This window comes from Canis aureus, chromosome 11, assembly GCF_053574225.1.
Source record: "Canis aureus isolate CA01 chromosome 11, VMU_Caureus_v.1.0, whole genome shotgun sequence".
NCBI lineage: Eukaryota > Metazoa > Chordata > Mammalia > Carnivora > Canidae > Canis > Canis aureus.
This window is the reverse complement of record NC_135621.1, coordinates 2799857-3078852: the sequence shown is the minus strand read 5'-3', so window position 1 is coordinate 3078852 and position 278996 is coordinate 2799857. Positions and strand designations below refer to the sequence as shown.

The window sequence follows — 278996 nt, the reverse complement described above, 5'->3', positions numbered from 1 at the left end:
TTCTGGCATTATAAGTAGAAATGTTTCTGAATTTCAGTTGACAGTGGATTAGTTCTGATGGTTTTTTTTTGTTTTTGTTTGTTTGTTTTTTAATTCTATGAAATGGACATTTAGGAGCAAGACTAAAGGTATATGGCACATAAATTTTGACAGGGCAATGTAATGGTTAACCCTATTGTATGTTGTTTCATTTTATAATTCTTTCCTTTTTTTTTTTTCATTTTTTAATTCTTTCCTATTGTGAAATCAGTATCATTGTGTTTTAACTTGGAATGCAGCTGTTAAAGAGTAAAGATGTAGTTTCCATTTGAAATTATAGTTAACTGCCTCAAGGGACACCTGGGTGGCTCGGTCAGTTAAGTGTCAGGGTCTTTGAAACCAGATTCAGTCTTGATCCTCAGGGTTGGCAGTTCAAGCCCCTATTTAAAATAATAATAATCTGCCTCAAAATAATCAGTGTTCTAGTGGAGTAGAGAAACGTTACTTATATGCCAAACTCTGGAGGTTATGTAAATACTCAGTTAATGAATTCCAGCTTAACTTTGTCTAATTTTATCTCTTTGTAGGCAGCCTGCTTCTGCAAAGTGGTACGATCGAAGGGACTACGTCTTCATTGAATTTTGTGTTGAAGACAGTAAAGATGTTAATGTAAATTTTGAAAAATCCAAACTTACATTCAGGTAAATTACCATTTTACATCATTGGGTAATAAGTTTGTGTCAGACAACTGAATAACTTTGGCTAGCTTGTTTTGTGTTTTTACTGAAAATAATACTAATCTTTATCTCTTTGAAGAGGCTCATTTTTTTTTTTTTTTTTTACACAGTTGTCTTGGAGGAAGTGATAATTTTAAACATTTAAATGAAATTGATCTTTTTCACTGTATTGATCCAAATGTAAGTAGTCTTGATGCTTTAATTCCAATTTATATGTGAGGAAATGGGCATACATCAAGTACTCTTTTTAGCAGTAAGCAGTAATTGTTTTTCTTAATAGTTCAGAGGTTATGGGACGCCTGAGTGGCTCAAGTTGAATGTTGAGTGGCTGCCTCCAGCCCAGGGTGTGATCCTGGAGTCCTGGGATCGAGTCCCACATTGGGCTCCCTGCAAGGAGTCTGCTTCTCCCTCTGTGTCTCTGCCTCTCTCTCTCTCTCTCTCTCTCTGTCTCTCATGAATAAATAAATAAAATATAAAAAATAAAAAAGTTCAGAGGTTAACTAGGCGTATTTATATTTTTGCAATATTTCCCTCTGCAACTGCCTCTCTGCATACTCTTTCTTTTGTTCTTGCTATCACTGTTTGGACTTAGGGCAATATTCTTGAGGTTTGTCTTAATCTAACTTTATAGAATCTTTAAATTATTCTATGATTGTATTATATTTGGTTAATTTTTTTTTTTTTAATTTTATTTATTTATGATAGTCACACACAGAGAAAGAGAGAGAGGCAGAGACACAGGCAGAGGGAGAAGCAGGCTCCATGCACCGGGAGCCCGACATGGGATTCGATCCCGTGTCTCCAGGATCATGCCCTGGGCCAAAGGCAGGCGCCAAACCGCTGCGCCACCCAGGGATCCCATATATTTGGTTAATTTTTTTAAGGTTTTTGTTTTATTCACTTTGTACAGGGAGGGAAAAGTTATTTTTTGCAATTTGCATAGCTACTGAATTTTTAGTAATCTAGGAGATGTTTCTTTAAAGTTGAGAAAACGTAGGGAAAGAAATTAGAAAGAAAAGTTGAGGAATGACAAGCTATTTTCTATTCTACAGTGATACTGGAGAGAAATGATGTGATGGTGCTTTTGTTTTTGTTTTCGTTTTTAGGATTCCAAGCATAAAAGAACGGACAGATCAATTTTATGTTGTTTACGAAAAGGTGAATCTGGCCAGTCATGGCCAAGGTTAACAAAAGAAAGGGCAAAGGTATGTTTCTTTTTTGGGAGGGAAAATTGAACATTTTTAAGTAATGAAAGACACATTTGGCATGAGGAATAAAATGTTTGTTTCAGAGTTAAGTGGTATTAAAGTCTTGTGTTCTATATGTTTTTCCTTTCTTTGAGTTTTATTAGTTTTAACTTAAAACCAAATGTGGTCAGAATAAGGTCAGTCCCTAGTTGATGCAGAATCTTTTGCTGAATTCAAGAGGCAGATTTTTCTTAGGCTGGCTTTATTTATTTATTTATTTATTTATTTATTCATTCATTCATTCATTCATTCATTCTTAGGCTTTATTAGTTACTTATGTATCACATGGGAACATATTTTGTGCTGCAAAAAAAGTCCGTTGTATCTGAGAAGAGTTCCTACCAATGAATTTTGTTGTATTTATTAAGTAGGCTCCACACCCAGTGTGAATGAAGCCCAGTGTGGGGCTTGAACTCACAACCCTGAGAAGACCTGAGCCAAAATCAAGAATCAGAGGCTTAACTGACTGGGCCATTCAGGTGTCCCTCTCCCCCCGCCCCCTTTTTTTAAATTATGATTAAGAACTGTGAGAGAAGCTTTGTGAAACTATCTTGACTATTAATTGCATTTTACTTCATTCTGATTTTTTTGTAATCTATTATTTTTTTTGTTAATTTTTTGTCTTTTTTGTTAATTCCATGCCTCATTAGTATGAACCTACAGTCCCAAAAATATTGTTTAAGGTACATACATACATACCTGTACGTATAAGTTAACCTAATTATAAGATGTTTGTATTGATCTATAGCTTAATTGGCTTAGTGTGGACTTCAATAATTGGAAAGACTGGGAAGATGATTCAGATGAAGACATGTCTAATTTTGATCGTTTCTCTGAGGTAAGTTCCTATAAGCGCATTTTACCACCTCTCAGTACATTTCTATGTGAATTTAATTTGGTTTTAAAGCACCTTAGTGGTACTTAAGACCTAATTTTTTTTTTACTTTAAAGGTCATTCTGCAGCAAAACAAAGTAAGATCTTAACAATGATCATTTTATCCTAAAGTTTAACATTCTTTTATAATTCTTTTAAAAATTAGTGGTAAGTTCTAAACTTATATACAGACAAAAATAAACCGTATTGTCAATGCAAATATAACTAGTTTTGGGGGGTGGGGTGTTGGTTTGTTTGTTTTTACAGCCAGTTGTTATTCTAGTATTGAAACGGATTTTTTTTTTTTTTAATTTTATTTATTTATAGAGAGAGAGAGAGAGAGAATGGCTGGGACACAGGCAGAGGGAGAAGCAGGCTCCATGCAGGGAACCCGACATGGGACGCGATCCCCGGATCTCCAGGATCACACCCCAGGCTGTAGGCGGTGCTAAACCGCTGCGCCACCGGGGCTGCCCTGATTTTTTTTTTTTTTTTGAGCATGGATTACTTTGCATTTTAGAGCCATGTAATATGAATATAAACTTTAAACAGAAAAATGGTAGTGAGATGTGCATGATGAGTGGTGTGTAAGGATGTTTTAGTTCGCAAAATTAAGGATTAAAGTAAGCCTTTTTTTCCAAGATGTCATCCAAATACATATTGCATGGCCAAAGGGGGGGGAAAATCATTGATCTCCCTTTAGGTAGACTAAGCCTTATGAAATAAATGTACTGCAGTAAACCTGATTAGAAAAACAGAATATTGGGATCCCTGGGTGGTGCAGCAGTTTGGCGCCTGCCTTTGCCCCAGGGTGCGATCCTGGAGACCTGGGATCGAATCCCACATCGGGCTCCCGGTGCATGGGAGCCTGCTTCTCCCTCTGCCTGTGTCGCTGCCTCTCTCTCTCTTTGTCTCTCTGTGACTATCATAAATAAATAAAAAAAAAAAAAAATTAAAAAAAATAAAGATTTAAAAAAAAAAAAAGAAAAACAGAATATTAGGTTGTAAGTTGAAGATGAGATCCATTTCATGGCTATTTGAAATTTTAATTGACTAGGTTTTGTTTATATCCCTTCTTTGAAAATTAAGGGCTAAAAGGAATGAATTCCCAGTGTCATGTATGCAACTGCTTATTCAACATCTCACATGGTTCTGGCACCTTGATTTCAATTTAAAGAGGAAAGGGAAGATTGGAAGATTCTCTTTATGCTATTCGTATTTCTTACCTGTAGTAATTGGTGCCACCATTTTACCCAGCTCTGCATGTCACAGCTTAACACTGTTTTCTCTTACTGTCTCCATCTAGTATAACATTAACAGCTATCTTTTGTTCTGTTTTTTGTTTTACATCTTAAATAGTTCTTGAATGTATTCAGTTCATTCTATCTCTATTACCATTGTATCCTCAATAGCTAGCATTGTGTTTGGCACATTTTGAGCATTTTTGCTGCTCAAAGAAACTTAACCGAAGTGTTCAACAGTACTGTAGGGAAACTTTATTAGTTATTCATATTATTCAACACAGGTTGCCCAGAACTTTTATACTGAGCAATTTGAGGATTAGGTAGCTTTTAAAGGGCCCTTCTAACTCTAAAGTGGAGGTAAGCATAGATTTTTGAAGCTTTAATTTTTTGTTTATAAAGTTATGTATGATTATGTGAATATTTTAAAATTTAAAAAATTAACAGAAAAGTTGTCCTTGAAGAGAGAAGTCCCTCCCCATCTGTTTTTAGTTTGATTTTTTGTATCTTTTTAAATAATATACTGCTTGATTTGTGATCAGAAATGAAAGATAGTAAAAAAAAAAAAGAAAAGAAATTAAAGATAGTAAGTTAGTATTTCATGTAAGTATGCTGTGTTGTTAGTCCCAACATCTTGTGAGTATACAAGAGTACATACACAAGGGTATTATTCTCCATAGTATATGTACCTTTTATTTCAAGAATTATGTTTATTTTCTGTTTTTAACATGTTACTGCTGTTCAGTCTTTGATTTAGGATTCAGGCCTTTTATACAATGTAATCATCCTGAGGGTCTTTATAATACACATGCCACTTAGCTTAAGATATACAAAGCTTTACAACTACAAATGAATCCCATTCTTTTCCTTAGGCACCAGAGTAAGCACTCTTCAGGATTTCGGTGTTTAATTTCTGCATCATAGATAAATATTTGCTAGATAAATTTTACTAACTTCACTTTTCTTCAATGAGAACTTAGTCTTCCCTATAAGTTGTCAAGATTTTATGTAATTACCTATAAAAATCTACCTTTTCCAGCAAGGAAGGTACTTAACATTTGTTTTGCTTTTTTTATTGGTGGAAATCTATGACAGACTTAAGGTGTATTCTGGAGCTTGCAACCTCTAATAACTAGGGCTTAATTTAACATCATTTTTAAAACTAATTTTTACACTTCAAATAGATGATGAACAACATGGGTGGTGATGAGGATGTAGATTTACCAGAAGTAGATGGAGCAGATGATGTAAGTCTATAAATTCTTTTCTCTGTTTACTTAAATAGTAAGAAACAATGTATTTATAGGTTGTTTTATATAGATTCAGGATTGCTTTTTTGCCACTTCTTGTTGGGTTTTTTCCCTAAGAAATACAGGGAAAAGCAATTTTGAAATGTGCTCATTTTTGAAGGATAGGTATCTACTAGGGAATAGATGTCCCATGGACCATTCTTCAAAGGACCAGATTTCAAGAGAATCACTGCATGGAGACATCATATGCCGTATTCAATTAAGAATTAGCTTAGAGATTATCTTGACTAAGTTAACCAGGTTTTGCAGCAGGATTGATCAGAAACCATAAAGTAGATGGACCTTTCTGAATCTTTAAGGATAAACTGGATCACTTTTCTCAACATTCCCCCTGTTGGCATCCTGCTAACATCTTCAAGAAAGTTGTTCGGTACAGTTTGAAAAATATGTAGACAACTCAATAGCTAGGATTGGAATTCATTTTGTCTTGTATCAGTCCAGTAGTTTTCACAGTGAGCTGTTTTCCTCTTCCATTGAATGCCAAGGGAAAAGAGAAACCATTTTATACCAAGATAAGTCAGGAATTTAAGGGATGAGCACCAATTCCCATCAAAAGGCACACACTGTACAGGAAGGTAGATCCTCAGCAATTATGTCTCTTCATCTTAAGTAAACCTGTTAAGTCCAGTGATTATATTCATAAGCTTAATATAACCACATATCTTTACTACTTTAGTGAAAGTACAGTGCTTCAGCTTTTTAAGGCAAACTGTTCAGTTAGTAGAGGAACGTTTGATCAACTTGGTAACTTTTGAAATTCTTCTTTCTGCAGGATTCACAAGACAGTGATGATGAAAGTAAGTGTCTTTGTAATAAGTCTATTTACATAGTGATATTTCATATCAAAGACCACAAGCTCTCAAAATAGAGATGTTAACTTCTTTACAATTCTTGCAAGAAAAATTAATTCTTCATGGCCTCTAATAAGAAAAAGTAGAAATTTGAATGATTTGAAATTTACATTTCAAAAGACAATTCGGGGATCCCTGGGTGGCGCAGCGGTTTGGTGCCTGCCTTTGGCCTAGGGCGCGATCCTGGAGACCCGGGATCGATTCCCACGTCGGGCTCCCGGTGCATGGAGCCTGCTTCTCTCTGCCTGTGTCTCTGCCTCTCTTTTTCTCTCTGTGACTATCATAAATAAATAAAAATTAAAGAAAAAAAGAAAAAAGACAATTCCCCCCAAAAGAAGACCATTCCCTAGAAACTAATTCTATTGTTGACTGCCTTTTTTTTTTTTAATAAAGCTTTGAGGTTGATAGATTGTTCCCTTATACTTCACGCTGATCTTTTTTAAATCTTTCAGAAATGCCAGATCTGGAGTAAGAAATGTCATCACCGGATTTTGAGAAAGAAAAGTAACTTCTCTGCAAGATTTCATAATTGAGAGAATTCCTGAATTGATAGCTCTAAAGGCAGATGCTGTATTTGCCTCCTTTAACCCATTTTTCAACCTGTTTGTTTTTTTAAAGGCTTCACTAAGGGTTGATATGTACCATTGTATGGGGCAATTTTAAGTCAGCTAAGGCAATAACCTTATGCATGAACTTTTCCCAGACTTCCATGATGCTGTTGAGGTCCTAGGCAATTGATACAGCAGTTGTGGTAAATAAAAACATTTCACCTCAGTCTCCTTTTACTTCATAACATAGATACTGACATGATAGGAAGATCTTGGCTTAGAAGAAAGATAACTAAATTTTAGATTTTAGCACATGGACTCAGAGTGGCTGATGAAACAAATTGGTTGATAAACTGGTAACTTGTTCCTCTGGTATATCCTCCAGAATTATTCCACTAAAGTTTTATTTTTCAAAAGATGTACTTCACATTATTGTAAGTGATCACTTGTCAGTGTTCCAGATGTATCTTAGCTAAAACTAGTGAATGCCCTAACTTAGATGGTTTTGAAGCCTGTACATTTGGTATTGTTTGACCCTTAAACTTTTACATCTCTTAGCATGGAGGACGAAGAAAGGCTGTACATTGTTGCTTGAGAGTCTGTACATTTAGACCAAATTGTATTTGCACTGTCAGTATGGCAAATGAGTGGAAAAAATGTTAATACACTATTGGATTTTTTATTTTTTTGATTCAGCTTGTCCCAGGCTGAAAACCTCAATTTATGTTCATGACAGTGGGGATTTTTTTTTTTTTTTTTTAATGTCTACATTCTTTCTAATAAACTGTTGGAAGACTTTTTGGCTGTCCTTTTAAGTGTCTGGTTTACTGTAATTCATGTATTACCATTTACTGGAATGGAGTTTTTATTTTTACTTGAGGAAGAATTTGGGAATATTCCTCTGTTTGGAAAAAAAAAGGCTTGCTGTGATGTCAGGAAACCTTTTAAAAGTGGATCTGTAATAGCAAATTGTAGATGCACTTTGCAGCAGTTGGAAAAGAAAGTGTTGTGATTTGATTGAAATAAAACTAAATGTGTTGTCCTCCTGTAAATCTTTGAGCATCTGCATTTTGGCAATTTTTATTCCCTCTAACTTCTGTGTATTCTGTGTTCTGTGTCCTAGCATAGAAGTGCTTCCCATTTCGTATTTCTTTATGTTTGACGTTAAGTACATACAGGCAATATTAAGTGCTACGAATATAAAAATAATTCTTCAGGTACTTAATGTACTCAGGGAGTCAAAGGCTAGGCAACAGGGGACAAACTCTGAACAAAAACTGGATAGATGGGAAGTGTGCCATAATAGGTTTGCATAGGGCATTATGGTGATTTAGAAGGGACAACACCTTTTTCCCTTCCCCTGTTAAGTATATGACTGTGATACTCAAAACCATTTTCTTGAAATGCTATGAACTAGAAAATCTTCATGCTTTCCAGGAGGCTTGGGCATAGCACTTCGCATTCAACTCTGTTTTATTATGTTATGGTAGTATAATATGGGTTCTGGTCCTGTTAAGGAATGCAGCTTCTTCAAAGCCCTAGACTTTTCTACATTGGGAGGTACATTTGAACTTCAACAGTCCTTTTAAATTGTTTTAAATTTGGTCTCCTTTGTGCAGCAGCTCTTCTGCCTAAGAGTCCTGTCCCGACCATGCTTTAATAAGGCACCTTTTGCACCAAAAACAAACAAAAAAAAACCTTGCTCTCCTTTGTCTGGAGCATGTCAAAGGTATTAGTATGACTGATAAGAATAGTTCTTAGCTTCAGGGGAAATTACTTAAAAGTTAACTCCCTTTTTAAAAAAAAATATATTTTTTAAGATTTAGTTATTCATGAGAGACAGAGCAGAGGCAGAGACACAGGCAGAGGGAGAAGCAGGCTCCATGCAGGGAGCCTGATGTGGGACTCGATCCCAAGTTTCCAGGATTACACCCTGAGCTGAAGGCAGCGCTAAACCTCTGAGCCACCTGGGCTGCTGCTCAACTCCCTTTTTTTTTTTAAAGATCTTATTTTATTATTTGAGAGAAAGAGCACATGCAGAGGGAGAGGGAGAAGCAAACTCCCTGTGGAGCAGAGACCCCAACGCAGGGCTCCATCCCAGGACCCCCAGATCATAACCTGAGCTGAAGGCAGATACCCAGGTGCCCCGGTTCAACTACATTTTTAGTGTGGTTCTTTTACAAATCTGTTTTTGTCAGTTCTAGAAGTTAAAGATTCATTAAGGGTTCATTGGTTTTATTGCCAGCCATTAAGTTCTAGCAATAAGAAAGTATAGCTTGATGGATTTCTGTCCTCTAAGATGTTCTAAATCAAATTTATTTTGTCTTCAAACACTTGAATAGAATTTCATTATCCTTATTGCTCAATCAGGTACCACACCTTGTGCATGGCATTAGTAGGCCAAAACTTCAGGAGAAATATTTGTCCTTGTTATCTCAAATCTAAAATGTAATTATTGCTTTAAAGAGAATTACTGGGGAGAGGATCACTTGAGTAGTTTTTAAGTTTAAATAGCATCTATTTCCATAGTTTGTCCATTTGATAAATGGTGGTAAATGTTATATTCAACTTCCTAAATTACAAAGTACCTCCAAGGAAGGAAATAAAGGCAATTATTTGCTATAATAGCATAAAGGTATTATCTACCAATTTAATTTGAGCTGGTTTTAATTTCTTCTATTTGGTGGCAGTTCTTTTGATAAGCAAGTGATATGAACTTCATCGTATGCCAACCTTTAATGCTGTTATTAACCATGACTCACCAAGCATACTAAGCAGGAGAACATAAAGGCTAGGAAAGAAAGGAGAGGCAGACACCTTGTCTGAGGCCTCTTCTAACCCCCTAAATTATTTTATCCTAGATAATGATTTTCAGGCCTGTGGATTTCAAATTTAGACGTTAACTACACTTTATTCATTGTTGAGAGGTCTGTTCTCAGAAGAGTGAAGGGCATTCTGTATCACCAATAAATTTCCAGCCCTTGGGATGGCACCTGAATGTGGTAGAAGCTCAGGAAATAACTTTTGAATGAATACATTTCAGAAATGGATGTTTTGTGAGTGGGTCTAGAGATGAAACAAATTAATGTAGTAATTCATATGTTAAAAATAAAGGTAAACTTCTGCACTGGCAGGTGGGACCTGGAGAAAGATTTCTAGAGATGACAATGCATTTAAGATACTGTCAGTCTTGCTTTGCTGTTAAGCAGTCTTTTCTGAAGTGAAAGCCATATCGTGTCACATGCTTACAAGTTTTGTTGTCAATCTGGATAATTTCATTATGTGAAGAACCTATCCAGAACTTCTTTTTTTTTTCCTATCCAGAACTGTAACCTAAAGTTTTTAGCCTCAAAATTCAGTGACTTAAAAAAAAAAAAAAAAAAATTCAGTGACTTCCATACTCCATTTAGCAACCCATTTCCATGGCTGTGTGTTGAATGATCACTAGTTCAGAAGTGAGAGACCTGTAAAGCTGCTTCCACTACAGCTATAACAGCTTTGTTGAGTATATTTGTCCCTCAGTCATTGTTTTTTTGTTTTGTTTTGTTTTTATTAAAGATTTGTTTGAGAGAGGGACAGAGTGCACAAGTGGGAAGGACAAAGGGAAAGGGAGAGAGAATCCAAAGCAGACTGCATACTGCGCATGGAGCCTGATGTAGAGCTCAATCTCCTGACCCCCGCCAAAATCCAGAGTTGGGACATTCAGCCATCTGGGTACCCCAAGATTTTAAGTAATTTCCCCAACCTGGGACTCAAACTCAGCCCACTTGAGCCAGCCAGGTGCCCCAACCATTGTTCTTTGTTCTCAAAACTAGTAAGCCTCGAAGCTCTAGTTTCATCCTTTCCTTCTTTGGTTCGTCTTGAATCCAGTGGTTCTCAATATATCAAAATCATGGGGCTTTATGATAACATGGATTGCTAGGTCCCATTGGTAGGTAGACAGGCTTTAGTAGGTCCATGCAGAGACCAAATTTGCACTTTTAACTGATACTTGAGGTCAGTGATTTCTGAAGAGTGGTCCCTGGACTTTGCATCTGTCTTTCCTAAGAACTTGTCAGAAATACAAATTCTGGGCCCCCAGACAGGCCTACTGAGTCAGAAATGGGAGGGCAGAGGAGGCCAGTCATACGTTTTTAAGACATCTTAAGGGGATCCCTGGGTGGCGCAGTGGTTTGGCGCCTGCCTTTGGCCCAGGGCGCGATCCTGGAGACCCGGGATCGAGTCCCACATCGGGCTCCCGGTGCATGGAGCCTGCTTCTCCCTCTGCCTGTGTCTCTGCGCCTCTCTCTCTCTCTATGACTATCATAAATAAATAAAAATTTAAAAAAAAAAAAAAAAAAAAAAAAAAAAAAAAAAAGACATCTTAAGCTTGACAATGACTGTTTTAGATCTAAAATGCAGATTCTGAATCAGTTGGCACTGCAGATATATCAGCTCTGTCCACTGTGACTTTCTGACAAAGGAAATGTTCTATATCTTTGATAGAGCAATTACTAGTCACATAGTTACTGAGAATCTGACATGTGGCTAGTATCACTGACAATTTTAATTTTTCTAAATTTAAATAACCCCCTATGGCTAATGTTTTATCATAATGGCTAAGTGTTGGGATCCCTGGGTGGCGCAGCAGTTTGGCGCCTGCCTTTGGCCCAGGGCGCGATCCTGGAGACCTGGGATCAAATCCCACGTCGGGCTCCCGGTGCATGGAGCCTGCTTCTCCCTCTGCCTATGTCTCTGCCTCTCTCTCTCTTTCTCTCTCTCTCTATAATAAATAAATAAATTAAATAAATAAATAAATAAATAAATAAATAAATAAAATTAACATAGGTCAGAGCACCTGGCTGTCCCGGTGCATGGAGCCTGCTTCTCCCTCTGCCTATGTCTCTGCCTCTCTCTCTCTCTCTCTATCATAAATAAATAAAAAAATAAAAATAAATAAATAAATAAAATTAACATAGGTCAGAGCACCTGGCTGGCCCAGTTGGTAGAGCATAGGACTCCTGATCTCAGGGTTGTAAGTTTGAGCCTCATGCTGGGTGTAGAGATTACTTAATATCTTCAAAAAATATGTCAAAAAATGCTATTAGGGAACACTTGGGTGGCTCAGTTAAGTATCCAATTCTTGAACTCAGGGTCACAAGTTAAAGCCTAGGGCTGGGCTCCATGCTGCATGTGGAGCCTACTTAAAAAAAAGTGCTATTAGGGGACGCCTGGGTGGCTCAAGCGGTTGAATGACTGCCTTCTGCTCAGGGCATGATCCCCGGATCCAGGATCAAGTAAGTCGCATCAGGCTCCCTAAGAGGAGCCTGCTTCTCCCTCTGCCTATGTCTCTGCCTCTCTGTGTATGTGTGTCTTTCGTGAATAAATAAATCTTAAAAAGCTATTAGGTTGAAGGATAAGTGATGTACTAAATATATATATATATATATATATATATATATATATATAAAAGCATTTGAAGAGCACTTAGGCAGCCCCTGTGGCACAGCGGTTTAGCGCTGCCTGCAGCCTGGGGTGTGATCCTGGAGACCCGGGATCGAGTCTCATGTCGGGCTCCCTGCATGGAGCCTGCTTCTCCCTCTGCCTGTGTCTCTGCCTCTCTCTCTCTCATGAATAAATAAAATCTTAAAAAAAAGCCAGATTAGGTCTTTGTGGTTCCTATTGTCCCATGAAAAGTAGCTTGTATTTCACATAAAATAGGTACCTTGGGCTATCTGGGAATCAAGAAACATGAAATAGGACCAAAACATATCAGAACTCTAAAATAGATGACACTATTTGTTCAGAAAGGTCTATCTCATTTCAAGTTAATCAAATTTGTTTACTTTTATTTTCGTATTATTTACAAATATAGCAGATTCACTAATTTCAGAACAAGGTATAAAGTTGCTAAGGGCCATCATCAAGAGCAAAAATAAGTTAACGAAATTGAGCATAATGGAGAAATAGTTCATCTACCTTAATAACATTGAAAGTATTTAGCATTGGGATCCCTGGGTGGCGCAGCGGTTTGGCGCCTGCCTTTGGCCCGGGGCGCGATCCTGGAGACCCAGGATCGAATCCCACGTCGGGCTCCCGGTGCATGGAGCCTGCTTCTCCCTCTGCCTGTGTCTCTGCCTCTCTCTCTCTCTCTCTGTGACTATCATAAATGAATGAAAATTAAAAAAAAAAAAAAAAAAGTATTTAGCATTGGAATTTGAGATGTTTAATGATAACCCAAATGTCCAAGAAAAAAATTATTTGGTAATCTGCTAAGAGAACAGAAATGTATGATGCATTTCAAAGGGTAATGAGCTGTAATCTGGAAATTTATGAAAATCTTTGACACCTGGGTTTAGTGAAGTGTCACTATAAATGTTTGTTGGTTCATAATATTTTGGCCAAGACCAAAGTTGGTGATACAAAACCAAAGGATCTTTTAAAATTATTTTTAAGGATTTTATTTATTTATTCATTAGAGACACACAGAGAGGCAGGCCCCACACAGGGAGCCCAATGCAGGACTCGATCCCAGGTCTCCAGGATCACATCCTGAGCTGAAGGGAGATGCTTAACAGCTAAGCCACCCAGGCGTCCCAAAACCAAAGATCTTAACACTAAGTCAATAGTAAGTAAAAATACTAGCTAACACAGATACAGTGCTAATTATGTGCCAGGACTGTTCTAAATACTTTTTTCATTATTAATCTTAAGTCTCAAAAGAACCCTATGAGATTATTCCCATTTTATTATCTCTTTTATAGGTGAAGAAAGTGATGTTCAGAGAATTTAACTCTCCCAATGACATCTAGTAAAGAGCAGAAACAAGATTTTAACCTAGTCTGGCTCCAGTGTGGGATATCATGGCATAGCTACAGAAACTTCAACTCTTAATAGTTGAGGTCATAACATATAGGGACCTATTAACTGGGATGCTGCCCAGAGTAATGGAAAGAGCATGGATCATAAATCAAAAATGTGTATCATGTCTTAAGATGCAGCCCACTCAAATTATCTTTGGACCCCCCATCTTCACCATGGAATGAATTCCTAGTTGGTTCTTTTCAGCCCTTATTTTATAGAATATTTGTGATTGATGCTATTGACCACTTTCTCAACATTCTCTTTCCTGATTTTTAAAAATATTTATTTATTTATTTATTTATTTATTACAGAACATCAAGGGGGAGGAGGTGCAAGGAGAGAGAGAGACAGACAGACAGACACTGACTCTCCAGCAGACTCCCTGCTGAGCTCAGAGCCTGACCAGGGCTCAGTCTCAAGACCTTGAGATCAGTTCCTAAGCTGAAATCAAGAGTCAGACACCCAACAACTGCACCACCCAGGTGCCGCCCCCCCTTTATTTTTTTAAAGATTGATTCATTTTAAGATTTTATTTATTAAAAAAAAAAGATTTTATTTATTCATGAGAGACACAGAGAGGCAGAGACACACAGGCAGAAGGAGAAGCAGGTTCCCTGCGGGGAGCCCGATCTGTGACTCCATCCTGGGTCTCCAAGATCACACCTTGGGCTGAAGGTGGCGCTAAACCGTTGAGCCACCTGGGCTGCCCGATTTATTTCATTTTAGATTAAGAGTGAGCTAGAGCATGGGGAGGGGCAGAGAGAGGAGTGAGAATCCAGAAGCGGACTTACTGGCTGAGCACCAATCCTGATCAGGGTCTTGATCCTAGAACCCTGAAATCATGATCTGAGCTGAAATCAAGTCAGCTGCTTAACCAATTGAGCCATCCAGGTACCCTTCCCCCTGATTCTTCACATTATGGTCCTTGGTGTTATTCCTCTGCTGCTTCCTTTGTTGTTTAATTTTTCTTTCTTTCTTTTTTTTTTTCTGAAGATTTTTAAAATTTATTTATTCATGAGAGACATACACACAGAGAGGCAGAGACACAGGCAGAGGGAGAAGCAGGCTCCATGATGGGAGCCCAATGTGGGACCCGATCCGCGTACCCTGAGCTGAAGGCAGACGCTCAACTGCTGAACCACCCAGGTGTCCCTCATTTTTCTTACCTGCTCCATACATGTTGCTGTTTTCTTGGGTTCTTTCCCTCTTATTAGGCAAGATTACCATGAGGACCCCAAAATTAACATTCTCTTCCTGTTTTCTCCTTTAATTCTTTGATAGCTCTCTCTACATGCCAAACAGGAGACTTTCTCACAATCATGCAGAAAGATGAGAACGTATGGGAGCTGGTGGGACAAAGTCTGGGGAGCTAACACCACGATAAACTCTATATGGCCACACTTATTCTAATAGATAAAGGGTCTCTCCAACCTGCCAAAATCAATACTACAGAAAAGAATGCCCTGGGTTTTCTGATTTTCCTAACTCAAGGAACATTTCCACACACTTATCTCAGCCCTGTCTTCACTTCCATCCAAAGCCCTAAGAGCGGGCTCCTGCTAATCTTTTTACTACTATTTCTCTTTTTTCCTTATTTCCAACCTTCCTGACCTGCAGTTTTAAAAAAAGAACATAGTTTCACGCAAACATGTGCTTGGAATAGTCTACTTTACCCTGGAATTTCTACTTGGTTTCACAAGTATATTCATCTCCTCCACTTTAAGACAATTCCATTGCATCTCTAGGTGGCCCAAATTCATCCCTTCCTTCTTCCTGTACCCATTTTACCCTGCACTAGTCGTTTCTGCATCGTTTTCTGTTTAAAAGGTTGGTCCTGGGGCACCTGGGGCACTGGTGGCTCAGCCCATAGACCATCTGACTCCTGATCTCAGGGTGGTGAGTTCAAGCCCCACATAGGGTGTGGAGCCTATTTAAAAAATAAAAATAAAAGCAGGTCCTAAGTCTTAATTTTACCTTTATCTCTTCAATTTCTGGCACACACACACACATCTGTTAAATGACCGGGTTAGACTAGTTTCTTTCATTGTACAGTACTAAGTGTCCGGATTCCTGACCTCCTGAACTACTTGGAAGCTTCCAATTCCACTGCTGCAAAAGAAGAACCGTGCTTTGAGTCTAGAGAAGGCTCCTGAGTTCCCCAAGGTCACCGTCAGGGGTGCGTCCCGCCCCGCAGACCGTCGCCTAGCTCAAGGTCCCTGCTAACGTGAGAGCCCAAGGACAGCCAAAGACAGCCCGCGTGCTTCACCACAGGAACTCGGCCCCGGTCAGAACGTAGTTCCGCCAAGAACGCTCTCTAACTGGCATCTTTGTTATCCAATTATATCTCGAGGTTCCGAGGGTGGACCTAACCTGATATTGCCCAATGAAAACAAGGAATTCAGATTGGCACCGATTTTGACCAATGGTTGAAAACATCAGAGATTATTAACCTATAGGAGCAGCACTGAGAGTGATGTTCAGCAAATTCACCCAATGGCCGTACTTACTGCAGAGTGGGCCCCGCCCCAACGGGGGAGTCGGCTGCCCGCACCGCTGCGGCGCTCAGTCTCCACCCGGGCTCCGCCATGTTGGGCTTTGTGGGTCGAGTGGCTGCTACCTCGGCCTCCGGGGCCTTACGGGGACTCGGCCCCTCGCCGCTACCCCAAGTCAAGGTCTTGCTGCGGGCCAGCCCGGCAGCGCTCCAGTCCGGTGAGTGCCTTCCTCTGGGAGCCGGGTTCGCTTCTGCCGCCCCATGACCTTGAGCCGCAGGCCGCTTGTCACTCGGGCCTGAGGCATTTCTGGTGACCGAAGGACGTCCCGGCCGGCGCTCTGCCCTCTAACCGCGGGCGAACAAGAATAGGTCGCCTATGGGAGCCTTCTTCGATATAATTCGCCTCATTTTGGGAAAGGGCTCTCTGTGACGCGAAGTGCGGGCAGGTGCCTTGACTTTCCCTTGGACGGGGGCCCGGAGGCCGCGAATAATGGAGTTTTGTGCATGGGAAGATTGTGCAGGCGCCGTCTTGGTTCCTGCGCGGCCCTCCCTCCGGACTTGTCTTAATTGAAAGCAAGAGGAGGCCGGTCTTGGGCCGAATTTGCCAGTTCATGTGACCATTAACTGCCCTCACCCCAATTTCTTCCAACCTTTTTTTTTTTTTGTCTGTTAGCCAGAGACTATGCCACCCAAACATCTCCTTCGCCGAAGGCAGGCGCTGCCACCGGGCGCATCGTGGCGGTCATTGGTGCAGTGGTGGATGTCCAGTTTGATGAAGGACTACCACCCATCCTAAATGCCCTGGAAGTGCAAGGCAGGGAGACCAGGCTGGTTTTGGAGGTGGCCCAGCATTTGGGTAAGTAGAATTTCTTAGGAATTGTAAAGAACTTGTTGAGTCCCAAGTACCCCCCAAATCAGTCCTCCTTCAATGACGATTATATCAAAATGACTTTCGTTCTTCTGAGTTTGCTGAAGCTACATTTCAGGTACTGAGAAGGAGTCTTGGTTGCTTTAGGTCTTTCATGCCAGCTGAACATTAAATACCAAGCCTGCTTGTCCTTCTGTATAACCTTGCAATATCTTCAACTAACAGGTGAAAGCACAGTGAGGACTATTGCCATGGATGGCACGGAAGGCTTGGTTAGAGGCCAGAAAGTCCTGGATTCTGGTGCACCAATCAAAATTCCTGTTGGTCCTGAGACCTTGGGCAGAATCATGAACGTCATTGGAGAACCTATTGATGAGAGAGGTCCCATCAAAACCAAACAGTAAGTATCCCTCTTGCTGCATTTACATGCAAAGGAACTACTTTTTTTTTTTTTTTTTTTTAAGTAAGCTCTACACCAGAATTGGGGCTTGAATTCAGAAGTCACCTGCTCTACTGACTGAGCCACCCTGGCACCCCTCTGTAGTTTTGTATATGAAGGCAACACCTTGTAGTGTAGCAAAATGTTCCTGCAGAGACTGCTTAAAATGCTGATATATTGTTTGCTTGTTTTTAAAGATTATATTTATTCATGAGAAACACAGAGAGAGAGGCAGAGACCTAGGCAGAGGGAGAAGCAGACTCCTCACAGGGAGCCTGATGTGGGACTGGATCCCAGGGCCCCAGGATCACGCCCTGAGCCAAAGGCAGATGCTCAACCACTGAGCCACCCAGGCGTCCCTGATGTATTGTTATCAAAACCGTAGATATAGTTTCTTAAGAAAATTAAGGATGCAAAAGTTCTGATTGTAAAAAACAAAACAAAAAAACCCTGCTGCTTAGGACTCAAGTTGATTATGTGAGTTTTAATTCCAATGGCTGGGATGCCTGGATGGCTCAGCGGTTGAGCGGTTGAGTGTCTGCCTTCAGCCTGGGTAGTGATTCCTGGATCCTGGGATCGAGTCCTGCATCGGGCTCCCCACAGGGAACCTGCTTCTCCCTCTGCCTGTGTCTCCACCTCTCCATGTCTTTCCTGAATGAATAAATAAAATCTTTTAAAAAATCATAATAATACCAATGGCTGAGGTTGTGGGGTTTCCAGAATTGGTGGGTCTTTGTATTTCCTATTGACGCATGAAGAAGTGCTGTTAGGTTAGGGCTTAGCAAAAGGAAAATCTTTTTGACTGTTAAAGTTGTTAGAGATTGCGATTATGGTTTCCTGAGATAATGGAAATGGAATCCCCTTTATTGCAGAATGTTAGGCGAGGTGCCAGATGCCAGCTTGTGTGGAGTGTTGTATAAGAGATGAGAATTGAGAGAAAACTTTCAACAAGATGAATAAAAAGACACTGATCCTCTCTACCTACCTCTACAGATTTGCAGCTATTCATGCTGAAGCCCCTGAGTTTGTGGAAATGAGTGTTGAGCAGGAAATTCTGGTAACTGGTATCAAGGTTGTGGATCTGCTGGCTCCCTATGCCAAGGGTGGCAAAATTGGTAAGTTATTTATAGTACATATTTTCCAAACCTAATGTGGGAAGAAAAATCCTGCAGTGTAATAAGTAGGTACTAAGATCTATCCCTCACTGATGAGTAGCTTCTGACTTTCGTTCTTCTGAGTTTGCTGAAGCCAGATGCCATTCCTGAGAAGGGAAAAGATAGAAAACTAGTATAATTTTTTTTTCTAAGTTTGCTTATTTGGGAACACACAACGCTTAAATATTGCTTCTTTTCAACCTCTTCCAGGGCTGTTTGGTGGTGCTGGAGTTGGCAAGACAGTACTGATCATGGAGTTAATCAACAATGTCGCCAAAGCCCATGGTGGTTACTCTGTGTTTGCTGGTGTTGGTGAAAGGACCCGTGAAGGCAATGACTTATACCATGAAATGATTGAGTCTGGTGTTATCAACTTAAAAGATGCTACCTCCAAGGTAAGTAGTGACCTGGTTTATGTCCACGTGGTTGTAGTGCCAGGAAACCATTTTAGCTGACTGTGTTACTTGCTGAAGCCATGTGTTATGTTTTCATTTTAGTGTCCCAGGGGCTACAAAAATTTGTTTTTTTTCTGCAGCTTGTAATACACTAAAGTATATTTTCTTTCTTCATTGACATTACGTTTCCAAACTTCGTTTTTAGTAGATAGTCCCATCATTTGAAAGTTAATTTTGGGAGTTGGAGATACTTCTGTCTCCAATTAACCCTGTTTTGTGCCTTTCTTCGTTTTATTTCCTTTCTATTTCAGGAGTTTTGCCTTAATGCTGTAAGAAACTATCTTTGTGTTATTTTGAGCCGCATCTCTAAAAGGGAAAAGAAATTTGCAAACCAAAATCTTGACACTTTCTGAGAAGGAGGGTTTTTTGGTAGTTTCTCCGATTTGGAGACCTTGGGTATATGTCTTCCATATTCCCCTGCCAGGTTTTCTGATTGTGTATGATTACTCCAGGTAGCGCTGGTGTACGGTCAAATGAATGAACCGCCTGGCGCTCGCGCCCGGGTGGCTCTGACTGGACTGACTGTTGCCGAATACTTCAGAGACCAAGAGGGTCAAGATGTACTGCTCTTTATCGATAACATTTTCCGCTTCACCCAGGCTGGCTCTGAGGTAAGAAGCCTCGAAAGAACCTATTTCCTGGACTTCTCTATGGAATGGTGCAGATGAGGCTAAAGATGTAGACACCTAATACCTTTGTTCTTTTTCTTTTTTTTCTTAGGTGTCTGCTTTATTGGGCAGGATCCCTTCTGCTGTGGGCTATCAGCCTACCTTGGCCACTGATATGGGTACCATGCAGGAAAGAATCACCACCACCAAGAAGGGATCTATTACCTCTGTACAGGTAAGAACAATGAAATGGTTGAAGGTCTAATTTGTATAGAGGTATATACAGGAAAGTATACAACCTAGTTGCTTATGTCTCAAGGTTTTGACCAGGTTAATGAGCTCCCCAAAATAATGTATAAAATTCTATGTGTGCATATTAGAGACCCTAGAAGGTTAAGAAATGCTCATTTGAAGTAGTTGAAGACATACAGGTGAATGTGGATCACAAAGTAGTGGTTTCTAGAAAGCCTTAGGAGTTTGGAGCTGCATGGAAACCGCATTAATCATGTACTGCACCAAAGTGCCACACCACACATCTGCAGATATAGATGATGTGTGTATGTGTATATATACACACATAGCAAGATTACTTTGTCTAAACTGTTGTGACTTTCAGTGAACCTAGTGAACTGCTGTAGTCATGCAGGATTTTTTGTTTTTAACTGAAACTGTGGGTATCAATAAAATAGAGTTAAAATGGGGGATGAAAAACAAAAGGAATGACAATGAATTCTTTGAGCACAGCTTAGATATGCTCACTCAGCAGGTATTAGGGATGATAAGGCTATTTTTGAGGTTGAGTCTCGAATGCTAAAAGATGATGAGAGGTCAAAAAAGGGTGGCTTAAATCAAATTACTTGGTTTCCTGCTGCTCCTCATGGGGTCTTGACTCACTATAGGCTATCTATGTGCCTGCTGATGACTTGACTGACCCTGCCCCTGCAACTACTTTTGCCCATTTGGATGCTACCACTGTGCTGTCCCGTGCTATTGCTGAGTTGGGCATCTATCCAGCAGTAGATCCTCTGGATTCTACCTCTCGAATCATGGATCCCAACATTGTTGGAAATGAGCATTATGATGTTGCTCGTGGGGTACAAAAGATTCTGCAGGTGAGTAATGCAGGTGAGATCAGTGGCCATAAAGTCATACGGTGGGTTTTTGAGGACAATATTAATAGCAAATCTTTCCTGGTGACCTGTGTGATTTGCTTTGGAGCAAGGAAAGATGAAATTACCACTTTCTATTAGTGTGAAGGAGAACTCTTGGGTTTCCAGGTACTTAGGTTTGGAATCCGTTTTCTAATGGCACCAGACTAGAGGGGAGGATAAGACCTTGATCTTAGCTGAGGGCCTTCAGGATCCCAAGTATGTAACTTCACCACTACTAACTTGTTTACTTTGTGAGGTAAGGTGCTAAAATGCTTTGTACAAAGCGCTGGGTACAAGGTGGTATTAACCCTTAGGTTTCTGTCCAAATTTGAAAAAATGAATATTGGGGTGCTTGGCTGGTTCAGTCAGTAGAGCATCCAACTCTTGATATCTGGGTTGTGAGTTTAAGCCCCACTTTGGGCATGGAGCCTACTTAAATAAAAAAAGAAAAATATTTTGTGTAAGTATTTATTCAGGCCTTTCTTGTTTTCTCACAGGACTACAAATCTCTCCAGGACATCATTGCCATCCTGGGTATGGATGAACTTTCTGAGGAAGACAAGTTAACTGTGTCCCGTGCACGGAAAATACAGCGTTTCTTGTCTCAGCCATTCCAAGTAGCTGAGGTTTTCACAGGTCATATGGGGAAGCTGGTACCTCTGAAGGAGACCATCAAAGGATTCCAGCAGATTTTGGCAGGTGAGATTACGTGTATAAAGCTGAACATAAAATGGCAGAGAAGCTGAAATCTCTTGAATGCTCACTGTGCTATATTCCCATTCCAGCAATCATCAAGCAGTACATAAGTATATTGTGTCTAGTCACATAATTTTAAAAAATAAACTATTTCCTATCAGTGTTCTTTGGAAATACTCTATTTACTTCTGAGAGTGAACTTGTATTACTTGGTTGTTGTCATTTAACATTTACCGAGTGTTTTCAGACCTAGTTATTCTAAGTGAATTACAGGTCCTTATAAGGAAGGCGTGATTACCGTGTTTTTACAAATGAGGAATTTTTTTTTTTTAATTTTTATTTATTTATGATAGTCACAGAGAGAGAGAGGCAGAGACACAGGCAGAGGGAGAAGCAGGCTCCATGCACCGGGAGCCCAACGTGGGATTCGATCCCGGGTCTCCAGGATCGCGCCCTGGGCCAAAGGCAGGCGCCAAACCGCTGCGCTACCCAGGGATCCCACAAATGAGGAATCTTAACGCACAGAATATAAAATAACTGGTCCTGATATCCAGCTGAAGTAAAGAGTAAGAATTTGAATCCAGGTTATATGGCCAGGACCATTTGTTCTTAATCCATACTGTATTGTCTTACAAGTTATTTGTGACAGAAGTGTGTTAAAAGATTTCTTGGATGACACAAATTCATCACATTCTGACTGGTGGCCCCAAGTGGTGAAGTATGTATACACTGCAAAAAGTTGCCGCTTCTCACCAGTGGATTTTTTTTTCCATATAGGTGAATATGACCATCTTCCAGAACAGGCCTTCTATATGGTGGGACCCATTGAAGAAGCTGTGGCAAAAGCTGACAAGCTGGCTGAAGAGCATTCATGAGGAGGTCCTTTTGGCAAACTAAGCACTGATCATCCTCGGTGCTGTGCTTCTTGCCCTAATCTAAGAAAAATCTGTTTGCTCTGTAGGCCACATGAAAGCCTGTGTTCTGTCTGAAGAGTATTTAAAGTTTCCAATAAAATGTACATCCCTCAGAAGTGGTCTATTTCTCTTTGTCCTGACAACACCACCAACACTAAGTTTTAGAGTGGCCGTAAGAAATAGTACAAAGTACTGTCTTGATGGACAACTGCAGGTCTTATTAGGGGTTCCCTGCAGATGATGTGATCTCAATAGTAGGGCCTCCACTTTGGCCCTTTATTTGGCAAAGCAAATCAATTGTTTGCCTCGAATATACTTTATAGTTTATTCCTGCTTGATTAAAAAGCAACAGGGATATTTTTTAGAAGAGCATATGGAGAGGCGATGGGTCTACAGAATGCTATACTAAGAGCAGGGATCAATCAGTGAATTGAAGGAATCCAATTTTTTGTAAAGGATGCTTCTGAAGGATTAAAAACCTGCAAAACTCAAGTCAAGCCTGCTGCCTGCCGGCCGCCCCCCCCCCCCCCCCAGGTCTACCTAAGGTTGCTTTCTCCTTGCCCACCCTTTCACCTTTTTTCAGAAAGTTGTTGACTATTGCCTGATTTATATTTTGGGCAAGCCTAGAGTTGCGTGTGATCCCTTGAGGCAGTGCATGGTATAAAATAACCATGAGGCCTGTCCTGACTCCTGCTAAAATCCTTTAGGAAAGTTGGGGAGATTTAATCTGTTACAGGGCATGGCAATTTCCGGGTTTGTGGGGTTGGCCTTCTAAACTAAATAATGGAATTAGGTAATTTCCGCTTCATTTTAGCCACTAAAATGGCAGGTCAGGAGCACTCCAAAGTACACCTATTTCAGTGTGAACTAAGTGCCTAGTCCCAGCCCAGTGAGTGGTTTCCTGAACTAGGGCCCATCTCCTGCTGCCCTCTGGTGGTAGGCCGGGAGACTGCAAGAACTCTGATCTCACCATTTTGAAATCCATAAAGGCCATTTGCTGGGATGTGGTTCTTAGCTAACGATTGTTTACAAACCAGCTGGGGCTTTTGTCCTGAGGAGGAGCCTGCATCTATAGGCTCCACCCCTGAGGCTTTCAAGCTGGATCGAAGCAGGGCGGGGACAAACATCCCAATTCAGAGGCCCCCGAGGGCTGAAGGTTGGGGAGGGGCCTTGGGAGAGATGCCAGGGGTGGAGTAGGGGCCTGTAAGTTAACTCCCATCTGCCTATGACGTCCTTGGCACTAGTCTCTCCTGTGTCATGATCTGGACAGAAGGTGGAGCCCCTGAGCCGACTGTGCCAGGTCTTTGGCTCCCAGAAAAGCCTGGATTTGGGGAAATGCTGAGTTATGGAGGTGGGGGCACTTCCTCTAGATCCTGACTCCAGTGGGTAAGAAGCTGGTGCAGGAAGGCCCCAAGATATGGGGGCTTTGTTTTCCCATGTTACCCAGATGCAGACCTGGTAACTGATGCTTAAGGTCGTTTGTATCCCTCCATCCCCTCCCCCACACGTTTACGTGTCTCAGCATTCATCGAGAACCTTCTCCCTCTCACTAGCTGCAACTGTTTATTTCCTTCCCCCTTTACCACTCTTCCACCACGCCTCTGGAGTGTCAACACAGATCTAACCTTCCTCCATATTTCTCCTGGTTCTGCCCTGTCCTCGCCTCCTCCTCCCTCTCCACCCAGAGAAAGCCCCGCCCTTCCCTCCTCCCTCCCCACCCCAGTCTGTCACACAGGGACATCACCCTACAGCAGTTCAGGCTGTGGTTCGCAGGAAGCATACATTGGCTTTTTGATTCGTGCTACTTCCCAGCTCACAGTTTAGGAGGATCTAACACCAGCCTTCACGTGAAGGGGGAACCAAGGACAGTGAGAAGCTGGGTGGTCCCAGCTTTGGAGCCCTGCCAGCTGGACATGGGTAAGTATGAGGACCAGCCCCCGGGGAAGGCCTGAAGGATGCCTACCTCCCTCCCTGGCTGACTCAGCAGGGGTGGGGCCTAACCTTTGCTCTTTTGGGGGGTGAAGGAGGGGAAACCGGACTACAGGGGCGCAGGACTCAGGCAGTGAGTCTGCGGACCAAGGGATCAGGAGCACTGACAAGCTCGGGTTCACAGGAAGAGTCTGAGACTCTGCACCTTAAGTGGGGCTCTCCCCGACCTCCCCATACCCCCGACGCCCCAGCCCCCTGCTCCTCCCCATTTGAGCTGAGATTCAAGGAATACTTGACAATATGCACTGCTGGCCTCCCCCCAAAAAGTAAAGCCCACTTTTGGTAGCGTTGGATTTTTAAGGTGCCTCTCCTCCCCTCATTTTCTCCCAGGCCTTTTAAGTCCCGTCGTCTCTCCTCCCCCACCCCGACCCACCACCAGGTGGGGGCTGCACTGAGCAGCTGCTTCCTGTTACCCCAGAGGTTGCTGCAAGGGTGGTGGTGGTTGGGGGAAAACTGAAATAGAGCCGGTTCTCACGGTCCCACAGCGGTCCCACCAGGGCTGCCACTGGCGGCCCCCCAGCGCCAGCCCCAACACCCCGTGAGAGGCAGGCTTGAGGTTGAAGGGCCCAGGAGGTCCTGGCCCTCGTGGCTTCCTGAGTCCAGAGGCATGTAGGGTCGGGTCGCGCTGGGGAAGGAGGCCGGGCCCCCCCAGCTGAGGGCACGGGCCGCGGGGCCGTGAGCCGGGGCCCTGCTCACCTGGCAGGGCCCCGCTGCGCTCCCGGGCCGCGGCCGCCCCCCTCCCCCCGCCCCGCGTCCTTGCCCCGCCGCCGCCGCCCTCCCGGCCCTTTGTGAGGAGGTCGCGGCCGGAGCTCCCCCCGAGTCCTTCGGCTCGGACCCACCAGCCTCCCCACTTCACCGGAGAAGTTTGTCTCTTCTTCTGGGCTCTCTTCTCTTCCTCCATCTGGGATCCTTCCTGGTTCTCGCCCCTAGGAGACGCCACCCGCTTCCCCTCCCCCAGCGGATTCCTCGCGACCGCCCTGCCCGGCGCCGGGCGCCACCCCGGAGCTCCGGCCTCTTTAAGTGCCCCCCCGCCCCCGCACACACCGCCGGCGCCCCCCCGCCCGCACACACCGCCGGGGCCCCCACCACCTGCGCGCCGCCCCCGCGGCCCGGCCCTGCTGCAGGTGAGGCCCGGCTCGCGCCCGGCAGCGGCGTCCCCGGCGGGGCCCTCCTGCGGTCGCCCGGCCCGGGGATCCCCGCCGCCGAGCCTCGGCCCGACTCCCCTGCGGGAACTGTCCTTCCTCTCTGCCCCGCACTATCTGCCCGCGCGTTTCTCCCCGGTCCTCGGCGCCCGGAATCTGGGCTTCTCACGCCTTGGCCGACCTCTCCCGAGCACCCCTCCTATTCCAGCCCCGGGAGCGCCCCTCCCCCGCGCCTGCCTCGCCAGAAATCTCCCGCGGTCTGGGTTTCGCCTCCTCCCCCCTGGATCCGGAGCTTTCCCACGCCATCCTAACCTCCAATGGGAGGGGGAACAACCGCCACCCCAACTCCTCTCCCTTCCTCGTAGTAAGTGGGGGTTGGAGGTTTAGCATGGACATGGACTACCCAGTCCCTAGTGGGCCCTGCTCCGTGTCGACCTTCAAGTTCAACTGAGCCCCAACTAAAGCTCTTCTGTAGCTCTGACCCCACCCCGCCTCTCCCGGAGTTTGGGGGTCCAACCTCAGCACCCACCAGCCAGCCCAGGTGGGAAAGGCCCTCTTCCTGGACCTGGGGTGGGCTGGGCCAGCTTCGGAACACTTCTATTCCAGGAGCAGGGGATGGGGGGGAGGGAGGCACACCCAGAATCTTGTGATTCCGGGCTTAAGGGTCTGCAGGGACATAGTGGGTGAGGGCTGGATCTAAGCGCGTGAAGGTGCTGGGGGGTGGGGGTGAGGGAGAGGTGAGGGAATCTTAACCTTCTCGGCTCAGATGCAGAGGGAGTCCCATTCTAAGGAACAGGGCTTTCCCCCCCACTTCCCCTCACCCCCCCCCCCCCGCCTGCGACACTGCGGCGGAGAAGCTCATTGGGGAGTTTGAAACAGGTCTGTGGGTGAATCTGAGGGGGGCACATACCAACTTGGAGAGAGGAGGAGGGTTTATGGTCCTTTGGATGTGTTACAGGAGAATCTAGCCTCCTCCAAATAGAGAGGGGGAGGAGACTGTTTTGGACTAACCTGGAGAGGGAGGGGAGCAAATTGGAGTGGCTGCGGGGTTCAGGGCTGACTCCCGACCAGCGCGGGGAGGGGGGGCTTTAATAGTTACCTCCCCTCTATCGGGGAATACTCCCCTCCCTCCGAGTCCAGCCGGGCCCCCAAACTCTGCCCCTTCCCATCTGGGGCTTGCATCCTTCCCCCACTAGATCCACCACTCCAGAATGAGGGGACCAGGCATCTGGATTTGTTCCAGACTCGGAGTCCTGTTCCATGACCTGGAAGATAGCTGGGTGGAGGAGAAGGGTGGTGGGCAGCGCAGCCGAGGCGGGTGGAATTCCAGGAGTATCTGGAGGGGGAGAGGGAGGGACGGAGGGAGGGAGGTAAAGGGATGCAAACGAATCCTCTTCCTTCTCCCATTCTCTTTCTTCCCCCTCCCAGCCCCAGCCATCTGGCTCGGTGGAGCCAGGCACTGTGGCAACTGACCCCAGAGTCAGGGTGGTGCCGCAGGAACACAGGCAGGGCGAGAAAGGGGGAGCAGGTGCTAATTTCTCCCTTCTCATTTTCATTACCCGCCCACTGGCCTGGCTTGAGAGAGGTTCAGAGTATTCCCTAGATACCCTTCTCACAAGTTGCTGAAAAGGTGACCATTTGCCCCTTCCCCTTTCTAGTAGCTTCCTGAAGGGAGATAGGGTGGGTGATTGACCACATGTGATGAGACTGAGGAATGTTTGGGGACATATGGGGTCAGTCTGCCCTCTGTCGTCTGGATGGGGGGAGAAGCACAGCTGCTGCCTGGGGTGGCTTCTGACTAGAAGTAAATACCCAGCTGTTGGGCATATTGACACCTCACCCTCATCCGGGCTCAAAGAGCAAGGAAGGTCTCTGGTTAGATGGGATGAGCAGGGGGCTCTCAGGGAGGAAGGTAATTGAAGTCTTTCTGCACCAGATGGGAAGAACGGATCCTGCCCCACTTTCCTTTCTAATCCCAGGTGGCCCTCCTATCCAACACCCCTCTTCCCTACCGCTCCTGGCTGGGATAGTCCTAGAGGTTGCCCTGGAGACTAGGCCTGGGGCTCGGAAGGGGTGGGGGCAGCCAGTGGGGCACAGGAGTAACCGGCTCTTCCGGAGCGTAGTGGAGCCAGCGGGTGGGTGTGTGTGGGTGTGTGGTGGGGGAAGGGGCGTGGCCACGCCCGCGACTGGCGGGCTCCTCCCCTACCTCCCGCCTCTGACTGGCCAGCCCTACGACGGGGGCGGAGGTAGGAGGATTGTCCCTCGTCTGCCCTGGAAAAGGGAAGAGAGAGAGAAAAAAGATAGTGGCTCTCTTCCCTGGCCTTTTAGGAAGCCACTTCCAAGCCCTGAGCCCTCTTCATCTGCCTTTTTTAATTTTTTATTTTGGGGAAGGTGGGGCATTCCTTAGCAGAAGTTTGCCGGATCCCTGCTTTCTCCAGAAGAAGGGGCCCTTATCCTTTGATTTAACTCAGGTCAGCAGGCTGTTAGGGTCTTTTTTTTTTTTTTTTCTTTTTCCGATGGTGACCTATAAATCTGTTATTGAGTCAGGGAGGAGAGAAGAGTTTTGATTTGACCTGTCTATTCCTTCCCCCTAGTAATCTTCTCTCAGGAACGGGAGAGTAACCCTTCTAACCCTCTTAGCCTCTTCCCTCTGGCCCACACGCTTTAAGGCTTTACTGAAGCTCACTTCTTTATTAGCTTCTCTGAGCCATTTGTGGTAGGGAGTAGAGTCTGTTCCCAAAATTGAGGCAGAGACTACTCCTCTGTGAAGTTAGGAAATACAATCCAGACTGATGTATTTTTGGTCCTGCCTTGCCCTGTCCCCACCCAGTTTTCAGATTTTCTTCCTTCCCAGACCCCCAGAGGGAAAGGTATTTGTTGACTCTCCAACCTGCCAGAGTTTCATTATCCACACTCTGTTCCTCTTCCAGCATATTCAGCCTGAGTTTTGCAATTGTTTGTAGAACTACATTGCATTGAATAGGAATTATCTTGAAGTCTGCAGAGCCTGTTGAGTTACAAACCTGGTTTCTAGTCACATTTTATCCACAGTTTGACCTTGAACAAGCCTGTTAACCTCTCTGGGCCTTAATTTCTTCACCTGCCAAACAAGAGCAGGTTGAGCTAGAAATTCTAAAATCTAATATTATATGACACTCTTTTCCATCCTAGGGCCCCGCAATAGACATTATAGATGAGAGCCAAACTGTAGTCCTCTGCTAGTTTTTTTTTCTCTCCTGTTCTCAGGTTTCACACAGTCATATAGCCCTATCAAAAACAGTACTGGGGTTCTAGAGCAGCTGGACATTTGGGGCATCTTATTTGCTGTGCCAGTTTTCCGGCTAATCCCCCGCCGCTCCGGCCAGGTTTAGGCTAGACTCAGGTCTTCCTGGTCTGGTTCCAGAGCCGAGCTTCCTTTTCCTACGCACAGGAATCTTCCTGACTCCCAGAGCCCTGCAGATGTCACCGGGAAAGTGGTGATCCAGACAGGACCAGGCTGCCCCCACAGGACACAGGTGAGTGGGCGCAGACGCCGCAGCCTCTTGCCTTTCTACCCGCCCCTTTATCAGGACTGAACTTCCTCACTAACCTTTCTGCTCCTACACGTCCACTTTTCAACCAACCACCCAGCCTGGGAAATAAGTGCCCTTGAGATTATCCCCTCCGCCTCCACCCCACACCCCTGTTAGGGGAATGGCGCATGCCTTGGTCCTAAAATTTTGGTCTAGTCTTTCAGGTTAACCTCTGGACCCGTGGCACGCCTTTCAGCTTGCTCGGTGTGAAGCAGGACTACCGCCCACGAGGAGCCATTAGGCCGAGGGAGCCGCCGGGCCGGCTGGGGGAGCCGCCGCGGCACTAGGACCCAGATCCGGGTCGGGGAGCGGGGCCGGCGGCGCTAGGACCCGGTGGCGGAGGCCGCGGAGGGCGGCTCTCTCTCGGCCGCAGCTTCCCCGCCCCCTCCGGCTTCGGCTCACTCCTCCCCCGCCGGCCATGTTGGCTCCGCTCGGGCCCCGCGGTTGAGCCGCGTCCCCCTCCCCCCTCCCGGACCCCAGACCCCCTCCCCCGCGGTCCCCTCCCCTCCTGGCGCCCGGAGCGCGGCCATGTGAACCGCCCGTCCCCCGGGGAGAGACAAGCCCCGAGCCAGGCTGGACGCCGCCGCCTCAGGTCTGTTGGGTCGCTGGCCGGGGGCCTGAGGGGAGGGAGCCCCGCTTTCTTCCGAGGCTTCCCTCAGGGAACAGGCTGCGGGGCAGCCCGGAGCGTCGCCCCGGGCGAGGAGCTGACTCCGGCGTCTTTCCTGCTGGGACCCAGCCTGGGGCGGGGGGCTCGCTGCTCTGCGGGCCGGGAGGGGAAGGGGGCTGGCGGGTCGGCTGAAGGCCGGGCCGGGCTGGCGGGGGCGGGAGCGGCCGAGGAGGCTCGCGGCGGCGGCGGCGGCGGCGGCGGCTGCGAGGAGGCGGAGGAGCCGCCCGGCTGGTGGAGACGCCTCCTGTGGGGGACTCGGAAGGAATCCCCGGGAGGGGCTCCACCTCCTCGGGTGGGGTGGGGGCGGGGGCTGCCCGGTGCGGAGGGTGGGCGAGGGGGTTCCCTGGGCGGGTGGGACCCTCCGTCTGTGGGGACTGGGCCGTCCTGGCAGCGGCGAGAGGAAGGTAGAGGGGCTTCCGGGGGTCTCGGTGCCTCCCTCGGTGCGGGGTGCGCGCTCCCTCGAGCGTGGCGAGCAGGGGAGGGCCTGGCTGGAGCGCGGTGTGCTTGGCTCGGGCCGCCGAGCCCCGGGAGTCTCCCACTCGAGGGATGGGGGTTGATGGAGCTGACGCGGAGACGTCTGAGCCGGGCTTTTAGGGGCCGAAGGGAAGAATAAAGAGGGATCCCCTTCCGAGGGGATCCCTTACTAAGGGGATCCCCGTTTCCGTGGCAGAAAAAACGATCCTGTATCATCCCTTTCTTTCCTTATGTTCCCAGTTTTCCGAGGAAAGACTATGCCGTTAGCGGGCATCCTTTGTAGGATTTATTGGTGTGCGAGATTTGCATCCTACGGGGGGGCGGGGGGGGGGGAGCTTCCACCTCCATCTGTACACAAACAGCCCCTCCCCCAAGCCTCCCGCAGGAAGTGGCCGGGAAATGGCAGCTGTGCGTTTGCTGCTGCGTCTCTTGTTGTTTTGAAATGTCCATTTTAATCAGATTTGGTTTCATTTTCTGAGGCCTTCTGGGCAAGCTTGGATCCTGCCAACCATGCGGTCTTAGGAGTCCTTTCGTTCGACTTTTTTCTTTCTTTTCTTTCTTTTTTTTTTTTTTTTTTTTTGGTAAACTTCATTTGTCAACTGGAAGTGTAGTCACTGCAGTTGACTCACTGAATCCCGATCTGCCTCCCCCCTCCTCCCACACTCCCGAGCATCTCTGCTTCCATGTCTGGATTTTTTTTTTTTTTTTCCTTGAGCTAGAGGTCATAGAGTAGCAAACTCAGTCATCCACTGCACTTTGAATACTAGTGATGAAAATTCTCGCAGCGTTAGAGAGCTGCCAGGAAGACCTGGGATCTTTCTGTGGCATGAGAGTGACTTTTTAGGGTCCTACTTAATGTATTCTTAAGTATAACTTTCTGTATTGCAGAGCACCTCATCAGATGAACTTGTGAGATGAAGAGTAGATTCTGAGAAGTGGAAGAAGAGGGAATGGAATTTATATGTTGGAGTAGGGACTGATTTGCAGGGTGAAGGTGATGGGCTTATTCCTTACTGGTGATTCTAGCCTAAGAGTAGTTAGTCCCCATGGGAAGCGTATTAATTGATGTAGGGTGCTGGGTGGTTTACTTTCTGCAGAACCAACTAGTAAGGAAGGTTAGCTGTCATGTGACTCGCTCTTCAATCCATAAAAGACATCTTCTCTCTTGTTACCTGTTGGAGAGTGGTGAGCTTTTTTCCCTCTGTTCTGCACAAAGTCATGTGTCCACATTTTCTTTCTCCTACCTGATAACTGCAGAGGATTTCTACTCTAGCATATATTGGTGCACTGTGTGTACTATGTCCCCAGGCACTTTGGTTAGAGAGTAGTTGGCAACAGGATTTTGTATTTTGAGAGATGACATACTCAGATCATTGGACTATCCTAAAAACTGCTTAAGGCTGGCATAAACATTAATCTTTTCAGTATTTTCCAGTCATAACCCTCCCACCTGAATTGCAGATTCCTAGATTAGAGGTCCAGGTGGGAATAGATGGATGTATGACGTGATAGCAGCAGCATCACTGTTAAGATAGCATCATTGCTTTTTTCACTGAAGCTGTTGAGGTTGATATGGAAAAAATAAAAACAAGTTCAGTATTATTGTCCTTTTCCTTGTCCCTCTTCATGACTGGTTGGTTTTTTTTTTGGGGGGGCGGTTATTTTATTTTTAAAGATTTTATTTATTCATGAGAGACACAGAGAAGCTGGTTGGTTCTTTTGAGGTGTTTTCTGACAGGGTTGATTTGACACACTGATTGTAAGTTTCCCTTTCTTCAGCCTTTGTTTACCTAAGTTGAGACCTGACAGAATAGTAAATTGATTTTCCCCGTTGGGGGTTAAAAAAAGTGAAGGAGGGAAAAAGACCACTCTTCTTTGGACTCCGTAAAGGAATAGAAGTTGGTTTTGAGAAAGTAGATATAGATTCATTTGATACATGATTAATTGGAATGGTGAATGAAGCAAACTTTTCCACGTCCTTGTAAAATGGATGCATTTTTCCATCAGAGCAGTGGATTTCTTAATATTGAGTGTTTTGTTGGTTTCTTGTTTTTGTTTTCTTCATAAAGGAGAAAATTTTGAGGTACTACGTGGGCTGACCTCCAGAGCTAGTCAGAAATCTAGACTTCCTTGAGAGGCTCATCTTGCAGTCTTGTGGTTCTGGAATCAGGTGTTGCCAAGAGAAGCAAAGCTTGTTAGGATAACTGTGTCTTGCTGCCATTGACCTTTCTTATTACCTCTGAAGAGGTTTGCTATGTTATATTCTTTTTTTTTTTTAATTTTTATTTATTTATGATAGTCATACAGAGAGAGAGAGGCAGAGACATAGGCAGAGGGAGAAGCAGGCTCCATGCACCGGGAGCCCGACGTGGGATTTGATCCCGGGTCTCCAGGATCGCGCCCTGGGCCAAAGGCAGGCGCCAAACCGCTGCGCCACCCAGGGATCCCATATTCTTTTATTGTTAAAATAGTGTAGAAGTTAGTCCAATAGTTGGTGTGATGTTTGACCTTGTATCTGATGTGTACAGTGAGGCAATAATGCCAAAGTTTTTATGTCTTGGGACATAGAGTGAAGTATAAAACTTGGAAGGTATTTCCTGGGGCAGATAATCTTCCAAATTTGTTTCTTGAGATATGGATGTCTTCATATACCCCATAGCCCAAGATTAATACTTTATCAGCATTATTGCACATGGGTCAAAGGACTTATTAATCCTACACCCAACATGGGGCTCGAACTCAGGACCTGGAGATCAAGAGTTGCATGCTCTACTGACTGAGTGAGCCAGGGCCTCCAGAAGGACTTTTTAAAATTTTTTTTCCAACCAGCTTGTCAGTCTGCCTCATTCATTTTGAAATTTATGAAATTCTGCAAAACAGAAAACCTGTATTTGAAGAGCTCTGGAGATAGTTCTTAGATTGGGTCACTAGCAGTAAAAGTAGCATTGTGTTACTATGTTGCTTAGTGTTTTGTCCTAATTAAAGAGAATAATAGGGCATTTTTACCAATTAAAAAGATAATCTTAGCAAAAATTCATCGAAACTAACATATGGGGGTTTTTCAGGGAGAAGTAGTCTCACTACTTTTGGTCTCCTTGGGTTGGACTCTTCATGACCTGTCTCACTAAACAGGATCTTAACCTACCTGCTCATCTCATGGTTTTTTTTTACGGGGGGGATGTCTTCTTGAAGGCAAGGATCGAGTTCTTAACTGTTAGAACTGAAATTCTGAGAAACAATTAGGGCTGAACGAAGGAAATAACCTTGTTACAACCTTTGGAATATGACTTTTACTGTCCTGTAATTTCAGAGGCATCTCCATTCCTCTGGCAGTGAAGTGACCAGAGAGAACTGTGGCAGAAAATCTCATTTAGATCATTATATGATTTCTTTATTCAGTCAACAAATAGTTTAAAACCTACTGTGTACCTTGAGTGTGTACTTTGAGTGTTCAGTTAAATCAACCGAGAACATTTCACTAATTTAGAGCTCAAATTTATTGCCCCTTACTTTCTCAGTACTTCCCTGTTTCTAGGCCTTATTTTCCGTAGGGGACAGCTGTCTAAAATACATTAAGATTTGGGACCTCTCTTCTCTCTAGGAATTGTTACCTCTGAAGAATGAAGCTAAATTTTTGGGTTCTCTGAGCAAAAACCACAGCCTTTATTGAATGAGTAAGCCGGTAGTGGCAGAAAAGATAGATTTATTCATTTGTCCAATCTGTGGCTTCAGCAATATTTCCTTTGGTTCTTTTAAGTACTTAGCACTAAATTAGGTGCTGGACATATAATGGTACAACATATTATCTGATTGATGCTGTAGAACCTATATGGTTTGGAAGAAATAAGGACAAAGAACAATCCTCTTTGTGTTCTGAGCAGCCTAGACATGGCAGTTGTCTTTGAGTGGCGTTTTGTTTTTGGTTTTTTAAGATTTTATTTATTTATTAGAGACAGAGGACAGAGACACAGAAAGAGAGACAAGCAGAGGGAGAAGCAGGCTCCGTGCAGGGAGCCCGACATGGGACTTGATTCTGGGTCTCCGGGATCACGCCCTGGGCTGAAGGCAGTGCTAAACCACTAAGCCACCGGGGCTGCCCCCCCCCCCCCGCCCTTTTTTAAGCTTTTATTTATTAGAGACAGAGAAAGACAGGCAGAGGGAGAAGCAAGCTCTATGCAGGGAGCGCGATGTGGGACTCGATCCCGGGTCTCCAGGATCATGCCTTGGGCTGAGTGGCTCCCCTTAATATATGTAGTCTTCTTTCATCATTCTCCTGCCTCATTGCCCTGACTATGAAAGGCAGTTAAAGAAAGCACATTTTGAGAAAAAGCCTCAGTCCATACGTGCTGTAGTGGTCTGAGTCAGAGTTCCAAGTGCAGATTGTTACCAGGGCTGTTGGAATGGGCTATCCTTTACGAGAGAAGGTATGGGTTGGCATTTTGAACTCTGTATGGGTGGAGGAAGACACCTTAGCCAGAAAGGGGGTTTTAATAAAAGTCAGTACATCTTTGTAATTCTCTCAGGGTATGGAATAGGAATTGCAGAATGGGGCAGCTTTTGTATTATAGCAAGACGTTTCAACTTTGGTACAAATGATATTTTGAGCCAGATGATTGTTAGTTGTGGTGGGCTGTCTTGTATATTACAGGATCATTAGAAGTATCTCTAGCTTCTACTTACTAGATGCCAGTAGAATATACTTTTCAACATTACTAAATAGCCCCAGAGGCAAAATCACTCCTGGTTAGGAATCACTGTATTAGATTATGGTTTGTGAATCCAAATATGAGTAGACTTGAGAAATATCCTTTATAGCATTCACAGTTATGAAGGTAAGACATAGTGGTATGATTTATTTACTATACAGTAAAATTTGGATTTCCTGTTTAATAAAGATAAACACTTGAAAGCTTTCCCCACCCCTTCCTGCCCCGCCCCCCAATTTAGGAACCTCTCTATTTGTAGAACTGTGGTATTACTATATGGGAAGAATGAACCAAAGAACTGCAGGTACTGCCAAAGTGTCTGGCTGGATGGTTAATGTGTCTTGTCTTTCTGGGGGTAGCCTCAGAAGTCTGTTAGGATTGGCCAGGGCACCTGCAACAGTGTCGAAATCTGTAATATTTATTTCAACACATTGTGCATTGTCAGCCTTTTTGTGTTAAAACCATGTCACAGGTCCACAGAATAAGTAGCTCTTCAGTTGAGACTGAGAAAAACAGCCTTATTTGGCCATGTGGCAAGGGCTTTACTGCTTCAAGCTCAAGGAGCAATGTCCCTTAATTCTTACAGATGAAGCATAGAGTCTCTTAAGAGATCCATTTACACACTACCAGGACTGGGCTGAGTACTGGCCTGATTATACTTCCTGGTCATGAGAGCTGTCTGCTATTCTGGGGGTTGGGCACTGACTGATTCTTTTTTCATTTGCCCAAAATCCTATTAGTTCAAAGGGAGATATGCTCCTTTGCTTTACCTATTCTCCTTTAGGAGGGAGGGCATAGATGGGAAGTCATAATTTACCTTCAGGATTATTGTGACAAGCATCTTGGGTAGGAAGGTTAAAATGAAATAATCCTAGGTTTATTGCTTACAAGAGCTGTCTACATTTTTGCATTCCCGTGGTGTGATCCCATAGTTAAGGGTCATCTGAAATCAAGAGTCAATGTGTAAGGAAGTCTGACTGGGAGGATTACCCCTAGTTTTGTAGTACTGGTAAAAAAAAAAAAAAAAATTTATTTGAGAGAGAATGAGCAAGAGTGAGTGGGACCAAGGATGTGGTGGGGAGGGGCAGAGGGAGAGAGTCTCAAGCAGATTGCTCTGAGCACAATGTGGAGCTCAATCCCACGACCCTGAGGTCATGACTTGAGCCAAAATCAGGAGTCAGACACTTAACTGACTGAGCCACCCAGGTGCCTCTGGTTATGTTTTTAAATTGTATTTTTATTTTGATCTTTTGGGTCTTGTTATCTTTTTATCCTCACAAGCCATGGAGGTGGGTACTACAATTTTTAGTAATGATGAAACTGAGGTTCAGCAACATTAAGTAACTTGTCCAGGGTCACACAGCTAATGGTAGTATAGCTGGGATTTGAACGTAGAGCCCATAATGTTGTGCTATTTTCACTGCACGGCACAAAGGGTATTTTATATTTTTAGGAAGCTTCTTGTAAATGAAGTGATTGTGGTCCTGATGACCCTTCAGCAGAGGCTAGTGGGGAAACAGACCTCAGGCACTAGATAACTTCCCATTCCTTTTACTTATCTGATTTCTGTGAGCCATCCATTTATTCCTATTAGTATGTAATTTATGAGACCTGAAACGCTGTGTTTTCCCAGAGTAGCAGAGAGGAGAAAGAAGGTCACTAGTTTCCTTGCAGATTCAAATAGAAAATGGAGAAATGAACTGTGGCCTATCATTGAGTGGAAGGATATAGTTTGGTGCACATGGGAGAAAAGGTGTCTGTCACACACATACCACGGGAGGTGTGGCTGTGCATAAAACTGGGGGAGGGAAGAGGTGGGGATCAGATGAGATTGGCTCTCCAGGAATAGCGTTTCTAGTACTTCCGAAATGAATTACTGCATGTCCTCTTTGCTCTGTGATGTAAGCTTTGGAAGGAACCTAACCTAGAGGATTAGGGAATGAACTTTCCTCCTTGATGTCTTTCATTTCAGAAGCTTATCGTTCCATAAGGCTTATTTTTCAGACCCTTTATTACTGAGGAGTGGCCCTTGTAGGAAAATCCTCGGAGATCCTGAGGTCTTTCTCTGTAGAAACCCAGTTTCTTTGATGCACAGCAGGTTTAGTTCTGCTTATTTTAGAGTGACTATGGGAAATCAATCTATGCTAAAAAGATTTCCCCCTTTTGTCAATAAAATATGACTTGCTTAAAAAAAATTTTTTGTTTTTTAAATTTCAGTTAAGGGATACCTGGGTGGCTCAGTGGTTGGGTGTCTGCCTTTGGCTCAGGGCGTGATCCTAGAGTCCCAGGATGGAGTCCCACATCGGGCTCCCTGCAGGGAGCCTGCTCCTCCCTCTGCCTGTGTCTCTGTCTCTCTCGTGAATAAATAAAATCTTAAAAATTTTTTTTCAGTTAAAATTAATAAAGGTAGAGACAATTAGGGTATTTAGCTAGAAAATCTGATAACTGTCATGTCATAAATAGTTTATATTTCATGTTCAGAACACCTAATTGTGTCTAATTTGCATTATCTAGCATATTTAGGAACATGATTCTGAAAATCTTTCGGCAATAGTCATATATGTTCTTAATTTATTCATTCTTTAAACAGCTTTACTTCTGATTCTTTTTAAAAAGAGGTTGTTTGGGATCCCTGGGTGGCGCAGCGGTTTGGAGCCTGCCTTTGGCCCAGGGCGCGATCCTGGAGACCCGGGATCGAATCCCACGTCGGGCTCCCGGTGCATGGAGCCTGCTTCTCCCTCTGCCTGTGTCTCTGCCTCTCTCTGTGTGTGACTATCATAAATAAATAAATAAAATTTAAAAAAAAAAAAAGGTCGTTCGGGATCCCTGGGTGGTGCAGCGGTTTAGCGCGTGCCTTTGGCCCAGGGCGCGATCCTGGAGACCCGGGATCGAATCCCACGTCGTGCTCCCGGTGCATGGAGCCTGCTTCTCCCTCTGCCTCTCTCTCGCTCTCTGTGATATGACTATCATAAGTAAATAAAAAATTAAAAAAAAAAAGAGGTTGTTTAAAACATCATCTAGGTCTTTATTGCCTTATCTTGGAAGCTTGATAAATCTACCTGAATTCTTCTGTCCTTTTTAAAAACATGGTAACATAAGGGGTTGCTTTTTCTATATTGAGATAGATCGTGTTTCTTACATATCAAATTAGTATGTACTAGTATGTCATAGTATCTGATAAGTCAGACTTTACCAGTAACTCTGGCTTCTGCTTCCTGTCTTTCTTCCCTCTTATCTTTGCTCTGTCAAGGTTAAATATATTCTTTTTTTTTTTAAGATGTTATTTATTTATGATAGAGAGAGAGAGGCAGAGACATAGGCAGAGGGAGAAGCAGGCTCCATGCAGGGAGCCTGACGGGGGATTCGATCCCCGGTCTCCGGGATCACGCCCTGGGCCAAAAGCAGGCGGTAAAACCGCTGTGCCACCCAGGGATCCCAAGGTTAAATATATTCTTTTTTTTTTTTTAAATATTTTTTTTCAATTTTTATTTATTTATGATAGTCACAGAGAGAGAGAGAGAGAGAGAGAGGCAGAGACACAGGCCGAGGGAGAAGCAGGCTCCATGCACCGGGAGCCCGATGTGGGATTCGATCCCGGGTCTCCAGGATCGCGCCCTGGGCCAAAGGCAGGCGCCAAACCGCTGCGCCACCCAGGGATCCCAAGGTTAAATATATTCTGACCAAAAGCTTCACTTATCATTCCTTCTCATTTCGCCCTGTCATGTTCAGAACAGTGCAAAAAGCTTTTTAACCATACTATCCCTCCAAGGAACCACTACCCTTTACAAATGTAAGATATCCAACTATTCTCCCATGACCCTTTACATTTAAGCTACAGAACCAAAACATTAGGAAGTAACCATAATAGGTATAACAGAATAATATTCCTTGGTGTTCCACTGTTTGTTTTTTAAATATTTTTCTTTATTTATTCATGAGAGATGCAGAGAGAGAGAGGCGGAGACACAGGTAGAGGGAGAAACAGGCTCCACGCAGGGAGCAGGGAGCCTGATGTGGGACTTGGTCCTGGGATTCCAGGACCACGCCCTGGGCCGAAGGCAGGCGGTAAACTGCTGAGCCACCCAGGGATCCCTTGGTTCCACGGTTTTTTAATCAGTTTTCCACCTCTGACGTTTTTCTGAGTTGTGTTCTTAGAAAACCATGAAAAAGAGTAGAAGTGTTGGATGATTTGAGTTTTGCTATTATGGTCTACTTCCCTAAAACATGTTTTCAAATCCCTTCACTAAGGTAACTACTATCTTCTTCAGATGCCTAGGGCTATGGATAGGATAACATGGAAATAATTTAACTCAAGTATAATAATAAACAATGTAGCATATGTGTCAGATATGCTTTTTCTGCTAACACCCCTATCTCCATGGCTTCCTATCAAAAAGATGGCATTGAGAACCTTCTGTGGCCCCTGGGAATGGGACTCTGGCCTTACCTTGAGGGGAAGGAAAACAAAAGGATGGAAAAGGTTAAATATAACATAATAGAGGTTTAATAATATCTAACTTAGGAGGATAACCTGGACCAGAAGTTAAGATTGATTAAGGGGTTTACAGGGGAAGATTATTCGAGGCTTATAGCTTATTTTTTTCTCACTATTTATCTCTACAAGGGTGGCTTTATAGCACTATTTCTGTAGGGTCATTGCCCAGGTTAGGGGTATAGTTCCTCCTCTTTTTCAACCTGTACCCCCTGAAATAACCCCTAGTACATAGGTAGAAGAAGGGTAAGTAGATGGAGGGGAGGGGGCATTCCCTCTAGAAGATTCCAGGTGATATAACCTTGTTTAACCGCCAGTATTTTTTCCCCCCTCTCTCTTCCCTCCTACAGAAATGGAGGCAAACGACCATTTTAACTTTACTGGCCTTCCCCCTGCACCTGCTGCCTCAGGACTGAAACCCTCTCCCTCCTCAGGGGAGGGCCTCTACACTAACGGGTCTCCCATGAACTTCCCCCAGCAAGGGAAAAGTGAGTGTGAGGGCCACATGGCCTGGGGAGGGAGTGGGCATAATTCCTATAGAGCAGGTTGATGGGACAAGATTTGGCTCCCCTCTGGGCTAGCTACCTCACTACAGCTCTTTTTTCTTGCCAGGTGGGGAGGGAGGAAGTAAATCCTCAGAACTTCAGCTGCTGGAGAGAAATCAAGTTTCTAAGAACAAGTTCTAGGGGTTTTTGGAAGCAGCATTCTTAGTCTTGACTTAAGGTTGGGAGGGGTTAGAAAAACATACTGGCTTTTTCATCTTGGCCTGCTCTTCTGTCAGCCCTGTTCCCTGGCTACTGCCAGAGTGGTGAGATGGCTACTGCTTCTGATAACACTTCTGGACCCATGGGAGAGATAAAGGTCCAGCCCCTGAGAAGCTGTTTTTAAAGGTGAAGCCAGCCCTAGGATTGGGGGTGGAGAGTTTGGGTGAAGGTAGGGATGTGTTTGCCTTTTAGTTTGTGTAGTAGAAGAGAGGGCAGATGCTTGGAGTGTCTGTGCCACCCCTGTCCTTGAGAGTAGAAGGTAGGGACAGAGAGAGTTTTAATGCTTACTTAGTTCCCCAAAGGGAAACATCTATTATAATTCCAGATGGAAGTGTTGCTGCCAAGATCAGGTCTTTCCCTGGATTTGGCTTATCAGTTGCTCTGTACATAGCTCTGCCAAGTACTTCTCTAATCTTGCCTGGATTTCAGGTACTTTATACTTGGAAGCAGAGAGAAGCCCAAATGCTTCCCTCCTTCCTTACAGCAGAAAAATACTGCCATAGCCTTATACCTAACTATTTCTCCCTTCTGTCCTCCACACGGGGGTTGCAGATAGATAGACGAAGCTCCTTTATTTCACTGGAGGACCCCCTCCCCCAAGTGTCTTTAGTATCTTGGTTCATTTTATTTGAATTGTCCTCCAGTCCAGAGGTGTTGAGAACTGAAGTCTGTAGCACTGGTCACGCAGTGATTTCCCCCCTGCAATATTACCCTCCAGTTCCTATGGGGGGGCCAAGCCCAGCCTTCTGAGTTGGGATCTTGCTGCTGTGGTGACTGCAGATTCTATTCTTAGCCCAGCACAAAGTGCTGGATCTGCATGTGCCAGTGAGGTGGAGGCTGTCCCTTCTGGTGCCACTGCAGGGCCAAACGGGCTCTGGGGTAAGGGGGGGGGGCGCTGGAGAATTCAGTCATGCCACTCCAAGGCAAGAATTCCTCTAGGGAATGAGGGTGGAGAAGAATGTAAGTCACTGTAGGGAGTCTGCAAGCAGCTTCATTTAAAAAAATAAAAAACCCTGAGCATCAGCAGCAGTCAGCTCTCTGCTGGTCGCTCCTGTGCTAGGCCAGTAGAGCTCCCCAGCTCCCTACTCAGCAGCCTCAGAAGCAGTTGCTAAGCTTACATCCAGGAGCATCTGGGTTCGGTGTTCCCTGGAGACCGAAAAGCTATAAATATAGCAGAGGGGGAATCCCCCTCCCCTTCACCTTCCCTTTTTCTAGTCAGCGCTGTTCTTTTGGTAGAGGCGCTAGATCTTGCACATGGATCTGTAACTGACCCTTCTCCTCTTTCTCTGCCAGGTTTGAATGGGGATGTGAATGTTAATGGCTTATCTACTGTATCTCACACTACTACTTCAGGGATTTTGAACTCTGCTCCCCACTCCTCCAGCACCTCGCACCTCCATCACCCCAGCGTGGCCTACGACTGTCTCTGGAACTACTCACAGTACCCATCTGCCAATCCTGGCAGCAACCTCAAGGACCCACCCCTTCTCTCCCAGTTCTCGGGGGGACAATACCCACTCAACGGCATCCTTGGGGGCAGCCGGCAGCCTTCATCCCCAAGTCACAACACTAACCTTCGGGCTGGGAGCCAAGAGTTCTGGGCCAACGGTACCCAGAGTCCCATGGGGCTTAACTTCGACTCACAGGAACTGTATGATTCCTTTCCTGACCAGAATTTTGAGGTGATGCCCAATGGACCCCCTAGTTTTTTCACCTCCCCACAGACTTCTCCTATGTTGGGATCCAGCATCCAGACCTTTGCACCCTCCCAGGAGGTAGGCAGTGGTATCCATCCTGATGAGGCAGCAGAAAAGGAGCTGACTTCAGTTGTGGCAGAGAATGGCACTGGCTTGGTAGGCAGCCTGGAGCTGGAAGAAGAGCAGCCAGGTATAACTGGGTCTGTGAGCTGGGCTGGGAGAGGAGAAACGGGGCTGGGGGGGGGGGGGGCAGTGGCTTTTTGAGGTGAGGAAAACTTGTCTTTCCAGCTCTCTGCAGTGGAGGCTGATTTGCATGTTGGTGATTAGCAGAGCCAAGTGGCTGGTGTTTTTGTGGCAGCAGCACCAGCTCGCGAGTGGGAGTGCAAATTATTTCAAGCTCATGCAGAGCTGCTGGCCTGGAGAGGGCAGGTGGGCGAGCCCGAAACAGCCCCAACAGACACGCTGCATCAAGAAGGGCTTCTTCCAAAATACAGGAAGGGGTTGGGGCATTAGTGGAGGGCATTGAAGCCAATTTGACTTGACTATGGCAAGGCCAGACTGGGCTGCTTGAAGTGGGCTGAGCCCTAATAGTGATTGGCACCCAAAGGTGGGAATGATGCAGGCAGAGCATACCGTTGCTTGTCTACTCCATTTGTTGTTGTTGTTGTTGTTGTTGTTGTTGTTAGCATTGGTACATGTGATAGTCCCTCTCTTTTTCCTCAAAATAGATAAATGCTTATTTTAGCATTGATTCCAAATACAAGAGTGACCACCCTATAAAATCACTGGGTATTTTCTCTGCTTACCACCTGTTCCCACTGGATGGGGAAAATAGCTGAGAATATGATGGGGCTCTTATCTCAGACCCCACTCTCCTTTCCTCCTCTCTTTACTTGCTATAGGATTTTATTAGCATTACTCACTAGAGTATCTTGGTAAGATTGGAACCCAACCATAGGACTGGTACTTAAAATTACTAAAGAATGAACATCCCACTAGCAAAGACTGACTGCCTACTGTAGCCACAGTTGAACAGTTGAAGGCACTGATATGACTTTTGCTCTCTTCTGGGATTTCCTAGAATTAAAGATGTGTGGCTACAATGGCTCTGTCCCTTCTGTGGAATCATTACACCAAGAAGTCTCAGTCTTGGTCCCTGACCCCACAGTGAGCTGCTTAGATGATCCTTCACATCTTCCTGATCAACTGGAAGACACTCCAATCCTCAGTGAAGTCTCTCTGGAGCCCTTCAACCCTCTGGCACCGGGTAGGCTTGGCGGCTGGCTCCCTTCAGTTTGTCCATGCAGAAGGTAGCCAGCTTCTATCACCTAGAAGAGATGGTAAACCAAGGAAAGTATTGAGGAATTTGGGGCATCAGGGCCTCCAGATAATCCTGTGGCCGAACACAGTTTCATGCCACTGGCTGACTAGGCCAACTGCACTCTGAGCTGAATTGGTTCATTTCCCAGGTTCTCTCCCAATGTTCCTTTTGGCCAGGAGCCCTGGGCTGTAATAATTCACTGGATAAGGACTTATTACCACATAGTTGGGCTATTTGAGTTCTAACTATCTCACTAAGAAAACTTACCAGTGAACGAGTACCTTTCACCCCACTGAAATATAAGAAAAGCCGACTTTATGATGAATGCTAGAATTTTGTGTTGGTCTGTGGGTCGATATAGAGCCCATGCTTTTCCCTTCATTTCTATTTCAGGCTTTTACAATCCCTATTAGCCTGGTGACTTTACTGTTTCCGGGAGAGAGCTGTAGAATTTCCTTAATTTAATAATTAGAAAGAAACTTCACACAATGAGAACTAACTAGAATTGGGAAATCCTGAGACCAGTATTTCTTAAATCTTGTTTTCTGATTTTTCCACCTCCTGAAGAGCCAGTGAGTGGAGGACTTTATGGTATAGATGACACGGAGCTGATGGATACAGAGGACAAGCTGCCTCTTGAGGACAGCCCTGTGATTTCTGCCCTTGATTGCCCTTCTCTCAATAATGCCACTGCCTTCAGTCTCCTGGCAGATGATAGTCAAACTTCAGCCTCTATCTTTGCCAGCCCCAGCTCTCCACCTGTTCTTGGGGAGTCTGTCCTGCAAGGTAAGTGAAGAGAGGGAGGACAGAGTCTCTTCAACCCGAGAAAAGGTGAGGAAACCAGTTCCGTAGATAGGGCCTTAGGGATGGGCGCCTTACTGGGAGCTGAGGGGGCTATGGAATAGTGTGCGTTGGGACTAAAAAAGGCACAGGCTGCTCACTGACTTCTGCCCTGTGCCCAGAAGAACTTGTGGGACTTGGAGTTTGCAGGAAGAAGGAGGCCAAGGGCCTTACTGGGTCCAGGTAAAAGGTACTTCACACAGTGACAGCAATAGCTTTGCCCTTTAACCTTCATGAATGGCTGGAGAGGACAGCCAGAGGCTACTTCTTGTTTTCTAACCCTAGGGAAAAGCCCTCTAAGTGACTCTGTTTAGTTTAGTCCAGGTTCGACTGAGTAGACTCTCTTGCTTTGTAGGACACTATTTTTCCTTACCCATCCTGTCCCTTTGGATTCTAGATAACAGCTTTGACCTGAATAATGGTAGTGATGCAGAACAGGAAGAAATGGAGACTCAGGCTTCAGACTTCTCACCACCTCTCACCCAGCCAACCTCTGACCAGTCATCCACTATTCAGCTCCATCCAGCAACTTCACCAGCAGTCCCACCAACAGCTTCCCCGGCAATCTCCCTGGCAGTTTCGCCAGCAGCCTCCCTGGAAATCTCTCCAGAAGTCTCCCCAGCGGTTTCGCCAGCAGTCTCCCCAGAAATTTCCCCAGTCATCTCCCCGGCAGCTTTCCCAACTGTCTCTCCAACTTCATCAGCAGCCCTCCCACCAGTCTCTTCAGAAGTCTCCTTGACAGCCTCCCCGGTGACCTCCCCAAAAGTATCCCCTGCAGCTTCCCCGGTAGCTGTCCTCCCAGCAGCCTCCCCAGCAGATAAGGATGTCAGCACCTTCCCTGAAACCACCACTGATCTGGAAGAGATCACTGGAGAAGGAATCACTACTTCTGGTAGTGGTGAGTGTCAGATTCTGTTCCATTCCTAGTCAGTTTCAAGAAGTTGCTATCCTTTTGTGGCATTTAGCCCTTTCCTGCTGGCCTGTTTCACTGTTTTGCTTAAATTCTTAACTTGGGTATCCCCCTATCTTCCTCCCAAGGTGATGTCCTGAGGAGACGTATTGCTACCCCAGAAGAAGTTCGTCTTCCCCTCCAACATGGGTAAATGCTCTAATTTGCTACATACATTGACCTTGACAAATTTAGTGAATGACTTTAGGAAGAAGGGAAGAGAGGTCATCTCATCTGAGATGGAGAGGAATGGGCTAGGCAAAAAAATGGATTAAAGGACAGTTATCTGCAATGATAATGCCTGAGATTCCTAGGCTTTCCTCCTTCTCCCAGGATCTGCCTCCCCTCACCTATTCTTTATTCATCTTGTAGCTACTTGGATTTTCGCTCCAGGGGCTTACAGCTGTTATCTTTTCCAAACCCAGCTGGTGACCCTAGAGCTCAGATATCCAAATTAGCTGACTTGCTTTATATACTTACAGAAGGGATAGCAGTGAGTAGGGAGTGGCTAAATCCTGATGAGTTAGGATTTTTTATTATTATTATTTTTTCAATGCTCTTTGGAGAGGTAAGGGCAAGAACAGTATGTGACTAGAATGAACAAGCCAGTTGACACTGAGGGCCTCATAAGAATGACTGCCTTCCTGATTGTCCCCACCCCCCACCCCTCTAGGCTACTTGTGGTCACCAAGTCTGAGTTCTTAAAGTTTTGAGAGAAAGATAAGGCTTAGTCTTAGAATAATCTGTTTCTCAGAACACAGAGTTCCTTACTAAACCTTGGCCTACAAAGTCATTTCATGAAGTCAGCAGCAAGTTTACTCTTCTGCTTGTGCCCTCACCCTCTTTCTTTTCTGCTTTTAGTCTTCATCCTTTTCACTGGAAACCCAGCAATTGCTTTGAATGGTATTGGGGAGGGGGTTCCTAGCTGCTCATCACACACTGACTTTGTCAAGGCAGGGTGCAGGTCTTTCTGGGCCTGTGGAGTTTGGTGTATTGCCTTCCCCCCGGGGCCCTGAAGGATTTGTAGAGCTCAGGCCTGCCTTCCCACCACACTTGTGTCTCGTGCTATGTTTGCATCTAGTAAGACAGGATGCTGGGAGGGTCATCTCAGTGAGCTTGGCTCCTGGGATGGCTTGACTGTGGGTAGGAGTGTGACCTGGCGGCAGGGCACGTGTGCTTCTCTGGCAGGTGGCGGAGAGAGGTGCGCATCAAGAAGGGTAGCCACCGATGGCAAGGGGAGACATGGTATTATGGTCCCTGTGGGAAGAGGATGAAACAGTTTCCAGAAGTGATCAAGGTAATGTAGCTTTCATGGGCATTTTAATGGAAGCACGGGCTCTTTTCTTGGGCCCAGTGGCAACAGACTAGCATTTTCTGCTCTTTGGCCTGTTCTGCTTGTGCTGTTGTTGGACAAAGGCATGGTAGGGCTGTGACTTTATTAATGCCACTTTGCCTCCTCCTTTTAGTATCTGAGCCGCAATGTGGTACACAATGTCCGCCGTGAGCACTTCAGTTTCAGTCCCCGTATGCCTGTTGGAGATTTCTTTGAAGAGAGAGACACACCAGAGGTGCATACCCCAGGGTTAAATATGCTTTTGTCTCTGAGAAAGAATTGGTGGACAAGTTGTAGCTTCTTGTGGGGTTTGGAGGTTCTGGGGCATTGAATGATTCAGAGGATCCAGTGGCTTGCACCCTCACATTGTAATAGTCTTCCTCATTACCTTAGGGCTTGCAGTGGGTACAGCTCTCAGCAGAAGAGATCCCATCCAGGATTCAGGCAATTACTGGGAAACGGGGCCGACCTCGAAACACTGAGAAGGCCAAGACTAAGGAAGTCCCCAAGGTGAAACGGGGACGAGGTCGGCCACCCAAGGTCAAAATCGCTGAGTTGCTGAATAAGACAGATAACCGCCTCCTAAAGAAACTGGAAGCCCAAGGTACAGTGGTGTCTCTTATTTTACTTAGGATTCTACTTGCTTTGTGAAGTATTAGAGATGTTGAGGAATTACTAATGCCTGGGTTTCCCCGGGAGCATGGCATTAATTATCTGGACAGAATGAATCTGAATCTACCATCCCCTCCCTAGAAAGTAGCACCAAAGTCCCAGCACTTTTCTTTAACAACCTAACAACCTGTTTCCTGATTTGCTCATACTAGTGGATTCTTGGGTGGTCCACAGACCTGGGTGGTTCCCAGATATTGATAGGCAAAGAGAGGGCTTCCATATCCTTCCTTGCCATCTTTCAGCTCCTTGGCTTATAGGTTTGGGGTGTGCACTTTTACCTTATTCATTGCCACCATCACAGAGGTTCAGAATTAACATCTGAATCCAAAGATAATTGACACTGGTGGGAAATAGTCAATAAACAGGTAGGAAATAGTGTAATTTTTCAGCAAATATCACATTTATTCATTATAGTGTGAAAATTTTGAAAAAAAAAATTGTCTCTCATTCAGAGTTCCAGCTCTGCCACATTCTGACCATATGACCTGGAGCAAGGCACTTACATTTTGCTAGAAGCCTCTACGGGGTTATCTACAGATAGTATCTAATTTAGAGGGTTGCCGTATAGATATGGTGGTGTGTCCATGCCAGAAGAGAATGGGTACTACTCTTGTTTGTAGCATTCCATTTCAATATTCAGTCTTCCAAAAGCAAAGACTTTTTTTTTTTTTTTTTTTTTTTTGGATAGAGTAAGGCATAAGAGTGGACCATAAGCAGTAGCTGTGTCAGTGATCCAATTCTACTGAGGTGTCCATTATTTGAGCCCTTTCTTTCTAGCACATTGTTTATTAATTTGTGATTCCAACTTTGGAGACCCCCTCTTTCCTTGGCAGTTTGGTTTTGTTTTCTTTCTGTGCACTGAAATCAGTCCATGGGTTGCCGCCCCAACCAAGTCTTCTGGGAAGAGAGACAGCTTACGAGGCTACTCTGCCATTGTGGCCTCTAGGACCCCTTCTAAAGTAGTCTAATCTGTTCTAGGGGCTGGGACTTCTGGAGAGGATATTTTTGAGTTCTTTGTGCTGTCCCATAGCTGGTATCTCTTCTTCACCATTTTTCTCCCTAGCATTTTATTATGTGTACTCAAAAATAAAACTAGATTCTTCAGGGAGCTGCTTATTAGGAACCCAGCTTTGTGATAGGCGTGTGCTGCTCTGAATGCTGGGAATCAGTCTGCCCTGCCTCACTCTTCATTTTTCTTTCTGCCCTCACAGAAACACTGAATGAGGAGGATAAAGCAAAGATGAGTAAAATCAAGAAGAAGATGAAGCAGAAGGTACAACGAGGAGAGTGTCAGCCTACTAACCAAGGACAGGTGAGAGACATCAGAGATTATATAGTGGGTTAACTTTTCCTACAATCTGCTTCATTGTCTTTTTCTTTCTCCCACATTTGCCACCTGCCCCTCCCTCCTCACGGCCCCTCATGTAGCAGCATACTTTCCTTACCTAAAATTTCGGGGGGCTTAATTTAGAGAATTGGGCTTGTTCAGAAATCATGTGGGCATCTCCAGGGTGAGAGAAGTGATCCATTGCCAACCCCTCATCCCATCTCTCACCTCTCCTCCCCAGCACCCTTGTCTGTTTTTGAATCCTAGCCCAAGCAGAGATGCTTTCAGAGTTTGAGGAGAAATGACTTCCCTTATGGTTTACAGGCCAGAAACAAGCGGAAACAAGAGACCAAGAGCTTAAAGCAGAAGGAAGCTAAGAAGAAATCCAAGGTAGGTGCATGTACACACAAGTATAACTTTGAAGTCACCAAACTTATTTTGCAAGACATGTGTGAGTTGGTCTTGTTTTATAGCTATGTTTGTGGGCTCTGAGGTGGGGAGGATGGGGACCAGGGAAAAAGGGTGGTGACTGGAATCTTTATGGAATTCTTGGTTCCTCTCTCCTTTGGTGAGTAGGCTGAGAAGGAGAAGGTAAAGACAAAGCAGGAAAAACTGAAGGAAAAAGTGAAGAGGGAGAAGAAGGAGAAGGTAAAAATGAAGGAAAAGGAGGAAGTGGCCAAAGGCAAATCAGCCTGTAAAGCCGATAAAATGCTAGCCATGCAGAGGCGCTTGGAGGAGCGGCAGAGGCAGCAGATGATCTTGGAGGAGATGAAGAAGCCCACAGAGGATATGTGTCTGACTGATCACCAGGTAGTGAGGGGAGAGTAGCAGGTCCCTGGGTCCTGGAGGGGCCAGTTGTGAAGACATTTCCAATAAAAGAAGAACCTCCTAGATACCCAGACTGTTGCCTTCAAGTATGTCTGACAGTCCTACCGCTTTTATCCTTACAGCCCCTACCTGACTTCTCACGCATCCCGGGTCTGGTCCTGCCCAGTGGGGCCTTCTCAGACTGCTTGACCATCGTGGAATTCCTGCACAGCTTCGGCAAGGTGCTGGGCTTTGACCCTGCCAAAGATGTACCTAGCCTGGGGGTCCTGCAGGAGGGACTCCTGTGTCAAGGCGACAGCCTGGGTGAGGTGCAAGATCTGCTGGTGCGGCTCCTGAAGGCTGCGCTCTATGATCCTGGCTTGCCCTCCTACTGTCAGGTGAGGGCCTTCCCCAAGCAGGTTGGGCAGGCCTGGGATCCAGGGCTGTGTCTCAGTTTTGCTTCAAGTTAAACACAAAAATAAACCCTTCCCTGAAGTGGTCAGGACAAGTGGAAGGAAGATCTGGTTTCTTCCTCTTTGTTTTCCTTATAATTTCCCTTCTGTTGATCTTCCTGACTTCTCTGCTTATTTTGTTCATTTTCCTTTATTTTACTTTCTTTTCTTTTTCTTTTTCTTTTTCTTTTTGTACTTTTGTGTGATCTCATCAAGTCCTAGCACCTTTCATTCTTTTCTCTTTTCACCCCGTAGTTCTCTCTGGGTGTATTTTCTTGTTCCAGATTGACCCAACCTACGTTGTTCCACTTTTTCTCTTAACTCCCATTCTGCTCTCCTCCTAACAGTCCTTAAAGATCTTGGGGGAGAAGGTGTCCGAGATCCCACTGACAAGAGACAATGTATCTGAGATCCTACGCTGCTTCCTCATGGCGTATGGAGTGGAGCCAGCCCTCTGTGATAGCCTGCGTACCCAGCCTTTTCAGGCTCAGCCACCTCAACAGAAAGCTGCTGTCCTGGCCTTCCTTGTGCATGAGCTCAATGGCTCCACCCTCATCATCAAGTGAGGGGCTGGTGGGGGGAGGTGGCGATGGTTACTGTATGCCTTGGTCAGAATGGGAGGGGTGATGTGTGTCCACTGCCATGCTCTGGAGATGCTAGAGCAACTTGGGGACTGTACTAAGGTACCTTCCCAGGGAGACTCTAAGCCGCCTTCTGCCATTTATCCAACCTAGGCCCTAGGATGAAACTCCAGTTCAGCTGCATCCCCTTCACCGTTTAGGCTCCCTTCTTTTTTGTTTGTGCTACCACTCCTGCTTTGAAATCTCATTTCCTGTTCCTCTGCAGTGAGATCGACAAGACTCTGGAGAGTATGTCCAGCTACAGAAAAAACAAGTGGATTGTTGAAGGCCGGCTCCGGAGGTAGGGATTGGACAGAGGGAGGGGCCCAGAGAGGAGAGAATGGGGCAAGGGGGAAGCATAGCCAGAACTTGCATCTGGAACTGATGCCTCTAGCCTCTCCCCTGGGGTTGGGACCTTACCCCAGGGCTCAGGATGGCTTAGATACCAGGGTTCCTTTAGTGGTAGTCTCACATTCCTCACCACAGTTTTTCCCTTAATCTGTTTCAAGACTGAAAACTGCTCTGGCCAAGCGAACTGGGCGGCCTGAAGTAGAGTTGCAAGGGCCAGAGGAGAGCCTGGGAAGGAGGCGCAGTTCTCGCATCATGGAGGAGACCAGTGGCATGGAGGAAGAGGAAGAGGAAGAGACTGTAGCGACGGTCCATGGCCGTAGGGGTCGAAGAGATGGAGAGGTACTAGCCCCACACTGAGGGCTGTGGGAGTTGGAAATACATTACTTCTCTTTCTTGACTCTAATAATTCCCTTCCTCTCGTTGTCCATTTGTTTCTTCTCCAGGTTGATGCCACAGCATCAAGCATTCCAGAGCTAGAGCGCCAGATAGAAAAACTGAGCAAGGTACTGTGCTTCTTACCTCCCAGGAACTGGGGATGTGGGCTGGGAGAGAATTTATCATTGTGTGAGTTGGGCCCTGGGTGGTATCAATTTTATAGGGAAGCTGAGAGCCATTGCCCATCTCCCATATACTGGACAGAGTCACTCTTTGGAAATGTGTGTTTTTTTTTTTTTTTTAAAGTATTTTTTTTATTTTTTATTTATTTATGATAGTCACAGAGAGAGAGAGAGAGGGGCAGAGACATAGGCAGAGGGAGAAGCAGGCTCCATGCAACGGGAGCCCGATGTGGGATTCGATCCTGGGTCTCCAGAATCGCGCCCTGGGCCAAAGGCAGGCGCCAAACTGCTGCGCCACCCAGGGATCCCTGGAAATGTGTTTTTTATTCCTTTTTCCTTCCATTGCCTACACAGCGTCAGCTCTTCTTTCGAAAAAAGCTGCTTCACTCATCCCAGATGCTTCGAGCAGTCTCCTTGGGTCAGGACCGCTACAGACGCCGCTACTGGGTGTTGCCCTACTTGGCTGGTATCTTTGTGGAAGGAACAGAGGAGAGCTTAGGTAGGTGTTTCATGGGAGCCTGAATTGAGTCCTAGCTAATGGAGGTAACTAGTTGCTTTTCGTTTGGGCTGCTTTCTTTTTTTTTTTAATTGGAGTTCAATTTGCCAACATATAGCATATCACCCAGTGCTCATCCCGTCAAATGCCCCCCTCAGTGCCCATCACCCAGTCACCCCAAACCCCTGCCCGCCTCCCTTTCCACTACCCCTTGTTTGTTTCCCAGAGTTAGGAGTCTCTCATGTTCTGTCTCCCTGTCTGATATTTCCTACTCATTTTCTCTCCTTTCCCCTTTATTCCCTTTCACTATTTTTTATATTCCCCAAATGAATGAGACCATATAATGTTTGTCCTCCAATGGACTTACTTCACTCAGCATCATACCCTCCAATTCCATCCACTTTGAAGCAAATGGTGGGTACTCGTCATTTGTAATGGCTGAGGAATATTCCATTGTATACATAGACCACAGCTTCTTTATCCATTCATAAGTCGATGGACACCGAGGCTCCTTCCACAGTTTGGCTGTTGTGGACATTGCTGCTATAAACATCGGGGTGCAGGTGTCCCGGTGTTTCATTGCATCTGTACCTTTGGGGTAAATCCCCAGCAGTGTAATTCCTGGGTTGTAGGGCAGGTCTATTTTTAACTTTGAGGAACCTCCACACAGTTTTCCAGAGTGGCTGCACCAGTTCACATTCCCACCAACATGTAAGAGGGTTCCTTTCTCCACATCCTCCCCAATATTTGTTGTTTCCTGCCTTGTTAACTTTCCCCATTCTCACTGGTGTGAGGTGGGATCTCATTGTGGTTTTGATTTGTATTTCCCTGATGGTCAGTGACGCGGAGCATTTTCTCATGTGCTTTTTGGCCATGTCTATGTCTTCCTGGTGAAATCTCTGCTTATGTCTTTTTGGGCTGCTTTCATTTTATGAGAACATGCTCTGGGGTGAGACTTCCAATTTCCTTGCTGTATGCTTCAGTTTCTTCATTTGTAAAATAGGGATGATGATAGTACATATATCTCATAGGGCTGTTGGAAGGATGAGTTAATACTCTTAGCATAATGTTTAACATCTATCCGGTTCTTAAAAAAATGTTAGCTTGTGATTATGCTGCTGCTTCTGATTACTTAGGAGAATAGTGTTTCTTTCCCAGCACTGTTCATTGGCGTGTAAGTTGTTCCCAGTTGAATCTCAAAAGGGGGAACTAAGTCCAAGAGAAAAAGAAAATGTATATCCTGTATTTATACACCCTCTTTCCTTCCCTTTATACATCAGTGTATGTCTTAAACTCTTCACTTCTCTTTACAGTTCCTGAGGGTATGATAAAGCAGGAAACTGACTCCTTAAAAGTGGCAGTTCATCCAGCGCCCAGCTTGGCCCCCTTCTCTCTGAAGAAGGAGTTAGCTGGCTCCAGCACCTCTGCCAGTACTCCTGCCCGGTCCCGAGGCCGACCTCGGAAAACTAAGCCTGGCTCTCTGCAATCTAGGCACCTGAAACCCCCTGTCCAGGGTCAGGGTTCAGAACAGCCCGATGCTCAGCTTCAGGCTGAGATCCAGCCCCAGCCCCAGCCCCAGCCCCAGCCCCATCCTCAGCCCCATCCTCATCCTCATCCTCAGCCCCAGCCCCAGCCCCAGCTTCAGCTCCATCCTCAGTCCCAAAATGGGTTCCTGGAGCCAGAAGGCTCCCCCTTGTCCTTGGGTCAGAGCCAGCATGACCTCAGTCAGTCAGCCTTCCTGTCTTGGCTGAGCCAGACTCAGAGCCACGGCTCCCTGTTGAGCAGCTCCGTCCTCACACCTGACAGCAGCCCTGGAAAACTGGACCCGGCCCCATCACAGCCCTTGGAGGAGCCAGAGCCCAGTGAGGCAGAGTCCGTCCCCGATTCTCAAGCTCCCTGGTTTAACTTCTCAGCCCAGATGCCTTGCAATGCAGCCCCTACACCACCCCCAGCTGTTTCTGAGGACCAGCCTGCTCTCTCCCCTCAGCAAGCTACCGCCCCTAGGCCAGTGAGTAGTGATTGACTTCATCTTGCCACAGGCTCCGCTCCTCGGGTGCAGGCTGTTGCTGGAGCTGGGGGAAGGGCTGGGCCATTAGGCCCTATAAAATGTGGAAATGCCCTTATCTTGTGTTTGCTCTCACTCACAGATCAATAGACCCTGTTCTCCAGTACAGCTCTCCTCTACCCTCTTGCCTGGGACAGCCCCTAAGAGACGGACAGGAGACCCGGAGGGCACACAGAGTCTCACAGGGCTAGGACAGCCGAAACGGAGAGGGAGACCCCCCAGCAAGTTCTTCAAACAGATGGAACAGCGTTATCTGACCCAGCTGACAGCCCAGCCGGTTCCCCCTGGTAAGTGCCCGTGAGGTGGCACGGGGTGAGAGTGTGGGTATGAACGGCATCAGTATGGGCCGTGGGATTCAGAACTGGTTTCCACTCCCCACCCCACATATATCAACTCTTCACAGAGATGTGCTCTGGCTGGTGGTGCATCCAAGATCCTGAGACACTGGATGCTACGCTCAAGGCTCTGCACCCCCGGGGCATCCGAGAAAAGGCACTTCACAAACACCTCAACAAGCACAGGGACTTCTTACAGGAGGTCTGCCTCCGGCCCTCAACCGGTAAGATGCGTCGGCCCAGCCTGAGCTGCCGAGCCCAGGGATAGGTGTTGGGCTGCTGCTGGGGACAGCGGCCTCACTGGTGGGTCTTTCCCTCTGCCTTCTGCGTTCTCAGACCCCATCTTTGAGCGCAGTCAGTTACCCGCCTTTCAAGAAGGGATTATGAGCTGGTCCCCCAAAGAGAAGACCTATGAGACAGACCTGGCTGTGCTTCAGTGGGTAGAGGAGCTGGAACAGCGGGTCATCCTGTCCGATCTGCAGATTCGGGTACCCCGGGGCTGGCACTGGGTGGGAACTTGCTGAGGGGGAGGTGATTGTCTCTTAAACTCTGTTAGGAGAAACCCTGGGTCCCCACTTCACAAGTGACATCTTAGGATGCTACCTTTTTTTTTTTTTTTTTGACGCTTAATTTTCTTTCTTTGCAATGAGTTTTAATTCTTTCCCACCTGCAGGGCTGGACATGTCCCAGCCCAGACTCTACTCGTGAAGACTTGGCCTACTGTGAGCATCTCCCTGACTCCCAGGAGGACATCACCTGGAGAGGTCGGGGTAGAGAAGGACTGGCACCCCAGCGTAAAACTACCAACCCGCTGGATTTGGCTGTGATGCGACTGGCCGCCCTAGAGCAGAATGTGGAGCGGCGGTATCTGCGGGAGCCCCTCTGGCCAGCTCATGAGGTTGTGCTGGAGAAGGCCTTGCTCAGCACGCCCGGTGGTGCCCCCCAGTGCACCACCACAGAGATGTGAGTGTCCCCACCCCCATTCTTGGTCTTGGGAAGAAGGGTTAAGTTTAATGGATCCTGCTTCTCATCCAGAGATCACCACTTTCTCCCACCCCCGACTCCCCACCCCAGATCATATGAGATCACCCCTCGCATTCGGGCCTGGCGCCAGACACTTGAGCGGTGCCGGAGTGCAGCCCAGGTGTGCTTGTGCCTGGGCCAGCTGGAGAGGTCCATTGCCTGGGAGAAGTCCGTCAACAAAGTGGTAAGAGGCCGGGAGAGCCTGAGAAGGCCGAGGGGCAGCTAGCCTGGGCGGGGTTGGCTCGGGGCAGGCAGAGGCTTGGGCGCTCACCTTGCCTCCTCATACCGTTGGTCTAGACCTGTCTTGTCTGCCGGAAGGGTGACAACGATGAGTTTCTTCTGCTTTGTGACGGATGTGACCGTGGCTGCCACATTTACTGCCATCGGCCCAAGATGGAGGCTGTCCCAGAAGGAGATTGGTTCTGTGCAGTATGTTTGGCCCAGGTAAGGCTTCTGCTTTCTCATTCTCCCTCCCAAGCAGAAGTCCGAGGTTTTCTCTCCCCCGCCGTGTGTCAGCAGTCCTACACACAGCACTGCCCACCGTGCCTCTGTCTCTCCGTGGGAGGAACTCCAGGCTCCGTGCTGGGAGGCCTGGGTTCTGATCCTTCTTAGGACAAGTCACTTACGTTCCGTAGCCTCATCTGCTTTCTTCTGTGCAGTGGGATTGATTGTTTCCCTCTTTACCTACCTTATTGGATCATGTGGGTAGATGCACATGCTGGCTGATGCGTGGAAGTATTTCGAAGCCTCAGTCGCAGACACACAGGGATGAAAACCAGCAGGGAACAAGCCGAGTACCTCTCCAGCTGTGACTGGTCTCCCTTTTCCCGGCCTCAGCAGGTAGAGGGAGGATTCGCTCAGAAGCCTGGTTTCCCAAAACGAGGCCAGAAGCGGAAAAGCAGTTATGAGCTAAACTTCCCGGAGGGCGATGGCCGCCGCCGCCGGGTACTCTCCAGGGGCCGGGAGAGCCCAGCAGTGCCTCGGTACTCGGATGAAGGGCTGTCCCCCTCGAAGCGGCGGCGTTTCTCCATGCGGAACCACCACAGTGATCTCACGTTTTGCGAGTGAGTTGAATGACTCTGGGGACAGCTGGCTCTACCTTGGCCAGAGTAAAGGACTAGGAGGAGAGGGGTCTGTGTGTTTGCTGCTTGAGACGCAGCCGTCCCTGTCCCTTTAATGACACAGGATTATCTTGATGGAGATGGAGTCTCATGATGCAGCTTGGCCTTTCCTGGAGCCTGTGAACCCACGCTTGGTGAGCGGGTACCGGCGCATCATCAAAAACCCTATGGATTTCTCCACCATGCGGGAGCGGCTGCTCCGGGGAGGGTAGGTAGACCTGCGCCGGGCCCCTGGCTGCTGTTGCCGCCGCCCCCCGCCCGCGCTCACGCGCCGCCTCTGCCCGCCCAGGTACACCAGCTCCGAGGAGTTCGCAGCTGATGCGCTCCTGGTCTTTGACAACTGCCAGACCTTCAACGAGGACGACTCTGAAGTGGGCAAGGCCGGGCACATCATGCGTCGCTTCTTTGAGAGCCGCTGGGAGGAGTTTTATCAGGGAAAACAGGCCAATCTGTGAGGCAAGGGAGGTGGGGAGTCACCTCGTGGCATCTCCCCGCCCTGCAAACAAAAAACCCTGCCATTCTCACCTGCTGATGCTGCCCTGGGTCCAGACTCAAGTCAGAGAGCTCAGCCTGATTTTTGACCTTACCCTCGGCAGCGCCCTACATCCTCTTCTCCCTACGTCCCTTTTTCCCTTTCCTCCTCTTGCTCCTCAACTAAGAGGGGCAGAGATGAGGTCCTTCTGGACTGAAAGCCAAAAAAAAAAAAAAGAAAGAAAGAATTTTTCCTTTCTGTTTTATTTCCTAATTTAAAAAGAGGAGGAGGAAAGAAGTCCCTGCTTCCTCCTCCCAGCTTCTCCTTCCCTGTACGTGCCCCAGCATCCTGGGGCTATTTAACAATAGCAATAGTTCTAGTGAATGTGTGAAACCGAGAAACACTCTGTACTGTGTGTGGACCCGCAGTGACGGCCAGTAAAGTGGACTTAACTCCCAAGTGTGTCGAGCCGGACACCGGGCCCTGAACATGCTGCTTCCATGTTCAGTCCCTTCCCTGCTTCTCACCTTCTCAGTTTTTCCTTTTCCTACTCTTCCTCCTTTAAGATTTTTCTCTCATCCAATAATGTAAATCTATCATGTACGGGTTCCTCTACCCTTTTTTCTCTCCCCAGATCTTTTTTCCCTTCAAAGGAAAAAGAAGTTCAGAGGTCCCTGTCTTTCTCTCTGTCCTCATCTTCCTGCCAATAGCTGTCCCCTCTGTCATGTTGGATACTCCTCACGAGCTGAGTTTCTGGCCTTTTGTGAAACCCGGTAGCTGGGGAGAGGGCAGGGAGGCACCCTGACCCCAGGCCTCCCGGCCTCCTTCCCCGCCTCTTACCCAAACCTCCCTCTTGGGAACTCCTCAGGGACAACTACTGCTGAGTTTGGGCGCACTCCCAAGATGGAGGCCAGGTAGCAATCAGCTGGCCTCAGAGGTGTGTGTGTGTGTCTCTGTGTGTGTGTGTGGTGTGGGGGGAGGGGGAGGGCGGGGATCGCTGTGCTTGTGCCCTGTGCTGTGTGATGGCATCCAGGTTGCCCAAGTGTCTGTTTTTATTCCCACCTTCCCTAGTGTTTCAAACCATCACATTTTTGTCCTCGGGAAACCACAGGAGCAGTTTTTCTGGGTACAAGGCTGTGTCTCCTCTCTCCCAGGCATTTCTGTTCCAGCCTCTTCAAACTGTGCAATCTTTCAGCAGGAACCCCCTCTCCTGTCGGAGCTTCGAGCCCTAAGCTCGCCCTAAGCTCGTGCGGGGAGAGGGGTAGAACTGGATCTTTTCCTAATCCCATGAGCTTCTGTGGGTTTAGTTGTGCTTTTTCCTCCCTTACCTACTTCAAGCCCGGGACCCCTTCCCCAGCAGCAGCAGCAGCAGCGACCGCAGAGCACAGGAGAGCCGGGAAGGGGGTTCGGGGGTCCACCACTGCCCTACCTGTGACCGCGCCCCTTAAGCCCCAGCACGTGAGAGGAAAGCTGCTAACTCCCGCTCCGGCCCGGCCCGCCCCCTGCTCTCCTGGCGGCAGAGCCCCTCCCACCAGAGATACGGGTACTTGCACTGGGGAGGGGCTGCTGGCCTCCCAAGCAGAGCGGAGGCGTCGGCGTCGGGGCGGGGGAGGGGCGCCGGCGAGGCGGAGCATTCCCTGTACTGGCAGCACTGGATGGCCCTGGGGGCGGGGCGGGAGGCGCTGGGCAGCCCCTCTGATTCCTTTTGCCCCCCTTCTCCTCCATGGCCTATTTCTAAAGTCGCCTTTTCTGTCAGATAAACCTCAAAACTTTTAATTTTATTTGAGATTTTTTTTTTGCTTTTTAAGAGGATTGAAGAATATTTGAATTGACTTTATATTATGCATAAATATTTATATTTTATCTAAATAACTGCGCTGTAACAAAGTTTGTGTTAGTCAAACGTTTGGAACTGTTCTAGTTGGGGGCTCTTCTTTTTGCCCCATGGCAGTTTTCCCCTGGTATAAAATGTACTAATTTTATTGTTGGAGGCGAGGTGGACGGGGGGAGTGAAAGCTCCGTGTTCCTTGTGTTCCTCTCCTAGCGCCACCTCTCCCTAGGGACCAGGCACTCGAGGTGGGGTGGCGTCCCAGCCTCAGTTTGAAGAAGTTGGGGCTGAAAGGGGGGTGGGGGTAGGGCATGATCAAAGGGGCCATTTCTCGTGTTTCTTTCCTCATCTTCACTGCCCCTTGAGCTAGGTGGATTTTCTCTTCTTGACAAATGAGAGTATTTGGTAGGGAAGGCAGGTTAAAAAATAATAATAAAACCCACCCCTGCCCCTGGTTACCCCTCCCCTCTATCAGTCTGGTAACAGGAAGAAACCACACCATCAACACCAACAAGTTTCCATGTTCCTTTTACAACAAAAGGGACTTGACTTTTTATATAACCAAATGTGGTGTTTTAGTGACTTTTTGATAATGTACAGTTTTTTGTGAATTTAAATTTATTTCTTTCTATATTTTTAGGACCAATCTCATTTTTAATAAGGTTTAAAAAAGAAAAAAAAAAGGTCTAGAGAAAAAAACTCCTGTTTTTGCCATGTGATGTTCCACAAGTGCAGCTGTAGAAAAGTGCTTGTCAGTTGAAATAAAAACCACATTTGATAGAGATTCAAAAGACTCTGGTTGTGTATTTATCTTCCCTTCCACAGAGGTTCTCGCCGTGCCTGAGGGGAAGACTGGGCCTCAGGCAGGAGGGCGCCCACGAGGCGCCCACGAGGCCCCTCCGACCCTCGCAGCCAGGTGCCACCCAGACTGCCGAGTCGGGGCCCTGTGCGGCGGCGCCGCCGCCGCCGCCGCCGTTCCCATAGCAGCAAATGCGGGCCCTTCCCCAACCTCCCAACTTCCGCCCACGGATAAAGCACCAGGAGGTCGACTTTTACGTTTTATTTCAAAACAAAAGTTGAAAATAGACAAAATAGAGCCATACCAAGGGTCAAAAAGGAAGAATAAACTAGAAAGGTAGGTAGCACTGGCATAGAAATGAAAAGAATATAAAACTAGAAGCATCTGGATAAAGAGAAAAACGTACAAAATGTGTTTTGAGTATAAATTAAATATATCCTGTTGAAGACAAGTGCACGCAAGAAAGCACTCACTACCCAAAAAATGTGTTGGGACGGGGACCCCAGTGTGAGGGCTCGGGCTGCGGAAACCGCCACCCTCCAGGCTGGAAGCTGTTCCCGCGAACGTTCTCCCGACGCGAGGCCGCGAGGTGCAGGGCGCCAGCCTCCAGCGGAAGTCCCACTCCGCCCTCTCGGGTACTTGCTCTTAGTCCTCCAGCTCCCAGCGGTGGCTCCCAGGCAGGAGGTGACTTCCGCCGCTGCCACTCGCCCCCCTCCCCCCCCCCCGTGAGACCCAACTGAAGGATTCCCACTGAGGAAGACTCACGAGCGAAGAGTCTCCAAGATGACGCTACAGAAATAAAAATGCCCAGAGGTGAGCTGCATCTGCTCACGGAGGCAAGGAGAGCGCTCACCACGTGCCCGTGCCCCCTGTTGACCGGGGAAACTGAGGTAGATGCGGAACGAGGACAAAGGCGTTCGGGCCTACGGGGCCGCGGCCCCGCGCGGAGCCCCCTCGGCGAGGTCAGCGAAGATCCGAGGCGTGGCCGGCCGCGGTGGCCCGGGGACCGTCGCGCGCCAAGCACACGAGGGTCCGCTCGCGCTCTGCGGGGCCTCCACTGCGCGGCGGGGGGCGGGCGCTGCTTTGAGGAGGGACCGTGGGGCCGGGCCCAGGCGAGCCCCGAGCCCCCGAGCCCGCCGTCGGGGAGCCCGCATCCCCGTTCCAGCCCGGCCTCTGAAGTACCTTCTGGCGCGGAGAGAGCCCACGCGGGTGGCGCTGGCGGGGCGGAGCGAGCCGCGGGCACCCCCGGGGGAGGGGCTGCGCCGAGTGGCCCGGGAAGCCCGGGAGGAAGCCCGGACGGTTGGTGGGCAGCGGGCGCACCCCGCCCTGCACACGTCCTGCGCCGCCGCCAAGGGCTGCTGCCTCGCCGGCCACCGGGCCGCCCCGTCGGGGCAGCTCTTCAAATTCTTTGGTTAAGAACAGTCTTAAAAAATCCCCTCTCCCCCGTCATTCCCACAGCCCCGCCCCCCCGCCCCCCGCTGCCCACAGCCTCTCCAGAGTCGCTCAGCCCGGGGCGGCCCTCCCCTCGGCGGGGGGACCAGTCAGGACTCGGACACGGAGGGCCCGGCCGGCCCTGAGCCCCGTCGAGGCCCGGGTCGTGAGACGCGGCTCGGACACTCTGTGGCGGAAAACAGACCCCCCACGGCGCTCTGGGAGTCGTGCGCGCATGTGACCGTGTGACGAGCGGGGCTGGGGCTGGGGCTGGGTCGCGGGCCGCGGAGCCCAGCGAGAAGCCCGAGGCAGGGTGAGAGCGCAGCGCGCCGGCTCCGCGGCCCCGGCGCTGGGGGCCAACAGCTCACCGCCCAGGACGGCCGCCCCCCCGCCGTCCCCCCTCAGTCACGTCAGCAGCTGGTAGAAGTGGCCTAACTAGGGGAGAAACAGGAGCGGAACCGAAAACCACCAGAAAGAAGCTCTACAGGGTCGTAACTACCGCAAAGTACTTGAGACTCGCCAAGGCTTCCCGAGCCCAAAGCCGTCCAAGCCGGAAACACCCAACACACCCCTTAGAGTCCCAGGAGAGGAACACACGGAGGGGAACTTCACGAGTTAAAACAAAACAAAGCAAAATCCTGGCCATTTACAGACAAAACAAAGCAAAACAAAACAAAAACCCAAAACACAAAATAGATTGAAGAGTTGGGGGGGGGGGGGAAACAGTTAAAAAATACCCACAAAATAGTTCTGGGGGGCAAAGGGAAGGCAGGAGTCACGCGAAGGACAGTTTCCATACCTGAAGGTCCCCACGGCACTAAACCCCACAGCAGGTGCCTCCAAACTAGCCGTCAATGAGCAGGACACCGGATTTCTCTCCTTCAAGGTCACTGACAAGAAATCTATGGTCTACTTTCCTCACCGGGGCTGGAGACTCAGAAACAAGAGTTATTTGCCCCCCGCCCCCCCAAAAAAGAGTTACGTGCCCAGCCAAACCCTTCTAGAAAGTGACTGGATTCGGGGTTGCTCTACAGGGTATAAGCGCTTCCTGAGGCTGCAGGGAGGATCCATGAGAAAATGAGTAGTGGCAATTATGTCTTTCCGCCTTGCACCGTACCCGTACCCACTGCCCCTGCCCCGGGATTGTACAAAAGGGGCAGGGGGCACGGGGACTCTCACTTCCAGGACGAGTGGAAGGGGAGGGAAGGTCGGACACAACCCCAGGCCGGGGACCGCGGCACCGCCTCTCCTCCCTCCGTAGCATCTCCTTCCTCTCCCGCCGGCCAGCACCCTGCCAGCACCCTGCCAGCACCCGTTTCTCCATTCTCTCCCTTGGGTTTCCTGACTGGGAAAAAAGCCCCTGACTTCGAAGTGGAGGGGGCAGGGCTGGGAGTGCACCAGGCGGGACTGTGCTCTTCCTTCCAGGTGGGCGAGGGCCTTCTCCTGTCTCCAGCGGCCTCACACTCGCAGGAGGTGGAGCTCAAGGGCAAAGACAGGTTCTAGAGGATTGCTGGTCTTGTAACTAACAAGGTGGGGTTTACTGTCCTTTTCTATCCTAGCGCCCTGTTATCCTTCCACAAGAAGGAAAATCACTTTTGATGTCCTGGTTCCCTGGAAAAGGGATCCAAACATCAGGGCGGAGCAGGCTGCCCCGGACAGTTAGAGAACTCGGTCCTTTTCCGGCCTGGCACAGCACACCACACAGAACACGGCCCACGCCTTGATCCCGCCGACCTGTGTGCGTGTGGCAGGTGCACAAGCCCACAGCCTTCCAAGGACAGCTCTCGCTGCATGCAGAGGTACCCAAGGCCACAGCCTGGGGAAAACTCAAGGACCCTGGTTCTGTCCCTCTCAAAAGTTACACTGAGTGTCAAAAGGCGCTGCATGTCCAGGGTCAGGGTGAGACTTTACCAAGTAACCCGGTACAGGAGGCAGTACCACCACTGCCTACATCAAGGTTTCACAAGTGCGCACTGATATCTTGAGCTAAATAATTCTTTGTGGGGGGAGTTGGGGAGGTCGAGTGCCCGGTAGGATGTTTAGCAGCATCCTTGGTCTCTGCCACTAGATGCCAGTAGCGCACAGCCCTCACCCCCAGGCAAGGCAATCAAAAATGTCTCTAGAGATTTCCAAGTGGCCTCTAGGGGACAAAACCACTTTCCCGAGAAGCACTGGTCTAGATGAAGCAGCTGATCTTCCACAGTGGGGAAGGAGCCTAGTGGGTTTGGCACGGTCATAACTGCAAAGGTTCATCTGAGCACAGCAACGTGTGACAGGGAAAACAGGGGCTCTGGGACCCAGGGCAGAAGGAGATCCTCCAGGAAACAGGAAGGCAGGGATTCCTGAAAAGCTGTCTCTGGAGAAGACACTTCCTCAGATGGCGCTGGCCTCAGTGGTGAGAATTAGTCAGAAGTCAGGAAGTCCGCCCTCCTGGAGCTTGTCAGGGAAGACCTAGTCTTCATCTAAATTTGGCTCAAGGACGGCTTCCAAGGGCCATAGGAGTGTCTCTTCAACGAGCCCACATCACATCTCTGCTTCCTGAAGGCAAGTCTGGCCTCTTCTCCCAGGATGTGGCACAGGCAGGAAGGGAAAGCCACTTCCACTGCCTGCTTAGCTTTCTACCTGTTCCTCACCCAGCCCCCCAAAGTCTGTACAAAATTTCGTTCAAAAAAGAAATTCACAAAATTAAAAACCGTATAAAGTAGGCAGGCTTTGCTATAGAGAAAAGAGAAGAACAGTCTGGATGAGAGAAAGAAGGCATAAAATGTGTGAAGAGGAGAGGTGATGTGTGAGCTAAGAGCTTTATAAAACAGAAAATTTTGTCTGCATCATCTCCCCCCACACACACCCCAAAACAAGCCCGTAACGCAGCTGCGCAGAAGGGCCCACCGTAGGACTCCTTCATCATGTTCTACAACTGCACTTTTCTTAAAAAAAGAAATAACAAAAATTTTTAAAGCCTCCCCTGGCAAGTCCAACACGTCAAAAACTGTTTTTCATAAAGATGGGAAGAAGCTCCAGGCACTATGTCTCTTTGGGATAAGGAAAGAGTATATTGCAGTTAAAAACAAAATATTAAAACTTTCTTTGCAAAATAAAGAAAAAAGAAGTTCTTCTGATCTCCTTGAATGCAGCACGCACAAAAAGTGACGGTCCCCCCCAGGCTCCCTCAGAAATGGAGGAAGAAGAAGGGGGCAGGAGTGCAGAGATTTCGTTTTCCAGGCCCAGGCCTGTGAACAACACTGCCCACGTGTTAGTCCTTAGCAGGGTCCGCAGCGGCTCTCTATTCCCAGTCGGCCCTCGAGTCCGGGAGCACCAGCATTTCCAATAATTCATTTGTTCAAGCACACCTCAGAGACATTGTGGGGTCGGTTCCAGACCACTGCAACAAAGCAAATTTCACAGTAAAGCAAGTTGAATGAAATTTTTGGCTTCCCAGTGCATACAGAAAGTAGGTTTGTTATACTGTAGCCTATTAAGTGTGCAAGAGCAGTAGGCCTAAAAAATAACACGTACACAGTAACTCAAAAATATTTTATTGCTAAAACTGTTAACCGTCACCTGAGCTTTCAGCAAGTCATAGTATCTGATCACAGATCAGTATAACAAATGTAATAAAAAATTTGACATGGGGACACCTGAGTGGCTCAGCGGTTGAGTCTCTGCCTTCCGCCCAGGGAGTGATCACGGGGTCCCACCTCAGGCTCCCTGCATGGAGCCTGCTTCTCCCTCTGCCTGTGTCTCTGCCTCTCTCTCTCTCTGTGTCTCTCATCAATCAATAAATAAAATTCTTTAAAATTTTTTTTGACATGTATTTTTAAATATTTTATTTATTTGAGAGAGAGAGCACACATGCGCATGCACACACAGGTGGAGGGACAGAGGGAGAGGGAGAGACAGACTCACTGCCGAGCAGGGAGCCCAACTCTGGGAGGGCTCGATTCCAGGACCTCGGGATGATGTCCTGAACCAAAGGCAGATGCTTAGCATTCTACTAGTTCTACTGATGGAATCACCAAGGCACCCCAAAAATTGACATTTTGAGAATTACCCAAATTGACACAGAGATACAAAGTGAGTAAATGCCAATGGCGCTAATAGACTTGCTCAGAGCAGGGTTGCCACAAACCTTCAATTTGTTAAAAAAAAAAAAAAAAAAAAAAAAATATATATATATATATATATATATATATATATATATATATATATATATATATGCAAAGCTCAGTAAAGTACAAGCCAAAGAGGCCTGCCTGTAGTCCCCGGGGGAGGAGAACCCTCAAGGAGGCATAAAGCAGGGAGAGGGGGTGGGTGGGGTGACCAACAGAGGACCCATCTGGCTTCAGGCTGCCTCAGCCTGGCTCTCACCACTGTTACTTGTTGAACTGGAAGGAGTAGAGCCCGTGGTCCGAGGGAGCATCCACCGGCACTGGGTTCTGCTGGCTGCCGCTCTCCTGCACCACAGCCAAGGCACGAGGGTCAAGTTGTGCGATCCTTCTGGCCCTTCCCACTAAAGCAGCCTAGCGAAAACCCACCCAGAGTTAGGTGTCCTCTCCGACCTCCTCCCACCCACACTCCAGTGTGAGAGCACACGTGCACGCACACATGCAGGCACGCATGCGCTGAACCCCCCTCCCCCAGCACTTGGACCACCCTCTCCCCTCTGAGAGAAGAGCAGAGGAGAGGAGAGGAGATGCTCTTCAGTACAAGCCGACATTAACTCTTTCCTTCCTCCTTTCACCCAATCCCTAGCAGCTGACTGAGGGCACACAATCAGCATCACCATTAGAGGAAGATCTGGATTGGGGGTGGGAGGGGCATGTCTGCCTCTGTTCAGCCTCCTACCCTCGATTCAAAGAGAGTAAAAAGCTCTCACCTCAGCGGAAACACTGGAAGCAGCCACGGGGGCATACTGGGAGATGTAAGCTCCTGGCACAGTGGCGGCCGGCGGCAGGTACTGGAAGGAAAACCATCTGGGGCTCAGGGCGGGGATGTGACTCTGGGCTACTTAAAGCACCTGGGGAGCTCTGGAAACTACTGAGGCCTACGAGAGTCTAATTTAATTGTCCTTTTGCAGAGCACTTCCAGTGGTCCTAAAGTGCACTGGTTTCCAGAGCCATCTGCCAGAGGACTTCCCTTCCTCCTCCATCCTGCCTCCCACATCCCCTCAGCGCACAGCCCCCTCCGCTCTCCTGTGCTCTCCTGTGCGCGGCCCAGTGCAGCCAGCCTACGAGAAAGCTCCCGAGCTTCATTCTTCTCACGATTTTGGTAAGGATTTCTAGGAAATGTGTGTGAGCTCCTGGGGAAACTGCTGTGTAGACAGAAGCACCGTTTATTTTGGTTGTGAGTAGGAATCCGTTAAAGGCGTGAACTGAGCAGCGCGATGGCTGCACTCTGTTCATCTCCTATTCTGAGTCTGAGCGCACCTTCAGTGACACTAAAGTGAATGACACCCTTGTTCATAAGTATTTATGCCCAAAAGCATTACACAGGTACTCCTTGCTCAGTCTGAGTCTAGAATCAGAAATATCCTGCTTTACCGTGCCTGTGCTGCTGAGAGAGAGGTGCCCCAGTTGCTGGGTAAGAGGTCCCATCATGGAGGCAGGCTGGAGAGAAATGGGGTGATCCATCCCTGGCGGCAGAACAGAGCCCTGGAGGCAGACAAAGGACGGGGTTAGGGGGCAGCATCCTGTGAAGCTGCCTACAGTGGTGATTCAAGCCTACAGGGACCACAAAAGACAGACATTTAAAAATCCTGGGAAATAACAGGTGGGTAGCAACCCAGCTGCGCAATAGAAACAGGTGTCTGCCTACCTGTGTGGAGGAATCCTTGTCTAAGAATAACAAAACCGAGAGAATTTCAGGTCATACAGCTGGGTTGCACAATGGACTGAACCAGAACTCACACCCACGTCAGCTATCATGAGATCCCATTGTTTTCCTTTACATCAAACTGCCTCATGGCTTTTGCCCACTTCTGAACACTCACTGAAGGCTGCATGAGGTATGACTGGTGGTGCATCCAAGATGGGTTAGGTACTTGGAGAGGAGATGTCTGAGTTACTCTCTAATGGAAACAAAAGAAACAGACAAAAACATTAATTGCCTAGAAACTACTGTTTCTCCCAGTGATCTGATAATGTTCAGCAAAACCCCAAAGAAGTTGGAGTACCCCCTCACAAAACAGAAACATTAAGAATAAACTCTTTGGGATCCCTGGGTGGCGCAGCGGTTTGGCGCCTGCCTTTGGCCCAGGGCGCGATCCTGGAGACCAGGGATTGAATCCCACATCGGGCTCCCGGTGCATGGAGCCTGCTTCTCCCTCTGCCTGTCTCTCTTTCTCTCCCTCTCTCTGTGACTATCATAAATAAATAAGAAAAAAAAAATTAAAAAAAAAAAGAATAAACTCTTTAAAAAATATTAGCAACTCTTACATGTCAATAAATAACCTAATTTGAAAATGGGCAAAGTGGGACGCCGGGGTGGCTCAGTGGTTGAGCGTCTGCCTTTGGCTCAGGGCATGATCCCAGCGTTCTGGGATTGGAGTCCCACGTCAGGCTCCCTGCAGGGAACCTGCTTCTCCCTCTGCCCGGTGTCTTTGCCTCTCTCTCTGTGTCTCTCATGAATAAATAAATAACATCTTTTAAATAGAAAAGAAAAAGAAAACGGGCAAAGGATAGGAACAGATACCTCTCTAAGATATATAAAGGGCCAACAAGCACATGAAAGAGGCTCAACATCATTAGTCACTAGGGAAATGCAAATTAAAACCATGATGAGAAACCACTTCACTTCATCCTACTAGGATGGCTGTAATTAAAAGGAGTCTGCTGGAGATTCTCTCTCTGCCTCCCCCTCCCCCTCAACTCACTCTCCCTCTCTCTCTAAAATAAATACATCTTAAAAAAAAAATAAAGGACAGAATAACAAGTGTCATACACTGTGGGCGGGAATGTAAAATGGTGCAGCAGCTCTGGAAAAGTTCGGCATTTCCTCAGAAAGTTAAACCTAGAGTTCATATGTAACCCAGCAAGTCCACTCAGGGGTATATGCCCAAGAGAAATGAAAACATGTGTTGACACAAAAACTGTACACAAATATTCAAAGCAGCATTATTCTAACAGCCAAAAGATGGAAACAACTCAAACGGCCATCAACTGCTAAGTTGATAACAAACTAGTATAGTCACACAATGGAAGGTGACTGATTTAGTCATAAAAAATAATGAAGTACTGCTATGTGCTACAACATGAGTATACCTTGAAGATGCTGAGTGGAAGAAGCCCGACACCAAGACATATGCTGTATATATTTTGATGGATTCCTGTCTCACATTTATTAATTTATTAAACAAACAAGGAAAAAACCCCATTAAAATAGAGTCTAGATAGAAACTACTTACATTTATTAAAGGCTAGTACCAAAATCTAGCTGTTAACATTAACCTAATCAAAGAAATATTAAAACCACTGCATTTATAATAATATCTTATAGTAGGATCAAATACAATTAGATAAGAACACAACTGGCACAAAATTGGAAAGGAAGAGAAAACTATAATCTTTGCACTGCAGACAGAACTATATACCTAGAACTAGTAAAAAAATGCAAGTATTAATAAGGATTTGGTACATTAGCTGCATACAAGATAGATGAACATAAACCAGTAACTTTTCTTCAGTGTATCCATAAGCATCTCAAAATGCTTAAACATTTAGGAATATATTCAAAAAGAAAAGCATAAGACCTAGATAAACAACAGTAACATCAAAGGATATTTTTAAAAGATTTGAAAACAAGAAAAGAAATATCAAATCTTAGGTGAAAGAATACTTCTTAAAAAGTCCAGTCTCAAAAACAACAACAACAAAAAGTCCAGTCTCAGGATGCCTGGGTGGCTCAGTGGTTAAGTGTCTGCTTTCAGCCCGGGGCATGATCCTGAAGTCCAGGGATCGAGTCCCACGTCAGGCTCCCTGCATGGAGCCTGCTTCTCTCTCTGCCTATGTCTCTGCCTCTCTCTCTGTGTTCCTCATGAATAAATTTTTTAAAAAAGTCAATTCTCAGGGTGCCTGGGTGGCTCAGTCAATTGAGCACTCAACTCTTGGTTTTAGCTCAGGTCATGATCTCAGTGTCCCTGGGTCCAACCCCACATGGGGCTCTACGCTCAGTACAGAGTCTGCTTCAGATTCTGTCTGTCTGTTTGTCTCTCTCTCTCTCTCTCCCTCCCTCCTCTGTCCTTCTCCCCCACTAAAATAAATAGATAAATCTTTTAAAAGAAGTCAATTCTCAAATATGGTGAAAATGTCTATGCTACCCAGAGCACTTTACACATTCAATACAACCCTATCAAAATACTATGCACTTTCTTCACAAAGTGGGAACAAATAATCCTAAGATTCGTATAGAACCAGAAAAGACCTCAAATAGTCAGAGGAATGTTGAAAAAGAAAACCAAAGCTGTATTACAAAGCTGTGATCATCAAGACAACATGGTACTGGCACAAAAACAAGACACATAGATCAATGGAACAGAATAGAGAACTCAGAAATGGGCCCTCAACTCTATGGTCAACTCATCTTGAACAAAGCAGGAAAGAATATCCAGTGGAAAAGGACAGTCTCTTCAATTAATGGTGCTGGGAAAATGGACAGCCATGTGCAGAAGAATGCAACTGGACCACTCTCTTACACCATGCACAAAGATACACTCAAAATGGATGAAAGATCTAAATGTGACACAGGAATCCATCAAAATCCTAGAGGAAAACAGAGGCAGCACCCTTTCTGACCTTGGCCACAGTAACTTCTTGCATGATACATCTATAAAAGCAAGGGAAATAAAATCAATAATGAACTATTGGGACTTCATCAAGATAAAAAGCTTCTGCACAGCAAAGGAAATAGTCAATACAACTAACAGGCAACCTACAGAATGGGAGAAGATATTTGCAAATGACATATCAGATAAAGGGCTAGTATCCAAGATCTATGAAGAACTTATCCAACTCACACGCAAAAAACAATCCAGTCAAGAAATGAGCAGAAGACATGAACAGACATTTCTCCAAAGACAACCTACACATGGCCAACAAGCACGTGAGAAAATGTTCCGCATCACTGGCCATTAGGGAAATACAAATCAAAACCACAATGAGATACCACCTGACACCAGTGAGAATGGGGCAAATTAACAAGACAGGAAACAACAAATGTTGGAGAGGATGTGGAGAAAGGGGAACCCTCTTGCACTGTTGGTGGGAATGCAAGCTGGTGTGGCCACTCTGGAAAACTGTGTGGAGGGTCCACAAGAAGTTAAAAATAGGGCAGCTCCGGTGGCTCAGCGGTTTAGTGCCTCCTTTAGCCCAGGGTGTGATCCTGGAGTCCCACGTCAGGCTCCCTGCATGGAGCCTGCTTCTCCCTCTGCCTAGGTCTCTGCCTCTCTCTCTCTGTGTCTCTCATGAATAAATAAATGAAACCTTTAAAAAAAAAAAAAAGAAGTCAGAAATGGAGCTACCCTTGACCCAACAATTGCACTACCGGGTAATAAAAGTCACAAATGTAATGAAATGATGGGACACCTGCACCCCAAAGTTCATAACAGCAATGTCCACAATAGCCAAACTGTGGAAGGAGCCACGATGTCCCTCAACAGATGAATGGATAAAGAAAATGTGGTCTATATATACAATGAAATATTACTTAGCCAAATATTACTCAGAAATAAAAAATAATAATAATAAAATAAAACAATAAAATAAATCTTGGAGACTATATGTATAATATAGGGACTGAGAAGACCTTTTTATTTATTTTTATTTTTATTTTTTTCAAAAGATTTTATTTATTTATTCATGAGAGACACACACAGAGAGAGAGAGAGAGAGAGAGAGAGAGAGGCAGAAACACAGGCAGAGGGAGAAGCAGGCCCTATGCAGGGAGCCTGATGCGGGACTTGATCCCGGGGCTCCAGGATCATGCCCCGGGCCGAAGGCAGGTGCTAAACCACTGAGCCACCCAGAGATCCCCAAGACCTTTTTTTTTTTTTTTAATTTTTATTTATTTATGATAGTCACAGAGAGAGAAAGAGAGGCAGAGACACAGGCAGAGAGAAGCAGGCTCCATGCACCGGGAGCCCGACGTGGGAATCGATCCTGGGTCTCCAGGATCGCACCCTAGGCCAAAGGCAGGCGCCAAACCGCTGCGCCACCCAGGGATCCCCCCCAAGACCTTTTTAATTAAGAAATTTAAAAGCTTTAGTGGAAAAGCAGACATTTAATTATACATAAATTTTAAACTTTTGTGTCTTTTTGTGGTGAAAATTAGTGATTCCCAAAGTATGTTCCCTGGATTGGCAGCAGCAGCATCTGGGAAACAGAAATACAAACTCTTGTCTCTTGGCCTAGACTTACTGAATTAGAAATTCCTGTGGGGGCACTTGGGTGGCTCAATGACTGAATGTCTGCCTTTGGCTCTGGTCGTGATCCTGGGGTCCTGGAATGGAGTCTAGCATCAGGCTCCCCAGGGAGCCTGCTTTTCCCTCTGCCTATGTCGCTGCCTTTCTCTCTGTCTCTCATAAATAAATAAAATCTTAAAAAGAAAAAAAAATAATTTGTGTTTGATAAGCTTTCCACGTGATTCTGATACACAGCTCAAGTTTGGGGACCACAACACAAAGTCAATGGACAAAAATTAAATCTGAAAAAAATCTGTAAGAAATATAACATTAGAGGATTAATACTTTAACAATATACAAATGCTTTTTTATAAGTTGATGGGAAAAGAATAACCAAACAGAAAAATAGGCCAAGCATATGGAGAGCAATCAGAGAAGAACAAATCAAGCTATGACAAACATAAAAAGATATGCTTAAACTCAGCTATAGTCAGGGAAGTGCAAATTAAAGTAACAATGACTAAAAAAATAAAAATAAAAAAAAGTAAAGTAACAATGTACTTCATAACTATCAAGGTAAGAAAAACCTAAAAAGACCATCATGTCACTTATGGCTGGAGGGAAATGACCACTCTCATACATTGCTAGTAGAAATGTGAAGTGACACAGCCTTTGTGGAAAGCAATCTGGCAACATCTGTAAAACTGAAAGTCCATATATTAGTCAACCTAGCAATCCCACTCCTTGGACTCTAGCCCCCAGAAATAACAATACTTATATTTAAGGATGTAGGCATAAAGATCTTTACATATGAGTGGTTTTACTGAGCTGGGAGCTAGAGTCCAAGGGGTGGGACTACTAGGCTGAATAATATATGGATGGAAGTATTATTTGTACCAAAACTCCCTGAAATCCAAGTGAATCCCCTTCACTGAGGTAGAGATGAAGAATTCTAGTCAACCTGCATCATGAAATATAATGCAACTCTTTAAAAATGAAATAATTGGGATCCCTGGGTGGCGCAGCAGTTTAGCGCCTGCCTTTGGCCCAGGGCGCGATCCTGGAGACCCGGGATCGAGTCCCACGTCAGGCTCCCGGTGCATGGAGCCTGCTTCTCCCTCTGCCTATGTCTCTGCCTCTCTCTCTCCCTCTCTCTGTGTGACTATCATAAATAAATGAAAAAAAAATTAAAAAAAAAATAATTAAAGGGTGCCTGGGTGGCTTAGTCGGTTAAGCAGCTGCCTTCAGCTCAGGTCATGATCCCGGGGTCCTGGAATCCAGCCCTGCATTGGGCTCCCTGCTAGGCAGAGAGCCTGCTTCTCACTCTGCCTCTGGTATTCCCCCTGCTTGTGCACACATGCTCTCTCTGTCAAATAAATAAAATCTTAAAAAAAAATTAAAGAAAAAAAATCTCAACATGAGCTACATCAGAATCACCTGGAGGGCATGTTAAAAAACTCAGCTTGCTGGTGGGGTGGTGGGGGCACAAGATGGATGAAACAGGGAGAGGGGATTAAGAGATACAGACTAGCAGGTGGAAGATAAGTAAGTCACAGGGATGGAAGGTATAGCACAGGGAATACAGTCAATAATACTGTAGTAACTCTGTATGATGGCAGATGGTGACTACAAAAAAACAGATTGCTGGGACCCATCTGCCGAGTTTCTAATTCAGCAAATTTGGAGTGGAATCCAAGAATTTATGTTTTTTTGAAATTCCCAGGTGATACTGCTAGTCCAGGCACCAAACTTTGAGAATCACTAGTTTAAGACATTGTTAAGTGGGAGAGTGGAGCGTACAAAATATATTTAATTTGGACAGATTTTTGTAAAATAAACAACTTCTAAACCCGTATAAATATGTGTATATGCACATAAAGAAAAATATAGAATTTTCTGAAACATATGGAATAATAGGAAATTTAAAATATAATATAGATTTACTTTGGGGTGGTGGACAGAGAGTAAGAAGATGCTACCACAACAGCCCATATATATGTAATGTGATCACATGTTATGCTTTCATGTAAAATTATTCGTGGGCAATAAGTATAAAGGAAAAACTAAAAAATAAGTAGTTTCCAGCCTTACATTCCTTTACCTGTAAAGCACAGTGATAGGGAAAACCACCACACCCTTTTGTCAGCATGAACATACCTGATACGAAGACACAGGAGATGGAAGATATGGGGAGAGCGCAGACTGAGCAAGCATCCTGTTGGGGGTGATGTTATAAGGAGCCGGGTAAAACCTGGAGGAAGGAACCTCATCAGTAAGGAGTTACAGGAAGCCCCAAGGTAAGGGCCCCCATGGACAGACACAGGCACTACTAACTGCTGTTTAAAAATCAAGGTGAGGGGATCCCTGGGTGGCGCAGCGATTTAGCGCCTGCCTTTGGCCCAGGGCGCGATCCTGGAGACCCGGGATCGAGTCCCATGTTGGGCTCCCTGCATGGAGCCTGCTTCTCCCTCTGCCTGTGTCTCTGCCTCTCTCTCTCTGTATGTGACTATCATAAATAAATAAAAATTAAAAAAAAATCAAGGTGAAATATCCCAGTGCCTGGGCAGGCTGTTGTCATTTTCAGGTAGCCCAATTCTATAAAACATCCTTACCCATTCTGAAGAGCTGTGGTGGGGTCATAGGTCAAGGCCATACCACCCTATAAAGGAAGAACATAGTATTCATATTGTGAGCCCTTGGGGAGAATAGAAGGAAGCCCAGTGTCAAGATTGGGATATATTTGATTCAACAGATTAAAATGAAGTCTGGACAGGTTCTACTACTGTTATTCCAGAGTTTTTCTGGTTGTGCAGGCTGCACAATCCCACTAAATACCCACACTGAAGATCATGTTAGGCAGTGAGCCATCTCTCACTTACTGTAACTCTCAAGCTTGCCACTTCAACTCACAGAAATCGGGCCATGGTATTTTTCCATTCCACTCTAATGTCCTCAGTACTCCTGTCTCCTCAGAGGTCCTCTTACCATATCTCCATTCCTTGGCCAGGCCCGTCCATTTTGCACATATTTCCCTTGGTTCTGTCGTTTCTTTGGACCACCATCAGCAAATTTGCAAAGCAAGGGATCAGATGGGGCTGCCAAGAAAGAAAGCAAACAGATCCCACCTCGCTTAGTCTACTCACAGTCATGCAAAACACGTCCAGAATCTTCATTGGAAGTAACAACCTATGGTTCTCTCAGCCTGATTCCCAGATGCCTCACCTGGTACTCCAGCAGGTGTCTTAATATATTTTCCATTAAAATGGGTGATGATGGCTTCACACTTCTCTGTGGACTCCATCCTAAGGAGCACAAGAGGGGTTAGGCTCTAGCTTCTCCAGGATCTGTGCTCCCCCTACATTCAAAGAGAAAGCTCTAAGTTCCCAGCCCACAAATGCTCCAAAAGTTGTGACTATATAAACAGTTTCCTCCACACAAATTCAAGGTATCTTGAAGAGGTAACTCTAGCTTCTAATGAAAGTTACCTCAACTGCCTCCTGTAGGGCTCCTGAATGGAAAAATTAAGCTATGAATATTCCAAAGAAGACATCGATGGGTGGGCCTACTATTAGGTCTGGTTCATAAACAAGAATATAATAAATAGTGGCTGTCACTAGGATTTTTTTTAAGTAAGCTCTATGCCCAATGTAGGGCTTGAACTCACAACCCTGAGATCAAGAATTGCATACTCTACTCACTGAGCTAGCCCGGTGATCCATGTCACCGTTATTTGTTACTACAAAATTCCTAATGGAAATTGTTCCTTCACTCCAATAAAACCACACAAGCTAAAAACTTGCCAGTGTTTGTTTTTTGTTTTGTTTTGTTTTGTTTTGTTTTTTTGCTTCTGGTTTTGATTATCAAGTACTAATTAGCTACTGATAATATTAAGATTTCATGAAACTATAGGAGGAAAGAGTGGTAAGACAGAGTTCATGGTCTATAGTGATAGAAACAATGTTGCAAACTATAGAGTTAAAGTGTCTTATTGGGGGGACGCCTGGGTGGCTCAGCGGTTGAGCGGCTGCTTTCTGGCTGAGGGCGTGATCTTGGAGTCCCAGGATCGAGTCCCACATCGGGCTCCCTGCATGGAGCCTGCTTCTCCCTCTGCCTGTGTCTCTGCCTCTCTCTGTGTGTCTCTCAGGAATAAATAAATAAAATCTTTAAAAAAAATTAAAGTATCTTGTTGGGGAAAGACAACTGAGTAAGGAATCAGAAAATCTAGATTCCTGTACCAAGTCACTATCCCAAGTTCTGTGAGTTAGGACCTGCACAAAAACCCACCGGACCCATTCTTCATTTCTGTTAGATGTGACATCCATCTACCCTATATATACCCTACCCTACCCATATACCCTATATACCCTACCCTGATCTAACTATAGATCAAATGAGATCATGTATTTAATGTGTTCTAAAAATTAGAAGGCTCTATATGGGGATCCCTGGGTGGCACAGCGGTTTAGCGCCTGCCTTTGGCCCAGGGCGTGATCCTGGAGACCCGGGATCGAATCCCACGTCGGGCTCCCGGTGCATGGAGCCTGCTTCTCCCTCTGCCTATGTCTCTGCCTCTCTCTCTCTCTCTCTCTCTCTGTGACTATCATAAATAGATAAAAATTAAAAAAAAAAGAAGGCTCTATATGACACAAGGTACAGTATTTTCCCCTTATTTATTTATATTTAAAATTTTAAATTTATTTATTTGAGAGAGGGAGAGACAGAGAGAGCAGAAACCACAAGGGGAGAGAGAGAGATGCAGACTTCCCACTGAGCAGAGAACCTGATACAGGGCTCAATCCCAGGACCCCAAGATCATGACCTGAGCTGAAGCCAGACCTAAACCTACTCAGCCACTCAAGCACCTCTCCCTCTTCCCATATTTATTTTTTTCTTTCCATATTTATTTTTTTTATTTTTATTTTTTATTTTTATTTTTTATTTATTTATGATAGTCACACACACACAGAGAGAGAGAGAGGCAGAGACACAGGCAGAGGGAGAAGCAGGCTCCATGCACCGGGAGCCCGACGTGGGATTCGATCCTGGGTCTCCAGGATCGTGCCCTGGGCCAAAGGCAGGCGCTAAACCGCTGCGCCACCCAGGGATCCCTCTTTCCATATTTAAATTAAGTCTCAGTATATTGTCTATGCCAAGAACCAAAAATATGAGCCAGTGCTATGAAGGTGGTCACTAAAAAAAAAGGCCTTAAATGGAACCTTTTAGGGAAAGGTATCACAAGCTAGGTATCCCAGAGCAGAAGTCTGTAGTTGGGTTACTTCTACTCCTTAATCTTCCAAAAGCGTGAGCAGGCATGGGGAGTTTTAAAGAACTGCCTACAGAATCTTTGCTTCCTCATAAGCCCTTTCCTAAAACTGGCAGGCCTGAGGAGAGCTCATGCTCACTGACAGGTCAGCCCTCTCACAGCCACTGCTCTGCCCTTACTTCGCCCTATCCCCAAACTCAACATGAGGCGATGATGCCTGACTTTTAAGTCTTTTTTGAGTCAGATGTTTTTAATTCTTCCAACAAGCTGAACGATACAGCAGGTTAACTGACACATTAAAAAAATCAGTTTTGACAGACTGATTACCTTGGATCTTGGCTTATAACTGAGGAGGAATTCAATGAATTCCCATTTTCGCAAAACTCTTCCTATTCCCATTTACTTATATATGTGAATAAGGTTTCTCAGCATGAAAACACAAAACAAGAACAGAACTGATATTATAGCAATAAACAATAGTCATTGATGTCTATGTGACCTAATTAGAAAAGCCTAAACAAAGTAAAACTTATCTACGTCATAGGAGTAAGCTTTTCCATAACATTTACTGTACAGTCCTGTAACCAGAGGTAAAATGTCTCATTTACTGTATATACATATTTTTGTTGCAGATAAGTATGAAACAATGATCCATAAAAAGACTTTCAGCTATAAAAATATTTTATACTCGAATATAATTCTGTAAGGAAATGGAACGAATATACAAGATCAGGAGCAAAAAAGGAATACTATACAGGACGGTGGCTCAGCGGTTGAGCGCCTGTCTTCGGCCCAGGCCATGACCCTGGAGTCCCAGGATGGAGTCCCACATTGGGTTCCCTGCAGGGAGCCTACTTCTCCCTCTGCCTGTGTCTCGGCCTCTCTCTCTGTGTCTCTCATGAATAAATAAAATCTTTTAAAAAAAGGAATACTATAATAAAAATGATATGAGTTATGTCTATTAAAAAGAAATATCCTAAGTATTTTTTTTTTAATAATAAAATACATGGGGCTTGAACTCATGACCCTGATATCAAGAGTCAGATGCTTGGCCCACTGAGCCACCCAGGTGCCCTGCCTTAAGTTTTTTTTTTTTTTTTTTAGATAAATGGATTTTTTTTTTTTTAAGATTTTATTTATTTATTCATGAGAGACACACACACACACACGGAGGCAGTGAGACAGGCAGAGGGAGAAGCAGGCTCCATACAGGGAGCCGGATGTGGGACTCAATTCCAGGACTCCAGGGTCACGGCCTGGGCCGAAGACAGGCGTCAACCGCTGAGCCACCCAGGGATCCCCCGCCTTAAGTATTTTTAAACGGATAGTTTTGTGTATCAAATTGCTAGGATATTTCGATCTATTTGGATACACTTATAAACAACATGACAGTTTTATTTAAAAAGTCATTATTTGTAATTGTTGAAAATTCTACTTTGCAGGATCTACATGTATAAGAAAATATATAGGTAGCATTTTAGGAACATGCAAGAGATTTCACAGGTTTTCAAGTCTTCAAAGCCAGTTTCCAAACTGGGCTCTGAGGCACCCTGTGCCACTGTGGTAAGCTCACAGGGGCAGATACAGGGGATTTTTCTAACATTCTGAAGAAAATACAGTAACATCTATTGAATACCATGCAGACTATCAACTCTGAACAGCTTACCATTTCAACATCAGACCACCCTACAGTCCTTTTGATAACATTTTTTGTAAAGCTGGTTTTTCCACAGTTGCTGTGACAAAAGCAAATACCGTAAGGAAACCAAAATGTAACAAGAAATGAGGGTGTAACTACCCAATCTGATTCCAAGGTTTGAGAAGTTATGCAGTGTTCAACAGATGCACATCCCATTAGTAAGTATAGTTACTTAAGAATGGAATAAAAATCTTTTTCTCTTCTTTAAAGATTTTATTCACTTATTTACTTAGAGCATAAGCGAGTGCAAGTGAGCAAGCGAGAGGGGAGAGGAGCAGAGGGAGAGGCACAAGTAGATTCTATGATGAACACAGAGCCCGACACGGAGCTGGATTTTACAACCCTGAGATCATGACCCGAGCCAAAATCAAGAATCAGACTCTTGGGATCCCTGGGTGGCGCAGCGGTTTGGCGCCTGCCTTTGGCCCAGGGCGTGATCCTGGAGACCCGGGATCGAATCCCACATCGGGCTTCCGGTGCATGGAGCCTGCTTCTCCCTCTGCCTATGTCTCTGCCTCTCTCTTTCTCTCTCTGTGACTATCATAAATAAATAAAAATTAAAAAAAAAAAAAAGAATCAGACTCTTGACTCAGGTGTCCCTCTTATTTTTTTTTAAAGATTGTATTTATTTATTCATGATAGACATAGAGAGAGAGAGAGAGAGAGGCAGAGGGAGAAGCAGGCTCCATGCTGGGAGCCTGACTTGGGACTCGATCCCAGGACTCCAGGATCATGCCCTGGGCCAAATGCAGGCACTAAACTGCTGAGCCACCCAGGGATCCCCTTGTTTTTTGTTTTTTTTTTTTAAAGGTATACTCTACTCCCAGTATGGGACTCGAACTCACAACCCCAGGGATCAAGAGTCACATGCTCTACTGACTGAGCCAGCCAGGTGCCTCTTAAGTATTTCTTTTGGTCTAGAGCAAAAATATATTGACATAACTTAAGTTAGTGCCATGAACTGAAAAGGGTCGAGAACCTTTGCTTAGTGTGGGAGCCAAACACAGTGATCCGAAGTGGCATCTGCACCCCAGTGTCTAGAGCAGCAATGTCCACAACAGCCAATCTATGGAAAAAGCCCAGATGTCCATCGACAGATGAATGAATAAAGAGGATGTCGTAAGCATAACCAATGGAATACTACTCAGCATTCAAAAAAATGAAACTTAACCATTTGTAACCATGTGGATGGGACTACAGGATATTATGCTAAGCAAAATAAGTCAATCAGAGAAAGACAATTATCATGATTTCCACTCATATGTGAAATTTAAGAAACAAAACAGAGGATCATAGAAGAAGGAAGGGAAAATAAAATAAGACGGTATTAGAGAGGGGGACAAAACATAAGAGACTCTGAACTATAGAGAACAAATAGGGTTGCTAGAAGGGGGTGGGTAGGGGGATGGGGTAACCAGGTGATGGGTATTAAGGAGGGCAAATAATATATAATATGCACTGGGTGTTATATGCTACTGATGAATCACTAAATTCTACCCCTGAAACTAATAGTACAGTATATGTTAATAAATGGAATTTATTTATTTTTTTAAAAAGATTTTATTTATTTATTCATGAGAGACACAGAGAGGCTGAGACACACAGGCAGAGGGAGAAGCAGGCTCCATGCAGGGAGCCTGATGCCGAACTCAATTCTGGGATTCTGGGATCACGCCTGAGCCAAAGGCAGAAACTCAGCCACTGAGCCACCTAGGCGTTCTAATTAATTGAATTTAAATTCAAAAAAGAGTGTGGGGGCAGCCCAGGTGGCTCGGCGGTTTAGTGCTGCCTTCAGCACAGGGCGTGATCCTGGAGACCCGGGATTGAGTCCCACATCAGGCTCCCTGCATGGAGCCTGCTTCTCCCTCTGCCTGTGTCTCTGCCTCTCTGTGTGTGTGTATGTGTCTCTCATGAATAAATAAATAAATAAATAAATAAATAAATAAATAAATAAATAAATAAGTAAGTAAGTAAGTAAGTAAGTAAGTAAGTAAGTGTGGGACCACAAGCCTAGGAACTCTTTTAGTTATACTTGGGATTGCCAGCAGGTGGTACTACCATGATTGAGTTAGCTAGGGAAGAGGCCCTATACCTTGTTCCCAGGATCTGAAACACTTCAGAATAAGAGTGTTCCTGGACCAGACAAGATATCATAAAACAAAATGGGATCTTTAGATCATTTATTCCAATAGTTTTCAAACGTGCAAAAAAAAGCAACAGAATCTCATTTTTTTTTTTTTTTTACATTCATTAGAGACACTGAGAGAGAGAGTCAGAGACATAGACAGAGGGAGAAGCAGGTTCCTCGCAGGGAGCCTGATGTGGGACTTGATCTCCAGACCAGGATCACGCCCTGAGCCAAAGGCAGACACACTCAACCACTGAGCCACCCAGGTGTCCCTCACACAAAATCTTTTTTTTTTTTTTTCCTCACACAAAATCTTAAAATAAAAGCAGAACCATTTTTTCAGTGGGTTGGGGAGGCCAAAGCCCTACAATGACACCTCAGCTCAGAAGAGGGCGCCCTGGAGAACTCTGAAGTTCTAGGGACACCTGAAGAAAATCACTCATCTAAATCACTCTCCAGGGGATCCCTGGATGGTTCAGTGGTTTGGTGCCTGCCTTTGGCCCAGGGCGTGATCCTCGAGTCCCATGTCAGGCTCCCTGCATGGAGCCTGCTTCTCCCTCTGCCTATGTCTCTGCCTCTCTTCTCTCTGTGTCACTCATGAATAAATAAATAAAATCTTAAAAAAAAAAAAAATCACTCTCCACTTCACAGAATAAACCAAGGCTCACAGAAAGGTCTGGTATCACAGAGGCACTCAGTGGCAGAGTTGGTTCCAGAATCTAAGTCTCTCAACAGAACTGAAAAGGAAGACCAAATCTTCTACTTCATCCCACTGATCTTTTTTTTTAAGACTTTTATATATTTATTCATGAGAGACACCGAGAGAGAGAGAGAGAGAGAGAGAGAGAGAGAGAGGCCAAGACACAGGCAGAGGGAGAAGAGGCTCCCTGCAGGAAACCCAATGTGGGACTCGATCCCGGGACTTCAGGACCACACCCTGGGCCAAAGGCAGCACTAAACCACTGAGCCACCCAGGCATCCCCATCCCACTGATCTTGAAGGCAGAAGGATTAGGGCTCTGTTCTACCATCCATTACTGGGGGACCTTGGGCATATCACCTCACAGTGGGGGCTTTGGTTTCCTTATCTATAAAAAAGATCAGAATTATTTTATTCTGTTTGGGTCTGTTTCAAAGGAACAAATGCTAGCATAGCAAGAAATAGTGGGGAAAGGATAAAGATTTGGGGGCAAATCGGTCTTTAAGTATTGTGACCTATAGTTAAACGAATTTCTGATTCACTATCAAGTTATTTAGGCCAACACTTTGGTCCCTTGAGGAAGAGGGCACAGATTTTTTTGGTGACCTTCCAAGTGACATTCTTCATTAATCTCATTTCCCACTCTGGCATCTCTCACCTTGCAAAGCCAACCCCTCTGCTGGTCCCACTGGTGTCTCGGAGGATTCGAGTGGAGATAACTTGGCCAAAAGGCTTCAGCATCCCCTCTAGTTCTTGCTCATCCATTGACAGAGGAAGGTTTGATATGTATAAATTTGTGGGGTCCTGCTCCTGTTGCTACGGAAAAAAAGGGAGGAAATGAAACTCACATCTCTCTTTTTTTTTTTTTTTTTTTTTTGAAACTCACATCTCTTATCCCTCTACAACCCTCAGCCCTCATCAAAAATTACATCTCTGAAAAGACATAGTAGGAAGGGGGCCACATAAACCAAACCAAAGGAATCTTAACTGTTTATAACACTTAGTCTCACTGCCATGGATTGGATGTTGAGTCCAGGCCAAAAAAAAAAGAAGAAGAAGAAAGCAGATTTAATATTTCTAGTACTTTAGAAGCCCATAATACAAGTCACTAATGAAGTTTTGGCTGTCTCTTTAAGAACCAGGCAGGGCAGCACTCCCTGCCAACAGCCTACTCCAGGGGCTGGATTCTCTCGGACTGCACTGCTCCCCTGCTGGACTGTTTTAAGTAATCCTCCCTCCTTCCTCTTCCGGCCAGAGCAGAATCCTCTGAGTAGGAATGCCTGTTCACTCCCCAGTGGAGAGAGAGCAGGAAGAGGGAGAAGGGGAAAGGGAAGGTAATGTGCTGCCTTTGGCCCAGGGCGTGATCCTCGAGTCCCATGTCAGGCTCCCTGCATGGAGCCTGCTTCTCCCTCTGCCTATGTCTCTGCCTCTCTTCTCTCTCTCTGTGTCACTCATGAATAAATGTATAGCTTACTGGGTCAGCTTGCAGCCCGGAGAGCTCTAGTCTCATAGGAACTCTGAAAGCTCCTGAACTCCACTGTGAGAGGGCTTTTCTCCAGAAAGAAGAGGTTTCGGAAGAGCCCCTCCAGGGAGTAGAATATACAAAATGGCAAGAACTTCCCATAGCTGTATTGTTAAGAATTTAAGTAGTCACTGCCCTAGACAGTGGGTCACCAGCAAACTCCAACCCCTCTTCTGCCTTTCCCTTCAGGACTTTTAATTCTTTAACCACACAGTAAGAGGTGCCAGGTAGGCCTGCCTCATCAGCTCTATAGAGTATTCACAATGACTTCAGAAAGGCAAGGGAGCAATCCCACCTCAAAAAAGGGAGAGAAAAACCTCTGGTTTTCTAATAGTTTGGATTAAGATAAAAGCTCCAGGGAGATTCAACAAGGAAGGACAGTTTCCTTCCTTGCTTTGGCTTCCCTCTCCCCAACTCCTAACAACTCTCCTACCCCTATCTCCCTCCCCCCACCCCACCTGCACCCAGAGAGAAAAGCACTGTTCTTAACTTCTGAGTTGCGCAACTGGCTTCTTCAGAGAATGTTGCAAAACTACTACAAGATGTCTGGTAGGCAAGTGGGGCCAGGGTGGAAATGGGGAAACAGCAAGAGAAAGGGAAGCCTCTTGACCCTCTTATCTGATTATAATATTTGATGAGAGGAACAGAGTCTCCAGATCTAACCTGCCACAGATTTTGAAGAACATCTTCCTCTGGCAGCCAAGGGGTACTGGGACCCTGGCCCAGCCCATCTTTGGCCAGATATAGTAAAAAAAATACTTCAGATAGCCCTCACCCATCAAATTCATGGCTTTAAACCCTCCGGAGGCCTTAGAACTCAAGCTCTGGTGCTAAGCACAACCCCTCTGAGGAACAGACATGGGACAGCAAGCGCCCTTACCTTTGCCATCTGTGCCTGTACACCACTGGCTTTCAGTGCTGTCACAGCTTTCTGTGCTGCTGAAGGACTGTCAAAGTCCACAAAGCCATAGCCTAGAACAGGGAAACAGCATCACTAGGAGGCGAGGGTGTAAGGGAGGTAGGAAGAAGAAGAAGAGTTTTCAGGAGACAGAGGAAGAATTATGATCCATGTAATAAAAGTAGTAGGGAGAAAGAGAAATTAAGACGTTTCATGTGGTCATCCACGTACTTGTCAAATCCCATGATATTTGGTCAGTTTTACAGCTAAGGCCGCCAAGGCCGATGAAGTCCTTGTGGTGTTGCCTTTCCCCTCCCCCCTTAAGAAATCTAAGGTTTCAGAAACGAGGTTCTTGTAATAATCCACAGCCCCCACCCCTAACAGAATTCTTTCCTGCTTTCTAGCCAAATCCCAAGAATGCTAGGAATGTAGGGAATACAGCCTCTCCACTGCAGATAGCCTGGCACCTGCAAGAAGCCTGATCCACCCCAAGAGATAGTCCTTCCGGTTCCTTCCTCTCTTCCATCCCCACTTAGAGCTGCTCAAAACCTAAACAAAGTTATTCATCCTTACAAGATAATACTAAGTCATCCCACCACTATCACCACAACAAGGCATTTCTAACGGTTTACTAAGTAGAAATAATCTTACCTACTCAAACCTACCATCCAATCTGGGGAATCTTCATGAAACATGAAGTCCAAAATAAGCACAAGGGACTCACAGGCACTCTGTGAAGGCTTCTAGCCTTGGGTCCTCAAAAGAGCATTTTCAGCTCTAGCTATCTGGTCATCAAACAATCTAACTATCTACTAGTCTTTTAAGCCTGAAAACCTTACAGAGACTCCTCGTCACTGGGTACTCTCACCTTTGCATTTGTTTGTGCTCTTGTCCAGTATGGCCTTAGTGGAGACAATCTTGCCATATCTAAGGGAAAATAAAATGCAAAGTGATAATGTTGGGGCAGGTATTTGGAACAGGTCAGGGACTGAGACATCTGGATGAATCCATGCCCCTTCTTCACAACTGTTCCCACTCAAACCTTAATAAAAACAAGAAAAAATGAATTTAAAATGTCATGCTTATCATATACACCTATTCTCCAAAGGTGCCTACAAGAAATAAGGTAACTGTAGTCCTTATAATATCAACACATTTCTCTCTTCTTCCCCAACTAAGACTCAGGTATTAGTTGGAAAGAGACTACTATCTTCTGGGAAAGAAGCCTGGTGATGTCCACATAACAGAATCTGTACAGGCAGAGCATTGGCTGGAATTCCCTGGAGACTAAATATAATCCTTAATAATTACTTATTTTCTTTTGGAAAAACACCATTCCTCCAATGAAAAATCATAGACACCTGTCTTTTCTGATACCCTGCTCTCCACCCCTGAGTAAAGGTTAACCTGAACCAAACTGTTTTTGTTCAAACCCTGGCTCTGGCACTGTGGAGCTGTCATCGTGGACAAGTCATTTAACTTTCTCAGGCCTCAGTTTCATTATCTGCAGAAACAGGGTTGTTGGGAATACGATATGAATTCATGGATACAAAGCACTACTGTCTACTACATGGCAAACACTTGAAAGTTCTTAACTGCTGTCATTTTTGTTATTATATTCAAGGAACCTTAACTTTAGTGAAAACGGTTCTCTCTCCTGGTTTACTTTATTCTAAGATTTCTATTTCTCACTGTCAAGACTTGAGTATGTTAGGGAGGTGAGTAGGTATAAGGCCACAGCAACAGTATAAGGACAATTTCCCAAAACTTAACAGTAAGACAAAATGAGGACTGAAAATATCCTTTCAATGTCATTCTGGAACACTGTCTACAAGGCCCATTTGAAATATATCTCGTTATCTAGGGGGGTATTTTTTTTTAAGACCTTATTTATTTATTCATGAGAGACAGGGAGAGAAGCAGAGACAGAGGCAGAGGGAGAAGCAGGCTCCATGCAGGGAACCCAATGTGGGACTCGATCCCGGGTCTCCAGGATCAGGCCCTGGGCCAAAGGCAGCGCCAAACCACTGAGCCACCCAGGGATCCCCTAGGGGGGTATTTCTTTGACTTACTACTTACTACTAGGGTCCAGACCTTGTGAAGATATATATTAACTTGTATATTTTGTCCAGTAGAAATACAAATAATTTCTTTTTTTAATTTTTAAAAAATATTTTATTTATTTATTTTGGGGGGTGGTGATGAAGCAGAGGAAGAGGGACACGCAGACTCCATGGTGAGCACAGAGCCTGACATGGGGCTTGATTCCCACCACCCCAAGACCATGACCTGAGCTGAAAAGAGAGAATCCCAAAGGTTACTGTTTTATACTGTCCTGTAGGATATGAACCAATTTTGTATATAACCTATAAATCTTATTCCAACATTCTTTCTTTAGTACCTATAAATATTCAGTCCCTCAAATGCTCTTTGAATCCATTTTATCATCTTATTGGTTCCCTTATTAATGAATGAAATAAATCTTGAGCATGTGTTTACCTATATTTGTATGAGTCATGTTTTTCAACTTTTTGAAAACTATACTTTGGCAGCAAAGTCATCTGGAGTTCCCCAAACTTGAGCAGTGCAGTATCACAGGTCAGGACTATATTACAATTGTTCCACTAGAAAGAAGTCTTTAAGTTCCACTCTAGGAAGGTGAAAATTAAAGAATCAGAAGCATAGGATTTAACTGAAAACAGTTGGCAAGGACTGAATACGAGACCAATACCCTAAACAAGTGTTGGTTTTGTTTGTTTTTTTAATTTCCCCTCTCATCCCTAAAGATTATATGATGATTGATATATTTTTTATTCCTTGGGAGCCTCTCACTGACTTTTTTGGTTGGGCTTCTGTCACCCACTGAATTAGACAGAATAAGCCAAGCAATGCCCTGGAGGCTGGGAAAAGAACACATTAAAATGGGGGTGGGGATGAATGTGGAGAGCCTAGCCCTTTAGGGCTACATATTTGGATTCTTTTCAAATTAAGGCAAAGGAAGGGATGCATGAGCCTGGCTAGAGGACATACATGCTGCTATCCCTATCAAGGCCTCAGGGTGGAGTTTGCTGTGGTCTGAGCAGGTTGAGATAAGAGCCCAGAGTTTCTACTACAGCTGACAATAGCTAGGGTGCTGCTGCTTCTTCCACAGAGGACCGAGCCTCTCCAGGAGAGCCAGGGGTTCCTATCCCAGACTCTTGTCTCTCCTGTCTGCCCAGCAGGGTTTAGGATCCAGCAACATTCACTTCCCCTACATCCCAGAGAGACAACTGGGACAAAACCAGGAAGTCCCTCTGTGCACGGTAAACATGCTTCCTAGAAAGGTTTAGCTCGCAGCATCCAAAAGGGTTTCAGCCACCTGCTCTTTTCTGCCTCCTTTTTGTCATAATTCATCTAGCACCTATTCTTTCCCTGCTTCATTTCTACTTCTCCATATCCCCTATTGAGCTCCTTAGTTCCATCCTATATGATGACCCTAACTATTCTCATCCCTTCAGACATAGTCAAAGGTAAGGCAACTGTTAGGAAGAGCAAAATGAAAGCCTAAAAGTATGGTGAAGTAGACCTGAGTTTTTGTCTTGTGGTCTTGCAGAATGAGAGGATTTATGTAGCACATTATAGTTAGTACTAGAAATACATGGTGCAGAAATCAACAAACCAGACTGATATGATAGTCTTTTCTCTCACACACCAATATTTCTGCCGATTCCCATTTCCCTCAAAAATTACTAGTTCTAGACTAAGTCCCCTCACTTCCATTTAAATAGTTTTCTAGCAAGGTGAGCTGAGGTAAAGAAACCAGTTTTACCCATATGCCTAGCCTTTAGAGATTGAGTTTGTACAGTGCAGTGTTAGCAAAAACCTGTATGATTTGCATGGACCAAACCTCAAAAGAGTAAGGGACTTATAAAATATCTCTGATGACTCCTACAACTACATTTTGGGGGCAGAATGTTCTGCTTTTCCAAGATTTGGAACAGCTAGAATTTACATACACTGCTGTGGGAGTTTGAATTAGTTTAACCACTTCAAAAATTACTTAGTGTTATCTACAAAAGCTGAACACATGTATATCCTATGACTCATCAATTAATATTGCCAACATAAATGTGTACACATATGCACCAACATGTACAAGTTCATGGCAGTACTATTCATATTCATAATAGTCACAAACTAGAAACAACTCAAAATGTCCAGCAACAATAGAATGAGTAAATGAACTATGGTATATTCCTATAATGGAATTCCATAACGCAGTAAGAAGAAACAAAGTTTTGCTATATGGAACAATGTAGATGAATCTCACAAATAACACTGAGCAAAAGAAGCCAGACATAAAAGGGCATTCCACTATATCATTATATTTATATGAAGTTCAAACAAACCACAGCAATCAATTATTTAGATATCATTGGGGGTAGGGGGGACAGAAACTGAGAGGCGGGCTTCTGAAGAGTTGGTGATGTTCTATGTTACAAGGGTATGTTCACCTTGTGAAGTCACTGTTGTATATACACTTAGGATTTGTGCACTTTTCTATGTCTGTTATATATAAATAAAAAGTTTTAAAAGATGGCTATTACACAGTCTAAGGTTCCTATTTCTATTTCTTTCCACCATTCACTTACCCAAACTCAGTTTTCCCCTCCTCTTCCCCCAGACTTCTTCCTCTAAGCATTCCCTCAAATATATCATTTGAAACACATATTTTTCTGCCAAATGGAACTGAGCTGGCATCTTTGGATCCTTGCAATTTTTCCAGCATTCCCAACTGGGCTAATTCCATGGTAGTTATCTTTACCTCGTAACTCAAATATACTGTGAAGAACCCCAAAAGGTATGTAAGGGGTAGATGCAAAGCAACAGCCCTTTTCTCCACCTTCTCCTTTATCCACTAATTTGAGAGCTCCTCTAGTTCACTGGGATTATCTCTATCAGTAGAAAAGCTCCTAAGTGTACAATGCAATTGTCTAGTTCTACCTTCTTCTACCCCTACTGCCAACTCTCACTGCCTTCTAATCAATATCTTTAGAGACATTAAGCATTTCTATATGAGGTGTAAGGACAGGAATCTTTCCACAAAGACCATCAGTTCTGGGAGCACAATGGAAATAGTCACATACTCAGCTTCAAAGGCCAGCCCATCCTGACTTTCCTCAGAGAAACACACAAAGGGGAGGAATCCCTGGGTGGCTCAGCGGTTTCGCCCCTGCCTTTGGCCCAGGGCACGATCCTGGAGTCCCGGGATCGAGTCCCGAGTCCCAAGTCGGGCTCCTGGCATGGAGCCTGCTTCTCCCTTTGCCTGTGTCTCTGCCTCTCTCTCTCTCTCTATGTCTATCATAAATAAATAAAAATAAATCTTAAAAAAAAAAAGAAGCACACAAAGGTTTTATACATTAGAAGCAGGTAGAATTTCCTTAAGAGGGACTGCTAGGAAACCTTGTGACAAATAATACTGCATTTCAGGACAAGAGTATCTGACAAGAAGCCAGTATCACTGAATCTGTATTGTCTCTCAAGCCTCCTCACATGTTCCCCAACTTACGACTGGCACAATTTGACAAGGTCCTGGTCAGTAGTGCCTGGTTGCAATCCCCGAATATAGAGGTTGGTTTTGCTCAACTGGTCATTTCCATTGCTCCCACTGCTGCTGTTTGGGGTACTGCTGCTTGGACTAGGTGGTGCCATCTGCTGAGACAATGACACATATGGCTGCAGAAAGACATGAGGAACAGAAGGTCAGAAGATTATACATCTAGATATTGGAGAGTGAGGAAGAACCTGGCTCCATGGAAAGAATGATTCCAAACTTTAACAGCAATTAACTCAATAGAGAGTAAAAACAACACCAAAACTAAGGAATTCCTCTCTGTCATAGAATAAGAAAATACGTAACTGTCTTACCTATCTTTCATGAATAATGAGAGGCCAAAATAGGCTTGTTTAAGGTTTTGAAAAAAAAATACTTTGTTATAGTAGAATGTTTTTATCAGACTGATACTGGAGAACACAATGTATGCCTCTTAAGTTAATATAATGAGACAAGACTGACAATATCTAGGTTCTATTTGAAAATTATGAAGAGGGATCCCTGGGTGGCGCAGCGGTTTGGCGCCTGCCTTTGGCCCAGGGCGCGATCCTGGAGACCCGGGATCGAATCCCACATCGGGCTCCCGGTGCATGGAGCCTGCTTCTCCCTCTGCCTGTGTCTCTGCCTCTCTCTCTCTCTCTGTGACTATCATGAATAAATAAATAAAATCTTTAAAAAAAAAAAAAAGAAAATTATGAAGATGAGGGACACCTGGGTGGCTCAGTGGTTGAGCGTCTGCCTTTGGCTCGGGGCGTGGTCCCAGAGTCCTAGGATCAAGTCCTGCATCGGGATTCCTGCATGGAGCCTGCTTCTCCCTCTGCCTATGTCTCTGCCTCTCTCTCTGTGTCTCTCATAGATAAATAAATAAATAAAATCTTTAAAAAAATAAAAATTATGAAGATGAAATAAAACTTTAAAACTATAAATAAATTTTACATATGATTCAAAAAAATCATAGGAGAACTGCAAAATTCCTTCAAGATCTTAAACATTATTATAAACTTAGACAAATAAAATGAAATACAAATGACCATGTAAAAATACTAATTACCAGTAAAAACTAAAATTTGTTACCATACTAATACAGCTTTAGTCCTAAGTAACTTACAAATTTTTAAAAGTTTAAGTGACTGAACAATAGATACATATGGTCAAGGAAACCCAAAATTTGGGATGAAGTATCCCTCATCTCTTGCTACTGATACCAAGGCAGGCAACCAGATTCTGTTACATTTTTAAGGTACTTCTGTTAGAGAAAAACTTCTGTTAGTTGGGTGAAACACGGATCCATTCCTCATGGATATTTTTTTAAATTTTTTTTTAATTAAAAAAAATTTTTTTTATGATAGTCATCACAGAGAGAGAGGCAGAGACACAGGCAGAGGGAGAAGCAGGCTCCATGCACCGGGAGCCCGACATGGGATTCGATCCCGGGTCTCCAGGATCACACCCTGGGCCAAAGTGCGCCACCCAGGGATCCCCCCTCATGGATATTTTAAATCCTTATGTCCTAATCAGGCTTCTAGTGTTTACATTTATATTTGGTTCATAATACTCTAAATTCGCACAGTTACCTATAATATAGTGCATTTTACTACATCATACTCATATTCCAGTTCTCCCTAAGCTCAAAACACTTTATAGTATTACTCTATTTGGAATTACTTCCCTCTCGAATGCTAGTTTCTTCTCCAGGTCGCCACCCCTACCCCTCTTTTTGGTGGTGGTGTTGAGGGCAAGCAGTAGTAACAGAAGAAAAAGAGAAACATGAATATCAAAGAGAAGAAATCTTCCTCTCCAAAGAATCTTAATTAATGTGAAATGTGCCTCTTATATTTTATGACTCTGACCTTTAGCAAACTTTAAAATAAAATCTTTGCTTGGGCTAAAATGTGTTAAAGCAAGAATTTTCCTATCTTTGTCATTATACACAATAAAAATGTGCACTCACTTGCACAAACACAGCAGCTTATCCCTTGGCTCTACACTGCAGCAAAGAAGAGAACTAAGACCACATTCTGAGATGGCCCAAAGACTCATGACTTACTACAGCTACAATAACCCGTTATATTTCCCAACCTTGTCCTCTTTTCTTTTGCCAGCACTTATACTACGATTTCTCATATAGAACAATCCATATGATGGTGGTGACAGTCACATGATATAGTCAATAAAGGCAGATGGTGCATGCGGCATGTGTGTTTCTTTTTTTTAAGATTTTATTTATTTATTCATGAGAGACAGAGAAAGAGAGAGAAAGGCAGAGACACAGGCAGAGGGAGAAGCAGGCTCCATGCAGGGAGCCTGACATGGGACTTGATTCCGGGTCTCCAGGATCAGGCCCTTGGCCGAAGGCAGACATTCAACCGCTGAGCCACCCAGGCGTCCCTTCAATGTCATTCTTAAAACAAGTACTGTCAAAAAAGAAAAAAAAAAAAAAAGAAAGTATTGTCATTTCTAGATTTGAATGTATGACTTTTAGGTTTATTTGCCCTATTTTTGTCTTGTCTGAAAGTTGCTTAAAAATACACAATGGGGCAGTTTCAAAGATGCCAGGGCTATCCAAACAAGAACACAAAGGTTACTGAAGAAAGAGATAAACTGAAAAGAAATTATTGATTTGCTACATAGCTATAACCTTGGTTTTAATACTAAGGCCTTAGCTATCATTTAAAACATCACTTAGGGCAGCCTCGGTGGCTCAGCGGTTTAGCGCCACCTTCAGCCCAGGGTGGGATCCTGGAGACCCGGGATCAAGTCCCATGTCAGGCTCCCTGCATGGAGGCTGCTTCTCCCTCTGCCAGTGTCTCTGCCTCTCTCTCTCTCTCTCTCTCTCTCTACGTCTCTCATGAATAAATAAATAAAATCTTTAAAAAATAAAAACATGACTTAGTTGATAATAAACTTGCTGCAAGGCCTGAAAAATTCCTAAGGAAAAAGATATGGTTAAAAAAAAACCCAAAACCTTGGGGGTGCCTGGGTGGCTCACCTGGTTAAGTGTCTGCCTTCGGCTCAGGTCATGATTTCAGGGTCCTAGGATGGAGCCTGGCATCAGGCTCCCTGCTCAGCAAAGTGTTTGCTTTTTCCCTCTCCCTCTGCCCCTCCCTCATTCTCTCTCTCTCTCTCTTAAATAAATAAATAAATAAATAAATAAATAAAATCTTTAAAAGAAAAACAAAAAACCCTTTTATCTCTTAATTCAATGCAGCTGAAATTGCCACATAGGTTTGGCTCCAAAGAGAAATGGTAAAAAAACAAAACAAAAGGGATCCCTGGGTGGCGCAGCGGTTTGGCGCCTGCCTTTGGCCCAGGGCGCGATCCTGGAGACCCGGGATCGAATCCCACATCGGGCTCCCGGTGCATGGAGCCTGCTTCTCCCTCTGCCTGTGTCTCTGCCTCTCTCTCTCTCTCTGTGACTGTCATGAATAAATAAATAAAATCTTTAAAAAAACAAAACAACCCTCATTTTGAGTGGTAAGAGAGTCTAAGAAAAAGAAAAGAAAACTTGAAAAAGTCCCTAGGTAAAGCCTATATGGATTCCCAAAGGAAACTATTTTGGCAGACATAATAACTAATGTAAACTAAAAACCATGTTTACCTATGTATATAAGCAAGAAAAGGGTAGTATGTACAAGGGTACAGAACTGAGATATTCTTATGGGGGAGGGAAGCATAGGGCAGTATTGACTCTCTTGACTCCTACTGAAATGGTTCTCTGAGGTCACTGGTCCTGTCAGGGCCTAAGCTAGACACTGAAGAGCAAGATATTTCCTTAATTCTTCTGTACTATAGATTTCATAAACCAAAGCAGACTCTAAATTCTAAGCTAATTTGCTTTTTATCACAATGTCCTAAAATATGTCATTTTCATGTGAGGTAAACTCCAGGGTTATTAGAGAAGCTGAAATGGCTGAGTTATTAGTACACCAGGTTCTCTTTAGGAAGGGACAGAAATCTATTATAGCATCTATCAGTTAACTATGTCCCTTTGAATGACATGTAGTTTTGTTCTGCTGCTAGAAGAAAAACTGGCAGGTTGTTACTTATAACCTTGGTTCACATTCATGTAGGTGGAACTCCTGAAGTCATTTGAATTAGTGGCCCTTCAGAACAGGACTTGGAGGGACGTCTGGGTGGCTTAGTCAGTTAAGTGTCTGACTTCAGCTTAGGCCATGATCTCCGGGTCCTCAGATCAAGCCCCATGTCAGGCTCCCTGCTCAGAGTGGAGTCTTCTTCTCCCTCTCCTTCTGCCCCTTCCCTGCTTGTTTGCATACACACACACACACACACACACACACTCTCTCTCTCTCTCTCTCTCTCTCTCTCTCTCTAAAATAAATAATAAATAAAATCTTTAAAAAAAACCAAAAAGACAAGGACTCGGAATTGTACTATGCCCTATAATTCCAAGATATGACCCCTTTAAACAAGGGTCCTCACATTCAGCCTAGAATATTAGATACCTTAGATTATTAAATTTGCCTTCAGAAAGGAAGGATGGTAGTATATTATGTATCAAAGGAATATGCAAAGTTATCTGGTAGAAGAGTACAGGTATCAGTCTTCTCACAAGGGAGATTTAATTCTGGAAGTGAGTGGGAAACATTGATGGGTTTATAAACAGAGACACAATATCACATTTCTCAGCTGCATTATCAAAGCTGGTTTAGAGAGGTGGGAAACCAGAGGGTGAGACTAGTTAGGAGATATTAGACATGAAGGGAGATAAGGAAAAAGCCTAAAGATTGGTGGGGTGGTGTTTAAAGGACGTGCAGAGAATAGGCTGTGATGAATTTCTTAAGAGTATCTGGGAATAAATACTTGGGGAAGGGTCTAGGATGGGGATCCAGAAATGTAGAACTCTTTCATCTTTATCCAGAAAAAAAAAATCGAATTCCCCTCTTCCTGTAGCAGGAATTTTATGTTTCTTGTGTTGCTGAGTTGTAGGAAACTGGGAGACAAGACAGTGTTCTTCCTTTTGTTCTCTTTCAAGAGATCTTAATGGTAGAGATGATAAAATGCCAACCCCCCAATCACTAAGTTTCCATCAGATCTTTAAGAGAATGATCCAATAAGATAAGCTACTTGTGAATTAAATGTGTTTTTGTGTTTTTTTTTTAATTTGGAAAAGAGATAGCAAGAGAGAGCACAAGCTGAGGGGAGATGGAGAAGCAGGCTCTCCGCGATGCAGGGAGCCTGCCATGGGGCTTGATTCCAAGACCCTGCAATCATGACCTGAGCTGAAGGCAGACACTTAACCAACTGAGCCACCCAGGCATCCTTAAATTATAATGTAAGTAAAACGCTGTCTTCGTTCTGAAAATTAGATTCTAATCAAGTGTTCATTTTGTGTGGTTTAATAAAACTGAGAAATCCTGTATCCATTCATTTGCCATCAGAGTCATCCCCATCCTGGGTCCTTGTCTTTACTTATTACCATCAGAGCAGGAGAAAACCCCATCCTATGTCTAGTGCTTAGCTAACTAAGTTCCTAGCATTTAGTATATAGGCATGGATATATGCTAAAAGGAGTAAAACTCAGGGGATTTGCTAATTGTGTATCATTATAATAAACCCCTAAAAAAATCTCACAGATATACAATCCGGTGACCTGACATCAAAATTCTTATTGCAACTTGGATATGGATGATCTAGAAGACATGTTTCTGGAGCTGGTGGTCTCTAGAACATATAACACATCTGAACTTTTTTTTTAAAGTAAACTCTATTCAACATATGGGGCTTGAACTCATGCCTCCAAGATCAAGAGACCCATGCTTTCCCAACTGAGCCAGCCAGGCATACTCATTTTTGCCTAAAATACTTTCCCTTGTTTCATCATAATATCTCCTAATAAGAGAAAGTCCACTTTCCCTGAGGAATAAGACCTCTTAATAATCACTCATAAGACTCTTTGAGTCATTCAATAAACATCTGAATGCCAACTACATGCAAGCCCTATGTGATGCAGTGGGGACTCACAAATGCATAAGAGTATGAGTGAAATATTTCATAGTAAATTTAAACACACACTCACAGGAGCCATTAAGGAATTCACAAAACAGAGCTTATGATCTCCATAACTAGCAAAATGAAATATGTGTGCTAATGGGGATCCAAGTAAAATTGTATAGGAGTATGAAAGAAAAGACAGTTAATTCCCGAGGGAAAAGTTTCTCAAAAAAAGACAATTGTATTTTGAAGAATGTATAGGAAATTAAACTTTTAATGGGGAGCTATAGGGAAATGCAAATAAAAAATCACAGGGTGCATGGGTGGCTCAGTCAGTTAAACGTCTGTCTTCAGCCCGGGTCATGATCCTAGGGTCCTGGGTTCGGGACCCACGTTGGGCTCTCCACTCAGTGGGGAACCTGTTTCTCCCTCTCACTCTGCCTCTGTGCTCTCTCTCGTTCTCTCTCTCTCTCTCTGTCTCAAGTAAATAAAATCTTTACAAAATCATGAGATACTATTTAATATCCACTAGGATGGCTATAATAAGATTATTGTTTTATTTTTTTTTAAGATTTTATTTATTTATTCATGAGAGGCACAGAGAGAGAGAGAGCCCACCTGGGCTGCCCAAGATAATTGTTTTAATCAAAAGTAACTTTGAGGGATCCCTGGGTGGCGCAGCGGTTTAGTGCCTGCCTTTGGCCCAGGGCGCGATCCTGGAGACCCGGGATCGAATCCCACGTCGGGCTCCCGGTGCATGGAGCCTGCTTCTCCCTCTGCCTGTGTCTCTGCCTCTCTCTCTCTCTCTCTGTGTGACTATCATAAATAAATAAAAAATTTGAAAAAAAAAAGTAACTTTGATGCTATAATCAATAATAACAATAACAAATGCTGGCAAGAATGTAAAGAAAGAATCAGGAACTCTTCTACACTGCTGGTGGGAACGTAAAGTGATACAGCTGCTCTGAAAAACAGTTTAAGAGTTCCTAAAACAGTTAAACACAGTTTTCACATAACCCAGCAATTCCACTCCTAAGTATATACCCAGGAGAACTGAAAACATATGTCCACACAAAACCTGTGTACAAATTTCATAGTAGCATTACTTATATTAGCCCAAAGTGGAAACAACAAATGTCTATCAACTGATGAATGGATAATAAAGTGTAGTATATCCATACATGAAACTACTATTCAGCTATAAGAGGGAATGAAGTACGGATACATGCTACTACATGGATGAACCTTCAAAACATGCAAAGTGAAAGAAGTCACAAAGGAGCACATATTGTATGATTCCATCACGTGAAATATCTAGAACAGGCAAAGCTATATATAGACAAAGTAGATTAGTGACTACCTGACTGGGAGAGGTAAGCAGTGAGAATGGGGGGCGGGAGGGGGTGTGGAAGAGGGCTGGTGGCTAAGTGGTGGGGTTTCTTTTGGGGGTAATGAAAATGTCCTAAAATTGATTATGGTAATTGATACAAACTCTGCAAATACACTAAAAGCCACTGAATTGTATACTTTAAATGAGTGAATTGTATGGTATGTGAATTATATCTCAATAAAGCTACTATAAAAATTTGATGGGGTTGGGTGGAGAGAAGAGGACATTCCAACCACTAAAATAACATCTTGAGAGGGACACCTGGGTGGCTCAGTGGCTGAGTGTCTGCCTTCGGCTGGGGGCATGATCCTGGAGTGCTGGGATCAAGTCCTACATCGGGCTCCCAGATGGAGCCTGCTTCTTCCTCTGCCTATGTCTCTACCCCCCGCCCCTGTGTCTCTCATGAAAAAATAAAATCTTAAAAAAAAATCTTGCAATATTTGGCAATCACAGGTTAACATGAACTAGCATAGAATTCAGCTTAGGGGGGCACCTGGATGGCTCAGTGGTTGACCGTCTGCCTTTGGCTCAGGGCGTAATCCTGGAGCCCTAAGATCAGTCGCATCAGGCTCCCTACACGAGTCTGCTTCTCCCTATGCTTCTATCTCTCTCTGTGCCTCTCATGAATAAATAAATAAAATCTTAAAAAAAAAAAAAGAATTCAGCTTAGGTTGACATCAGCCTACTCCACTTCCAGATAGAAACGTCCTAAGATTAATATATTTTATTGAAATTCAAGTGGAAGTATAGATTAATCATTAAATCATATCAGAGCAAGAAATGGCTATTTCCAAGGTGTCTCGCTGGTTCAGTCAGAAGACCATGTGCTTACCTCAGGGTCGTAAGTTCGAACCCCAAATTGAGTGTAGAGATTGCTAAAAAAACAAGCTTTACCAAAAAAAAAAAAAAAAAAAAAAAAAGAGATAGAGAAAGGGATATTTCCTACAATCCCCTTTTCCTAAAACAATAAACATTAACAATATTAAAAACAAAACAAAAAACAAAAAGGCATCTCTGGAAAATGCAGAGCCTGAGCCAGAGATCACATAACACATATCTGTCCACCACAGCTGGTTTCATTTATTTATTCCCCCACCCCATAGCTGGTTTTAAAAGCTGACTCAGCACTTTCTACTACTTCCTCTAAATTCAAGTAAACCTGACACCATCTCCAGCTTATCTCCTCCTCCTCCTCTTTCATGGGTCTTCCCACAACAGTAGCAAATTGTTTCATATATCCTTTAATACCAAGATGGTAACAGTAAGGTGTACCAACCATATGGCCTCCAGAGAGTTTTTTATGTTTATACCAGGTGGTACTCAAACTGGGTCTCAAGTATACAATTGCTACTTAAAAACCCTAAGCCTCAGGACGCCTGGGTGGCGCAGCGGTTAGGTGCCTGCCTTCGGCTCAGGTTGTGATCCTGGGATCCGGGATGGGATCAAGTCCCACATTGGGCTCCCTGCGAGGAGCCTGCTTCTCCCTTTGCCTGTGTCTCTGCCTCTCTCTTAGTCTCTCTCTCATGAATGAATAAATAAATCTTAAAAAAAAAAAAAAAACCTAAGCCAAAATTACTACAGAATCCTCAGTTAAGCATACAGCCACAGCATATTGCCCAGGAATCCATTTGCATTTCCATATCCACTCACCACTCTTGCCCACCTTTCTTTGTGTACCAGGAAGCTGCCATAGAGAGTGCATGCACACGCTCCCTTGTCCTCTGGCTTCTAGCTGAATTTGGCTAACCAGATGTACACAAGATCAAAGGGTAGGAGGAAAATGAGATCAGAGTATTTATTTCCCTAGCTCCTGCCAAAGTACCATGATTTGGCTGCATACTACTGAAGCCGACAGTTCTTTCCATACAGCTACTCTCAGATTCTGAGGTAATCTCTCTCAGTACTTTGCTTTATTAGATCTAGAGGTAATGAGGTAATGTAGGCTCTGTAATTGCTGGCTATAGGGTACTCTGCTCTCTCTCACTGGTTTCCTTAAACCTCTTTGTAAATAGTCTCTTTATTAAATCTTTCTCAAATTACTCAATTTGGATATGCCATCTGTTTCCTTTTGGGACCCTGAATGATGAACCAACCATTCTACCTTGAAGACTCGCGTGGAAGATTTGTGTCAGAAGCTCTTGAGAAACTCTGATTTCTCCAAAACTGAGTAACAAAAACCCCTCTCAATGTGCAAAAATTCTCAAGGTACAATTTAACACAGAATTCTGTTCTATATCAATTTGTCTTTTTTTTTTTTAAGATTTTATTTATTTAGTCATGAAAGACACACAGAGAGAGGCAGAGACCCAGGCAGAGGGAGAAGCAGGCTCCATGCAGGGAGCCGGATGTGGGACTTGATCCTGGGACTGTGGGATCACGTCCCAGGCCAAAGGCAGGCACTCAACCGCTGAGCCACCCAGGCATCCCTATATCAATTTGTCTTAACTTTAACAGTGCCTTAAATCCTTTCACATCTATGATGTCATTTGATCTTCCTAACAACTCTGTGAGGTGGAACTGGAGATGTGTTATTCTCTTTTGAGACTTAGAAACTGAGGCTTAGTCTTATTTCAACATTCTGTTACATTGCTTTGCTTTTTGTTAAGCAGAATCAAGTAAGAGAAAACCCAAATACTGAAAGTATCCAAACCAGTGCAAACAGCTGAGTAAACACGTAAAGTAGCCCTTTACATGACCCTATATCCTTTGTTTCTCTCCCTTCTGGAAAGAGAACAGTTCTAAGTTCCCAGGCAGTAGGTAACATCTAGTTAGTGTAGAACATTTAAGGAACAAACGTATCTGAACTATGACTCAAATACGCTAGATGAAACTCTTATAGATTGGTGCTTAGAGAAACCAACCAGATCAAGAGCCCTCAACTGAAGTATATGGACAATTCTAAGGAGGGCAGAGCCCTTTTAGGCACAGTGGTTTCAGGAAGTACAAGCTCATGCCTGCAACCCAACTAATAACCATGTCACCAGTTTGTGGGTACATGTCAGTGTGGCAATACCTCATATGTATGAGGAAACAATACAAAAAAAAAGTTAAATGACTTCTCAGGACAAAAGAAGGATCTTTAAAGGTTTTTTGTTTTTAAGATTTTATTTATTTATTCATGAGACACACAGAGAGAGAGAGAGAGAGAGAGAAACAGGCTCCTCACAGGGAGCGCAATGCAGGACTCGATCCGGCACCAGGATCACGCCCTGAGCCAAAGGCCGATGCTCAACCGCTGAGCCACCCAGGCATCCCAGATCTTTAAAGGTTAAGCAGCTGAAGTCAGAACGTGACAGCCAACTGCTTGGGAAGAATATGTGTGGAACTCAACTGAGCCCCCACTGAATGTTATTCTGCATTATTGAACCCCTCCACAGCTAGGCTGATGGATTATCTGTGTTCAGGAGAATATATGGCCTAGGAAGGAACTGCAAAGTGAACAAGAATAGCTGCATCAGTACAGCTCCATGGCTCACAGAGAAGTGTGAGCCTCTTCCACAGGGCAGTTGTTTCAAAAAGAGAAAAGATAACACCTGCTTATCTGTTTTACCCTACCGCATCATTTACCATATTTTCATCATTTAACACAATTTCATTTCAGCCAGAAATAGATCAGAAACTCACAGAAGTCAGGAAACACCAGCACTTCTCTTTTCCACCCTCACACTACCTGTTCAAAGAATACCCAGATTGGTAGATTGGGGATCTGGTCTTAAGACTCAAAATCTTTACTTTTTTTTTTTTTTTTTTTAGTAATCTCTATACCCAACGTGGAGCACAAACCCAAGACTTCGAGATCAAGAGTCAGATGCTCTTCTGACTGAGCTAGCCAGGTGCCCTGTAATTACTTTAAAATAAATAAGGGGCACCTGGGTGGCTCAGTGGTTGAGTGTCTGCCTTTAGATCAGGGCATGATCCTGGGGTCCCAGGATCAAATTCTACATTGGGCTCCCCACAGGGAGCCTGCTTCTCCCTCTGCCTGTGTTCTCTGCCCCTCTCTGTCTGTGTCTCTCATGAATAAGTAAATAAAATCTAAAAAAAAAAAAAAAAAAAAATCCTTAAATAAATAAATCTCTTAAAAATCTGACACACTATTTTTTTTTTTTTTAAGTAGGACATAATACTGAGGCAATTGGGTGGCTCAGTTGGTTAAGCATCTGCTTTCAGCTCAGGTCATAGTCCCAGGGTCCTGGGATCGAGCCCCACACCAGGCTCCCTGCTCAGCAGAGAGCCTGCTTCTCCCTCTCCCTGCTTGTGCTCTCTCTTTCTCCCCCAAATGAATTAAAAAAAAAAAGAGTAGGATAGAATATTAAAACACTTGAGGTTTTTTTGCCTAAGTCCGGGATCTGTGATCTTCTAATTCCTAAAATAACTTAAATCTCAAAAAGACAGTGATCTGAACAAAACTTTCCTTGGGAAAATGTTAACCTACTTTACCAAACTCATAATCTCAAACACAATTGGAACGGGGCAGAGGTTGGAGGTAAGGGGTGGAGATGAGGACTTGTTGCGAAACTGAGCACACTGAATACCAAAAACTGATTAAGCTGATCCTTAACACGAGTTTGAACTATGCAGGTCTACTTACTTATACGTGGATTTTTTTCGATACAGTAATGTAAACTTTTTTTCTTCCTTATGTATATATTTTTTAGATTTTATTTACTGATTTGAGGGACAGAGCAAGCACAGAGGAAGAGGGAAAAGTAGCCTTCCCACTGGCCAGGAAGCCGGATGTGGGCTCCATCTTAGGACCCAGAGATCACAACCTGAGCCAAAGGCTTAACCAACTGAGCCACCCACATGCCCCATCTTCCTTATGATATTCTTAATAACACTTTCTTGTTTCTAGCTTACTGTGTGGTGAGAATACAGTATATAATACATATAAAATACAAAATATGTATTAATCAACTGTTTATGTTATTGGTAAGGCTTCTGGTTAAAAGTAGGCTATTAGGGATCCTTGGGTGGCTCAGAGGTTTAGCGCCTGCCTTCGGGCCAGGGCGTGATCATGGAGTCCTAGGATTGAGTCCCACATCAGGCTCCCAGCATGGAGCCTGCTTCTCTCTCTGCCCCCACCCCCCTCTCTCTCTGTTTGTCTCTCATGAATGAATAAATAATCTTTTAAGTAAATAAAAGTAGGCTATTAGTATTAAGTTTGGGGGGAGTCAAAACCTATATCTGGATTTTCAACTGCACAGGTGTTCAGTGCCCCAACCCTCATATTGTTCAAGGGTAAATGTATAAACAAAGGGTAAGTTTTCCAAAAAAGGAGAATATTCTTTTTTTTAATTCTTTATTTAAATTTAATTTAGTGGGGCGGTCCCAGTGGCGCAGTGGTTTAGCGCCACCTGCAGCCCAGGGGTGTGATCCTGGAGACCTGGGATCGAGTCCCATGACGGGCTCCCTGAGTGGAGCCTGCTTCTCCCTCTGCCTGTGTCTCTGCCTCTCTTTCTGTGTCATAAATAAATAAATAAATAAATAAATAAATAAATAAATAAATTTAATTTAGTTAACATACCTATATTATTAGTTTCAGGGGTAAAATTTAGTGATTCATCAGTTGCATATAACACTCAGAGCTCATTACATCACATGCCCTCCTTAATGCCCATCACCCAGTAACCCCCTCCTCCCATCCATCTTCCCTCCAGCAACCCTTGGTTTGTTTCTTAGAGTTAAGAGTTTCATCGTCTGCCTCCCTCTCTATTTTCTTTTTATTTTCCTTCCCTTCTCCTATGTTCATCTGTTTTCTTTCTTAAATTCCACATGAGTGAAATCATAAGGTATTTGTCTTTCTCTGAAGGAGAAAATTCTTTTTTTTTTTTTTACATTTTTTAATTTAAATTCAATTTGCCAACATATAACACTCAGTGTTCATCCCATCAAGTGCCCTCCTCAGTGCCTATCACCCAGTTACCCTATTTCCCCACCCAACTCCCCTTCTGCAACCCTTTGTTTGTTTCCAGGAGTTAGGAGTCTCTCATGGTTTGTCTCCCTCTCTAATTTTTCCCACTCAGTTCTCCTCCTTTCCCTTATAATCTCTTTCACTATTTCTTATATTCCATATGAGTAAAACCATTATGATGATTGTCCTTCTCCAATTGACTTATTTCACTCGTCATAATACCCTCCAGTTCCAACCACATCGAAGCAAATGTTAGGTATTCGTCTCTTCTGATGACTAATATTCCATTGTATATATAGACCACATCTTATTTATCCGTTCATCCATCGAAGGACATCATGGCTTCTTCCACAGTTTGGCTGTTGTGGACATTGCTGCTGTGAACATTGGGGTGCAGGTTTCCGGTATTTCACTATATCAGTATCTTTGGGGTAAATACCCAGTAGTACAATTGCTGGGTCATAGGGTAGCTCTATTTTTAACTTTTTAAAGAACTTCCACACTATTTTCCAGAGTGGCTGCACCAGCCTGCATTCCCACCAACAGTGCAAGAGGGTTCCCCTTTCTCCACATTCTCTCCAACATTTGTTGTTTCCTGTCTTGTTAATTTTTGCCATTCTCACTTTATTATCTCTCTTTTTCTGCTTGGTGTAGGCTTTATTTGCTGTTCTTTCTCCAGTTCCTTTAGGTGCGAGGTTAGCTGGTGTATTTGAGGTTTTTTCCAATTTTTTGAGGGATGCTTGTATTGCAATGTATTTCCCTCTAAGGATTGCTTTTGCTGTATCCCAAAGTTTTGAACAGCTGTATTTTCATTTTCATTAGTTTCCTTTTTTTTTTTAAGATTTTATTTATTTATTCATGAGAGACACACACACACACACAGAGGCACAGACACAGGCAGAGGGAGAAACAGGCTCCATCCAGGGAGCCTGACACGGGATCCTGATCCCTGGTCTCCAGGATCACACCCTAGGCTGAAGGCAGTGCTAAACCTCTGAGCCACCTGGGCTGCCCCATTTTCATTAGTTTCCATGAGTCTTTTTAATTCTTCTCTAATTTCCTGGTTGACCCATTCATCTTTTAGTAGGATGTTCTTTAACCTCCATGTGTTTGAGTTTCTTCCAAATTTCTTCCTGTGATTGAGTTCTAGTTTCAAAGCTTTGTGGTCTGAAAAATACGCAGGGGACAATCCCAATCTTTTGGTATCAGTTGAAACCTCGTTTGGTATCAGTTGAAACCCAGTATGTGGTCTATTCTGGAGAAAGATCTATGTGCACTTGAGAAGAATGTGTATTCAGTTGCATTTGGATGGAATGTTCTGTATATACCTGTGAAATCTATTTGGTCCATTGTATCATTCAAGACCCTTGTTTCTGGAATGCCTCAGTGACTCAGTGGTTAAGCATCTGCGTTTGGGCCGGGGCATGATCCTGGAGTGGTGGGATCGAGTCCCACATCGGGCTTCCTGCATGGAGCCTGCTTCTCTCTCTGCCTTGTGTCTCTGCCATTCTCTCTCTCTGTGTGTGTCTCATGAATAAATAAAATCTTTAAAAAGACTCTTGTTTCTTTGGTGATGTTCTGCTTAGAAGATCTGTCATTTGCTGAAAGTGCTGTGTTGAAGTGTCTTACTATTAGTGTATCATTATCTAAGTGTCTCTTTACTTTGGTTATTAATTGATTGATATATTTGACAGCTCCACATTAGGGGCATAAATATTCATGATTGTTAGGTCTTCTTGTTGGAAGACCCCTTAAATATGATGTAGTGTCAGGAGGAGGAAATTCTATCCAGTTCCTGGATAATAATACGTAAGATTATGTAAGAATTTTTGCAAGATCCACCAGTACCCAGAGTCACATAAATATATACTATGTACATAGCAGCTACAATATAGTAGCATCTATAAAGAATATTTTTAAAAGGAAAATCCTTACTCTCTTAAGCTGATATGCTAAAACAAAATAGCTGTTTTTCTTTTTGCTTATTACAAAATAATTTTGACAAAACTTATAAAACAGAATCTCAGTTTCCTACTTACCTACTAAAGGTATCATTTGGAGGTGAAATAAAAAAAAATTAGAATGGGAATAAGAGACTTCTACTTTAAGGCAATCTTCTACTACCCCTGACTTCTTTCGTTTTCTCCAGTCTCCTTCTTCTCTCTTACTCCCTTCCTTTCTTTGTCCATTTTTCCCCCTTCTTTTCTATCTTTGTTTAGGCTTACTCCTGACAGTTTTGTTCAGTGATATCCTTAAGTCGTAACTAAGGGATATGGGTTATGATATTAAAGTTGTTCACATCCTACCTATTTAAAAAAAAAAGGAGAAGACACTTTTTTTTTTTTTTTTAGGAGATGACACTTCTAGTAGAGAATAGGAAGCAAAGTTTAGTAGCAAGAGCTTTTTATTTTTTATAATGGAAAATATCTACAAAAGTAGATGAAGAACATAATGAATCCTTACCTACTTATCAGTTAGCTTCAACAATTATTCATGTACAAACTGCCTCATCTGTAGCTCTATTTTCCTACCTCCCATATAATTTCAAATCAAATACTAAATATATCATGTCATTCTAAAATATTTCAACATGTAAAAAAAAAAAAGGGGGGGGAAGGGGTGGGAAAAAAATATTTCAACATGTATCCCTGAAAAAATATTTTTTAAAGTTTATTTATTTATTTACTTAAGCAATCTCTACATCCAATATGGGGCTCAAACTCCTAACACTGAGACCAAGAGTTGCATACTCTTCAAACTGAGCCAGGCAAGTGGCCCTGAAAAAAGTATTAAAAAAAAGCACAGTATCACTATATCACTTAAAAAATTAGTAATTTGGGATGCCTGGGTAGCTCAGTGGTTGAGTATCTACTTTCGGCTCAGGGCGTGATCCTGGGATCTGGGATGGAGTCTCGCATTGGGCTCCTTGCATGGAGCCTTCTTCTCCCTCTGCCTGTATCTCTGCCTCTCTCTCTTATGAATAAATAAATAAAACCTTTAAAAAAATTAGTAATTCCTGGGTTGCCTGGCTGGCACAGTCAGCAGAGCATATGACTCTTGATCTTGAGGTTGTAAATTCAATCCATATTAGGTGTACAGCTTACTTAAAAAAAAGAAAAATTTCCAATTGTCTCATACATATTAAACTTTTTTGTTTTGTTTCATCTTGCAATTTATTTGTTTCAAAATAGGATGCAAAGGATATCAGTAAGGTCCACATATTATGACTGATTGCTATGTCTGACATCCTCCTATTCATTCATTCCTTTTTTTCCCCCAATTTTTTTGTTAAAGAAATTGTGTTCATTGATATGTAGCAGTATAAACATTATCCCATTCAAGAAACACTAAGTGCTCACTATTTGGAGAATAAAAACAACCTATAACTGAACAACTGGGGTGCCTGGGTAGCTCAGACGGCTAGGTGTCCCAACTCCTGATTTCAGCTCAGGTGATGATCTCAGGGTTGTGAGATGGAGTCTGATCCCTGCATCAGGTTCTGTGCTGGGCATGGAGCCTGATTAAAATTCTCTCTCTCCATCCCTCTCTCTCGGCCCCTCCCCCTCTCTAAAAAATAAATAATAAATACATATAGCTGAACAATTATTGTATCTCTAACATATAGAGATGCTATGAAGAAATGCAAAACAAGAAAACCTGGCCCTCAACAAGTATAAAATATAATCCAAAAACAGAACATTTACATTTAAAAAATCAAAACAAAAACTCGTGGTAACAATGTAAAAGTGCCCCTGGCCTAGGCTCTCAAAAGTGACTACTGAAGCTAATCTCAAGAAAAAAAAAAAAAAAAAAAAACTAGAAAAGTGAATACAAGAAAGTTGAAACTGACCTATTATTTTATTATCTTTTTGTCAAGCAAAGAGAAGACAACATTTGCTGGTCATCTACCATATTCCAAGCCCTAGAGGATTTTGTTATCTAATATAATCCTTACAAAGAAGATAATAAGCAAGTATCATTTCCATTTTGGTTTTTGTTGATGTGGAAACTGATATTCAGAGGAGTTTGCTACTTTTCCAAGTTCACATAATTAATAAATAGTAAAATCTTATTCTTAACTCAGGATCATCTGGCTCCCACACCCACAGCCTTTTTTTCCATTGCTATTTCTTTAAACACAGGAAACGCAATTGCTTTCACAAACTGTAGGTAAGGTCAACAATTAACCCCAATTATTTTTAAAAAAGAAAAATCAATTTCTAAAATGTTTTTAAATCAACAGTCTAAAAATGACACCAAAAGAGGCAGAGATTTAGCTTATCATCTTACCTCAATCATCAAAAAATCTACTAGATTAAGCACTGTCTGATCTGTGAAAATGGAACCAAATCAAGAGAATCTTGTCACCTTTGTAGAGAAAAACACTGTTCCTCACTCTGTGTGTTTTTTTCAGTGTAGAGGGACAGATATTAGCATATCACCCTCCTATAATGAGAGACTTTAGAAGCAACAGCATGGAAGGAAGTAGGGAAGGAAGGGGCACACAGATCCTTTTCCAATCTTCAGGATTCAGATGAAGGGAGTACAGGCATACTTAGGAGATTTTGTGGGTTCAGTTCGGATCATCATTCTAAATCAAATGTCACAATAAAGCAAGTCAGGGCAGCCCGGGTGGCTCAGCAGTTTAGTGCTGCCTTTAGCCCAAGGTGTGATCCTGGAGACCTGGGATCAAGTCCCACATCGGGCTCCCTGTGTGGAGCCTGGTTCTCCCTGTGTCTCTGCCTCTCTCTTTCTCTCATAAATAAATAAAATCTTTAAAAAAAAAAAAGGTAAGTCAAATTTTTTGGTTTCCCAATACACATGAAAGCTATGTTTACACTATGCCATAGTCTATTAAGTACACAATTAGCATTATGTCTTTAAAAAAAACTGTAATTACCTTAATTTAAAAATATTTTATTGCTGGGGCTCGTGGGGGGCTCACTTGAAAAAGCATGTTTTTTGATCTGAGTTGTGAGTTTAAGCCCCACATTGGGTACAGATATTACTTGAAACAAACTTAAAAAAATACTTTATGGCTAAAAAATGCTAAGCATCGGGGATCCCTGGGTGGCTCAGCGGTTTAGCACCTGCCTTTGGCCCAGGGTACGATCCTGGAGTTCCGGGATCAAGTCCTGCGTCAGGCTCCCTGCATGGAGCCTGCTTCTCCCTCCTCCTGTGTCTCTGCCTCTCTCTTTCTCTGTCTATCATGAATAAATAAATAAATAAATCTTAAAAAAATGCTAAGCATCATCAGGGCTTCCAATGAGTTGCAATCTTTTTGGTAGTGTAGGATCTTGCCTCAATGTTTACGGCTGCTGATGATCAGGGTAGTAGTTGCTGAAGGGTGAGGCGGCTGTGGCAATTTCTTAAAATAAAACAACAGTGAAGTTTGCCACATCAGTTGACTCTTCCTCTCACAAAAAATTTATCTGTAGCACATCTGTAGCTTGATAGCATTTTACACACAGAACTTCTTTCACAACTGGAGTCAATCTTCTCAAATCCTGCTGCTTGCTTTATCAACTAAGTTTATGTAATATTCTAAATCATTCATTGTCATTTCAAGTCTTCACAGCATCTTCACTAAGAATGGACTCCATCTCAAGAAACCACATTCTAAGAGGGTTCTCAGTCAGTAGAGCATGCAACTCTTGATTTTGGGGTCATGAGTTTAAGCCCCACGTTGTGGGTAGAGTTTACTGACAAACAAACACAAAAACAACTTTCTTAGCTCATCCATATGAAGCAATTCCTCATGCACTCAAATTTATCATGATATTGCAGCAATCCAGTCACATCTTCAGACTTCACTTCTAATTCCAGTTCTCTTGCTATTTCTACCACATGTGCAGTAACATCCTCCACTGAAGTCTTGAACCCCTCAGAGTCATCCATGAGGGTTGGAATCTTCTTCCAAACTCCTGTTCACATTGATATTTTAGCCTCTTCCCATGAATCATGAATATTCTTAACGGCAACAGCATAGTGAATCCATTCCAGAAGATTTTCTATTTACTTGGCTCAGATCCATCAGAGGAATCACTATCTATAGAAGCCATAGCCTTACAAAATATATTTCTCAAATACTAAGACTTGAAAGTCAAAATTACTCCTTGATCCATGGGCTGCAGAATGGATGTTGTGTTAGTAGGCATGAAAACAACATTAATTTCACTGGACATCTCCATCAGAGCTCTTGGGTGGCCAGGTAATTGTCAATGAGCAGTAATATTTTGAAAGGAATTTTTTTTTGAAGCAGTAAGTCTCAACACTGGGTCTAAAATATTCAGTACAACATGTTATAAAGAGATGTGCTGTCATTCAGGACATCGTTATTCTATTTACAGAGCATAGGCAGAGCAGATTCAGCATAATTCTTAAGGCCCCTAGGATTTTCAGAATGGTCAATGAACATTCGCTTCAACTTTAAGTCATCAACTGCATTAACCTCAACAAAAGAGTCAAGTCTGGGACACTGAGTGGCTCAGTGGTTGAGCATCTGTCTTCAGCTCAGGGCGTGGTCCCAGGGTCCTGAGATCAAGTCCTGCATTGGGCTCCTTGCAGGGAACCTGCTTCTCCCTCTGTCTGTGTCTGCCTCTCTCTCTCTGTGTCTCTCATGAATAAATGAAATCTTAAAAAAATAAAATAAAAAAAGTCTGTCCCTTGAAGCATGCCATTAACTTCTCTCTAGCTATCAAAGTGCTGAATAGTGGTTTCTTCCAGTAGAAGGCTGTTTCATCTACACTGAAAAATCTGTTGTTTAGTGTAGCCACCTTCATTAATTATCTTAGATCTTCTGGATAACTTGATGCAGTTTCTATGTCATCACTTCCTCCTCCGTACTTTTGTGTTACGGAGATGGCTTCTACCTTAAACCTCATGAACTAACCTCTCCTATCCTCAAACTTTTCTTCTGCAGTTTTCTCACATATTAGCCTTCATAGAATTGAAGATAATTAGGCCCTTGCTCTCTATTACATTTTGGACTAAGGGAATGTTGTGGCTGGTTTGATCTTCTACCCACACCACTAAAACTTTCTCCATATCGGTAATAAGTCTGTTTCACTTATCATTTGTTTTACTTGAGTAGCACTTTTAATTTCCTTCAAAAACTTTTCCTTGGCTGAGGTCCCTAGGGGCTTAGTCAGTTAAGCATCCAACTCTTGATTTCGGATCAGGTCATGATCTCAGGGTTGTGAGATGGAGCCCTAGGCTCTGCATCAGAATCCACGCTGGGTATCGTGCCTGCTTAAGATTTTCTCTCTCCCTCTCTGTCCCTCTCCACAAGCTCACTCATGCTCTGGCACTCTCTTTAAAAAAAAATAAAGGGAATCCCTGGGTGGCTCAGTGGTTTAGCGCCTGCCTTCAGCCCAGGGCCTGATCCTGGAGACACAGGAACGAGTCCCACATCAGGCTCCCTGCATAGAGCCTGCTTCTTCCTCTGCCTAGGTCTCTGCGTTTCTCTCTACTCTGTGTCTTTCATGAATAAATAAATAAAATCTTTAAAAATAATAATAAAAATTTAAAATAAAATAAATAAAAAATAAGAATAAAAAATAAAAAAACTTTTCCTTTGCAGTCACAACTTGGTTAACTGGTGCAAGAGGCCTAGCTTTTGGCCTTAGTTTAGGGGGGTGGGGGGGTATATTTATTTATTTATTTTGGAGAGAAAGAAATAGAACAAGCAGGGAGAGTGGGACAGGTGGAAAGGGAGAATCCTTGCACTGACTCTGCTGAGTGGGAAGCTCTACCAGGGGGGGCTCAATCTCAGGACACTGGGACCATGACCTGAGCTGAAATCAAGAATCTGCCACTTAAGTGACTGAGCCACCCAGGCACCTCCACTGCCCCTATCTCAGCTTTGATAGGTCTTCCCCAGTAAGCTTAATCATTTTTAACTTTTGATATAAAGTAAAAGACATGGAATCGTTCCTTTCACTTGAACATTTAGAGGCCATTGCAGATTATTAATCTGCCTAACTTTAATATTGTGTCTCAAGGAATATGAAAGCCTGAGGAGAGGAAGAAGACATGGGGGAAGAGCCAATGAAGCAGTCAGATCACACAGAACATGTATCGATTAAATTTACCATCTTATAGGAGTTCATGGCACCCCAAAACAATTAAAATAGTAACACAAAGATCAGTGGTCACAGATTAACATAAATAGAACAATTAAAAAATCTGAACTATTGCAATGATTACCAAACTATGACACGAAGTGAGCAAATGCTATTAGAAAAGGGTTCCAACTTGCTTAACATAGGGATGCCACAAATCTTAAATCTGTAAAAAAAAAAAACAATACCTATAGAGCATGATAAAGTGAAGCACAATAGGATGAGGGATGCCTATACAAACTCAGCTTTTCTATTCCACAATATTTAAGTTTTTGTTTGTTTGTTTTATTTTTTTTTTAATTTTTATTTATTTATGATAGTCACACAGAGAGAGAGAGAGAGAGAGAGAGAGGCAGAGACACAGGCAGAGGGAGAAGCAGGCTCCATGCACCGGGAGCCCGACGTGGGATTCGATCCCGGGTCTCCAGGATCGCGCCCTGGGCCAAAGGCAGGCGCCAAACCGCTGCGCCACCCAGGGATCCCCTGTTTGTTTGTTTTAGAGAGAGAGAGCACACAAGTGGGGAGAGGCAGAGGGAGAGAGAGAGGGGAGACAGAATCTCAAGCAGGTTCCACACTCAGCAAGGAACCCAATGTGAGGCTTGATCTCAAGACCCTGAGATCATGAGCTGAGTGGAAACCAAGAGTTAGTCGCTTAATCAACTGAGCCACCCAGGTGCCCCTCCACACTGGTTAAGTTTCAAAGGAGTAAGCCACAAGATGCGGAAGTCCACAGCTTTCCATTTGTTTGTTTGTTCATTAAAAAAAAAAATGCTGCTGTATCTAGATGGATAAATCTGTCTAAAGCTGGGGTAGTATTAGAAATCCACTGGTCCACAGATATAACCTATGCTCTTGAATATTAGTTTTATTAATAATAAAGGTATTGTTTTTATTTCTCTCAAACTTTCTTCTTATTTCTCACGTGGAGTGGAAGAAGAGGAATGCTTCAAACCGAAACCTCAACAATCTTTAAGGGCAAGGCAAGTATTAATCTCTGGTAGTTAAACGAGGGGGGACAGGTAAAACATTAGCATGCCTGGCCCTCCCAGTTAGCAAGTCCCATAATTGTAAAATAATGACTTAATACTAATTCAACTTGAGTTAGCAACAAAAAGAATAATTTTCTTTCCTTTATTTTACAAATGAGGAAAAATCAGATTCAATTTTTATAAAGGCAGGGATCCCTGGGTGGCGCAGCGGTTTGGCGCCTGCCTTTGGCCCAGGGCGCGATCCTGGACACCCGGGATCGAATCCCACGTCGGGCTCCCGGTGCATGGAGCCTGCTTCTCCCTCTGCCTGTGTCTCTGCCTCTCTCTCTCTCTGTAACTATCATAAAAATAAATAAAAATTAAAAAAAAAATAATAATTCAATTTTTATAAAGGCAGTCAATTATTCACTATTCATTTAGGAATTAAGTAGGCGATGAATAAATGTTTATTAAATATTTTTTCAAAACTATCTTTCTTGACTATAGATCCCATTAACTACCAGAAAGTAGCTGAAACACAGGCTCAAAAAAATTTAAAAATACACAAATACAGGTTCAAAAATCACAAAGACTTAGGTTTAATTCTAGGGTTACCATGTACTAGTTGTGACTCGGGATAAGCTGCCTAACCTTACTTGTAAAATGGGGACAGTAACAGCACCTATGCAATAGAATTGTTATGGAGATGAAAATAAATACATGTAAAGCTCTTATAATAGTGCCTGAGATATAAAAAGACTTCACATCCATTTTTTTCAACAAATACTGAATGCCCGCTTTAGAGTACCAGGCAAGGACAGGTACCAAGGACAAAATGCTGAGCTACACCAGAGATAGTCTTGGTCCTAATAAAATTTAACATTTAGTGGAGATAGAGACATTAATCAAATAATCATAAAGTAATCATGTAATTACCCACTGTGATAAATGAGCTAGAAAGGAAAAGATCAGAAAGTTGTGACCTACTTTAGCTACTCTGATTAAAAAGGTGGTATTTAAGTGAAACTTCAAGGATGAGAAGAAACTAACCATTCAGAGAATGAAAGAGAAGATCATTTCAGAAAAAGGGAATGTGTGCAAAAGATATAAGGTGGGACTTTCAAATGAATCTAAAGATTTTATTTATTTATTTATTTATTTATTTATTTATTTATTTATTTACAGAGAGAGAGAAAGAGAGAGAGCATGCACAAGCAGGGGGAGCAGCAGACAGCGGGAGAGGGAGAAGTAGCCTCCACGCTGAGCAGGGAGCCTGACATGGGTGGGGCTCAATCCCAGGACCCGGGGACCATGACCTGAGCTGAAGGCAGATGCTTAACTGACTGAGCCATCCAGGAGCCTTTCAAATGAATCTAAAAAGAACAGAAGGCCAGTGAAGGTGGAGTGTAATGAAGGAGGAAAAAAGACTCAGAAAACCTTCCAACCTGTGCTGATGTACTTGGTTTTCATTCTCAACACATTAGACAGTCAGTGAATAATTTCCTGTAAGAAAGAAGTTATAAGATCTGATCTATGTTTTGAAAATATTACTGTGGATACTCTGGAAAGAACAAATTGGAGTAAGGCAGGAGTTGAAATCAAAGATCAACTAGGCAGCCACTATAGTACCCAAACAAGAAACAATGCAGTCTGTAACTGGAGAGATGGCAGTAAAGGTGAAAAAAAGTGAAAAGATCTGAGATTTAACTTATATGTAGAATCAAGAGTACTACAACAGTTTATAGATTGGATTTAGGAAAGGATAGTGTCTAGTTTGAGTAACTGGATGGATGGTGGTATCATAACACTGTAGAGATCAGGAGAGGGCAATTTGAGGACTAGAAAGCAAGCATTACATTTTGAATATGTTAAATTTGAGGGGTGCCAGGCTGGTTCAGTCAGCAGAACATTTGACTCTTGATCTCAGGGTCATGGGTTTCAGCACCACACTGGGGCAAAAAATAAGACAAAACAAAACAAACAAAAACAAAAACTTGAATAACATGTGAGATTTCCAGGAAAGAATATCAATTAGGCAGTTAGATGCCCAGAGGAGAGATCTGGTCTAGCAATTATAATCTGCAAATCTGATGGCATAGTAATAACTAAAATTTAGGATGAAAGTATGTATTTTTTTAAGATTTTAATTTTTCATTTAAAGGAGAGAGAGAAAAAAATAAAAATAAAAATAAAAGAGAGAGAGAACCAAGCAAGGGGAGGAACAGAAGAAGAGGGAGAAGCAGACTACTCGCTGAACAGGGAGCCCAATGCAGGGCTTCATCCCAGAAGCCCAGGATCATGACCTGAGCCAAAGGCAGACGTTTAACTAACTGAGCCATCCAGGCACCTCAGAAGAAAGTATACTTAGGAAGAAGGTACGATAAGAAGGCCTAAAGAACTCTAAATAATCAGAAACTGAAGAGAGTAACTGCCAAAGAGACCAAAAGAGAAGGGCCAAAAGGGCAATACCCAAAGTGATAGGTAACCAGAGGCAAAGAAAGAGAGTGCTTCAAGAAATGGATAATAGTCAACCCTAGCAAATGCTAGTAAGAGGTTATGTAAGATGAAAACTAAATTAATAAAAAAGCTAGTTGAATTTGGCAACTTCAAAGTACCTTATGGACTATACCAAACAAAAGAATCAGCAAGCCTGAAGAGTGATCACTTGAAATTATCCAGTCAGAAGAGAAAAAAGGAAAAAAGAGAATGAAGAGGAATGAAGAAAGCTTATGGAACTTATGGAACACCTTAATAGAAACAATTTATGCACCCCTAAAATCCCAGATAGAAAAGAAAAAGGGGTAGAAAGTTTATTCAAAGAAATAATGACTGAAAACTACCTAAACCTGGAGAGATTTAGACATCCAATTCATGAAAGTAATGGCACATCCAAAAAAAAATTTTTTTTTAAGATTTTATTTATTTATTTATTCATGAGAATACACAGAGGAGAGAGAGAGGCAGAGACACAGGCAGAGGGAGAGGCAGGTTCCATGCAGGGAGCCCTACGTGGGACTCGATCCCAGGTCTCCAGGATCACACCTTGGGCTGTAGGCAGCGCTAAACCGCTGAGCCACCAGGGCTGCCCACATCCAAAAATTTTAATCCAAAACACTTTTCTCCAAGATACAGTATAATTAAAAATGTCTAAAATTAAAGACAAAGAGAGAATTTAAGTGGTGCCTGGGTGGCTCAGTTAAGTATCCAATTCTTTTTTTTTTTTTTTTTTTTTTTAAGATTTTTTACTTATTTATTCATGAAAGACAGGGGGGCGGGGGGCAGAGACACAAGCAGAAGGAGAAGCAGGCTCCATGTAGGGAGCCCGATGTGGGACTTGATCCCAGGACTCCGGGATCATGACCTGAGCCAAAGGCAGATGCTCAACCGCTGAGCCATCCAGGCATCCCTAAGCATCCAATTCTTGATCTCAACTCAGGTCTTAATCTCAGAGTCATGAATTCAAGCCCTGTGTTTGGCATGGAGCCTACTTTAAAAAAGAGAGACAAAGAAAGAATTTATTATTAAATAAACTCTATATCCTAATGTGGGGACTGAACTCACAATCCTGAAATCAAGAGTTGCATGCTCGGGCAGCCCCGGTGGCGCAGCGGTTTGGCGCCGCCTGCAGCGTGGGGTGTGATCCTGGAGACCCAAGATAGAGTCCCACATCGGGCTCCCTGCATGGAGCCTGCTTCTCCCTCTGCCTGTGTCTCTGCCGCTCTCTCTCTCTCTCTGTCTCTCATGAATAAATAAAATATTAAAAAGAAAAGAAGAAGAAGAGAGGCCTCAGGTACTAGAGGAAGAGGAGAAAGTAGTGTTCCGTAAAACAAATGAAGAAAGTGTTTCAAGGAATAGTGTGATCAATTATGTCAAGTGTTTTGACAATAGATCAATCAAGTAAGATGAGGATACAAACTGACCATTCAACAACATGAAAGTCACTGCAGACCCTTCTAAGAGCAGTTTTGGTGAAGCGGCGGTAGTAAAAGCCTAATGATCTTGGGTTTACAAGAGAATGAATAAGTAGAGAGGATGTGAATCTATAGTAAATTTTATACAGCATGGATAAGAACAAACTTGGTACACTTGGAAAGCAATTTAGCATTACCTCTTTAGAGTGAATATTCACATACCTTGTGACTCAGCAATTCAACTCCTAGGTACAAACACAAGAGAAATTCTTACCAATGTACTACAATACAAATATGAGAATGTTCAGTGCAACAATGTTAGTAATAGCACAAACAAACCTAGAAATAATCCAAAAACTCACTGGCAGGAGAATGGATAAATTATGGTATATTCACAAAATGAAATACCATACAGCATTGAAAAATGAATAAATCACTGCTGTATAGAACATGAATCACAAAAAAATTTTTTTAATTAAATTAAGAGAACATGGATAATGAAAACGTCATATAGAATGGAGGGGAAAAAAGGCCAGAAGACTATGTATTGCAACAAGGCAATATGGTAGTAATTGAGAACATAGACTAAGCCAGACTGAGTTCAAATCCTAACTGGGCCATTCACCAGCAAGTGATTATTAAAACTCTCTGTACCTCATTTTTTCTCACCTGTAAAATGCAGATAATAATGATGAAATTGTTACAAGGATTCAGTGAGATAATGTATACAATTAAATAACTACATACATAGAACAATGTAATTTATTTTTTTAAAATTTTTATTTATTTATGATAGTCACACACAGAGAGAGAGAGAGAGAGGCAGAGACACAGGCAGAGGGAGAAGCAGGCTCCATGCACCGGAAGCCCGACGTGGGATTCGATCCCGGGCCTCCAGGATCGCGCCCTGGGCCAAAGGCAGGCGCTAAACCGCTGCGCCACCCAGGGATCCCCGAACAATGTAATTTATAAGAAATTATTCTAGTTCTTAAGTTGGAAGGCGGGCTTACAGGTATTCTCTTAATATTATGCTTTATAATTGCACATAATCAATTTCACGTAATCTTCTGTATTATCAAGTAATATACTAAAGTTGAGAAAAGAAAAATAGGGGATCCCTGGGTGGCTCAGCGGTTTAGCCCCACCTTCAGCCCGGGTGTGATCCTGGAGACCTGGGATCTAGTCCCTGCATGGAGCCTACTTCTCCCTCTGCCTGTGTCTCTGCCTCTCTCTCTGTGTGTCTCTAACGAATAAATTTTAAAAATCTTAAAAAAGAAAAGAAAAGAAAAAAGAAAAAAGAAAAGAAAAATAATGCAAGGAAATAAATGAGAGAGCGCAAGTACATGCAACTCTTGGATAACCCTTTCAAGATATTTTACGGTAAAGGGAAGAAGAGAAATGGGGCAGCAGCTGGAAGAAAAAGTGGCATGAAGAAAAACGGCTTTTTTTGATAAAAGAAATAATAGTTTGGGCCCCTGCCCGGCTCAGTCTGTAGAACATGTGACTCTTGATTTTGGGGTCATGAGTTCAAGCCCCATTAGAAAAAAAAAGAAAGAAAGAAATAAAAGAAAGAAAAGAAAGAAAAGAAAGAAAGAAAGAAAATAGCCCAGTTATACATACTGATATATGATTACAAATATTATCAAATATTACCAATTCTCAAAATAACCCAATAAAATGTATCTGTACTTTAAGATGAAGAACTCAAGGACAGAGAGACCCTAAGAAACTTGCAACTAGGCACACAGCTAATAATTAACAAAAGCCACAATTAAATTCAGATCTAACTCCGTATTTCACTATTTCTATAGAATACAATGCTGCCTTCCTTCATTTAACCTTAATTTAATGCCTAACAGTAGTTTAATTACATTTATTAGGATACATATATTTTTTAGTATCTACTAGATAGGCTTAGGAAACTGTTATCAGGTATTCTGGAGGATAAAAACTGAATGATGCTACCTTTTACAGAATATATACTCCAGTGAAGATAAGACCATCACCTAAATTATTCCAAAGCAATGCAAAATTATATAAATTATCCTATATGAAATACAGAATATTATAGAGACTTTGGGGGAAAAAAAAGTCTTCTTGAGGGCTGGGAGGTAAAGGAATTAGGAGAAGCTTTATAGAGAAGGTAACATTTCATTTTTTTTTTTTTAAGATTTTATTTATTTATTCATGATAGTCACACAGAGAGAGAGAGGCAGAGACACAGGCAGAGGGAGAACAGGCTCCATGCACCGGGAGCCCAACGTGGGATTCGATCCCGGGTCTCCAGGATCACGCTCTGGGCCAAAGGCAGGTGCCAAACCGCTGCGCCACCCAGGGATCCCGAAAAGGTAACATTTCAGCTGAAGTTGAGGGATAGATGGGGTTTTGAAAGACAGTTCTGTGAGCTACAGACAGCCACAACCATGCCTTACCCCCAGGGCCTAACATGGTGGAGCTGTTTATGAATGTGGGTGGCGGGAACAAACCAACAGAAAGGCTATTCCAAAAGGAAGGGACGGCAAAAACAACAAAGGATCAGAGAGGCTGAATACTTGAGGCACAAAAAAAATGAAAGGATCGAAGAGAACAAGAAGAATAGGAACATATATATTTGGAAAATAAGTATAAAGTAACACAGGTAATTCTCTTTACATTTGGCTCCCATAGCTCCAATCTTTAAAAAAATTCTCTGGGGACGCCTGGGTGGCTCAGCAGTTGAGCATCTGCCTTTGGCCCAGGGCATGATCCTAAAGTCTCAGGATGAGACCCACATCGAGCTCCCTTCCATGAAGCCTACCTCCCTCTCTGCCTATGTCTCTGCCTCTGTGTGTGTGTGTTTCTCATGAATATATAAAGAAAATCATAAAAAAATAAAAATAAAAAAGTTCTCTCAATATTACCCCTATCTTCTTTCTGCTTTTATCTCATTTCTCTGTTCCCTATCTTTTTAAAATAACAACTTTATTGATATGTAACTTACATACCATGTAATCAACCCACCTGAAGTATACATTCAATGGTATTTAGATCACAGTTTCACAGCCATCACAATTAATTTTAGAACATTTTCACTATCCCCCCCCAAAAAAACACCCAATACCCATTACCCATTACCCAGTCACTCCTCATTTTCCCCAACCATGCCCATCCCCTCTAGATGTAGACAACCATTAATCTACTTTCTGTCTCCATAGATTGGCCTATTCTGGACATTTCATATAAATGGAAGCATAAAATACGTGGCCTTCATTAATGGCATCTCTGACCTAGCATAACATTTTTCAAGGTTCATCCATCTTGTACAATGCATCAGTACTGGGATCCCTGGGTGGCGCAGCGGTTTGGTGCCTGCCTTTGGCCCAGGGCCCGATCCTGGAGACCCGGGATCGAATCCCACGTCGGGCTCCCGGTGCATGGAGCCTGCTTCTCCCTCTGCCTGTGTCTCTGCCTCTCTCTCTCTCTCTCTCTCTCTGTGACTATCATAAATAAGTAAAAATTTTAAAAAAATGTATCAGTACTCTTTCTTACTGATGAATAAAATTCCAAAACTTCCGCTGTATGGGTACATACAATATTTTATTTATCCAAAAAAAAAAAAATATTTTATTTATCCATTCATCAGTTGGTGGATATCTGGGTGGTTTCCACTTTTTGGTTATTATGAATAATGGTGCGATAAACACTGGTGCACAAGTTTTTGTATGGACATGTTTTAATTCCTCTTGGGTATATACCTAGGACAGTGTTTAACCCTTTTTTTAAATATTTTTTATTTATTTATATTAGACAGAGAGAGAGCGGGGTGAGGGGGCGGCAGCAGAGGGACAAGAAGACTCCCCACTGAGCCAGAAGCCCACCACCATGCTGGATCCCAGGACTCCAAGACCATGATCTAAACCGAAGTCAGAAGCCTAATGGACTGAGCCATTCAGACGCCCTGTCTGCGTTTAATCTTTTAAAGAACTGCCAAACTTCCAAAGCAGTTGCACCATTTTACATTCCCACAGTGTATGAAGAGTCCAATTACTCCAGGTTATTATTACCTGTCTTTTTGATTACAGCCATCCTAGTGGGTGTGAAGTGGTATCTCATTGTAGTTTTGATTTGCATTTCCTTGATGGCTAATGACGCTGAGCACCTTTTTCATGGCTATTTGTAGATCTTCTTTGAAGAAATATTTAATCATATCTTCTGCCCATTTTTAATTGGGTTCTGCTCCCCATGTTAAAGTTTTTTTTTTTTTTTTCCATTTAAAAGTAGTCATTGGGGATCCCTGGGTGGCTCAGCAGTTTAGCCCCTGCCTTCAGCCCAGGGCGTGATCCTGGAGTCCCGGGATCAAGTCCCACATGGGGCTCCCTGCATGGAGCCTGCTTCTCCCTCTGCCTGTGTCTCTGCCTCTTTCTCTCACATCTCTGTGTTTCTCAAGAATAAATAAATAAAATATTTTAAAAAATAAAAAATTAAAAAATAAAAGTAGTCATTTAGGGGATCCTTGGGTGGCTCAGCAGTTTGGCGCCTGCCTTTGGCCCAGGGCGTGATCCTGGAGTCCCGGGATCAAGTCCCACATGGGGCTCCCTGCATGGAGCCTGCTTCTCCCTCTGCCTGTGTCTCTGCCTCTTTCTCTCACATCTCTGTTTCTCACGAATAAATAAATAAAATATTTTAAAAAATAAAAAATTAAAAAATAAAAGTAGTCATTTAGGGGATCCTTGGGTGGCTCAGCAGTTTGGCGCCTGCCTTTGGCCCAGGGCATGATCCTGGAGTCCCTGGATTGAGTCCTGCATCGAGCTCCCTGCATGGAGCCTGCTTCTCCCTCTGCCTGTGTCTCTGCCTCTCTCTCTCTCTCTCTCTTTCTGTCTCTCCATGAATAAATACATAACATCTTTAAAAAAAAAATGAAAGTAGTCATTTATTAACTGACCAGATTAGAAAAATAATCATGGTAGATACCTTAGTTCATCCTTCTTTTTTTTTTTTTTAAAGATTTTATTTATTTATTCATGATAGTCACAGAGAGAGAGAGAGAGAGAGGCAGAGACACAGGCAGAGGGAGAAGCAGGCTCCATGCACCGGGAGCCCGATGCGGGACTCGATCCCGGGTCTCCAGGATCGCGCCCTGGGCCAAAGGCAGGCGCCAAACCGCTGCGCCACCCAGGGATCCCTTAGTTCATCCTTCTAATAAGCCTATTGATCTGGTCTACCCTGTTGCTAGCATCTCCACCTTCTACAAAATGGGTGCTTTTTTCTTCATTCCCCTGTATGCAGAAGATAATTTGCAGGGTCATAAAAAGTTGTTTGCTTCTTTGAAACATTTTCCAACAGTACAGATCTCGTGAATCAGATCCTTCATGCAGATGATGCCATATTTACCAAGAGATGGGGCAATCAGTGTGTTATCTGTCAGGGCAATTCGCTTCTTGTTGATCTTGCCATAACAACGCTTGTAGATCAATTCATTCACTGACTTCAGGTTTGGGTACTCCCATGCTATATATGGTTCCACAATCCTTAGCATGTTAACTAAAGCCTTGTTAAGCTTAACAAAGGTGCCATTGAAGATCTGGCGAAGGCAAAGAAGCTGCAACACCTTTCGAATCTTTGGGCTCACACCACTGATACCTCTGATGCTGATGACAAATGCCAATTTGGGTTCTGCAGACACACAGAAGTTGCCAGCTTTCCTTGCCATCCTCGCCATTCAAATCTCAGTTCTGTATATCTGCCTGTATTCCTTGTGGTAATGCCTATCTTTTTCATAAATAAGCTTCCTCCTTGCCTTTCAAAGCATCGTTGGAGCAAACTTTTTTCTCAGATGCTTGATCTTCAACTCTATGGAATTCCTTATAGCTTTTTCTTAAGGGTTTCTGGCACAGCAAAGATCTTCTTTTTCTTCTTTTTTGCACCCACCGTGGCTCTAGCCAGAAAAGAGGACTCTGCCTTAAAGTTCTTAAAAGATTAGTCTATATACACCATCTATACTTCCATACCTTTTTACAATCATACACTGTTCACTACAACCTCACTTCTGTTCCCCACTCTGAAATTGCTTGTCAAAATTACCAACCACCTCTGCAGTGACAAAAATCAATGAGTACTCTTCAGTCTTCACCTTCAGGGTAAAACTCTATGGTGTGCACATCTGTATTATAATTCCATCCAACCTCTTATTCTAATCTATATTTTATGTCATCCTGTTTCTTTTCTGTTTCCTGTTTCTATTTTTATTATAGCATATTTTCTTATGGAATTAGAAATGCAATAATTCAAGGGTATATCCAGAAAATTACAGGTAAAACATCTGGGTAGAGCGGAATAAAGGAATGGAATCAAGAGGGGGAAGGGGGGGAGATAAGGAAAGTTGGATAGGGGCACCTGGGTGGCTCAGTCGGTTAAATGTCCTATTCTCAGTTTCAGCTCAGGTCTTGATCTCAGGGTGTGAGTTCAAGCCCTACATTAGGTGCCATGCTGGGCATGGAGCCTACTTAAAAGAATTTTTTTTGGGGGGGGGCAGCCCAGGTGGCTCAGCGGTTTAGCGCCACATTCAGCCCAGGACCTGATCCTGGAGACCCGGGATCAAGTCCCGCAACAGACTCCCTGCATGGAGTCTGCTTCTCCCTCTGCCTGTGTCTCTGCCTCTCTCTCTCTCTTTCTCTTTCTGTCTCTCATGAATAAATAAGTAAAATCTTAAAAAATTTTTTTAATAAAAAAAAGGAAAGGCTGGATAAATAGTGAGTATTGGGCTAGGACATTGGCTTTGTTTAGCAGGTAATATATAGCCATTAAAGGTTTTTTTTTTTTTTTTTTCATTAAAGGTTTTTATATAAGAAATGCTCAGCACTAGACTGCTGGGATGTTGGAAGACTGCTCTAGCAGCAAATATAAAGTTACTGGCAGGGGGTGCAGTCAATTAAGCGACTGACTTGTTTTCGGCTCAGGTCATAAGCTCAAGGTAGTAAGATCCAGCCTCATGTAAGCAGAGTCTGCTTGTCCCTCTCCCTCTGCTCCTCCCCCTGCTCTGTGTTCACTACCTTGCACGGTCTTGCTCATAAATAAATTAAAAATCTTTTAAAAAAATCCTTTAAAGTTATTTAGGGGCCAGGGGTAAGGGGAAGAGAACTAGGAGGCAAGGAGTCATGTGGGATACTACTATTAAAGTAAAGATACTATTAACATAAAAATAATCAGTAATGAGTACATAAATTAGTATAGTAGGGCTCAAAAGGGAAAGGAGGGATCAAAGGAAAGATATCACCACTAAACTTTAACCATCTAAGTCAACTTTATTACGGATAACAGAATAGCTGCCCCAGTCAAGAACTAAGAGTTCTTAGTCCTCAGTTCTAATAAGTTTGACTTGATGAAAACTAGTTGAAAAATATAGCAAGCATGCAAAAAATCATCCTTCCCTGTTTAAGTATAAGCAATTATAGCATTGCTTCCCACTTTCTTCTCTCCTAAGTAAATACTTAAACTTTCAGGTAACTCCTGCTTCTCAAAAAGTGAAGATCTGACACTGCCCAACAGTCAGTTCTACTCTCTTCCTCCCCCGCCCCACACTGATCTTCAATACATTAAGATCCAGAGGAAACAGAAATTTATGCAAAATAGGTTAGGCAAGGCAAATTATCCCAAGTTAAACAAAATCTCCTTTCTTTTTTTTTTCCACAGGAAATACTTGTTGATGCTCTGAGGAGTTAAATTATAATAACACATGCCAGGAAGATGATGTCAGGGAAGGAGTGGTTAGACCCTTTACAAGTCTGAGATTCCTCTAGTTCCAAACATTTCCTCTTTCAGTCTCACCTATACTCAAATCTCTCTACAGAGGCACTTTCAAACACTGAAGAAAGTGTTGAGACCCTAGAACTCTGGTCCTTTTACTTTTTTTTTTTTAATGAACCAAAGAGTAATTGAAGGCCATTAAAATAGATGTTTTTAAAACATGTGCTACATTATTTTGCAGGAACAGTCTTTGAAATCTACGTTCCCCTTTTCTCTATTTTAATGCCAAGAAAAGAATGGATATTCAACACTAAATCCTGAGAAAGAATCTGCCTTTATTAGGAATTATACATTCGGAAAAAAAAAGGAATTATACATTCGTTTATTATATTCCTATATTCACCACAGCAAAAACAGTAAAAAAATGATGTCACGGACTCCTCAGGTAACAACTTCCCTGACAAGTGAAATATACAAATATGCTTCAAAATAAAACAATTCTACTGTTTAAAGTCAAGTAAATAAAATTAATACACTTTCAAAGAAGTTACAACACTGGTGTACAAATAGCTCTTCTGAGCTCACTGGCAATTATTTCTACTCCACAAGCTAGAAGTGATGACTACAGTAAATTGTGATATAAAAATTCTCCTTCATGACGCAACTGGGTGGCTCAGTGGTTGAGTGTCTGCCTTTTGGCTCAGGTTATGATCATGGGGTCCTAGGAGTGATCATGGGGTTCTAGGATTGAGTTCTGCATCAGGCTCCCTGTGGGAAGCCTGCTTCTCTCTCTGCCTATGTCTCTGCCTCTCTCTGTGTCTCTCATAAATAAATAAATAAATAAATAAATAAATAAATAAATAAATAAATAAAATCTTAAAAAAAAAAATCTCCTTCAAGAAAGCAGATCTCCACAAATTTTTATACCTAGATTTTTGTATAACATAATGATAGTCAATCAAAGCAGCTATTTAGAATTTGTATTTTTCAAAAGTTTAAATTTTGATTGTTCTTTCAGTTTTTTAAATATTTTGGACAGGTCCAAGAACTTTATTACACAGACTTGATATACTTGAGAAACTGAGTTCTTAACAGAAATCGCAAATAAGCCAATGTCAAAATTAAAACTTAACCTGTTATAGAATAGTAGGATATATAGCCAAATTGCTACCAGTTTAATTTACTTGAGGGGTGGGATTTGGGCAAGAACTTTAGGACATGAAAGGAAGACTTAACTTTTTATTTTATATACCTCTTTATACTTAATTTTTTTTTTTTTTAGTGGGTATGTCTTAAATTTATTACTAAAAACAAAAGTTATTCTAAAAACATAACCTTGAGGGTAAGTTAAGCAGCTGACTCTTGATTTTGGTTCAGTTCATGATCTCAGAGTTCTGGGATGGAGCCCTGCCATGGGCTCTGCGCTTAGCACAGAGTCCACTTGAGACTTGTTCTCCCTCTTACTCTGCCCCTCCCCTTGCTCTCTCTCTAAAATAAATAAAATCTTTGTTTTTAATATGAAAAATGTAACCTTGAATATAAAAATTTACAAATTACATGAACAAATCCATCTACACCCTCTTCCTAAAAAAGAAACACATAAAGCATTACAGGTCAACACAATGTAGTAATGCTTTAAATATACCCAATATTCACCAGTCTATACACAAACACAAAGGAATCATCTATACAAAGTGATGTCATCAGGGCACCTGGGTAGCTCAGTAGTTAAGCAACTGCCTTTGGCTCAGGGCATTATTCCGGGGTCCTGGGATCGAGTGCCACATCAGGCTCCTCGCAGGGAACCTGCTTCTCCCTCTGCCTATGTCTCTGCCTATATCTCTGCCTCTCTCATGAATAAATTAAAAAAAAAAACAAAACTAAACTAAACTAAATAACCTCAAAGTGATGACATCATAACAGTGACCTGTAAGAACCCACACAATTATTCTTCATTGCTTCTCAAACTTTTAAGTTATCAGAAGAAATATGAGATTTGAATCCAAGTCCACAATTATAACTCTTTGTTTGTCCCCTATGGTATCCCGGATTTAGAAGCTGGTTAAATGTTTCCTATACTACAAGATGGAAAGGGAGTAAAGACAGCTATGAGAAGATTTTAGATGAATCCCCTAGGAGGAAAAAAACTAACTTCTGGAATTCTTTTTACTTTATTTTAATGGGTCTGGGTAACATGAGAGACTTGGAGAAAAAAAATTAAGGAAAGTTTCATACAGTACTACATAAATTTGAAAGGAATATAGATGAAATATTATTCTACCAAAATTATATATTCATATGTAATTCATATGTATATTATTGATAACCAACAAACATATATGGACCCACATTTCTTAAGGATATAAACAGAATGAATACCATTATATATTGACATTAAGGGATGCCTGGGTGGCTCAGCAGTTTGGTGCCTGCCTTCGGCCCAGGGGGTGATCCTGGAGAACCCAGATCGAGTTCCACATCAGGCTCCCTGCATGGAACCTGCTTCTCTCTCTCTGCCTCTCTCTCTGCCTGTGTCTGCCTCTCTCTCTGTATCTCTCATTAATAAATAAATAAAATCTTTAAAAAATAAAAATAAAAAAATAAATTGACATGAAGTGTTTTGGATCTAAACATTTACCCAATGCCCTGATCAGATACTCTGTTTAAATTATCTATAACAATATCTTTAGATATATGAGAAAGTAGCAGAATTCTCCACACCTTCCTATACTCCATCAGATGGACAAAAGATCCCTATACATCTATTACATCTTTTTTCTTCAAAAAACAGCTGAATGCCAAGACAGAGGGTAAAGGGTCTTTCTCCTACAGCATGAAGTTCCTCCTAATCAGCACCGTGTGTCCTGAAATGCCAAGAAACTGCCAAGGATATTCCCTACTGAATGTGGGCATCACTGTCCACCTCTCCTCATTAGACTCCCCATGCGCCCAAGCGTATCACAATTCTCTGGCAATGGTGGGTTAATCACAGAGACTGCAAGGATCCCTTCAGAGCCTGGCTATCAGCAGAGGTCCAAGCACCAGCTCAGCAGCAGAACCCAAAGAATCACAGAACTTTCTGCCTTAATCCCAAGGTCTGTTCTTGTCTTGGGACTCCTTCCCTACAGACTGGGTAAAGTGGGGGTCTCTTCCTAGTCTAGAAGCGTATACCCAGTTCTTGATCAAGCTGTTGTGATTTCACTGACTACATATTTCAGCTACTTACCTGATAATGCTGGTAGAGTTAGGGCTACCAGTTAGGGCTAGAAAGGAAGTGGGGCAGCAATAGAAACAGTTTTTCAAAAATATAAAAATAACCTTGGAGGGTGTGGGCAGGGTTAGGGTTTGAGATGACATATTATTCCAGGGTAGATGGGGTATATCAGCAGGAAGTCAAACTAACTTCATTTCACAAAGATACAAACTTACAAACTTGATTTGTTTTAATCCCCCTGCCTTTTCAGTCCTCACACACATGGACTGTAAACTGCTGGAACTCCAAAGCCAGGTGAGAAAAGATGCCGAAAGAAGTGGTGGAAAAGGGAGAGGTGCTGAGTGGAGAGAGGAATTCTGATCCCCTCTAACGAAGAATGTTAAAGCCAAGGGCACTCCCCGATCCCCAGGAAAGGAAGGAGCTGGATTCCAAAAAAGCACTTTTCCCTACCTTCTTGTTGTTCTTGTTATAGCCAAAAGTCGAAATCCCAGGCCTGGAAGTCACTGATAGCAGCATTTTCTCTTTAATGTAAGGGAGCTGAGAAAGAGAAGAGGGAGAGGGACAGGGAGGGGGAAGGGAGGGGGAAAGAAAAAATGAGAGGGAAAAGGGAGGGGGAGGAGAAAGGGGGAGAAAAGGAGCAGGAGGGAGAAGGGTGGGGGGGGCGGGTAGAGAAGGAGCTAGGGCTGCTTGTTTACGTCACTGAGAGAAGTTAACCAAGAGTCTGAATAAGGTACTTCCACTGGGTCCTAATGCCCAAGATGTTATTTTATTTTTCACAGTCTTGGTAGCTAAAGCAAAAAGAAAAGTTCTTAGGTCTACTCCTCTCAATTCCATTCCTTTTCCAATAAGAACAAGTTCTGATTCTCCTGAAAACACACCGAGGATTTTTTTTTCCTTAGAGCTATAAGATTTAGAAGAAGCTTTCAAGTTTGATTTTAAAGGGGCCACTAGGACGCACTGCCTCAGAGAATATGTGAAGCCAACTAACTACATTGAGAAAGAATATGTGAGATGCATTCAGGACTTTCCCCACACTTTATACTTACAGTGATCATAATGCCTGAAGAAGGAATAAACAGAAGAGCTCACCAAAGAGCAGAGACAGAATATAGGAAGTAACTAGTTTCAGATCCCTGGATAGTTCTATTCCTCTTGGGTCACACTGATGGGCTAATGCCTCTCACTCCTTTTCAGATTCCCCCAGGCATGATTTCATACTTATGAAGGAAATATCAAACTGGACCAGGTCATGAAATTTGGTGTCTAGTGGTTTCTTTTCTTTTCCCTCTGCTTTACGGAAATAAAACTGCCTACCTAGCAATTTTTTCAACAATTGTAAGCTATCCTGTTTGACTCTTTATTCCACCATTTTCTAGTCTTCAAGGTCCATGAAGCTGAAACAATTAAGAGTTACTCACCAGGGATCCTTGGGTGGCGCAGCAGTTTGGCCCCTGCCTTTGGCAAGGGCGTGATCCTGGAGACCCGGGATCGAATCCCACATCGGGCTCCTGGTGCATGGAGCCTGCTTCTCCCTCTGCCTATGTCTCTGCCTCTCTCTCTCTCTCTCTCTCTCTGTGACTATCATAAATAAATAAAAATTTAAAAAAGAAAAAAAAAAAGAGTCACTCACCAAATCTGGAATTTACGCCCAAACTGAAGTTCACAGAGTTGGAATGTTTGCTTCAAGTTGTCTCTCAGCTGTGGGAAAAAAATAATTTTTAAAAAGCATATGCTTCGTAGAGAAGAAAATACAAAGTTCTGAGAGAAGAAGAACCTAACACAGTTGAGACAACACTCACCTCTAAAGTTTCAAAGTAATGTCCTGTGAAGGAGACTTAATAAGAAATTTGTAGGAAACTAAAAAATTCAAGAATGAACCCAGTAATTTCCTACCAATCCAAATGAAACAGGGATGTAAAATCAAAGCCTTCAAATCCCTTCTTCAGGTCAACTTGTGCCATCATAGATATTCTCTTAAAACATAAATTAACCCTGTTTGCTTTGCCACAGCAAACATTAAGCCCAAACCCTCCCTTAAATGAAGTCCCAGTCTCTATTCCAGTTTTCTGGTCACCTTTTTGCTATGATAATGGGACAGACAGCACTAACCATGGGCAGAGTAAACACACACACACCACATACCACCCCCAATCTCTAACTTTCATTTCCAATAGGACAGGAAGTGCCTGCTCAGTTCAAGGGACACAGGAAGGGTGGGAACAGCCTCATTGTGGGAACTGCAACAGAGACTGAAGAACAGCAGCCAAATGTAATAAATAAAATACTAAAGGCATCTCTCAGTGCTACCATATTTTTTTAAGTCCTTTTTCTGCCCTCAGAGATTCTCATTCATTATATGCCAAGTTATCCTTGCCATTTAAAAGGCCCTGGGGTCCCTGGGTGGCGCAGCGGTTTGGCACCTGCCTTTGGCCCAGGGCGCAATCCTGGGGACCCAGGATCGAGTCCCACATCGGGCTCCCGGTGCATGGAGCCTGCTTCTCCCTTTGCCTGTGTCTCTGCCCCTCTCTCTCTCTCTCTCTCTGTGTGTGTGTGACTATCATAAATAAATAAAAATTTTAAAAAAATAAATAAATAAAAAATAAAAGGCCCTTAGCTGATTTTTTTCTCTCTTAGCCTAACAATGTGAAACAAAAACCTTAATCTCTAAAACCTGATTTATAACGGGATTTATGTCAGTCAACCTATTTTAATTTTTTAAAAATTGTAACATTCTCCATGTGCTTTATTTTCCTACTTTAATCCTTAATGCTCAGTGATATTTTAGAATTTAAAATAGTTAGGGATGCCTGAATGGCACAGTCAGCTAAGTAAGTGCCCAACTCTTGGTTTTGGCCAGCTCATGATTTCAGGGTCATGGGCTCCCCTGCATGGGGCTCTGAGCTCAATGTGGAATCCAGTCCGCGACCCTCTCCCTCTCCCTCTGCCACTCATGCACTCTGTCTCTCAAATAAAATAAATAAATTTTAAAGAAAAAAAGAATTTAAAATAGTTAAATCCATGATTTTTAGAGATAGACAAACATGAGTTCAAATGCTGACACCATTATTACTTATTACTTATGTGACTTTATGCCAAGGTACTTAACATCTCTAATTCACTCATTTGCAAAATGGAAATAATACCTACTTCATTAGCCTTTGGAATCAAATCTAAGTTCTAGTTCAGTCCTGTCACAAACTGAATGACACAGAAAATTATCTCACACATCTGAATCTTTTCTCATCTATAAAACATGGTAAAAAAATAATATCTACTTCCTAAAATTGTAGGGAAATAAAATAAAACAGATAAAGCCTTAGGAAAGAAAAAAAAAATAAAACAAAGCTTTAGGAAAGTCTTTGGCATTTGGTAAACACTCAATAGATATGAACTCCATTTTGATTAATTACTATCTCCCAGTGTGAATCCCCGTGGGTACTGTATAATCCGGATTGGATGAGCTGAAGCAAACATTTCAAAAACTAGTATTTTAATTACATTCCAAAGTTTATACTAGAACTAGGCAAGCTAAACTTTATTTATTTTTTATTTTTTATTTATTTATTTATTTATTAATGTGAGACACACACGGAGAGGGAGAGACAGAGACAGAGACACAGGCAGAGGGAGAAGCAGGCTCCACACAGGGAGCCTGATGTGGGACTCAATCCCGGATCTCCAGGACCACACCCCAGGCTGCAGGCAGTGCTAAACCTCTGCCCCAAGCTAAACTTTATAGCTGGAAATACTAGATAAGAAGTTTCAGGAATCACCCATCCAGTTTCTTTTCTCTATATTCTATAAGCAAACAATCTGATCATTCAGAAATTCTTTTTTTTTTTTTTTTTTTTTTTTTTTTCAGAAATTCTTATCTTTGATCTGGAAATTGGTGGAACAGGGACACCTGGGTGGCTCAGTGGTTGAGCATCTGCCTTCATGCTCAGGGTATGATCCCAGGATCCTGGGATCAAGTCCCACATCCAGCTCCCAGTAAGGAGCCTGCTTCTCCCTCTGCCTCTGCCTATGTCTCTGCTTCTGTGTGTGTGTGTCTCTCATGAATAAATAATAAAACAAAAATTAAAAAAGGAGAAAGAAGAAGGAAGGAGAAGAAAGAAAGAAAGGAAGAAAGAAAGAAAAAGAAAGAAAGAAAGAAAGAAAGAAAGAAAGAAAGAAAGAAAGAAAGAAAAAGAAAGAAAGAAGGAAGAAGAAGAAGAAGAAGAAGAAAAGAAAAAAGAAGAAAGAAGAAGAATTGGGACACCTGGGTGGCTCAGCTGTTGAGCGTCTGTCTTCGGCTCAGAGCGTGATCCCAGGATCCAGGATCCAGTCCCACATTAGGCTCCTTGCCAGAAGCCTGCCTTTCCCTTTGCCTGTGTCTCTTCCCGCCCCCCCCCCCCCCCCCGCTCTCTTTCTCAGGAATAAATAAATAAAATCTTAAAAAAAAAAAATGGAAATTGGTGGAACATCTCTTATCTCTAGAAAAAGAGTAAACAAAACAATACAGAATCAAAGCTCACTAGGTTGGACACCCCAGCTCCCATTTCTCTAGAGTCCTACTACTCTAAGAAATAGAAATAGATCTAGAAAAAAAAGAGAAAAAGAGATTTTCATAAATCCTAAGAATTTTTTTAAGATTTTATTTATTTATTCATGAGAGACACAGGCAGAGGGAGAAGCAGGCTCCATGCAGGGAGCCCAATGCAGGACTCGATCCCAGGACCAGGGTCAAAGGCAGACGTTCAACCACTGAGCCACCCAGGCGTCCCTGAATCCTAAGATTTTTTTTTTTTAAGATTTTATTTATTTATTCACAGAGACACAGAGAGGCAGAGGCATAGGGAGAACCAGGCATCATACAGAGAGCCTGGCGTGGGACTCGATCCAGGGTCTCCAGGATCACGCCCTGGGCTGCAGGTGGCACTAAACCGCTGTGCCACTGGGGCTGCCCCGAATCCTAAGATTTAATAACACTTCTCTTCTCTAAAAGTAGACAGTACATAAGGAAATTGGGAGATGGTGGCCGAGTAGGAGGACCCTAGGCTTGCTCATTCCACAAATACAACTAGGTAATTATCAAATCATCTTGAGTACCCCAGAAACTGACCTGAAGACTGGAAGAATAAGCTCCATTACTAAAGGTAGAGAAGAGGCCACATTGAAGAAGCCAAAAAGAAAAAAAAAAAAAAAAGAATTACACTGACATATATTTAGTAATCATAAAAATTCTCAAAAATAGGGCAGCCCCAGTGGCTCAGCCTTCGTCCTCTTCTCTTCTGCCTCTCTCTCTAGGTCTTTCATAAATAAATAAAATTATTATTTTTTAATTCTCAAAAATTAAATAGAAACTAAATCCAAATGGATTTCATGTTCGTGTGATCTGGGAAAATATTATGAATTCTAATAAATTTAAAGATACTGATTTTTTTTAAGACGTTGATTTTCTTTAAAGATTTTATTTATTTATTCGTGAAAGACACAAAGAAGGAGAGAGGGAGAGACACAGGCAGAGGGAGAAACAGGCTTCCTGCAGCGAGCCCAACCTGGGACTGGATCCCAGGACCCTGGAATCACACCCTGAGCCAAAGGCAGAGGCTCAACCGCTGAGCCACCCAGGAGTCCCAAGATACTGATTTAATTAAGGTTTTTGGGGATGCCTGGCTGCCTCAGTTGTAAAGCACATGACTCTTGGTCTTGGAGTTATGAGTTCAAGCCCCATGTTGGGTATAGATTACTTAAAATATATATTTTAAAAGTTTTTTAAAAAGATTTATTTATTTGAGAGAGAGAGACAGAGAGAGCGAGAGAGAGCATGCACATGCACAAGCAGAGGGAATAGGAGGCAGAGGGAGAGGGAGAAGCAGACTCCCTGCCAAGCAGGGAGCCAGATGCAGGGCTCAACCCCTGGACCCAAACCGAAGGCAGATGCTTAACAGAGTGAGCCACCCTGGCGCCTCTAAAAAAATTGTCTTAATTTTAAAAATAAAAATGTTAAAATAGAGTTTTCAGTCTTAAAACTTTGGAGTTATCAGCTTTAAAATTAAAACTTTTAGGGTTCACCCTGGGATTGAGCCTCATGTCAGGTTCCCTACTCAGCGGGAAGCCTGCTTCTCCCTCTCCTTCCTGCTCGTGCTCTCTCTCTCTCCCTCTCAAATATATAAATAAAATATTAAAAATAAATAAATAAAACCTTTATTTTTCCTGTGCTAATAAAATAAAGTAGGGTTACTTGTCTAGCTTAGTCAGTAGAGCATGCAATTCTTGATCTCAGAGTTGTAAGTTCAAACTCCACATTGGGTATAAAGATTACTTAAAAATAAAATCTTTAAAAAATATAAAAATAAAGTAGAGTCTATCATATAGAAGGGAGATAAAGAAGAATCCAGTTAAATAAATTTTATTTTATGTGAGCTAACACAAAACCTAGGTTTTTATAGTCTGTCTAATAAGTTCAGGGCCATAGAAGTAAAATGACCTAGGTTTGTGAACTGATGCTGACAGCTAATTATGTCAAAGAGCACCAACATGACCTCAAACTACGTCCTTTATTCTGGTAAATATATTTTTAAAGGAGGTTATGGAATTTTGTGGAAGTGATAGAGAATGTAATAGAGTTCTATGGTTAGATTCAGGAGACACAGAAGAGGAGGAAGAAATCTATTTCTTCAGTGTGTTTGACATTCATGCCCATCTCCTTTGCCCATTATATTGCCCGTATTTTTCTAGATCTAGTCAATGCCTCTCAAATTCTTGATTCTCAAGGGCCCAGCACTCAAGAGTTGTTTTGAGGGGAAAAAGTAAAATAGGAGTTTTTAGAAACTTGTCTTGGAGAGAGACAACTGCACCTCTGATTCAAGATAGTCTGTTTTTTTTTTTTTTTTTTAATTTCTCCAGAAAAACACTTTTAAATAACTGCCTCAAGTAAAGGAGCTGGGGCTAGATCAACTCTGATTTGTATAATGAAAGATGTTTGCATGCAACTATCAGCCTCTCCACATCACGGTGGAGAACCCAAAAGAATGTATTACCTGCAGATGTGCTAGACCCTAGACAGACATTCAACTGGAGCCAGGCTGATGTAGCACTATGCATATGAAAGCAGTGAGACAGAGACAGTTTGCTAGTGAATTTGGTTCAGAAATCTCAACAAGATATGTTAGGACCAAGGTTGCTACCGGCCCCCCACCCCCAGCTATTAATATTCTCTTGTGGATCATCTTTCCTCCCTTTGATTAACTTTTGTGCCCAAAGACTAGATAATGGAAAGATACCAAAAAGTTGAATTTATTTCATGGTAAAAAAAAATGAGGTAATACCTTAGGAAGAAGAGAAAAAAAGAGTTTATTTAAACATCAGCTTCCTAAAGGAGCTGCGTCAAACAACAAGGAATAGTTTAGCTCCACATCCTTCTGATGTAGGATGGATGCAAAATGGGCTTAAAACTATAAATTGAGGAAGTCTGCCTTCTTAACTCCTTGAGTCAGTCCATTGAAAAACAGGGAAAAAGACAAGTTTGAAGAACTATTTACCTCACACTCTGGATATCAGTGCTTAGAGTACATTCTCTTCTATAGCAACAGATACTTTCAGCCAAAAATTACTGTAAGGAATAGCCTACCAAAATTTTCAAGTAGATTTTTCCTTTGCCAGACACTAAAGAAATACAGGAGTCAAATCATCTAAAATCACTGGGCCAGAAAATTAGCATAATGTAGAAACAGACTAGACTGGATTCTATGCATATCCAGAATGGACTACATCGATTATATGGTAATATTATATCCTCTAAATGTGTATTTCCTTTGTATCTGACATATTAATTTTATTTTATTTTATTTTTAAAGATTTATTTTTATTTATTTATGATAGATACACACACAGAGAGAGAGAGAGAGAGGCAGAGACACAGGCAGAGGGAGAAGCAGGCTCCATGCTGGGAGCCCGAGGGGGGGCGGGTACTCCATCCTTGGACTCCAGGATCGCGCCCTGGGCCAAAGGCAGGCGCAAAACTGCTGAGCCACAGATACCCTGTACCTGACACATTAATTTTAGTTGGCCTCAGCTATCCTCAAAATAAATAGCTTAGATGATCCCAGTAGGGACCACAACTGAATTTAACAATTATGTTGCACAAATGAAATGGCTGTTTCTCTAGGTCGAATATGAATATCTTCAAATAGATGAATACTGGCAATTTCAAACAGTTAAATCTAACATCGCACAAACTGTGAGACTGTGAGGATGACAGAGTCAGAATACTAATTAACTGCATAGTTCTTTTCCTTTCTCCTCTCTCATTTTCAGATAAAAAACAAACCTAATGGGATCCCCGGGTGGCGCAGCGGTTTGGCGCCTGCCTTTGGCCCAGGGCGCGATCCTGGAGACCCGGGATCGAATCCCATGTCGGGCTCCCGGTGCATGGAGCCTGCTTCTCCCTCTGCCTGTGTCTCTGCCTCTCTCTCTCTCTCTCTGTGTGTGACTATCATAAATAATAAATAAAAATTAAAAAAAAAAAAAAAACCTAAGAGGGGCCCAGGGTGGCTCGGTTGGTTGAGCTGTTGAGCGTCTCACTCTTGATTTTGGCTCAGGTCGTGATCTCAGGGTCATGGGGTTGAGTCCCACAATGGGCTCTGTGCTCAGTGTGGAGTCTGCCTGGCCTGTCTCTCTCCCTCTGTTCCTCCCTCCTGCTCTCTCTCTCCTCAAATAAATAAAATAAAATCTTAAAAAAAAAAAAAAAAAAAACCTAAAGAGGTGAACTCACTTGCAAAGGTCATGGCAGTCAAATAAGGGCATAACTGACACCAGACTCCAGACTTTCTGTCTCTCAATTCAAATTCCTTAGTACACCAATCTGATTTGCCTATAAAATTTAAATTTCTGATAGGAGCCCCTGGATGGCTCAGTCTGTGAAGCATGAGACTCTTGATCTCAATCAAGGTCATGAATTCAGGTACCCACATGGGTGTGGAACCTACATTAAAAATTTTTTTATTTTTTTTCATTTTTTAAAATTTTATTTATTTATTCATGAGAGACACACACAGAGAGAGAGAGAGAGAGAGAGAGAGAGAGAAAGAATGAGAGAGGCAGAGGGAAAAGCAGGCCTCATGCAGGGAGCCGGACGCAGGACTAGATCCCGGGTCTCCAGGATCACGCCCTGGGCTGAAGGCAGCGCTAAACCGCTGAGCCACCCAGGCTGCCCTAAAAATTTTTTTTAATTAAAAAATAAAATTTCTGATGAATATGTATTTTGGGGTCACAAGTAATAAAAGAATAAGCCTAGGATTCCAGAGGTGAAAGTTCAACTAATTCTCCTCAAACTAGCTCTTTATCTCAAGTAGCAGTGATGAACAATATTTTAGCCTACTATTAAATTGCATAATGGACAATATTTCTGGGAATAAACTTATAATGGAAACAACAAGATTTGTAGAAAACTATAGCCATTGGACAGACACATGAAAAGATGCTCAGTAGCACTCATCATTAGGGAAATGCAAATCAAAATCACCCTGAGATATCACCTTACACCTGTCAGAATGAATAAAATAAAAAATTCAAGAAATAAGTGCTGATGAGGATGTGGAGAAAGGAACTCTCATGCACTGTTCGTGGGAATGCAAACTGGGAGAGTCACTGTGGGAAGAGTATGGAGTCCCTCAAAAAGTTAAAAATAGAACTACCCTACAATCCACTAATTATACTATTGGGTATTTACCCCCAAAATACAAAAGCACTAATTCAAAGGGATTCATACACCCCTGTGTTTATAGCAGCATTATGTACAATAACAAATTATGTAAAAAACGCTGAAAATAGTGTTGACAGTCATGGAATAGTAAGTTAGGAGAGCTAGGAGGTTTTCCTTTATATTCACAATATACATTATTTTCCTCTTATTGCTCATTTTGTACCATTATGCAGTCAGAAAGCCTGAATTTATTTGTGTCTCTCATCTGTGTGCTAGATAAAACTATATTTCCATTACCACATTAAAAAGACACTAAAAAGGTCTGTCATAAATTCATATTCTTATGGCATTTTGTACAAAATTTCAGTAGGATTTAATTCTGCTTGGCTGCCCCATTTCTTGCACCCAGATTGTGAGCTCCTAGGAAGTAGACACCAACTTTACTAACCTTTTTATCTTTAACACCCAAACATAATTTACACTGAAGAATTAGTTGAAAGAATACAATTTTCACTTGCATTTAAGTACCTCCAGTGGGAAAAATGAATTCCCAATGAACATTAAGATAACACTGCCGCCTCCTGGGTAATATAGGTCATGCAACCTTTAGCAAATAAAGAGAAAACAAAGCATAGAATTTGTACATAGGTAGGTCAGAAGTTGGAAATTTAAATTGGCCGAGCTCTAACCCCAGCCTCGTCTGGCTAGAAACCCGGTCGCCGCCAAGATGCCGGCTTACCACTCTTCTCTCATGGACCCTGACACCAAACTCATTGGAAACATGCCATTGTTGCCTATCAGAAGTCAATTCAAAGGACCCGCCCCTAGAGAGACAAAAGATACAGATATTGTGGATGAAGCCATTTATTACTTCAAGGCCAATGTCTTCTTCAAAAACTATGAGATTAAGAATGAAGCCGATAGAACCTTGATATATATAACACTCTACATTTCTGAGTGTCTAAAGAAACTCCAAAAGTGTAATTCCAAAAGCCAAGGTGAAAAAGAAATGTATACACCGGGAATCACTAATTTCCCCATTCCTGGAGAGCCTGGTTTTCCACTTAATGCAATTTATGCCAAACCTGCAAACAAACAGGAAGATGAGGTGATGAGGGCCTACTTACAGCAGCTGAGACAAGAGACTGGACTGAGACTTTGTGAGAAAGTTTTTGACCCTCAGAATGATAAGCCAAGCAAGTGGTGGACTTGCTTTGTGAAGAGACAGTTCATGAACAAGAGTCTTTCAGGACCTGGACAGTAAAAGGAGCCTGGGCAGACACTTTCCACAGCCTTGAGCAGCGTTTTACAGCAAGATGTACACAGTTCTTTGCCTTTATTTGATAAAGTTTTATACAGAAGAAAAAAGAGACCGTGTCTTCATTTGAAAAGCTCTTTATCAAGAATTTGGGTGGGGGAAGGAAGAATGGGTTGTTGAAGGATGATTTGAAATTTTCTGCAGTATTAAGCTGGTGCTTAATAAGTAATAATAAAGAAATTTCTAACATTCCATGTCAAAAAAAAAAAAGAAGTTGGAAATTTAAACCCAGCTCTACCATTTTCTGTGTTAAACTGGAAAACTGCAATCCTTTTATTTTTTAAAAGAGGTTATTTATTTATTTATTTATTTATTTATTTATTTATTTATTTATGAGATAGAGAGAGAGAGGAGACATAGGCAGAGAGAGAAGCAGGCTCCCTCTGAGGAGCCCGATTCAGGACTCAATCCCAGGACCCCAACCCGAGCCAAAGGCAGACGTTCAATCACTGAGCCACCCAGGCACCCCTCAATACTTTTATTTTTAAGTAATCTCCACACCCAATGTGGAGCTCAAACCTAAACCTTGAGATCAAAAGTCACATGTCCCACCAACAGAGTCAGCCAGGCATCCCGAAATCTCAATCTTTTAAAACATCAGCTTCCCCTTCCACAAAAGGGGCATAGTTTCTCTCAGGAATTATTGTGAGAGCCAAATTGGACAATGATTATAAAACATTTTACAATGCAGTATTTTTTCATATATACATGATATTTACACTGTACTATGCTCTGTGTATCACAAATCCATCTTTTTATCTTCAAATTGAATATTTTGTAAACACAGTAGTTGTCTTAACAAACCCATATTATTCCTTACTACAAATCTAAGTAAATAACCTGCAGCTTGAGAATCTGAGGCAACTCATTAAATTTTAAATGGCTAATGGCAAATTTCTTTCTTTATATGTTAATGTAGACTCACTATCATCAACTTACTAAAATATGTTGAACGTAAAAATAAGCTAAATTTAGGGGCGCTTGGCTGACTCAGTCAGTAGAACGTGCAACTCTTGACCTCAGGGTCATGAGTTCAAACCCCACATTTGGCATAGAAATTAATTTTTAAAAATTAGACTGTTGTGATGGTTGCATAACTTTGTAAATCTACAAAAAGTCATTAAATTGTACTCTTAAAATGAATGAATTTTTAAAAATAAAAAATAAAAATAAGGGACACCTGGGTGGCTCAACGGTTGAGTGACTGCCTTTGGTTCAGGGCCTGATCTCAGGATCTGGGATCAAGTCCCACATCAGGCTCCCTAAGAAGCCTGCTTCTCCCTCTGCCTGTGTCTCTGCTTTTCTCTCTCTGTCTCTCTCATGAATAAATAAATAAAATATTTTTAAAGATTTTATTTATTTATTCATAGACACAGAGAGAGAGGCAGAGACACAGGCAGAGGGAGAAGCAGGCTCCATGCAGGGAGCCTGACGTGGGACTTGATCCCAGGTCTCCAGGATCACACCCCAGGCTGCAAGCGGTGCCAAACCGCTGCGCCACCGGGGCTGCCCCATAAATAAAATATTTTTTAAAATTTAAATTATTGTTTCTTATTTTCAGTTGTACCCAAATGATCCTAACAAGTTAATGTCCTATCTTCTAAGATATGCATCAAACCTAGTGTACATTAAGAATCCTATAAGGGGGCGCCTGGCTGACTCAGTTAAAAGAGCATATGACTCTTAGGATCCCTGGGTGGCTCAGCAGGTCAGTGCCTGCCAAAGTGCAGGGCATGATCCTGGAGTCCTGGGATTGAATCCCACATTGGGTTCCCTGCATGGGGCCTGCTTCTCCCTCTGCTTCTTTCTCTCTCTTTCTGTGTCTCTCATGAATAAATAAATAAATCTTTTTTTTTTTTTTTTTAAAGGGGGGGATCCCTGGGTGGCTCAGCGGTTTAACGCCTGCCTTTGGCCCAGGGCGCGATCCTGAAGTCCCGGGATCAAGTCCCGTGTCAGGCTCCCTGCATGGAGCCTGCTTCTCCCTCTGCCTGTGTCTCTGCCTCTCTCTCTCTCTCTATGTCTATCATGAAAAAATAAATAAAATCTTAAAAAAAAAAAAAAGAGCATACAACTCTTAATCTCAGGTGTCTGAGTTTGAGCCCCACGGGTGTAGGGATTATTTAAATAAATAAAACTTTAAAAAGCCCTATAGGGTCCTAAGATAGTTTTCATTTAATTGTTCATAAAAAAAACATTTTCCTATTGTAAAAAGTGTGAAGTATTTTTACATTAAATAAAAAAATGTCAATCATCAAAACAAAAAAAGTACTAGCGTTGTGTCAAAAGATTCAAGAGTCAACTTGAGGGAACTTCCAGTGTCTAAAGGTAAGACAAGGGCAGCCCGGGTGGCTCTGAGGTTTAGTGCTGCCTTCAGCCCAGGGAGTGATCTTGTATAGGGCTCTCTGCATGGAGCCTGCTTCTCCCTCTGCCTGTGTCTGTGCCTCTCTCTCTGTGTGTCTCTCATGAATAAATAAGTAAAATCTTTAAAAATAAATAAATAAATAAATAAATAAATAAATAAATAAATAAATAAATGTAAGACAACTTGAGCATTAAAATAAATTTTTAAAAAATTATCAACAGAGGATCCCTGGGTGGTGCAGCGGTTTAGCGCCTGCCTTTGGCCCAGGGCGATCCTGGAGACCTGGGATCGAATCCCACGTCGGGCTCCCGGTGCATGGAGCCTGCTTCTCCCTTTGCCTATGTCTCTGCCTCTCTCTCTCTCTCTCTGTATGATTATCATAAATAAATAAAAATTTAAAAAAATTATCAACAATGTAAACACATCAAAAGTATTAAAGTTCATAAATTCATAAAAGTTTTTAAAAGTCTAACTAATCACCTTTAGAGGATATTATGGAACCAACTTATTCTGAAAATTAGCAAATAGAAAGAAACGGGGCAGCTCGGGTGGCTCAGCGGTTTAGCGCTGCCTTCGGCCCAGGGCGTGATCCTGGGGTCCCGGGATCAAGTCCCATGTCAGGCTCTCTGCATGGAGCCTGCTTCTCCCTCTGCCTGTGTTTCTGCCTCTCTGTCTCTGTGTCTCTTATTAATGAATAAAATCTTTTAAAACATAAAAAAATAAAAAAGAAACAAACATGGCCTTTTACATATGAACTGTTATTCCTAGTTAATAAAGCAAAGTCTTTCTTTACAGAAGAATTCAAAATAGTAACGAAATAAGTAATGACAGAAGAGCACCACTTTGCAACCGCTAGTGAAACAGCTGATCTAGGCAAAGACTGTCAAAGATTACTAAAACCAGGAGTGCCTGGCTGGCTCAGTTGGTAGAGCATCTATTTCTCTAACTCAGGGTCATGAGTTTGAGCCCCACATTGGTTATAGAGATTACTTTAAAGAAAAAAAGTTACTAAGACCATTAGGTTGAAAAATGATTGGGTATCATATGAAAAAAAACTATTTACAAATAACAAATATCTGGGATGCCTGGCTGGCTCAGTGGTTGAGCATCTGTCTTTGGCTCAGGGAGTGATCCCGGGGTCCCAGGATCGAGTTCCGCATCGAGCTCCTGGTGGGGAGCCTGCTTCTCCCTCTGCCTATGTCTCTGCCTCTCTCTCTGTGTCTCTCATGAATAAATAAATAAAAATTTTTTTTAATTTTTATTTATTTATGATAGTCACACAGAGAGAGAAAGAGAGAGAGAGAGAGAGGCAGAGACACAGGCAGAGGGAGAAGCAGGCTCCATGCACCAGGAGCCTGATGTGGGATTCGATCCCGGGTCTCCAGGATCGCGCCCTGGGCCAAAGGCAGGCGCCAAACCGCTGCGCCACCCAGGGATCCCAAATAAATAAAATCTTTAAAAAAAAACCCACACACAAATATCAAATATCCTTTATGGATACAGATATAAACAATCTTGACAAAATATTAGTAAACTGAACTCCAAAACTCCATATATAAAAGGGTTTATAACACCATGACCAACTGCAATTTATTCCAGGAATGCAATACTGATTAAACATCCAAAAATCAAGTAATTTGATGTGGCATATTAATAAAGGACAAAATTCATGGATTATCTCAGTAGATGTAGAAAACGTGATAAAATCTGATATCTATTCATGATCAAATCTCTCAACTTATAATAGAAGGGAGTTTTCTCAATTTGATAGATAAGGAACAGTTACAAGAACCCTACCACTAAAACAACAACAACAACAAAACCCACCACTAACATAATACTTACTGCTGAAGACTGAATGCATTCCACTGAAGATCAAGAACAAAGCAAGGGTGCCTGCTCTTCATAATTTCTATTCAACATTATGCTAGAACTTCTAGACAATGCACTAAGAAAAACAAACAAACCTCAAAAACCAAATAGTTTAAAGACATCCAGATTAGAAAGGAAGGAATATAACTACCTTGAGGCATCTGAGTAGCTCAGTTGGTTGAGCATCCAACTCCTGACTTCAGCTTGGGTCATGATCTCAGGGTCATGGGATCCAGCCTCATGATGGGCTCTGCACTCAGCCATTCAACAGGGAGTCTACTTGAGATTCTATCTCCCTCTGCCACTTCCCCCCGACACACACACACACCCCTGCCCCCTGAGTGTGCACACACCCTTTCTTTCAAATAATCTTGAAAAAAGAAAAGGTAGTAAAACTGTCTTTATTCATAAACAACATAACTGTCCATGTAGAAAATCCTAAGGAACGCATAATACTACTAATAGAATAGGGATGCCTGGGTGGCTCAGCAGTTAAGCGTCTGCCTTCTGGCTCAGGGCATGATCCTAGAGTCCTAGGATGGAGTCCCACATCGGGCTCCCTGCATGGAGCCTGCTTCTCTCTCTGCCTGTGTCTCTTCCTCTCTCTCTCTCTCTCTCTGTGTCTCTCATAATAAATAAATAAAATATTTTTTAAAAATACTAATAGAATATAGTGTTAGAATAATGAGTCCAGGCAGCCCAGGTGGCTCAGCAGTTTAGCGCTGCCTTCTGTCCAGGGCCTGATCCTGGAGACCCAGGATCGAGTCCCACATCGGGCTCCCTGCATGGAGCCTGCTTCTCTCTCTGCCTGTGTCTCTGCTTCTCTCTCTGTCTCTCATGAATAAATAAATAAAATCTTAAAAAAAAAAGAATAATGAGTCCAGCAAGGTCACAGGCTACAAGATGAATATACAAAAATAACTGTATGTCTATACACTAGCAATAAGCAGACAAATTAAGAAAACAATTCCATTCATAATAGCAACAAAAGGAATTAAATATTTAGAAATAAATCTAACAAAGCAAATGTAAGATTTGTAAACTGAAAACTATAAAACATTGAGAGAAATTAAAGAAGTAATTGTTAAAATGGTCATTTTCCCCAAATTGACATATACGTAGTTTCAATGCAATTCCTATCAAAATCTTCTCTGTAGAAGCTGACAAGCTGATAGAAAGGCAAAGGACCTAGGAGAACCAAAATAATTTTGAAAAGAGTTCAGAAAGAAAAAAAAGAAAGAAAAAAGCTGAAAGATTTACACTAATTGATTTAAAAGCTTACTAAAGACTAAAGCAAAAAAGGACTGTGTTATTGGTGTTAAGACAAGAGTGTCAGGGGCAGTCCGGAGGCTCGGCGGTTTAGCGCCACCTTCAGCCCAGGGTGTGATCCTGGACAACCAGGATCCAGTCCCACATCCGGCTCCCTGAATGGAGCCTGCTTCTCCCTCTGCCTGTGTCTCTCCCTTTCTCTCTCTCTCTCTGTCTGTCTCTCATGAATAAATAAATAAAATCTTAAAAAAAAAAAAAAGACAAGATTGTCGGTCAACAGAATAGAATTGAAACCAGAAAGAAACCTTTATACTTATGATCAATTAATTTTTAACAAAGGCGTTAAGACAATTCAATGAGGAAAGAATTTTTCTATAAAAAGTCCTGGGATAGGGCAGCCCGGGTGGCTCAGCGGTTTAGGCTGCCTTCAGCCCAGGGTGTGATCCTGGTGACCCGGAATCGAGTCCCATGTCAGGCTCCTTACATGGAGCCTGCTTCTCCCTCTGCCTGTGTCTCTGCCTCTCTCTCTCTGTGTCTCTCATGAATAAATAAATAAAATATTAAAAAAAAATTGTAGTTTAAAAAAAAAAAAAGTCCTGGGATAATTGGATAGCCACATGTAAAGAACACCAAAACCCAAAAATTTAGACCTTTACCTCATACCATATACAAAAGTTAACTCAAAATAGATCACAGAATTAAATGTAAAAATCCACAAGAAAATGTAGGAGAAAATTTTCATGACTCTGGGCTAGCAGAGTTCTTAGACACAACACCAAAAGCATGAGTCATAAAGGAAAAATAATGATAACCTGGGTTTCATTAAAATTTAAAACTTTTGACTTTCACAAGATATTGTTAACAAAATCAAAAAAACAGGTCACTGGCTGCAAGAAAACATTACAGTTGGGACTCGTAGGTGACTCAGTGGTTGAGTGTCTGCCTTTGGCTCAAGACACGACCCTGGGGTCCTGGGATAGAGTCCCACATTGCCCCCTTCCCTGCCCCCCTCCCCCGGTGGGGACCCTGCTTCTCCCTCTGTCTATGTCTCTGCCTCTCTCTGTCTCTCATGAATAAATAAATAAAATCTTAAAAAAATTATAGATGATGTATCTGATAAAAGACCTGCATCTAGAATATATAAAGAATTCTTACAACTCAATACTAAGACAATAACCCAATTAAAAAATGGGCAAAACATTTTCACATCCAAATAACTAATAGGCACATGAAAAGGTGCTCAGAATCATTAGGAATTAGGAAAATGCAAATTAAAACCACAGTAAGATAACTACTTGAATGGCTAAAATAAAAAAGACAATAGCAAATGTTGATGAGAATGTAGAGAAACTGGAACCCTCATACATTGCTGGTGGAAAAGTAAAACGGTATAGCAACTTCGAAAAATCATTCGGCAGTTTCTTAAAAAGTTAATCACAGCTTTACCACACAGTTTTATAAAAAGTTTTGAGGGGCCCCAGGGTGGTTCAATTGATTAAGGGTCTGTTGATTTTGACTCAGGTAGAAATCTCAGGGTCATGAGATCAAGCCCTGTGTTAGGCTCCATGCTGAGTGTGGAGCCTGCTTAATATTCTCTCTCTCTCTCCTCTCCCTCTACCCCTCTGCCTGTTTACGCTACCCTCTCAAAAAAAGTTAAAAAAAAAAAAAAGTTTTGGTATCCCATAGAGAAGTCCAACTCCATCATTCTTTTTCAAAATTATCTTGATTTCTCTTAGCCCTTTTGCCTTCCATAAAAATCTTAGATTTCAGGGCAGCCCTGGTGGCGCAGTGGTTTGGCACCGCCTGCAGCCTGTGGTGTGATCCTGGAGACCCAGGATCAAGTCCCACATCGGGCTCTCTGCACGGAGTCTGCCTCTCTCTCTGTCTATGAATAAATAAATAAAATCTTTTAAAAAAAATTTAGGTTTCAGGGACGCCTGGGTGGCTCAGCAGTTGGGCGCCAGCCTTTGGCTTTGGTCTTAATCCCAGGATCCGGGATCGAGTCCCACATCGGGCACCCTGCATGGAGCCTGTTTCTCTCTCTGCCTGTGTCTCTGCCTCTCTCTCATCTGTGTCTCTCATGAATAAATAAGTAAATTTTTTTTAAAAAATTTTTTTAGGTTTCAAAAAACTAGGTTTTTTTTTTAGGTTTCTTATAAATTCTTTGCAAAATTCTGTTGAGATTTTCATTGGAATTATGATAAATTAATTACTCTGGAGACAGTTTCCATATTTTAAAATTTTTTAATAAAGATTTTATTTATTTATTCATGAAAGACACAGAGAGAGGGTGAGAGGCAGAGACACAGGCAGAGGGAGAAGCAGGCTCCATGCAGGGAGCCCAACGTGGGACTTGATCCCAGGTCTCCAGGATCATGCCCTGGGCCAAAGGCAGGCACTAAACCGCTGAGCCACCCAGGGATCCCCTCCATCTTTTTAAAATTGAATGTTTTCCTCCACTGAACATGGTGTGTTAGTTATCTATTGCTGTACAGCAATATTACTGCAAACTTAAGGGGTGCAAAACAACACATTTATTATCTCACAGTTTCTATGGGTCAGATAGCTGGGCATGCCTTAGCTGGACTGCAATCAAAGTGTTGTCCAAGGCTCAGCTCTCACATGAGGCACAAGCTGGGAAGGATCAGCTTGATTTCTGGTAGCATTCAGTTCCTTCCAGGTCTGAGGGCCTTAGTTTCTTATTGAATGTTGGCTGGGGTGGTCTTCAGTTCCTTGCCATGTGGCCCTCTCCTGAGGGCAGCTCACAACATGGTTGCTTGCTTCTTTATAGCCAACAAGGCACAGTTACCTCTGCCATATTCTATTTGTGAGCAGGAAATCACTGGTCCCATTTATACTCAAGGGGAGGGGCTTACACAAAGGCATGAATATTAGGAGCCAGGGATCATAGGTTTGTACTGCTGATACAAACACTAGGGTTTGCAATATATGGTATACCTTTCCATTTAATAATTTCTCTATAAAATTCCTATGCATCTTATATTAGGTTTATTCATATGCACTTTTATAAACATAGCTTTTAAAAAATAGGCATAATTACTCAGTATAGGAACACTACTAAATTTTGGACACTCATCTTTTATCTAGCAATCTTGTCAAAGTCTCTCTCTTTTTAAGATTTTATTTTTAAGTGATCTCTGTACCAAGTATGGGGCTCAAACTCAAAACCGTGAGATTAAGAGTTACATGCTCCATGGACTGAGCCAGTCAGGTGCCCCTGAACTCTCCTTTTAGCCCTAACAATTTACCTGTAGATTCACTTGGATTTTCCTAATGAATATCATTTGTGAATAACAATTTTGTTTCTTATAATCTTTATACCATTTCTTTCTTTTTCTTATTGGACAGTAATATGTCCAGTAAACTAGTTAACAGAAATTGTGATATTGGCCCTATTCCCTGATAAACTTTTTTTTTTCCTAATGTAAGTTGTACACCCAAGGTGGGGCTTGAACTCAATGCAATATCAAGAGTCACATGCTCTACAGACTGAGCAAGCCAGGAACTCCCCAATAAACTCTTTATTGGATTTATTACGATGTTCCTTTTCTTGTCTAGTTTGCTAAGAGCTTTAAAGATGAACAGGCACATTTAATGTTATCAGATTTTTTTTTCTGCAATGAACAGGAAGATCAAATAGGTTTTCTCTTAGTCTGTTGATGTAGTTAATTATGCATATTATTTGCATTTAAGGTTATCGGATCCTTTTTTTTCAATGACCAGGAGGATCAAATAGGTTTTCTCTCTTAATCCGTTGATGGGATTAATTATGCATATTTTCCAATATTAAACCATTCTAGCATCCTTCCGATATATTCTACTTGGGTCATAAATATAGGTCCTATTACTTTTACATATTAATTTAACAAGAAAAGTTGTGAAGTTTCCCTTTTTTTCTAATTTCTTAGAACAAAGTGCATAAAATTAGGATTATCTGTTCTTTGAAAGTTTCATAGAACTCCCACATAAAACTATTTGTATTTATTTTCTGTATAAATGTTTAAACTACAAAACTTCTAATCTTTGGGAAGCCTGGGTGGCTCAGCAGTTGAGCTCTGCCTTTAGCTAGGGGTGTGATCCTGGAGTCCCAGGATTGAGTCCCAGGATTGAGTCCCAGCAAGGAGCCTGCTTCTCCCTCTACCTGTGTCTCTGCCTCTCTGTGTGTCTCTCATTAATAAATAAATAAATCTTAAAAAAAAAAAAAAAAAAAAGAAGAGTGTGTGACTCTTGATCTTGGGGTTGTTAAGTTCAGGCCCCACGTTGGGTATAGAGATTACTTAAATAAATAAGTATTTTTTTAAAAAAGAAAGGAAAAAAGGGGAAAAATGATTTAAAATTCCTACATGGCAAAAACCACAAAAGGAAAACCAAAAGTCAAATAAGAAATCAGGACAAGGGGAGGAAATGCATGCAGCTCATCTTATAGAAGGCTAATTTCCAAAATATATGAAGAGTTCCTATAAATCAGTATCAAAATTCTAATACCGAAAAGAAAATAGAGAAATACATGAATAATTCATAATTCTTAAACATACAAAAAGAGCTCAACTCATAATTTGTAAAAAGTTAAAATTAAAACACTTAGAAATTATTTTATACCAATTGGAGTGGGAAACATTTTTAAAAAGTGATAATCAACTGAGAAGGGCAGAAAAACAAGTACTTTCCTGGGGCACCTGGGTGGCTCAGTGGTTGAGCATCTATCTGCCTTTGCTCAGGTCATGTTCCAGGGGTCCTGGGATCTAGTCCCCCATCAGGCTCACGGTAAGCAGCCTCCTTCTCTCTCTGCCTCTCTCTTTGTGTCTCTCATGAATAAATAAAATCTTAAAAAAACAAAACAAAAGAAGTACTCTCCTATACTGCTGGTGAGACTAGAAAATGGTCTGACCAACGATAGAAGCAATTTGGCAACATCAAACTTACAAACACATATACCTTTTGACTCAGGAATTCTAATTCTAGGAATTTATCTTACAGTTATATTTGTAAACCTGCAAAATGACAAGATATTTAATATTATTAATTGCAGTAGATGCTCAAATGCTGAGCCACCCAGGTGTCCCTAAAAAAAAATTTTTTTTAAGATTTTATTTATTTATTCATGAGAGAGAGAGAGAGAGAGAGAGAGAGAGGTGGAGACACAGGCAGAGAGAGCAGCAGGCTCCATGCAGGGAGCCCGATGTGGGACTCGATCCCAGGTCTCCAGAATCACACCCTGGGCTGAGGCGGCGCTAAACCACTGAGCCACCCGAGCTGCCCTAAAAAAATTTTTTTAAGGAAAAATATAAAACAGTGTTTAAAGGATGCTACCATTTGTGTAAAAGAGGAAAAATATATTTGCTTAGATATGGATAAAATATATAAAGGAAAGTTATATAGACAACTGATGATATTTGCTTCTGCATAAAGTGGGTAGCTAGGAACAGATAAAAGGGTAACTTCACTATATGCCCTTTTGTACCCTCTAAATTTTGAACCGAAATTCAGATTAGTAAATAAAATTGTAAAATAGTCCCAGCAATAACTTTTAATTGATAAGTTTTATGACCTCTATTTTCCCCCTGCTTGAGCTTCTGTGCTCAATAATAAAATTCTGTTAAACACTATGATCCTATAGAGTTTCCCAGGTTATTTTTTTGGTTTCCTACTTTTTTTTTTAAGATTTTATTTATTTATTCATGAGAGACACAGAGAGAGAGAGAGAGAGAAAGAGAAAGGCAGAGATACAGGCAGAGGGCAAAGCAGGCTCTATGCAGGGAGCTCGACGTGGGACTCGATCCCTGGTCTCCAGGATCATGTCCTGGGCTGAAGGCAGCACTAAACTGCTGAGCCACCCGGGCTGCCCAGTTTCCTAGTTTTTAAATCATTTTAATTCTGTTATAAATACATGAGAATTGTGCAAACAAAACTAATATTTTTTTCAAAACTAATATTTAAGAACAATTTTATTTTTTTATTTTTATTTTTTTTTTACAGATTTTATTTATTCATGAGAGACACAGAGAGAGAAGGGCAGAGACATAGGCAGAGGGAGAAGCAGGCTCCACGCAGGGAGCCCGATGTGGGACTTGATCCCGGAACTCCAGGATTACACCCTGAGCCGAAGGTAGACGCTCAACCACTGAGCCACCAGGCTTGCCTAAGAACAATTTTATTTTTATTTTATTTTTTTTTAAGATTTTATTTATTCATGACAGACACAGAGAGAGAGAGAGGCAGAGACACAGGCAGAGGGAGAAGCAGGCTCCATGCAGGGAGCCCGATGTGGGACTCGATCCTGGGTCTCCAGGATCACGCCCTGGGCCGAAGGCAGGCACTAAACCACCCGGGCTGCCCGCCTAAGAACAATTTTAAATCAAGTACCAGTACTGTCAGTAACTATCACAGAAAAAATGTGTATAACTTTTTTCTAATTTCTGTGTTTAATAGTTCTCATAAAACAGCAATTATATTAATAATCATTTTAGTACATTATAAATTTATTTGGTAACTCTGTACTCTTTCTGTGATTTTTCACCTAAATTAAATTGAGCTGGAATAATAAATACAAATAAGCAAGTAGGGCAGCCCAGGTAGCTCAGCGGTTTAGCGCCGCCTTCGGCCCAGGGCATGATCCTGGAGGCCTGGGAACGAGTCCTGCATCGGGCTCCCTGCATGGCACCTGCTTCTCCCTCTGCCTGTGTCTCTGCCTCTCTCTTCTCTCTTCTCTCTGTTTCTCATTAATAAATAAATAAAATCTTTAAAAAAACAAATAAGCAAATAAATATACATAATTTTGAAAATCTCTTGCCTATGTGGTAATTACTACACATATTGCCTGATAATCTACAATTATTTTATCTAGGGGAGGTAGCCAGAGGGATGGTTAACTAGGTGATGGAGATTAAGAAGGGCACTTGTTGAGATGAGCACAGGATGTTTTAAGTGCTGAATCACTAAATTCTTTTTTTTCTAAGGTTTTATTTATTTATTCATGAGAGACACAGAGAGAGAGAGGCAGAGACATAGGCAGAGGAAGAAGCGGGGTCCCTGCAAGGAGCTCAATGTGGGACCAGATGTCCCATTCCAGGATCACGCCCAGAGCCAGAAGCAGACGCTCAACTGCTAAGCCACTCAGGCAACCTTGAATCACTAAATTCTACACCTGAAACTAGTATCACACCATATGTTAGCTAACTGCAATTTAAATAAAAACTTTACGGGATCCCTGGGTGGCGCAGCGGTTTGGCGCCTGCCTTTGGCCCAGGGCGCGATCCTGGAGACCCGGGATCGAGTCCCACGTCAGGCTCCCGGTGCATGGAGCCTGCTTCTCCCTCTGCCTGTGTCTCTGTGCCTCTCTCTCTCTCTCTGTGACTATCATAAAAGTTAAAAAATAAATAAATAAAAACTTGAAAAATAAAACATAAATAAAATTGTTTTTTCTAAAAATTTCCCAAATTTCAGAGTTATAACAGTAGCTTTTAACAAATTGACAGACAAAAATGGATGATGTAAAAATTTTCAAATTACATAAAATCTTGAGAAATTATCGTTTATAGAGCTTTCAAGTAGATGAATGTGGTTAAAATAAATTTTCGTTTTTTAGAGAATGGTTTTGTTCACCATATAGTAACACGAGATACTGAAAACATCTTTCATGTTCTTTAGGTTAAAAAAACAAGTATTAAAACATTACCAACCACAACTACCCACAAAGGTTTTTTGTTTTGTTTTCAGTTTCAAATTCTTTCACATTAGCATTAGTCTATTTTTTTTAATTTTTATTTATTTATGATAGTCACACAGAGAGAGAGAGAGAGAGAGAGGGGCAGAGGGAGAAGCAGGCTCCATGCACCGGGAGCCCGATGTGGGATTCGATCCCGGGTCTCCAGGATCGCGCCCTGGGCCAAAGGCAGGCGCCAAACCACTGCGCCACCCAGGGATCCCGCATTAGTCTATTAAGAGTTTTTTTAAATCTTCTTCAGGCACCCTGGCAAAATCTACATCCTATTAGCATATTATAATGATCCAGACTTGCTATAATCTATTCTTATGGCCATCAAAGCAGCCAATTTACAGTCAGATTATTTGGCAAAATAGAGAAAATGTGTACTGGGCATTGTAAATTTGACCAGTGTGATGGTATCTTGAGATTTTTTTTACATGCTCATGTATGAATTTTTTCAGTCCTATAAAATTAATTTTGAAATTGTTAAACTAAACAGGAATTAGAAACGTACATGGGATAGATCACAGATACATCTGAATTCATATGAAATTTCATTTACTCCGTGAAGATCTAACATCAAAACATGTGCACCAGCACCAGAGTGCTAGTCTAGCCAGAATCTAAATCCTATTCAAATACATGCGCTTACTAATGATAACTTAGCAATTCTTAAATATATTAACATATTTAGTAGCCTTGATTAATATTATTTAAACTTTCAGCTCCGGTGAATCCCTTAAAGCCCATGAACCCAAAGCAACACAATAGCACCAGCAGCTTAGTTTCACCACTATCCAGGACAGAATGAAATGATAAAGAAGTGTAATGCTTAGCGCCTGCCTTTGGCCCAGGGCACGATCCTGAAGACCTGGGATCGAATCCCATGTCAGGCTCCCGGTGCATGGAGCCTGCTTCTCTATCTGCCTATGTCTCTGCCTCTCTCTCTCTCTCTCTCTCTCTCTCTATCATAAATAAATAAAATAAAACAATTAAAAAAAAAGAAGTGTAATGCTAAGTGTAATGCCTTTTTCAAAAAACTTGGTGTAAAATACAGAGAAGAGACAAAATACCTCAATTTATCTCAATTTAAGAAAAAAGAAAAAAAAAAGCAACGCTGTTACAAAACCTGAATTGCATAAAGCTGCTTAACTGAGATATGTTTTGGGATCCCTGGGTGGCGCAGGGGTTTGGCGCCTGCCTTTGGCCCAGGGCGCAATCCTGGAGACCCGGGATCGAATCCCACATCGGGCTCCCAGTGCATGGAGCCTGCTTCTCCCTCTGCCTATGTCTGCCTCTCTCTCTCTCTGTGTGACTATTATAAATAAAAAATTTAACTGAGATATGTTTTAATTTAATTAAACACAGTAAGAGTCAAATAACATTTGTGATTGTTTCTTAAAATGACAAAGACTTGGGTTGCCTGGGTAGGTTAGTAGATTAAGCGACTGCCTTTGGCTCAGGTCATGATTTCAAGGTCCTGGGATAGAGCCCTGCATCAGATTCTCTGCTCAGCAGGGAGTTGCTTCTCCCTCTGCCCCTCACCTCACTTGTGCTCTGTCTCTCTCTCTGGCTCTCTCTCAAATAAATCAATAAAATCTTTACCAAAAAAAAAAAAAAGATAGCAAAGATTTGAACATTTAAATGATGAAAGATGGACTCATTACAGAGAAAGAAGTTGAAAAATACAGCAAAGCAAGTGGAGAGATTAACCTGAAAGTGCTGGAAGGATTCTTCTTCTATAGCACCTGGAGGAACAGATATGGAGTAGAAGTGTAATGACAGGAAACTGAGGGCTTCTTTGTGAAGCAATGAGGTGGTGAGTTTAAGTGAAGGAGAGCATCTTAGAAAGAAGATTGACTGTGGAGTTGCCTTTAGGATGTAAATAATTTTATCATAGCGTTCAAAACTCTTTATGCAGTGAGGGACACCTGGCTGGCTCAGTCTGTAGAGCATGAGACCCTTCAAGTCCAACACCGGGCATGGAGCCTACTCAACCAATCAACCAATAAATAAAATACTCTTTATAATGAGGCTCTACTTCACTGATCCACATATTCTCACACCCAACTGAATTTTCACTCTCACAACTGATCAGAGTCCCTCATATGTTCTCTCATGCTATGTTTGTTACTGCGGAGCTCTGTCTGGAATACTTTTCTCCTCATCTCCATACAAACACTTCTCATCCTTTAAGAGTTGGCTCCCATCACCCAACATTTCTTGAGGTCCCTTTCCCTTTATCTCAGCTACCCTTTACCCTGAGCCTAGTTAGGTGCCCCTTCTTTATACTTCCTCTGCATTTCTCTTCATCTCAGCATTTTTCACTGGGAATATTAAACACCGTTTTCTTTCTTTTTTGTTAAGATCTAATTTATTTATTTATTTGTTTGTTTGTTTGTTTATTTGAGAGAAAGCATGAAAGCTTGTGATGGTGGGGGAGGGAGGACACGAGGGAGAAAGGCAAGCAGATTCCATGCTGAGCCGAAGCCCCACTCAGGGCTCAATCCCACAACCCTGAGATCACAACCCGAGCCAAAAATCAAGAGTCGGACCCTTAACTAAGCCATCCAGGTGCCCCAAACACTGCTTTCTCACTTCTTCCAATAGTCAGAAACTGATTTTGTTTGTTAATTTCTGGATTCCCTAGCTCCAGGCTTGGCAGAGGATAAGACAAAGAACAAATATTTGTTGACTGCATGGAAGATGACTATGTCCAGAGTTCCCAGGACTTATCTTTTAACCAGTAAAATACGAGATTATCTTTCGCAAATGGAAAAACTAAAGCAGGAAAGCATATATGTAGCAACAGTAACATTAGCAGAACAAAGATTTATGGGGAAAAAAAAGCTTATGTGAAATCATTCACTTGCACTAATTCATATCCTAGCTACAATCTAAAGAGCAGAACCAAGGAGAACCTCTAAATTATAACAAATAAACACTCCCCAAACACAAACATCAAGTTTCCAATTTTGTACCACAGAGGATTTAGCTTTTCTGATTTAAGGCTCAAAATCACTGAAGACAATCCTCCCCTATACACCAACTCTGGTACAACCAGGGACTGACCTAAAAACCTACTATTAGACATGACAGAGGATATCTTTCACTTTATGAAAAGCCTTATTTCTAGCTGACCATGTTGCAGTTAGCTAATATTTTTGCACAGATTTAATTAGATGGGTCCTTTTCAAATCAGAAACAAACAAAAAGATCTGACACTGCCAAGCCTTAACCACCTGGGATGACAAATTTGTTCTTAAATATCTTATACTTTATGCAATACTGTGGGCCTCCCAAGTCACTAGTTCATGCTCCACCCTCATGCAAATTTAGCAATATTGTAGTGGAAGAAGAATTTACTCCAAAGACCAAAGGGCAGCTGGAAGCTAGTTCTCTATGCAAAGAACCTCCCCTTCTACAGGCAGATTTTCTTCACTGCCCAACCAGTTCCTCTAATCAGAGAGAAGTGGGAAGAAAGAGATTGGGGACTTCATTACTCATTATAATTAAGGCTAATTCATAAAAGCAGAGGTAGGAAATAAAGGAGACAAATGACTTCTAGGTAGGTTAGGAATCCCTAACATAGGGGATCCCTGGGTGGCTCAGCGGTTTAGCGCCTGCCTTTGGCCCAGGACTTGATCCTGGAATCCCCCAACAAGTCCCACATTGGGCTCCCTGCATGGAGCCTGCTTCTCCCTCTGTCTGTGTCTCTCATGAATAAGTAAATAAAGTTTTTTTTTTTTAAAAAAGATAAAACCTTAAAAAAAAAAAGATTAACCTTATTGTATTTGGTAAAACTAATGCTAGCTTGAGTTTATACTACCAGATTTTTCTTAAAGACATGGGCAAAGCCAAGCAGCCAGGGCAAAGTAGAGTTCCTGAATTAGAGAGTCCCAATAGGAGAGAGACAATAGACAGGGAATGCCTGCCCAAGGAAAAACAAACAAAAACAAAAGAAAGTTCACTCCATCTGGTTTCAAACCAAATAAACCCCCCAACCCTAACCGTAGCAAAGGAGAACAGCCTTCCCCCAAAACATACCACAGTATGGTTTTGATATTTATTCTCCCACAGTTATGCTGATGCTCATTTTAATCTCCAAACCAAAAGTGATGGTAGACTGTACAACTCTTGATTTCAGGGTTGTAAATTCGAGCCTCACGTTGAGTGTAGAGAGTACTTAAAATTTTTAAATTGTAGGGATCCCTGGGTAGCTCCGCGGTTTGGCGCCTGCCTTTGGCCCAGGGCGCGATCCTGGAGTCCTGGGATCGAGTCCCATGTCAGGCTCCCGGCATGGAACCTGCTTCTGCCTCTCTATCATAAATAAATCTTTTTAAAAAAATTTTTAATTGTAAAAAGAAAAGTGATAGCTTGTGATACAGCCAGCTTCTAAACAATTCCCAGGGATCCCTGGGTGGCGCAGCGGTTTGGCGCCTGCCTTTGGCCCAGGGCGCGATCCTGCAGACCCGGGATCGAATCCCACATCGGGCTCCTGGTGCATGGAGCCTGCTTCTCCCTCTGCCTGTGTCTGTGCGCCTCTCTCTCTCTCTGTGGCTATCATAAATAAATAAAAGTTTAAAAAAAAATAAAAAAAATAAACAGTTCCCAGTACTGTATCCTAACGCTTCCACCTAAAATGCTTCCTTTAAGGATGGAGTCGTTTCCTGGGATAATTCAATGCAAGGGTTAATTCTGGGAAGAACTTAGGATGGAGAAAGCCTCGTAGTCGGAGCCTTGAGTCTGATTTCTGGCTTAATATTAAATAACTGGGGTTCCCTTATTCAAAGAAGTCTCATTTCTGAGTCTCACTTTCCTCATCTTCCAAATGGGACTAACAATAACTACTTTGAAGTCTGGTAAGTAGGAGCCATAGACTAAAATAGTTGGCACACCAAGAGCACGAGATGAGAGCTGGTATTACAGGAGTTTCTATTCAACACGGATGCCAGGCAGCCCGGGTGGCTCAGCGGTGCAGCGCAGCCTTCAGCCCAGGGCGCGACCCTGGAGACCCGGGATCGAGTTCCACGTCGGGCTCCCTGCATGGAGCCTGCTTCTCCCTCTGCCTGGGTCTGCCTCTTTCTCTGTGTGTCTCATGAGTAGATAAATAAAATCTTTAAAATATACACATAGATGCTGTGTGAGGCACTGTGAAGATACAAATGAATGTTTTCCTAGTTGCAATTGATAAAAATTCCTGAATGTGCTTAGTTTTCAAGATTCTTTTTTCTAGGCCACTTCTCGGTGAGGAATATAGGAGTAAACAAGTAAAAAGACTAAAATTTTGGGAGCATTTGCAGGTTTACAAAACGTGTGAGGCTCAGCCAAGAACACTCAAGTGCTGAACCGCCACCAAATACCTGGTAGAGAGAAATCGAGAGCCCAGGCAACCCAGTTAACCACCAGGGCGCCCTGGGGCCGCCTCGGGCCCTCCCTGAGGTGCCCAGGGGCTGTTTCGGGTCGGGCTGTCTTCCGGCCACCTGACTCCTCAACTCACCAGAACCGCGTGCCGGGGACGGGGCGTTCATTTGACCTCCATGCCGCTCCACGCGGCGGGCTACTGTGTCCGGTTCTGGCCTTCGAACGCTGAAGGTCACTAGATGGCCTCTTGAAGAGGGCTCCCTGTTATCCGAGTGCGGAGAGGCGCCGCTCCCCTCTCTCTCCGGCAACTCCATCGTCCTGGCGCGGCCTCGTCCTCCGCGCGCTCGCCAGGCTTCGCCAACCGCCAAGCCTCGGCTTTCCCGCCCTCAACGTCCGCACGCCGCGCGGTCGCAGGCTGCCGGCCCCGCAGCCTTCGCGAGGCTCTCCGCGGACGGCCCACCGCCGTGCTCTCATTGGCTCGCCTCATCCTTTCTCCGCCCCCAAGGCCTCTGCTTCCCCAGTGATTGGGCCTGTGCATTGTCCATCCAACCTCGCGCACCGCCCCTTTCTTACCCCGCGGCAAACGCCCTCCGCCAGGGTTCGTCTCCTACGCCGCTGGCCGCCGGTCCCCTGCCCAGAGGGGTTGAGCGCACCTCGCGGAGGCCGGCGAGCTTCGGGGGCCGGCCCTCCCCCGCTCCCACCCCACCCAGCGGGCCCGCCCCCTCACATCCTAGGCCCCGCGCTCCTCCACAGCGCTCCCCCCGGCGGCGGCGCGTCCTCCGCCCTCCCTCCCGCCGCGGCTCAGACTCCCGGGGCGCTTCGGCCGAGCGGGAGGCGCGCTGGGGGGATGCGCTCCCTCAGGGCTCTGCAGGAGGCGCTGAGCGGGGCCGGCGCTCAGTGCCGGCTGGGAGGCTGGGGCCGCCCGAGCCGGAGCCCTCTCCTTGACGGGGGCGTCCGGCACCACCTCAGTGAGGCCGCGGCGCTGGGCAGGGAGACGCCGCACAGCCACCAGCCGCAGCGCCAGGATCAGTAAGGCTTGCGGGACCGGGGCAGGGGACGGGCTCGCTCCCACTCCCGCTGTCGTCTTGCCAGCTCCCGAGCCCCCTTACCCCGGGAGCGCATCTCCTCGCCCCTCTGTTCTCGCTCACTAGCCTGCGATGCCTTTTCCTTTAGATTTGGGGCTTTGGGTCCGCCGCGCTCGGGCGGTAAGGTGCCGTCCGCCCGGGAGGGCGCTGGGGCAGGTCGGTCCTCGGGATGGTGCCCGTCCAAGGTGCGTACCTCGCTGGGAGACGCAGGTGGGCGCGGAGTGTTGCCTAGTGCACGTGTCTGAGTGCAGGACCGAGCGCGCACGGCGCATCCTCACCCCCCCCTTCCAGGTCCACGGGTGTATTTTAGGGGACGCGTGCGTATGAAACGGCCTCTTGCTTAGAGCCCCGGTGGACTTGGGTCTGCCCATCTGTATGGCGTGTCTGTGTTTCGGCTTGTCCTCGGCGTGTAATGTGTGATGCGCGTGCATTACTAGTGCGCAGGTATGTGCGTGTGTCTTTTGCTTATGTGTTGGATGCGTGCGTTGTCAGGGCTCCCAAATCTGTAGGATAGGGGTAGTTTTCCAGTTGATTGTTGAATGAAAAAAATGGGGGGGGAAATCATTAGATACAGATTTCCCCAAACCAGAACCAGTCAGCCCGTCATTTGTGCTGCCTGATTTAAAGGGCTCTCTTCCCTTGGGCTAATATTCTGTCCCAGAGGCTGCGCCTCTCCCCTCCACCACCCAGGAGCAGTTGGAGGCAGAGCCTCTATTCCCCCAGACGCAGAGGAGATGAGCAGGAAATTTTGTCCTTTCCAGAAGCCAACGTAGACAGTTTCCACGTAACCCCTGCTCTATTATAGCAGGAACAGAAAACGGACCATCTCCTGTGTCCTTGACATGTACTGAATCATCAGTACATGTCAGAAAGACATGCACATCATTTTTAAACTAGCCAGACAGACATGGCACCCACTGTCTCACCACTACGGAGCCCTTGTCCTGACAGATAACAGACCAGTAAGGTATGATTGACTTACTAATTTTTAGGCTATACTTGTCCATCAGCCTCTTCTTAAGGAAATACAGAACATTTTAACATTCAGGAATAGGCCCTCTTTCTCCCGTTCTACTCTCTACTCTAACTTTTCCCAAATAATCTCCATGGGAGAAATGGTGAGATAGAGCAAAGCCTTAACCTCCCTCACCCTCAAGTCTTCTGCAGGATGGAGAGCAAGTAGTATCCCTGACTCCTTCCACACACACTTCCTTATCCAGTGGAGTCAGGTGATGGACGCGTTTTGGGGAACCTTGATCCTCCTGCCTATGGCTGTCTGTGCTCTCAGGGAATTCTTGCTAGGGCCCCTCATCGGGTGGTTCCCTTAGGCAGAAGGAGTTGAAAGCACCGGCAGGGGATGGGCTCTGGGCGTGTGATACCATGATGGGGAGAGGTTCTTGTGTTTGAGGGGGGAAAGGCAGAAACGAGAAAACACCCAGTTATTCAGCTTCTTTTTTTATTTTTTAATATTTAGCTTTCTTATTTTTGATTATAAAAGAAAAATAAGAGTACCAAGAAGAAAATAAATATCCCAATATTAGAGGTAACCAGTTAATATTGTGGTATATATCCATAAATACTCTATATATGTATGTATAAAATTTAACAAAAATAGGATCATAGTATTCATATTCTTTGGTAACCTATCTTTTTCATTTATGGACAGCTTTTAGTATTGAATGTGTGTGTCATATTGTCATTTTAATAGCTGCCATTTAGCCATTTTAAGATTACACTATACAAGGTATCATAATTTAGTTAACCAGTCTTCAATTTGGTTACTGCATATTCTTGTGCACCCGTTCAATTATTTCTTAGAGTAAATTCCTAGGAAATTTTCCTTCCAGAGACATCTGTCATCAATATCTTGTATAATCTTCTAGTGATGTTTTATGTATGTGTCAGCAAACACATGTTGATATTATTTCCCGTTCTTTTTTTTTTTAAATAAAAATGGTGTCATGCTATACACATTGTTCTGCACCTTGCTTTCCTCCCCCCCCCCCCCCACCAACATTATCTTGGAGATAAATCCATAACTGGGCCAAAAGAGTATGCAGTTTTCTTAAGGCTTGTGACACCTCAGTGGTGTGGCATTATTTCCTGTCTTCCTTTAGCTGCCAGGCACAGAAGCCTGCTCTAAAGTGTTCCTACATAATTGCCTTCTTGAATTATTCCTCAGATAGCTTTTTCCTCCCTTCTATCACCACATGGATCCCGTCCTCCCTATAGGCACTAGCCTCATTGTGACAATTGGATTTCCACAGAAAAAGAAATTGCCCTCTTCTGATATTCCTCCTCGCCCTAAATACAAACATGCCTGGTCTATTCCAAGCTTCTTGAGAGACTTTTTATTTTTTAATGGATTGTTTCAATAGAGAGTATGTCCATATTCATATACATCACACTCAATAAGTAGCATATACATATTCATATCATTCAAAATTCAAAATATAAAAAAAAAATATGTAGTGGGCAGTATCCCTCCTACTCCTTTTGCCCAGCACCAGCTTCATCACCCTAGAGGAAGGTAAATCAGGCTTACAGGTTTCTTTTCATTTCTTTTCTTTCTTTTCTTTTTTTCTTTTACAGGTTTCTTATCTATCCTTCCAGAAATATTTTGTTCCTAAAGAGGCAAACATACTTTTTCCTTTTAAACATAAATAGTACCATACTATAAACATTGTTCTACAGCTTGCTTATATTAGTTAATATGACATCTTAGAGATTATTCCATATCAGTACTTAAAGAACTTTCTCATTTCGTTTTTCTTATACTGTATAATATTCCATTGCATGATTATACCATAATTTACCTAACCTGTTGATGAACACTTAGGTTGTTTTCAGTCTTACTAACAATGCAATAAATGTGAATATGTGACTTTGTGAACATATAGTCAAGTTGTTGGGTCAAAGAGTCATTGTTGTTTTTTTAAGATTTTATTTATTTATTTGACAGAGAGAGTGTGCACAAGCAGGAGGGAGGGGCAGAGGGAGAGGGAGAAGCAGACTCCCTGCTGAGCAGGGAGCCCAATGCGAGGTTGGATCCCAGGACCATGGCCCCAGTTGAAGGCGATAACAACTGAGCCACCCAGGTGCCCTGGGGTCAAAGAGTTTTAAAGGGTGTTAATCTCAAATAGCTGTCATCTTTGGAACGATCTGAAAACATATCCTCTAAATCTGTTAACATATTAATAGTAGAATTAATGAAGACCAAGAAGTCTTAATTACCTGGAATTTTAAGTGCTGTAAGCCAGCAAAAGAGATACATTGGGGAAAAGGGACCTTACTAGAAATGTGACTTGGTAATTTTTTATTGAAAACCCACTGTGTGCTAGAGACTTTGCTCAATGTAATGAAGACAAGATATATAGAGGGAGAGAATAGCTATAGATAAAGGTATAGATATATAAAGATACATAAAGGGGCGCCTGGGTGGCTCAGTTGGTTAAGCAGCTAAGTGTCTGCCTTCAGCTCAGGTCATGATCCCAGGGTGCTGGGATAGAGCTCCATGTCGGATTCCCTGCTCTGCAGGGAGTCTGCTTCTCCCTCTCCCTCTGCCTGCCACGCCCTCTGCCTCTGTGCATGCTCCCTGTCTCTCTTTCTGTCAAATAAAATACATTTTTTAAAGATTTTATTTATTCACAAGAGACACACAGACAGAGGCAGAGACATTAGCAGAGAGAGAAGCAGGCTCCCTGCAGGGAGCCAGATGTGGGACTTGATCCTTGGACTCCAGGATCCCACCCTGGGGCAAAGGCAGGCACTCAACAACTGAGCCACCCAGGCGTCCCTAAATAAAATATTTTTTTAAATATATATCAAGAGGGAAGGAGTGGGAGAATGGGCAAAATGGGTAAGGGGAGTGGGAGATACACCCTTTAAAAATGTCAATTTTCTAATTTCAAATCAGAAGAATTAGAACTAGAAGTCTTTATAGCTTAAGGAAAGAAGGAAGGAAGGAAGGGAAAAAGAAAAGTAAAGAGAAATTTTTACATCTTGGGGCACCTGGCTGGCTCAGTCGGCTGGAGAGCATGCAATTCTTGATCTCCATATCGTGAGTTAGAGCCCCATACTGGGTGTAGAGATTACTTAAAAATAAAATCTTTTTTTTTTTTTTTTTTAAAAAAGATTGACACAGAAAGAGAGAGAGCACAAATAAGCAGACCAGCAAGCAGAGGGAGAAGAAGCATCAGGAGCCCAGTGCAGGGCTCATTCCCAGGACTCTGGAATCATGACCTGAGCTGAAGGCAGATTCTTAACCAACTGTGAGCCACACAGGCACTCCAAAAATAAAATCTTTTAAAAAAGACATTTTTACATCTTTTTATTCTGAATTTAATCAATAACCCAAAAATATCATATCTGTTTAAATTTTGCAACGTATGTCTAATTTAGTAAAAATAATGAATGTTGATTCTGAAAACAAAACAAAACAAAACACAAAGACCTAACAGTGGAGCAAGAGAGATTCTTCTGTCAGTAAGTCAGTAAGATGGTGGGTTGTGTCATACCAGCAGCATAAACAATATTGGGAGGTTTAAGGAAGCCTTTACAGAATGAGTACATTTGATCTGGACCTTGAAGGATGAGCAGGACTGTCCCAAGTGAAGGAGAAAAAAGGTCATCCATACAGAAGTTGCATCATAGGCAAAGGCAGGAAGCCTGACAATGCCTGGCCTATTTGGGCACCTACCTATTATCTGGCATAACTGGAGTATTGGGGCATTGTGGAGAATAGGAAAGGGACGTTGGCAGATTTATTTATTTATTTATTTATTTTATTATTATTTTTTTTTAATTTATTTATTTGAAAGAGAGAGAATCTGTGGGGCAGGGAGGGGCTGAGGGAGAGACTTCAAACTGACTCCCCGCTGAGCACGGATCCCAACTCAAAGCTTGACTCAGGCTCTATCCTAGGATTCCACAACCCATGAGATCATGACCTGAGCCAAAACCAAGAGTCAGATGCTTAACCTACTGAACCACCCTGGCACCCCTGTTGGCAGGTTTTAAAGAACCTTGAATGCTATACCAAGAAATAAGAACTTATTTTGCAGGCACTGGAGAACTATCAAAGGTTTTTTGTTTGTTTGTTTGTTTGTTTGTTTGTTTGTTTTAAGATTATATTTATTTATTCATGAGAGAGACAGAGGCACAGACACAGGCAGAGGGAGAAGCAAGACTCTATCCCCGATCTCCAGGATCACGCCCCAAGGCCGAAGGTGCCAGTAAACTGCTGAGTCACCCGGGCTGCCCTCAAAGGTTTTTGAATAGAGAAATTATATTTGGGATCCCTGGGTGGCGCAGCGGTTTGGCGCCTGCCTTTGGCCCAGGGCGCGATCCTGGAGACCCCGGATCGAATCCCATGTCGGGCTCCCGGTGCATGGAGCCTCCCTCTGCCTATGTCTCTGCCTCTCTCTCTCTCTCTCTCTCTCTCTGTGACTATCATAAATAAATAAAAATTAAAAAAGAGAGAAATTATATTTGAGTTTTTGAAAGAACTGGTACATTGTGGAAGATGGGTTGGAAATCAAGGGAGTGTAGTAGCAGTTAGGGAACAGACATTATGGAGCTGATGGTAAAGAAGCATGGTTTACCGAACATTTACTTTGTGAAAGACTTTTTCACAAAATTAATTAAGCCTACTTCACCCGTGTGAAATAGATATTACTACCCTTATTTTACAGATGAGGAAGCAAACTCAGCAATATTAAATAACCTGACTTACTATCCATATTAAGGTCACACAGCTTTTAAGTGGCAAATTCTGTTTCTTTCTACTATACCATGCTGGCACAGGGGAAGAAAAGAGGGTGGATTTCAGAAACATTATCATGGTTACCATGATGTGGGTTACCAACTGAACATGGATGTAAGATATGGGAATTTTCCAAATGATTCCACGTTTCCAGCTTGGCACCTGGGTGAGTGATACTGCTATTAACCCAAATGGGGAGCACAGGAGGAAGAGCAGAGGGACGGAGGTGAGATAACCTCAGGTTAAGACATTTTGAATAGGCGGTGCCTACAGGACATCTAGAAATGGAAGTCTAGAAAAGCTGTCTTGAAGGCTACTAGAAATAAAGATCTGAAGGTTAGGAACACAAGAAAGCGAGAGAATAAGATTTAAGACTTCCCAGCAAAGATGAGAAAGTTGGAATTATAGGGATAGATTAGATGATTCAGGCAGGAGGCCTGAGTGAGATAGAGTGAGGACACATACCTATTTATAAGGCCATGTTCTTGGAGGAGGAGCAGGTAGCCGTTCTCACGCTCCTATCCTCCTTCCCTATCTCTGCCCCCAAACAGTGATTCATCAGAGAGTGGCATGCTATCCCGCCTGGGTGATCTCCTCTTCTACACTATTGCTGAAGGACAGGAACGAATCCCCATCCACAAGTTCACTACTGTAAGTTCCTCTCTATCTGCTCAGAATGCTGAGCCCTCAGGACCTCTGCAAAGTGGGAAAAGGAGGGTAGGACAAATGTAGGGCAGCTAATGCATTGCTTCACGAAGGTGAAAAATAACAGATGGCAGTAGATACCTAGAATCATAAGGCAATCCCATCTCTCCTCCAGGCCCTCTGCTCTTCCTCCTGTGGGAAGATTAAACCCTCTGACACAAACCATATTCTTGGTTTGAGACTTTGACCCAAGGGGTTCAGAAACCAACTGCCTTGATGAAAAGGACAGGAAACCCTTATTAGCCTTCAAAGCTGTACCATGTCCCTCCTTTATTAGTCTGCAAATCCATTTGTTCTACCTGTTGTAGTAATTGGGATTGAGCTAATTGTGATCCACTGGGAAAGAATATTAGGATTGCATTGCTATCCTTCTAATTGACCTTACCAGGCTTCTTTTCCCTAAAGGCACTGAAGGCCACTGGACTGCAGACATCAGATCCCCGGCTCCGGGACTGCATGAGCCAGATGCGACGCATGGTTCGAGAGTCCAGCAGTGGTGGCCTCTTGGACCGAGATCTCTTCCAAAAGTGAGGGCCCCGGAAACAAGAGCACCATTCTCAAAACTGTTCTGTGGACATAGACTGTAACAGCAGGGACTCTCGGGGATTGGATAGTTCAACCCCTCATTTTATTACTTGTGTATAACACAAGTAACATATGAATGTTCTATATTTGTAAAAATGCAAGCAATGTGGAAATACATGTTCTCCTTTCCTTGTCTCCCCAATCCCAGTCCCCTTGCCCAGAAGTAAACATTGTTAACAAATTAGTGGGTATCTTCTAGACGATGTCCTGTGCATTTACGTACCAGTAAGAATATATTTAAATATACTTATATGATTTAGGATTTTTAAAATATAAAGGTGACCCACTATACATATTATTTGGTTTTTTTTTCTCATATCCCAAGGCACTGTGTCTTGGGCTATCTTTCCACATCATTACAACCCCTCATTTTAGGAGCAAAAGAAACCTAAGACCCAGAAAGATAAAGTGATATGCCAAAGGTCATACAGCTGTTGGTCCCAAACCTAATGACCACTCACACCTTCCTTATTCCCAACTTCCATGGCTCCAGAGTGAGTGACAGCTGCATCTCTCCAGCCCCCTAACCCAATCGTGTCTGGGATCCAGGTGTGTGAGCAGCAACATTGTGCTCCTGACCCAGGCATTCCGAAAGAAGTTTGTCATTCCTGATTTTGAGGAGTTCACGAGCCATGTGGATCGCATCTTTGAGGATGCCAAAGAGCTCACTGGAGGCAAAGTGAGGGCCAGGGGACTAAGGGAGGGGCAAGGGCTCTGGGCCAGATATACCTTGCTTCTTGGAAATTTCCTGGGGCTGGGAATCCATGGTTGAGAGATGAGAAGCAGAACCTTTAAAAATAGGGATAACGGCTTTATGTATTTCTATACATGTGATTTCTAGAGCAGATGAGGGAATCCAACCCCAATTTATGGGGACAATTGGCATAAAGGATTAGATAGAACTTTGAAAAAGACCTATAGAATAATTAAGCCTAAGAACCAGTAAGGGAAGCTGACCCCAGAGTTCTCCTGTTTTTACCTTCCATAGGCTTTACTGCCATCTCTATAGGAATAGGGCTACAGGAAGATAAGCCCTTCTTGGACTTAAGACTTGGGTGTCCCTGGGAACAACAGGCAGGAGGGAACCCATTGGCCTGAAGAAGACAGAATTTTCACTTTTATCTAGAAGATTCTCCTGACCCTGAACTTCAGCAGCTCTGTTTCCCCTCTCTATATCCATATTTCTGTTCTGTTTTCTCTCCCCACTCATGCCCAGGTGGCGGCTTATATCCCTCAGCTGGCCAAGTCCAATCCAGACCTGTGGGGCGTCTCCTTGTGCACTGTGGATGGTCAACGGTGAGATGCTGGGTGAGAGGGAGTGGGGAGGTAGGGTGCAGGTGCAGAATGTAGGCTCGACCCCTTTCATGGCCCCTGTCTGCCTCCAGGCACTCCGTGGGCCACACAAAGATTCCCTTCTGCCTGCAGTCCTGTGTGAAGCCCCTCACCTATGCTATCTCCATAAGCACCCTAGGGACTGAGTACGTGCACAAGTTTGTGGGCAAGGAGCCCAGTGGCCTACGCTACAACAAGCTGTCCCTCAATGAGGAAGGTGAGTACTACCACGGCTCAGACCAGACTCCTAGATGTCCCCCCTTCTTATTCCCACCCATCCCTGAAGCCTTGTTCGTTTCTCTAACCCTCCTGATTAGCTCTGTCATTTCATCCTCCCCAGCAAAGAAATTTTTCTTGTCTAGCCTGCAGAGTGGGAAGGCTGTAAAGGAGGCTTTCTCAGCAGCTAATAAGACTCTGGGTGGTTTGTATTTCCCCAGGAATCCCCCATAACCCCATGGTCAATGCTGGTGCCATTGTCGTGAGCTCCCTGATCAAGGTCAGTGCCATCCTAGCTTTCTGGAAGGTACTATTCTCTAAACCCCCCTGTTCCTATGTTCCTCCTATCTGCCCAGCTCTCCAGGGAGATTGCTGGGGCTCTGATCCCTCTGTCCTCAGGAGGCAGTGAGGGCACACCAAGGACCCACATATGTTGAAGATGTTAGTAAAAGGAACTGCACCTCTGCCCCCACCCATGAGTCTGGAGCCCAGAGCTTCCTGGCCCTTAGAGAAGTGAGCAGGTCTTGACCCCTGCCTAGGACCAAGGGCCAAATGCCAGATACAGGGGGAGGACAGCACTATTGGGCACTGATTGGCTATTTCTGGGTGAGGGACGCAAAAAGAAGGGTGAATGGCCAGGCCAGGGCAGCTATTCACGTCACCTGAAACTGTGAGTTGGCCTTGAGCAAGGGTATCAGGCTGGCCTGTCAGCTGTAGGTCTCCCAGGGCTTGAGCAAGAACCTGAGAACAGTGTGGGCAGCAACACTCCAAAGCCAATCACAACCCCTCCTGAGGAAGGTGGTGTTAGGAACCCTCCCCTCAGGGACTCAGGTGTCAGAGTCCCTATGGTGTTGACACTATAGTTGACATGTGCAGGAAGCAATGGGATGTGGTGGGGGTGGGGTGAGAGACCAGGCTCAGGTTCTACCCTTACCCTGGGATAGCTCTATCTACAACTCTGTAGCCAGCACCTGTCTCATTCCATTCCCATCTAAGCAGGCCTTAATGGACCCCGCTCTCGGCTAAAATCTTCAGCTTTATCTCAGTTATCAATATAATTGGTATAACTGAATATTATATGCAACACATCTCTCATCCCATTCCTGTCACTCCAGTTGGAGATGGCTATGGGAGTCAGGGATAGGATAAAGGATGGCTCCAGGCTGGGCTGTAAGGGTTGAAGATGGGGATCAGGAATAGGAGTGGGGCTTTGGGACAGGACTGGAATCAGGAGAATGGAAGTGAGAGTCAGGGATGAGGGCTGGGATTGAGAATGGAATTGGAAGTGAGACTCAGATGGGTGAGACTCAGGGATGGGATGAAGTTATCTGTACTCATTACCTGATAATAAAATCTAAATGATTTGGGTTTTTTTTTAAGATTTATTTATTTATTATTTATTTATTATTTATTTATTTATTTATTTCATGAGAGACACAGAGACAGGCAGAGACACAGGCAGAGGGAGAAGCAGGCTCCACACAGGGAGCCCCATGGGTGACGTCCCAGGACCTCAGGATTACCACCTGAGCCAAAAGCAACTGCCCAACTGCTGAGCCACCTAGGCATCCCTGATTTGATTTTTAAGATCACTAGATATGCAGGTGTACAAAAAAAATCTCAGTTGTTTAAAAAAAAAGATACGGTAAATGTAAAATATTCCCAGTAGCAAAACCAGTGTAAAACATTAAGCTGCACTAGGTGTTCCTGACATTGCCCTGTCATCATTTTAGGCTTGGAATGCTGATCTCAATCTCTTTCTTTCCCTCTTTCCAGATGGACTGTAACAAAGCAGAGAAGTTTGATTTTGTAAGTTCCCTTGCTACTCAGCCCCTGGCTGCTTTTCTCCATAGCATGTTGTCCCCTCCAGCTGCCCCAGTGCCTGGCTCTAACCCCACTTTGATAGTGCACCAGGCCATGCTGGAAGTCTTATTTCCAGAGATGTGGGAATCTGTGGCCTCAGAGGGGAAAGTCTCGAGAGTTCCTGCTGCGATAAGAACCTAGGAGTTCAGGAGGGTTAGTCAGGCTAGTATGTGTTTACTAGGGGTCCTCACCCACATGATGCCTTTCATGCTCTTTTCCTTTTTTTTTTTTTTTTTTTTTTTTGAAGATTTTATTTATTCATGAGAGAGGCAGAGACATAAGCAGAGGGAGAAGCAGGCTCCCCACAGGGAGCCCGATGCGGGACTCCATCCCAGGACCCTGGGGTCACGCCCTGAGCCGAAGGCAGACCCTTAACCACTGAGCCACCCAGGCGTCCCTCCCTTTTTCTCTTTTAGGTGTTACAGTATCTGAACAAAATGGCTGGGAACGAATACATAGGTTTCAGCAATGCCACGTAAGGCCCTGTTCACAGAATTGGCTGACTACATTGTGGGATGTGTGCACGTACGATGGAGGAGGGGGATGATGGGATCTGGAGAGGAAGAAATCCAGGGGAATTTTGGCCACCTGGATTCCTCTGAGCCCATTCATTGACATTTGTTTACTTTGCAAAAGAATTAGTTCCATTTCTACTTAGTACTTAGAGAGGCGGTGTGAGGGTTTATTCCTCAGCCCTTTCTTGCCAAGCCTCTCAAAGCCAAGAACTTCATCACTTTTCCCAGACTAGATGACTAGACAGTTTGGGGGTTGGTTTCTTTTTTTACATTTTACAATAAAGCTATGCCGAGTGCTTGCTCAGGGTCAGAAGTTCCCTCTGGTATTCCTGTGAGGATTTATATAGGATTCAGTTTGACATGTGTGATCTAGTTCTCTCTCTCGGGGAAGGTATTTTCCCCCCTTCTTCTTAAACCCACCCCTCAAAGTCAAGTACTAAATTGGGTGTTTGCTTCAGATTCCAGTCAGAGAAGGAAACAGGGGATCGGAATTATGCCATCGGCTATTATCTAAAGGAAAAGAAGGTAACTGGGAGGAGCCGGTAGAGAAAGTCCCTGGGAATTCTGCAGCTGGTGGAAGGGCACATGGGGTTGTGGACTCGGGTGGACACCTTGGCAGTGTGCCAGGGTATGCTGATGGCAGAAGAGAAATGCTCTCCCTTCTTCTTCCTTGCAGTGCTTTCCTAAGGGGGTGGACATGATGGCTGCTCTTGATCTCTATTTCCAGGTGAGCAAACACTGCTGTCCTGCTCGGGGCCGGGGGAACGGACACACTGCCATCCTTGCTCTGACCCACAAGAGGGATACTCCTCTCTAGTGGTTCGTGTCCTGCAGAAACACCAGGGGAGCCTTTTGAAAGATCAGGATGCCAAGAACATTGTTCTGCACGCAAGAACACAGCGTTCAGAGCCACACAGCATCCTCACCTCCGCCTTGTCCCTGTAGCTGTGCTCTGTGGAGGTGACCTGTGAGTCGGGCAGCGTCATGGCAGCCACCCTGGCCAACGGCGGGATCTGCCCCATCACGGGGGAGAGCGTCCTGAGTGCTGAAGCAGTGCGCAACACCCTCAGCCTCATGCACTCCTGTGGCATGTACGACTTCTCGGGCCAGTTTGCCTTCCACGTGAGTGCCTCTGACCCTGCCATCCATTTGCCACCCGCTCCAAGCCAAGGAGTGAGGACATGGAGTCCCTGAAGGTGGAAGCTGGCAGCTTGTTCCCACCTCTCCTTCACTAACTTCTAGCCTGGCAATTAGGCTGAGAATCCTTAGGGGAGTTTGTCAAATACCCTGAGTCCCTCAAACACATGAATACATAATGGTGCAGCTTCTGAACCCTTCTCTGCCCCCATCGTGTACCTGGCCGCTTCTCCTCCAGGTCTGTTTAGATGTCACTTCCTCAGTGACTTTGCTGACCATCCTGCCTCCTACTAGGACCCCCCTCCCACTTCATCCTCCATCAGAGCACCCTACTTCTTTTTTCCTGTGTTTTCTCATAAGCCATGATTCTTTTTGTCTTTTGGTCATCTATCTTCTGTCACCAGAATGAAGTCCAGTGAGACTGTCCTAGTTGTAGAGCAGCATCAGACATAGCACAGACACTCAAGTATTTCCTTACTGAAGCCATGAATTTAAGGGGGATAGGGCAGGAGAGGAGTAAGAAGCTAATTAACAAGCCAAGAGGTTGAGATGGATGTGACTTTACCTATGCACTCATCTGGGATAGACCAATTTAATAATCCAGAACTTGAGGGTACCTCTAGCTCATCCTCAGTTTCAACTTCATCCCCAAGGTGGGCCTGCCGGCCAAGTCAGCTGTGTCAGGAGCCATCCTCCTAGTGGTACCCAATGTCATGGGAATGATGTGTCTGTCACCTCCACTGGACAAGCTAGGGAACAGCCATAGGGGCATCAGCTTCTGCCAGGTGAGCTACTTTGCATGTAAGACTTAATGTTTTTGAATGAGTAAATGAAATAATTTTGAGCTCCTACTAAGTGCGGGGAGTAAGTAAACAATCTCTTTGGCTTACAACTCTAGAAGCTGGTATCTCTTTTCAATTTCCACAACTACGACAACCTGAGGCACTGTGCTCGGAAGTTAGACCCACGGCGTGAAGGGGGAGAAGTTCGGGTAAGGAAAACCCCAGATGGCTTGTAAGAATATTTCAGAATAGAACATTCCATAATGCTTTAGCAGTACCCTTGGCTAAGCATCTTTGGAGAAGGGTCACAGGGCAAAGCTGGGCATGGGTGAGCGCAGAGTCACAATCTCAGGTGGGTATTTGTTTTCTAGAACAAGACTGTGGTGAACCTGTTATTTGCTGCCTATAGTGGAGATGTCTCAGCTCTTCGAAGGTACCAAATAAACAATGAAAATAGTCCTGGTCAGAGATCTCATTATGAGCCAACACAGCAAAATAGTTAAGTGCTTCAGCTTTAGAGCCAGATAGATTGGATAGACTGCATTTAAATGAGATTATTTTAAGTACAGTGACTGCCATGTGATAAGAATTTAAATAATGGCAGGTGGCCACTGCTATGATTAACTTCGGTGTTAAGAGCAGAGTCCTAGGAGGTAAGGACTCTGCTTCAAATAGATCACCAACATCAACAAACACGTACTGGGCACCTACCACGAATAGGCAGTGATGTTTCTGGAAGCATCCCACCCCTGTCTGATTTGGAAGTCTCATCTGGGTATAGAACATGATCATGCAGGGTCTACACATCTTAGCAAGCTGTTTTATTTTTCTGGAACCCATCCATTCTAACCCCACCTCAGAAAAGACAGTAGTGATTCTAGGCTGATCTAGGTAACTCCAAATGCTTTCCACTACCCTCAGGTTTGCCTTATCAGCCATGGACATGGAACAGAAAGACTATGATTCCCGCACAGCCCTGCATGTTGCTGCGGCTGAAGGTATCTGAAGGTTAAATAAAAGGGGAAGCAGATCTTAACTTTTTCTTTTGTTTTTTAAATAGTTTATCTTTATTTTTTAAGTAAACTCTACTCCCAACGTGGGGTTTGAACTCCCAACCCTGAGTTGTGTGCACAAGAGTCACATGCTCTACTTACTATGCTAGCCAAGTGCCCCCAAGACCATTTCCTTTCTACCAAGAGTACTCCCTATCATATATGCCCTTAAGGTTACAGGGGCAGCAACTAGTTTTGTCCAGATGCCCTGCGGTTTGCAGGCCAACTATGGTTGGGTGCTGCAGGGAACAAAATGAAGAGGCCTTTCCACCTTCCCTCTTCGTTTAGACTCCAGCTGCTGACGTCTGTACTAATGTTAACACCAAAAGGTTGAGAATCTGCACTATCTCATTTTCCTTTGGTCCATATTCCTAGGACACATTGAAGTTGTTAAATTCCTGATTGAAGCTTGCAAAGTGAATCCTTTTGTCAAGGACAGGTGAGTAAGATTAAGCTAAAAGGGGGGCAGGGGCTAGGCAACAGCTTCTCTACCGCTGCCCTCCAGCCACCATAGTCTTAGATGTAACCAGGGCACCGTTGGTGTCTTCTTTGCCTGATCATGGTCTTTGTTCCTTTTAGGTGGGGCAACGTTCCCTTGGATGATGCTGTGCAGTTCAACCACCTGGAGGTTGTGAAACTGCTGCAGGATTACCAGGACTCCTACACACCACCTGAGACTCAGGCCGAGGCAGCGGCTGAGGCCCTGTCCAAAGAAAACTTAGAGAGCATGGTGTGAGCATGGGACATGCACACAGTCCCTGCTCAGAAAAAGCACGAGCTGGCCACACCCTCAATCCATAACCACCAAACATGCTATGGAGAGCCACCTTGCTTCAGTGGGGACCAAAACTTAGGCCACTGCTTCCTGTGAGAGTGAAAATACCCCATTCCCTTGACAGAGCATAGAGAAGTGCCTTGGTGGACACATGCAGTAGAGCAATCCACGGAGACTATGAGCTGCTTCCAGGTACACCCTAATGGTTGGGCCCACTTAAAATCATCCCAGGTCTTCACCCAGGTCCCCTCTCCCTCTCCCTAAAGAAACCATCATGGGAGACACAGAAATACTCCGGTAAAGAGGTCTTAGCTACCATGCATAGGTGTATATCCACAGAAGAAGTGGGACAGCTATGTTCCAGGCTTTAAGAGCCTGGACAGGTCTGCCCTCCTTGGCTGGGAAGTACTGCTGCTACTGCTAATTTTATAGACAGAGAAAGTATTTTGTGCTCAAATAAACTTTAATTACACAAATTATTTTTGTTAAATCCCATCCTTCTCTCTCTTCTAGAGGCATCCAGCTGCATCACTATCATAAAGGTAGAGTAAGAGGGAACCACAGAGCCCAAACAATACATATTTCACATACTCACCCCACCACGTTTTCCTCAACCCCAACTACTGCTGTAGGCTAACTGTATTCTGCTGCCAGAGATCAGGTTGCAGGGGTGGGCTGATGCTTGGAGGTTTGGGACTGAGCAGGCCCAAAAATGAATTGTGCAAGACCTCAGGCATCTCTCCTCCCTCTGGAAGTTCCAACTGCAGCAAAAGTACCTTGTCTCCTTTGGTCGTGGTTGTAACTGACCCAGTGATTATACCAGATGTCAGAGGTGTGCAGATTAAGGCAGACGGACTGTGGGTGGTGACAGCTGCAGCTGTGTGGGGCTGAGAGTCTGGCACTGAGGTACTGGGGAAGGAGGGCTCGGTTTCAGCCACCATAAAGCACTTTATGAGGGAGGCAGAGCCCAGACTGCATATACGCTGTAAAGGGGCAAGTCACTGACTGCACCACTCTTCCAGCCAGAGGTAGAAAGGATTTACTCGAGAGATCCTGTAGAGCCCCAAGGAAAAGGGGGAAAAAAAAAAATCACATGTGGGCAAAGGGAGGCAGAGGGTATCACATGGTGAATACATTCAAACAAGTTGAAAGCTAAGACCCCAGGACTGAATTGCAGTCTGAGACAGGTCTGGGCACAGGGAGGCAGAGGGACTGAAGGAAGCCAGCCAGGCAAGGTACACTCATGATAGCTTAGGAAACTGGCAGTGGCTTGGGGGAGGGGAAAGGTGGCTGTATGCCTAGCTTTCTCAGGGTATGGGAGAAGAAGACGACTAGGATATTGCACAGAGGACCCAACACTGAATTTTGAGAGTTAGAGATTGCTTGGTGGCAAAATTAAAAGGTTTCAGACACTTTCAGAGGAGATTGGCCAAGAGCATAATTAGGGACTACAGTGAGGGACATGCTAGAGGCCTTCAGGCACCTCGAGCCCTGAGTGGGTCAGCAGCTCTCCATCCCAAAGGGCGAAGGCAGGTACCACTGGACCTCGGAAATCGGTCTGTATGGTGTGGACCACAGCGACCCCACTCACGTCCACCAGGCTCAGCTTCTGGGCCTCATACTCCAGCAGCAGCCCCACCTTCTCTGGCTGCCCGATGCCCTCAATGGGGGCTTTTTCGTTGGCCAACATGGTGTGCCACTTGCGCTGAGCATAAGCGAACACCCAGGAACGCTCATCAACACCGATGCAACTATCCCGGGACATGTCCACGTCTGCCACTCCTATCCGGAACTGGTGGGAGCGTTTCACCGTCACCTCCCAGTAGTGTCTGCCACTGGTGACCGCCGTGTCTGCCAGCACCACGGCCCACTCCCGGAAGCGCTCCACATTCAGGGCCACCTTGGTGGGCTCCAATCCCACTATGCCGTATTTGACGCCCGTGTCACCTTTGAAGAGGGCCAGGCTGCTGTGGGCGGTTTTTTCTTCCAGTTTGAAACTGATGCCTGCGAGCAGAGCAAAGAGACTGGATGATGACGGGGGTAGAACCCTAGGCCTAGGGATACGTGCATAGGACGATCCGAGGCCGCGGTCGGGGAGCTCACCAGTACACAGGAAAGCGTCAGGACGTCAGCGGGCAAGAGCGGGGCACGTTAATATGGGCCTCGGGCTCGGGGAAGCCTCGGGGTAAACAGCCCGTGTCCCATGTTTGGACTCTCAAGACCAACGCAGATCGGGAGGGGGAATGACCCAAAAGGGCTCCCGGGAATGCGGAAACCATTTGGGAGGTAAAGGAGTGAGAGAAGATAGTTTTACCTCTGCGGGCTTCGGCGGCAGCAAGCCCCAAGCGTTCGGCTCCCCGGCGGCACAGGCACAACAAACGTGCAAAGGGCAGCGCCATCTTGCGCCAGGGCTGAACAGGGCACGCCCCCGGCCGCACACGCCGCCATCTGCCGGCCTGCCCCCTTCCGACGTGGTGCGCGACAGGCCGCCGCGCGGCGTGATGACGTAGGGGCCCCCCCGCCCAGGACGGGGCGGCCATCTTGGCGCGTTCTGCGCAGGTGCGTCGGGGCTGGGCACGGTTTGTTTGCTTTTCCCGAGGGGACTGCTGCTCACACTTTTAGCAAGGAGGACCTTTAAAAAGGTAGCGTAGAAGGGTGTCGAGCATAGATTTTAGAATTAATAATAGGATTCGAACGCAGCTCCGCTGTGTGACTTGGGGCAAATCACTTCACTTCTCCCGAGACTTAGTGTCTTACTTTGTAAAACAAAAATAACCACCCTCTAGACCTTGATAAAAATTAGAAAGAATAGCCTAGAATACAACTTGACAGACAGCAGCCACTAGGTTAAATGGTTTGATAAATAGTAATATGTAAATAGTATAAATATTGGTTTTGTGTTTTCAGGGTTTTTGCAGAAGGACTGACTTGCAGGCTTGTATGTCCAACTACCTTTTAGACATTTCTACCCGGATACGCCCCACCCCTCGCCAGCCAGCCTGAAACTTAACAGGTCTAAAACTTTGTTCTCACATTTACACAAGCTTCCTCTTTCGCTTGGTTCCCGGACCTCTGTGATCTGCAACCCATAACCAGCCCACTGCCCACGCCCGAAACCTGGAAGTCCTTGACTTGTCTCTCTCGTCACATATCTGATTATCCTTTTTTTAAAAAATATTTTATTTATTAAAAAAAAAAAGATTTTATTTATTCATGAGAGACACAGAGGGAGAAGCAGGCTCCATGCAGGGAGCTCAACATGGGACTCGATCCCGGGTCTCTAGGGTCAAGCCCTGGGCCGAGGGCAGAGCTTAACCGCTGAGCCACCCGGGGATCCCGAAACCTGATTATCCTTGAACCCCAATCACATTATTTTTCCCCTGGACTACTGCATTAGCCTTCTAACTGGACTCCCCAGTCTCCCTGGTGCTGCAAGGATGTAACATTTAAAGAGGCAGCTACTTATCTGTTAGGTGTTTTGGGTTTTGTTTTTGTTTTTATATTTTATTTATCTGAGAGAGTGAGTGAGAGAGAGCTTGAGCGGAGAGAGGGATAGAGAGAGAAGCAGACTCCCTGCTGAGCAGGGAGCCCCATGTAAACTCAATCCCAGGACCTGAGATGAAGGCGGACACAGGTTGGAGCCAGGGGCACCTGAGTGGCTCAGTTGGTTAAGCATCTGCTTTCAGCTTAGGTCATGATCCTAGGGTCCTAGAATAGAGCCCCATATGGGTTTCTTGCTCAGCAGGGAGCCTGCTTCTTTCTCTCCCTCTGCCTGCCGCTTCCCTTGCTTGTGCACATTCCTTCTCTCTCTTTCTGTCGAATAAAATCTTTTTTTAAAGATTTTATTTATTCATGACAGACACAGGGAGGTAGAGATACAGGGAGAGAGAGAAGCAGGCTCTCTGCGAGGGGAGCCCGATGTGGGACTTGATCCCAAGACTCCGGGATCAGGACCTGAGCCAAAGGCAGTTGCTCAACCACTGAGCCACCCAGGCGTCCCTAAATAAAATATTTTAAAAAGCAGAAGAAAAAAAAACAAAACAGTCTGAGCCACCTAGGCACCCTTTCTCACCTGTTAGGTTCTTATGAATGGGTTCTTAAGAACTCTTAGGAGTGGGGATTAAGTCCTTTATTCTCTGTGCTCCAGGGCCTCAGTATTAGCACAAAGTGTACTATTGTTTTTTAATTAATAAATGAATGAGGATAAAGGGAGTAAGTTTTGTGCCCTTGTTATTGCAGTGCGGTGGCTGGCTCATTCTCTCCACCAGGCGTCAGCCTGGTCCAGCCTTTACATCCTGCCTAATGTGTGAGAAGAGAGGTTTCTATTTCTCTTAAGCCTCGGAGCAAAGGCATGGAGGACAGATTTCCTACAGAAAAGTCCTGCTTTATCAATACTTTGCATTTTGCTGGTAATTAGAGGAAAGTTCTTAAATTCTGTTCCTGTAGTTTTTCTCCTTAGGTTCCATCGTAGATGTGAAAGCTGAAGCAATCACTGCACATTCCTCACAGTCACTTAGACATATCTCTATTACGTTATTCCTTGCTCAGGAAAATAACTTCTTGCCTTTTGTATTATTCTGCTTTCACAGACTGACCATCCATCTGATACATTTACTTTCACCATTCAGGTGATTACTTACCTTGATGCTAATATACAATAGTTAATCCTTAACATTTCCATGCATAATAATTAAGTTATAGTTTCCCTTGACAGACAAAAGGGGAAAAGACATTCAAGGCATAGGGAACAACTTCTGCTAAAGCACTGGATAATGAAATAGAATGAGGTGTTTGAGGAGCCACAAGAAGCATAAAATTGCCAGGGCCTCATGCTGGGGAGATATGGAGAACAGTTGGAAGAGTAGAGGCTGAATTATGAAGAGTTGTGTGTTCGTAGTAAGAATGTCTTTCAAGCGTTCGTGAGCTGTTGAAGGGACGCAAATGACAAATTACAGGTACTTTCACTGAGGATTTTATTTATTTATTTATTTATTTATTTATTTATTTATTTATTTATTTATTTATGAGAGCATGTGTACACAATTGAGGGGAGGGGCAGAAGGAGAGGGAGAAGCAGACTCCTTGAGATCATGACCTGAGCTGAAGTCAGGTGCTTAACCAACTGAGCCGCACAGGCACCCTGTACTTTTATAAAGATAAAACTGGCAGCAACATAGAGAATAAATTGGAGGGAATGAGACCAGAAACAGGGTCAACTGAGGTCTCGAAGCCACTAGAGTTCTCAGGTGAGACATAATGAGGGTTAAGCCACCTAGGAGGTAGAATTGGTAGGGTTTAGGTGACTGGGTAGGTGGGAGTGAGAGGATTCAAGGAAGGAGTCCAACTGATTCATAGGTTTCTGATTTAATGAAGGGATACAAAAGGAAAAGCATGTTTGAATGGGGGAAGATAATTCATTCTGTTTCAGATAGGCTGTATTTGAGGAATCTACAGAACAAAAATGTTCTCTGATATAATTTTGAGGGAGAGTGAAATAGGTGAAGTCACATAAATAGGTGAAGTCATCCGAGGAGAGGATGTTAACTAGAGTACACAGGCAATAAACTGAGATACAATCCTAGGGAAAACCAGTACTTGAAATAACACATATACTGTTAAGTACTTAGGACAGGTTCTAACCATAGTGAGCATTGATCTGTCTAGCTTGGAGTCCTATCTGACTCTCTAGGAAGAAGAGGGTATGAGGAGGCAAGGACAGGATGGGTCAGTCTATTTTCACTCTGTTTCTTAGATTACCTATGCCATTTCTAACATGTGGGGGTTCTCACCGGATCCAAGTGCTAATTGGAGCCCTTAACTATAGATGCGAGAGGGATGATGCACTCAGAGCATGGTGATTGTTCTGGACTTTGCCAGGAGTCAGCAGTCAGCAAAGCATAACCAGAGAAAAAGAGAGAAGGGGGGCCCTCAGGAGCTAGCCAAAGGGGCTGCTAGGCTGGCTTGTGTTATGCTGGGGCCTTTGTCCTATGAAACTGTCCACACAATGGAGCTGGGTTACATGCTGATCTGGCATTCTGAATATGGGGCTGAGATAGAGATTCCATGTGGTGGATGCAGAGATGGATGTTCACCCAGCCCCTCACGGCAGTATCTCCATTCACCCACATTGTAATTGCCAGAGAGGATGTTCAGTATTCGATAATTGTAAATTATGTTTCTATCTCAATTCATGAATCACTTTATTTACATTTGAAGGGAGCTAATTTAACTCCCTGAGTATATCTCACTTGATCCTCCTATAATACTGTAAGATCAGCAAATTAGGTATTTTCATGGAACTCAGACCAAGGTTATTGTTTAGGTCTTGATGATACGGGCTGGCTGTGGAGTAGCTTTGGAGCTTTGGCTGTGGCATAAGCTGCTCCTGGATAACCTCAGAGGTGGCTATGGTAATCACATGGGACCCACTGTGGAGAAATGGAACGAGACAAGTAGCTCTCCCTGCAGATTCCCTGAGATTTATAGATGTACTTGCTCCCTAATATTATGGATTATGCTTCCTATGGCACCTCTTGGAGACAGAAATGGAGTCTTCCTTTGTTGAAGTAAACTTAGGATCCCTAGCCCCAGGAATATAAAGAGGTCAGAGGCTGATTGTTAGTTAATCAAGTGATAACTTACTTTAGCGTAGAGATAGGTGAGACTCCAGGATGATCACCACTACAAGCAGCTAATACTTAAAATAACTTTGTAACTTCTCCAAGTTTGTTATTTTACCATTTTCTCTACTTCCATACTTCTTAGTAGAAAAAAAAAATCAAAAATGTTTGTATGCTTACTTAAGGCCAGAAGAGAGAAAGGGGGAGAATCTAGAACTTAAAAATTTTGGCAACCCCTGAAAAGAACCCAAAATACAACAATGAATTAGAGTGATAGAAAAAAAAAAAAGTAAACAAGCCAGACAGAAAAGAAAACAACGACGAATTGGGGTATGTCCTGGGAAATCCCAGGAGCGTTCAAACCAGGGAATCCCCTGCACTCCTAGGCAATTCCTCAAAGGAACTTTCCTTTGCAGATTCAAATGACCTAGTTGCCAAGTCAGCATTGATACCTTCTCACTGGCTTGCTCTGTTTTATGGTGAGAAATGGAAATATCCTTCCCTTCCCTGGAATTCTCATTGTCTTCCAGATCTTCACTTTAACTTTCCTCTTTACCTCTCTGGCTCCTGAAACCCAGGTTTATAAAGATGATTAGGAAGTGGAAGGATGAGTCCCTATGTTTACTGTGAGCACCTTTGGTTCACAGAAGCCATTATGATCTCTTGCTCCTCCCTTGGTGAGTCTGGGTTGGAGGGCTAAAGAGGGAGAAAGAGCTTGATAGAAGAGAGAATGGACAAGGTTGGGGAGAGCGGATGTTTAGGTGTGAGTATAAAAGTCTAAGGCTCCCTTGGGGAGAGCACTGAATGGGTAGCAGATGGCAGGATGAGGGATGAGGTTCCTCACTATTGGCTGAAGGAAGAACACAAAATGTTCTCTAATCACAAGAGTGGAACTCTCACCTCTCTGGTTGCCTCCTCCAGAGAAAGCACCTGAAACACTTGCTCCTCATCCCAACCCCACTCACCTTAGACCTAGAAAAGCAGTCTGCAAACCAGACCAGGACACCTAACAGAGACCTGAACCAAACTGGCAAAATGGGGATCTGGGAGATGAGATTCCTGCAGAGAGGAGAATTCATCATCTTTTCCAATAGACTCCTTCTTTCTCCTATTGAAACAGACTTTTCCTCTCTCTACAAAGTCAAAGTCAAAGCAAGTGGGGACTTATTCTATGACTTCTCCCTTATTCTGTCTGTCTCTCCTTCAGTCCTTCTCCCATCCTCTCATAACAGGTGCTTGGTGGGCAGTAAGTGCCAGATGAAAAGTGTGACACCTGGTTGGAAGAGTTTGTTGGGGGGAGGGGAACAGAGAGGAGAGAGTGGGAGATCAGTGGGGAGAAGAGTGGAGCAGACACTGTCAGCCCAGACAGCCAGCCTGAGCTTGCCTTCCCCTCCTCTTCTAGTCCCCCAGGACCTATAGAGCCAACAATTTGGGAGAGACCTGCTGGCTGAAGGCCTAGGCACCCTGGTCTTTGTAGGAGTTATTCTTAGGGTCTCATGCCCCAGTGCATGTGCCAGGCACAGTCCCTCAACTCTTGCTTAAAGAGCTGGTGGTGGGATCCCTGGGTGGCGCAGCGGTTTGGCGCCTGCCTTTGGCCCAGGGCGCGATCCTGGAGACCCGGGATCGAGTCCCACGTCGGGCTCCCGGTGCATGGAGCCTGCTTCTCCCTCTGCCTGTGTCTCTGCCTCTCTCTCTCTCTGTGACTATCATAAATAAATAAAATTTAAAAAAAAAATTTTTTTTAAATAAAAAAAAAAAAAAAAAAAAAAAGAGCTGGTGGTGGTGAGCCTGGCACAGAGTTTTGATGGGTCAGTGGGGCCCAGACAAACCCTGCCCTCACTCCAGCACTGCTCTGTACCACTGGCTTGACCCCTCCAGGAGGTGTCCTGTGTCCTTGACCAGAGCACAGAAGTCATACTGGCCTAGGTCCTCTTCTACCTATAACTGCCCCAGGTGGCTGTAGCCCAGCTACTCATCCAGCTAAGCAGCAGCTCCCCCCTTCCTGAGTAGGGTGACACTAGGTAGGTAATGAGGGCAGATGGCTGATAGGACTTTAAAGAATGAACAAAAGAGGGGGCATCCCTGCTACCTTCAGTATGATGCAAATAGACCAATGGATTAGGCTTAGCAACTCAAGGATTTTGGATGACTTGCTGCAGATCCTTTGTTTAAAGCTTCCTTGGTAGGTAGATGGTGGGGCCTGGGGAACAGTGAAGGGGTGGTGTTTGTGTCCTCTCACCCGAGTCCTAGCATGTCTAGTCTCATCCAGGTGAGCAAGAAGAGTCATAGGCCAAGCTCTGAGCATGGAGTTTTTCTCTACTATCCAGGAGGTGCTCACCATGTTTGCTGTGGCTCAGCAGTGACTGGAAGGAGGTGGGCCAGGCATCCTGGTACTGGGTTTCTCAGTGACTGCTGGAGAACTGGCATTGGTAAGAACCCAAACCATACCAAGCAGGGGGTTGAGGAAAACTGGGTTCCACTCCTCAAGGGAGACACAGCCTTTTTTTTTTTTTTTTTTTTTCCTTTAAAGAGGCTAGACTAGGGACACCTGGGTGGCTCAGCAGCTGAGCATCTGCCTTTGGCTCAGGGCATGATCCTGGAGTCCCGGGATCGAGTCCCACGTCAGGCTCCCTGTGAGGAACCTGCTTCTCCCTCCGCCTGTGTCTGCTTCTCTCTCTCTCTGTCTTTCATGAAAAAATAAATAAACTCTTTAAAGCAAAAAATAAAAATAAAAAGAGGCTAGACTAGTGGAAAACAATGGATATTCTAGTTATATGTAAATCTCTACAAAAATTCAAGTGAGTTTTTGAAAGCTTACATTGAGTTTGAAGGTTTGGCATTCAGCTAAGTGGCTGATTTGAAAAGAAATGGGCTGGGTTTCAGTTCTCCATGAGATTCTTATCAATTTTTGATGAGGAATAAAGAGAAGTTTGGGGCCTGGCTGGCTCAGCTGGTGGAGTATGCAACTCTTGATCTCAGGGTCATGAGTTTGAACCCAACACTGGGCATACAGATTACTTAAAAAAAAAAAAAAGTTAAAAAAAGCTGATAGCTTCAAATAAGGAAATTTAATCATTTTATTTGATGTTTACAAGGGCACCAAATTAGCTGCACTTTGTCCTTCTGCCCTTCGTTTGTAGAGTTGGTGGTTAGGGGTAAGCTTTTTTAAAAATCTTTTTTTTTTTTTTTAATTTTTATTCATGATAGGCACACAGTGAGAGAGAGAGAGGCAGAGACACAGGCAGAGGGAGAAGCAGGCTCCATGCACCGGGAGCCCGATGTGGGATTCGATCCCGGATCTCCAGGATCGCGCCCTGGGCCAAAGGCAGGCGCCAAACCGCTGCGCCACCCAGGGATCCCGTGGGGGTAAGCTTTTGTAGTTAATAAAACCCTCATCAAATGGCTCCTGTTTATTAAGTGCTTTATTCTGTATTAGGCAGTATATTAAGCCATTATGTACATTATGTTATTTGATCCAGAGGAAACTGAGGCTTGGAGAGCCTACATTAATTTATTCAACAAAAATTTATTTACTGTCTACTGTGTGTCAAGCTTGGGGTTTACAGTGGTGAACAAATTGGACACATCCCTGCCCTGCCCTCCTGGAATTTATATCTAGTGGGGAATTTATATTTAGCCAGGATTTTTGTTGTTGCTATGGCTTGTTATGGATTTCCCGTGCATGGACTATTCCTTTGTTTATGATATCCCCTTCTCTTTTTTTTTTTTTTTAAGATTTTATTTATTTATTTATTCATGAGAGACATAGAGAGAGAGAGAGGGGCAGAGACACAGGCAGAGGGAGAAGCAGGCTCCATGCAGGGAGCCTGACGTGGGACTTGATCCCAGGTCTCCAGGATCAGGCCCTGGGCCGAAGGTGGCACTAAACCACTGAGCCACCAGAGCTGCCCACGACATCCCCTTCTCATTGACCTATATATAGCTTCCCCTAATTTGTTGTGGGTTGTTGTTTTTTTTTTTTTTTTTAAGATTTATTTATTTATTTGAGAGAAAGAGAAAAAAGAGCTCTCATATTTGGAGGGCATGGGCCAGAGGGAGCTGGGAGAGAGAATCCCAAGCAGACCACACTGAGCTCAGATTCTAATATGGGACTTGATCTCAAGACCCTGAGATCATGACGTGAACCAAAATCAAGGGTTGAACACTCAACCAACTGAGCCACCCAGGCATCCCTAATTCATTTTTTATTAAGTAATAAGCTAAGCATCATTATATTTTTTAAAGATTTTATTTATCTATTTGACACAGAGAGGGAGCATAAGCAAGAGGAGTGGCAGGCAGAGGGAGGAGAAGCAGGTTCCCTGAGGAGCAGGGAGCCTGATGCAGGGCTCGATCCCAGGACCCAAGCACAAGGCAGAGGCTTAACCAACTGAGCCACCCAGGTGCCCTGCATCATTATTTTTTTTTTTTTAAGATTTTATTTTTTTAATTTTTTTATTTACTTATGATAGTCACAGAGAGAGACAGAGAGAGAGAGGCAGAGACACAGGCAGAGGGAGAAGCAGGCTCCATGCACCGGGAGCCCGATGTGGGATTCGATCCCGGGTCTCCAGGATCGCGCCCTGGGCCAAAGGCAGGCGCCAAACTGCTGCGCCACCCAGGGATCCCTCATTATTTTTTAAAAGTAATTTCTGTGCCCAGTGGAGCACTTGAACTCACAACCCGGAGATCAAGAGCCATATATACTCCACCAACTAAGCCACCTAGACATCCCAATTAAGCAGCATCATTAACCAACCATGTAACACGGCAGCCCGGGTGGCTTAGCGGTTTAGTGCTGCCTTCAGCCCAGGGCCTGATCCTGGAGACCTGGGATTGAGTCCCATGCGGGCTCCCTGCATGGGGCCTACTTCTCCCTCTGCCTGTGTCTCTGCCTCTCTCTCTCTCTCTCTCTCTCTCTCTTTCTGCATCTCATGAATAAATAAATAAAATCTTAAAAAAAAAAAAAACCGGGGATCCCTGGGTGGCTCAGCAGTTTAGCGCCTGCCTTTGGTCCAGGGTGTGATTCTGGGGACCCTGGATCAAGTCCCACATCGGGCTTCCTGCATGGAGCCTGCTTCTCCCTCCGCCTGTGTCTCTGCCTCTCTCTCTCTCTCTCTCTCTGTGTCTCTCATGAATAAATAAATAAAATCTTTGAAAAAAAAACAACAACCATGTAACAGAAAAACTAGAACCTTGAGAACCACAGAAATCTACAAATATATATTTATATATTCTATTTCATCCCCTTGCCATCCCAACTTGAGGTAAACACCATCCTGAATCCTATATTCATCATTCTTTGTTTTATTTTTTGTGTAGTTTCATCTTATCTGCATATGTTCTGAAAAGCATATTTTTATTTTAGATTTTTCTAAGATTTTTTTTTAAGTAATCTCTACACCCATATAGGACTCAAACTCACAACCCCAAGATGAAGTGCCACATGCTCTATTGACTGAGCCAGCCAGGTGCCCCAATTTTTTTAAACTTTATGAAATGATTATCATGCCATATGTAATCTTCTGGGACTTTTTTTTCTCTTGGCATTTTATTGCTAAAATTCCTCCCTATTATTGAGTATCACTATGGTGATTCACTCTTTTTTTTAAGTAGGCTCCACGTCCCAATTGTTGAACTCACAACCCTGAGATCCATACCTAAGCTGAGATCAAGAGACAGATGCTTAATTGATTGACCCACCCCAGATTCACTCATTTTGACTGCTGAATAGTTTTCCATTGTGTGAAATATATTTATATATAAAGATGAGACATATGGGATCCCTGGGTGGCGCAGCGGTTTAGCGCCTGCCTTTGGCCCAGGGTGCGATCCTGGAGACTCGGGATCGAATCCCACGTCGGCTCCCGGTGCATGGAGCCTGCTTCTCCCTCTGCCTATGTCTCTGCTTCTCTCTCTCTCTCTCTCTGTGTGTGACTATCATAAATAAATAAAAATTTTTAAAAAAAGATGAGACATATATCACTGTCTATACCTCCATTCTCCTATCAATGGGCATTTGGGTTTCTTCTTCTAGTTTTTTGCTATTGTGAATAGTGCTGCTCTCACCATTTTTTTTTTTATTTTATTTATTTATTCATGAGAGACAGAGAGAGAGAGGCAGAAACATAGGCAGAGGCAGGTTTCCTGCAAGAAGCCCCATGGGGGACTTGATCCCAGACCCTGGGATCACGCCCTGAGCCAAAAGCACATGCTCAACCCCTGAGCCACCCAGGCGTCCCTGCTTTCAACATTCTTTTTTTATTTTTGGGGGGTTTTATATATTTATTCATGAGAGACACAGAGAGAGAGAGAGAGAGAGAGAGAGAGAGGCAGAGACAGGCAGAGAGAGAAGCAGGCTCCACAAAGGAAGTCCGATGTGGAACTTGATCCTGGGACTCCAGGATCACGCCCTGAGACAAAGGCAGATGCTCAACCGCTGAGCCACCCAGGCATCCCTGCTCTCAACATTCTTCTTTTTTTTTTTTTTAATTACAAAGCTACTTTTGGGATCCCATGTCGGGCTTCCTGCATGGAGCCTGCTTCTCCCTCTGCCTGTGTCTCTGCCTCTCTCTCTCTCTCTGTGACTATCACAAATAAAAAAAAAAAAAAAAAAAAAAGCTACTTTTAATACTTTGTGGGTGAGCCCCACAGGAATAAAAAACACTGGGAAGTGGTAACCCCCTCACCCCCAGGCGTGGCCCAGGGGGAGAGAGGCTACCTGAGGGGAAGGAAGCACAAAAGGGACCCGCTGCAGACTCAAGGCAAAGGAATGCCATCGGTGCTGCGACCTGTGAGCACTACAGGAGAAAACGCGAGTGTGGTGGGACTGGCTCCAGGCACACAGGCGAAGGGCAAGAGGGTTGGAAACGAAGCCACAAAGCTGCTTGGGTTCCTCTTTCTTCTCGTTTGCATTTTTCTGCTTCTGCTGCATGATCTCCAAGTCCCTCTGCTTGCGGGCGGCAGCAGAAAGCCCGTCATCTCGGCGCTTTCCCTTAACCGAGTCGCTCTGCTTTTTCATATTCTTCTGGCAGGCGAGCTCGTGCTGGTTACCGCGGGTCAGGGCGACGGCAGCGGCTCCGGCATGCCTCCGTTGCGTCCCCTCGTTCTGTCCCCCTGCTCTCAACATTCTTATACACATCTCTTGGTGTAGGCCTAAAAAAGTTTCTCCTGTGGGGTGCCTGGGTGGCTCAGGTGGTTAAGCATCTGACTGGACATGGAGCCTGCTTGAGATTCTTTCTCTCCCTCTCCCTTTGCCACTCCCTCTCCACTCTCTCCTTCTCGAAAAGAAAGAAAGAAAAAAAAGAAAAGAAAGAGAAAGAGAAAGAAAGAGAAAGAGAAGGAAAAAGAAAGAAAGAAGAAAGAAAGAAAAGAAAGAAAGAAGAAATAGAAAGAAAGAAAGAAAGAAAGAAAAGAAAGAAAGAAAGAAAGAAAGAAAGAAAGAAAGAAAAGAAAGAAAAGGAAGGAAGGAAAGAAAAGAAAAAAGAAAGAAAGAGGAAAGAAAGAAAGGAAAGAAAAGAAAGAGAAAGAAAAAGAAAAAAAAGAAAGAAAAGAAAAAAGAAAGGAAGGGATCCCTGGGTGGCTCAGCAGTTTAGTGCCTGCCTTTGGCCCAGGGCGCGATCCTGGAGTCCCGGGATCGAGTCCCACGTCGGGCTTCCTGCATGGAGCCTGCTTCTCCCTCCTCCTGTGTCTCTGCCTCTTTCTCTATGTCTATCATAAATAAATAAATAAATCTTAAAAAAAAAAAAGAAAGAGAAAAAGAAAATAAAGTTTCTCTTGAGTATATAAATGAGAAGTGAAATTCCTGGGTCAGAAGGTATTTTTGTTCATCTTTATGAGATGGTGCTATACAGTGTGTTCTGAAGTGATAATCCCAATTTATACACCCACTAGCTGTCATAACTAGTTGTGTCACTTTGTATTCTCATCCACATCTCAACCAAAATATCTGTTGCTAGAGTCTCTGCTTTTAACACCATGACGTACCACCCTCTGTCCCATCCCAGGCTCCTTTCCCAGAAGCAGCATGCACCCTGCATACTCCCTGGGACCAACAGAGGGGACGGGGAACTAGTAGCTTCTTTGGTTGAGATGCAATGGGGGTTACGGGGCCTGAAGTCAAGAGATTGGTGGGGCTTCTAAAACCCAAGAGATTCCCGAGGATCTCTGAGTTGTTCCTCTTCCTTGAAATCAGGAGCCCCAGTCTCCTTGGCTGCCCTCTGACCTGTTCTCAGCAACTTCCAACATGTGGGCGGGTTAGAGGGGCTCTCTGCCTTTGCCGTAACTGTTCCTATCCATCTCCAAGCTGGATGTTGGAGGAAGAGAGGAGCATAGGCCCTAATCTGTGTTCCTCCCATCTCTACCCACAGGTGTACTAGATGGGACCAATGCTGGGGACCATTATTACAGATCTCTTCTTCTTTTTTTTTTTTTTAAGTCATTTACTGCTGCCTTGTTTAAAAAAAAATATTCATTTATTTGACAGAGAGAGAGAGCACAAGCAAGAGGAACAGCAGGCAGAGAGAGGGAGAAGCAGCCCCACCACTGAGCAAGGAGCCTGACTCAGGGCTTGATCCTAGAACACTGGGATCAAAGGCAGACACTTAGCCAACTGAGCCACCAGGAGCCCCTGCAGACCTCTTAAAAATTTTGTTCTCCTCTGGTGCTTCATGGGAAAACCCTGCAGCTTGTATGACTTGCCATGGAGATGGTAAAGCCTACCAGTGTATCCCATCCTGCCTTCTCTACCACCACAGAGCCCCGCCTCGCCTCTAGGCCCCGGTCCCTCATCAAGCCTGAGCACAAGTGAACCTCTTGCCCCAAGCTCTCCTACCCCATTTTGTCCTCTCCTTTCTCCTTGACCAGCCTGCTTCTCCACACACCCCTACGCCCAGACTTTTCCTTAGGGATCAAGACTGAAGGCCCTAGGGTCCTGATTGGGACCATATTAGGAGGCCTAGGCCTTTCCTTTTTTTTTTTTTTTTTTTTTTAATTTTTATTTGTTTATGATAGTCCCAGAGAGAGAGAGAGAGAGGCACAGACACAGGCAGAGGGAGAAGCAGGCTCCATGCACTGGGAACCCAATGTGGGATTCGATCCCGGGTCTCCAGGATCGCGCCCTGGGCCAAAGGCAGGCGCTAAACTGCTGCGCCACCCAGGGATCCCAGCCTAGGCCTTTCCATTGCCCCATAGCCATGATTTAGTTTCCTTCTTTTCAGTACTTCCTTCTAGGACTTTGTGAGTTTGGAAAGATGAAGTATAAGCCAATTCTGAAATTTAACTAACACCTTTATCCCCTCCCCAGTCTCCCACCCCAGCCTATCCATGGAAGATAGGTTCTTCCTCCTGTCTTTGGTTTATAAGGCTGGACTGAGGCTTTGGAAAGGGAAGTGCTAGCATGGATTGGGGGTAGGGAACCTGGGCTTGGAGAAAACCAGACACAGCAGAACTATTCTGTCCCAGAGCTGCAGGGTCCACAGATTCCAGACCAAACCAACCAATGGGGAAAGGGCCTCTAATCCCAGAGAACTAAAGAATTCTCTTCAGTTATCCAACTTACCAGCTGGACCCCACTCCTGACCCCCACCCCCACCCTTACCCTTGGCCGACTCAGAGGACACTGAAGGCCCCCAGGAGCACAGTCTTATGCCCCATGAAGTGAACTCCATTTGATTGATCTTCCAATGCAGAGTTGAAGAATGTTCTAATACGGATGTCAATCAGGAGCATGAACCCCAACTTTGACACAAAGAGAGAAACAGACTTTTACAGTCCCCCTGTTCTTGGTCCTCTCCTCTCAGAGCCTCTCCAGCCCCAACTGTACCCCCACCCTAACACCCATGGCTCTGCTCATCTCCCGATGGAAGAGGGAGGGGAAAATCCAGCAGCTTTAACAGATGCATAAGAGTGGGCCCAGCCCTCTGTAGCTGTGAAGGGGTTAAGAGGCTGGGCCAGCCACTTCAGCCTGCCCCTCCCAGGGATTAAGAGTCCTCTATAAAGGGGACTGTCCTCCCAAATCAGGCCAGGGGGGTATCAGGGACCCAGGCATTTTGCCCATCCCCCCTGCCATGTGGGAACTGCGGTCAGCCTCCTTCTGGAGGGCTATATTTGCTGAGTTCTTTGCCACCCTCTTCTATGTCTTTTTTGGACTGGGGGCCTCACTGCGTTGGACCCCTGGACCCCTGCATGTCCTGCAGGTGGCTCTGGCCTTTGGCCTGGCCCTGGCTACGCTGGTGCAGGCTGTGGGCCACATCAGTGGAGCCCATGTCAATCCTGCAGTCACTTTCGCCTTCCTTGTGGGTTCCCAGATGTCTCTGCTCCGTGCCTTCTGCTATATGGCAGCCCAACTCCTGGGAGCCGTGGCTGGAGCCGCCGTGCTATATAGTGTCACCCCGCCTGCCGTCCGAGGAAACCTAGCACTTAATACGGTAACGATCAGCTAAGTGGGGCTGGAGGAACCTGGTACCCTGACTCCCTGAATGGTGGAGGCTGATCAGTTCCTCAGGGGTCTGGGACATTGTGTGTGTGTGTGTGTGTGTGTGTTTAAGGTAGTTTGGAGGAGTAAGGAAGGAATAAAAAACGTATAAAGCTCTGGACTGACTCGAGAACTGAGTTCTGGTTTCAGCTTTCCTTCCAACTCCTTGCAGGTTCTTGAGGAAACTTATTTTACCTGGTGGGGCCTCAGCTTCCTTATCTGCATAAGTGGGTACAATTCTTCCTACCCTTAAGGACTATTATTAGGAGAAATTAAGAAACAAATATAATTACTGTGATGGGGGTTGTGTTATCCTTCCTCTCCAAGGAACTGATGCCATAAGGCAGTTCCTGTGTGGGAGGCCTTAAGGAGGTAACATTGTGACAACCCTAATGAGCTGCCTCCTTTCTTCTTCCTTTGCCTAGTTGCACCCTGGGGTGAGTGTGGGCCAGGCCACCACGGTGGAGATCTTCCTGACGCTCCAGTTTGTGCTCTGCATCTTTGCCACATACGACGAGAGGCGGAACGGCCGCCTAGGATCTGTGGCCCTGGCTGTTGGCTTCTCCCTCACCCTGGGGCACCTCTTTGGGGTAAGCAGGGAGAAACTTCTTGTTTAAGGATTCTAGGGACCCTAAACCTTTCCCAGCTTTAAAGTTTCCTTCTGCCCACCTCACTATCAAACATGAACATAATGCACCTTACTCTATATCATTCAGCACAGAGGAATCAACCCTGTTCTGTTCCTCTCTTCTGTGACCACTGTATCTGGTCCTTCTTGACCCCAAGGTGGAAATGAATCATCATGGGTAGATGTAGGGTTTGTATGGATCCATAGTCTGATCCCAGATAAGGCATCAGTGCCTTTACTCCATTGTGGACCCCCCATGCAGTTTGTCCTTCCCTACTTGCTCCTGGCTGGGGGTGAGGTGCCCAGCCTTCAGGGACATGTGGGTTGTGGGGAGAGAAGCTGGGGTGAAGTAGGGGAAAGTGTCTCAATTATGACTGTGTCTTTTGCAGATGTATTATACTGGTGCAGGCATGAACCCTGCCCGCTCCTTTGCTCCTGCCATTCTCACCAGAAACTTCACCAACCACTGGGTGAGTGAGGGGAGAAGGGCAAGATCCTGAAGGCATCTTGTATGGGTGTAGGCCGCAGGTTCCATGTTTGTTGCCTGCTTTCCATCTGGGTGTGTTCACAGTTTTACCAGCACTCAGCTAAAGGGGCTGTCACAGAGTTTGGCATGCCCGTGTGAGCAGGATTCGCTATTTTGCTAGAAAGAGAGGCTCTTGCTCATATAATTCCTTCACTAGTTGGTCAGGGATTTTTACTAAGCATCCACAGGATTCTAAAACTAGCACTGTGAGGTAGACAACTGAATGAACAGGAAGTCAAAAACTTCTACTCTCATTGCTCAGGAGATATAGGAGTACAGATGGGCCTGGGCCTTCTCCCAGTTGTAGTACATTATTGACCTTGTGTGTGATGATGGCAAATGCCTCATTCTGCACCCCAGTTTCCTTACCATAAAATGGGCCATTATGAGAAGTAAATGTGAAAACCATATGTGTGAAATATTTAGCACAGAATCTGACATGGGATAAGACCTCAATAAAAATTGGCTATGTTTGTGTTGTTTGGCCATATGCCAGTGAAACATACAGAATTAAAATATTTTTTCAAAGCTGTATCCCCATTTTCCTGACAGTATTATTCACAACAGCTAAGGTGGAAGCAGCTCAAGTGTCCCTCACAAGTGAACAGATAAACAAAATGTAGTATCTACATGCACTGGAATAGTATTCAGCCTTAAAAAGAAGGAAGTCAATAAATAAATAAATAAAAAGAAAAGAAAAGAAAAAGAAGGAAGTCCCAGCACATGCTACATGGATGAACCTCGAGGACATTTCACTCCGTGAAATACACCAGTCACAAAATGACAAATACTGTATAACTCCACTTATGTGAAGTATCTACAGTAGTCAAATTCATTGAAACAAACCAAAGGGTAGTTGATGGGGGTTCAGGAGAGGGGGCAATGGGGAGCTGTCGTTTAATGGGTACAGAGATTCAAGTTTGCAGGATGAAGGAGTTCTGGAGATTTGTTGCACAACAATATGGTATACTTAACGGTACTGAACTGTACACTTAGAAATGGGTAAGATGGTGAATTTTCTGTTATATGTTTTACCACAGTTAAAACATTTTTTTAAAAGATTTTATTTATTCACTCATGAGATACACAGAGAGAGAGAGAGAGAGAGAGGCAGAGACACAGGCAGAGGGAGAAGCAGGCTTCATGCAGGGAGCCTGACACAGGACTTGATCCCGGGACTCCAGGGTCACGCCCTGGGCAGAAGGCAGGCGCTAAACCGCTGAGCCACCCGGGGATCCCCTAAAACATTTTTTAAAGCAATCTATAGACTAGTACAAACTGATAACAATAAACAGAATATATGTATGCTGAGATGTGGGATAAAGGAATAATTTGGTGACCCAGAAAAGAAACGGTAAGTTTTGAGGCACAAGGAGTAGAGACGTTTAGAATTTAAAAACAAACACACTGGTTTCTGTTTAAATTGTCCCCATTGGGTTGGAAAAAGAGAAGCCTTTTTCTTGATCTCTTCCCTAAGTCTCATTATTCCTCTCCTTTTCCTACAGGTATACTGGGTGGGCCCAATCATTGGAGGGGGACTAGGCAGTCTCCTCTACGACTTTCTCCTCTTCCCCCGGCTCAAGAGTGTTTCTGAGAGACTGTCTATTCTCAAGGGTGCCAGGCCCAGTGACTCCAATGGACAACCAGAGGGCACTGGAGAGCCTGTTGAACTGAAGACCCAGGCCCTGTGAAAACTCCAGTTGGCTAGGAGTAGGAAGCTTCTGGGTTTACTTGGAAGGGCTGAGCTAGCCCCTGGATGAAGAAAGAGACGGGGGGGAGGGACATGTACTTCTTTATTTTTTAATTTATGTGTGTTTTTTTTTTTTTTTTTTTTTTTTTTTTGCCTTTTGCCGTGTGAAATCTTTCAAGTTGCATTCATGAGCTGGTTTGTGCAAACTTCCCTTTCTCCCCATCCCACCTCTCTTCGCCGCTGTGTGTGCATGATTGTGCGTATGAATGTGAGTGAACGTGGCTGTGTCTGAGTTTTGGGGCACAGCAGGAGAGGTAGGGAAGGGAAAAAAGGTGTCATCCCATATCTTCCTCTACCAACCCAGTGTGGTGAACACAGGGAACCAAGACCTTTAAGCTTCTGGCCTTTACCCTGCTGCCAGTCAAGTTTATTATGGCCCTAGTTTTATGCAGGAGCAGGGAAGCAGGGAAGCAGGGAGTACTCCTCACAGGAGGCAGATGGAGACAAGGCATTCCAAGGGTTGGGAGAAGGGGTTGGGGGCAGAGAGAGGAAATGGAGGTATTGGCCCCAGATCAGGCTCCAAATGTACCAAAAGGTTTTGGGGAAGTTAATGGGAGAGTGTAGCCCACTTATCTCAGGGATGCTTGCCCCAGGGACTTGGGTGGGGAAGTAACTCTGAGAAAAGTGAACATTGGGGTTTGAACTGTTCTGTAAAGCCACATAAACTTGTCTACATCCACTGGCTGGGTTTTGTGTTCATTCTGGTATGATGGATCTCTTTGGAAGCCCTGGGCCAGTGAGCTCCCAACCTAAACAAGGGGTAGGGTGAGCCTAGAATCTAGAAACATTAAGTAGTTTAGCTGTTCTTCCAGACATCCCCAGAGGGGCTTCCAGGCAGCTGGTACTTCAGCCAAAGAAGAGCTCCCTCGAGTCAAAACTGGAAATCTGATGCCTGCGACAAATGCAGAGGTAGGGGTGGGGGTCCGTAGGAGGAAGAGACTTTGACCCTCAGAGTTTTAATCTAGTTAGAGCAGATCAAAACACTCTTCAAATGGTACCTTTCTGTTTTTACCTCCAGTTTTATATTATTTTCCTTTTTTGTGTTCATCTTTTCACTTTTCTCTCATATGTCCTTTCATCTTCAGCAAATCTCTTATAACTCTCCTCATATCCCAGAAATCGATTCCTTCAATTCAAATGCTTAACAATTCAGGAGATAATTACTCGTTTGAGCCCTCTCTTTTTTTGTCATCGGCAAAATATACTCATCTCAGCAGAGTCCAGAGGAGATCCTCAACTTACCAATGAATATTTATTGTTGTTCTCTCCCTTTTAGGAGCCTGCACGCTTCGCAAGCTTTAAACCTCTATCTCTAGCATGAGAGACCCACGCCCGCAAAAGACCACTTTAACGCGTAGCTCAACTCTCCACTTCCTCCTAAATAAAGCCTACTTTTTCTAACTACCCTCGGAGACTTTGGAATAACCCACTTCAGTAGAAGGGGAAGAATGTAAATTTACCTCTAAATTTACCTCTAATCGGACTTTGATCCCTATTATCTTAAATCAACAGAAAACTCATAACGCTGTGGTTCTTAGCTCACCATAGCGGATCGACTCCGATACACAGTGCTCGTACTCGTGCCCTTTTCCTTACTTCACCCCCCTGCCCCGCTTGGGGTTCTGTGGACCAGGCCGCCCCGCCCCCACGCAGGCGGGGCCTGGTGCCATCCAGTCGGGTGGCGGGAAAGGCGGCGGCCGGGCGCGTGAGGGCCGTGAGGGCCGTCGGCTCCGCGGGGCTCCTGAGGACCGGCGGGCAGCGGGTGAGTGCGTGGGACAGGGCGCTCCGGCGGAAAGCGTCCTTTCGGAGCCGCAGGGACGCTCGACAGGCGCCGAGGCCGGGTTCCCGCCACCGGGATTTGAGGCGGGGGCGGGGCTGCGCTCCGGGCGCGCACGCGCAGTTCTGCGCCCGGAGCCCTCGGTCCCCGCGCGGCCGGGCGGCTGTGGTGCGACCGGGCTGCGGACCCCTGAGGTAGATCGGACGGTTCCCGGGCGTTAGTTAGCACCTCGGGACGTCGCTTCCAGTTCCGCCCGGGGGCACGAGTGCCGCCCGGTGGTCGGCAGGAGTCGGAATTCGCTTACTTCATTCTTGGGTTTTAACCGAAGAGCTCATTCCCTTCCCTCCGGTCTCGCGTGTGAGACGTAAGGACAGTGCTTGCTCGGGTCTCTTCGCTGATCGTCGGCTACTAATTATTAAGCTCCTTCTTCGAGCCTCCGTTCTTGGCTCTGCCCTTTGTGCTGCCACAAGTTACCGTAAAAAAAAAAAAAATCGATCTGGTCATTTCAGATGAAATTTACAACTCCCCTTTGGCCGCTCACAGGCCCAGATCCTTGCTGGCGTCCGCGGCCCTTCACAGCCCGATCCTCTCAGCCTCCTTTTCTAAAACTCCCAGACGTTTTTCCTGTGTCGTTCCCTCCACGCCCAGCCTCGTGGGGGAGCCGTGTCTGCGTTGTGTTCTTTCGTGCCTTGGTGCCTGTGCTGCTGCCCTGCCCTCTGCCTGAAGTTCTGGTCACTTCCCTGCTAGATGAACTTCTCTTTCAGGACTGAGCCAACTTGTTCCTATGAAAACCTCTATTTCTGACACCCCACTGCTCACCCTCCCTGGCCAAACACTTCTTTCTTTGTGTTCTTGAAGTGTGTATGGTACCTCCGGCTCGGTGGCCCTGATGATAGTAAAAGGTCCCTGAGCCCAAACAGGTACTGTACACTGTGCTCAGTGACAGGTGGACAGATGAATAGGACAGAGTTCCTGAGCTTCTGGATGGAAGAACACATGTAAATGAGTCCTTCGCAGTTACTGGGTGACAAGTCTGCCCTCACTTCCTCACTCCTCTCACTTTGTACTCTCTGAAGTAAGCTTATTTACTGCCACAATTTCACACACCTTCTTGTATTCTGATGCCTCCAAATCTCCAGCTCCAACCTCTCCTCCCTCAATTTCAGAACTTGTCCACTTCAGTTCCAGTTTAGAAAACCTTCATTGATCATTTACATTGTGCTGGTCACAAAGATTCCTGATCTTAAGGAGTAATTCAGAGCGGCTCCTAACAGGAGATTGAGTTAGGATCACCAGATGAGCATTTTCATTTTCATTTTTTTTTATTAAAGATTTTATTTATTTATTCATGATAGTCACACACAGAGAGAGAGAGAGAGGCAGAGACACAGGCAGAGGGAGAAGCAGGCTCCATGCACCGGGAGCCCGATGTGGGATTCGATCCCGGGTCTCCAGGATCAGCCCCGGGCCAAAGGCAGGCGCCAAACCGCTGCGCCACCCAGGGATCCCTAGATGAGCATTTTCAAAACACTGTCACCCAAGCCCCACCCACTGTAAATTTTGATTCAGTAACTAGACTCTGAAAATTCAAAGATGAATGAATAAGAAAGACTTTATGCCCTCAGGGAATTTGAGGCTAAGGGAGACAGGCCTTTCAAACCATCTGTATTACATATAACATCTGTAAATGCCATGATGGAAGTATATTTATGGCACAAAGTAAGACACAAAGGAGAGAGAGGTCTCTTCTGTATGGAAAAGTCAGGAGGAAGAACCATTTGGTCAGTCTTACAAGATAAAAGGAAAAACTCCAGGGCATTCAGGAGAAAAGAGTAACTCAAGAGAGCAGCTTCAACGTAACCAGCAGGGAGATTATGAAGGATCTTGCATGTAGGCATATGCAGCTTTAGTTTTGTATTGCAGTAGTGCATGCTGTGGTAAACAATTCCAATAGTACTAAAATGAGAGGGAAATATTTCTCCTATCATAGCTCCCCCCCTCTTCTCCCCAGAGACAATCCCCATGAAGTTTCATATGTATGCATTGAAGGTTTTTAAGCACGGTAGTTATATGGCCAAATCTAGTAACCAGTTTGTGAATAGGTTTAAGAGAACGAGACTGGAAACTGGAAAGGAAATTAGGAAGTGGTTGACTTATTTAAGCTAGAGATATTCAGGGTCTGAACAAAGGCAGTAGCAATGGGGCTTTTATAGGGGCTGGATAGGAGAGCTTAAGAAAGTAGAATTAGCCTGAGTTAATGACTTGAGGTATCTAGCATGATGCCTAGCTTTCCTATGTGAATGACTAAGTAGATAGTGTCAGTACCTAAAGAGATCCAAAATAGAAGTAGAAAAAAAAAAAATAGAAGTAGAGACAAATTTTGGGAGAAAGATATTCCATTTTGGACGTATTTAATGTGAAGCACCAATGAGACATAAAGATGGAGAATGCTATCTGTTAGTGAAACAGATTTTGACAACATGAGAACTCAGTATGGCAAGCATACAGATTTGCTGTCTGATGACTCAGAGATGGTAGTTGAAGACATGGGAATGGAGGAGTTTGCCCAAGGAAGCTATGTAGAGTAAGGCAGGAAGAAAACTAAAGATGAAGGCCTGCGAACATCTGTGCTTAAGAAGGAAAGACGGAGAAGCCAGTAGGGGGTCAAAGAAAGGTTTTGTTTTATGTTGGGTTTTTTTCTTCCCTGAGATGGAAGAGTTTTGAGCACTGACATGGGGATGGGCCAACATAAAGAGAAGATTGGAAACAAATGAGAAATGAACAACCGGGCCACCTGGCTGGCTCAGTTGATAGAGCATGCGACTCTTGATCTCAGGGTAGTGAGTTCAGGTTCCACATTGGGTGCAGAGATTACTTAAAAAAATAAATAAATAAAATAGAATCTTGAAAAGAAAAAGAAATGAACAACCAGCTAAAGGCCAGGAAGTGATTGATAAATTGCAAATAGAGGGCTTAGATTAGAAGCAAAAAAGTCCAAGTCAGCATTTGAAATATCTATGGTTTTAGGCTTGGATGGAGAAAGTTGAAAGAATTCTTCCTTGTCTGATGACCTCAGTTGTTCCTAAGAGGAAAAGAGCTGAGAGTTCTGGGAAGCAATGGAGCAGAGGGGCTTGAGGATAACAGTGAAAGCTAGGAACAGTTGTTCCTGGGGAAAGAGAAGAGGAAGTGAACCAGGAACACTAAAAATGATTTGCTGGGCCAGGCTGAGGGCCCTGCTCAGGTTGGAGACCACACAGTGGTTGTGTATCGTTCTGCAGGGTTTGGTTTACTTCAGCAAATCTGAGTCAAGATTTAAGTTCAGGGCAGCCCCGGTGGCACAGCGGTTTAGCGCCGTCTTCAGCCCGGGGTGTGATCCTGGAGACCTGCGATCAAGTCCCAGGTCAGGCTCCCTGCATGGAGCCTGCTTCTCCCTCTGCCTGTGTCTCTGTCTCTCTCTCTGTCGTGAATAAATTAAAAAAAAAAAAAAAAAAGATTTAAGTTCAAGAGTCTAGAAAGTGGATGGCTGGATTGATCTGAGGTTGGCATCTTTTGCAGGGTGAATGCAGTGAAAGGAAAAAGATTGACACCTCACAGAGGGTGATAAGTAGTGATACAGTAGTAGGTTATGTGATACTGCTTGTGTGACCCCAATTTGATCATTTTGTGATTTTTTTTAAAATTTTTATTTATTTATGATAGTCACAGAGAGAGAGAGAGAGAGGCAGAGACATAGGCAGAGGGAGAAGCAGGCTCTATGCACCGGGAGCCCGATGTGGGATTCGATCCTGGGTCTCCAGGATTGCGCCCTGGGCCAAAGGCAGGCGCTAAACCGCTGCGCCACCCAGGGATCCCTTTGTTTTGTTTTTTGGGGTGTGTGTGTGTGTGTGTGTGTGATTTTTGTTTAAATACTTGAATTGACAGACAAAGACAAGATTGTCCCATAAAGTCAGTTCCATCCCCTCCTTTCTACAGCTTTCTTGTTAGTTTCAGCTACCCCAAGTGGCTCCCTCTCTGCTCTTGCTCTGTCAGTTCTCTGCCTAATGCCCCACCTCCTCTCAGCTGCCTGAATACTATGGAGCCTTCAGAGGCCCAGATCTCACCACACTTCCTCTGACCAAACTCCTTGACCACTTGAACCTGAAAAAAGCCCTAATTTTTCAGAATATTTTTTTCAATATCACTTAGTTAGAACTTGTGCAGACTTTGTCTTTTACATGGTTTCTTTTATATTAGATGGGTTTTACTTCTTCAACTAAATTTCGATTTCTTTAGCACTTGCACAACATTTCTCTTTTCACCTTGGGAGCTTATCGTGAGCATTTAGTGACTGATGATAGAATCCAATAGGCAGAGAAGAAATTAACATTTCAAGAATTCGTACTTTGTGCTCAGCATTCAGAAAGGTGCCTGGTATCAGTGCTTCTCAAACTATCTTGGTAAATGACCAGGTAGGTTTTTCCCCCCTCAAAGGTGTTACCAATCAGTACCCCCCCCCCAGGTTTTACTGAGTTATAATTGATATATAAAGTACTTTTCTAAAAATGCTTTTGTAAAACACTGGAACTAATTACTACTGATAATTCAAATAGTACTAAATGTTTCTCCTACTCTAGGTGATACCTCCCCCCATCCCCGCCAATTCTCCCCGCACACAATCATTTTGAAATTTCTTATGTATCTGTTGAAGGGTTTTAGGTAGGGTAGTTACATGGTCAAATCTGGTAACCATAGTAGGGTAGACTTAGAACTAAAACAGGAAAAGACGTTAGGAAGCAGTTGAGTAATCTAAGCTAGAAATATTCAGGACCTGAACTAAATTAAATTACTAAAAATACAACATGAAAAAAACATACAGAATGTAGACTTTAAAATTATTAGATTCACGGGGCACATGAGTGGTGCAGTTGGTTAAGCGATTGACTCTGTTTCAGCTCAGGGTGGTGATCTAGTCCCGAGGTGGGCTCTGTGCTCAGAGCAGGGTCTGCTTAGGACTCTCTCTCCTTTTGCCCCTCCCTACTCTCTCTCTCTCAAATAAATAAATAAATATTTAAAAAAATTATTAGGGGCACCTGGGTGGCTCAGTTTGTTGGACATCTGCCTTCGGCTCAGGTCATTATCCCAAGGTCCTGGGATCAAGCCCTGCTCAGCCAGGAGCCCGCTTCTCCCTCTCATCCTTGCTCATGCTCTCTCTCTCTCTCTCACTCAAATAAATAAATAAATAAATAAATAAATAAATAAATAAATAAATAAATAAATAAACAAACAAACAAACTTTAAAAAATTTATTAGATTCAACAAACATTAATTCTGACCTTGCTATAAGATGTTCTTTTTTTTTTTTAATTTTTATTTATTTATGATAGTCACACAGAGAGAGAGAGAGAGGCAGAGACATAGGCAGAAGGAGAAGCAGGCTCCATGCACCAGGAGCCCGATGTGGGATTCGATCCCGGATCTCCAGGATCACGCCCTGGGCCAAAGGCAGGCGCTAAACCGCTGCGCCACCCAGGGATCCCGCTATAAGATGTTCTAAATGCTTATGCTTTGTGTCCATATTTGATGCAGACAAACCTGTGGACCTGCAGTGGTCTGCATACCATGCTTTGAGTAGCACTGCTTTCCATCCAGGATGTCATTTAAACTTCCTTATTTATTATTTTCTCAGTATACTGAGGTTTAGGTTAAGCCACAAAGTCAAGATCACCAATTTAGTACTAGACAGCTGGAATCCAAATGCCAAATGTCATTCTCTTCATACTAGTGATTCTCAAAGCTGGTTCTTAGAGTTGGTTTGGGGAAGAGTTTTTTGTTTGGTTTTGTTTTCAAGAAGTGAGTTAGTTTTCTATTTTTAATAGCAAGTGTATTTAATATTTTATCTTTTGTGGATTTTTTGGGGATTTTTGTTTGGTTGGTTCTTGCATTTTGAGGCCTACAGGTATTAGTTTCAGAGGAATATTGGTTCGTCTGAACCACTTGGTACTTAGTGGAGTGGGAGAAGTAACTAACATCCCTTTAAATGTCCAGGTCTGCTGAGTCTAAGGTGTTTAACGAAGTTCCGATCTGTCCATGATGAAATTTGAAAGTAAAATATAATTAGTTTTTTCATAAATTCTAGTTTATTAAACTTAATGGACTGTACTTTATCCTGAGATTTTGTTCTTAGTTTTTGTTTTTGTTTTTGTTTTATGTTTAAATAGTGAAAATAGAATATATAGTAATGGCATGGGATTGTTTTTGTAACAGCTTTATTGAGATATAATTTACAGACCATAAAATTTACCCATTTAAAGTGTTCAGTCTGCAGAGTTGTATAACCATTAGCACTATCTAACACTGGAGTTTTTTTCATCACCCCCTAAAGAAACCCTGTATGTACCTACTAGCTGTGTTCCATCTCTCCTTCTCCCAGCTCTGGCAGCCACTAATATACTTTGTGTCTCCATGGATTTGCCTATTCTGGACATTTCATACATACATGGAATCATATAGTATGTAATCTTTTGTGTTTGGCTTCTTTCACTGAAAATAATGTTTCATCCATATCATAGCAAGTATCAGCACTTTGTTCCTTTTGTATTGTCAAGTATTCCATTGTATAGATATACCACTTTTTGTTTATTCATCAGTTGATGGACATTTTTTTCCCCACATTGTAACTACTATAAATAATGCTGCTATGAACATTCATGTACACGCTTTCGTGTGGACATACTTTTTAATTCTCTCAGATAAATACCTAAGAGTGGAATTGCTGGGTCTTATGATAATTCTGTGTTTAATATTTTGAGGAATTGCCTATTTCCCACAGCAGCTGAACTGTTTTATAGTCAGCAATATATGAGGAATGTGTGTGTCAGTGTCCTTGAGTTACAAAATTTAAAGTTGGCAACCTTATATTAGTCTCCTTAAATTAAAAAAAAAAAAAAAAAAAAAAAAAAAAAGACCCATCTATGAAATCCAAAAGTTTGGAAACCACAGCATTTCACAAAGCAAACAAGTCAAAAAAACCCCAAAACCTATCCAGGAGTTATTGATGAAAAAAAAAAAAAAAAGAATTTCTTTCTTTTGTATCGGTTCTTTGGCAAGCTTGAATGGCTGGTTTTCCTGTTTTGCCTCTGTTGTGACTAAAAGAGGCAGCATGGAGGGAATTGCTTTCAAAGCAGAAAATTCAGGAAGCGTAATAAAGTGCTCTGATTAGAACAGAGAGAAATTACAGACTTGTGTTTATTTATTCTGTCCCGTGCCTGGAAATAGTGCATGTGGTTTCTCCTTTTGCATCTTTGCTGGAGGAGAGGATTTAGTTGAGTTAACTATAGTGAGACCCTACTCTCTTGTCTGTGCCTCAGAATTAACCTTATCTTTTTTAAGTCTTTTTTAAGATTTAATTAATTAATTAATTTTAGATTTAATTTATTTATTCATGAGACACAGAGAGAGAGAGAGAGAGGCACAGACACAGGCAGAGGGAGAAGCAGGCTCCTTTCCATGCAGGGACCCTGACATGGGACTCAATTCTGGGACCTCAGGACCACACCCTGGGCTGAAGGCCGAACTAAACCGCTGAGCCACCTGGGCTGCCCATAAGGTTTTATTTATTTATTTGAGAGAGAGGGCACACAAGAGAGAGAGGGCACGGAGAGGGGCAGAGAGAGAGGGAGAATCTTGGGTAGGGAGCTCCAACACAGGGCTTGATATCAGGACACTGGAATCATGACCTGAGCTGAAGCAGATGCCCCCAGAATTAACCTTTCATGTTCACAGAAACACAAGAATTTGAGCTGTTTCAAAACTCATTTACCATGTGAGATAAAAAAAAATAATAATAATAATAATAATAATAATAATAAGACAAAAACACAAAGATGAAGAGCTGCAGGAAGAGACAAAAGGGAATTTTGGGAGAAGAGATGAGTCAGGTTCCTGCATCTCTGTGAATTGAATCAGTGAACAGACAAGGACTCTCAGTCTACCAGCCCAGCTGCCCTCATTCCTTCTGAAGGATGGTTGGAAGGAGACCTGGGGCTGGGAGACACAGGGTGGAAGGGAAAACCTGCGAGTACAGCAGTGACTACCTTTGCTGGATTTTTTTAAAGATTTTATGTATTTATTCATGAGAGACACTGTAGAGAGGCAGAGACACAGGCAGAGGGAGAAGCAGGCTCCATGCAGGGAGCCCGATGCGGATTGCAACATGAGCTGAAGGCAGACGCTCAACCACTGAGCTACCCACGTGCCCCTACCTTGCTGTTTTTATTGAAAAGTACCATGTCATCCCAAGAATTGAAAACAGTACCTTTAAATATACATATATATTATTTATTTATTAGAGCACGCAGGAGCAAGCAAGGGGAGGGGAAGCAGAGGGAGAGGGAGAAGCAGACAACCCCCTGAGCAGGGAGCTCCATACAGGCTCAATCCCAGGACCCCAGGATCATGACATGAGCCCAAGGCAGATGCTTAACCGACAGCCACCCAGGCACCCCTGAATACCTTTATTTTGAAATGTAAGATACATCTTTATTATTAATTTACAAGATCTCTCTTCTGCCTCAGATCGTTCACATTTTTATATGGTTGTTATTGTGAACATTCTATTTTATGTGCCTTTATTTATTTATTTATTTATTTATTTATTACAATTTATTTGAGAGAGAGAGAGAGTGCGTATAAGGGGAGGAGCAGAGGGAGAGAAAATCTCAAAGCAAACTCCGTCCTGAGTGCAGAGCCATGCTGGGCTCCATCCCAGGACCCTGAGAGAGGGTCCCAAGACCAGAGCTGAGAGAGTCGGCCACTTAACCAACTCACCCAGGCACCCCATGTGCCCTTTTTTAATAGAAGCTTTTGAATTTTAGCGTGCAGTTAGTTTTTATATGACATATTGTTTACTGATATTCCCAGGTTTTCCTAGCTGTTCCTCAAGCTTGGGATATCTGGCTTGTTTCTAAGCCTTTACCTTTAAAGGTAACTCATCTATAAACATCTTACTGAAGTGTTCCTTCTCTCTGAGCTTCTGTTTCTTCATCTGTAAAATGGAAATGATTGTATCTATCACTTAGAACTGTCGTGAGGTTCAAAGTGTAAAAAAGCAAGGGATCCCTGGGTGGCGCAGCGGTTTAGCGCCTGCCTTTGGCCCAGGGCGTGCTCCTGGAGTCCCAAGATCAAGTACCACATCAGGCTTCTTGCATGGAGCCTGCTTCTCTCTCTGCCTGTGTCTCTGCCTCTCTCTCTCTCTCTCTCTGTGTGTGTCTCTCGTGAATAAATAAATAAAATCTTAAAAAAATAGGGTAACATTATTAAAAAAAAAAAAACAAAGTGTAATAAAGCTATGAAATGAAAGCATTTTATAAACTTAGAGTGTACTAGGAAGAGGTATTATTTTTGTTTTTGCATAAGTGATTTCCTGTCTTTTTTGAATGGTTTTCTTGGGTTATAATCTCCAAATTGGGCTCACTGGTTCAGAGGTTATGACTCAGGATAATCCATTAATTCAAAATTCATTCATTCAGCAAGTATGTATTACATGCTAATTATATGCCAAACTGTTCTAGGCATTAAGGAGTACAGCAATAAATGGTAAAATGAAACCTTGTCCTTAGGGAGCTTTCCTTTTGTTGTTCTGGTTGACAACTTTTATGATATACATAGTATATAAATATATAAGTCAGTGATTCCTGGGATGCCTGGGTGGCTCGGCAATTAAGTGTCTGTCTTTGGCTCAGGGTGTGATCCTGGGGTCCTGGGATCGAGTCCCACGTTGGGCTCCCTGCGTGGAGCCTACTTCTCCCTCTGCCTTTGTCTCTGCCTGTCGCTCTCTGTGTCTCTCATGAAAAAATAAATAAAATATTTAAAAAAAAAAAATCAGGGATCCCTGGGTGGTGCAGCGGTTTAGCGCCTGCCTTTGGCCCAGGGCGCGATCCTGGAGACCCGGGATCGAATCCCACGTCGGGCTCCCGGTGCATGGAGCCTGCTTCTCCCTCTGCCTGTGTCTCTGCCTCTCTCTCTCTCACTGTGTGCCTATCATAAATAAATAAAAATTAAAAAAAAATAAAAAAAATAAAAAAAAAATCAATCGGGGGATCCCTGGGTGGCTCAGTGGTTTGGTGCCTGCCTTTGGCTCAGAGCGTGATCCTGGAGTCCCTGGATCGAGTCCCACATCGGGCTCCCTGCATGGAGCCTGCTTCTCCCTCTGCCTGTGTCTCTGCCTCTCTCTCTCTCCCTCTGTGTGTCTCTCATGCATTAAAAAAAAAAAAAAAAAAAGTCAATGATTCGTAAGTGTCAGTGAGTGGAACAGTACTAGTCTATAATAATGTTTCTATCAACCTGAAGTCAAATGAGAAACAGAAGGACAACATAGGGAGTTTTTCATAAAGACTTGTTTATATACTTTAAAAGAAAGGGAAAGAACATAGCTGAGATTATATCATATCTACTTTTTGTGTGTGTTAAGCTGTTTCTTTTATGAAACATTGGTGTTAATAGATGTTAGTGGGGTTTTTAAAAAGTGTTTGTTTTTTTTTTTCACTGTCTTTAATATGCTTACCAGTCAAGGGGCTTCTCCAGTCTAGGGGAAGTATATACTGGTACATGAAATCATGAAGCATGGGAACTGCTGATTTTTATTTTAACTTTGTATTATCCATCAGAGCTTACAGCATGCTGTGATAGAACTCACTGGATTCTCACAGTATAATAACCATATAATGGAAGTGGGATCCTGCAGGGAGCAGACACTAAGATGGAGTCAGGAGTGCTTGTGATAGATCAAAGGGGGAGTGAGTTTGGGGGAAACCAGAGCTTCCCTGTCCCCGCTGCTCCCCCAGGCTGCTCTGCCAGTCTCAGCCAAGCCAATGAGAAACTCAGAAGCAAGGGTTGCCTGGTAGAGGAGTCCTTGTTGGACAGAAATGGCTAGGCCCCAGGACCCCTGTGCTTAGCATTAGCTGAGGGGCTTCCCTGGAAGCAGAGTGGAGGTGGATCCTGGAGGTCTGTCAGCAAGTCACATTCTCTGCAGCTGAACGACAGGGTCTTTCTTGAAGAGAAATATCTGAGTGAGCAACTCTACGGCCGCCACAACATCCTTTCTGTGACTGACTTGGTGAAAAACAGAGGGAGGCATTGAAGCCAGGACTCTGACCCCATGGTGTGGCCGTTGTACTGTTGTTCTTTGTGTTAAGTTTTTCCTGAATAATTCTCACATGAAAGAAGTTCAGTGCGTTCAGAAATGTGTAAGCTAACACTTAGCAGAGGAGGAGAAGACGATCAGATTGTAAGCGGTCTAGGAGAGATGAGACCAGATAGACAAAATGAGTAGCTTCCAATTAAATGAATGAGAAGAGTGAACTATAAGTTTTCTGTCCCCTGGATGATTTTTTCTATTATTAAAAAAATTTTAAAGACTTTATTTATTTATTTGACAAAGAGAGAGTGTAAGCAGGAGGAGCTGCAGGCAGAGGCAGAAGGAGAGGGAGAAGCAGTCTCCTTGCTGAGCAGGATGCCTCATGTGGAGCTCAATCCCAGGACCCTGGGATCACGACCCCAGCCGAAGGCAGACACCCAACTAACTGAGCCACCCGGCACCCCTGGATGACTCTAAGAGCGTGTTTCCACCGGGAACGGCTAAAACACCTGGGAGAACTCTTTGATTCCAGTTCTAACAAGTAGGCCCCAGAGTGCCAGCTTGCTTCGTGACCTGTGACCCATTTCTTCCTCTGCTTTGCGTGTTGCTTTCTGTTTTTTTGTCAAAACTGCACGGGGGAAAAAAAAAAAAACTGCATGGGATTAGGACCCGAAGTCCTGGGTGTCTTACCTAACCTCTTCCCTTCTCAAGTCTGCAAGGACTGCTCCTTACCCATCTCCTTTCGCCTCCCCCTCTTAGGTCGGTAGCCAGGTAAACAGGTAGCCATTACTACCTCACTATTTTTGCCTTTTAGGTAAAGTGATATGTTGGAAGCAGATGTCTGAGTACTCTCCTGGAGCCAATTTTACAAGTATTGACTCTTTACATAGGCTTGGTCTACAGTCTACAAAGATAGAGGGGAAACGGAGCTAGGACTGTATGAGATCATCTGCCTTAGAGCCTCCCAGATGTGGCTTTGTCTCTATTATTAGAAGACTTAATCATGTCACAATTTTTAGTACCAGAGTGTGATGCTGTGTCTTATTTTGAGGAGGATATGCCGACTCAACATCTTCACTGACAGTTCTGCTGGTTTTTTTTTTTTTTTTCTCTGCTGTTTTCTTTTGTTAGCTTCCTGCTACCACTTGGAGAGAGCATACAGGGAAGCCCTTCACTCTGTGTGTATATGTGTGTGTGTGCACATATGTAAACACACCAGTGATCTAGCTGAAAAAGATGGTTATGTCTAAGGGGAGAATCAGAGATCCCCCTACCACATGGAGTCCAGGTCTGAGGGTCTAGAGGTCCCATGAGAGAGGGCATTGAAGAGAAGTCTGCTTTCAGACTTCTTGGTCATTCGGTGCTTTACAGCTCTCTCTTGCTGGGCTGAGCATTCAGAAAGTAGAGTAGTACTGGGTGGGGGTAGAAGGATAGCAGATAACCTAGAGAAGTAGACCAATTACATAAATGCAAGGAGATAACATCAGACATTAAACCCTGGTCCTTTGAACACAACTCATTTACTTTTGGGGAACAGGGTGGAGTCAGGGGCTAGAGGTAGGGCCTAGAGGAACAGGGAAAGGTCTTTATAGAGGAAGCCGCCAAGGGCTGAGAGCAGTATCGCTGAATATGCTAAGAGGACGAGACTGACAGATGTTCCCAGTTTTTCACAGGAACAGGTTAGTGGATATAATGTGTTTGTGTGTGTATCTGCGTTATTAGGGTCAGGTTCCGAAACATCCAAGATTCTGGGTCTCCGCCTACTTGGTTATCTGATGAAGGTTTAGGGATCTTCATCAAAAGGGACAAGTTTCAGGGGATCCCTGGGTGGCTCAGCGGTTTGGCGCCCACCTTTGGCCCAGAGTGTGATCCTGGAGTCCTGGGATCGAGTCCCACGTCGGGCTCTCTGCATGGAGCCTGCTTCTCCCTCTGTCTGTATCTCTGCCTCTTTCTCTCTGTCTCTCTTGGATGAGTAAATAAAATCTTAAAAAAAAAGGGGGGGGGGACAAGTTTCAGAAAAGGAGGAGAGTGAAGGGAGTTTAACCGGTTCCCATTTAATACTTTTCCTCACCCATTCCGTTAGACACTAGTTTCTACTAAGATCCCCAAAATTTAAGAGTAACTTTGAGGAGGAGAGGGAAGGAATTTTCTCTCCGCATCCCCAGTGCCTCAGAAGCCTCAGGACTCCAAGGAGTGTCAGATTCTTTTTTTTTTTTTTTTTAATTTTTATTTATTTATGATAGTCACAGAGAGAGAGAGGCGCAGAGACACAGGCAGAGGGAGAAGCAGGCTCCATGCACCGGGAGCCCGACGTGGGATTCGATCCCGGGTCTCCAGGATCACGCCCTGGGCCAAAGACAGGCGCCAAACCGCTGCGCCACCCAGGGATCCCGGAGTGTCAGATTCTAAGTAGAAGCACTGAATGGTCGATGCTGGTTTCTTAGCCCTAGAGCTGTAACTGGGTGTGTAAGGGCTGGGGAAGGGGGAGGAGGCCTGACGGGAGACGGGGAATCATTTTCCCCCCTTCCTCCAAAAGGCTACAGAGCCCCCTGAGGGTAAAAGTCTCAGAGTTGATGCCTTTCTCTAGCCGCCCTTTTTTTCTATGCATTATCTTGACTCTGAAACAGACCGTTTCCATAGTTTTAGATCCAAGTTGGAGTATGGAGCAGGTGCTTAATTCTTAGGCTTGGAGTTTCCTTGGTTTTGATTAGGGAGAAGCCTTAATGTAAGCATTTAAGCTTTCCCTGAGACTAGGACTAGCACTTTTGGTTTGTTGTTGTTGTTGTTTTTAAAGATTTTATTTATTCATTCATGAGAGACACAGTGAGAGACGCAGAGACATAGTCAGAAGCAGGCTCCATGCAGGGAGCCCGACACGGGACTCGATCCCAGAACTGTGGAGATCACAACCCGAGCCAAAGGCAGACACTTAACCGCTGAGCCACCCAGGTATCCCTAGCACATTTGGTTTTGACAAAAGTGAAGCATTTGAGGACCTTGTTCAGAATACTCTGAGCATTAGGGTCCTGTTCTATTCCCCTCTCCCTTTCATGGAGAGGACCCTACCTTTATTATCTTTCCCTGTCTCTACAGGCCTCATCATTTCTGTGTCCGGTCTCCACCTACCTTACGTCTGTCTCTCTCGGCTGGCCCACTGGTGTATGGACTTGAACATGATGAATTGTGAACTTCTAGCCACATGTAGTGCCCTTGGGTACTTAGAAGGAGACACTTACCACAAGGAACCAGATTGCTTAGGTGAGTACCTTTTTAAGGAAACAGGGAAAAAAGTCTCTAGAATTTCTCAAGTCATGGGTATGAATAGCCTGTGGGCCGGAGTGGAGCTCCTTCCAGGGCTCCTTGTAAGCGTTTATTCTGTCCCTGAAGAGAGCGTGAAGGATTTGATCCGCTACTTGAGGCATGAGGATGACACTCGTGATGTGCGGCAGCAGCTGGGGGCAGCCCAGATCCTGCAGAGCGACCTTCTGCCCATCCTTACCCAACACCGCCAGGACAAGCCTCTTTTTGATGCTGTTATCAGGTTGGTTCCCCAGCTTTTTAACTTTTACCATGCACCAACCCTTGGTGTTTGAGCTGATAGATTTTGGCGTTTGACCCTGGTAACACTGAATAACTTCTCCCTCCTTCATTGTCTCCCCAGGCTGATGGTGAACTTGACACAACCAGCCTTGCTTTGTTTCGGCAGTGTGCCCAAGGAGCCTAGCTTACGGCACCATTTTCTGCAGGTGTTAGCTTACTTGCAGGCCTACAAAGAGGTGAGTTTCTCTTTCAGGGTCCCTGGGGCCGAAGCTGGGGGCAGTAGGGATGGAGAGGGTGGGTGCCACTTAAGGATCCATTCCCCTCTGTTATAGGCCTTTGCCAATGAGAAGGCTTTTGGAGTCCTCAGTGAAACTTTGTATGAGCTGCTGCAGCTGGTGAGTGGGTGTCCACCTTCCAGGATCCCAGGGGACTGCTAGCGCCTCGCTCCTCCTTTGGGCAGGGCTCCAGGATGGTCATTGTCATGACAGTGGAGTTTGGAGATACGGTCCCAGTCCTTGCAATACAGAGTCCCATCCATTGTCTCTGGCTGCCTCAGGACTGCTTGAACTCTTTTCTTCCTACCTTTTTTTTTTTTTTTTTAAGATTTTTATTTATTTATCCATGAAAGACACAGAGAGAGAGGCAGAGACACTGGCAGAGGGATAAGCAGACTCCCCACGGGGAGCCCAATGTGGGGCTTGATCCTGGAACCTCCGGGTCATGCCCTGAGCCAAAGGCAGATGCTCAATCACTGAGTCACCCAGGCGTCCCTCTTTTCTTCCTTCTTAATCCTGGTTCTCCTCTGGGCCTCTGTCCTCTAGCCAGAGTAGATGCTGCCTGCCTTCTGCAAGGAGTCTCTTCCTCTTACTGTCCTTCTGACTAGGGCTGGGAGGAACGGCAGGAGGAAGACAACTTGCTGATTGAACGGATCCTGCTGCTGGTCAGAAATATTCTCCATGTTCCAACCGACCTTGATCAGGAGAAGGTGAGAGGTTCTTGGGTTGTCCGCTTTCTTATGCTTGGTTAGGTTGTGCTCCACCTCCCTCTCGCCCCCCCCCCTTTTTTTTTTTTGCTTTTCTGCCTTCCAACAAGGAAGAGAGGGAAACTTGGTCAAGGAATGAATTGGAGAACGTCAGGGGAGGGCAGTGGAACTGAATGACCTCTCTTCCTCCCCTCATCACTCACTGCTCAGAGGATCGACGATGATGCCAGTGTCCATGACCAGCTTCTCTGGGCAGTTCACCTCAGTGGCCTGGATGACCTGCTTCTCTTTCTGGCCAGCTCGCCTGCAGAGCAGCAGTGGAGTCTGCATGTGCTAGAGATCATCTCGCTTATGTTTCGTGACCAGGTGAGAACCTGGCTTCTTTCCCTAGGCTCTTCACCTATGAACGTCTCTGCCGTGTAGCCACAATCACTCTTAAAATAATGGCTGAATTATTTGGGGCAGGTGGGTGGCAGACAGAGTAGCCATGTCCTGAGTACGGGGCACCTCCAGCAGTCCTAGTTCCTTCATCTTTTTTGTTCCTCCTAGGACTGAACCTAGAACAAGGAATGACTGTCCTTCTGACTCTCTCCTCCTTGTTCCAAATCTAGAACCCTGAACAGCTGGCAGGAGTAGGAAAGGGACGCCTAGCGCAGGAGCGGAGCACAGATGTGGCGGAACTGGAGATGTTGCGCCAGCGAGAGATGGCGGAAAAGAAGACTCGAGCCCTTCAGCGAGGCAACAGGTACGTGACCGGGAGGTGCCCTGGCCATGTTCCCATCCCTCCAGTATGGAACCTTCCCACTGAGGACTTGGGCCAAAGGCTAGGACAGTGGTGACTGGGTAACGTTCTGTAGTCATAACACGCTGATGTGCTAATGAAAGAGAACGGAGATAAAGTTTCCAGAGATTTGAGGAATCACTCTGGGCTTTTTTTTTTTCTTTTTCTTTCTTTTTCTTTTTCTTTTTCTTTTTCTTTTTCTTTTTCTTTTTCTTTTTCTTTTTCTTTCTTTTTCTTTTTCTTTTTCCTTTTTTTTTTACTACAGGCATTCTCGATTTGGGGGCTCCTACATTGTCCAGGGGTTGAAATCCATTGGGGAGAGGGACCTCATCTTTCACAAAGGTCTCCACAACGTGAGTATGCTTCCCACGTGGGGTGGGAGCATTGTGGAGTTGACGGTACCGGAGGAGGGTAAGCAGATGGGGCGCCTGGGTGCCTTAGTCTGTGGAGCGTGCAACTCTTGATCTCGGGGTTGCGAGTTCCAGGCCCATATTAGGTATAGAGATTACTTAAGAATAAAATCAGAAAAAAGAAAAAAAAAGAAAGGTAAGCAAGCATCTCTGGAAGTAGAGCATCTTTGTTCTGGGGCTTAGAACATTGGAGACAATAGGAGAAATAGAGCCTCTGACATTATTGTCTTTACTTGTATCTTCACTTAGTACCAGAGGAAGGGAGCCTTCTAAGAGTTTCTTCTGAGGAAATTCTAGCACTAAGGATGTGGAAAGAGCTGCAAGGGGAGGGTGGTGGTGAGGAGTAATTCTGATCCCCTGACCCACACCCTCAGCTCCAAAACTACAGTTCAGATTTGGGGAAGCAGCCTCGCAGGGTGCCTAAACGTCGCCAAGCTGCCCGGGAGCTGTCCATTCAGCGCCGCTCTGCCCTTAATGTGAGACTGTTCCTCAGAGACTTTTGCTCTGAGTTCCTGGAGAATTGTTATAACCGGCTCATGGGCTCGGTGAAGGTGAGAGCCTGGGAAGGATGGAAGAGAGAGGTGATGGGGCCAGTGGTGGGGAAGAAGGGCAACTGGGGAGGGGTCTGGGGGGGGTTAACCCTGGAGTGTGGACTAGTAGTTGGACAGGGTATAGGGCACCCTTGAGACATGAGGATGTTGGGAGGGGGTAGGTCACTGGGACAATTTAAAAAAGGCTTGGAGAGGGGAATCCCTGGGTGGCTCAGTGGTTTGGCACCTGCCTTTGGCCCGGGGCATGATCCCGGGATCGAACCCTCGTCAGGTTCCCTGCATGGAATGGAGCCTGCTTCTCCCTCTGCCTGTGTCTCTGCCTCTCTCTCACTCTCTCTCTGTCTCTGTCTCTCTCTCTCTGTCTCATTGATAAATAAATAAAATCTTAAAAAAAAAAAAAAAAGGGGGGGCTTGGAGAAATTCCCCAGAGGAAGGGGAGAGACCTGGGGAGAACAAGAGAGGGCTGGAAATTCTGAATCCTAGAATATTGCTGTAATGGTGTCCAGGGTCTATCCTATCATCTATCTATCCTATCATCATAGGACAAGGAGAAAGTTGGAAACCCTGGGGTCATGGGGTGGTCTTTTTTTTCTGGACATTAGGATTACCTGCTGCGGGAGAAGGCTCAGCAACATGATGAGACCTACTACATGTGGGCCTTGGCTTTCTTCATGGCCTTCAACCGAGCTGCCTCCTTTCGGCCAGGCCTGGTTTCTGAGACCCTCAGTGTCCGTACCTTCCACTTCATTGAGCAGAACCTCACCAATTACTATGAGATGATGCTGACTGATCGCAAGGAAGCTGCCTCCTGGGCACGTCGGTGAGTGGGACGAAAATTGGGGTCAGAGTGTGCATTTGGGCAGTCGTGAGTGACTGGATTCTGGGTGGTACTTTCTTTCTTGTTTCAGGATTAAGGTGGTCAGACTGGGGAGCAAGGACCAGCTGGGTCGTTGTGTTGATGGCACTGTCTTTTTGGAAGGGGGGAGAGGGGTACTGCTTCCCTGAGCCAGTTTTCTAAATTGTCCTCCATTTTTCCTCTTTGCCTCATCTTACAGGATGCACCTGGCCCTGAAGGCCTATCAGGAGCTGCTGGCCACAGTGAATGAGATGGACATGTCCCCAGATGAGGCTGTGAGGGATAGCAGCCGCATCATCAAGAGTGAGGCCCTGGCCTGTCTCTAATCCTGGCCTTTCTCATCTCTTGACCACAATATCACTCTTTCCAGTCTCCCCTCCCCTTCCCAAAGTTTCCAGACCAGTCCTTCCATTCCTTTCTCTTCCTAGACAACATCTTCTATGTGATGGAGTACCGAGAACTGTTCCTGGCTCTCTTTCGAAAGTTTGATGAGAGATGCCAGCCGCGCTCTTTCCTTCGTGACTTGATAGAAACCACCCACCTCTTCCTCAAGATGTTGGAGCGGTTCTGTCGGAGCCGTGGGAACCTGGTGGTACAGGTACTGGGCAGCCCTGGAATGTGGGAAGAGCCGTGAGGGAAGGGTGGAGACCAAGGAACTCACCTCAACGTTTCTGCAGCTTAAGCTGACCTGTTAAAACTACTCTGAACAAAGGAAGGCAAGAGGTTTATTGGTGTTGCTGATGTGTGTCTACTGTAGTTTCCTTCTTTCATTAAATTAATCTCCAGTCTAACATAAATATCTTCATTCACTCAGGAAACATTTACAAAACATGTAGTATGTACAAAGCATATAAACTCTGGGGATTTGTCTTTTTGTTTTTTAATATCTTCATTTTTTTTTGAGATTTTATTTATTTGGGGATCCCTGGGTGGCTCAGCAGTTTAGCACCTGCCTTCAGCCCAGGGTGTGATCCTGGAGACCCGGGATAGAGTCCCACGTCAGGCTCGCTGCATGGAGCCTACTTCTCCCTCTGCCTATGTCTCTGCGTCTCTCTCTCTCTCTCTCTCTCTCTCTCACTCTCTTTCTCTCTCTGTCTCATGAATAAATAAATAAAATCTTTTTTTTTTTTTTTTGAAGATTTTATTTATTCATGAGAGACACAGAGAGAGAGGCAGAGACACAGGCAGAGGGAAAAGCAGGCTCCATGCAGGGAGCCCGACGTGGGACTCAATCCCAGATATCCAGGATCACACCCTGGGCTGGAGGCGGCGCTAAACCACTGAGCCACCCGGGCTGCCCAACTCTGGGGATTTGTAATTTTAGACCTTAGTAATTATGCCATCATCCTTCTTGGTTATACTTCAGTAGCATTATAGTGAACTGGCAAACACCCTAAATAAAAAGCCAGAAAGTCTGGAATCTCATCCTATATTAGTAACTGTTAGAATAACTCAAGCTGCTCATATCAGTCCCCAGATCCCTAAAGATGAGATTGTAATATGAGCCTGAAATGGCATAAAAAATAAAAAGTTGTAGACAAGGGCACCTGGCTGGCTCAGTCAGTGGAGCATGTGACTCTTGATCTCGGGATTGTGAGTTTGAGCTACACGTTGGGTGTAGAGAGTACTTAAAAATAAAATCCTTTAAAAAAATAAATAAAAGTCTAAGATAAGAAAACACTGATTCAAAGAAAAACCTGCACCTCTTTGTTTATTGCAGCATTATTTGTAATAGCCACACTATGGAAGCAGCCAAAGTATCTATTGATAGATGAATGGTGTGTGTGTGTGTGTGTGTGTAATGGAATATTATTCAGCCATAAAAACAAATGAAATCTTGTCATTTACAACATGGTTGAAGCTAGAGATAGTAATGCCAAGCGAAATAAGTCAGCAGAGAAAGACAAATACCATATTATTTCACTCATGTGTAATTTAAGAAACAAAACAAATGAGCAAAGGAAAAAGACAGACCAACAATCAGACTCTTTTTTTTTTTTTAAAGATTTTATTTATTTATTCATGATAGTCACAGAGAGAGAGAGAGAGAGGCAGAGACACAGGCAGAGGGAGAAGCAGGCTCCATGCACCGGGAGCCCGACGTGGGATTCGATCCCGGGTCTCCAGGATCGCGCCCTGGGCCAAAGGCAGGCGCCAAACCGCTGCGCCACCCAGGGATCCCCAACAATCAGACTCTTAACTACTAAAGAACAAACTGATTGATACCAGAGGAGGGTGGTGGGAGGATGGGGATTAAAGAGTACGCTTCACAGTGATGAAAAAATAAGATGTTATTAAAAAAAATAATAAATAAAAATAAAATAAAATGTTAAAGTCTAAGACAAGAAAATCTCAATGAATTTGTATCCTACAGACAGAGACACTCTGCTTTGTAAAAATCTTCCTGTATTCTATATGCTGTGGCTTAAAATTTAGTGAGAACAGCAGTTAAAAGAGACAGTAGTACCAGTGAGACCTTACTAAAAGATATTTTTAATTCAAGACTATTGTTTTATCAGAAATAAGAGGTGCTGTTGTTTATTGAGTGTTGACTGTGTCAGATGCTGTGCTAATAAGGCTTTCGTGTAATCCTCACAGTAGGACTAGGGCACATCACAGAGTGGTGAAGCAGCCTGTTTGAGGTCTTGCTAGTGGAAGAGTCAGTACTTAAATCCAGATCTGTTGGACTCCCAAGCTCATGCTCCTAACCTTTGATGTGTTAAATTCTGAGTTTCTTGAATAGAGCATGAACCTCAAGGGCCTCCTAGTCCATCCTATTTGTCTGTACCCATAACTGGTTCAGTCATGATTTAGGGAACAAGGGTGGGGTGTTGACTCTCATTTTCCTGCTTTTCAGGAGAAAAACAATACAGATTATGTTTACGTAGTGCTATGCATTTTACAAAGCCTTTTGTATCTTCATAACAAACCTGTTCATTCTATAATCTGCTTAAGATATCACTGCTTTTGGGAAATCTCTGACCCCCAGAAATAAGTCAAGTACTTTTCCTTTGTTCTGCTGTGGCTTTTTTTTTTTTTTTTTTAAGATTTTATTTATTCACAAGAGACACACAGAAAGAGAGAGACATAGGCAGAGGGAGAGGGAGAAGCAGGCTCCATGCAGGGAGCCCGATGTGGGACTTGATACGGAGACTCTAGGATCATGCCCTGAACTGAAGGCAGCAGACACTCAACTCCTGAGCCACCCAGGTGTCCCTTGCCGTGGCATTTTATGCCCAGCCGTATTCTAAGTTTATCCATACTGTAATATACTTTACTTATCTACTCACCTGTCTCCTCCACTGGACTGTGTGTTCCTCAAGGGCAAGGAAATATACCACTCACTCTCACTGTTGCTTTCTTTTTTTTTTTTTTTTTTAAAGTTTCAGTTTATTTATGATAGTCACACACAGAGAGAGAGAGAGAGAGAGAGAGAGGCAGAGACATAGGCAGAGGGAGAAGCAGGCTCCATGCACCGGGAGCCCGACGGTGGGATTCGATCCCGGGTCTCCAGGATCGTGCCCTGGGCCAAAGGCAGGAGCCAAACCGCTGCGCCACCCAGGGATCCCTCACTGCTGCTTTCTTACTGCTTATGAATAGCACACAGTGTTCACTCTGTGACTATTGAATTAATTAATTCAGACCTTTATGAATTAATTAATAGAGAAGACATTGATGGGAAAATGTCCTCTTAGCTTTCCTGCCATCATGACAATAGTTCTTTCTCTGTAGAACAAACAAAAGAAGAGAAAGAAGAAAAAGAAGGCCGTAGGTCAGCCTGTTGCTTCTGATCATGTCCCCTATAGTGCAGGTGAACTAGAGGCTGTGTGGCCGTCCCTGGCTGAGCAGCTACGATGCTGTGCCCAGGTAGGTAGTAGGAAAAACCTTACCTTTCCCATGGGTAGTGCACTAATAGGACATCTGGGTTTCCCTCCCCTGTTCCATAGCCCTAATCCTGTTCTAGGATCCCGACCTCAGCTTGGACTCTGTGGTTCCCTTTGATGCGGCCTCAGAAGTGCCAGTAGAAGAGCAGCGGGCGGAAGCCATGGTGCGGATCCAGGACTGTCTCCTGGCTGGCCAGGCTTCACAGGCCCTAACCCTCCTTAGGTCTGCCCGGTAAGCACCCTGCCCATCCATCCTCCTGGATCCAGCTCCTGGACTTTTGGGAGGAGCAGAGGGAGGCTTTCACTGTGGTACAAGGTTCTTTGTCTTTGAAAGAGAGAAGTCCCATCAGCAGCACAGGGGCTCTATACGGAGCACAGAGTCCTGGGGAGTTTTGATTGGCTTATTGGGGCTTTTGCTTATTTTTTTAAATTTTATTTTATTTTATTATTTATTTCTTTTTAAAAGATTTTTATTTAAAAAAATAAAATAAAATAAAATAAAAATAAAAGATTTTTATTTAGTTTTTCATGAGAGACACACAGAGAGAGGCAGAAACACAGGCAGAGGGAGAAGTAGGCTCCTCTCAGGGAGCCTGATACGAGACTCAATCCCCAGATCCCAAGATCACGCCCTGAGCCGAAGGCAGATGCTCAGCCGCTGAGCCACCCAGGTGTCCCTGTTTCTATTTTTTTTTAAAGATTTTATTTATTTATTCATGAGAGACACAGAGAAAGAGAGAGAGGCAGAGACACAGGCAGAGAGAGAGAAGCAGGCTCCATGCAGAGAGCCTGATGTGGGACTTGATCCTGGGTCTCCAGGATCATGCCCTGGGCGGAAGGCAGGCATTTAACCGCTGAGCCACCCAGGGATCCCTTCTATTTTATTTTTGAGAAATACCAGAAAGCACAGTTAATTGGGGGAAAAAATGTAGATAATTCTACTGGCTGAAGATAATCATCTTTCACAATTTGATGAGTAATCTTTCTGATTCTTTTCCCTCTGGGTTATCTATACAGATATTCAGCCTTTTTTTATAAAAACAATATTGACATACTGTTTCATATTTTCTTCTCAGTATATCACGAACCTTGTTTCTCATGAGATATATTGCCTTAATTGTTAACGGCAACTTCAAATGTACATTTGTCTAACCAAATGTCAGACATTTAGGTTGTTTGCATTTTGTTCTTATGTGTTCATTGCATTGTGGCTTTTGAGGGAAAATTTCCCTAGAGTCTTTGTATCCTCTTTGAGGTAACAGTTTGCATTCTCTTTCTGGCTACTAAACGAGAGATGAGTCTAAATTCCTTTGCCTACTTCAAATTATGACTCAAATCTCCCCTGGTTGAAATCTTTTTTTTTTTCTCTGTGCTCCAGGGAGGTATGGCCAGAAGGAGATGTGTTTGGCTCACAAGACATTTCTGTAGAGGAAGAGATCCAGCTGCTGAAACAAATCATCAGTGCCCCGCTTCCCCGTGAGTCTGTTTCCTTCACACCTCTCTCCTCCCAGCTCTTCTCTAGAACCAGCATCACAGAGACCCAATAATCCTCCCTTTTTCTATAGGACAACAGGGGCCAGAGGAACGAAGGGCAGAAGAAGAGGAAGAAGAGGGGGAGGAGGAAGAGAAGGAGGAAGAGTTGCAAGAGGTCCAGGTGTCGGAGAAAGAATTTAACTTTCTGGACTACCTGAAACGGTGCGGGCTGAACGGACTGAGTTGGTCCCAGGGTGGAGATTGTGGAGTTGGGAGGGTGGGCAGCATCCTTCTTAGGCTGACACCCTCTCTCCCTCCCTGTCTTTATGCAGTTTTGCAAGCTCAACTGTTGTGCGAGCCTATGTGGTGCTGCTGCGGAGCTACCGACAGAACAGTGCCCACACTAACCACTGCGTTGTCAAGATGCTGCACCGATTGGCCCATGACCTCAAGATGGAAGCCCTCCTTTTCCAGCTTTCACTCTTCTGCCTCTTCAACCGTCTGCTTAGTGACCCGGCTGCCGGGGCCTACAAAGTGAGGACACACCGAGGAACGAGGATCGAGAGGTGTAGGGGAGCCCTAGGGTCACAAAGGATGGTCTTGAGGAGATAAAGGGTGCTGAGTGATGTCAGGGGCTGAGAGATGATGGACCAGTGAGGAAGCGGGCAGGCAAGTTGAGGGAGCCAGATGGGGAAACTAGGAGACAGTCTGAATGAGGAGGGGCAGCTGGGAACAGGTAGAGAAAAAGTACCCAGCAGGCCGGGTTTATGGGTACATTTAGGCCAGAGGTTTCAAAGCAGCCTCCCCTTCCCACAGGAGCTGGTGACTTTTGCCAGGTACATCCTGGGCAAGTTCTTTGCATTGGCTGCAGTCAATCCAAAAGCCTTTGTGGAGCTACTGTTTTGGAAGAACACAGCTGTGGTTCGAGAGATGGCCGAGGGCTATGGCTCTCTGGATGACGGGTGAGCTTGAAGTTGGGGAAGGATGGGCAACAGTGGGTGACACAATCAGGGTGTCAAAGCTAGAAGAGCTTGCAGGTCAGCTAGTCTTTCTTCCCCTTTTGTAGGTGAGAAAACAAGCCCCTAAAGTGAAATGTTTTCCCCAAAGTCACCCAAGAGAGGAAATGGGACTGGATCCTAGGTGTCCTGTCTACTCTCTTTTCCTTCCTCCAGCAGCTTTCATGCGGGGTGGTCAGTTTCTCCCCTTGGAGAGAGTCTGTATGTGCCCTGTCCTGAAATGTGCTGGGAAACTATGAGGATTCATGGAAATGTTTGCCCTCTTTCCCTGTAGCTCTGCTCTTCTTCTTTCATACATCTTCCTTTTCCCATAATCCACTCTGCCACTGTAGTGTCAGCCTCCATAGGCCCAACCCGAAAAGTCTCTTAGCTTGACTTTTAGATTCTTAAATGAAAGGAGAATGAGGGAAAGGAAGCACACCTTAGGCCTCTGCTAGCTGGCTCCTCTGAGTTACCTGTGTTCCCCTTCCTGTTCCTTTTATTTTTATTTTATTTTATTTTTAAAATTTTTTTTACCTTCCTATTCCTTTTAGAGTTGACCAGAGAGGGCCTTTGGTCTCTCCTCTTTTGAAGCCAACATCCTACATGTTCCTTTTCTCCTTTTCTTATTTATTTATTTATAAAGATTTTATTTACTCATTTGAGAGAGAGAGAGAGCAAGGGGAAGGGCAGAGGCAGAGGGAGAAGCAGAGTCCCCACTGACCAAGGAGTCCGATGCAGGGCTCGGCCCTAGGACCCTGGATAATGACTGAGCTAAAGGCAAATGCTCAGCCCACTGAGCCACCCAGGCGCCACTCTCCTTTCCTCATTTAGATCTTCCAGTCACAAACCCCCTACGTGGAGCCCAGAGGAGGAGGCCCAGCTTCAGGAATTGTACCTTGCCCATAGGGATGTGGAAGGTATGGGTCCTTAAGATCTGAAGATTCATGAGCCTGAGCTCTAGGACGCCTCTTGACAGCCTCACTGCTCCTCCACCTTAGGTCAGGATGTGATAGACATCATCTTGGCACACCTGAAAACCCCTCGAACACGCAAGCAGGTCACCCACCATCTGGTACGGCTGGGCCTGGCTGACAGTGTCAAGGACTTCCCGAGGTAGAGGCGCATGCTCTGGAGGGCTTTCAGGTTGGGAGTCCTCTGTTTCCTCCTCGAGCCCCCTCTTCCACTGACGCCTTCTTAAGCAGGAAAGGAACCCAAATTGTACTGTGGACAGAAGATCAGGAGCTAGAGCTGCAGCGGCTTTTTGAGGAGTTCCAGGATTCAGATGGTAAGTGACAGGGGCTTCCGAGGCCCTGAGACGGGAGCCAAGCCACCCATTTCTTTCCCCTGCTTCCTCTTCCCGAGGGAGGCTTATCCCATCCCTTCTCTCCATTTACCGTATTTGGGGGGGGGGGGGGTATTTGTGAGTGAATTGAACTAGCCTCTTTCCAAATTGAATTAGCCTCTTTCCTCTTGCTCGCCATCACTACTCCCTTTCCCCTGTTCCTCTAGTGTTTACACTTTCTCTCTTTGTAGATGTGCTAGATCATATCATGAAGAATATCACAGCCAAACGCTCACGGGCGCGAATAGTGGATAAGCTGCTGGCTCTGGGACTGGTGGCCGAGCGGCGGGAGCTATATAAGAAACGGCGGAGGAAGTCCATGCCCTCAGGCTCGGTAATGGTCTTTCCCTGGCTCTGCTGAAGTGCCCCTCACATTGCTCCTGCCTTAGGATTTTCTGGTGAGGTCCCCCCAGTTTCCACGAGTGGTCAAGAACAAGACTTGTGCTCGCTTCGGCAGCATATATACTAAGAACCAGAGGACTCCACTCGTTTCCTCATCCTGACCCCTTTTTTCATTTCCCACCCCACTGAATTTTAGCCTCCTGGGGAGGAGTCCCCGCAAGATTTTGGCCAGGAAGATCTGGTAGAAGAAGAAGAAAACCCGCCAGAGGGAGAGAGTGATGAGGATGCAGAGAAAGATGAGAACTCGGAAGCAGAGCAAGCCCAGGGTAGCTCAGGCCTTTCAACTGAAACCCTTGGGCAGAGCCTGTATCAGGAAGGTGAGGACTTGGGCTGGTAGAGACGTCTCAGGTGGAGGGGTTGGCAGCATGAGCCCATAGGCTTCCCTCCTTCCCTTAGGCTTTTCTGCTCCCCTTCTGTGGCTCCAGAACTGCCTGATTCGAGTAGCAGACGATCGAGAAGAGGATGGTGAGTGGATAAACGACAGTTTTCAGGGCTGGGGTGCTGGAAGCTGCTAGAGTCCTGGTCGTGGTGGGATGAACGACCAGTTCTGGCTTCCTGTCTTCACCACATGACTATCGACCCTGTCCTAGGCTGCTCCCAGGCAGTCCCTTTGGTGCCACTGACGGAAGAAACTGAGGAAGCCATGGAAAATGAGCAGTTTCAGCAGCTGTTGCGCAAGCTAGGGGTTCGGCCTCCTGCCTCTGGGCAGGTAAATACACTGGTTCCAGTATCAGCCACGGGGTGTTGCTGCTATCTTAAAATATGTCTCTTCCTCCTCGTTGCAGTTGCCATCTCTGACCTCACTTCCAGTCAGCTCTGAGCGGCAGCCGTCCTGTTCATCTTCTGTCACCTCCCCATCCCCGGACTCTGCCTTCCATGCTACCCTCCCAGTTACCTTTCTAGAGTAGAGTTTTGATTATCTCACTCCCTGTCCAGAGCACTGGGTGGCTCCCCGCCGTTGGCGGGACAGAGTCCACAGTCTCTGAGTGGTGTGCCTGGCCTTTGGTAGTGGGGATTTGCTCATTCCCTTGATGTAGCCCCAGTCCTGTGATGTTACAGTATGTTGGTCCTTTCTCCCTTTAGATTGTGGGTTCCTTGAAAGCAGGGATCATATCTGATTCACCTTTAGATCCACAATATCCGCTCATTGATTTATTTAGCTAACAACTGAATTTACTGGGAACCTTCTGATGTATCAGGCACTGGGCTATACATTGTGCATATATTGGATAAATAAGCAATAAGTAGAATTTATCACCTTCATGGATCTTTACCAATGTGGGATCATATTTTTTCAATGAATAATATGAAGATCTGATGAACTAGAGTCTTACTTCCATGTTAATTTTTTTATTTTTGTTTTTGATTTTTTTTTTTTTCCATTTTCAATTTCTTTGCTCCTATAGGAAACTTTCTGGAGAATTCCAGCCAAGCTGAGTCCTACCCAGCTCCGGAGGGTAGCAGCTTCTTTGAGTCAGCCAAAGGAGGAGGGAGAACTTCAGCTAGGACTAGAACCTAGAGTCCCCAGGGAGCACAGCCCTGAAGAGGAGCACCAAGAGGAGCACCAAAAGGAGCACCAGTCACAAGCCCTGAGGGCCCTCTTATTAGCCCGAAAAAAGAAAGCCAGCCTGGTGTCCACAGGGGGTAAGACCACTTACCTGTTGGGTACTTACTATGGGCCAGCCATGTTGATCAAGAGGGCTGATAGGGTATTCTGAGAACATGAGGCCTCAGTTCCCTAATTCCATGCCTCTTATGGTCACTTCAGGGGAAGGGGCTGCTGGTGAGAAAGAACAGCTGAAAATGGCATCCAGGAAGCGACAACTACTAGACAGTGATGAGGAACAGGAGGAAGATGAGGGTAGGAGCCGAGGTAGGGAGTCTTACTGGGATCTGCTTTTTTCTTCTGACCTCTCGCACTCTTCTCCTCAAACCTGAAGGTCAACACTACTCCTCTCCTTCCCCCTTAACATGTTTAGATACTCTTTCTTCTCATCCCTGTCATTCCTCTAGCACCAGAGTCGAGAACTCCAAAAATCCAAAAGAAGAAACGGTTTCAGATTGAGGATGAAGATGACAGCAACTGAAGAACCAGAAGCTTCGGAGTGGGAGTAGACCATTTTTAGGTGGCGAATTTAAGTCAGAATTCAGAGGGTCACAGAGGACCCAGAAACTCCTTTTACCAGACAGAAGCAATAGAGTCCTGGGCTTCCCCATGGATCTGGGATTTAGGAAGTTCAGGCAACAGCGTTGGACCTCTCTGCAGTCACTCCTTGCTTCTCCTGGTTTTAGGAGTATGCCTCAGTAGCTCTCTGGAGACTTCCTCCTCTTCTAGGATCTGTTTCTTTGGGTTAGTAGCACCCTTTAGCAAATGGGAGAAATAAGTGACATATAGAAGGCACTTTGGACCCCTTTTGGCTTTCTGCTAGAGGTGGGTCACAGCACCAGATGGGGAGCTCTGTGACATGGTGGGTGGGGGTGTTGCACCATTTTAAAAAGGCGCCAAATGATCCTGTCCTTGTTTCTTTCCTGTGATCCTCCCTAGACATCAGATTGAACCTAATTCCTGCAGTTAAGGTAGGGTTAGGGTGCAGTACCCTCTAGGTGGTGAATGTATTTGGTTTGTGTTTGGTATTAAATGTGTAAAATTAAAAGTTGCAAAAGGTTAATCTGACATATCAATCTGTCCAAGTACCCCAGCCTTCTGCCTGTGTTCTTGGAAGAAGAACTTTTAAGTCTTAGGGTTAAAAGAGACCACCACCCGCCCCTTTTCTCCCGCCTTCCCTACAGAAGACACGAAAACATTCTCACCTCAAGATCCTTCATCGGATAAATCTTCAGGTGACAAGTGTATGGAGCAGGAAGAAGCAGAAGCCACAAAAGGAGCAAAAACCAGTTTGCCAGCTTGGGGCAGAGTAGAAAGATAAAGTCCAGGCAAGAAAGAGATGGATAAATATTACAAATGTCATGTCCTTAAAAAAAAAAAATGTCATGTCCTTCCCTGTTCTTGGAAATCGTCAGCTTTCTGGCTCCCTGTGTTTATGGTTAAGGTAGGGCCAAGGTGAGATTCAGGTCAGGGAGACCCCTAGGTAAAGGATGTGTTTGGACTGTCTTGTTCCTCTGACTTGTTTTGGGTTTTTTGTTTGTTTGTTTTTTCCTCCCACAACCTCTAAAGGTAGGGAGTGAAGTGATCCCCAGGGTAATTGAGGTTTCCAAGGGCTGAGACATTTCCCAGCTCAGACTGGTCTTGGTATATCTTTATGCCAAGCCTTTCCCTACTTCCCAATCTGAGCATTGCTTCTTTTCAGCAGGCCTGTTGCTCCTTTGCTGTGTCTGGCGGTGCCGATTGGCTGTCTTTCCAAGAAATACCCTGAAAGGGGCCCTGACCTGCCAGTCTTCTTTGAAACTTCCAGCCCCAATTTCTTCTACCAATTTGTCTTATCAAGTATAGACCGTTTACTGTGGTTGGGTACAGAAGTATTGCTGTCCTTTTCCATTTATTTACCCCATATTTTGAAATTATTTTTTAAATGAAAAGAGGAATAAAAAGCTATCTTTACATATTTGAGTCCCAGCCACTGGATTTCTCACTCTAGGCCTCCCTGGATATCTATGTTGAACTAGAGTGGGAATGTGGCAGGGAGAGGTAGATATTGCTAAAAGAAAGAAATCTGAGGCTACTGGGGAGTGTCTGAGAATTGGACCAGCTCTAGTCAGTACATATGCAGTTCAGGTTCTTCGGGAAGAAGAGGCCTAGGTGGAATTAGAAATGCAAGAGATGGGGCAGCCCGGGTGGCTCAGCGGTTTAGCGCTGCCTTCAGCCCAGGGCGTGATCCCATGATCCTGGAGACCTGGGATCGAGTCCCACGTCGGGCTCCCTGCATGGAGCCTGCTTCTCCCTCTGCCTGTGTCTCTGCCTCTCTCTCTCTCTCTCAGTCTGTGTCTCTCATGAATAAATAAATAAAATATTTTTAAAAAATAAAAAAAATAAAAACCAAGTCTAAAATATTTTATTTATTCATGAGAGACACAGGCAGAGACACAGGCAGGGGGAGAAGCAGGCTCCCTACAGGGAGCCCGATGTGGGACTCATCCTAGGACCCCAGGATCACGCCTTAAGCCAAAGGCAGACACTCAACTGTTGAGCCACCCAGGCGTCCCAAGGATATAGAATTTAATGACCTTATTAAACAACTGAATCTAATTGGCTATTATGGAACACTCTACCCAACCATCACATTCTTTTTAAGCATCTATAGAATAATCACCAAGTATGAAACCTGTTAAATTTAAATTAGCATACTTTAAGTTATTTAGTAGACTCCCCAGTGAGTCATAATACTATGCTAAGTATTAGCATACTGTTGTATTTTTCATCATTGTGTATCCTTTGGATATCAGAGCTAATGCTTATTTTGGATTTTGCACGCCACACACAGCTTATCAAAAAATCATTCCTTCTACACCTACTTTTCTTCTAGCACAAAACTCCTAGTCAGACTCTTATAGCTCTTCACTTGATCTTGGCCAAAAGGCCAAGAAGCGATTCTAAAGTATAGCTCTTAAATAAGACCCATCACCAGGAGAGAGCTAAACTACCTCTGACACCGGCCCCTTTGAGGTCATGGGAGTTGTTTCCTCCAGCCCATTCACATCTGAGGTTCCCCCAAGCGCTACTCCCTTGTCTCTGGGAAGAGGATGTTTCTCCTAGTAGTACTGGACCAACTGCTAAACCTCAACCTTTACCACAGGCTTAAATGCAGAGCTGACCAACAAGCACATTGGTTCTAACCACCACAATTATCAGAAAGTTGTAAACCAGGTCCATGGCCCATCTCAGACATACATAATAGCCTCTGAGCAGCTCTAAGCAGCACGGTACTAAGCTGCACCGTTTATAATAGGGGCCTACTCCTGACAACGACTGGACTTCACTGTGCTTGGCTGCTCCCGCTCCTGGTGCTCAGTGGAGAGACACATGTGGCTTTCCCTGAGTCCAACACCTGCAGTGCAGAGGCCAAGGTATCACATGGTATCTGCTGCCTATGCACGGCCATTCCAGAGTCCTTGGAGCTGGTGGGTATGGCTCTGTGTACTTTCACACATCCCAGCCTGCAGAGCTAAAGCTGCAGGTCCAGGCTTCAGCTTGGTAGTCAGTTTGCTCTAGGGCTTCCCCAGTGCCAGGCCTATTAGATCCTGGGGTCCTAAGATGAGTCCCCCATCCGGCTCCCTGCATGGAGTCTGCTTCTCCCTCTGCCTATGCCTCTGCCTCTCTCTCTGTGTCTCTTATGAATAAAAAGTAAAATATTTTTTGTTAATTAATTGAGAAAGGGAGGGAGAGAGGTGCACAAGCTAGGGGAAAGGCAGAGTGGGAGGGAGAGGGAGAGAATCTCAAGCAGAGGCTACACTGAGCATAGAGCCCATCCCAGGGCTTAATCCCATGACCCTGAAATTGTGACATGAGCCAAAACCAAGAGTCAGACCTTCAACTGACTGAGCCACCCAGGCGGCCCCATTGTGGCAATTTCTTAAAATAAGACAATAAAATTTGTGTATTGATCAACTCTTCCTTTCATGAATGATTTCTCTGTAGCATGTGATGCTGCTCAATAGCGTCTTACCTGCAGTAGAACTGCTTTCACATTGGAGTCAATCCTCTCAAACCCTGTTCCTGCTTTATCAACTAAGTTGATGTAACATTCTAAAGTCTTTGCTCTCATTTCAACAGTCTTCACAGCATCTTCACCAGAAGTAGATTCCATCTCAAGAAAACACTTTCTTTGCAGCTACTCATCTGAGAAAGTTTTATTGTAAGATTGCCGCAATTGTTACCACATCTTTAGGCTCCACTTCTTATTCAAGTTCTCTCGCTATTTCCACATCTGCGGTGACTTCCTCCACTGAAGTCTAGAACCCCTCGAAGTCATCCATGAGGGTTCAAATCAACTTCTTCCAAACTCTTGTTCATGTTGATATTTTGGCCTCTTCCCACGAATCATGAAATTTTTTTTTTTAAGATTTATTTATTTATTTGAAGAAGAGAGAGTGCAAGGGGCAGGTGGCAGAGGGAGGGAAAGAAGCAGACTCGGTGCTGAGCCCAGAGCCTGACACGGGGCTGGATCTCAGAACCCTGAGATCACAACCTGAGCCAAAATCAAGAGTTGTATGTTTAAGATCTAGGTGCCCCTAGATGTGGATAACTTGCTGCAGCTTCTACATCATCACTTCCTGCTTCACCTTGTTCTTTTATGTTATGGAGATGGCTTTCCTTAAACTTTATGAACCAACCTCTGCTAGCTTCCAGCTTTTCTTCTACAGCTTCCTCACCTCTTACTTAGCCTTTACAGAACTGAAGAGATTTAGGGCCTTGCTTATAGTTAGTACAGGTACAGGTCTGCTGGTGATGAATTCTTTGAGATTTTGAATGTATTTTTAAGGTAAAATTCAAATAACAATTCAGCATTTTAAACATTTTAAGGATGGGATCCCTGGGTGGCTCAGCAGTTGAGTGTCTGCCTTCGGCCCAGGGCGTGATCCTAGAGTCCCAGGATCGAGTCCCACACCAGGCTCCCTGCATGGAGCCTGCTTCTCCCTCTGTCTGTGTCTCTGCCTCTCTCTTTCTGTGTGTCTCTCATGAATAAAAAAAAATCTTTTAAAAAATAAAAACATTTTAAGGTGTACAATTCATTGGCTTTTGTTATATACAAGGTGTTTTGTATTCATCATCACTGTCTAATTCTAGAACATTTTCATCACCCAAAAAAGAGACCACATGCTCATTATGTTAAATAAATAATCACAAGGTACCTGGGTGGTTCAGTCGGTTCAGCATCTGCCTTCAGCTCAGGTCATGATACCTGGATTCTAGGATTGAGCCCTGTGTGGAGCTCCCTTCTCAGTGGGCTGCCCATAAAATCTTTTTTTAAAAAAATCTTTCACTTCTTGGGTTTTTATTTTTGGTCTGTTCCACCTGCCCACCCACCCTGTCCAGCTACTGATGGCTAAGAGGGCTCTTGAGACTGTGATTGGGGCTCTAGGAAACAGATTCTCTCTCCCTTAAATTCTCCCACCCAGGTTCATAGGGCAGATAAAGGTTGAACTGCAGCTGTGGCCAAAGGAGCTTAAGAGAATGAGTCACATATTACATTGGTTTGACCCCCAGAGTACACACTTCCTCATTTCTTTTTTTTTTTTTAATTTTTTATTTATTTATGATAGTCACAAAGAGAGAAAGAGAGAGAGGCAGAGACACAGGCAGAGGGAGAAGCAGGCTCCATGCACCGGGAGCCCGACGTGGGATTCGATCCCGGGTCTCCAGGATCGCGCCCTAGGCCAAAGGCAGGCGCCAAACCGCTGCGCCACCCAGGGATCCCCCTACCCGCAGAATTCTTTTAAAATGTGGTTCTGAATGGGAGAAATGGTCTCCCATTTCTTTCGGGACAGTCTGGATTTGGAATAGCATGATTTGATCGCATAGCCTCAACCACCTTATTTTATGTCATGCCCATATTTTACACTGTCCTTCCCTCCCCCCCCCGCCCGCCTTTATTTTATTTTTTTAAAGTAATCTCTGTGGGCAGCCCCGGTGGCTCAGCGGTTTAGTGCCCCCTTCAGCCCGGGGTGTGATCCTGGGGACCTGGCATCGAGTCCCACGTCGGGCTCCCTGCATGGAGCCTGTTTCTCTCTCTGCCTGTGTCTCTGCCTCTCTCTCTCTCTCTGTGACTATCATAAATAAATAAAAATTTTTTTAAAAAATGGAAGACTCTGACAGGATCCAAAAACTTCTCTAAGCTATACAGAAGCAGTGGAGTCTTGTGCTCCATGGATTTAGGGTCCAGAAATTTCAGGCAACAGTAATGAATGCCTCTAAATCCAGTTCTTCCTTTTTCCAGTTTTAGGATTGTGTCCCAGGCGATCCCTGAAGACTTACTCCTTTTGTTCTAGAGAACTTCCCCTTCCTCCCTGCCCCAATTTCTTTATGCTCATTAGGGGCCCCTCCTGGGACTGAGAGGAGTAAGAAGGAACCTGGGATTTGTTCACTGGCCTAATGCCTTTGGCTGTCTGCCAGAAATAGGCTAGAGCACCTGAGAGGAAACTGTATGGCAAAATGTGGGATTTTTTTTTTTAAGTATTTATTTATTCATGAGAGACACACACACAGGCAGAGGGAGAAGCAGACTCCATGCAGGGAGCCCGACGTGGGACTTGATCCCAGGTCTCTAGGATCACAGCCTGGGCTGAAGGCGATGCTAAACCGCTGAGCCACCCGGGCTGCCTAAAATGATGGGCTTTTTGTATCAGTTTTCAGAAGGTACCATATGCCAACATTCCCTATTTTCCAGATTATGATTTCTCATATAGACTCCTAGAAATGAGAAACGAAGATCAATTCCTATAGTTCTAATAAAGGCTTACAGAGAGGCACTGTCAGGGTAATGAATGTGGTTAGTTGTATTGCGCTGTAATAACAAGACAAAAACAAAAGTTGCTCTGGTTTTGGTCTGACATGCCAATAGGTTCTATTTTCACATTTTTCTACCTGGTAAGTCCATTGAATAAGAACTGTTGGCGGTGGGAGCACCTGGGTGGCTCACTGGGTTAAGCATCTGCCTTTGGCTCATGATCTCAAAGTCCCAGGATTGAGCCCTGCATCAGGCTCCTCCCTCAGGGGAAAGTCTACTACTCCCTCTAACACTCCTCCCTCTCGTGCTCAATCTCTGTCTCAAATAAAATATTTAAGAAAACAACACTATTTTGGGGGCTCCACTCAGAATCATTGACATCCCTGCCTTTTGCCTCCCTGCTTCCCCAGAGGAGACTGGGGAATTTTTCCTGATCTGGGTTTGGGTCTAGAGAAATCCTTAGGTGACAGGGATATGAGGCAGGAAAAGCAGTAGCTAGAAAGGGCGATGGCCCATTTGTCAGCATGGGGCAAAGGTGAGGGGGGAAAGCCTGTGCCAGGAACAGGTGGATAAATATTTTTGAACATATGTCCTTCACTGTTTTCAGAAAGGCCAAATTTTTTTTGGCTGGGGTGTAGAGAAGGTGAACTTTAGGAAGCTGTCACTCAGATTAGAGAAGCACTGAGGAAAGCACGGGTTTGGACCATCTTGTTCCTCCGGCTTGTTTCTTTCTGGAGCAGGTGAGGACCACCCACAGCTTGTAAGGGTGGGGGCAAAGCTATGTCCAGGGTTATCGAAGTTTCCAAGACAGAGCCACTTCCTAACTCTGACTAGTCTTGGTGTCTCTGCCCCAATCCTTTCCCCATTTCCCACCCCAAGCACTACTTTCATGTTTCCTGTGGGCTATTCCTGCTGACCCCCCATGATCTAGACTGTGCTGTTCCTTTGCCATTTTTTTTTAAGATTTTACTTATTTATTCATGAGAGACAGAGACAGAGAGAGAGGCAGAGGGAGAAGCAGTCTCCATGCAGGGAGCCAGACGTTGGGACTCGATCCCGGGTCTCCAGGATCATGCCCTGGGCTGAAGGCGGCGCTAAACTGCTGAGCCACCCGGGCTGCCCTTTTTTTTTAAGATTTTATTTTTATTTATTTATTTATTTTTAAAAAGATTTTATTTATTCATGAGAGACACACAGAGAGAGGCAGAGACACAGGCAGAGGGAGAAGCGGGCTGCATGCAGTGAGCCCAACGTGGGACTTGATCCCGGGACTCCAGGACCACGGCCTGGGCCAAAGGCAGGCACCAAACCACTGAGCAATCCAGGGATTCCTAAGATTTCATTTTTAAGAGATCTCTACACTCAACATAGGGCTCGAACCTAATGACCCCGAGATCAAGAGTCTCGTGTTCTAATGACTGAGCCAGACAGGCACCCCTTTGTTGTGTCTTGCTGTCCCCATTGACTGTCTTTCCAAGAAATGGCCAGAAAGGAGCCCTGACCTTCCAGCCATCTTTCACGAAAAACAGGCCACCCTCCGAACACACTTTCCAGCCAGATCCCGAGACCTGCCAGGATCTCTGGCACACTGCTCCCTCCTTAGCCCCTCTGCCTGAGTTACCTATCCAACTTAGCTCTGGGGGTGGCCCTGGAGGAGGCTGCTTGCCCGACTGAGGCCCACATTCTGCAGCTTCAGCCTATTAGGATGGGAGGAAAGTGAACTGAACCTCTCCTCCATGAGAGTAAAAAGCACAATGAGGAAAGCATCGGCAATTCTAAGGTCACTGAGGGATCTAGGGGGACCTGCGGGGAAGCTTGAATGAATCCAACAGTCAGCTACTTACCTGTGGAATGTATTGATTGTGGCAGATACACCTGCTGGCGTGATAGATCCACCAGCCACCTGCCATACTGCTAGTGACATAGTTCAAAGATTTTGCTGTCAATATGCCCTAGAGCTGCAGGAATGAGGTTTGGGAGCGTGAGGAAGAATTAGGCAAAAAGCAGGACACCTGGGTGGCTCAGCGTTTGGCGTGATCCTGGAGTCCTAGGATTGAGTCCCGCATCAGGCTTCCCGAGGGAGCCAGCTTCTCCCTCTGCCTGTGTCTCTGCCTCTCTCTCTGTGCCTCTCATGAATAAATAAAATCTTTTTAAAAAATTAGGCAAAAAGCTGAAGAAACCTCTAAGTTAAAAACCTCTCAGTGTCTATGGATGATGACAACGTAACTTAGCAAATGTTCCACAGTTACTCGGAGGTGCTTTATGGGATTCGGGAAGGTGCATTCAGGGATTTGTCAAGGTTTATTTCAGATATTCAATGCCATCTAGGGAATAAGTCTCTTCTCGCAGGACTATGTTCAAGGATGGGACATAGTAAGTAGTTAGAAATGTAGAAGAGCACTCAGGACAGATGTATGTTCTTTATTTCATGCTGCTGAACATGTGACTGGTGTTCGCTTTGCCCCTTTCTACTTAAGACTTCCCAGCCCCTAATTCTTATTCCATTTTGCATTTCCCCCCTTTTCTTTCAGCCATCATATACAGTGCATGTAACATGTACTAAGCATGACAGGTAATTTAACCTTTTTGTCATTCATCCACCCTGTACTAAGTCCCCAATGCTGTAGCTCACTAATTTAATTCATAAACTGAAAAGAGAGATACAATAGAGAATCATAGTACCTAATCTCTCCTGACTCTGGGTCTCCCAGTTCATATCATAAGCTAGAGTGGAAAAGTGACAGGTACATAGGAAATGCCAAAGAACAGGGTTTTAGGTGTCAAGGTCAATGTGTGACAAGGGGACAAGGTTTGAGCAGACAATACAAATGGACAAATATTTGCAGAGATTACCTCTCTTTCTGATTATGGGGGAGAGCAAGTATCTCCTTTCTTCACGTGGCAGAGAAGTGGGCAGACCTGGATCGAGGAGCAACCAAATCTATCAGGACAGTCTCATTTCTCACCTGAACAGTGTGGTATTTTGGGGCCCCTTTATACATGGGTGGAAATAGAGCAGAGGAAGTTTCTGGTGACTTGAAGATGGGGAAGGCCAAGTGGGAACAATTGGGCTGCATTTCCTGCAGAAGTTTGGAGATGATGGATGAAGTGTGCCCTGAGTCATGGGCTCCTTTCAGACCACAGCCCTCAGGGAAATGGTTTTTGTGTTTCTGGTTTATCTCCTCTCCAGTGTACTCTGTTTCAGATATGTGTGGCCTCAGATTCATCATGATACAAGTTGAACTGTTTTTTTGCTACCTCCTGCTGCACCCTGTGGATGTCATTTCACATGGAAACTGGACAAACATTCCCTCATCTTTGAGATCCTGGCCACCTTCCTCAGACTCCTTGTCCTGCCAGACTCTGCTCCCAAAGTCCCTGCCTGGCTTCACCTACATGGCTCCTCTGCCCAAGTTCCTGGTGGGCTTGCCACTGGTGATTGCCCTGGAGAAAGCTGGTTGCCAGGCTGATGTCTGGCCCCTGCAACTTCAGCTGTACCGTCAGGGGGGTGTAAAAGCTACACAGATCCTCATCCGACATCTTCAAGAGCTCCAGCAAAGGAGAAGCACGGGAAGGGCAGTTTCCATGGATGCCCTGGCCTCTGCTCTACAGCTGTTGGCCAGGGAGCAACCAGGCCCAGAAAGGGCTCGACGCTCCCTTCCTATCAATGACTGTGAGCAGGAGCAGGAGGAAAATGTGCATAATGTAGTCCGGTTGTTTCCAGTAGTGGGAACCTACTACAATCTGGGCACAGCTTTGTACTACGCTGCTCAGAGCTGTTCAGACAAGGCCAAGGAACGAGGCCAAGATGGGCTCGTAGACATGGGTTATGACCTTCTGATGACCCTTGCTGGATGGTCTGGGGGACCCACAGGAGTACTAATCAGCTCCGCACTTAAACCTGCAGTGAAGGCTGGGATTCAACAGTTGATCCAGTATTACTATGAGCAAGAGGCCAACACGGCTCTGCCAGTGATCAGCAGGAAGGCCTTGGGGGGTACCTCAGATGTGGGTGACCTGGAAGAAACAACTACCACGGTGCTTTGGTATTAGTTCAGCTCTCTTATTAGTTTAGGGTTTATTTAATAACTCTGACTTAGATGCCGGGAATGGTAGTCTTGGGATATAAAAGGTGGTGATCACAGAATGAATAAATCTAATATTTTGACAAGCTGTAATGTATATGTGTTCAACATCGAAATCCCTGGTTATCAGGGAAGAAGGCAATGCTCTAAAATGCAGGGATTTTAAAGTCTGGGGTTTGGAGTCAGAAGATTTGGATTTGAATCCAGGCTTCACCTGTAGGAGCCTCAATTACAATTCTTCTCCACACTCAGTTTTTAAAACATCTAAAGTAGATAAATAAAATATGTACTTAAAAAAATAAAATAAAATAAAACATCTAAAGTAGAGGCGTGGGACGCCTGTTGGCTCAGGTCGTGGTCCTGGAGTCCTGCATTGGGCTCCGCATGGCGAGCCTGCTTCTCCCTCTGCCTAGGTCTCTGTGTCTCCCATGAATAAATAAAAATCTTTAAAAAGAAACAAAACGTCTTAAGTAGTGATAATCATTTTCCCTGGATGGGTTTTGTGGAAATTAAAAATGATACAAGGAACGTCAGTGCTTAGCAAGGTACCATCAGTAAACGGTTATTTATTGGCACAGCTCGTCGCTTCCCGCCCCAAAGAATCGACATTCCGGGCCCCTCCGGGAGCGCTGGGAGCCTGCAGCGCCCCGGGCCGGTCTCGGTTTCGCTGCCGCCGCGGGGATTCTCGGAAATCAGCTGCGGCGCCGCGCGGCTGTTCCGTCAATGGGACTCCTCCCTCCGGGGACGGGGGCGGGGCGTCCTTGAGCGATCCCACCAATCGTGGGGCGGGAGGTGTGGTTTCGGCGCCGCTGGTCCCGCCCCGCGGGGGAGGAGTTGTGGCGACGCCAACGGGCGGAGGGCACTGGCAGAACGGCCGCCAGCGTCGCGGTTGCCAGGCTGCGCACGGCGAGCTCCCGGGTTCAGCCGCGCGTTCCAGCCCGCGGGCCCCGAGGGGGCGGGGCCGAGGAGCCGGGGGCGGGGCCGGGCGGGGCCGGGCGGGGCGCGCGGGGGGCCCCGAGCTCCCTCCCCGGGCCGGAAGCCTTTCCCGGAGCGGCTGGACGGAGGGGATCCTGAGCCTCTCGGCAGGTACGGGCCCAGGGGGCCGCGCGGGGCCGGGGTGCGGGCGCGCGTCGCTCCCCGGGGAAGGCGGCAGGCCCTGGGGTGCGCCCGCTCGTCGTGAGCCTTCGTCTCTAAGTCGAAATAGCTGTCCCCTGCTGCGTGAGCGAGTCTCCCATCCAGCCCGGCCGCCGGCGCTGACACCCGGCTCCCCAGACGCCCCCGGCAGCCCCGGAATCCCTTAGCCAGCGCCTTGACCCTCCGGGCTGTGTTAGGTTTGATTCTCGCCAAAAAAAGAAAAAAGGATGTCTGAAGGTAGATACGATTTCACTTCCTTCACTGTTAGTGTAAGGGGCAGCGCAGCCCGGTGGCTCAGCGGTTCAGCGGCGCCTTGCGCCCAGGGCGTGACCCCGGGTCCGGGCCGAGCCCGCGTCGGCTCCCTGCATGGAGCCTGCTTCTCCCTCTGCCTGCGTCTCGGCCTCTCTGGGTGTCTCTCATGAACCAATAAAATCTTAAAAAAAAAAAAAAAAAAAAAGCGTAAGGGACAGAAAGGTGAAACAATTTGCCTAAGGTCACACACAAAATGCAGTCCTTTTCCAAAAAGCTCATTGAGCAAAAAATGTATGCCCAAGAGAGTGAGGGATAGCTGGGGGAAAAGCGTTACAGCCTTTAGGCCTCGTGTTTGCGGTCTGTTTTGGGAAGACCATGCTTTTTTGTTTTGTTTTCTCATATTTAAACCTTACGGTTAACTTGCCACCTTGCTCTTTTCATAACAGTCGAGATTCCTTCCTTAAGAAGTGGAGACTCTCCATTTGTTTTTTTAAAGCAGTACAGGTGCATAGATTTCAAAGCCAAGCACTAGTAAAAGCATTAAAATGAAAAATAGGAGTCCCTGACCAATCCTTTCCTCCCCGTTTCTACTTCAAAGAGGTAGAAAAGCATCTCACGATTATTCATACTGACGGAACACAATCTCTCCCACCCCAGACATTTTTCTTTCATTGGTGATAAGATCATGTCACCTTTTTTGGACCACGGATGTATGTAAATACTCTTTTCTGTTAGGTTTAATCTTCAACAAGAATAGGTTTTGATTTCCTAAGCAGGCAGTTGGCAGGGGGCGGGGAAAGAGAGGAAGAAAGATTCTTAGCCCAGCCTACTTGGTAGCAGGCAAATACCATGTTTGTTTGTTTTTTCAAATACCAGTTTTGAGTGAAGTTTCATGGTGAAAAAACAAACAAAAGCCTCTGCTTGAAAAAAAAAAAAAAAAAAAGCCTCTGCTTTCTTTGCCCAACCCTGCCTCTGTGGGTGGGGGGGAATTTCTGGGTCTCTCACAAAGTTGATAATATACATGAAGAGTCAGAGGTTGATAGAGGTCTTAAAAGTATCACAGTCTTAGAGATTGAGTGACCTCCTTGTAGAGTATTTAAATATTTGTGTTTTTTTTTAAGTATTTAAATATTTGGAAAAAAAATAAATATTTGGAAGGAAGTCTCTCCTTCCTACATGGAGAGCAGATTGTTAAGGTTTCAGCCCTTGATAAAGCTTTGGGACCATCAGGGATCATGCTGAAATAAATATTTATAACCCATTTATGATCTTGAAATGTTCCAGCATAAGTAAACACGAATACAAATTTAAAATAAATTCACTGGGGGAGATAGATGAAATTAAGATGGTGGAAATATTAATGTTTAGTAAAGTTGAATGATGGGTAAATGGATGATTCTTGTACTATTCACTCTACTTCGGTGTGTGTTTGAAAATCGTCATTAAGGGACACCTGGGTGGCTCCGCAGTTGGGTGTCTGCCTTGGGCTCAGGGCGTGATCCTGGAGACCCGAGATTGAGTCCCACGTCGGGCTCCCTGCGGGGAGCCTGCTTCTCCCTCTGCCTGTGTCTCTGCCTCTCTCTCTCTGTGTCTCTCATGAATAAATAAATAAATAAAGGCTTAAAAAAAAGAACTGATCATTAAAACAAAAAGGCCCACATATTGCAGCTCCTAAATAGTACTGTCTGAAAGAATATGAACTAAACTGATAATATTGGTTACCTGTGGAGAGAAGAGGAAGAGACCAACATTAGGAGTGAGATCAATGTAGCTCCAGTTTTCTTTTTTTTCGTACCTTTATAATTAATTTTTTTTATTATAGTGATAAGCAATCATGAGACTGTGGATGATTTAGTCCAGCAAAATTTCCAGTTGGGAACGTGCATCCTTCAGACTCAGACCCCAAATGGCGCAGTGGGAGATGCTACAGAATCTCGACAACCCATTTCAGGATCAGCTGCATCAGCTCTACTCAGATAGCCTCCTGCCAGTGGACATTCGACAGCACTTGGCTGTCTGGATTGAAGATCAGAACTGGTGAGTTCCTCAGGAAGTGGGGTGTGGAAAGTAGTTTCTTCTGAGCCCCCAGGATCCTGGAGACACCAAAGTTGTCTAGAAGGGGTTAGGAGGCCACAAAAGACAGTAGGAACGCTGCAGGGATACTAATCCTTGTCATTCCTGGTCCCTAGGCAGGAGGCTGCCCTGGGCAATGATGATTCCAAGGTGAACATGCTGTTCTTCCATTTCTTGGACCAACTGAAGTATGAGTGTGGCCGCTGCGGCCAGGACCCTGAGTGCTTTTTATTACAGCACAACTTGCGAAAATTCTATCGGGACATTCAGGTACTTGGAGGAGCCAGGAATGGCCAAAAAGCTGAATATAAAGGAAACTGAATGTAGAGGAGTATGGTTTAGGGTATGAAACAGGACCTGGAGATGTAAAGGGATGGGCGCAGATTTGGGGAAAAGAGGGACAAGTCCACGGCAGATCTGGACTTGGAGGGTCACTGTCAGAGAGAAGGGCAGAGTCTAGGTGACCATGTTGGGTAAAGGCTAGGTTTTAGGGTACCATTGGTGAAGAGGGGAGGGGCTAGAGACCCTGAAGGAGGGGGAAGTACTGGGGCCACTGGTAGGCAAGGTCTGGAGTGCTAGATCATTGAAGATGCTTCGATCAGTTCTTTCTCTTCCTACTATAGGCCCTTCCCCAGGGCCCTACCCAGTTGGCTGAGATGATCTTCAATCTCCTTCTGGAAGAAAAAAGAATTCTGACCCAGGCTCAGAGGGCTCAGTTGGTAAGAACAATTTGTAGTGATATTGAAAGCTCCTAGAGTAGAGAGTGACTGTGGAAGGGACTCGGGATATTTGTCTCAGAACAAGAACAAGATCCCCCACCTGCACCCCAATGTTTATAGCAGCAATGTCCACAATAGCCAAACTGTGGAAGGAGCCTCGGTGTCCATCGACAGGTGAATGGATAAAGAAGCTGTGGTCTATGTATACAATGGAATATTCCTCAGCCATTAGAAAGGACAAATACCCACCATTTGCTTCGATGTGGAGGGACCTGGAGGGTATTATGCTGAGTGAAATAAGTCAATCGGAGAAGGACAAACATTATATGGTCTCATTCATTTGGGGAATATAATATAATTATATTAATTAATTAATATATATTAATTATATTATAATTAATATAATAATCAGTGAAAGGGAATAAAGCGAAAGGAGAGAAAATGAGTGAAAATATCAGTGAGGATGACAAAACATGAGAGACTCCTAACTCTGGGAAATGAACAAGGGGTAGTGGAAGGGGAAGTGGGTGGGGGGTTGGGGTGACTGGGTGATGGGCACTGAGGGGGGCACTTGGTGGGATGAGCACTGGGTGTTATGCTATATGTTGACAAATTGAACTCCAAAAAAAAAAAAAGAAAAAAAAAAGAACAAGATCCCCAGCCCCCCATCCTGTGATATAACTGCAGGCAGAGGTTTCAGGGATGTAAGGTCAGAATTGAAATGTGCTCAGAATCTCTTATTTCAGGAGCAAGGAGATCCAGCCCTCAAAACACCTGTAGAAAGCCAGCAGGATGAGATTGAATCCCGGATCCTGGAATTAAAGGCTATGATGGAGGTTAGTAGATGTGGCAGGAGTCAGGGTGGGTAGGGCTCAGCCTGCCTCCTCCCACAGAAACAGCCCCATCTGGGTCTTATCCCCTCTACAGAGGCTGGTGAAATCCATCTCCCAACTGAAAGACCAGCAGGATGTCTTCTGCTTCCGATATAAGATCCAGGCCCAAGGTAGGAAGCACACCGAAGTGTGGGAGAAAGACAGGTGCATGCTGGGAGGCAGGGGTGGAAGAGAGGAGAAGGGAAAAGCTCCAGTAAGCGATAATCTCCTCTGGCTACTACAGCCGCCGGCCGGCCGTGGCTATAGCCCTGCTGCCATGCAAAGCTAAAAGTGCCAGCGTATGTTATGGAGGTTGGGCTGGAGGTGTGGCTGAGGGACGGCCGGTGTACGTTGGGGGAGGTGCGTGGAAAGCTGCCTTAGCAGATTAAGTGGGCTTTTGGTTCAATTCACAACTTGCCTGAGGGCCCAGAGGTGCCTCTGCTTTGCTTGGTTCCTCTTCTTCTCCCTTCAAAATTCCCTCCACCCGACTGACTGAGGTCCTGATCAGGATGTAGAGGGGAAGGAGCCCTAGGTCTGAGCATTTGTCTCACTCCTGCTCCCTCCATCCAGTGAAGAAATTCTCCTTAGACCCCCATCAGATGAGACAGCACCAGCTTCTGCAGGAAACTCTCAATGAACTGGACAGAAGGAGAAAGGTGGGAGGCAGACAGAGGGAGTGGGCAACGGGGAACTGGGGAAAATGAGGGATGTGGGAGCCCTGCCCTCTTAGCCTTGGCTTCTTTGTCTCTTCCTCCCTGGTTGGGTGGTGAAAGGTGATGGTGAGAAGTGCTCATCACTCACTTTATGTCTTTCTTAGGAGGTACTGGATGCCACCAAAGCATTGCTAGGCCGATTAACTACCCTTATTGAGCTACTGCTGCCCAAGTTGGAGGAATGGAAAGCCCAGCAACAGAAAGCCTGCATTGGAGCCCCTCAGGAAGGAGGATTGGAACAGCTGGAGAAGTGGTAAGAGGCAGCTCCTACCCAGCCCTTGTCCCAGCCACCGCGCTGTGCTTTGTAAATTGTAAATTGTGAATTGTAATGAATTTTCTTATTCATGTAATGAATTGCTTATCTAGGCAAGAGCCATCATTGTCCTTACTCTCTGCTCCCCGAAATGATCCCAGCTCACTTGTCTGACCACAGTGACCCTCTCTTTATTCTTACCATTCAGATAATCCAGAGCCTAGTCTTTGCTTTGGTAAAAGGAATGGATTAATCTCCAAGCTGGTTTCTCCTTCCTTTTTAACTACCCAAGAAATATATTTTTTACTTTATTTTTTAGGATTTACTTATTTATTTTAGAGAGAGAGAGAACGTGAGGTGTGGGGAGAGGGAGGGAGGAAGAGGGAGAGAGAGAATTCTTAAGCAGACTCCTCAATCCCAGAACCCTGAGATCATGACCTGGGCTGAAATCAAGAGCTAGCCACCGCTTAACCAGCTGAGCCACCCAGGCACCGCTCTACCTTTTTTTTTTTTTTTTTAATTGTAATCACTATAATGTAAAAAAAAAAAAAAAAGACAATTACCTCTTATCCTACTGTCCATGTGTAGCTACTATAATATACAAAAATTAAGAACTATTTTGAGAACTGTGGTTTTTGTTTTTTAACTTAGCTGTATATTGTGGTACTTACCCATGTTATTTATTTTTTTAAATGAGACAGGCTGATGTTTCTTTTTTAATTTATTTTTATTTATTAAGTACTCTACACCCAGCTGGGGGCTCGAGCTTACCACCCCAAGAATTGAGTTGCATGCTGTACCAAATGAGCTAGCCAGGCACCCCTACCCATGTTTTTAGTTTTGTTTCTTTAAGTAGACTCCTTGCCAGCATAGAACCCAACAGGAGGCCTGAACTTACAACCCTGAGATCAATACCTGAGCTGAGAGCAAGGGTCAGACGCTTAACTGACTGAGCTACCTAGGCACCTCATGCCCATGTTATTACTATTATTATTATTTTTTAAGATTTTATTTATTTGAGAGAGAGACAGCACGAACAGTAGGGAGGGACAGAGGGAGAAAGAGAAGCAGACTCCCCACTGAGCAGAGAGCCAGATGCTGGACTCGATCCTAGGACCCCAGGACCATGACCCAAGCCAAAGGCATACACTTAACTGACTGAGCCACCCAGGCACCCACCCATGTTATTTTTGATGATTGCCTTATAGTTCCCTATATAGAGGTAACATAATTTAATTAATGAACTCCTATTTTGGACATTTGAGTTGTCTTTTAATTTAAATAATTATTACCGGGGATCCCTGGGTGGCGCAGCGGTTTGGCGCCTGCCTTCGGCCCAGGGCGCGGTCCTGGAGACCCAGGATCGAATCCCACGTCGGGCTCCTGGTGCATGGAGCCTGCTTCTCCCTCTGCCTGTGTCTCTGCGCCTCTCTCTCTCTCTCTCTCTCTGTGACTATCATAAATAAATAAAAATTTTTAAAAAATTAAAAAAAAAATTATTACCTGTTTTGTTAAATTCCACGTATGAGTGAAATCTTACGGTATTTGTCTTTCTCTGACTTATTTCACTTAGCATAATTCTTTCTTAGCTCTATTCACATCATTGCAAATGGCAAGACTTTATTCTTTTTTTTTTTTTTTACCTTTTTTTAGAGATTTTATTTATTCATGAGAGACAGAGAGAGAGAGAGGCAGAGACACAGGCAGAGGGAGAAGCAGGCTCCATGCAGGGAGCCCGATGCAGGACTCGATCTCTGGACTCCAGGATCATGCCCTAAGCTGAAGGCAGACGCTTAACCACTGAGCCACCCAGGTGTCCCAAGACTTTATTTTTTATTATGAATAATATTCCATTGTATATATTCAACAAATATTTTGGTTTTTTCCCCCCAAGTTGTTGTTTTTGTGGAAATGGGTCAGTATTAGGTTCTTTGTAAGAAATGTAGAACACTGATTTGTGAGGGCAAACTCCATTTGTGGGAGAAAACACAGAGTGGAGGTAGCCCTAAAGGTGAGGAACAGGTTTGATTTTTGACAGAATTTTCGAATCCACAGCATGCTGATCAACCTAGTGCTGTGCTGTAGTCTCACATTTCCTTTCTTGCTGTCGAAGATCTCTCCTTCCTGGTATCTGGGTTTATGCAGCTTCTTTTGGAAGTAAGCATCAGTGAAATGTTTGGGAATTTTCACACTGCTGATACCAATTTTGGTGGAGGTGGCAATAACAAATTTCTGGTGTGTTCTATGTAGAGGAATTCGATTGAGGGCCCGAGGTCCAGTCACAGGTAGCAACCCCCACTGCTCAAATGCTTCAGGAAAACCACCTTCTTGCCTCTGTGGAGCCCAGTGAGGATGATCAGAATGGTGCCAGGAGGGGACCTTGGTGGCTCAGTGGGTTAAGCATCTGCCTTCAGTTCAGATCATCATCTCTGGGCCCCGGGATCAAACCCTCCTTGGGGTTCCCTGCTCAATGGAGAGTCTGTGTCTCCTTCTTCCTCACTCTCTCTGCCCCCCCCCCCAGCTCATGTTCTCTCTTTTTTTTCTCTCTCTCTCTCAAATAAATAAATAAAATCTTTTTAAAAATAATGGTGCCAGGAGTGATGCTAGCTTTCAGAATTCTCCATGCTGACTGAATGGGGTTTTTTTTGCTCTGGCTCAAGAGCTTTTGAGGCACAGCGACAGGATAATACCTAGGCATTTTGTGAAGTTTAATCATTCAGGTACCGCCATTCTTGTTACCACCAACTGGTTTTGTGACCGTAGCAAGAACCTTCTCCTTTTTCTTTTCAACTCTGGATTTAGCTACTGAATGCTTCCTGTTGTACATGGCTTTTCTGGAATACATAGCCAATGGGAAATATGTGCCAGTTTCCTCTGACTAGGACACTTTTGGCTGCAATGGGGCGTCCCCTTCTTTGGCATTTTAACCTTGAGGTCACCATTTTTAATCTTGCCACAAGCATCAGCCTTCTTGGCTCCAGGTTTCTTCTCCTTAGTATCGGCTTCTTATCTTTTCACCCACCATCTTGCAAGATGGGAAGGGATTCTTTTTTTAAGTTTATTTAACTTACTTAAACAATCTCTGCACCCAATGGGGGGCTCAAACTCACAACCCTGAGATCAAGAGTTATGTGCTCTTCCCACTAAGCCAGCTGAGCACCCGGATTTCTTGCTATTTTATACTGTTGGAGTAAAAATCCTCATAACTACATCTTTATTTACATCCCTAATTATTTCTGTAATATAAATTCCTAGAAGTGGTATTCCTGGGTTAAAGTATATAGCTTTCCTTTTTGGTGGTGTTATGTTGATCCTTTGTTTTGTTTTTAAATATTTTATTTATTTTTTTTTTAATATTTTATTTATTTAAGAGACAGTATGGGTAAGGGGGAGGGGCAGAGGGAGAGGGCAAGAAGCAGACTCCCCACTGAGTGTGGAGCCCAATGTGGGCCTTGATCCCAGGACCCTGAGATCATGACCAGAGCCTAAGTCAGTTGGTTAAGCATCCAACTCTTTGTTCAGGCAGATCATAGTCTTGGGGTTGTGGGATTGAGCCCCATGTGGAGCTCCCCCTCAACACAGAGTCTGCTTGAGATTCTTTCCCGCTCCCTCTCCCTCCCCTTCTGCTCCTCTGTGCTTCCACTCTCCCTCACTCTCTTTCTCTCTCAAATAAATAAAATAGATAACATATTTTAAAAAGGTGCAGGGGTGGGGGACACCTGGGTGGCTCAGTGGTTGAGCATCTGCCTTTGGCTCAGGGTGTGATCCCAGAGTTCTGGGATCGAGTCCCACGTCAGGCCTCCTGCATCGAGCCTGCTTCTCCCTCTGCCTATGTTTCTGTCTCTCTCTCTCTGTGTCTCTCATGAATAAATAAATAAAATCTCTTAAAAAGGGGGAAGGGGTGGGCTCCTGGGTGGCTCAGTGATTGAGCGTCTGCCTTAGGCTCAGGGCATGATCCCAAGGTCCTGGGATCTAATCCCACATCGGGCTCCCTACATGGAGCCTGCTTCTCTCTCTGCCTATGTCTGTGCCTCTCCCTCTGTCTCTTATGAATAAATAAAGAAATTCTTTTCTTTTTTTAAAGATTTTATTTATTTACTCATCGAGACAGAGAGAGAGAGGCAGAGACACAGGCAGAGGGAGAAGCAGGCTCCATGCAGAGACCCTGACGTGGGACTCTATCCAGGGTCTCCAGGATCACGCCCTGGGCTGCAGGCAGCGCTAAACCGCTGCACCACTGGGGCTACCCTAAATAAAGAAATTCTTAAAAAGCGAGGGGGGGGGGCGCTTGAATGACTCAGTCAGTTGTGTCTGCCTTCAGCTTGGGTCATGATCCCAGGGTCCTGGGATCAAGCCCTGCATCAGGCTCCCTGCCTAGTGGAGAGTCTGCTTCTCTCTGCCCCTCTCCCTGCTCATGTTTCTCTCTCTCTCTCTCTCTCTCAAATAAATAAAATCTCAAAAAAAGAAAAAGAAAGAGCTTTATTGATTCTTTTTTTATTATAAATATAATGTGTCTCAATTGGAAAAAAAAATTCAGACAACTTAAAAGAAAGTAAAAACTGCCTATCTGCATAACCTGATCATGCAGCGGTACTCAGTGTTAGGGCTTTTGAATACATTTTTTGCAAATTTTCCCTATGTATATACATAAATATACAATCCATCTATTTTAAAGGTTTTAAATTTTTTTAAGATTTATCTTTTTGACAAGGAGAAAGAGAAAGCAAGCACAAGCAGGGGGAACAGCAAAGGGAGAGGGAGAAGCAGCCTCCCCGCTAAGCAGGGAGCCCGATGCAGGGCTCAATCCCAGGAAATCATGACCCAAGCCAAAGGCTCAACTGGCTGAGCCACCCAGGCGCCCACCTACCAAAGGTTTTATATTTAAGTAATCTCTACATCTAACATGAGGTTTGAATTTACAACCCCAAGATCAAGAGTCACATGTTCCAGTGACTGAGCCAGTTGGGTGCCCCAAATATACATTTATTTATTTTTTATTTTTTAATTTTTTTTAAAGATTTATTTATTTATTTATGATAGACAGAGAGAGAGAGAGAGGCAGAGACACAGGAGGAGGGAGAAGCAGGCTCCATGCCGGGAGCCAGATGTGGGACTCTCTCCCGGGACTCCAGGATCACGCCCTGGGCCAAAGGCAGGCGCCAAACCGCTGAGCCACCCAGGGATCCCCCAAATATACATTTATTTTAAAAGAGGGCAGGGCAGCCCTGGTGGCTCAGCGGTTTAGCACCACCTTCAGTCCAAGGCATGATCCTGGATACCCAGGATCGAGTCCCATGTCCGGCTTCCTGCATGGAGCCTGCTTCTCCCTCTGTCTCTGCCTCTCTCTCTTTGTCTCTCATGAATAAATAAATAAAATCTTTGAAAAAAAAATAAACGAGGGCAGGTCATATCATAAATGTACTATCTTGTGGTTTTTAGTTTTTATTTTATTTTTTTATCTTGTGGTTTTAAAAAATTTAATATTTTTAGATATTTTCCCATGTTAAAAATTTGAGCCTGGGGGCAGCCCCAGTGGCGCAGCGGTTTAGCGCCGCCTGCAGCCCAGGGCGTGATCCTGGAGACCCTGGATAGAGTCCCACGTCAGGGTCTCTGCATGGAGCCTGCTTCTCCCTCTGCCTGTGTCTCTGCCTCTCTCTCTCTCTGCATCTCTATGAATAAATAAATAAAATCTTAAAAAAAAAAAAAAAAGGGATCCCTGGGTGGTGCAGCGGTTTGGTGCCTGCCTTTGGCCCAGGGTGTGATCCTGGAGACCCGGGATCGAATCCCACATCGGGCTCCCGGTGCATGGAGCCTGCTTCTCCCTCTGCCTGTGTCTCTGCCTCTCTCTCTCTCTCTCTCTCTCTCTGTGACTATCATAAATAAATAAAAATTTTTTTAAAAATTTGAGCCTGGGTCACCTGGCTGGCTCAGTTTGTGGAGCTTGCAACTCATTTTTTTTCAAAGATTTTTTTAATTTATTCATGAGAGACATGGAGAAAGAGGCAGAGACATAGGCAGAAGGAAAAACAGGCTCCCCATGGGGAGCCCAATGTGGGACTCGATCCCAGGACCCTGGGATCACGACCTGAGCCAAAGGCAGATGCTCAACCACTGAACCACCCAAGTGCCTGAGCTTGCATGTGTATTATAGCATTATATGTTAATTCAATTGAAATAAAATTTTATTTGTTTATTTTTTTACATATTTTATTTATCTGTTCATGAGAGACAGAGAGAGAGAGAGGCAGAGACACAGGCAGAGGGAGAAGCAGGCTCCATGCAGGGAGCCATATGCGGGACTCGATCCCGGGACCTTAGGATCACACCCTGAGCCAAAGGCAGATGCCCAATTGCTGAGCCACCCAGGTGTCCCAGAAATAAAAAAATAAAATCAATTAAAAATTTTATGGCTGGCTCACTCAGTAGGGCATGTGAGTCCTGATCTGGGGGTCATGAGTTTGAGCCCCATGCTGGGTGTGGAGCCTACTTAAAAAAGTATGGACTGTGCAGCCAGAATGCCCGGATCACATACAGCTTACTCCATACTAGTTCTGTGACCTCAAGCAAGTCACTTAACCTTTCTCTAGAGTTTAATTATCTGTAAAATGAGGATAATAATAATAGCTGTCTCATAGGGTTGTTATAAGGATTAAATACAGTAAGCACTTAGAATAATAGTACATATGAAGGGTCATATGATTTTTTTTAAAGATTTTATTTATTTATTCATGAGACACACACAGAAAGAGGCAGAGACCCAGGCAGAGGGAGAAGCAGGCTCCATGCAGGGAGCCCGACGTGGGACTTGATTCCAGGACCCCAGGATCACACCCTGGGCTGAAGGTGGTGCTAAACCACTGAGCCACACCAAGCTGCCCTGAAGGGTCATATGAAAAGTAGCTTCATTACAGAAATAAATCTTTCACCATTTTTTTTTTAAGATTTGATTTTATTTATTCATGAGAGACACAGAGAGGCAGAGACATAGGCAGATGAAGAAGCAGGCTCCATGCAAGGAGCCCGATGCAGGACTCGACCTTGGACTCTGGGATCACGCCCTGGGCTAAAGGCTGATGCTTAACCACTGAGCTACCCAGGCGTCCCTTTTACCAGTTTTATATGTGGAAGTGGCTTTGATTTTTATTTCTTGGATTATGAATCATGTTGCATAATCTTTCCTAAGCTTCCTGGGTTCTTTTTTTATCCCAATCACTTTCTGCCTCTCCACATAGTAAAAGGGAAGCTTCTGGAGCCTGTCTGGGGAAGACCAGGAAACTCATCAGTTTGCTCTCTGTCTCTGGAATCCTATCACCTAGGTTCACAGCTGGAGCCAAGCTGTTGTTCCACCTGCGCCAGCTGTTGGAGGAGCTGAAGGGATTAAGTCACCTGGTTAGCTATCAGGATGACCCTCTGACCGCAGGGGTCAACCTGCGGAAGGCCCAGGTCCTGGAGTTGCTACAGCGCCTGCTCCACAGGTCTAGAGGCCGGGGAGGGACCTCCAGGGAGGGCAGAAGGAAAGAGCAAGAGGAGCTATTCCTGCAGAGACTGAACTCTGTATTCTCTCGGCCACCTCTCTCCCCAGAGCCTTCGTGGTAGAAACCCAGCCCTGCATGCCCCAAACTCCCCACCGACCCCTCATCCTCAAGACTGGGAGCAAGTTCACTATCCGAACAAGGTTGGCATTTCAGGACTCATTCCTGCTTCCTTTTTCCAGCCCTCATACTACTGTTTGCTTTCTGGCTTTAGATCTTTCCACTCTTGTCTTCTCCCTTTTCTCTTTAATCCACCTACCTCGTCTCTTTCTTTTTCTTTTTCCCATCTACCTCTTCTAATCTCTTACCTTATCTTTTCCCAACATTTGATCTCTCCAGGAGATTAAAGGTGACCACTTTCCCCTCTTCCACTTAGGCTCCTGGTGAGACTCCAGGAAGGCAACGAGTCACTGACTGCAGAAGTTTCCATTGACAAGTAAGTTGGGGCACGTGGGGCCACAGGGTGGCAGGGACATGGGCTGCTGGGGCAGAGGAGACCCACTCTTCACCCGAGGGCCCTGGGGCTGTGTTCCTACCCCGCCTCCTCGCTCTTGTTGAGCACTATGTGACATGCGGCTTGTCCAGTCCTCATTTGTCCCAGGAACCCTGTGAGTTAGGTATTAGCAGTGCACAGTTCAGATGGAGAGACAAGCCCAGAGAGATTGTGTCTCTTGTGCAAGGCCATAAGACTCGTGAGCACAGATTTGGGTTTGAATCCAGGTCTGTCTGATTCTAAAGACTAAATTCCTAACTTCTGCACTGTTTTGGTTCTCAGTGAATTTTTTTTTTTTTTTTTTTTTTTTTTTTTCAGGAATCCTCAATCACAAGGGTAGGTGTCTGATAAGGATGCTGCCGACTTGGGTGCACTGCACAACCTGCATAATAACCACATTGGGGCTCAGACAAGAAGGAGGTTGACTTGGTTGGGGGTTGGACAAAGGGAGGAGGGGAGGTCTGGAATGAAGTAGGATTTTTGTTGTTTTCCTGCTGAGTATGTATTTATTATTTTTTTTTTAATTTTTATTTATTTATGATAGTCACAGAGAGAGAGAGAGAGAGGCAGAGACACAGGCAGAGGGAGAAGCAGGCTCCATGCACCGGGAGCCTGACGTGGGATTCGATCCCGGGTCTCCAGGATCGCGCCCTGGGCCAAAGGCAGGCGCTAAACCACTGCGCCACCCAGGGATCCCCTTGAGTATTTAGAATAACTCTTCTCCTCTTCTCCATATATCTTCTTCCTCCTGGAATAGCTTCCGGAAGTTCAACATTCTAACCTCAAACCAGAAAACCCTGACCCCCGAGAAGGGGCAGAGTCAGGGCTTAATTTGGGACTTCGGTTACCTGGTAAGAAGGGCTAGCAGCCTAAGGTTCTGGTCCGGTGCAATGGGCTGAGGGAAGTTCCCAGGCCTTGGGAAGTCTTGAGGCGAAATAGGGGTTCCAGGGACCCTGGAGTCCTCACTCTGGCATTTATTTTATTTCCTGTCAACTCACAGACTCTGGTAGAACAACGTTCAGGTGGCCCAGGAAAGGGCTGCAATAAGGTGAGGCCTGGCCAGAGCAGCGGGGGGATGGGAGGAGCTTGCCACAGGGCCCGCTGACCGCTGTGTCTTCGGCTGTCCTAGGGCATGCTGGGTGTGACGGAGGAACTGCACATTATCAGCGTTACAGTCAAATACACCTACCAGGGTCTGAAGGAGGAGCTGAAGGTGAGTGGAAATGGAGGGCAGGGAGAGATGAAGCAGATCTGGCGGAAGGCATTCAGGAGGCGTTAAAGGAAGCCTCTCCAGTGGGAAGTTCTCCTTTGCCTCTGTCAAAGCTAGAAACATCCCATCCCTCTCTCTGACTCTTGTTTTCTCTTCAGACAGACACCCTCCCTGTGGTGATTATTTCCAATATGAACCAAGTTTCCATTGCCTGGGCCTCGGTTCTTTGGTTCAATCTGCTTAGCTCAAACCCCCAGGTAGGAGATGGTGCTGATGGTGCTGGGTGGCAAGGAAGGGTGTGGACGCTTGGCCTGAGGGTGCTCCTTCTGAGCCATCCTGCCCTCTTCCCACTCTTGCAGAATCAGCAGTTCTTCTCCAGCCCTCCCATGGCACCCTGGAGCTTGCTGGGCCCTGCTCTCAGCTGGCAGTTCTCCTCCTATGTTGGCCGAGGCCTTGACCCAGACCAGCTGAGCATGCTGAGGAACAAGCTCTTTGGTACAAACCTCCTTTTCTCCCAGCCTTTCCCCAGCCGTAGTCTCCCCAGCCCTCCACCCTTTCTATTCCAAGGACCCTGGCCTTGCCTGCATCGATTACCTGAACTGTCTGTCTGTCCACAGGTCAGAACTCTAGGACTGAGGGCGCATTGTTATCGTGGGCCGACTTCACTAAGGTAACTCCCTGCATCCTGTGTGACTACGTCTAGCCCCTGTGCAAACACTAGTCCTTGCCCTCCTTACTGCCATCTGCTCACTGGGGGCGACTAATCATGTCTCTTCCTGCCTTTTCATTCCTCCTGCAGCGAGAGAGCCCTCCTGGCAAGCTACCATTCTGGACGTGGTTAGACAAAATTCTGGAGCTGGTACATGACCACTTGAAGGATCTCTGGAATGATGGGTAAGGCCTTGGTCAGTCTCCCTCGCCCCACCCCTAGCTTTCTGCCTTTCTGGGCTCGAGTGGACTCTGTGCGCCCTCATGTGGCAGAAAGGGAGAGAGCAAGCAAATGCTGGTGCAAGGTCACGCGCCTGACGTTTTCGCTCATGATAATAGTCCTAGCATCTGTTGTGCTCCAGAACCTGCTGGATGCTCCTTATGAACTCTCTCGTGTAATCCTTACAACCGTGTGGAGTCAAAGAGAAGTTAAAGAATTCACTCAAAAAAAAAAAAAAAGAATTCACTCAATGAAAAAAAAAAAAAAAGAATTCACTCAATGGGCCTGCTTGGGACTCAAACCCAGGCCTCATCTGACTGCAGGCCTGTGCTCTTCCCATCACACCACCTGCTCATTTGCCTTTCCAAGGTGCTTTTTCATCTGTGACCACACTGAATCCTCAAACCTCTTCCAGCCCTAGAAGGTGGATACCGTCAGTAAGAGGAAGTGACTTGGCCAAGAGCAAGGGCCAAACCCTGGCGCTGTCTCCCTGTACAAGGAGAGCAGGACAGCAGGACAGCAGGGAGGCATGAGGGCCTCACAGCAGCTTTCTGTTTCAGACGCATCATGGGCTTTGTGAGCCGGAGCAAGGAACGCAGGCTGCTGAAGAAGACCATCTCTGGCACCTTTCTCCTGCGCTTCAGTGAAACATCAGAAGGGGGCATCACCTGCTCCTGGGTGGAACATCAGGATGATGGTCAGCTGCTTCGCCCCGATGTTCCCACAGCCTGTCCTTTATGTCCCTCTGCCAGCCCTTGGCTTCCCTGGTTCTGTCTTGAATCCCTCAGCAGGTTGGGGCTTAGATGGCCAGGGTGGGGGACTCCTAGACCCGACTGTTTCAGGCCTGCCTCTTCCCACATCCATTCTGCAGATAAGGTGCTCATCAACTCTCTGCAACCCTTCACCAAGGAAGTGCTTCAGTCTCTCCCACTGACCAAAATCATTCGCCACTACCAGCTGCTTACCGAAGAGAACATACCTGAGAACCCACTGTGCTTCCTCTACCCCCGAATCCCCCGGGATGAGGCTTTTGGGTGCTACTACCAGGAGAAAGGTAAGGATCGTTGATGTATGTCACTGAAGATTGCAGGGACTCAGGCATCTACAGATCCAGCTCCTTTCTTCCAGACATGGAAAAATTGGTAGCCAGAGAAATGAAAGGATTTGTCCCTGGGACATGGCTAGTTAGTAGGGAAATACAATTATCAAGACCGTTTACACGAGGGGTCTTTGGGCCAGGTGTCCAGTCCACTGACCTCCCTGTCCTCCTGCATATGTCCCCCACAGTTAATCTCGAAGAACGGAGGAAATACCTGAAACATAGGCTCATTGTGGTCTCTAACAGGTGAGAGATGCATTTCTTGCCCATCCTCCCTGGCCTTTGCTGGCTGATGTGGCGACCCAAACCCGCTCAGTTTGCCTCTCTGGCCTTCTTTCCTACGGGCCCATAGTCTCCAACCTCTAGGTTTTTTTCCTCGTTCTGCTAGCCTCTTTGTTCCCTAGTGCTCTGCTGCTATCCTTAGGTTGTTTCCACAGGGCTTCCCTGCTAATCAGAGTCATAATCACTGACGTTAATGGGCATCTACTTGAAGCATAGTACTAGATTTTTTTTTTTTTTAGAAACAGATTTCTTTTTATTTTATTGAATTCTTCTGAGAACCCATCCAATTAGGTGATAACAGCCATATTTAAGAAAGTTTATTATGTGGCAGGTACTGGACTAAATATTTTGCATTTAGTTTCTTATTTATTGAATCTCCATAATAGTCCTGTGAGGCAGACATGGGTATTTCAGCCGAAGAGCCTGAGGTTTAGTGTGGTGAAATGGCATGCCTAAGGTACATGGCTAGTAAATGATCCAGGTCTGTCAGATTCCAAAGTCCTGCTTTTAACCATCCTACTCTCTGAAGCGTTATTAGGTGGTGATGGTTCCATTTTATCGATGATAAATCTGAGGCACAGAAAGCTGAAGATCACCTATCTAATAAATGATAGGATTCAAACTCTGGCAAGCCTAACTCCAAAGCCTGTGCTCTTAAACCCTCTGCTGTATTGCCCTGTTGCCACCTTTAAAAAAAAATTTTTTTTTTAATTTATTTAAAAAGAGAGAGAGAGAGAGAGAGAATGCACGAGTAGGGCCGGGGTAGGAATAGAGGGACAAGCAGAGAGAATCTCAAGCGGACTCTGCTCTGAGCATGGAGCCCGACGCAGGGCTCAATCTCACCACCCTGAGATCATGACCTGAGCAGAAATCAAGAGTCAGATGCTTAACCAACGGAGTCACCCAGGTGCCCTTGCTCTCTTGCCTTCTCAGCCGAGAGAGATAGTCTCCGCTTGCTCCGCCATTCTCCAGTTCACCTAAACAACTAAGCCCTGCCCTTTTGTGTGTATTACCGCATCCAGACAGGTGGATGAGCTGCAACAACCGCTGGAGCTTAAGCCGGAGCCAGAAGCAGAGTCCTTGGAGCTGGAGACAGGACTAGACCCATTGCTACAGCAAGAGCCATGCCTGGAGTTAGAGCCACTGCTAGCGGCTGGGCTGGATCTGGGGCCACCACTGGAGCCCATGCTGGAGCCTACGCTAGACATGGTACCCCAGGGAGTGTCAGAACCAGACTTGGGACCAGAGCTGAGGCTGGAGCCTCTCCCAGACCCTGCATCACAGGCAGTGCCAGAGCCAGATCTGCCCCATGATCTGAGACACTTGAACACTGAGGAAATGGAAAGTAAGTGGTGAGATGGGCCTGGGGAAGTGGGGACACCTTCCCTTTACCAACTGCCCTCCCTTTCCCATTATAGAAAAGGCTAAACTCTAAGCTCCTCATTGGAGGGAGGCTCATTTCTTTGTGATCCCTTTTATTATGAAATGTAAACGCCTTCTCCTTCCCTGACCTAAGTGCCCCCTCACACCTTGTCCAGGCCTCTACTGCCATCCTCCTTCATTTTCCCTGCGGGATTGGGAACTTCTTACCAAAGATCGGGGACTGATTTCTTTTTCTGGACTGTCTAGTTTTCAGAAACAGTATGAAGATTGAGGAAATCATGCCAAATGGTGACCCACTGTTGGCTGGCCAGAACATCATGGATGAGGCTTACGTCTTCCACTCCAGCCATTTCTACACGGATGGACCTTTGATTCCTTCTGACTACTAGGAACTGCATTTCCTGTTCTTCCTGTATCTTTTGTCCCTGCTACCCCCTACATCATGATGTTGCTCTCTAAGAATGGAAAACCCATTCTAAGCTGGTTAAGTTAACTCTGGGTTTTGGAGTGGAAAGTAAAACCATACTACGGGTACGAAAGAGGCACCAATGAATCAGAATAGATGTTAGCGATGGCTCTAACTACTATTTTAGGCCTGTTTTGGGAGGTACAGGAGTTCTGAGGGTAGGCCAGGACAGTTAGGAGGTACTTAGAAGGCTCAGGCACTTGGAGTGGCTTCTTTCCAGTGTGGGAGGAACGTCAACATTCGAATAGTTGGTCAGGCTAATGTGGTGGTGCCCACAGCATTGGCCATTGGTAGGGAACAGAGACATGTGATGGGATTCCATTTCTCTCTTCTGGTTCCCTAATGTCTAGAATAATCTTTTCCTTCCTTCTTCTTCTCACTCCTGATTCAAGTCCTAAATTCCTTTGTTTCCTGCAGAAATTGAGAGCTTTCTGCTTCAGCCTATCATGTGAAGCTCCCCTCAAAAGAAGGGAATAGGAGATAAACCTCCTCTGCTTAACAGTCTCCTCCCCTGCCTCCCAAGCTGGCCACACCCATTCCTTCCCCTAAAATGATCCTGCCAATCTAATATGCCTGTGAAGCTTTGCACAATAATTCTCTCTGTCTAGTCTCCACTTCCTCACTGCTTAGGAGACCAACTGTTACTCTTAGAGGTCAAGGATGGTGGAGTTGCTGGGCATTTAAGAATCGCTTTTTATAGTATAGGTAGAATTTGAAATTTTTACAGAGCAAGATCTTGCTCTGCGTCTTAGATATTTCTCTGTTAAGATATCATTCATTCTTTTGTGCAATATATTGTTTTTCTGAAAGAGTTTCTGTTCCTTGGGTGTGGACCTGGGCAAAAACCAGGTTCCTGGAACTTAGAACCTTGAATGTTTTTCATGGGGCTCCAGACAATCTCACACATTAGTCATTCCCAGGGAACCCCAGGACAACTGCCTTTGTTCTAAAATATGTTTCTAGTATGACTTGAGACGTAACAGAAGTGAGGCCCTGCACATGGGGCTGTTTTCTGGCTGGTATGTTAGAGGAATAGTCCTGTTCAGAAAGAGGCCCTTCTGAGCAGATGTGGCTAATAAACTTCGTGCTGACCTAGAAGTGTTTCCTCTCTGAACTTCTTTACTTCTCTGCTCACAAAGACTAATGTCCTTGGAGACACTAGCAGGCCATGTAAGATCAAGGTCAGCAAATCAGGACCCATATTCCACTCACCCCAGTAGGCACTCCCTTGTAATTTTTTTCTTACCCCCCTGTTTATTTATTTATTTATTTAATTTATTTATTTTTTTTTACCCCCCTGTTTAGAACAACCTTTCCTGTCCCTTAGATTCTTCCAGAAGTCTGTGATCCATATATAAGTTGGGGGGATGGGTACGGTTCTAGAATTGGCAGTTTTGAACTAGCCCATTGTCACTTGGCCGTTTAGTGACAAAGCCAAGATACAAGCCTGGTTCTGTTTGACTTCAAAGCCTGTGCTTTTTTAATGTTGTGACTATGGAGAAAAGGAAGGGAAATGATCACAGTAGCCTCCCCATTCTCTTTGCTTCAAAGATAGTTTACCTCCCCTTGGGTAGTCGGGCCCTCCGATGGGGCTCACAGATGTCCTTAAGGGAGAATCCCATTAATTTGGGGGATTTACCACCATCTTCCTAGAATACCCTTTCTGCTCAAAACAGCTCTGACTTTTGATCCTGCAGTTATCGGGACTCCTGTCTTTGGCCAAATACACTCTTGGCCAAGAAAGTAAGGAGGCACAGGGTCAGGTGGCAAAAGGAGTCACATTTAGGGGCCCAGCTTCCTCATGTTCTTAACCCTTTGTAATCCGATTCAGCTTGCTTAGCTATGCCAGGATCTAGACCTAAAAGATCCTTGATACTCTATGTATATACCAGTAGGTCAGGAAAATATATCCCTGTCCACTGGAGCCCTGCAGAGTAGAAGGATGCATACAGTAGTCCTTTGGCCCTCTTTTTCCTTTTCCCAACCAAGCCTAGAAATCAGACTCAGATATCCACATAAATATGTCTTTATTGAAAAAAGTACATAATTCAATATAAATATAATAAATAATCCTCCCCAAGCTGCTGCCATGAGGATAAATAATCTTAAGTTTTCCCTTCCTATTGAATAAATATTCAACTTTGTCCTAGGTCAGCATCATAAGTTAGTCAGTATGCAACATATGCAAGTCTCATTAGAATTAATGGACTGATAACTTATTGGCTTACAGGTGCCCGGGCTGATTCATTTAGCACTGCTAAGCCATGGAGATCTGGGTACCATCCTTAAGCCATTGGCTTTACGGGCTCAGGGTTGCTGCTCCGTGGGCAAAGACCCGGGCAGCTACAGCCACAAAGGCCTGGAGGCTGCGAAGGATCTTGAGGCGGAGGAGGAGGCGCTGCCATGGCTGGCTGGGACTGGGGCTTGGAGTTTGCTCAGTCTCCCAGTGGTGACCCTCTGGCTGAAAGGATACAGTACACAATCAGAACTCTAGATCCTTCACCGTCCAGTCCCTCGTCCAGTCATGTCTGATACCTGCAAGCCCCCATTCTCCAGGCCCCTAGTTCATACCTGCAAGAGTTGCCTAAGGCCCAGGAGGTTGGCGTGAAGCTGGCCCACAGGGCCATCAGGGAGTAGAGAAGGCTCCCCTGTGAAAATGTCTGAGCCCAGCAGTTTCTCATAAAAAACCAGGCCCTGGTGGATCCTTTGTAAGCAGAACTGGTGGGAGGAAAGAAAGCAGTGAAAGAAAACATCCCTTCTTCCTACTCCATTCACCAAAGACCCACCCAGTGCTTTGTTCTTAGACACCACTATGGTCTGGATGTTTGTGTCCCCACAAAATTCAGATGTTGAATTCTAATCCCCTAGCATAATGGTATTAGGAGGAAAGGCCTTCACAAAGTGATGATGTCATGAGGGTGGAGGCCTCTTGAACTCAATGAGTACTCTTCTAAAAGAGACCCATGGAACTCCCAAGGCCCTCTGCTGTATGAAGATCCCAGAAGTCTGGGCAGCCCCGGTGGCCCAGTGGTTTAGTGTTGCCTTCAGCCCAGGGTGTGATCTTGGAGACCAGGGATTGAGTCCCATGTCCGGCTCCCTGCATGGAGCCTGCTTCTCCCTCTGCCTGTGTCTCTGCCTCTTTCTCTCTCTGTGTCTGTCATAAATAAATAAATAAAATCTTAAAAAAAAAAAAAAAAAAGAAACAAACAAACAGATCCCAGAAGCCTGCAGTCTTGAAGGCCCTTACCTGACCATGCTAGCACCCTGATCTCCGACTTCCAGCCCCCAGAACAGTGAGAACTAAATTTTGGATGTTTATAAGCCACCCAGTCTGTGATATTGGTTACAGTAGGCTGAACGGACAAGGACAGATCGAACTTTTACTAATTCACCACAATACCCAATGATGTACCAGTCCCCTCGTCCTTGTGGTCTACCCTCATCTTACTACCTGACTGTTGTCTTTGAGTCCTTGGGGATCACAGCCATCCCCGCACTGGATGCGGGGGACATCACTTGTAGTCTCACCATCTCCCTCTTCTCTTGGTAGGTCCTGGAATGCAGGAGGGAATGGGAAGATTAAAGAGATAAGAGAAATGTTTTCAAACTCCACTAGGCCCATGACTCTCCCCAGAACCTCACTCCCCTGTCCTCTCTTACTCTCTGATGACCTCCAACCCTCTAGCTTCCTCCAAAGCTAGAGTCTCCCACTGCATCCTTGAAGAGCTTGGATAGGCTCCTGTTTGGTGCCTGAGCCTGCCACTTACCACATGTCCCATGGGAGGATGTGCACTCCACACCAGCGTGCAGAGCTTCTGTGAGAGCTGCTGGCCCTGAATCCAGGCAGGGCTACTGCCCTCAGGCACAGCCCGGGGCTCAGCAGTCCAGGGCAGCAGCAGCAGCAGCAGCAGCATCACAGCCCTGCTTCCCAGCATCTCGCTGCCTGCTTCTCAAATCTGGCTGGCTCTGGGCCTTGCACTGGTCCTTGTGGAATCTCTGCCCACTTCCCTGTGCTGAGCCTGATGCTGTCCGTTCTGTGAGTCTCTGGTTTGGTTCCTTCTGTTCTGTTTCTGAACTGCTTCCTGCTGTTTTTCTCCCCTTGTCTCTGAGTCTCTTTTTAAGGTCCCTGCATTGTAAGACCCGCCCTTTATACTAGCAGGTGACTCACAGCAGGTGGGATTCCCCTCCCTGCATCATCCCCCTCCGTGGGGAGCCCAGGTATGCAGCCTTAGTTCCAAGGGAAATGAGACGTGTGGTTGCTGTGGCTGGAGGCCTGGGATGGGGCATATGTGTAATGCTCTCCATGAATCGAAGTGGCTGTAGAGGGGGTGGGAGTAGGAGGAACGAATATTTAAATGAATCTAGTCTCAAGTTCCTTCCTGTTTAACTTTTCCCTCATCTTTTTGCCTCTCAAAGCTATATACTTCCCCCTAGCACCTAATTTCCTTACCTCCTGCCTGAGAAAAATCAAAAACAGAAGCATTCATTTATTTCCCAATAGGATAGCGAGCTGTTTGGAATGAAGTTTGATTTCCACCTGGTGCCCTCTAAGAACCAGGGGGCTTCTTTTTCTCCCTTGAGAACAATTATTTTCCCTGGAAGAGAATGGACTCGATGGTACTTTGTGAACTGGGAAGCCATATAATGCCATAAAACATATTCTGCCCCCACTTCAGGCCTCATTGTGGAGACTAGGAGGGCTTGGGGGCTCTTGGAGGGAGAGAATTGTTGCTGAGAACCTTCTGACTCCTCAGCCTTAGTGGCCCAATGTTTCATAGGATCTGTGGGGTTCAGGCAGTAGTTCTTTTGGGATGCCAGGGTAAGCAAGGGCTAGATATTCTAACACCTAACCCCTGTCCCATAGCTAGGAAGTCCAGGAGGTCTAGGGAGTTGAGATGCGCTATGTCAGTGACCCTGGCCAGTCCTTCAGCCTGTTGCATCCATGGGTAAAATCCGCCGACACTGATTTCATCACCCTCCCTGATGCAACATCCAGTGAAACAGCTGAGAATGTGAAGTTGGGCGTGGGAGTGGGGGGTGGTCCAAATCTGGGACTGCCCCAACCCCGGTGGAGGGTCCCAGAACAATTTGGACGTCAGAATGAGGACATGGCTGACCACACAGATGGTCCTTAAGGCCTCCCCTAGAGGTTGACCCTTCTCTGAGTAACTTACCCTTGATAGAGGTCTCCCTTCCCTTAGAACTATTCAAAACTGCCCAATGAAACCTTTGATTCAAATATTATGACTCTGTGGTAACTTTCCTTTGGATAAAACATTTCCAGCATCAGGAGAGAGAATCTCAGTGTGAGTGGGAAATGGTTTGCCTCTGTCTACCTATGTAGACACAAATGGAATAAGGAAACGGGGATTGTAGGGGGAGGAGAGGAGCTCACCTTACTGTGTTTAGTATCTCCTGTGGCCCCATTCTGGGAGGCCCAAGGGACAGGAGATGAAAGGTAAAAGGAGGAGGAGGAAGTAGACTCCTGGGGGATGGGATGACAGAGACAAGGGTGAGTTGTAGGCACGGGGCTCTGCTGTTTTGTTGTTTCACTTCCTGGTGCTTCAGAGATTTGGGTAGGAAGCAAGGTTGGTGGGGTGATTGTGGGACTGTTCTGTGGCAGGAACTACTTCCAGGACTGATCTGACCTGGAGCTGCCGTGACCCCTTGACGTCAGCAGGGCCACAACCGTTATGCAAATCACATTCACAAGACACTCCTAAGCAGCCTTTCCAGTTGGATGCCCAAACTCCAAATCCAGCTGAAGTTCCCCTAGGTAATTAATACTGGGGCTAATATACACGCAACTCTCACTTTATGCCAAGTACTTGGTGCAAGGCCTTTTCATGTATTAACCCATTTAATTCTCACAACAGCCCAGTGAGGTAGGTACTATTATCATCCCTATATTACAGATGAAGAAAGAAATGAGTAATTTATCCAAGATCACGGATCTGAGTGCCAGAATTCCGGGGCAGACAATGTGGCTTCAGATCCTGCATTCTCCATCATTCTATTACACTAGACACCGCGAGGAGACACGGAGCAGCTTTATAAAGCAGCTCATCTAGCCCAGGTGTCTGTCTCTGCCATGGGTCTTCCGCCATGTAATTCTCATAGGTCTGCGAAGCCTTTCTCAATCTGAGACCTCAACATGGAAATTTCTCCAAGTGTACGATGTGCAAACTGTCCGATCTCTCAGCACCCATCTTTTTCCAAGATTTTTTTTTTTTTTTTAGAGATTTTATGTATTTATTCAGGAGAGACACACAGAGAGAGAGGCAGAGACACAGGCAGAGGGAGAAGCAGCCTCCGTGCAGGGACCCTGGGGTCAGGCCCTGGGCCGCAGGCAGACGCTCACCCGCTGAGCCACGCAGGAATCCCTTTTTCCGAGATTTTAAATCTAGGGACCTGTGAAATCAGATCAGTTTGAGAGACCCTCTGAATTAAGGTGTCTTTGTCTCCATCTTTGACTTTTCCAACGGACTCTAGGATCCCTGAGTTCCAGAAGTCTAAATCCTGGAGTTCTTTCCTTGCAGCGTATCTGGCAGCACGTATTGGGAGAGAATGCGCGAACTCTGCCCCCGTGAGAGCCTTCCCTCGGGGCGGACCCCTACGCGTCCTTTGGAAGCTGAGCTGACGGGCTGGAGGCCGCTCCCAAACTCCCATCCCGCAGCAGCTCAAGCTCCGAATCCCTGACCACCGCCGATGCTCAGTGCGTGAGCGTGGGGGCGGGCGGACGTCCCCGCGGGCCGTGCTCATCCCCGAGGCACAACGGCCGGCTCCGGGGCCGGGGAACTGCACGGCGAGGGTCTCGCTGCCCGGGACGACGGGGCGTGTGCGGCGGCGCCTCACTGACGGGGAGTTTCAGACGGATGCGAGCGGGGCCGCGGAGGGCGCGGCCGGCCGGCCAAGGGCCAGGCTCCCGCTTCCTGTTTTCTCCCCCATGCCTGGAAATGATAGGAAATGCCGGCGAATTTCGGCGAGTTTCGGGGGCAGCGGGGAGAGGTGGCGGCGCGGCTGCCACGAGCCCCGCAGGAGGAGGGCGCGCGCCGGCCCTGCCGGGAATACCCAGCGCTCCCAGGGCTCCACCCCAGGCGCCCCGCTCCCAGAGGCGCGAGTCGCGGCGAGCCGGAAGCTCGGCTTCCCAGCCAGTTCTCCAGCTCGGTTCTAAGGAAGCCTGAAAGAGCACGGGCCGCGCCGCCGACGCGCAGCACAGCGGGGTGGGCGCGTTGTGTCCCCGCCGGCGGCCCGTAGCCCGCGGCCCCAGCGCATGCGTCACGCGTCTGCCGCGGCGCCGGCGGCACCTGGCTGCTCCTGATTGGCCGAGGGCAGCCCCGCGCCCTTCCTGATTGGACGCTCCGACTGGGAACGCGCCGTCCTTCCCGCCGTAGGGTTTGGTTGAGCATCAGGCGCGGGGGAGAATTGGGGAAACTGGAATTTCCCGCGGAGCTGACGGCGCTTGCTTTCCCCCTACTCGTTTTAATTCCACGCGCTCCAAAATATCCGCCATGGAGAAATCTTGGTAATGACCCAATCCCCGTAAGCATCCCAAGAACACATCTGACCCCTGCCCTAATCCCTCCCCTCCCCGCTGCCGGGGAAGAATTCTGGGTAATTGATTTCTCTGGCTCCCCTAGAGAATTGTGGGTAACTAGCCACTTTCATCATGCCCCCCCACCCCCGCCCCAATTGTGGGTAACTGGACGTTCTTATTTATCCCTGGAGAATCCTGGGTAACACTGCAGAGAATTCTGGGAAACTGACTCCTCTTGGTCTCACCTCCCAACCCCCCACCTCTCATCCCTAATTTTGGGAAACAAGCACCCTAGCCCCACTGCCTAACTCCTGTCTCGCAGTTGCTGCCCCTTCCACTGATGGTTCTGGGGTGAACCAGGCAAGTGAGCAGGCCTGAAGGGAGATGGAAAGGAAGCCAAGTCTTACGTTAGATAGTAGGGTGGTGGGGAGTACAGAGGGCCTGGGGGAGAAGAGGGACTTCCACCCCTACCGGCCCTGCCCATGTCCTTCCTGCCTGCTTCTTCCCCTACCTAGCATTCTCACATCTGCCTGCCTCATCTCCCTCCTGCCCAGATAATCGGGAACACACTGAATACAAGTACCTGGGCCTGCCACTGACTCAGCTACCTCTTTCCCTTTGCAGGCCAGGATGTCCATTCTAGGCCCACTGGTGCTGTTCTGCTGAAGGTTGGGTCAGGCCCCTTAAGGGCCTGTTGCAAGGGAGGGTGTGCCACGGGTCTAATCTGCCGTCGTCATCATGAACTTCGAGGGCCTGGACCCTGGACTGGCGGAGTATGCCCCCGCCATGCATTCTGCCCTGGACCCTGTCCTGGATGCCCACCTGAATTCAAGTCTGCTACAGAATGTGGAGCTGGATCCGGACGGGGTGGCCTTGGAGGCTCTTCCTGTCCCGGAGTCAGTACACATAATGGAAGGTGTCTACTCTGAATTGCACAGTGTGGTGGCCGAAGTGGGTGTGCCTGTCTCCGTCTCCCACTTTGACTTGCACGAGGAGATGCTGTGGGTGGGAAGCCACGGGGTAAGAACTGTACCCCTTTGTAAGGGATGAAAAGAGATGTTGGAGGTCTTTTATCTGGCTTTAGCCCAAGGGCAGCTGCTTTACTGGGAGGCAGAACTGAGTTGAGGTGATGAGAGTTGGGTCTCTAAGTCAAGTCAGGAGGAGGGGAGTGGATGGAGCCATAGGATCTAGGGAGAAGATTCAGAGGCATTATTTTTCTACCACTATTTGCCCATTCCAAGCTTTGATTAATCTTGATAAGTGTACTCATCAGTTAAGTCTGTGGTGTCCAAATCCAATCTCTAATGCTGTTCCTTTGTTTTCCATTTTTATACTTATAGAATGTAACAAGCTGTTTCTGAATACCTTATATGGAGTCATTTTGTCTTCTCTGGCTGATTTTAATCTCTCTTAAGAGCAGTTATAAATGTTAATTTTTTTAAATGTGCATCTATATTGCAATATGCTAGAGAGCCCAAGATTCTGTAAGAAATAACATGTTATCGTTGGCTTACTAATTTACCTTCCATAGAGCATGATTTGTGCTTTTTTTTAAATCAGAAAGAATGACCTTTTTTGTTAATACATTCATTTCAGTAGGCAGTGTTTATGTTATGCTAGGTGTAGGGAATAAAGCAGAATAAAACATAATCCTTGCCCTGAGGAATTTATAGAATAATGAGGAAGAAATGATACATAAACAGATAACTTTGTGATATTTTAGAAGAAACTAAATTGTTTCACTTATTAATTATAAAGGTAAGATATAGACTAAGTGCCAGTATAAAAATACGTACTGGGTGGAGAAGGGTCAGAGGGCCTCCAGAAGGAAGTGACACCGAAGTCCTTTTCTGAGAGGTGAGTGGGAGTCAGGTGAAAAGAGGGGGAAATGCTATCTTGGCAAAAGCAATAGAATATAACATTCCCAGGACGATATACACTGACTTCAGAGTGCAGGAACTATAAGCAATTAAGATTTACTGTACTGGAAGATAAAGGTGAAGAGTTAGACATTATTCCATTCAACTAGTGTTTTTTGAGCACCTACTAGGTGCCAGACCTTGCTCTGTGGTCTAGGTTTAGAAAAAGGTTTAAAAAGACAACAACAACAAAATATATATACATATACATATGTTTTTAAAGATTTTATTTATTCATGAGAGATATATAGAGAGAAGCGGAGATACAGGAAGAGGGAGAAGCAGGCTCCCTCCCCACAAGGAGTCTGATGTGGGACTTGATCTCGGACCCTGGGATCACGCCCTGAGCCAAAGGCAGATGCTCAACTGCTGAGCCACCCAGGCGTCCCCAACCAAAATATATTTATAATATATTAGGTATCGTTTAGCATCTTTAAGGAAAATAAAGTGGACTAAGGTGGTTGAGGTAATGAAGGGTGGGAGGTGTTACTGTTTAGATTATTTGGTCAGGGAAAGGTCTTTCTCATAAAGGCACATTTGAGTAGAGACCTGGAGGCCAGGATGTTCATTCTAAGTTCTCTAGAATGCAGAGAGGAAGCCATAGAGATATCTGGGGGGAGAACATTCTAGAAAAACCACATGCAGGGTTATAAGAGCTTGAAGTTGAGCTTTCACACTATTGAAGATTTTTATCCAGAATGATAAGGTTAGGGCAGCTCTGGTGGCCCAGCAGTTTAGTGCCGCCTTCGGCCCAGGGTGTGATCCTGGAGACCTGGGATCGAGTCCCACGTTGGGCTCCCTGCATGGAGTCTGCTTCTCCCTCTGCCTGTGTCTCTGCCTCTCTCTCTCTCTTTCTCTCTGTCTGTCATGAATAATAATAAAATGATAAGGTTAGGTTTGTATCAAATATGAGTACTGTGGTAGCAGTATTTAGAGTTTAAGGGGGATACTCCGTGAGATCAGTTTGTAGGTTATTGTAGCAGTTCATATACAACATGAAGGCCTGAATGAAGCACTGTAGAGATTTATACGTGAGAACAGATTTGGGAAATATTTTGGAAGTAAGTAAGATTTAAGTTGAAGACCAGTGACTTAGTCTATTACATTGATCGTGCTACCATAGGGAATACAGTTAAGAAGAATTGAGATGTAAAATTGACTAATTTAGTTTGGAATGTAATGAGTTTGGGGTTCTCACAGAATATTTAAAGAGCGATGTTTGGTAGGTATTAGGATATATAAGTCTGAAGCTTGAGGCAGTGGTTTGGGCTAGGGAAGGGAGTTAGAATCCGTCAGTCTAAGACCAGGGGTGGTTAAAACCTTGAGAGTGGATGAGATTACCTAGGAAGACTCAAGTGAGCAAGTGGTGAACTGGGGATAGCTATTTTTTAAGAGTGGTCTGAACGGAAGCACATAAGAAGATGTGAGCTAAGAGTCAAGAGAGATGATGATGAATGATGTCATAGGAGCCAAGGGTGGAATGAGTTTCACATTCTCTCTATTCCAGCCTGTGACCCACAGTACATATTTCCCACGTGGCTGGTAGACGTTAAGACTTGACTGGAACATAAGAAAGCCAATGGAGGGGATCCCTGGGTGGCTCAGCAGTTTAGAGCCTGCCTTCAGCCCAGGGCGTGATCCTGGAGACCTGGGATCGAGTCCCACGTCGGGCTCCCTGCGTGGAGCCTGCTTCTCCCTCTGCCTGTGTCTCTGCTCTCTCTCTCTCTCTCTCTCTCTCTCTCTCTCATGAATAAATAAGTAAAATCTTTAAAAAAAAAAAAAAAAAAAAAAAAAGCAAGCAAGCCAGTAAGCCAGTGGAGGATTGGACCCACATCCCTGACCTGAAACTGTTCTAACCAGCTGAGCCATTACCTATTCAGCAGGGTCACTGTGAGGATAAAATGAGGTAGAGTTTACAAAGTACTTTGTAAAGCATTAAACAGATAGTATTCTCAGTGTCTTTATCACTTAGATTGGATCCTGGCCTTACACCTCAGGTGCTGCTAACCAGAAAGGCCAAGCAGAGTGGAGGAAAGCTGAGCAACATCCATCCATTCCCTGACCTGTATCTGGGATGGCGCTGCCCTTCCGTTCAGGGTGTGTCTCATCTTTCTGTCCCCCACAGGGCCATGCCACTTCATTTTTTGGCCCAGCCTTGGAGCGTTACTCATCCTTTCAGGTCAATGGCAGTGATGACATTCGACAGATCCAGAGCCTGGAAAATGGTATCCTTTTTCTCACCAAGAACAACCTCAAGTATATGGCCCGTGGGGGCCTCATTATATTTGATTACCTGTAAGTGGCTTCTCAGCTCTGGCCTGGGAAAGAGGGTCCCTCCTAGAATGGGAAGGCTAAAGAATTGGAAGCTTTCGAGAACCAGGTCCCTTAGCCTTTCCTCCCCCCACAGGCTAGATGAGAGTGAGGATATGCACAGTGTCCTGCTGACGGATAGCAGCACTCTGCTTGTTGGCGGGCTGCAGAACCACATACTGGAGATTGACCTTAACACTGTCCAGGAGACTCAGAAGGTACAGGCCTGGGGCAGGAAAGACCCAGGCCAGGTCTGAGACGTTCTGGGGGCCGGGGATATAGCTGGGCTGTGAACATGCCTAAGTATGTGTGCGACCTTTCTATTCCTTTGGTCTGTGGGAAGAATTATTCTCACGGGTATTTCCTGCTTTCCTCCGCAGTACGCAGTCGAGACGCCCGGAGTCACCATTATGAGACAGACAAATCGCTTCTTCTTCTGTGGCCACACATCTGGCAAGGTGGCTTGGTTCTATAATTCTTTTTACCACAAGGCCCTGTTTCATTACACATGTGCTTGGGCTCCTCCTTTCCCTCGCATTCTGGGTAGTGGGAGGGACGGGAGGAATCAACCAAGTTCCTCCTCAGCCACGTTCTTCTAGATTATCTTTTAGCCTCATGTTTTCTATGGTAATGAGATTGTACCTTGGAGGCAAAAGAATAAACAAGAATTCTCTTTGGGGTCCCTTCCAGCTCTTGTCTTTTCTTTCTTTTTTTTTCTTTTTAACGCTTTTTCTGTGTTTTCATTGCCTGTATCCTAGAGCCTTAGTTCTTTGGGCAGGGGCCTCACAGGGTTAGGTAGGTGGCAGGTACTTTTCTTGATGACAGTGTTGGAAGATAACTGAGGCATCTCTTCTTCAGGTTTCCCTGCGAGACCTTCGCACTTTTAAGGTGGAGCATGAGTTCGACGCTTTCTCAGGGAGTCTGTCAGATTTTGATGTGCATGGCAACCTGCTGGCCGCCTGTGGCTTCTCTAGTCGCCTCACTGGCCTGGCCTGTGACCGTTTCCTGAAGGTGTATGATCTGCGTATGATGCGTGCCATCACACCACTTCAAGTACACGTGGATCCTGCCTTTTTGCGCTTCATCCCTACCTACACGTCCCGACTTGCTATCATCTCCCAGTCAGGTAGGAAGGAATGTAGGGAGGAGTAGGAGGGGCTGATCTATGAAGGAGAACTAGGCAGCAGAAGGACTATACTCCCAGGAACCTCTTTGTTGGAGGAACTAGGAACCTTTTAGCAGGCTAGCAGGGTCTCACTTAGGTTGGATCAGAGATTAGAGCTTTAATTTCTTCCTGAATGTGAAGAACACAGAAAAAGATAAAGGTGAGGCAGGCAAAACAGCTTTAGAACTGCTTTTACTGAGGAGCAGACTTGCCTGTGGTTTATGGGAAGGCATCTGATGGTATTCTTTGTATCTCTAGGCATGAATTTAGGCCCCATCTTTCTTTGATACCAGGGCAAGAGGGTAGGAGGGGCATAACAGGATGGCCCCCTTTCAGCTTCCAGGGCTCTCTGGGCTTCCTCTTCTCTTCTAGGGCAGTGCCAGTTTTGTGAGCCCACAGGCCTGGCCAACCCAGCAGACATCTTTCATGTGAATCCTGTGGGGCCTCTACTAATGACATTTGACGTATCGGCCAGCAAGCAGGCCCTAGCCTTTGGGGATTCTGAGGGCTGTGTGCACCTCTGGACTGATTCCCCTGAGCCTTCCTTCAACCCTTACTCCCGTGAGACCGAGTTTGCTCTACCCTGTCTCGTGGACTCACTGCCTCCTCTGGACTGGAGTCAGGACCTGCTGCCTCTTTCCCTCATCCCTGTCCCGCTCACTACCGACGCGCTTCTCTCGGATTGGCCTGCCGCCAACTCAGCGCCAGCCCCCAGGTTGTACCTTGCATCTGAGCCAAAAGGAGGGAGGGGGAAAGGGCTGAGATACCTGATTTCTCAGGAAGCCCTGTAGTAGTGTCTTCCTTTCCGATTTTTGTCTGCCCTCAGTATTTTCTTTTTTTCTGGTTCCTTGGGGGTTGGGGATTTGATGGCCAGACACCACAACCTTCAAGCCCTAGAACTCTACTGCATTACAGGCGAGCGCCACCTGTGGATGCAGAGATTCTCCGCACCATGAAGAAAGTGGGCTTCATTGGCTATGCGCCCAACCCCCGCACCAGGCTGCGCAATCAGGTACGTTCAGGGGAGAGAGGCTCAGCACCAACAGCAGCCCCTGGCATTTCTCCTGTCTTGTTTCCTTACTGGTCCTCAGTAGGTTTTCCTTTTAGTCATTAAAGGTTTTTTTGAGGCCTACTGAATTGAAGGTACCATGCTGGGTATTAGGGGAAATTCAGAGACACAGAAGACAGTCTTTGCTTTTAAGAAATTTAGTATTTGGTTGGCAAAGATAAGACTTGTCTGTGACAAGTTCTCTTGCTAAATGCTGAAGGAGTGTTTTTAAGTATTCAGTGCCGGGACTGTTTGGGGAAAGTGTTACTCTGGGCCAGAGTGGTCGGGGAAGATGTACTGAGAAAGGTAGATACTGAGCTGGAAAGATGAAAGGTGGATAAGTAGAAGGTAACACGGGAGCATGTTCAAGATGAGAGATCAGTGTTGGCAGAGGTCTCAAGAAGCATAACTGCAAAAGGCATGTCTGATGGGGACTGTGATTGGACCTGTCTGGCTAGAGCAGTGGTTAGTGTGGGGAAATCGCAAGATGTTAAGGTCGGAAAGGCCCGGTTGTGAAGCCTTGAATGCCAGTGTATAGTGGGGGAAGTGATGCACTGAAATTTTGGGAGAGTTTGTTAGGGGGAACCCGATAGAGTGAATGTGCAGAGCCTGGTGTGGAAGCCATCTTAGTTGTCCAGCTAAGGTGAGGTGGGGTGGTGGCAGCAGGAATAAAAAGGAAGCAGTGTGTGTGAGAGAGTTTGTGTGTGTGTGTGTGTGTGTGTGTGTGTGTGTGAGAGAGAGAGTGTTTGTGTGTGTGTGAGAGAGTTTGTTAGGGGGAACCCGATAGAGTGAATGTGCAGAGCCTGGTGTGGAAGCCATCTTAGTTGTCCAGCTAAGGTGAGGTGGGGTGGTGGCAGCAGGAATAAAAAGGAAGCAGTGTGTGTGAGAGAGTTTGTGTGTGTGTGTGTGTGTGTGTGTGTGTGTGTGAGAGAGAGAGTGTTTGTGTGTGTGTGAGAGAGTTTGTTAGGGGGAACCCGATAGAGTGAATGTGCAGAGCCTGGTGTGGAAGCCATCTTAGTTGTCCAGCTAAGATGAGGTGGGGTGGTGGCAGCAGGAATAAAAAGGAAGCAGTGGCTGCTGAAAACCCCATGAAATTAGAAGGTTCAGTGTGGGGATAAAGGTGTGTGTGTGTGTGTTTGTGTGTGTGTGTGAGAGAGAGAAACCAAAGATAATTAAGACATCCAATAAAATTACTTCTTAAAAATTCTAGATCCCTTACCGACTCAAGGAATCAGACAGTGAATTTGACAGCTTCAGCCAGGTCACTGAGTCACCGATAGGGCGGGAAGAGGAGCCACATCTCCACATGATCTCTAAGAAATACCGCAAGGTGCAGGGGGATACCAAGGAAGGAGCCCTCTGGGATGTGGGGAAAGGTTCCCTGGGGAAAGGGTGTCATAAGGGAAAGGACTGAAGGACTGTTGAGAAGCCTTCACCTACCACCTGGACTCTGGGGGGAAGTTCTGGGGAAGGTATGACTACTGTGAAGATTTAGGGGACCCTGAGGATATCTTCATTTTGCTCAGACTGTTTCTGCCTCAGGTAACCATCAAATACTCCAAGCTAGGGCTGGAGGACTTTGACTTCAAACACTACAATAAGACCCTGTTTGCTGGATTAGAGCCCCACATCCCCAATGCCTACTGTAACTGCATGATCCAGGTAAGAGTGGGTATGCCTGTGACTCGAACATGCCTACTGCCTTGGTCCTTCTTTGGGGTCCCACAGCCACTCTCTTTCTAGGCATCTCCAACCAAGCCCACTTTATCATGGCCTCTGCTACTGCTCTTTTTTGCTGTGCAGCCTTCAGGTCTCCTCTGTGCGCTCCAACCTGCAGTGGACTCCTGCCCTGGGTTCTTTCTTCACCAGCTCGCTTAACTTTCCTATCTTTCTTCTTCCCTATACTGGCTTCCTGCCTCAAGTTCTTTCGCTCTCCCCCCAGGTGCTCTACTTCCTGGAGCCTGTCCGCTGTCTAATCCAGAACCATCTTTGCCAGAAGGAGTTCTGCCTGGCATGTGAGCTGGGCTTCCTCTTCCACATGTTGGATCTCTCTCGAGGTGACCCTTGTCAGGTCAGTGTCTAGAGACCTGAGAGCATAAAAGGGGAAGGGAGGTGGAGAGCAGGCAGGGACAGTGCTGTGCAAATGGCCACAAAAGAGAAAACTGCCCCATTTTACCAATACACTTCCTGGATTCCAGGGCAGTAATTTTCTTCGGGCATTCCGCACCATCCCTGAGGCATCGGCGCTTGGTCTGATCCTGGCTGACTCAGATGAGGCGTCAGGCAAAGGCAGTCTGGCCAGGCTTATTCAGAGGTGGAATCGCTTCATTCTTACTCAGCTGCATCAGGATATGCAGGAGCTCGAAGTACCCCAGGCTTATCGAGGTGCTGGAGGCAGGTATGAAATCAGGCCATGAACAGTGAAAGCCATGTGACAGGCCCCTCTGTGACTTAGAGGGTCTCCTAACTGCGTCCATGTGCATGCGTTGCCTTCCCCACTCTTAGCAGCTTTTGCTCATCGGGGGACTCTGTCATCGGGCAGCTGTTCAGCTGTGAGATGGAGAACTGCAGCCTCTGCCGCTGTGGCAGTGAGACCGTGCGAGCCTCATCCACCCTGCTCTTCACGCTCTCCTACCCCGAGGGTAGCACCAGCGGTATACCCTGCAGCTGGGGTGGGAAGGCTCCCCCAGATGTCCCATAACATCAAGCAAAGGGTGTTGGGGGGCTAACAGTGGGCCGAAGGAAGAACGTAGAGTGAAGCATCCAGTTTCTCCTCAGATAAAACCGGGAAGAGTTGTGACTTTGCTCAGGTGCTGAAGCGAAGCATCTGCCTGGAGCAGAATACACAGGCTTGGTGTGACAACTGTGAGAAGTACCAGCCCACGGTGAGTCCTCCCATGTTGGGGACTGACTTGCCTGTGGTCGCCTCCGGGACTAGCTGGGTCAGCGCTGCCATCAGGGATTTAGGGAGTGGGAAGACCTCAGTTTGAAAGCACAGGTCCAGGTTTTACTCTTCCTGTCCTGGTTTCTGTCCCGTAGGCTCCCTGCCATTCCTTGGTTGTTGTTTTTTTTCTCTCTCTCAGATTCAGACCCGCAACATCCGCCATCTGCCAGATATTCTTGTCATCAACTGTGAGGTGAACAGCTTGAAAGAAGCTGATTTCTGGAGAGTGCAGGCTGAGGTAAGGGCCAGGTCTGGAAGCAGAGCTTTAGGTGTACTTTTTCATTTTCTCTCCCTTCTGTGCTCCATTTATGATGAATGTTCTGGGGAATCAGATTTTTTTAAAAGATTTTATGTATCCATTTAAGGGATGGAGGGGGAGAGAGAGCGCTCATGCGCGTGCATGGAAGGGGAGGAGCAGAGGGAAAGGGACAAACGCACTCTGCTATGTGCAGAGCCTGACTCAGGGCTCTATCCCATGACATTGAGATCATGAGTTGAGCTGAAACCAAGAGTCGGAGGTTTAAAAGTCAGACGTTTAACCAACTGAGCCACCCACGCACCCTGGAAATCAGTTTTTCTTTTGTGTTCAGGTTGCCTTTAAGATGGCCATAAAGAAGCATGGTGGGGAAATCTCCAAAAACAAAGAGTTTACTTTGGCTGATTGGTAGGTACTGACTTGGGGGTGCAGTCAAAGGATTGAGCTACCCTGTGGCTCCTCTTGTCACTGGCTAGATTTCAGAACAAATTTCTAATTCTCTTGTCCTGATAGGAAAGAACTAGGGAGTCCAGAGGGTATGCTGATGTGTTCCTCCGTTGAGGAATTGAAGAACGTCTGGCTTCCTTTCTCCATTCGCATGAAGATGACCAAGAACAAAGGGCTGGATGTTTGCAATTGGACTGATGGCGATGAGATACAGGTTGTTGAACAACTGGGTAGAGAAAGGGGAATAAGGGAGAGAAGGTTGGGACAGAAGCAGGACAAGGGGTAGATGGAACTTGGTATAGGGAAAAGGAAGGGCATAAAGCCACGTATTTACCAGTTGTGGGCTTTTCCAGAGTGACTCAGTTCAGTATTGAGAATCATAGATGGGCTAGGATGGAGATAACCCACCCTGGTCCCCCATCCTCATTCCCCAAACTCCCTGCCCTCCATCCCCATTCCCCTTCCTTCCCCATCCTTAAACTTAGCTTAGCAGCCTGGGTACCCCCCTCACAGTGGGGCCCAGCCAGGGCAGAGGAGGAGCATGGTGTCTATGTGTATGACCTGATGGCTACTGTGGTACACATCCTGGACTCACGCACAGGGGGCAGCCTGGTGGCTCACATCAAAGTTGGAGAGACCTACCACCAGCGTAAGGAGGTGAGTGAGACTACACAAGGCAGGGACACTCCTGGTGGTAGCCACAGTGGTGTCCCGGGTCTGAGCCGGAGTGGTCCAGCTGTCACTTTGGCATCAGTCTTTTTTTCTGTATCTTCTCCACAGGGTGTTACCCACCAGCAGTGGTATCTCTTCAATGACTTTCTTATTGAACCTATTGATAAGGTTAGTTGTAACACATTCCATTTTCTCTATCTCCCATTTTCCTAGCATTCTCATCCTCAGTGCCCTAGAGAATGCCAGGCAGATTCAGGAGGGAGGGATGGATCCTCAAGAATAAAAAGCATTAGCAGAATTAAAAATAGCATCTGATTTCTGTCTTCTGTCTGGCTAGGAAAAAAGGAAAAGGGGGCATATACATAGGCCATTAAGTGCTTTTTCTTTTATAGCATGAAGCTGTGCAGTTTGACATGAGTTGGAAAGTGCCTGCTATCCTTTATTACGTCAAAAGGAATCTTAATTCCAAATACAACCTGAACAGTAAGTGATACAGAATAGACTGAAGGGTGTAGGCAGTGTAAATTGGTCTTTAGGGAAAAAAAAAAAATTGGTCTTTAGAAAGAGAGCTTGTTAAGGTGAGGATAGGTAACAGTGTTCACTATTTCCAGGGATACTAAAGAGATTCCTGTTCATCAGGCCTTAAAATTAGAACCTGGAGATCCTGAGGTATATTGGTGAAGAGGTGCTAGGGGGAAATCTGATCAGAATGGCTAAGGTTTTGATTTTGAGTCTAACCATTCTTCTCCCCAAGTGAAGCTTCCTTCTTTTGGAGATTAGCTCCTTACTAAGTTCCTTTTTGGTGCCTTTAGACATAGTTTCCCTGCAACTTTATTCTTCTGGATTTTTTAAGCTAAAGTCCACGGCTTACTCTTTCCTCTCTGCTTTTTTGTTTTTTTCTTAGCATCTCTCTTAATAGTGTTGATGTGTTCCATCTATCTGTTTATCAGACATGATCTTTTTACTCACATTCATTGATTATTGAAGGGTCACAGTGTAGACCCAGTCTCTGGTCAGCCATTGTGGGTTTCCCTCCCCTGGTTACTTCCCTATCCCCAGCCCTATGTTTTCTGGATTTTCCCTTCCAGTCAAGAACCCTATTGAAGCCAGTGTCCTGCTGGCTGAAGCCTCACTAGCACGGAAGCAACGGAAAACACACACTACTTTTATTCCACTGATGCTGAATGAGATGCCACAGGTTGGGGACCTGGTGGGCCTGGATGCTGAGTTTGTCACCCTTAATGAGGTAATCAAGTCCAAAAGGATGTGGTGTTAGACCTGAACTCTGAAGATACTAGAAGTCATAAGCAGTTCTCTGATTTCCTTATCAACTCTTCTCACATAGGAGGAAGCAGAGTTACGCAGTGATGGCACCAAGTCTACCATCAAACCAAGCCAGATGTCAGTAGCGAGGATTACCTGTGTTCGAGGCCAAGGACCCAATGAGGGTATCCCCTTCATTGATGACTACATTTCTACCCAGGAACAGGTATTAAGATATGGACAGACCAGAGTCTCATAAGTGAGACAGACCTTGTGCTTATGTAGAGTGCTCTAGAACCCAGGGAAGAGGCGTAGGAAGAGACTCTGCCCTTCAGTTCCTGAGCGACTTATCCTTTTCTCTATGCCTAGGTGGTGGATTACTTGACTCAGTACTCGGGGATAAAGCCAGGAGACCTAGATGCCAAGATTTCCTCTAAGCACCTGACAACTCTCAAGTCTACCTACTTAAAGCTTCGTTTTCTTATAGACATTGGAGTCAAGTTTGTGGGTCACGGTCTACAGAAGGACTTCCGGGTCATCAACCTCATGGTTCGGGCAGGGTTAAGACTGTGAATGTGGGCCCTTTAGGGTATATATTGTGTTTTTGGAGAATGGGAAATTACAGATCACCTGCCTTCAGTCTCCCACTCTTTTATCTCTGCCAGGTGCCCAAGGACCAAGTCCTTGACACTGTCTATCTCTTTCATATGCCCCGAAAACGAATGATTTCCCTGCGATTCCTTGCTTGGTACTTTTTAGGTGAGTTGGTGTACCTTGTAGGTCCTTGTAGTGCTCATTAAGGGCAGGAAAAAATGTTGGGAGTTGTCAAAGGAGTAGGGAGGGCCCTGAGTAGTAAGACTTACTAATGGATTTAAGTAGCTTCAGTATTCCTCTGCACTAGGGATGGTGTTTGGCTCTTTCCTGCAGGGGTAGTCAAGTTTTTCATTGTTTATTGGGAGCTGGAGATGTGAGTTGGGGACATGTTCTTATCTTCCTTTGCTAGGTCCCAAACTATTCCACCTCTAATTCCCGTAGACTTGAAGATTCAAGGGGAAACCCATGACAGTATTGAGGATGCCCGCACAGCCCTTCAGCTCTACCGAAAATATCTGGAGCTAAGCAAAAATGGCACTGAGCCTGAGTCCTTCCACAAAGTGCTCAAGGGTCTTTATGAGAAGGGCCGGAAGATGGACTGGAAAGTGCCTGAACCTGAGGGCCAGACAAGTCCCAAGAGTAAGACCTGGGATGGGACAGGGTGGGTTTTGATTGCGTATATGAAGATTATGCCCACGATTATAATAACAATCATAGTGATGTCAACAACCGTACCACCCCTACCTTATATTTGTAAAGCACTCAAAAGTTTACAAAGCACTTAATCTTCAGTAAAATAAATTTTTTTGATTGAAACTCTCCATTAATCCTAACTTCCTCTTGCCCAGTTCTAAAATGTTTGCCACAGGTTTGCTCTGCTTTTTCTCCACTCACCTTAAAAGTCAACGCTCTTGGTTTTGTCTGACAGATGCAGCTGTCTTCTCTTCAGTGTTGGCGCTTTGACCTCACCTTCTCCCAGCAAACTACGCCCTCTCCCTTCTGTGGAAGTTCTGTGGCCCCAGAACCAGGAGATGGCTTCCCAAGTTGGCTCTACCTTATCTGCTTCCAGAACTGGACCTGCTCAGGGTCTACAGATGGTGCTATTAATAGAACTGGAATGCAGCAGAGTTGTTGCAAAGGGAAGAGGAGCCAGATTCCTTTTTCATCCTTTGCAAAATAGCAGGCCAGAAAAAGAGTCTAGGATTGACCCAAATGGAAAGTAATTTGTATTCTCAATAAATATCCTGGGTAATTAATATCCAGGCAAACAAACAACCCACTCCGAGAACCAGTACTCTTGGTTCCTAGTTGGCTAAGGAAAGGACTGAAGTCCTGGACAGTGACAGGCTTACAACAGTAACTTAAGACAGCTCACGTCTCTGACTGTTTGAGGGATGCCTGGAGGGGCCAGGACATAGAGCGTCGGTGGCCCTAGCAAACCAGTGTTGCCAACACCATCATTGCCAAAAGGCCCTTTGGGTCCTAGACAAAGCTTGGCTGCTGGCTTCACTCCTGCTGACAGCTGAGAAGCATCTGTCTTCCATCCACTCTCCTGTCCCAAGTTTTGTTATTTTTTAAAATTTTGTTTTAAACTGCATGTTTTATAAAATAAAATCAAAAATATTATTGGCTGTCATCTATGTCATTAGAGACCTGCGAGTATGGGATGCTCTAACTTCAGCCCTCCTCTTCTTTCTTTGTGTTGGTTTTCTATAACAACTGGGAAAAAAACCAAAAACAAAAACTTTTCAAGTTCCCACATAGAAATGAAGGTGAAGCTCTGGAGTTCAAGGTCGAGGATATTGGAGAAATAGAAGTGTGTCTTTCCTGGACGATGTTAGGTCTTCCTTGTGGCTGCCGAGGACCCTAACGCTGGATTCTTTTAGGACGTGCGGCTTGGTTTCCTGGTTAATTACGTAGATGGAAAGTTGGGGAAGCTGACCGGCTACAGGTTTCGGGCTATCTTAAGCCCCGCTGGTACTACGGGTCCGTGCTGCAGCAGTGCTTCCTGGGAGATGTAGTCTGCTGACCTGAAACGAGGGCGGTCGCCCGCCGACCGCGCACCTCTCGGGGAAGGTCCTGGCCCACCTGGCCCGGCGCGCGGCCCTGCGCCTGCCGACGCCACGCCGCGCTCCCGCCGTGCTCCGGCCACTCCTATTCTTCGGCTGACCCCTGGTGGTCACGTGGAGCTGCTCGCCACGCAAGTCTGGGTCCTTCTGCGAGCCCCCGGGGTCCTCGCGGCCGGGAAGGCGCTCCGGAGCTGCCTGTTCGCGCGAGAGTTTGGAGGGGCGGGTGTGGGGTCGGTCCCCGGTGTGGGGCTCGCGCCGCCGCGCCCCGGACCCCGCTTGGGCGCCGGCTTAGAGCGCGGGGAGCCGGGGCCGGCAGTCGCCGGGGCGGACGTACCCGGGAAGAGCCGGCGCGCCCCGGGGAAGCCTGGGCAGCCCGCTCCCCAGCCGCCAGGTGCTGGGTCCGGCGCCGAAGGGCGAGTGCGGCCGTCTTGGAGCGCCTGGGCCACGGCGGCGGCCCCGGGAGCAGAGGTGGGACGGCTGCGAGCGGCACCGAGAGTCGGGGGTGGCCCGGAGCGAGGGCAGAGGCGGCGTCCCGAGAAGGGGGCTGGTGCGCGCGGGAGTAGGCAGCAGGCGGGGGCGCGGGCGCGGGCATCCACGCTGCTGGCTGCACGTAGGCCGGTCGCCGAGCGCTCTTCTCCCGCCCGCCGCCGCGCCGCTTCCCCGCCGCAGTCGGCCGCCCCGCTCCTCGCCCGCCGCCGCTCCGCAGCTGCCCCGTCACCCTGGGAGCCCCCGCGGCCGAAGCTGAAGGACCGACAAGTGGGGCCTCACCTGTCACCACAGTGTCTGAGGCTGAGCCCCGAGTTTGGAGGGGGAGGCCGAGCCCTCTAGCGCTTTGTGCCCTGGCCATTTCCTGAAAAAGAGAGCCAGAGTCACAGTGCGATCTTTGTAGGCCTCGGGATGAGGGATTGCTGGGGCTGGGAATGGAGCCGGCTGCTCACACCTATGTTTTATTCCAACCCAAACCCAGGTGGAGCCACCCCATCACGCTAAAGATGAAAGGCTGGGGTTGTCTGGCCCTGCTTCTGGGGGCCCTGCTGGGAACTGCCTGGGCCCGGAGGAGCCAGGATCTACACTGTGGAGGTAAGGGCACAAAGAGAAAAAGTGAGAAGGAGGGTGGGAAGACAGAGCCTTGGGAGAGCATGAGATCCAGGGTCTGGGAGAAGGATGAATGGAAATCCCTGGGTGATTCCTTTCTCCCCTCCTCCCTCCTCCTTTCCCTCCCCTCACACCAGCTTGCAGGGCTCTGGTGGATGAACTAGAGTGGGAAATTGCCCAGGTGGATCCCAAGAAGACCATTCAGATGGGCTCTTTCCGAATCAATCCAGATGGCAGCCAGTCAGTGGTGGAGGTAACTGTTACTGCTCCCCCAAATAAAGTAGCTCACTCTGACTTTGAATGAGAAGTCAACTAATTTAGAAGGACCTTGGTTTAATAGAAGTGAAGAAAACATTGACCCAGAGAGGTATCTAAAAGATTGGGCTGTCTCGTTTGTAAGAGGTTAGAGGCTTATACTCTATGTGCTTGCTTCCTGGCTCCAAACCTTAATACTTTATTTCTGCTGTAGTTAGCAAACCCTAATCAATCCCCTTCTCCACATCCTTAATTCATGTCACTCAGTTTTTACTGTGGCACAATTCGTATATATACAAACATTCATTCAAAAAAAAAAAAAGGAGGTCTTATCCTTGTATTTAGGAAATTTATGTTTTAGTGGAAAACATAGCAAATATACAAAGCTGTATCTAGTGAGCATCTGTAAAGAAAAGTTAAGGCTATGATGTTTGTGAGATGCTTTAATAATTGTTATTCTCAAAGCCTACACTATCTCACTAATGCTCCTATTGAGGACAGATATTAGTATTATTTAATACAAAGAAAGAAAAGCATTAGCTTACACCCAAAAGAATTAAGGAAATTCAAGGGGAAAGGACACATAGGTGACTAGGATTATCTGGAATTTGTAGCCGAGGACACTTGTTTTATTTCTTGGGATTGTATAGTGAGGTAAAATAAGATTATATATTTGAAAGTACTTAGGAACTATACAATAAACTATTGTTTTTAATTAGGGAAGGCTTTTTAGAATAGGTTGGTTGAACTAGATTTGGAAGGAAAAGTAAGGATGTAAATTACTGATGTACAGACGTAGAAGAATGTGACCCAAGGCTGAGGACATTTCTAGGTGCCTTATGCTCGCTCAGAGGCCCACCTCACAGAGCTGCTAGAGGAGGTATGTGACCGGATGAAGGAGTATGGGGAACAGATTGACCCCTCCACGCACCGCAAGAACTACGTACGTGTAGTGGGCCGGAATGGAGAATCCAGTGAACTGGACCTACAGGGCATCCGAATTGATTCAGACATCAGTGGCACTCTCAAGTTTGCGGTGAGCTTTGGGAGTGGGTACTGGTGTTTGAAGATTGGGAGTTATTGGAGAGCCTAATGGCAAGTTGTGCTAAAATCCTCCTCCTCTCTGAAGGTGAAGGCAAAAGGCTTCTTGCTGCCCTCTCTCACTCATTTCTCCCTTGGGTTGACAGTGTGAGAGCATTGTGGAGGAATATGAGGACGAACTCATTGAATTCTTTTCCCGAGAGGCTGACAATGTTAAAGACAAACTTTGTAGTAAGCGAACAGGTAAACAACTCCCGCTTTACTGCCTGTCCTCACAGTCCTTTGGAATTTGGCACATTCTCTAGCATGTTCCTCTACCTCCCACCCCCACCTCCCATCCTCTGATATTAGGTCAAGAGTTCCTTTCCATTACCTGTGACTTAGGGACTAGGGTTGTTCCTCTCCATGCTCTTATCAGCTTTCAGAATTTGTGGCTCCCTCATCTGAGATACAGATGAAAGGACAGGGGGAATGTTTTGTCATTTAAAAGGATTTGCTCTGGAAAATGGTGGTTGGTGTGTGCCTGTTTGGTGTTGGGTATTTTCTTGATAGTGGCACATATGGGTATGAGAGTGGCATTTTCCTTCAAACTGTTATATGCTATTTGCAGATCTATGTGACCATGCCCTGCACATATCGCATGATGAGCTATGAACCACTGGAGCGGCCCAGACTGGCAGGCTTGATGGATCACCCCCAGGAGGGGAAGAGGGTGGCAATGCCTTTTATATTATGTTTTTACTGAAATGAACTGAAAAATTGTGAAACCCAAAGTATGAACTGTGTTGTCTTTTCATGCCCAGAATCAACCCTTACAAGTAGGCTTTGAAGATAGGGGATTCCAGATAGGAAAGGAAAGGGAGGGAAGAGCTTTGGAAGTGGTGTAGCATGAAGGTAGGAGGAGTCTGATGAGGCTTTCATTCTTTTGCCGTCTGAGATTCCATTCTTGCTGGACTCACAAACTAGATAAGCATTTATCAGTGCTTACTCAATACCATGTGTTTAGAGTATAATTGTGGAGAGAAGAGGAACTTCTGTGAATAAGCAAGGGAACATAGGTAAGTGTATGGTAGTACGGGATTCTAGAAATTTCTTGTATTTATACTGATGAAGCATAAAGTAAGACAGAGCTTGATCTTGAAAGAAATAATAGACATGCATTATTCTTCCCTTCCTGCTCTTCCAGATGGAGGGATCAGCAGTAGCACACAGAAAGGGGATATGATCAACTCATCTGAAAAGTAAGGGCTTTATCAGATAGGGAGAGATGAGGGTCATTTAATGAAGCCCCTTGCTTGCTGGCCTAAGCTTTTAGATTTGATGCCAACTGCAACACTAAAGTATATCTTTATCATCTCCATCTATCACTCTGGACTGTAAGTCTGTCCCCACTTTGTATGTGTGGAGATTCTGTACTGGGGCACAGGGATGAAAACCTAAAGGATACCTTCTTTGAGGAGCTTCTTAAACACCCTGATCCCGAGAGGTGTGTCTGTCTCAGGGTTTGGAATGGAACATTTCTTTCTTTCTTTCTTTTTTTTTTTTTTTTTTTTTTGGAATGGAACATTTCTATCCCAGAATGCCTCAGGGAGAGAATACCTGAAAAAACTGAGTTCCAGGGATACCACAGGTCCTGAAGTTCTGTAGTGCCAAAATTGGATCCATAAGTTAAAGTTCCCAAGTGTCAGTCTGATCTAAGATAGCTATAAAGTAGCTTCTGTTTTCTTTTTTTCTCTTAATAATACCTTGCACTAAGCCTGGCACACAAAGTGATTGGGTTCAATGAAGCCTTCTTGTACCATAAGTCCCTGTGAAATCTAACAGAAGCACTAGTTTGGAGCAAGCATCCTGATATTAGTTGACAGCTAAACTCAGGATCCTAGTATTAATTCCTCTTTTTTTTTTTTTTTTTTTTTTAAGATTTTATTTATTTATTCATGAGAGACACAGAGAGAGAGAGGCAGAGACACAGGCAGAGGGAGAAGCAGGCTCCATGCTGGGAGCCCGACGTGGGACTCGATCCCGGGACTCCAGGATCATGCCCTAGGCCAAAGGGGCAGGTGCCAAACCATTGAGCCACCCAGGGATCCCCGTATTAATTCCTTCTTTTCTCATCAGACATAGGAAATGCTGTATCCTGTCAAGTCCATTTTCCAGACCAGCTGTTACTAACCATTTTTTTCTTCTGTGATGCACATGAATAATGTTCACATGCTTCATACCCCTGTATTACCCAGGATTCTGTCCATTGCCTTGTGTCCAAAAACTTACTCTTCCATCAGAGAGCTTATCAGAAGTGTGAGAGTACTCTTATAGGGAACTTGAAATTGTTTTAATGTACAAGAAAGAAAATTAGTTACAAATTTTAATAAAATACTGTTAGTTGGTAATAAGTTACTTTTGATATGTCCCCCTAGCCTGTCAAGGTCAGCAGTTAACTCTCCAGCCCAGAGTCTTGCCATTGCTACACAGGGGTGTGTCCTACATAGGAAAGAGTGGACATTATCTTCCTTGATTTGATCTTCAGAAGGTTAGGAGGATACAGTTTGCACATCTCTTTATTCATATCACAGGAATTCATGAATTTATCTGAACCCTTCTGGAGGCTCCCTACAACAAATTATTCTAGCCCAGTATTTGGCAGATCAAATAGTAACTTCACATATCTGGTTACACCTTAAGCTTTAGGTGTCTTCTAAATGAGTTTATCAAAATGTTAGAACTTAAAGAAACATTCTCAAAGACAGTATACAATGAGATCTGGATGTGACTAAGAAAATTTATTATGTGAAAATCTAGTCCTTTAAAAATAAGTTTTAGGGGCACCTGGGTGGCTCAGTCAGTTGAGCATCTACCTTCGGCTCAGGTCATGATCCC

General features: G+C 44.9%; 13 protein-coding genes, 1 long non-coding RNA gene, 2 other non-coding genes and 3 pseudogenes across 50 annotated transcripts in view; 13 read left to right on the top strand and 6 right to left on the bottom strand.

The window, feature by feature from the left end:
* PTGES3 (prostaglandin E synthase 3) overlaps positions 1-7839 on the top strand; it is an 18830-nt gene extending 10991 nt beyond the window's left edge. The window contains exons 2-8 of the mRNA XM_077913426.1: positions 567-680; positions 827-896; positions 1823-1921; positions 2712-2801; positions 5263-5325; positions 6161-6185; positions 6692-7839. Of these exons, the coding sequence (XP_077769552.1) occupies positions 567-680; positions 827-896; positions 1823-1921; positions 2712-2801; positions 5263-5325; positions 6161-6185; positions 6692-6711 (481 nt within the window). The 3' untranslated portion in view covers positions 6712-7839. The remainder of the gene's footprint in view (positions 1-566; positions 681-826; positions 897-1822; positions 1922-2711; positions 2802-5262; positions 5326-6160; positions 6186-6691) is intronic.
* Positions 7840-16178: 8339 nt separating this feature from the next.
* On the top strand, positions 16179-22522 carry ATP5F1B (ATP synthase F1 subunit beta). The gene is made up of 10 exons (XM_077913425.1): positions 16179-16339; positions 16795-16977; positions 17215-17389; positions 18422-18543; positions 18793-18977; positions 19490-19648; positions 19758-19880; positions 20545-20757; positions 21294-21495; positions 22270-22522. Exons 1-10 carry the CDS (start codon positions 16216-16218, stop codon positions 22365-22367), a joined length of 1584 nt encoding a protein of 527 aa, XP_077769551.1. The 5' UTR covers positions 16179-16215; the 3' UTR covers positions 22368-22522.
* Positions 17044-17119, top strand: LOC144324475 (small nucleolar RNA SNORD59). Its single transcript, XR_013389975.1, has one exon. It is a non-coding gene; the product is annotated as a small nucleolar RNA SNORD59 (small nucleolar RNA).
* Positions 18628-18698, top strand: LOC144324474 (small nucleolar RNA SNORD59). Its single transcript, XR_013389974.1, has one exon. It is a non-coding gene; the product is annotated as a small nucleolar RNA SNORD59 (small nucleolar RNA).
* A 1609-nt stretch (positions 22523-24131) lies between the features above and the next one.
* On the top strand, positions 24132-59269 carry BAZ2A (bromodomain adjacent to zinc finger domain 2A). Of its 5 annotated transcripts, XM_077913421.1 has the most exons (30): positions 24132-24323; positions 28968-29052; positions 39799-39936; positions 41506-42099; positions 42991-43176; positions 43798-44016; positions 44468-44968; positions 45109-45169; positions 46208-46316; positions 46486-46587; positions 46746-46956; positions 48236-48336; positions 48676-48741; positions 48928-49161; positions 49302-49556; positions 49958-50172; positions 50457-50531; positions 50740-50920; positions 51025-51084; positions 51493-51637; positions 52948-53642; positions 53782-53986; positions 54103-54258; positions 54371-54522; positions 54708-54997; positions 55109-55241; positions 55355-55501; positions 55895-56121; positions 56243-56386; positions 56468-59269. In XM_077913421.1, exons 3-30 carry the CDS (start codon positions 39801-39803, stop codon positions 56631-56633), a joined length of 5766 nt encoding a protein of 1921 aa, XP_077769547.1. In that variant the 5' UTR covers positions 24132-24323; positions 28968-29052; positions 39799-39800; the 3' UTR covers positions 56634-59269. The 5 variants fall into 5 exon arrangements, with proteins under 5 accessions (XP_077769547.1, XP_077769548.1, XP_077769549.1 ...); XM_077913422.1 differs by lacking the exons at positions 24132-24323; positions 28968-29052 and adding an exon at positions 29551-29701; XM_077913423.1 differs by lacking the exons at positions 24132-24323; positions 28968-29052 and adding an exon at positions 31139-31244.
* A 4129-nt stretch (positions 59270-63398) lies between these two features.
* RBMS2 (RNA binding motif single stranded interacting protein 2) lies at positions 63399-156088 on the bottom strand. 11 transcript variants are annotated; one of them, XM_077913407.1, is made up of 17 exons: positions 128169-128258; positions 127894-127916; positions 127725-127792; positions 126545-126631; positions 88859-89025; positions 84179-84237; positions 83293-83384; positions 81549-81706; positions 74324-74403; positions 74087-74196; positions 73714-73760; positions 73259-73352; positions 66698-66775; positions 66249-66359; positions 65585-65665; positions 65077-65228; positions 63399-64090 (listed from the first exon to the last, which is right to left on the bottom strand). In XM_077913407.1, the coding sequence occupies exons 4-16, from the start codon at positions 126608-126610 to the stop codon at positions 65082-65084; spliced, it is 1290 nt and encodes a 429-aa protein (XP_077769533.1). In that variant the 5' UTR covers positions 126611-126631; positions 127725-127792; positions 127894-127916; positions 128169-128258; the 3' UTR covers positions 63399-64090; positions 65077-65081. The 11 variants fall into 11 exon arrangements, with proteins under 11 accessions (XP_077769533.1, XP_077769542.1, XP_077769532.1 ...); XM_077913416.1 differs by lacking the exon at positions 126545-126631 and adding an exon at positions 115381-115403; XM_077913406.1 differs by lacking the exons at positions 127894-127916; positions 128169-128258 and adding an exon at positions 155827-156088.
* On the bottom strand, positions 120321-126535 carry LOC144323232 (large ribosomal subunit protein uL30 pseudogene; annotated as a pseudogene).
* LOC144322927 (actin-related protein 2/3 complex subunit 3 pseudogene) lies at positions 136450-137286 on the top strand (annotated as a pseudogene).
* Positions 156089-156285: 197 nt separating the features above from the next.
* GLS2 (glutaminase 2) lies at positions 156286-171977 on the top strand. Of its 7 annotated transcripts, XM_077913404.1 has the most exons (19): positions 156586-156719; positions 156864-156960; positions 163091-163190; positions 163650-163771; positions 164379-164508; positions 165046-165125; positions 165215-165378; positions 165599-165657; positions 167154-167186; positions 167657-167715; positions 168214-168280; positions 168432-168482; positions 168701-168877; positions 169546-169677; positions 169791-169883; positions 170046-170107; positions 170596-170672; positions 171102-171165; positions 171306-171977. In XM_077913404.1, exons 3-19 carry the CDS (start codon positions 163110-163112, stop codon positions 171460-171462), a joined length of 1608 nt encoding a protein of 535 aa, XP_077769530.1. In that variant the 5' UTR covers positions 156586-156719; positions 156864-156960; positions 163091-163109; the 3' UTR covers positions 171463-171977. The 7 variants fall into 7 exon arrangements, with proteins under 7 accessions (XP_077769528.1, XP_077769525.1, XP_077769524.1 ...); XM_077913402.1 differs by lacking the exon at positions 156864-156960 and having other exon boundaries at positions 156286-156719; positions 170046-170172; positions 171306-171444; XM_077913398.1 differs by lacking the exon at positions 156864-156960 and having other exon boundaries at positions 156291-156719.
* Positions 171946-173992, bottom strand: SPRYD4 (SPRY domain containing 4). The gene is made up of 2 exons (XM_077913418.1): positions 173816-173992; positions 171946-173505 (listed from the first exon to the last, which is right to left on the bottom strand). Exons 1-2 carry the CDS (start codon positions 173898-173900, stop codon positions 172967-172969), a joined length of 624 nt encoding a protein of 207 aa, XP_077769544.1. The 5' UTR covers positions 173901-173992; the 3' UTR covers positions 171946-172966.
* Positions 173993-187293: 13301 nt separating this feature from the next.
* Positions 187294-192921, top strand: MIP (major intrinsic protein of lens fiber). Of its 2 annotated transcripts, XR_013388675.1 has the most exons (6): positions 187294-188548; positions 189021-189185; positions 189613-189693; positions 191255-191459; positions 192312-192408; positions 192776-192921. XR_013388675.1 is itself a non-coding variant. In XM_077913417.1 (4 exons), the coding sequence occupies exons 1-4, from the start codon at positions 188189-188191 to the stop codon at positions 191438-191440; spliced, it is 792 nt and encodes a 263-aa protein (XP_077769543.1). In that variant the 5' UTR covers positions 187296-188188; the 3' UTR covers positions 191441-192893. The 2 variants fall into 2 exon arrangements, 1 of the variants encoding a protein (XP_077769543.1); XM_077913417.1 differs by having other exon boundaries at positions 187296-188548; positions 191255-192893.
* A 224-nt stretch (positions 192922-193145) lies between these two features.
* On the top strand, positions 193146-222277 carry TIMELESS (timeless circadian regulator). Of its 4 annotated transcripts, none has more exons than XM_077913397.1 (29): positions 193146-193261; positions 207483-207647; positions 207777-207930; positions 208051-208165; positions 208262-208324; positions 208813-208914; positions 209122-209277; positions 209523-209656; positions 209958-210045; positions 210477-210653; positions 211256-211473; positions 211709-211812; positions 211938-212107; positions 215242-215376; positions 215474-215625; positions 216772-216869; positions 216959-217088; positions 217199-217400; positions 217683-217828; positions 218696-218781; positions 218863-218977; positions 219067-219149; positions 219398-219540; positions 219745-219925; positions 220005-220073; positions 220199-220317; positions 221015-221252; positions 221377-221469; positions 221622-222277. In XM_077913397.1, exons 2-29 carry the CDS (start codon positions 207551-207553, stop codon positions 221693-221695), a joined length of 3642 nt encoding a protein of 1213 aa, XP_077769523.1. In that variant the 5' UTR covers positions 193146-193261; positions 207483-207550; the 3' UTR covers positions 221696-222277. The 4 variants fall into 4 exon arrangements, with proteins under 4 accessions (XP_077769523.1, XP_077769519.1, XP_077769520.1 ...); XM_077913393.1 differs by having other exon boundaries at positions 221377-221481; XM_077913394.1 differs by lacking the exon at positions 193146-193261 and adding an exon at positions 194178-194351 and having other exon boundaries at positions 221377-221481.
* A 5088-nt stretch (positions 222278-227365) lies between these two features.
* APOF (apolipoprotein F) lies at positions 227366-232181 on the top strand. The gene is made up of 2 exons (XM_077913388.1): positions 227366-228750; positions 231216-232181. Exon 2 carries the CDS (start codon positions 231218-231220, stop codon positions 232061-232063), a length of 846 nt encoding a protein of 281 aa, XP_077769514.1. The 5' UTR covers positions 227366-228750; positions 231216-231217; the 3' UTR covers positions 232064-232181.
* Positions 232182-233059: 878 nt separating this feature from the next.
* Positions 233060-252602, top strand: STAT2 (signal transducer and activator of transcription 2). Of its 4 annotated transcripts, none has more exons than XM_077913383.1 (24): positions 233060-233181; positions 235304-235518; positions 235671-235824; positions 236178-236273; positions 237020-237109; positions 237201-237276; positions 237734-237801; positions 237963-238111; positions 245428-245586; positions 245694-245786; positions 246020-246079; positions 246455-246472; positions 246894-246987; positions 247137-247184; positions 247266-247349; positions 247505-247603; positions 247706-247841; positions 247964-248016; positions 248146-248240; positions 248835-248971; positions 249146-249328; positions 249562-249619; positions 250678-251000; positions 251285-252602. In XM_077913383.1, the coding sequence occupies exons 2-24, from the start codon at positions 235388-235390 to the stop codon at positions 251425-251427; spliced, it is 2547 nt and encodes an 848-aa protein (XP_077769509.1). In that variant the 5' UTR covers positions 233060-233181; positions 235304-235387; the 3' UTR covers positions 251428-252602. The 4 variants fall into 4 exon arrangements, with proteins under 4 accessions (XP_077769509.1, XP_077769507.1, XP_077769510.1 ...); XM_077913381.1 differs by having other exon boundaries at positions 237716-237801; XM_077913382.1 differs by lacking the exon at positions 233060-233181 and adding an exon at positions 233257-233466 and having other exon boundaries at positions 237716-237801.
* LOC144322914 (large ribosomal subunit protein eL6 pseudogene) lies at positions 238960-240841 on the bottom strand (annotated as a pseudogene).
* Positions 252603-253514: 912 nt separating the features above from the next.
* IL23A (interleukin 23 subunit alpha) lies at positions 253515-256893 on the bottom strand. The gene is made up of 4 exons (XM_077913390.1): positions 255272-256893; positions 254956-255057; positions 254076-254222; positions 253515-253965 (listed from the first exon to the last, which is right to left on the bottom strand). Exons 1-4 carry the CDS (start codon positions 255437-255439, stop codon positions 253804-253806), a joined length of 579 nt encoding a protein of 192 aa, XP_077769516.1. The 5' UTR covers positions 255440-256893; the 3' UTR covers positions 253515-253803.
* Positions 256894-257163: 270 nt separating this feature from the next.
* Positions 257164-273285, top strand: PAN2 (poly(A) specific ribonuclease subunit PAN2). Of its 7 annotated transcripts, none has more exons than XM_077913377.1 (26): positions 258860-259029; positions 259666-260061; positions 263086-263255; positions 263368-263488; positions 263651-263728; positions 264129-264396; positions 264808-265150; positions 265351-265447; positions 266694-266813; positions 267026-267145; positions 267426-267554; positions 267682-267881; positions 267992-268125; positions 268262-268368; positions 268567-268665; positions 269018-269091; positions 269197-269344; positions 269644-269787; positions 269911-269970; positions 270195-270285; positions 270891-271048; positions 271148-271291; positions 271435-271614; positions 271731-271824; positions 272101-272298; positions 272588-273285. In XM_077913377.1, exons 2-26 carry the CDS (start codon positions 259780-259782, stop codon positions 272620-272622), a joined length of 3594 nt encoding a protein of 1197 aa, XP_077769503.1. In that variant the 5' UTR covers positions 258860-259029; positions 259666-259779; the 3' UTR covers positions 272623-273285. The 7 variants fall into 7 exon arrangements, with proteins under 7 accessions (XP_077769506.1, XP_077769505.1, XP_077769503.1 ...); XM_077913375.1 differs by having other exon boundaries at positions 267992-268137; XM_077913373.1 differs by having other exon boundaries at positions 267989-268137.
* On the bottom strand, positions 265626-277723 carry LOC144323224 (uncharacterized). The gene is made up of 2 exons (XR_013388674.1): positions 272554-277723; positions 265626-269356 (listed from the first exon to the last, which is right to left on the bottom strand). It is a non-coding gene; the product is annotated as an uncharacterized LOC144323224 (long non-coding RNA).
* CNPY2 (canopy FGF signaling regulator 2) lies at positions 273711-276892 on the top strand. Of its 2 annotated transcripts, none has more exons than XM_077913392.1 (6): positions 273711-273859; positions 274696-274808; positions 274961-275076; positions 275911-276114; positions 276266-276362; positions 276730-276892. In XM_077913392.1, the coding sequence occupies exons 2-6, from the start codon at positions 274721-274723 to the stop codon at positions 276771-276773; spliced, it is 549 nt and encodes a 182-aa protein (XP_077769518.1). In that variant the 5' UTR covers positions 273711-273859; positions 274696-274720; the 3' UTR covers positions 276774-276892. The 2 variants fall into 2 exon arrangements, with proteins under 2 accessions (XP_077769518.1, XP_077769517.1); XM_077913391.1 differs by lacking the exon at positions 273711-273859 and adding an exon at positions 273965-274196.
* Positions 277724-278996: the final 1273 nt, after the last annotated feature.

Coding starts and splice junctions, on each gene's coding strand:
- ATP5F1B (XM_077913425.1), top strand. CDS start 16,216: ATGTTGGGCTTTGTGGGTCGAGTGGCTGCTACCTCGGCCTCCGGGGCC. Junction 16,340..16,794: donor CCCGGCAGCGCTCCAGTCCG/GTGAGTGCCTTC, acceptor TTTGTCTGTTAG/CCAGAGACTATGCCACCCAA. Junction 19,649..19,757: donor TCACCCAGGCTGGCTCTGAG/GTAAGAAGCCTC, acceptor TTTTTTTCTTAG/GTGTCTGCTTTATTGGGCAG.
- BAZ2A (XM_077913421.1), top strand. CDS start 39,801: ATGGAGGCAAACGACCATTTTAACTTTACTGGCCTTCCCCCTGCACCT. Junction 45,170..46,207: donor CGTCTTCCCCTCCAACATGG/GTAAATGCTCTA, acceptor CTTCTCTGGCAG/GTGGCGGAGAGAGGTGCGCA. Junction 49,162..49,301: donor TGTGTCTGACTGATCACCAG/GTAGTGAGGGGA, acceptor TTATCCTTACAG/CCCCTACCTGACTTCTCACG.
- RBMS2 (XM_077913406.1), bottom strand. CDS start 126,610: ATGCTGCTATCAGTGACTTCCAGGCCTGGGATTTCGACTTTTGGCTAT. Junction 83,385..84,178: donor GAGCACAAACAAATGCAAAG/GTGAGAGTACCC, acceptor TCCCTGTTCTAG/GCTATGGCTTTGTGGACTTT. Junction 73,761..74,086: donor GGCCAAGGAATGGAGATATG/GTAAGAGGACCT, acceptor CTTCCTTTATAG/GGTGGTATGGCCTTGACCTA.
- GLS2 (XM_077913398.1), top strand. CDS start 156,538: ATGCGCTCCCTCAGGGCTCTGCAGGAGGCGCTGAGCGGGGCCGGCGCT. Junction 163,772..164,378: donor GACCGAGATCTCTTCCAAAA/GTGAGGGCCCCG, acceptor TCTGGGATCCAG/GTGTGTGAGCAGCAACATTG. Junction 165,379..165,598: donor GCTGTCCCTCAATGAGGAAG/GTGAGTACTACC, acceptor GTATTTCCCCAG/GAATCCCCCATAACCCCATG.
- SPRYD4 (XM_077913418.1), bottom strand. CDS start 173,900: ATGGCGCTGCCCTTTGCACGTTTGTTGTGCCTGTGCCGCCGGGGAGCC. Junction 173,506..173,815: donor TGCCGCCGAAGCCCGCAGAG/GTAAAACTATCT, acceptor CTCTGCTCGCAG/GCATCAGTTTCAAACTGGAA.
- MIP (XM_077913417.1), top strand. CDS start 188,189: ATGTGGGAACTGCGGTCAGCCTCCTTCTGGAGGGCTATATTTGCTGAG. Junction 188,549..189,020: donor GAAACCTAGCACTTAATACG/GTAACGATCAGC, acceptor TCCTTTGCCTAG/TTGCACCCTGGGGTGAGTGT. Junction 189,186..189,612: donor CCCTGGGGCACCTCTTTGGG/GTAAGCAGGGAG, acceptor TGTCTTTTGCAG/ATGTATTATACTGGTGCAGG.
- TIMELESS (XM_077913393.1), top strand. CDS start 207,551: ATGGACTTGAACATGATGAATTGTGAACTTCTAGCCACATGTAGTGCC. Junction 215,626..216,771: donor ACCCTCCTTAGGTCTGCCCG/GTAAGCACCCTG, acceptor TCTGTGCTCCAG/GGAGGTATGGCCAGAAGGAG. Junction 217,829..218,695: donor TATGGCTCTCTGGATGACGG/GTGAGCTTGAAG, acceptor TTCCTCATTTAG/ATCTTCCAGTCACAAACCCC.
- APOF (XM_077913388.1), top strand. CDS start 231,218: ATGTGTGGCCTCAGATTCATCATGATACAAGTTGAACTGTTTTTTTGC.
- STAT2 (XM_077913381.1), top strand. CDS start 235,388: ATGGCGCAGTGGGAGATGCTACAGAATCTCGACAACCCATTTCAGGAT. Junction 235,519..235,670: donor TGGATTGAAGATCAGAACTG/GTGAGTTCCTCA, acceptor CCTGGTCCCTAG/GCAGGAGGCTGCCCTGGGCA. Junction 248,972..249,145: donor GGTGGAACATCAGGATGATG/GTCAGCTGCTTC, acceptor TCCATTCTGCAG/ATAAGGTGCTCATCAACTCT.
- IL23A (XM_077913390.1), bottom strand. CDS start 255,439: ATGCTGGGAAGCAGGGCTGTGATGCTGCTGCTGCTGCTGCTGCTGCCC. Junction 255,058..255,271: donor ATCCTCCCATGGGACATGTG/GTAAGTGGCAGG, acceptor CCTGCATTCCAG/GACCTACCAAGAGAAGAGGG. Junction 253,966..254,075: donor GCCTTAGGCAACTCTTGCAG/GTATGAACTAGG, acceptor GTATCCTTTCAG/CCAGAGGGTCACCACTGGGA.
- PAN2 (XM_077913373.1), top strand. CDS start 259,780: ATGAACTTCGAGGGCCTGGACCCTGGACTGGCGGAGTATGCCCCCGCC. Junction 263,729..264,128: donor GTGGCCACACATCTGGCAAG/GTGGCTTGGTTC, acceptor TCTCTTCTTCAG/GTTTCCCTGCGAGACCTTCG. Junction 265,151..265,350: donor AACTCAGCGCCAGCCCCCAG/GTTGTACCTTGC, acceptor ACTGCATTACAG/GCGAGCGCCACCTGTGGATG.
- CNPY2 (XM_077913392.1), top strand. CDS start 274,721: ATGAAAGGCTGGGGTTGTCTGGCCCTGCTTCTGGGGGCCCTGCTGGGA. Junction 275,077..275,910: donor GCAGCCAGTCAGTGGTGGAG/GTAACTGTTACT, acceptor GGACATTTCTAG/GTGCCTTATGCTCGCTCAGA. Junction 276,115..276,265: donor GTGGCACTCTCAAGTTTGCG/GTGAGCTTTGGG, acceptor TTGGGTTGACAG/TGTGAGAGCATTGTGGAGGA.